Raw genomic sequence first — 243793 nt, forward strand, 5'->3', positions numbered from 1 at the left:
TTTAAATTTGCAAGCCCAGGAGGAGTTTGCTTCGGTTTTTCCGCAGCACTGTTTGGTTTATTTGTAACTTTCATTTCACTTTGGGAAATCTTAGGACCTTTTCGGGGAAGTTTAGGAGAAGAAATATTTTTCCTCTTTCTAGACGCCCCAGGATGGCATAAGTTGTTCCCGCTGGTGAATCGTCAGAATCGGTTTCATCAGAGGACAACAGATCAAAGGGGTTCGATGTTATGGTAGAAGTGGTCACGGTCTTCTTCAGCATCTCAGCGTAAGATCGCTTTGAACGCTCCTTAAGTGACCACTTGATTCTATCTCTGCGCTGCATGTACACCGGGCATGTGGAGAGCTCATGCTGATTTTCCCCGCAGTGAATACATTTTTCAGCATTTACACTGCAAGAATCGTCCGCATGAGTTTCTCCACACTTGCTACATCATGCCTTATTGCAGCAAGAGGCGGCAATTGGTGCAATTCATAACACGGGGTACATACAATCGCACAGGCAGACGAACCCGATCGATCGAGACGTGGCTAGGGAGTGCAGATCCGGCAAACGTAACACGAAACGAGTCTGACGGAGTGTACATTTTTGTGCCGTTGACAAGAGACGCAGACCGCAATTGCTTGCAATCTATGATCTTTACTCTTACGTCGTGACACAAAGCATTTTTGAAGCAGCCAAAACCGCTTGCCAAGATACACTCGACCGACAGACTCGAATCGGTTATGACACCGTCGATCTCCACGTCTCGTGCGGGTATATAAACGCGATACTCGAGTCTGAAAAGCTCGGAGCGAGCAATAGCGTTGGCCTGTTCCAGGTCGCTGACCACGACACGGAGCTTGTTGGGTCGGACCTTGGAGATTCCGGTCACGGCCTTGTACCCCTCCGTCAGGTCTTTCGAAATCTGCAGGATGTTTAACGGTTTCGATTTCGGTCCTGCTTTTGGCCGAAAGAAAACAGTAAAGCTGCCCTGAGATCCGTCCGGGTAAAGCCTGGGGCGAGGGGGGACTGGAGAATTAACAGAGGAAGGGTTGGCAGGAGGGACAGGGTCGGAGGGGTTCGGGGATGGTGGCACGGGAGGCGAGGGATCTACATCCATCGCGCTAAATCTAGCGCACTAGCGCCGACAGAACACGTACCTCTTTACTTCTCCTTTCAGCAGGGTTCGTTGTCCGAACGGTCGAAGCTGCAGCCGTTACAGCCAGCAGCACCAATACAGCAGCACCAAACAGCCACCAGTAGCGAGTCGGGTGTGTGATCACTCAGCACAGCGACACAACTCGCTGTCAACTGTTGGCTTCTTCTTTTTCCTCCTTTGTGTTGAGATTCTCGTCCACTGCTGTAGCACAAATCACTTAGCAGCCAAATCGGCTTACGCACCAGCAAACAGCCACGATGCGAAACAGTTGCACAAAGGCGGGCGACCTTGAACCTTCACTCGACCAGGCAAACAATGCCAACACTTGCTCGCGCGTCTTTTGTTTTATATTCTATCGGAGCGATCACCAAACACATCCGATACTGATGCGTGTTCGGCACAGAATGAATGAAAAGTTATGAAATAAGTGTTAAACAAGAAAACAGTAAACAAATCTTTATGAAATTTTAATTATTCAAACTTTATCACTTTCTGCAAATTCAAAACAATATTAAAAACATTCAGCCCTTTTCAATTTATGATAATGAAATTCGCTAAACTGATTGAAGATTCAAATACTAGCAGCAAATTCATACCATCAAAATTCGGTTAATAATAGTCCGTTTGAAGATTGCTTTTACTTCGCATTCGCTTGCATACAAAAGTAAAGCACACATTTTGCTTTATGAGAAAAACACAAAGAACAGTCGTCGTCCGTCGCATCTTTTCGTATTCATTTAGAACGTTGTGTCATTCCAGTGCCTTGGTTTTCAAATTCATAAATTCGCTGAATTTTATTATGGAGCCTTCAACTTTAGCGGCTACACCTAATTCAATGTCTAGTAAGTTGTCAATGCATAAATCAATAATCAATAATGCAGCGAAAGACATTTTTCCTGCTGATAAGTATAATGAACTTCAAATTTTCTGGAAATAATTCAACACAAGATTAAAGCGATCACAGCGGAAGATGATGATGATGATGATGACTTTTTCAATTTGTAATTAGTTTGTATTACTTATGTTGTTTTAGTTTATTTAAAAAATATATATATATATTTAGGAAAAATTTGTTTAGTTCGAGGGGTAGTCCATAAATTACGTATTTTTATTCAATAGGGAGGACGCCCGGTGGCACTACCTGTGCTCAAAGATCATATAATGCTATAGAAAAGGAAAAAAGTGCCAAAAAATATTGAAATTGGATTTCGTGCTTTATGGACGGCCCCAAACAAAAAATGGATGCCAAATTCGTGTTCAGCGCCCCAAGATTATGTAAATACCAAGTTTTTGTCGCATTTATCGACACTTTTTTTGCTTTGTGCGTCGGTTTGTAAACGAAACGTCGAAGGAGACATCGATGAGCACTCTTTGGAACACAGCCCGAAGAATGCGAAATCGTATAACGGTCAACGAAAGCGAGGAGTCTTCAAGTCGGTGGATATTTGATTTTGCCAGGAAAGTATGTCCGGACTCTGTTCCTGCGCAAAACATTGTTCGCGATATGTCTCCGGGCCACGACGCCTTTAACTATGGCAGAATTTTCAGTTGCCCTCCTGTCCTGTAACAAAAACGCGCCTGGGTTAGATAGAATCAAATTCAATTTGTTGAAGAATCTACCCGGCACTGCCAAGAGGCGCTTGTTGAACTTGTTCAATAAGTTCCTGGAGCAAAACATTGTACCGCAGGATTGGAGGCAAGTGAAGGTGATCGCCATCTAAAAAACTGGGAAAACCAGTTTCTGATCACAACTCTTATAGGCCGATTGCAATGCTATCCTGTATCCGGAAATTGATGGAGAAAATGATACTCCGTCGTTTAGACCATTGGGTCGAATCAAACGGTCTACTATCAGATACTCAATTTGGCTTCCGCCGTGCCAAAGGAACGAATGATTGTCTTGCGTTGCTTTCTACAGATATTCAGCTAGCCTATGCTCGCAAAGAACAAATGGCATCTGTGTTCTTGGACATTAAGGGGGCTTTTGATCCCGTTTCTATTGACATTCTTTCGGGCAAACTTCACCGACAAGGATTTTCATCAATTTTAAACAATTTTTTGCATAATTTACTGTCTGAAAAGCATATGCATTTTACGTATGGCGATTTGGCAACTTTTCGTATTAGCTACATGGGCCTTCCCCAGGACTCATACTTAAGCCCCCTTCTTTATAATTTTTATGTAAATGACATCGACGAATGTCTGGCAAATTCATGCACGATAAGACAACTTGCGGACGACAGCGTGGTTTCTATTACAGGAGCCAGAGCTGCCGATTTGCAAAGACCATTGCAAGATACCTTGAACAATTTGTCTACTTGGGCTTTACAGCTAGGTATCGAATTCTCTCCGGAGAAGACTGAGATAGTAGTTTTTTCTAGGAAGCGCGAGCCTGCTCAGCTCCACTTACAGTTAATGGGTGAAACTATTTCTCAGGTTTTGGTATATAAATATCTTGGTGTCTGGTTCGATTCGAAAGGCACCTGGGGATGTCACGTTCGGTATTTGATGAAAAAATGTCAACAGAGAGTGAATTTTCTCCGGACAATTACTGGATCATGGTGGGGAGCCCACCCAGGAGACCTTATAAGGCTTTACCAAACAACGATATTGTCGGTGCTTGAGTACGGGTGTTTCTGCTTCCGCCCCGCTGCAAACACCCATTTAATCAAGCTGGAACGATTGCAGTATCGTTGTTTGCGTATTGCCTTAGGTGCATGCATTCGACCCATACGATGAGTTTAGAAGTTTTGCAGGCGTTCTCCCACTAAAAGACCGCTTTTAGGATCTGACTACTCGTATTCTCATCAAATGTGAGGTCTTGAACCCCCTTGGTAATTGAAAATTTCGATAGGCTAGTTGAACTTAATTCTCGAACCCGTATCATGACAGTGTATTTCAATCACATGTCTCAAAGTATAAATCCTTCCTCATACACCTTCAATCGTGTCAACTTGTTGGATACTTCTGTTTCTACTGTGTTGTTCGATACATCCATGATGGAAGAAAACTCGTGGAATCCCGGATCATTTACGCGTGCAGCAGATCCCTAAAATATTTTATAACAAATATAAAAACATCAACTGCGACAATGCGTTTTATACTGATGGATCACTTCTCAACGGGTCCACTGGCTTCGGTATCTTCAACCCTCCTACAAGCTCGATAATCCTGCTTCTGTTCACGTCGCAGAACTGGCTGCAATTCAGTATACCTTAGGGATTATTAAAATAGTAGGAGGGTGGTATACAAGACACGACCGCATAGTTGACGTAGGACTACAATAATTTTATATTTTTATTTTGTAGTTATGTAGTTCAAGCTCAACATCTTCCAAAAGGAAAGTATTTTGGTTCGGGTGGTGATATCATGTATCTAGGTCGTCAGCCCAAATTCATCAAGCGACACTTCAAACGACTTGGAACTAAAACTAGTTCATTGGTGGTCATTTCTACTGTTAAGGTCGTCTTTGACCACTTAAAAAGTCAAAAAAGTCATGAAAAAAGAACCGTTTTGGCATGGTTCGAATTTGGTAACAGAAGAAATTCTGGCGTGTTGCCAAAATCGAACGGGTCTGTATTTTGACTATTTCTTTGCAGCACTCTATCTTAGAAGAAAAAATAATCTCTTTAGCATTCACAATGGTCCAGAATCCAAATTTCGGGGGAAATTTGGGTGTAGAGCTCTATAGCAACGTTTTAGAGAAAAACTTTTTTTTACAAAGCAACTTAAAATTATTGGAGCTATAAAATTGTAGAACAAGGTTTAGTATCTACAAAAATAAAAAAGTTAGATACTTGATTGCATCGAAAATTTTGGTCACCCTAAAATATTGCTATAGAGCTTTAGACCCAAATTTGCCCCTAAATTTGGTTTCTGGACCATTGATGAATACCTTTCATTTTAATACAGCGAATTTTCTTTATTGCGCGAAAAGGCAACCTTCTATAAAATATTTAATTGAGTACGATTTAGTAGAAATTAAGCTTCCTCCTATATTTATTTAACTTGTTGAAGTGGGCCCACTCACCGATCACAAAGCGGCAAAGATGTCACATACATTTTTTTCCTGCAGTTACAAGCTCGTGGAAAAAATATCGATAATGAAGTACAGTTTTAGTAGAAAATGAATATTCATAGACAATTTGAAATTGACATAGAATTTTATGAACATGTTAACATTCAATTCAGGTCAATTTAAACATTTTATCAGTATACAGAATCAATTAGAAAAAAATTGATCAGTTTCAAGATACCAAAGAACACCGAAGATACCATATTTGAAAGTTATATGTCCGTTATTTTCGAAAATAAACTGGGCTAGAGTGATGCACAACATTAGCTTCAGCAATTAATGTTTGCATAGCGTTGTTCAATTACAAGTAAGGTTATGGAAAGTAATATGTTCTTGCCAATGCTAATTCAAAAAAAATTTCAATTAAAAAATACAAATACTAATGTCGGAACTCTTATATCAAGATGAAATGAATTTGGTTTTCCTCTATACCGTCACCGCGAGATGCAACTAGTATTGTCATATTGGACTAAATTTATTTAGCTAGTAAAATATAATCATCAGTACAGCTCGTTTAACTACCTATTCAAAGATCTGTACGGAGCATTTTGGTTTTAAATTGTCTTTTTAATACCCTATATTCAGTTATTTAAAATAAACAACGCATTTTGTTGTCCCCGGCGGCGTAGCGTATTTTGCGGCACCCGAGAAATCATATTAAATTCTGATATTTGCTGCTATACGAAACAAGAAGAAGAAGAAGAAGACAATTCAAACAGCAATTCGATTAGGTTCCACGGCCCACTGTGCCTCAACATCGGCAATGTAGTTTTCACTTGGCGTGACTGCACAAAAATGAATTTCGAGTTTTTCTGCACTGATAGACGACGAGTAACCAGCGCTCTGTTGATACATTACTCGGTGCAGTACTGTTGCCTGTGCCATCATATTCTCCTTCAAGACATCAGTTTTATTAACATTAATATATATATTAACAGCAGAACATAATACTGTTTGATAGTGGAGGTGGTTACGAACTTTCCGAAAAAGCTTCACCTTCAAGACATCAAAATAGTCTAGGTTCATGGAAGCTAACATTATTTGACCTGTTGGGACGGGGAGATTCTGTCAATTTTTTTTTGCCACTGCTATACAGGATATCTCAGCAGGCAGTTGGTGTCTATTCATGAAGTCTGTGCCAGGCGTGCTCGCATATGATTGGTACATTGTTGGTGAAAATTCGACCTTGAAACTTTTATTTATTTTTCACTGTTTAACAATGAAGTGATAATGAAAATTGAAGAATCACAAAATTGTCCATCATTTTATCAATCCAACGACATAATGACAATTGTGATCCATCATGTGGTTACATCAGTATAACCGTTCGAAATCTTTCATTCCGACGTTACATCTTGGTTTTAGTTTTCGCGGAATGTATCTCGATATAGTGCGGTTAGACGTAGTCCTACGTCAAAAATGCCCACGGACCATTACTTCATCTTTACGGACAGTCTCAGTTTGAGGCTCTCCGATCGATGAAAAATGCAAAGCACTCTCCGTATTTCCTGGGGAAAATACGGAAACATTTGAGTGCTTTATCCGAAAAATCTACTCAGATTACCTTAGTGTGGGTCCCTTATCATTGTTCCATTCCTGGCAATGAGAAAGCGGACACTTTGGCTAAGGTGGGCGCAACAAACGGTGATATTTACGATAGACCAATTGCCTACAATGAATTCGTGGCTCGTGGGTCCAAACCTTGGTTTCGGGGGCTTGATGTAGGACGAGACTTCATTCGCGTGATGTCTCGGATTATGTCCAACCACTACGGGTTAGACGCACACCTATTGCGTATTGGGCTCACGGACAGTAACCATTGCGTTTGTGGATTGGGGTATCATGACATCGAACATGTAGTTTGGGTGTGTGCTGAATTCCGTAACGCTAGATCCTTACTTTTGAATACACTCAGGGCCCGAAATATACAACCCTACGTCCCAGTCCGCGATATCTTGGCCCAACGGAATACTTCATACTTGATGCTGATCTACGGCTATTTGAAAAGCATAAGGGTACCCATTTAACAATTCCAACAAACAGAACCGTCGAAAAAAAAACCATGCTAGTTTTAGTTGTAGACTTAGTTTGAGCTCGTAGTCGGCAACGAGGGTAAAAAATTTGCCTTAGCTTATAAGAGAAACTAGAAATAAGACCCAGTTGGCTCCGTTAAACATTATATGTATAGTGCCGTGTCAAATATACGTTTTGATAAAAAAAAATATCCATAATATCTTTTACCTTGTTTGATGCTTTCCTTGAAACTTAGTGAAAAAGGCAAGAAAAACTTTAATCATTTTTAGTCAGTTTCCAAATGATGCATTTGGATTTTATATCAAATGAAAGCTCTTTAGTTGTTTCATAAAATGATTACTTTGGGTTCAGGACTGTTTTCTGTAGAGAAAATAGCACCCAAAATCGCCAAGTATTTTCCAAGAAAGATATTTTTTTTTTCGTCATATAAATTTTTATTTGTCACTTTTGTCATCGTATTTCGTATTTAAATAGAGCGATAATCTAAATTTTTAATAAATCTGTCATGTTCAACCCGAGCTCTTGCAGTTTTGATGATTTTGTCGGCATTTTTTTTAAATCTTTCAAGGAACCCCAAATGGCGTATCTTCTGATAAAGTAGGTAGCTCTGGTAAAGTAGAGTGATTATCCAAACTTTCAGCAAAATCTATTAAGTCTAGCAGGAAACATAGCGTTTTTAGTGATTATGACCGTTTTTTTGAAAAAAACCTTTTGGGGTCCCATTTGGCTTCTTGAGTTGCTCTACAAAACGCCATATTCAGATATTTTTTCTAGCGATGATAAGAAAAGTAGGATGACCCTGAAAATTGACAATTTTTAAAAGAAAAATGCATTTTTTCGTCATGTTACCTCTTTGCCATATATTGTGACCATGAGTTTTGAAGTACTCTTAGTGTAGAAAAATACCACAAATTTTTAGAAAAATCCATCAAGGGCCGTTTTATCCCACTTAACCTCAATGAAAAAAATTGAAATTTGCAAAACTTTCTACCTTGAATAGACGAACAAACGCTGAAAATTTCAGCTCAATCGGAGAACATCAAAACAACGTCCCTCAAAAAGGTGGTTGCGGCTGTCGCGAACTGGCTCTCAAACAACAGGCAGGATAGCCCATCTCCTTGTTTTTACCCTCTCGAAGGGATTCGTGAGTGTCCCCGATACGTATACGTAACACATCACTCGACCCAATGTAGCTTTGATAAGTCGTGTCACTTCATCCGCAAATCCGTAGTCGGGCATTATTTGCCATAGCTGGTTTCGATCGACTGTATCATACGCTGCCTTGAAGTCCACGAAGACGTGATGTGGGGGTACGTTGTACTCCCGACTTTTCTGAAGGGTCTGCCATACAGTGAAGATTTGATTCGTAGTATCGCGTGCGTACGTGAAGTCCGCTTGGTACTGCCTTACGAATCAATACGCCCCTAACCTGGGAAACAGATGCTCAGTAAGGTTGAACTTTCCTCCGAGATGGTCCGCCCCCCTTTCCTGTCAGTATACGACTGAGGTCCAACCACGAGCTGAATACCATGATCTTCGCTTGGTTACTCGTATCCCGGCCGGTACCACGAGGAGGTAGGGATTAGTGCTGGGACTTTTAACCGGATATATTCGTGATACGGTTATTCGAAGCTCGGATCACGGATGTGTAAACGAATACTATTCGGATGTCCGGATATCCGGATACGGATAATCGAATAGTCGGATATCCGGATATACTTTCCGGATATCCGGATTTTTTTTCTATCTTCTAGGCCCGTTCGAAAGAAATGTAACGCGAAAAATGGCGTTTTGCACAATCCCCCATTCCTTCGTAAGTAATTATTTACATAATTCTCATTAAACTATGTTCGGATACAATATCCGGATATCCGAAAATCTGGATATCCTGTCGGATAATATCCGGATATCCGGTTGATTTTTGGATTTTTGGATATTTGGCGGATATCCGAGGTCGGATATCCGGATATTTTAATCCGGATCGTACCAGCACTAGTAGGGATAGGAGTTGCTGGGCAGGATGGTACGGTCCACAATGGGATCCATTTTATGCCTGCAAGTATAAGTGTTGTCCAACCATTTACCAACTAAAATCATTGTCTACTAGCACGATGCGATTCCGGCGTTTAAAGAAACTGTTTAAGAGCCGTTGTTGAAAGTGTTCCTTTATTTAGAGCTTAGATTACATAGCTCGGTCAGATTTTGAAATATTTTTAAGCGATGATAAAGTTTTTTTTATAGTTGAAATCCGAAAACTTTTGAGTTCTGTTTCCGGAAGAAAATAATTTTGAATTAATTATTATTGGTTTTGAAGCATTCATCACCGTTTTTCATTAAAATGGCATCTCCCTCCCTAACTTTAGTAATACCGAAAAATTTTTAGCAAATTTTCGTGGAAACCTTCAAAATATGTACAGATTTTTGCCTGAGTGAAGCTCTGAGTAGGTTTTTTTTTGCCAATATCCAATAGAATTTTACCGGTTTTCGACCAGTTTCAAACTCTTAGTGGTAGAATTAAGCAGTGGTTTACGTTCAACATACGATGTGTGCGGTCGTCTATGTACTTGTTCATTTTTTGTTCAACCATTCAGCGTTATCTCCAAATAGTAGAGGGTCGTATGTAAGACACGAACGAATGGTTGACGTAGGACTAAGTGAATTTTTATTCATCAAATTCTTCAGTATAGGGTAACGGGTGTATTTTGGCCCACTTACATATTTTAACCAACTTGGTAACGATTACCGCATTTTATCTGGTAAATTCATTGAATATTAGTCAAAAAACTATGTATGCACAAATAAAATAAGATACCTGAGAAACAAACTTCATTATTGTCTTCGGCAAAACATTGGCTCTAGGATGCGATAATTTTGAAATTAGTTCTCACATGATCAAAATCTTGCCAGAGCCAATTTAATGTCAAAAAGAAGTGGTAATATTCAACTCAATCCAGTGTCGAAAGGAAGTGGTAATATTCAACTCAACTTTCTGAACTATTGTAACAAATACGTGTGGTACCCTGCCTTGGATTGGTCGATCTTGAATCGATCTACGGACGATCGGTCTTCTGCACCCGATTTTCTAGATCGATTTTTTAGCGCCGACAAAATCGAAGAGATCGTTTATTTTTCGATTTGATTTTTTCGATCTTTTGAAAGTTTCATTTATTTTTCAGCGTGCACAACTTTTTTTAGATGCGATTTTGAATAATTGTCAGGTATCGTGTACTATTTCCAATTTTGTCTTATCGGCTTTTGAATGGTTACGTGCGGTTATGACATCATCATGCCTCCATATAGTCCATTCCATTCCTACCCATAATGCAACTGGTGACGCACTAGCAGATATTATATGATCGGAGTGCAACCAAATCGAACCAAGCTTCAAAAACATTATTTCGAGTAATCGGCGTTCAATGTTTAGGGATTTTTTGTTATAGAGGCTTATTACGGAAAACGAGGCGAACGGAGAGTTATCCGCCTGACCAATTTTGTTATTGCAGATGGTGAGTTGGTTGGATTTTGAACAAGTAGCTCGTCTGCGAAACTGTTCGACTCTGCTGTCATCAGCCAAGTTTCATTAACATTTTCTAATACAACATATTGCTCATTTCGTCAGTGACTGGAAGCGAGGCGAGTTTCTCGCCTATTTATTTTATTATGAACTATTTAAATGATTTTGATTCTTCGAGAATGATTAATTATTCATTCTTACGTACACTGGTGTTAATACCTAATTCGATTTAAACAAATGGAGCTTTATGTTTCATAAATTTGTAATACGCATGGAATTAACCTCCTCTCGCAAAACTATGGAAATGACAGAACTTGAAAAAAGGCGGAGCCACTTACAACATTGCTTTAAGATAAACATTGCGAACAAAACGTGAGCTCACAATTATTTAGCCGCAGCTTTTTTAATTGATTTTTAGTTAATTTTTTCAATTGTTTGCAATTGAGAAGATATGCTATATGTTATAGCGAGCTGGTCAATGGATGAATGCAGCAGAACTTAACCATATATAATTTATTTTCAACTCAACTTGTCACTAATTTACTACTAAAAAGATGTGGAACTGTTATAAAGTTTGGTCTAATCTTAACCTTTCTATCAAGAAATTGGCATTTAAAACCCGGTCAGTGGTAGTAATATAATCGGCAGGCTTGTCATTTCTCCTCAGAGAATCACGTGTATAAGAAAATATCTTTCACCGCGAAAACATCTGCTCTCACACAGGTGGGCGAAGCAACACACTTGCTTGAAGAGAGCAGCGAATCGTGTGTTTCTGAGTAGGTTACAAGAAACACTGCGATGGAATCTGAAATATCTCTCCAGAGAGATAATCTACTGGTGTAATCTTGCTCACACTAAATGACAATACTCTCAATAACTAAAAACCAGAGTTCACTGCAGTGCTTTAACTGTGTGTCTCTCAAGCATATATTAAATGAAAGGAAAATCTAGGTAGGAAAGTAAACTGCAATGTTTGCTTTATGTCTTGAAACTGAAAAAAATAAATCCAGCCTCCCGCCACACATGTTTGCTCTTCGAATTCTATCGAATTCACCTCAGCAGTGCACGCCGCGTTGTACTTCTGTGTTTTATTATTAGAATGATTCACCAACTTCTTGTTTCATTCAATTGTGTTGTAACCAGTAAGTGCATTATTTTTCTGTGCGCAGTAGAAACACAGCTAAATCAAAATAAAAATGTTTGCTCCAAAAAATTGCAATACGCTGGGCGAATGCTTGGTAAGAAGTGAACGGTGATTAGGGTAAATTAACCTACAGTGGACCCCTTTTCTTTGTTAATCTATAGTGAACCACCCGTCAGATCAACTCAATTATTCTCGAATCGACATTTGTAAATGTTTGTGATGCAGATTTGACTCAATAAGATTTCTCCCGATGGAATATTTCCGAAAATTTCTCGAGTTTTCGCATAAATCGATTTAACCTGGCGGATTATCCACTATAGGAAAGCGGACCATTATAAGTTAATTTACCCTATTTCCTTTTTTCTTTCCACATATTGAGGAAAATAATAGGCCTTATAATAAATATTTAACCGATTATGGACCATATGCACGTTTAATCGAACAGTTCCTTGGATTTTTTTTACGAATAATTGAGATAACATAAGAATATTTCGTGCTTTCAAAAGTTGGCTACAAAAAAATCATAGCATTTTTTTCACGCTTGGGCCCACTGTAGTGTAAAACAAACAAACAGTAAAAAACTTGGTTGTGGAAAGAGAAAAAAAAAATTTTTTCATAATTTTTTTTCTTGATTAGATAAAGTTTGGACTTAGGTCCGGCACATGGCGGACTAAATAGGGCACATTTTCTTTACACTTTCCACAGCATAGCACCCTACTAAAGTAAGACATAGTCCTACGTCGACAAATTGCTTTTGTCAGATGATTTGAGATTCAGAATTATATTGATTATCTTAGCTTTTGAAGAACATGGTGTTCACGAACAAATAACCAATATTTGTTTCGATGTCATACATAAACTGGTCGCTTTTCAGTTTACTCGTGAGAAATCACTAATTTGGTCGGCGAGCTCTGCTACAGTTCCGAGTTTTACACTCTCATACGCATTCCCCTAAGCACACTTATTTTTGAAGACCTCGTTTTCATGTCAATTTACCAGACGTAAAACGCTCTCTTAATGGGAGACGAAATACAGTACCAACCCGCAACAATGATACGTTACAGTAATAATAACAAGAAAGGCACAGTCCTAATCCAGACAACCTTCGACATCAATACGGATTAGGAATCGAGACATTCCGAATCGTTTGGCTCGTTTCACTCGTTATTAAAATAATTTAACTTTAAACCACATGGAATCATCGCAGCGATAGACACACAATTGCGGTACATCATTACCGGAATCGACGCAAAAACAGCGGCGCGCACGGTCCTCTGCCAGGCACAACCCATGTGTGTGTCCCCCTATTTATCGTTCCCCAGGCCAAAACCGCGCACCGACACGATGTGCTTTAATTTATTCATATTTTTTCTCAGCATAAATGAAAAATCAAAATAACAATATTTATGGACAAAATGGTAAATAACTGTTCGGTGAATATGGCATTAAAAACAATTGAATTGGAATACAATGAAACAATTAAAATTCATAAATGAAAACTATATGGTTTGGCGAGTCTCGACACATTCTGCTTTTGAAATGGTGACCAAAAGTTGAGCGTATCAAATCGCGTTCGCGGCCGCGTACACCCGTGGTGGCAGTCAGTGCGGGGCGGGCAGAGGAGGTGGCAAGTGCATATATCTCAATTGGCTGAAACGGTTGGCTGGCTAATTCCCAACTCGTCGCTAGTGCTATTGCCCGCTTCGGAGCCGATTAATCACGCGGATGAATAGACTAATGACGGACGGAGCGCAGCACCGGGATACGGATGACGATGTCGGAAGAAAATACCACCTTGCGTCGTCGTTCATCGATCGTTCGATCCACTGCTGTTGGCTTACTCACGCACGGCTGGAGGGTTCTATGAAGGCAGTTATTTAATTTTTCTGGTTTTGCTTCGAGTGGGGTTATGCGACGCGGATTCCGGAAGTGAAAAGCCAAATCGAATAAGTTTGATTTATTTAAAAAATTCGAGTTGAATTTTTATCGAATCGAACGAATAGCATTTCCACTATAACTACCACAGACAGTACCCGATGAATGGTTCATCAGTGATTCATCATCCGAAGATGCGATGAAAATGTTACAAATAATTTAGAATTGAAAAAAAAAAGTTCGTTTCAATTTTAAACAATGACCGGATTCATCCAAAAGCGCCATTTGAGATTAACTAAAAAGACTATTCGAGAAAGCTTTTTACTTCCATTGATTCCATTTCGTATTGATTCTTTATTAAACCAAAGAATAAAGAAAGCTTCAAAAAATATGTTTTTACAATGAGTATTTCACTATGAAATTTAACGAAGCTGTTAAAATTTTATTTTTTTTTTAAATTTGTATCATTCTTTCGAAATTCTGATTGTGAGCGCTTTAATGGACTTAAAGTTTTCTACCTTTCAACGCAATATGCACATATTTTTCGCCATTTTTTTTAAAGAAGATTTTGACTTTTGGAGCTCTAAATAATTTTAATATTGTTATATGATTTGAGTTATGTTTGGCCCTCAAGGGCATTAGCCCTAAAAATTCCCACTGTCTCGATAAATTGTTCAAGTTTTTGTACACTGTATTAACTCAATTTCCATCTGTAAACATTGTTATAAAATCCGCAAACTATAAAAAGAGAGTGTTTAATAAGCAAACCATAGAATCGTTCTCAGTAAACTGTGACAATAATTATTTGTATTGGAATTTATGGCACAAGACATTTACTTCTAAAATCAATTCACAGAGATTTCTCCGGAGTTTGTTGAATAACCGCCAAATCTATCCCCTTATAAGAATAATGTCCTTTCAAGTGAATAAACCAAAACAGAACTCAAAGCGCGTTCTCCTGTTAGCAAAAGCAAACCATCATTCCGCACTTCATTCTTTTCCTTCCGCTCATTCATATTTCACATCGTACAAATTTGAATAAATGGGAAATAATGAAAATTGTGACTCAATTGGAATGTCTTTTCTTGCTCGCTTATCGAGAATCTCGCCGCCTGGCAAGGCAAACGCGGACACAACAGTGACGGCGGCGGCGGCTGCCGGTGCTTCATTCAGGCAGCCGCGACTTCATTTAATTTGTTGCGGATGATTTGTTTTCGTATGCGTACCTACTTTCGAGCCACTACTCATCGGCTGGCTGCGGCTGACTCGTCGGTGCTGCTGGCTGCTCACGTCTCCGGTCGGCCTTTGTACAATAAAAATAAAAAAAAGCTTGCCATTTCCTGCCGCCGAACTGTGGAACTTGCCGGATGGGAATATGAGGCCTACTAATATCATTCTATTGCCATTGAAAGCGATAGGTAATTGCATTTTCAATTCGATATTGTTTTGCCGATAATTTATTGCCATTCCGTTGCTGATTTGGAGCTGGTTTTAAATGGAGGCTCCAGGGACTGCTGGTTGGGGAAACCAATTGAGGCATGATAATGATATTAATTTAATTGTTGTTTTGAATGTTTGGAGCGGAATATTCACGGGACAATGAATTGGGTGACAAAACGATGAAACAAATATGATTTTCTAAACTGAAAAGTTTACTAAAACGCGATTATTTAATCGATTATCAAAATTCACGCATCGTTTTCTCTCCTGTCATGTCATTGTCAATTTTCCATCATTACAAAACTGTGCGAGATGCTAGTTATTGCAGGATGCTAACAATTTTAAATCATACCCGCGTTTTCATATTGGCGATTAAATTTTGCGACAGCACGGTTGATATGCAAATGAGGTCGTTAATGCTCGGCTTTCATTCTGCATTACAATGGATTTCACCGTTAGTTAGCAGGCTGCTGTTTTTCGCGGAAACCGTCAAATGCTAGCCGGCGAGAAGCGGCAGTCGAATTTCGCATTTTGGCGTTGTGCATAAATTTCATGATGCAGCCCAAAAACCAACAGCCAGTATCGCACGCTGCAAATGAACAAACACAGCACACGTACCTACTGTAGATCTACTGCACACACGGGAGAGGGCGATTCGTGATGCCAAATGAAACATAATCCGAACATATGGATCTTATTCGGGAATTAGGCGAAAAATATGCAAAATCGAGTCAATTTGCATATTATTCCCCCGTTTTGCAGTACTGGGATTCATCCATCGGATGCAAAGAATAATCGTATAGGTATTGAATAATATGTTTTTCTGTTTCAGCAAAATCGACGCTGATTGGAAATGAGGAAAAAGTTACCGATCCTTAATTTTCAACGGATCGAATGTTCCTATTTGCAACGGCGGGATGCAGAAAAAAAAGTAGAAATAATTGAAGTTTGAGCAACATTTGTCACGGGAATGGGAACTCTTGCAAAGAACAATCTTTTATAGCTTCTGGACGGGAAACAGTCTCGCTGGGGTCCATTTTTTGTCTTCCATCATCCCATCTTGGGATAATCATCGCAACCCCTTTTATCTGTTTTGCTCAGGAGGGCTTTGTTCTTCGCGGAGAGTCTGATTTGCAACTGGGTTTTTCCTCCACTCATCTGTTAGTGGCAGCCCGCTTTTTTGTACATTTTAATTTTGACAGAGGACATTGAAAAAAAAAAAGTTGAATAGAATAACAGGATAACGAATGCTTCGGAATTTGATTGCAGGATAATTATTTGAACTTCGAACTGTTTCGGTGACAATAGTCGTTTTAGATTTTAAATACCGATAGTAAATTAAATGAAAAAGAGGAGTTTTTTTTGTCTTAGGTAATTGATGGTTGTCGCCTAAGATGTATTTGAGGGTAGTTGTTGGAGCTTAAGCTTGAACTTGAGCTTGAGCTTGAACGACCGCACATTTCGTAGTTGCTCCTCGTAATGGATCTGAGCTAGTGGTTGTTGGAAATTAATTTTTAATTATAAAGAGAGAATTATAAAACCTTCAAGATGCTAGTAGTGCAATACTAAAATAGGATGTAGATAAATAAAAGTATGAAGTAGGTTAATGAAGCATTTTCTCAAAAAATCTAAGAAATAACTAATACGATTTGGGAATGTGTTTACTAAGACCAATTCGGATTTAATGTACATCAAAAATCATTATTTGCAGTTTGAACTTATGATTAACTTAAAAATTATGAATTTCAAAATTGAACAGAATTTTTTGACGTGGGACTACGTCTTTGTTTACTATACTGTGATGCATTCTGTAAAATTGGAAACGAAATTGGCAAATGTTGCGTCAGATTTCAAAAGATAATAGCAGCATAACCACATGATGGATAACAATAACCAATATATTGTTGGATAGATAAAACGTGTAACAATTTTATAATATGCTAGTCGTCATTATTATTTCACTGCTCAACGGTGAAAATTGATAAAAAGTTACACGAAAATTTACGCGAACAATGAACCAATTACACGCGAGCATTCCTAGCACAGACGATGTGAATGGACACCAACCATTCCCTGTGATATTTGCTGTTTCAATATAAAAAAAAACTGAACAGAGTTTCCCCGTCCCAACAGGTCAATTCTAAGTTGCTTCCATGAATATAGACTAATTTGAAGTCTCGAAGGTGAAGATCTTTCGAAAAGTTTCGAAACAAGCCTTTCACTTGAACAGTTTCTAAACCTGCTGTCAGAGCATAATAAAAACTGATGTCTTAAAAGAAAACATGCTGGTTAAAGCAACAATACCGCACAGTATAATATACATATTGTGTGGAGCAGTGCGCCGCTGGTCTCTCATTGTATATCATTGCAGTGGTTCACGACTTCTATTTCCGTGAAATCAAGGAAAAACTGCAATGCTGCTGCATTGATATTGATTAAAAGTTTATCTCATGAATATGGTTATCTTAGAAAAATAAAAAATAAACTACTCAAGAAGAATTGAGCATTTTTGCAACGGTCATAAAATTTTTTTTTTGAATTTTATCTTCGATATTCGCTAAAATGATCGTGATCGAAAAAGTAGATTTCTGAAAATACAAATTTATCGAAGCTTAAGAGCCAGCGAATGCTTTTGAATATTTTGTCGATTCACTAGGATCTATTCAGAATCTTTGTTCACATTTCAACATTGTTAGATGATATATTTTTGTTTTCAACTTAACAAATAATATTCTTACGTATATTAGCTGTCTTCGTAATACAGCGAATGTAATTGTTGGCAAATGAAAAAAAAAAGTCAAACAAAAAACAGAAATTAATCATTTCGAACTTTAACTTTCTTGTAATTGATGATTGTTATAATTTTTCGCTGGAACTTGTTGATTATGTCGTTCAACATATCTTTTAAAGTTTCCCTATGAGTGAACCTATGTAACGGCTTCGAAATTATTTCCATAATAAGATTTATGCAATAAGTTTGATTTGATCAGAGTTAAATAAGACAAAATCATGTAATATGATAACGTAGGTATTGTTGGATTTGGTTTATGAGGAAATAGAGTTAATTCTGATTCAGACGCATTGCGAGAAATTCTTGGTGCTTCTACAATAACAACGACACGCTTGTGCCTTGTTAAATAAATGTTATTCGCACGAAAACACACTACACAATATCGTTAAGTGTAATCGAAGTTCTCTCGAGTGTTATTCAATATATTTCTGAAAAGAAAATTTATGGGGAGGCTGCGTATAAAAAAATACTTAAACCACAGAACAAACGAATTGTTGCTGTCTGCAGATTCTGTAACCTTTGTAACTAAAAATCCTTCTTATCACAGTGTGTAGTCCCACGTCACCATTTCATACTACCCTAGGGCTGTATACCTTGTAGTATATTTTACAAAAAAAAGCTTAAAATAATTTTCGCCCCATCTTGCGATAATTTTTAAAAGTTCCTAAATGACATAAATATTGTCAGTTCACATCTTTCTGGTGATCCGCGGCTTTCATAGCAAATTGTGTCTGCTTTTCTTTGGCACTGACAAAAATAATTTGAGATGCCTGCCGATGGAAAACCGATTGTATACAACGTCTTCGTTGTATAGAATCTCATAAACATTCCGCCCGAGAGGCAAAAAAACGGAAAAGGGTAAAGGAAACGCCTTTATAGTTCAGAAGAAACCTAAAGAAAAATCATCACAACTTATGTATTGGATGCTTGAAAACACCTCTAAACACTAGAAAAACAAGACAACCGATTACTCCAAAAAATGTGATTTCTGAATGCTCGATGCCAAAATGCCTGAAAAACATAAAACAGCGAAGGCCACAACAGAAATGAATTCTAAATGAAAAAAAAAAACGTTTGAATGCGCGTAGAATCGCCTCTAAACCAAGAAAAACAGCTAAAAATTTATCTCAAATTAGTATCCAAAAACTTAAAAAGCAACTATAAAAACTCTAGTGGATGTAACATCATTGAAACATCTGAAAACACATTTTTTTTTTCAAATGAAAAATATATACACAAAAAGGCGAAGCAGGAATTGATTCTAAATTGAGCTGAAACTGGATACCTAGATGCATCAGACTAAACACAAAAGTAATTCAAAGTTGAGCTTACTTGGAAATGCCTCAAAGAGTTCAAACAATGTTCATGGAAATTGATTCTTAACTTAACTATAAAAATGGAGAATACCTCTGCTATCAAAAGAAAACGCAAAAAAAAGAAATAATCTTCATTCACCTGAAATTCTTGAAGGTTCTCATATATGCTCGACATATCTAAAGAACCGTAACGAAAAAAAACCCAAAAAGGCCAAACTTTTTACAAAAACAGCTGACAACTCTAAAAACAGAACAGCTGTAAAATTGTTATTGCAGACCATGATTTTTGGCAAATTTCCATTTTTTCTGGAAAAATGTTGTGTACACATAGACATAACCACCCCCTACCGCGGACAAGCGAGGACGTTCGCATACCCCCTATTCCCGAGAGGTACGGTGCATTATGAAGAACCATCATGCAAAAAATTTACGATCTAGGACATCATTTACCTTCACTTACCGCCCCCCCCCCCCCCCCTGACGATAGTAGGTAAAACCTGACGATAAGAGTGAGGATGTAACGGATATCCGCATCCGCATCCGCAAATGCGGAACATCCGCATCAACATCTGCATCCGTAATCACATATCCGCATCCGCATTCGCATCTGTCTGAAAAATCACATCCGTAACATTCCTGGATAATAGAGCCGATACCCTATTTAGTTTTTTTTTCACTGTTCGTTTCATTCAATTTTATCCCCATATCCAAATGCACGAACTTTCCTCTTAACATTGCTCATAGGGTCTTGTTCAACGTTTGGTCCCAATGTTTTCTGTGTGGAAATCCATTTTCTCTTCATATCCTCCTCAGAGTTTACTTCCTTAGGATGTTTTCGTAGTGCCTGCTTTATGATGGCCCAGTACTTCTCAGTTGGCCGCAGTTCAGGTGCGTTTGGGGGATTGAGATGTTTGGTACGAAATTGACTTTCTTAATCTCGAACCACTCGAGAACAATTTTCGAGTAATGACACGAGGCTAAATCCGGCCAGAAAGTTGTATACATGCCCATTGACCGTCCCGGCTGTCACGAATGGGGTGCTCCGCTTTCCGCTCCGCAAACCATGTACTTTTTGGCAAACATTGACACCTCCTGTTTCCTAACGTCCTCAGGAAATTCGAGTTTTTGATGAGCGGTGAAGAACTGGAGCCCTGGAAGCTGCCGGAAGTTTTCTTTTACATTTGTCTCGTCATTCATAACGAGGCAATGTGGTTTCGACAACATCTGGGTGTAGAGTAGGGTGGCAGAAAAAAGGGTCATGTCAAATTTCTAAAACTGACCATGTACGTTTTGTTTATTGGTCTAAATAAAATCATATGTGCAAAATTTCAGCATAATCGGACATGGTTTAGAGGTGCCTCAAAGAGCTCAAAGTTGTGATTTTTCGACCCTCGAAAAGCCACCGAGGGGAGAGTACAGGAAAAGGGAAAATTTCATTAGGTATCTCAAACTCGATTTACATTAGGATGGTTCATTTATTTTCACTAGGGTGTCAGAAATATATTTTCGAGATAATAGCAGATCTCGACGTTTTATGCATTTTTGAAAAATTGGCATCCGAAAAAAGTTCGATTTTCTTAATTTTCTGTACTCCCCCCTTCGTAGTTTTTCGAAGATCGAAAAATCACAACTTTGAGCGCTTCGAGGCTGCCCTAAATCATCCGAGTGAGCTGAAATTTTGCACAGATCATATTTTGGTGCCAATGAACAAAATTTATCATTCCTAGATTGCTGCTGACTGCACGATGAGAAAGATTCGGATTTCTGAGGCGCAAGATTTTTTTACGCGATTTCTGTTCTTTCGAATCCATCTTCACAACAATTGCCCTAGCAGCTGAGTGCAACCTACACAATGTCAACAATATACATTGAACAAATTTCACCCGAATGTTCAATAGAAAATATCCAATGAACAAAAAGTTACTGCCATTTGAAAATGATGCAATTCTATTCCATACACCCTTCAAGGTGTATCTATCCGTCGCCCCGTGCGCCAGTAAAATGATTTGCTTAAGCCGAAAGCAGACTACTGTATAGCCACCAATACTGATAGAAACGGGAAGTCTGCTGTTGCTGCAACGTTTGCATTAAAAAAATTGACAAAAATTGCCGATTTTTTAAATTTTAAACGGATATCGTTCTGCACTTTATGGACGCCGGACACGCCCTTTCCGGTATCTAAAACATCTTGGCACTATTGGACAACAATCAGAGCATCGAAAAAAAGCCCGGTTTCGGACGGCCGACGACCCTTAGCGACAATAACCTTAAAAGTATGCTGAAGAGGAAGACCGAAGGGAAAGTGGCTACATTGCTGGGTATGCTTGACCGGGAGGTCGGTGCAGCCGGCCAAACGGTGAAAAAGTACCTGGCGAACATGGACACATATCCCGTCTGCTGGTTTCGAAGATGCGGGCAATGACGCAGCGGCAGCAGCTGAATTGAATGGTCCTTCTTTTTTTCCGGCGAACCGCGACGCGGCGATGGTAATCTCACCTTAAATGGCAACGACTGGCAGGGCACTCCGAATTTTACTTCCCCTACGAAGGCAGTCCGAAGTGAAGTTCATTTCACACACCAAGTTCCTCAAGAATGTGCTGCTGTGGCTGTCAATCAGCGCGAGCGGGTTGTCAACGCCGCTCTTTCGCACCTGACTGGCCGTGAACGGAGGAATTTATAGTACCGTGCTGGATCGAAACCCGTACAGTATCGAAACCCGTACAGTATCGAAACCCGTACAGTATCGAAACCTTGATGTTTTTTCAGTTTTAAGCATTATAAAAATGAAAATTCATATGATAGTTACATGTACATTGTACATGTAATCAAAGTGCCTGCTGGAAGTTGCGTCGTTCATCAAGAAATACCATGAGGACGAAGACACGGTGTCCTGGCCGGAAGTGGCATCGGCCCTCTACTCGAAGCGATCATTGGAGGAGATGGAGCGGCTGAATATCGATGTGGTATCAAAGTCAGCGAACCCACCCAACGTCTCCCAGCTGCGTCCTATCGAGAATTTCTGGGCAAACCTGAATCGTAAGATCTATTCCAACAAGTCTGTCGCGAAAACTAAAAAGGAATTGTTAAATAACACGCGAAAGAACTCAAAACCATGACTACATGCATGTTTTCGTTCGGCATCGTTAATATTTCCGGTTAACTGCCGAAAGGCCACTCGCAAGGGCATAGATTTTTTTTTGCAAATAAGCTAATATGATTACCTTCCATGGGAAATTTATTTTCTAGATTTTACATATTGTACCTATATGTTCTTGGAAATATAAAATTATTATCTACAACATTGCCAAAGACAGTATACCGATCAAATAAATTTTTATGGTTCTTAGGAATGAAAATGTGGTCCCCGTGGCTCTGTGGTTAGCGATGTCGGTCGGCTAGCTCTCCCACACGGTTGTGATATCGGGTTCGATTCCCGATCGAGTCGAAGATCTTTTCGAGCTGGCAATTTTCTCGACTCAGTACTGGGGCACGGTATATCGTTGTTCCGTTCCTACACATGCAAAATGTGCCAAAAACAATACCGATAACGGAATTCTCTCAACTAATCTAGTTGATCGAGACCGCTATTAGCCCCAAGGCTAAGCGTGCGATATTGTTTTAGGAATGAAAATAAATACTCCTAAAGTTAGTTTTTCCGTTAACACACAGAAAATTTGGGCACACCTAAATCAAGTTTACTAAGTCTATATTTTAGAGCAAAACCCAATTTGTTTGAACGATATGGTATCTTTGCAAAGCTGTAGATAATATTTTTTCCTTTCTAAATAGATACCTACTCATAAAAAATAAGAAAAATATTCGAAAAATTTAATTTTTTCAAATTTTGTATTTCTATTTTTAAACAACTGTCATAACATTGACACACAAGTTTTTGCAGGAAAAATTCAGATTTTTTTAAAGTAACGATTTTATTTGTTTTTAATTTTAGATATTTAGTTAATGATTTTGCGGTTTTTCTTGAAATTTGTTTTACCTAACGGTGTATATTTTTTCCGAAAGAACAAAATTACCATTCGCAACTTTGCCGAAGAACTCATACCAATCAATGAAACCATTCTGGTTTTAACTTTTCTAATAGTTTCTTTTAACAAAATTGACTTTTTGTTTTTTATTCCTTCATGATCGGACAGCCATAATTGTTTATCTAACCTTTTGATGTTTTAAATAAAAAAAGTGGGAAAAGTATGTGCGGATACTTTCTCATCTTAACAGATCGAAAGCTGCATTTCAACAAGGTTTGACAATTTCCAATAGTACATTAGTTCGCATAATCAAATTACAATTTTAAATATTTAGGAGGATGCGAAGCTAATATTCCAATCGATTGCTGCGAGAATGAACGAAATCCGTGGAAAAGTATTCGAAGGATGAGCATTCAAAATTAACCAAGATCTCGTCCCCAGTTACGATTGCAGATCTGCATTTCACATTTCGTTTTATAGCTCCTAGTAATAGTCTCTCTGTCCAAAGAAGACAATGTTAATCAAAAATGCAAAAATTTGATCTTCAAATACCGTTTAGTAAAAAGCTTTAATAATTTCGTCTCTTAAAAAAAGTCTCCACGCAAAATTTCAGATCAATCAAACTGCGGGACGTGAAACCTCAAAGCGATGTAAGTTTCAATTTTTCGAAAGGACAGACAATATCAATAAAAAAATGTTCAGTAATCGAAAATGCCATGCTTGTTTTTCATCGGTCACAAAAGTGAAACTTCGATCGCACGGCTTCCGGACTAAGATTCCCAAAAGTAAGTTAATATTTTAGGCCTTTGCCAGGGACTTGTAATACATGAGTCTCCGTTCGTGACGATAACTACCGCCCGGAATCAAATCTGTTGCTAGATTGGTTTTATTGAACGGAGGGAAACAATTTTCTTTTTCGATGTGTCTCTTTGCTATTTATTTCTTGACATTGCATTTGTCCCCTTCAGTTGCCAAAAACGGAAGACTTTATCGCTCCTCATTTTTTGTTGTTTCCTACTTATTTCGCTGCCATGCTGCAGGTGTTGTTTTTCTCACGGGAAACAAGGTGTCTAGTATCAGCACTTTATTCCGGCGAAGGAATGTCGAGTAAATGCACTTTTTTTAGACTATGGAACGGAAGGTTGCATCGAATGTCTGTCTGTGAGAGTGAAATTTTGTGTCTATACCTTGTTCTGGAAAAGACGATTGAGATGGAATTTCGCATGTTTTTTTTTTCGAGGAAACAAAACTCTCAAGACTTACCGCTAAACAAAATTCGAAAAGTCGATTTTCATTGGTATTCTAATGTTCATGTCATGCGTAGATAACAATTCGAATGTTGTTCTCAGATTGATCATTGACTGAACTACGCAACGGTTTATTTAAACATACGTACCTTACACCGTAAGAGGTATTGCTAATGGTAGCAGGAAAACATTACATCGCTTAGTTGTTCCCTTCTATTCTCTCTTTTCAATATTCTCCCACACTCACATCCTTGCTACAACCAGCGTTGCCAGCTATCCAGATTTATCTGGATTAACCAAATTTTTGAACATGTATGAAGACTATCGGATTTGACGGCCAATCTTCCAAATTTTTTATAAATGATTCAGATTTATCTAGATTCTATTTTCCCTATATCGTAAAAACGTAATTACTTCTAATTCTGCTATATTGTCACTTCGAATGTTGCGTTTGCTCCATGAAAGTCATTGATTTAGGTTACCCTACCCAACTTGACTCTCTCTTCAATATTTTTAAAATTCACATTTTTGCCTTTCTCCTAGAAAGGTATAGCAATCACTGGAAAAACCAAAGGTATAAAAGTGCTCCAAAGGGTCGAATCTCGTATATCAATCGACTTAGTTTGACGAGCTGAGCATTTTCTGTATGTGTGTGTGTATTATGTGTGTAACGCTCTCCCAATCTCACTCGATTTTCTCAGAGATGGCTGGACCGATCTTCATGAAATTAATTGCAAATGAGAGTACTAGTTGCTCCATAAGACCCTATTGAATTTCATTGCAATCGGATTTTTAGTTTAGAGGTTATGTTTAAAAATGTGAAAATCACGAAACATCATTATCTCAGAAACTACTCAACCGATTTTAACAAAATTGGTTTTAAATGAAAATGAAACCAGTGTCATTTGAAAGGTCTAATTACCCCATAAAACCCTATTGGTTTATTCTGCAATTGGACTATTACTTTGCCTGTTATGTTTAAAAATGTGAAATCCAGCTTTGAAAAGAAACATATTCCAAAGACTACTTAAACTCACTCACTTTTCTCAGAGATGGCTGAACCAATTTCCTCGAAATTAGTGTCAAATGAAAGGTCTAGCTGCCTCATGACACCTTATTGAATTTCAATGTAATCAGTCTGTTACTTTGTCTGTAATGTATCAAAATATGAAAATCACGAAACTTCATTATCTCAGAAAGTACACAACCGATTTGAACAATATTGGTATCAAATGAACGGGCTAGTTAAAGGTTAATTGATGAATTTTATAGTGATTAAACACGTGGTTCAAAAATTGTGAAAAGTAACGTGTTCCGGTGACTTTTCAAATTCACTCGTTTTCCCAAAAATGGCTGGACTAAATTCAACAATCTTAGTGTCAAATGAGAAGTTTGGCTTTCCTATAGGTTCCCATTTTATTTGACTATAATCGTATTTTTATTTCAACCGTTATGCATTAAATTATAAAAACAACGAAAGTCTATTATCTCAAAGATCACACGACTTATTTGAACATATCTAGTGTCTTTTGAACGGGTTGTCTCTCAAACTCACAAGTAAGAAATTCCATAGCAATTTGATATGTGGTTCAAAAGTTATGAAAAGAAACGAAATTCAAAGACTATTTAAAACTGTAACTGCTTTGATCAAAACATATGGCCTCAACAAAATTTAAATTTGGTATTGTGCTATTCGTACGTTCCCGGTATTGCTCGTGATTGAAGTGTACGAAATTCAAAGTCATTTTTTTATTTCGCTATTTCTTCAGCACGAATATTTTACTCCTAATTAATAATTTTTCAATTTTTTGCCTTTCTCCTAGAAAGGTATAGCAATCACTTGCAAAACCGAAGATATGAAAGTGCTCCAAAGGGCCGAATGGCATATATCACTCGACTCAGTTCGACGAGCTGAGCATATTCTGTATGTGTGTGTGTGTGTGTGTGTGTGTGTGTGTGTGTGTGTGTGTGTGTGTGTGTGTGTATGTGTGTGTGTGTGGGTGTGTGTGTGGGTGTGTGTGGTTGTGTGTGTATGTGCAGATTTTTATTTTCTCTCACTTTTCCCAGAGATGGCTAGACCGAATTTAATGAAATTGAAATATGCAAATATGACCCTATTAAATTTCATTGTAATTGGATTTTTATTTTAGAGGTTATGTTTAAAAATGTAAAAGTCACGAAACATCAATATCTCAGAAACCACACAACCGATTTCAATAAAATTGGTATCAAATGAACGGGCTATCTTGAAAACCCTTAACTTTTGAATTTTATATAGATTGAATATGTGGTTCAAAAGTTATGGGAAGAAACGTCTTCTGAAGACTGTTTAATTACACTCATGTTTCTCAGAGATGGCTGGAACAATTTCCACAAAATCAGTGTTATATGAAAGGTCTAGTTACCCCATAAGTCCCTATTGATTTTTTTTGCAATCGGACTATTTCTTTGCCTGTTATGTTTGGAAATGTGAAATCTAGCTATGAAAAGAAACATATTCCGAAGAATACATAAACTCACTCACTTTTCTCAGAGATGGCTGAACCGATTTTCACGAAATTAGTTTCAAATGAAAGGTCTAGCTGACTCATGACACTATATTGAATTTTACTGTAATCGAACTGTAACTTCGTCTGTTATGTACCGAATTGTGAAAATCACCGAACTTCATTATCTCAGAAAGTACACAACCGATTTGATCAATAGTATTATCAGATGAACGGGCTAGTTAAGGGTTAACTGATGAATTATGATTGAACACGTGGTTTCAAAGTTTGGCTGCCCTATACGTTCCCATTTCATTTGGTTATAATCGAACTAAGCAACCGTTATGCATTAAATTGTTAATAAAACAACGAAATTCTATTATCTCAAAGATTACACGACTTATTTGGACATAAATAGTGTCATACGAACGTGTCATCTCTCAAGCTTACAAATAACAAACTTCATAACAATTTGATATAAGTTTGAATGAGAAAGGCTGGGTCTGACCGCTAGGTGGATTAATTTAGGTTTTTTATATCAAACCACCTCAAGAAGAAAATATTTTTCTGATTTTCAATATAGGTAAAAGATTGCTTTCCTTAGAAAAATTGTAGAAAAATTTAGAGGAAAAAAATTGCTGAATACGACATAATAGAGTTTAGGGGAACACCTTTTCTTGACACTAGTGTTTAGTCTATGAGTTGTTCTGTGATTGGCAAGGCAATTCAAAATGTTTATCCATTCAGCTAAGCCTCTTTCTCAGCATTGTAAAATATATTGTGATTGTTTGACAATTGAGATATTCACTAGGGGCCAGCTTTGGGGGGAGGGGGGGTATGTGTAATGTCCACGGTCCATACAAAATTTTTAGAATTAATATGGGCACATGTCCACGGAGGGGGAGGCGGGGGGTCAAAATCGTTAAAAATCTGTCCACGTGGTATGTGGATGGCCCCCTAGCTGAATTAAAACAAACATATTAAATAAGTTTTACAAAATCGTCCAAACATACGAAAATAGTAACTTAGGTTACATTTTTTTTTTCTACATTTCGAACATTAGAGATCGATTTCGAGAAATTCCTCTAGTACCAAGTTTTCTTAACTACAAGTTTTCGTTAAGTTCATGTTGCGAAATTTTCTAAAATAACGTAATTCTATAATTTCTGCGGCTTTTGTTCGACAACCGATGAGTTTATTTACGAGACAAATTTTAAGGTACTATGCGAATTATATATAATACCGATGTTGAACCCTAAAACAACTCAAAGCGATGTGGAGAAACACAGTTCCATGCATAAGTAAGCACTTATGCTATATTCCTCAAAGTTAAACCCTCTCGTTTTTGTCGCATACGACGACTCGATCTTCAAATATTATTTCAAACACAATTTTCGACAACTCTTCAACATCATTTGCTGGCGCATTAAACCCAAATCGGCCGCCGAACCACACAAACAAAACATCCACCACGGAGTCAAAAATCGTCAATTTTATTCCCAATCATTTATGAGTAGTGCGTTGTTTTTTTTTTCTCCTGACCAAACAACAATCGTACCTTCAAGCAGCAGCAGCGCAGCGCCCGAAAAACAGGAAGAAAAGAGTTAAATTCAATTTAAAGGAATCTCGATCGCAACGCAACCCTCTTTCTCGCTTACTCTCTCTCTGTCTCTCAATCTTGAGACAAATTAACATCGTACGAATCGGCTCGCACACATCGTTTCGGAATCAGCGAGCTCACTCAGCATAAAAACATAAAAATATTACAACGAATCTTTTCCGTGCCGTCCCTCCGTTCATCCAGCAGCCCGATCGTACGCAGCCACACACATTTGTCGATAAGATTGTTGCTCTCTATCTCTCTCTCCTCGAATTGTGCACAATCAGCATCATTTTATGACTGCCCCTTTCTTCTCCGCTTATGAGCTGAGAAGTAGAGCTGATTGCTGCTTATGCTTTGCGGCTCAATTTTCTTCGGCACTTGCGTTATTTTTTTTCGGCTGATTGTTCATATATTTTCATTGTAACCGTAATTCACAGCTGCATCGGCCCGCAGAAAACCAACGACGGCGACGATGCGGACGAGGACGGCACGACGGATGGCACCGAGAGGAAAAGGATCAAATAAAATAATTGTACAACATGCTGTAAGAGCTGACAAGAAGGGAGATCTGCTGGGCTGGGCACGTATGCATGGTACGAAATCGAGAGTGGGAAAAAGGGTGGAAAAATTTAAATAACTGTACGAGAAACGCTTTTTGCTAGGAAAAAATTTCCTTTATTTCCAGCCAAAAAATATCTTTTTAATTTGCATATATTCGTTAACTGGTGTGCAGATGGGAAATGAATCAAAAGGGGTAGAAATTATGCTTCGGGATTCGGATTTGGCTGCAGGGAGATTTTCGATATGAACTTTTATTTCGAATTTGCATGCGCGCCAGCCGGTTTGCCGTTTGCGCTGCGGTCGATGCGTTTTGTGGGATGCGCGCGGTGATCAGTTTGAGTTGGGCTGTCATCATTCGAATATACGGGGACACACGCGGACGGATTACTGTCCAGCTTTGCTGATAGTGCTTTGAGAGCGAGTTTTATTTGGGCCAGTAGTAATTGTTCCGGTGGGTGGATTTTAACGTTGATGGTAGTGAAGTACAAGTGTGGAAATACTGTGTTATTCAGCATAAAACTAAATTTTGGAGTCATAATTTATGTAAGAGTGCGGTGAAGATTTTCTGGTTTTTATCCCAGAATAAAGTGATACATGTTGTTTGTTACATGTTGTTGTTTTTCCAAGTTTTCCGAAAGTAGAAAAAAATTACACATGGTAAGTCATTTTAAAAACTGTTACTTCAAAATTCAGGGTTACAGCTATACCATAAAATACAACCAGATAAGAACGTTGATGTATGGATTGCCGCTGCTCTTGTAGTAGTTTTATAATTAGTGAATTTATGAAAAAAATGGAGTATGTGACTACTTTATTCTTCATCTCAAGGATTTCCTCTCTTACATAATTGAAAAGAATCGGTATCAAAATCTTCTTCGATCTCTCTGCAGAACCACTATAAAGTGCTAAGATAATGCGATTGGAGAGAACAGAAGTCATTTTGCAACGAATAAATTTGAGAAAAAAATTTTCGATGGCAACTAGTTTTTTTTCTTTAGTTTGTAAGAGGAATAGATAAGAGTATAGTATTATCATATTTAGATCTTCAATGATATTTTTTGAATATTATTACATTTTCATGTTTGAAAATTTATAGAAGAAATCAGAACCGCACAAAAAGGGCGAGAAATGATCCGAAATCTGGAAATTACATATTTGGCAAGGAATTATCTACAGGCAGCTCATGCAGGTTTTTGTGCATTGAGACGAAATACACAAAATGTGTAAGGTGAAATTAAAACAGAAGTACACATATAAATTCGTTTACTGTCTCCTTTGCTGTCGGCACTTGGTTTAGGATTATAAATTTGATTTGGCTAACTTTCACAATATTTAATTAAAGCTTAAAAAGTCTATATAAAAACTACTTCTACTTTGAAGCTCAAGAATAAATTTATCTGTATGAAAATGTTTGAAGATTAAAAAAAAAAATTTTGGAATATATATGCTTACTAGGGTGGGGAATCGTTATATGGAAAAAACGAAACTTGATATCAGAAAGCCAGAACCAAGTTGTTTTTGTTCTATTTGGAGCCCTATATGGATTTCTAATTTATGGGAAATCGATTGGTTTAGTCTCCGTTTTTGCATTTTCCATTCTCAAGAGCTCAAAGTGGCTCAAACCATAGGTTGAATAACTTCATATGCTAGGTTTTTTGATGCCTAACAACTTGGATGAAGACATCAAAGAGCTAGGGTGTCCCAAAAAAAATACTGGAGCTGTTCAAAGTTAAGTATGTCGAAATTTATGTTACAAATCATTTTTTCTGCCAACACTGCCAGTGTACCGGCGTTAGTCAGATTTCCATCAGAAGTAACCTCTGAAACACGTTGTAGATTCTACCAATGACTAGAATATTGACCTTACCTTGTTTGTTTGACCCAGATGAGTGTATGAACTCGTTACGACAGGTTATTTCTGATGGGAATCCTACTGGCGCCGGTACATTGGTAATGTTGGCAGAAAACAAGATTTTCTGCATTTAAATCGACATACTCCACTTTGAACAGCTATAGCTCTTCTTAGGGACATCCTAGCTCTTCAGGGCCTTCTGCAAAGTTGTTGGGCATCTAAAATACTATACTTTTACATAATGTAGTGCATTATTAGATCACTATTGAGCTCTCTAGAAAGGTAAATGCAAAAAAAGGTTTTTCCATATAAATTTTCATACAAAATTGAAATGCAATGCGCCAAGCGGAGACAAAAAAAATCGACTTCCGGTAAGTTTGAGGTTGTTTGGGGCCCCAAAAGGAACCAAAAAAACTTGGTTCTGGAAAATCGATCACTTTTCTCCACCCTAATGCTTACATCCAGCATGAAAAGAGAAATTGAATTTTTTATTGGTATGGATTTATCTTTTTTGTTTCATATCAGTCAAAGAAAACCTTTTGATTTTAGGTGTTTGACTTGAAAGGAATGTAAAATCACAAACAGTATCCCCTCAATAATTGCATTCAGATTCCAAAATTGATTAAAATATGTTCAAAATTAAATTAAAAAGTCTATTTTTAAGTAAAATGTACACATACACAAATCGGATATATCAGAAGGAAGTTTCATAAACTCGAATATTAGTTGTCTATTCTAACATTTCCAGACCAGGATTTGCCTTCAGAATAGCTGAAGAAGCTGGCTAGAGCAAATATCAATCAAACTTTGCTTTCGCTTGTTTCGCTACCTTTCATAAAAGTTGGTACTGCATGCAATTGCAACTGCTACGGGACTTAAATTGGGTCCTGAAGCTATACTAGTCTTCATTAATTTATGCTTTCAAAGGACAATGCAAAAACTGTTGTAGCAGACACGTAGAGAATTTCATTGCAATTCAATTTTTATGCAGGATTAAAACTCAAATCTAACTTAAGTGTACTGCACTGTTAGTAGGGTTTATGTGCAACCGAGAATAGATGTGCAAGCAAGTTTTAAAACTCACTTGGATGCGAGTGCAAAGTCACACTCTGGTTTTATTCAAAACATTGTAGCTTGGAAACCTCTGGTTTTCACGCTCATCACGTCTACAGAGACTTGAGTAGTCATCCGCAAAGCTTAGAAGCAAAACCGACGTTGTAAATATCGTGCCCCCGTGTTAGGGTTTGCAATTCCGGGAACGATTTCCCGGGAAATACCTTTTCCCGGAATTAGAAACATTGATTCCTAAGATCCCGGAATCCTCGTATTCCTCAGAAAATTTTCCATGATTCACTACAGTTTAGTACAATAAAGCTAAATACTCGATCAAAACGCAAAGCTGACGTCATCGAATTGTATACTAGCCCTAAAGCGGGCATTTTACGAAGCAAATATTTGCTTGAAATGACGGTCAATATTTGTTTGCTCGTGTAACATCAAACGTTTTGCTTCAATTATTTGATAAAATAATTGAATTTGCTCTCATTTGCCTAACAAAAATTTTGGCAAATTCTTGCTTCGTTTAATGTTGTTGTTTGCTATGTTTTCTCTACTGAGCGAATTTTTTCTTGAATTTCTCCTTTATTCATACTGAAACGAGCAAGCTACAGCAAATGGATTTCAGTCTGTCACTTCAAATTAAATGTGTGGATTCTTCACAAAGCAGAGTTGTAGAGTGTTCAGGAGAAGTAAAACTGATATGTTTTCGATTTAGTAAAGGTTTCTTGAATCGTGAAAAAAATTCAACCCAACTTCAAGTCATTTTTCGTGTAACTCTTGTTGGAAGGATTTTTTATTTCATTTCTACTTCATGGTTGGAACTTAATTGAATCGCCAGTTATTCACTTAATACGATGAATTTTATCTATGATCAATGCACAGTGGTCCGGATTGTCGATTTAGCGGTATTTATTTTTTTGTGCAAAAACAGCTATTGTTAGGTTTATAGTATATCTGAAAGATATTTTGTGTTTGAAAAGGCGCTTCTTTTTAGAAAATAAAAATTAGGGTGGCAAAACTAACTTTTTTGCTTATAAAGAAACGGTTCTTTTTAGTTCAGAGGAGTTGTAGATCCATTTATTTTAAACAACTTTGCTGAAGAAAGCTAGTCTCTATCTTGCATACTTTTTGCGGTATGATGAATTTAATATAGAAAGTTAGGGTTTCGCTGAAAAATCTGTTTTTCTCGATATAACTTTTTTATTTTTGACTCTATCAAAACTTGGTCTTCAAACAACTTTTGGGTGTTTTTGTGGTGCATATTTTCTCTGAATACTGGAAAGCGCTATCTCATTCACAAGAAAAGTTATTAGGTTTTTCCCTTTCAAAATACGCCCTTTTCAAATGTTTGTATCTATTTAAATAGCAAACACAAACTAAAACTATTGATTGCGATTGATTGATTGGAGGTTGGATATTTTTATATTTCGAATAAATCCAATTTGAACTTTGCGGGTTTGGTTGGACTTCTCGATTCATGTCATATGCATGCTACGAGATGCCTTGGTAGTTGTGGCACTCCAGCTTGTCGCCCTTTTTGTAAATGACGTAGACCATCTCCATCCACACTATAATGGCCGTTTTTTTTCCTCTCAAAGTCTTTAAATGACCCAGCGCAGCGAGCTAACCAGCGCCTCTCTACCATGTTTAAAAAGCTCGCTCCGTCTTTACAGCGGTTTCGTCTATTGTTGTTCTTAAGCCTTCCGAACTTACAACAAACTTCATGAGCATCAGGGGTGGAACTCGATCGTCAGTTGCTGGGCTCGCAGGGCACTTTCTGTTCCGGTTCTACCTGCTGTAACGCCATTTAGGTGTCCATCGAAGTACTCCCTTCAACTGTCGAGTACCTCGCTGGCTTTATTGTTTATTGTTTATTATTAAAGTTATCTGACACATTGGTGGTCTTAAGGGGTTATATACCTTTTTGTTCGAGAAAAAAAGGGCAAAGTTCTGTGAAATTTTGTAAAAATGTTTTCAATGTGTTGTACTTTAAGTTAATGCAATAAAAAAATTTCGATTTTTTGAAAACTAAAAAGGTACACTACCCGTCATAAGTTTGGAATCGCTTTACTGAGTATTGCAACACCCAGTTTGAATATTGCAACACCTCCCGAAAAGTTTAGCATCACCTGGAATAGGCGGATATCTCGTGTTTTTGACAACCTCGAAAGTTGCGGTTTTCTGCAAACTTGTGCCGAAGGTCAAAGGCTACTATATGGTGGCCAATTCAGTGTGAAATTCTACCGCTATGTGGCACTAGTGGGCACACAATTTTTCGTATTTTGAACTTAACTAATCTCACGATTCCGACCTGCTAGAAAGTTGCGGTTTTCAGCAAACTTGTTCAGGATGCTAAATGCTTCTACATGGTAGACAATTTAGTACTGAATTACCCCACTATGCGGCGCTAGGGTACATGTGGTTCTTCGTATTCAACGCCGTATAACGTATAACGCCGCATGTGTGTTCCGAACTATTCCATTGAGGCTATTTTCATTACTATTCAGTGTCAACACAAATCAAAAACACCCAGTGTCCTAATTGAAATACGACTTCGATAACTTCGGCAACCACCAGGGCGGATGTTTTTGACTTCGTGTATACATTTCGGGTGTCTGCTCGTTGGATGGGGCGTACACGCGCCTCCTCGAACGCGCCATGTACTGCAGTCACAACCACTCGGCTTGCATATAAGCCAACGGCGTTGCGTGTTTGGTCTTCGGTTTGCAGCGGAAAGTAATACGAATAGCCCTCTGTGGTGTTCAAATCCTTCATCATCGGATTAAAGGCATGTCTACTGCAACTGTTTGCAGCCGAGGTAATCAATTAGCTTCGATAATGTCAATTTTCCCCATTGTAGAACGGGTTGTTAATGTTGGTGGTCAAACTGTCAACATGCCAACACAGTCGCATGCTTTATGTTGTGTCAATAAAAGCACTTTTTTAGAATAAACACAAACAAGCTTACGTATTGTGTGTGGTGATCAAATTGCCAACATTCAAATTGGTTTCACTTCATCATGTGTACACATAAGTGTAAAAGATGTGATTATTGAGCTAAACTAAGTTCGAAGCGCTCGAAATTACATGCACACTAGCGCTGCGTTGCGGTTGAATTCCGCACTATACTGGCCGCCAATTACAAGCCTTTGACCTCTTGAGTAACTTTGCTGAAAGTCGCAACTCTCTAAATGGTGCGATTATTGAGCTGAATAGCGTTCAAAACACTCAAAATTTCATGCACACTAGCGCTGCGTTGTGGCTGAATTCCTAACTATAAGCTCCTCCAATCACAAGCCCTTGACCACCTGAGCAACTTTGCTGAAGACCACAACTCTCTAGGTTCCCAAAATCAAGAGATAGAGTTACATTAATTGCCCATATCAAGTGATGCTAAACTTTTCGGGGTGTTGCAATATTCAAACTGGGTGTTGCAATACTCAGTAAAGCGATTCCAAACTTATGACGGGTAGTGTATATAACCCCTTAATAATAAAATTTCTTGCATTTGTATTTTTATTTTTCTGTATTTTATCTGACATGAGTAGTGTCTTAATGAATAAATGGAAGTTACAAAATTGTCGAACGTGAAATCTTATTTCTTAAACGACTAGTTAGAAGTTTCACTGAAGTCGAAGTGATCCTCCAAAAGCATGAAAGTCCGGATCATCGGAGGTATAGCCGCATCATATGCATAGGCAGTATGGTGGGATCCTTCCTGCAGCAGTGATCGGTACCGGAGAGGACGTTGAGCCACACGAAAACTCAGCATAAGCAGTCGAGAGGAGTCATCTTCTGAGTTGCTCAACTCTCCGACGAACAACGCCTGTTAAATTTTACGCCTCTTTTCAAGTGTGTCCATGTTCAGAAGTTTGCATCTGTTTTCGTATTCAGGAAGCTCTAGAGAATTGCGCCGAAAAAATTGACGTAGAGCCAACCGAATAAATCTTTGCTGAACGCCTTCAATTCTATAGATCCAGCACGTATCAACAGAATTCTAGACAATATAAGCGGTCTCGAGAATTGGTTTCACCAGCGCATAATACAAGGACTTCAAGCAGTAGGTATCATTGAGGCCTTGAGATGTCGGAGCATTTTAATACGCTCACGTTAAGTTTGTTACGAGAGCACCAGTCCGTGAACAGCTTCAGCTGGTTTTGCAAAACAGTGGCAGTCTGCAATCGAACGATTCACCAATCATCTTAAGGCTATTACGAATAATAACATATTGGCACATAGGCTCTACGAGACTGGCTAATCTTCTCATAGAATCTCCGCGTATCGCTGGCACGGGACGGCTGCTCTAGCTTTTTATATTCACGATCCTTTTGCTGACGTTTCTTTTGCCTAAGAATCGTGGTCATGTCGTTTCGTACGTTCCGTTTGTACTTGGATTTGTTCTCTTTCGCATTCTCCGGCATACCAGTTGTTTTCTGTCGGTCGGTGCCTTCACTTTTAGTGTCACCGTTGCGGTTTCCCTGATAGCTGTGCAAAACCTACATACTGTCGTCCTCAAAAGGCGATGCGTCAATCCTCTATGCTGTGGCTAGTACTGCCTCGAGCTGTTGCGCGTATTTCTCCGCAGGGGGGGACTATCGATACATACGTACAAAGATGGTAAAACCATCTACCAAAGCTGCGGCAACACACACGAGCTGGGCACAGCTTTTATTGTTATGGATGAAATGCAGAAGCGCGTGATTGGGTGGCGGCCAATCGACAACAGGATGTGCAAGTTAAGGATTAAAGGCCGTTTCTTCAAAGTGAGCATAATTAACGTGCACAGCCCTCCCCTAGGAAGTAACGACGACAATATAGCACGTATAGTAAGGGGGATATACTACAATAGTTCTAAATAATGGACGCAGTAGTCTAATTCCGCAACAAAAAAAAAAAAAACGACGACGATAAGGACGACTTTTACGCGCAGCTGGAGCGTGCATACGATAGCTGCCCAAAACATGACGCCAAAATCGTTATCGGAGATCTTAACGCTCAGGTAGACCAGGAGGAGGAATTTAGACCGGTTATTGGGAAGTTCAGCGCTTACCGGCTAACGAACGAAAACGGCCTTGGACTAATTTGCTCCAAGAACATGGCCATACGTAGTACCTACTTTCAGCATACCCTCCCATATCGGTACACCTGGAGATCACCACAACAGACCGAATCACAAATCGATCACGTTTTGATTGATGTAAGGCACTTCTCGGATATTATCGACGTCCGAACCTACCGTGGTGCAAACGTCGACTCTGACCACTATCTTCTGATGGTCGAAATGCGCCAAAGACTTTCGATTGTCAAAAACTACCGCTACTTGTTGTTACTGAATTACGTACCAAGTCTTGAGTCAGCACTGCCGGAAGAGGGTGAACTCATCGAAGCCCCTCTAGAGAACTGCTGGAGTAATGTAAAAGCAGCCATTAATAGCGAGGCGGAAGGTGTCATAGGATTCGTCGAGAGGAATCGACGTAGCAGCTGGTTCGACGAGGAGTGTCAGACAATTCTAGACGAGAAGAATGCAGCGCGGGCATTGATGCTGCAGCAAGGGGCTTGTCAAAACGTGATGCGATAAAATCTGACAGCAGACCCATCTGTTCCGGGACAAAAAGAGCCGCCTGAAAGAGATGGAGTGTGGGGAAATGGAGCACCTGTATCGTTCTCAAGAAACACGTAAGTTCTACAAGAAATTGAACGCATCCCGCGCCGGCTTTGTGCCGCTAGCCGAAATGTGTCAGGATGAGGATGGAAGAATCTTGACGGATGAAGGTGAGGTGATCAACAGGTAGAAGCAGCACTACAATGCACATCTGTATGGCACAGAGGCAGAGGACCAAGACGGCAGGAGGAACGACTTCGTCAGCACAGCGGATGAGGGAGCCATTTCGACCCCTACGATAGGTGAAGTTAAGGATGCCATCAAGCAGGTCAAGAACAAAAAGTCAGCTGGAAAAGATGGCAGAGCTTATTAAACTGGGCTCGGATAGGTTGGCTTCCTGACTGCACCAGCTGATAGTCAGGATCTGGGATACAGAACAGCTACCGGAGGAGTGGAAGGAGGGAGTAATATGCCCAATATACAAGAAGGGCGACAAGTTGGAATGTGAGAACTATCGAGCGATCACGTTTCTCAACGCAGCCTACAAAGTGCTCTCCCAGATCGTCTTTCGCCGTCTCTCGCCGCTAGCAGGGAGGTATGTTGGAAGTTTTCAAGCCGGTTTTGTGAGTGGGCAATCGACAACGGACCAGATCTTCATTCGTATACCTCGGATCTTTGGTAACGTCAGACAACAACTGCAGCAGAGAAATTCGCTGACGTATTGAAGCTGGAAGTCGTGCCTACTACAGACTCCACAAGACTTTGAGATCTGGTAAACTTCGCCCCCGTACCAAGTGCACCATGTACAAGACGCTTGTAAGACCAGTAGTCCTCTACGGGCACGAGACATGACAATGCTCGAGGTTAACGTGCAAGCACTGGCCGTTTTCGAACGACGTGTGCTTAGGACTATCTTCGGCGGAGTATGTGAGGATGGCGTATGGAGGCAAAGGATGATCCACGAGCTGGCGCAACTCTACGGCGAACCCAGTTTCCAGAAAATCGCGAAAGCTGGAAGGTTACAATGAGCGGGACATGTTGTAGGAATGCCGGACAACAATCCCGCAAAAATGGTGTTCGTCTCGAATCCGGCCGGTACAAGACGTAGAGGTGCGCAACGAGCCAGGTGGTTAGACCAAGTGGAGCAATATCTAGGAAGTGTGGGACTCTCGAGAAACTGGAGACAAGATGCTATGGACCGAGGACGTTTGCGTAACATTGTGACGCAGGTGAAATTCCTGAGGGATGTTTCACCAGGAAAAGAAAGAAGAAGCGTAAAAAACACGTTAGTTCGAAAATCCTCGTAACAAAACCTGACTGTATTGGGCGTATCATCCACAAAATTATTACAACTATGTGTAAATTCTCTCAACGCATCGCTCAATATTATTATTTTTCACTTATTTTTAATAACATTAGCGTATGGCAAATGGCCAATGAAAATCACTTAAATCGTTGATCGCAGTGTTATGAAAAATGCAATTACAGTCATACCTCGATATGAGGAAAAGGTTGCCTTGATATAGCATAATTTTTCTAAATATCTTAAAATTAAGTAATGAAAACTGTTAAATTTTTTTGAGAATAGACGTATTTTCGTAAAATTGATCTATTATTGCAGAGTGACTGTTTTTAATTCAATAAAATTACCGGAATTACCACTCTTCGATATCAACTCGTATCTACCCACACCTTCAGAACTTTTCTAGTACACACTATGGTGGTACTCTGAACTCGCTTATTGCTCTCGTTATTATCCGCTCCTCCAGCGTTACACCCAATTCACATAAATTAATGCTGATAGCACAAAAAGCACCGCTCACACCTCCCACTTGTGGCTCTCGGGATGCTCACGATACGCAACGCACTTTTTCGCTCCCCTTTCCGCGCTCTCATAAATCATAATCCGCGCATATTTCCAGCGCGCGATGCGTACTTACACATAACTTGTTTATGCTTCATCCTCTCAATCTGGCGGCGTTAGACGATTGATTGAAAGGATCGTGCCGATATAGGAGCAAAAGAAGAGCGAGAAATAGAGTTCGAATCTAATGCGCGAGAGAATTACGACCGTACCAGAGCCAATGACGTTGACCACGACGACGCCACCGTCGACGTCGTCGTCGTCAGTCGGTACTATCGATAGCGTTGGTGCCGCTCCGCGGCGAGATTTATACGCTCGAAATATCCACGTTCACGATCGCATGAATAATGAAAACATAACAAGTCCGTGTCAGTAGACAATCGGACAGCCATCAGTAAATATCACCGGCACTTTGGGCGCGCGCAGCCTGGCAGACAGAATTTGTCCGTCGGAAGCGTATGATCGATTTTGCGCGCGCGCATACTTAAGAAGATTTATCGAGGATCGCCAATCGAACGTCGGTGCGCAGACGGTCAAAGCGAACTTTCCGGCGACGAATTGATTGAGGTTTTCACCGCCACTGCAACCTGTTGAGTTGTTCTTTTTTCACTCGGAAAGAGGCCGGGAACCGGGTAGTGGACATGCATTGTGTGATATATCGGTGATGGAGAAGAGCAGAGGCAAACAAACAAACTGCAATCGGCGGTGAACAGAGACAAAAAAAAAACAAACGTTCTCAGGAAGCGTGTGAAGTGATTGTGCAGCTCCTCGTGCGCGCCTTGCCTCCCGTGGCGGACAGGGCGAGTCAAATAAAATGTGATATTATTTATTGTTTGAAAAATTGGATATTTCAAGAACCAGGGAGTGAAAAAAAGTGCACCGATAATGCTGGAGGTTGAAAATTGAAATTTCAAGTGAAGTGACAGGGCGAGATATTGTTACTGGCAGGACCGAGAACCGGGCCTGCGGTGTGCAACTGACGCTTCGGTACAAGTGCAGCAGCGGTTTGCAGTGGCGAGAATGTTGAAATGCGAGCAGCCGATATGAGCTGGATTTTTAATTAGGTTAGTAGAGGAAAATTCGATATGCTGTCATGTTTGTCAGCATAATTACGATTAATGGAAAATGATTTAATCTTATCTTTTATGTTTTATATTTTCAAGTGTATCAAAGTTAAAATTATTTTTTAAGTGCAATAAAGTAAAGTTAACACCAAAAAAAAAATTTTTTCCGTTTATGGCTAACTAGTCAAAAAAATATTTTGCGAGAAATATCGTTGCGAATCATATTAAAGAAAAATAAAAATATAAACCAAGAATGTATACTTTTAACATAAACAATAATTGATTCTTGCAAAATGAGTTCTCAGGGGCTCAGCCCCGTTATGCTCTCTGCGATTGATTCTTTTTTTCTAAGTAAGAATGAAAAAACAACAATGAAGAGATTTTAAGTTATCTGTGAAAATTTACACTCTCCAATACAAGTAGAAAGCACAGAGTTGCATTCGTTTCGAAAACTGTCATGTCATGTTTCGTATCTTTTCAGTTGAGTAAAACTTATTTATATTTTGCTAAGAAATATTTTGCATGCTAATCCATTGTAAGAAAAAATACTTAAACTGTTTCGATCATGACTTGATGTTTTATCCAGGAAAGGATTTGAAATTTTTAGACTGAAAAGAGCGTAGCCAAAACATACTAAATTATACCAAGCAATACTAAACTAGTTCCTCTCTTGGTTTCTTAAAACTTAGACAGTTTTTTTTTAAATTTTGGGGTCTCGTAACAGTGTTGATACTGACGATATTATTATTTCAAAATTAGTCTTATATCTAGGACATTATTGGATTGAAAACTTAAAACTTGAAAAGTTAGGTTCGTATTCACTTTAGGTTAAGTTGACTTTGTATGGAAGCAATTTATTTTTAAATTTTATAAAGAAACAAAAGGAGCACCTATGAGAAATCCAATGTATGATTTCTATGTGACATGTTATGATAAACGAGGATTCCCAAAAACTATCAAAAGCAGCGTGAATCTTCGAAATAGGACATTTTCATCATGTTAATTCTGAGGTAGCTTAACATATTACCGATTCCAAAACCACTGTAAATGCTCTTTTTTCCAATACAATATCACTCTTCAAAAATGAAATATTCATGAAAACTTGGAGATCTATGAGCTGACTTTTCTACCGGAATTTCAACTGTATTAAGAAATCTGATAAAAACTTTTGACCGTCTTGAATAGAATGAAATTAGGATTATTTTTTATCATGAGTAACTTTTCGAAGGGAGCGATCACATTTTTCCTGATTTATGAAATTGTAGGAAAATCCTATTTTTACAAGTTTCTTTAGAATTTTTGTTTCCTAAATCTGGCCGTTCTTGCCACAACATTTCAATTAAAAAGTTACTGTTCTTATAACCATTTTGGTATTCTTCGAGTTTGATATTTTTTGCAATGCACAGAAACTTTTCCTTGATATAAATGTCCTCAAATAACTGGATTTGAGGCTATACTTTTTTCTAAAAATGTCTACGCTTGTGATTGGGTTAAAAAAGATAAAACCAGTAAAAACTAGTGTTGAACCTTAACAGTTTTAACTGTCAAGAGTTTTCAAACACAGTTCACATTCGAAATAGTGGTTATTCTTTCAACTGCATTATTTTTAAACTTAAGAATATTTTTTGAATGCGGAAGACTTTTAATATACATAAAATCCGATGCTTTAACATTAAATTATTCGATTTTCTGGTGTTGATGCTTTCCAATTTTACTCCCCTAAACTACTGTGCATCAAGTAAAAAATGAATTATTTAATTTTTTACCATTTCAGGTTCGAGTATGAGTGGAAATATTTCATCGAAATTATTCGTTTTGAATTTGTGATCCAGTTTCGCGGGAGTCCGAGGTGTGGTGTTCGTCCTCCGCCGGCTGAAATCCTATCAGCAAACGGACCACAAAGCCCACACACACCCGGTTGCCGAGAAGAAGCCCTCTCTCTCTTCAAACTGGTACAAATATTTTGCACTTAAATATCATAAAATGTCACTGGATAACAGTGTGGACGAGGAGTACGGTTCCAGCCTTGGTGAAACAGAACCGATGGGACCGTTCAAAAGGATAAAGTTGGAAAGTGACATCGAGAGCCATAACGGAAGCTTTGGTGAACTGCTCAGTAGCATCAAGAGTGGGTTGGACATGCGCATACGAGGTGGGGATAGAGCCGAGGTGGGAGCTGCTGACGGTTTCGGATCGGGGGTGCTTGATCGACAAGCAGGAGGTGGCAGCTTCGGTGACAGTGGCAGTGGCCTGAATAACAACAACAATGACACATTCAACAACAACAACAATTCTATTAAAACTAAACCAACCGACGTTGATGAGGTGAAATTTGGCGAGTTTAGCAAATTTTTGGCCGATAGCGAGAAGGATGAGAACATGGCTACAGTGTTAGAGCTGCTACATGGTGAGTAACAAAATTCTTTAGCTATATTTAATTGATCACAGCGAGTTTGCATTTGTATCGATCGGTGAAATTGGTGTTGAAATTAGCTTAGACTGACTTTTAAAAGACAAATTTAAAAATGTGGAGATGAGTTGCTTCAATCATTCAAATTAAGACCTAAAAGAATTTTTCATTCATCATTCCTTTCGCTGACGAGGCCAGCGGAAGACACGAACAATAAACCATATCCAGCATAAAGTACTGTGCGTCTCTGTGTCCCTCCTCCGTCACGGCGCGGCATTAAACATAAACATCACCATGCATGCAGTACACACAGTTCATTCAATCGACAAATTCTGAATTCTTTTCCACTTTATATCGTTTTCGCTCTTACTCAATCGGGTTCGGGTTCTCCCCGTGCCCGGTATGTGAGGCCCAAACTCAAGTCACATTACCGCGGTAAGCTGTGTGTGACTTTCCCACTACACACGAGTTAAGCCGGGCGCGATTCGTCGAAACACGCGCAAAACTGCGACCAATTTCTGTGCAGTGCTCCCGACTCTCTGGAGAGCTAACCCGTATATGACTGCTTTTGGGAGTGTACTTGTATTAGAGTTTTGTGAATATTTATCCTAATTATTTTAATTTATTCACAAAAACGTATATTCTATAATTCTTAGAGACTAGGAGATTTCCTTAGAGACAATTTTTGTAGCTGTTAATTTTGTGGGTATTGTGAGACTCATAACCGTACGCACGGGAATAGTTTTTAGGGATACAACTTATTCTCCTGTTTTTTGCTGTTTGTTTTTGGTTTTTGTTTTAGAATTTTAAAAATTAAAATACCACTATAGTGTGCAATATGATAGTTTTATCTAGTATCGATAAAAGAAGAAGGAGGTGTAGAAAAATGATTAATCCGAATATCGAAACTAGATTACCCGCAGTGTATTGTTAACACATTATTTTAAATGAATATATTATAGTTTCACATTTATACACAATAGTCTTTTTTGACAAACATAAACGTAGCTAGGAACAGAAGGAGCTAGATTTCATAATTTGAATCGCCAAAAAGCTACTTACGGAAACACGAATAGCACCAAGAAATTAGCCTGCTTTGATTGTCAAAACACGAGCCGTCGCACAATAGCGCGTGTGGTGGTACATCGCGTCGGAGGTTCATCCGTCAAATGGCAGATGTAACTATGAATCGTTACATTTTCTGTCATTTTCAGGATGTTTAGACCAATCTGAGTTAAGTGAAATATTCTTTGTCCAATTTTATATTTTTTCTTTCAAGAAGATACCGTCTCTTTCCACAGTATTCAAAACCCTGACAGAGGGAGTAAATTGAAAATCTGGACATTGTGAGCGTCCCACAGTCAGTTTACAACGAATTTCCTCCATGCTTACAGAAATCGATTGAAACATTAGTTACGCGTCCACCAAAACGCGGAAAATAAGTATTTCCGGAATCAAGATGCTGTCCAGAGACAGGCAGTTTCCAGTTTCCGGAAACCAGCCTTAAACAACCAAATACATCACAATATTGGTATTTTCGTAATCGTGCTAGGCCAAACAGGCTAAAAATCATCGTGGTAACTTCCAGTTTCTGGAATACAACCTTAAATGTCCGAATATCACTTGAAACTTGAATCATCAAAAATTAGAGAAATGAAAGATTACTGAAATTTACCGCTTCAGACCATCGAATTGATTACCCCAATCGAGTTTATTCCCTAACCCAGGGGTTCCCAAATTAAATCGTGCTCCGCGGCGTTTTTTGATAAAATTATAAACCTTTCTCAACTTCTTTTTTCAACCGGAACACTTTTCAAATCCAAACATTGTGCGGGTCACCTGCATTTTCAAATCATGATTCTTCTGTGAATGTTTTTGTTTGCAGTAACGCAACAGCTGCTCACTCCAGGTCTTGGAAAATTCGGCGAGGATGCAGTCCTTTTTAGTCGGTTTGTGGCTCTGCAATTTTTTAGAAGCTTTCTTGATTTCTTCCAAGCTTGACCTTTCTCAATGTCTCTCCCGTTTTTGTCGACAATTATTTCTTCTTAACCTTTCAACCTTGATATATTGTTTCTAACACCTGGCCACCAGTTTCATCGGTTAGTAGGTTCCCTTCGACGTTTTGGTCTCGGAAGGACAGCACATCGATGACGTCTGAGTAATACTGTCCGTTCACCGGATTAAGGTCTAAGAGCAGGTGCCATTAGGGTGTTATCACGTGTGTTTCCGAATATCTCTTCATGTTAAATAGATTGCTAGACTTTTAGCTGCGGCTAAATTCACCAACCCCAGGCCATTCTCATTACTGGCACGTGGTATTCCGCGATAGGATTTACCGTCCTGCGACTTTTACCTGCATTATTCATAGTTCTGTGGCTATAAGGGTGAATACCCTTAAAAGTTCGAGTAAATCTCCGATATTTAAAGTGTCGAGTTTCAAATCATTGTTCTTCCATACACCTTTTTCGATACTTTTCGGCCTATTTACTTCTAGATTGTTAACGTTAGGGTACTTTCGACATACTGCCTTACTCGCAACAGGGCCGCCGTCGTGTGTATAACTGGCAAGACACCGTATCGCATGGCTCAGCCGTTGGCTCCGAATCAGACGCAGTTATAGGCCGCCCAATATGTGAGATCAGACCGTTACCGAAACTTTCTTCAGTTACATAGGGCCAAGCTTTCCACCGGGGTTAATTGTATTCTAGTTAGCATGCTGAGGAGATTGAGCTAGGAGTCAAAATTTGCTAGCCAACTTGGATTTTTGCCAAATATTTAAACATGAAAAAGTGCTCCGCCGAGCAGAAGGTCTTGGTACCTCTGCTATAACCTATTGCAAGAAATACATTTACATAAGACAGGCTCTCCCCAAGTAACACGGTTAGTCTTTAATAAGTTTAGGTAATTGATATATAACAAATCTCGTCACTATAACAATAACGTATAAACTTATATACAACTTGTTAACAACTCAAAAAGCGCAAGGGGCGGAGCCAATATAAAACATATATTCAACTTCAAATGAATTGTTCACACGACTTATATAAAACAACTTTATAACGACTATAACCACCACTCTTACATTTCCAGTATCAACAAATGGTGGCCTGTTATTAATAGGTCATAAACAAATTGCACAAATGAGTTTAAATTTCACTCGCTGATGTTTCTTATACATACAAAACAGATGACCCACGAAAATAATCATGGCTCTTCATTTGAGAAATTATCAAGATGATTCATTGATAGAATAGGGTGTTGGTATAGTGATTAAATACAATAAATCTACGTGCGATTTCAGATTTGTCGTGAATATTTGCCTTGTACTTCGTTAAAATTTACGCGCTTCGAAAATACCACAATATGATAGTAATAAATATCATATATTTTTTTCAAATTTGAAATAAAGAAAAAAGTAACAGATGAACTCTAGAGGAATGAGCCTCAGGTATATATTTTCGATAGGATTATATTATGAAACGTGCCTTTAGCACAGAAAAATGGTGTTGAATATTATTTTAGCACGCCGCTTGCGCTAATGAGGCAGCCATGTTGATTATTAGCATTCGTTGAATGGGTACACCGATTGCCCAAAGATTTTGTCCGTTATATGACCACTATCTATAAAGTTTATTTCGGTAAAAATATTGCAAAATAATTGAAAAAAATGTACATTGAAACATCAAAGTGAACTAAGATGTCATGCACTATGTACTAATTATTTGAACTTTGTTACTCTTTTAGCAAACCAAGCGAGGAGTAATTTCTGCCACAATTTGGAGATGGAATCGTGAAACCAATTAAGCAAGGCTATATAGAGCTACTACAATCTATAAAAAAAATCGCCGTCATGTACACTGTATTTGATGAAGAAGAAATAGTTCACACCATAAAATCACATTTACAACTGATTTAAAACTGAACTACAACTTTTGCGGCCATTTTTCAATTTTGTCTCCACTATACGTTTTGCTGTCAAACACATATTCACCACTGTTGTCTCTCTTGCATTCTCAAGAAAAAAACTGGTTATAAACATGTTATAAATCATTTTCCACAGCAATTCGTAATGTATTTACAACTTCAACTTGTTATTTCGATTTAAAATATCATTCCGATTTAAAACATCAATGCGAGTGAATTAAAAAACCCAATGTTTTCCCTGTAACTTATTTATGACTTATTTATAACTTTTTCCTTTCATTTTTTTCGTAAAAGATGTTGCATGTGTTATTTGGGTCGTAATTCTACGTCAACCTTGGGGTCGTGTTTTCTTCAACTTTTTTTTTTGTAGATTGGAACGTTAAGTTCTTGAAAAACCCAATCATTGGTGTGCTGAAAAACGTGTCAAAAAATTGTTTTGCCAAAGAAACAATTGAAAAATGATTGTTTTAAGGATTGACTATATCGAGACAGCGAACATAAAAAAATCAATCACAATCTATATCACGAAAATGTCAGTTTTTGAAACACCCTATTCCGGAGAATAGTGTTTATAGTTTCAAATTGAGTTCCTGCAGCCGTAACGAGGCGCGCTTCAAATCGTTGTAACTCTCGTTCTATTGCTTAAATCTTTATGAAAATTTGGGAAGATATTCTCAAGTACTTTAAGATAGAGCAATGCTTTTGTTAAGAGTTTTCGGAATAAATAAAATCCCTTGATTTATCGAGAGCTAGCAATTAAAATTAAGAATAAGTCAGAAGTCCGGAAAAACGTAAAAAAGCTTGCAAACATCAAACGCAAATTCATTAACTCCACTTCAACACTCTGTTAAATAAAAAAATCGAAAATATCAGTTATATACTTTAAATACTTTGGACTTTTTGGGCCCGTATAAAACTGTAATTGATATATAGACCGTTCCGATAATTATAAATACACTTACGATCAATCGTCATTTTAAATAACGTGCAGTTTTCAACCAAACGTTGGCTGCGTCCTGTTGTTTACATCCAAAAGAAACAGATGCTGTCATTTTTTCTAACATTTAGTGCGAAATTTTGAAAATGCGTGGCCTTTCTCCCGAGCAAAGAAAGCGAATTGTGCTCAAATGGGGCACCGTGAGTGGTCTTTCTAGAAGAAAATTAGCCAGAGAAGAAGGTATAAGTGCCGAAGCAGTTCAAACCGCATTGCGGAAGTATTGTGAAGAGTGCACGCACATTTACTGATGCCCCAAGACGTGGTAGAAAACCCGGGCCTGTTGATCCCACAATGGACAAAAAGGTTGAGAAATACTAAAAGCGGCATCCTTCAGTATCAGTACGAGATGTGGCGAGAAAGCTTGAACCCTCGGCGAGTAACGTTATGCGTGCCAAGGGAAGAATGGGTCTGCAGACCCGTCGGAAGCAGAAGCAGCCAAAACGAAATCCAAAACAAGCTGAATCTGTGAAACCGAGAGCTCGGAAGCTTTATGACAAACTACTGACCAAAAATATGGGGTGTGTTATCATGGATGACGAAACCTACATAAAACTGGACTAAAAGACTCTGCCAGGACCGCAATTTTATACATCACCGAAGGGAAAGGATGTCCCTGGACCAGTGGAAGCCATTTACACCGAAAAATTCGGCAAGAAGGTAATGGTTTGGCAGGCCATTTGCGAATGTGGGAAAATATCTCGTCCATTCATTACGAATGACACAATGAATGGTAAAATTTACGTGAAAGAGTGTTTGCCGAAAAGGTTGCTACCCATGGTTAAGCAGCATAACAATCCTCCAATCTTTTGGCCCGATCTTGCTTCCTGCCATTACTGCAAGGATGCACTAGGGTGGTATAAAACAAATAAGGTCACATGTGTCCCAAAGGAGATGAATCCTCCAAACTGCGAAACTCGCGTATCCTACGAAAAACAATCCCAACTTGAATTGAAACTGGAAAGAAAACACTTATTATCTATATTTCAGAATAAAATGACCCGAAAAATCCTGTATTTTTTGTTTTATTAAAGAAAGAAGATGTATTTCTAATTTTAGGAACAGTCTATATAACCGTGGTGTGTTTTTTTACCATTCCATGATTTCTACAATGTCAGAAATTTAGAATTTAAGAATCTGGAGTGTTTCGAAAATTCAATACTTCAGGATCTTAGTATACTTGAATTGTAGGATTCTATAATTTTTTAATTAAAGTGTTTTTTGATTTGAGAATTTGTTTTCTAGACTTTTTGATTTTAAAGATTTAGGGAAGAATAGAGTGTTTTAATAATAAAAGACATAATAAGATTTTAGAGATAAAGTTTTAAGATTTGGGGATTCCTAATGTCGTAGTGTGGCTGGCTGACATCTGGGGCGGAAAATTCGGGTGTTACCCTTCGGGATATAGTGAAATTATGCTGTAATAATTTTGATTTATTATATTTTTAAGTAAAATGATGGTTCATTACAACAAATACTACAGTATTTATTCAGTCAATACCGATATATGGTTTTAGCAAATTTAAACACGTCTTGACTCTGCAGCAGGAAATCGTCTGATAACAACATCAAAATCAGGAGAGTTAGTACGTTTGTTTTAAATTTACAACAAAACCTATCCGTTCAATCGATTAAGGCATGAAAACTGATAAATATCCTCACGGATGCCACCCTTTTGAAGAAGATACGCGTGAAAATTACTTGTTTCCGGAAGATCTCACATGCTACCTTGATCAAACGATTACAACAAAAATATATCTGAGCATGCTAAGAATAACAAATCTTGTTATATTTTTGCTAAACCAGAGTGATCATTAATACAGAATCATATCGATTTTAGTTATCATGCACTTGAATGTTAGAAGGATTCATAATATAACAGGAGGGTTGTGTGCAAAGCTACGACCGCAAGGTTGAAGTAGAATACTTTTACAAGAAAAATAACCGGGTGCTTGCGTGTCAGTCATTTTTTCTAGTGAATAAACGTTGACTAATCAGATCAATCGAATTTTACGCTTCAACAAGGATTGACCATTTTCAATAATATAGTAAGTTGCTTGTCATGGTTGTGGCTTGACAATTTTTAAATTTTGAGATGAAATTTTTTCGGATGTCGTGCTCATGACTGAAGGAAAAGATAATTTAGTACGTTACTAGTGCCCACTATCGCACAGAGACTGCATTTCACTAAAGTGCCTCACTGCATCAGCCGCTATCGATGCTTAGATCCGCTGCAACTAGTTCGTTATCCATAGCCATGCCACAGTTGTGGCCGCTATACGCTGCCATTGCTGTCCGTGCATCAACTGGCCCAGCTGCTATCGTTGCTGGAATCCGCTGCAACTAGTGCGCTATCCATTGCTACGTCACAGCTGCGGCCGCTTTCCGCCATCGCTGGTATCCACTACACTGCTAGTGCTGCTGCTAAGGGAGGACGACTGCTGTTGTCGCTGTCTAGAACTATTATGAGCGGCTTCGACTGAAACAGGCTCTTATATAGGCCAAATAGCATGTTTTCAATTGCAAGGTATATGATTCTGTCGACCGTGCTTGGGAAGCAAGCATACAACGACCAATCAGAGGTCGAATTTTTCGTTTTGACAAGGCTTGATAATTTTCAATAGTACAATAGTGTGAATAATAAAATTACAATTATCTTCTTTTGGGAAGAATCTTAGAAGATTTTCCAATCCATTGCTGCAAGAACGAAGGAAATCTATCGAATACTAACCGATTTATTAGCATTTGAAATTGGACAGATTTGACACTTTTTTCGGTTTTAGATTTTCATTTCACATCCCAATGTAGCTGAACTTCCTGAGAGAAGTATTCTACTTCAAAAAGTAGAAGAATCTATCAAATAGGGTAATCGCTTCTATATTCATTTCATCACTCTTGTTTGTTTAATTTACAGTTAAATTTTATCATATATTCTAAGTAAATCTTTCGACCATTCGACTAACTTAAGAGGCAAAATCATCTATTTTGAAAATTCGGGAATATTTGACGTTAAAATGTAGTTGAAGAGTAATGAGATGAATATAGGTGTGAGATGAATATAGGGGCGATAACTCTAAGTTATTTCATACACGAAAGATACTGAACTGCTTTGAGCGATACCCAGAGATATCTCTTCAGGTAGAAAAATTAGAATATTTCCCTGTTTTTCCATCAATTATTGCACATTTTAGATTCTAAATCAATATAATTCAGTCTACCAAAATTTTTATTCTACATCCTAATATACACTTAGTAGCAGCATTGCTAATTGTGTTGATTACTAGCCTTACGCGTTACTACACTCAATAAATGAAAACTTCATGAGTTACCGATCAGCCAAATATGTCAGGATTATAACATTTCTTTAACTGAACAAGTAGTTAGGATTATAACTTTTCTTTAACTGAAAAAAGGCCTGTTAAGACATAAAAATATATTTTGATGCAAAAGTTGAAACTCATTTGGATAAATTTTAAAGCATTTTTGATATTTTAACTATTAACGAGACCAAGTTGACACAAAAACTGTTCCTAACAAAATATCAAGATAAGTTATGATCCTGATATATTTGGCTGTTCGGGACGCCAGTGATGTTTTCAGGAAATGAGATTTTAAGATATCAAAAGAAGAAGAAGTTAGTTATATTAGATTTATAAATTATTGGGAGTCTGTATCAGATAAACAGAAGGTCAAGTCCCGGATCGGAATATAGTAGCTGGGCTTTGCATTTGTTTAAAATTATAGTATTCAGGAACTTTGGAGTCTCTTCAAGTAGATTTTCAATCAAAGGGTTTTCAGTTTTTATGATTTCATTGTATTGGAAATAAAATTTTGAGGTTCAAGATTTTCAGGTTTCAAGTACCTAACATTTTATCTTTTATGAGACTATTGAATTGAGAGTCCATAGCATAAAACACTAAGGTCGCTTTTAACGCGGTTTTTTTACGCGGGTTTCTTTTTACGCGGCCTTTTTTACGTGAATTCCGGAATTTACGCGGTTTTTTCACGCGGCATGTATCCTTCGCGTAAATAGCGACTTTAGTGTATATTGGAATGTGTTGTTGACAGGATTTTGTGACATTGAGTTTCATAATTTAAGGATTACAAGAATTTCGGGAAATAAATCCATTTGTTGTACGATTTTAGAATATTATGTGATACATATTAAAATATCAGCATATTAGGATTTTGGGATTTATGTCTTTTTTGATTTAAAAAATTGAAAGGTTCACAATTATAGAATATTTTGGGATTTTGGGAAGAAATTACGATTTCCGGGCCAGAGGATATTTTTGGAGATTGAAGGATTTTTTTGAAAGCTAGAACCGGATTTTTTCGGTGAAAACCCAAACCCGAAATTGATTTTTTCGGTCAAATCTAAACCCGACCTGAGCCCGAAAATTTTATTTTTGTGAAACCTGAACCCGATTCGAAGGCGAAATTATGAAACCCGAACCCGAACAAAACCAGAGATTTTTTTCAAACCAATTTTTTACACCAATTAGATCCTGATCCAAAGCTTTGAGCTTCGCATAGTATTGAAATGTTAGTCATTTTCACAGTTGCATGATAAAAGACATCGTTATCTTATTATTATGCTTATTTGAGATAGTCGGGTTTCGGGTATCCGACCCTAAAATATTTTTTTTTCACCAAACCCGAACCCGACCCGTATCCGACACATTGAGCAATTTTTGAGCCCGAAATTCGGCCATATCCTAGTGACACCAGCAGAAAAAATCGTTGACGCTTTACTTCGGACTTTCGACTCCAGACTCCGCTGGAATAAAATTCGCCGCCGCACAACGTTGACCATGTACAAAACACTGATCAGACCAGTAGTCTTCTACGGCCATGAAACTCACACCATGCTCGTGGAGGACCAATGCACTCTGAAGCTTTCTGATTATCACCCTCCAACCAATTATAAACTTAGCGATCTTGGAACAAAAATGAACTTTTGAGATATCAAAACATTTCGGAGATATTTTTTAGGTTAGATTTAAGAATTTTGAGACGTTGGAATTTTGAGGTTTCAGTATTTAGAACTGTCAAATTCGAAGAATTGAGAATTACAGGCTCTTGGAAATATAGTAATTTTGAATTAGTTTGCGAGAGTCAAAAAATCAATTTAATTTGAAATTTGATGATATATGATTTTAGATTTCAGAAAAGCGTAATTGATCTTATTGATATTGTTTCGGGCGTGTATTCAATTGCAAAAGCAAAGTCTGGGTGCTGCATTCCGATTCGGAACTTGACCTTCTGTTTATTATACACAAACTTCGCCGCCAACTGTTTAATGTACAGAACAATTGTGAGGCTAGCACTACAATCCTACTGACAGTAACAGTCTCTCTCGGGTCGAGACTCGAACCTTCGGCGACTTGCTTGTAAGGTCATCATCATACCTTGAGACCAACTGGAAGGTTTAGCATTCGACTGTAGAATGGCCAAATATCACTCATATTGGTAATATTTTCCGGGATGGTGTCCAGAGCCTGAAAATCAACTCCAGACGCCATTTTAAATTTTAAGATTCACTTTAAGTTTCTTAAAATGACAAAACTCCGTCCATTTCTGGAATCGTCATGATGCCCAAAAGCCCCAGACCGTATGTACTTATTTAAAATCCAAGGAGGCGACTTTTAAAATGGTCAAATCCGTGCAATATGATTTTTTCTGGAGCTAAGATTTAAATTCTAAGATGCCGACTCTCGTTTTTTGGAAAACAGCCTACTGCTGAAAAATACTACGCACAATGTATATTTTCAGGAACGGGATGATGCCTAGAGGCTGAAAATTAACCATAGACGCCATGTTGAAATACAAAATGGAAACTTTAGCATTAAACAATGTGTTTATCAATAAATATCGTTGAATGTAGATATAATAACAACCAAACGAATAAGCAAAGAAATATTGAGTAATTTGTTAATTATGATATTTTGTAAAGCCAGACAAAACCGACATAGCTATTGGCTCGCGATGGCGTAACGCTAATAACCAAAATTTTTTTTTTAAAAGTCAAACATTTCTAATATATTTTGAGCATTAACAAAAAAATAATTAGAAACCTAAAAGGCGTCAAGAAAAAATTATATAATCTGAACTACCATCCCAATGTAAAGTCCACCTATGCACCGAAGAAGGTCTAAAGTGGAAGCCAAAATATGCATTGTTATCAAGGATGCGGCAAGGAAAATGCAAAAATGTGCGAACTTTAACATTGGGTTAAATTGTGTAACTAATGGCTTATTTCTATTGACAGTGTATTTGGCTACGTTTACCTTCAAGCTGCAATAGAACATCGGAATTTTTTATAGCAAATTTGAGAAAATGAACGACAACGAAGGTATTATGGGTTTATTGCTCGCCCAGAAGACGCCGAGTAATAGGATGTCATTTGGACACATATTACCACATTGAAAAGGTTTACAAAATAGTCGGAATCCGGAAAAGTCCGCGGTTTGCACGTTTGTACGTGATTTTACTGATGAAATTTGCGGAAAGGCCGGGAAAAGTGACATTTAATTTCAAAATCAAATATCCGACGGGTTCCTAATTGTTTGGCTTGGTGGTGTCTAACGGTTTGAAAATGCTTTCTGTTTTCATTAATGGTCGTGATAAATGCTGGTGTTGAAAAAAAATACCGTAGCGTATATCGTTATTTTAGAGCACCAAATGCTTCCCTGGGTGAAAGCTCCTTGTTTAAGGATCAATACGTTGTTCTATAACAAAACATAAAGTTTTAGTCAAAACGTTTGTGACTCCCCAGAAGCCTAGAACATAACCCGTTGAATTATTCAATTTAGGCGTATGTTGTAGCACATACTTGTGAAACATTTCAATCTAGTTTAAAGACTATGAAGTCTGTTATAACGGGCGCGTGGTTGTCGATATCGGAGGGCTGGTCTCGAGGTACGATGCTGGCCTAACAAGCCAGCATGGCCAACCAAAATGGCTTAAAAAGTCAAATTGCTAGATAGGAGGATCCTATCACGGCATGTGCATCAAATCTGATTATACCGCATAAGCGCAATGGTACCAGCTATGGCACTACTCCGTTCAAACTCCAACTAGTTTATACCATGAAATGGTACATCTTTCCATATCATGTTTTTTTTTTCCTGTAAACATGGGTATCGTATGAAATTTTAGGAGAGGAGCAGTTTTTTTTTTATTTGGGAGAAATCCATGCAAAATAACATGACAATTTTGATAATTTTGGTTACGTTTGGAAGGTATTTTCAATACTTTCCAATGCCACCGTTGAACATTCATATTTTGCAAATTATAATCTAGAATAGTCCTCGTATCTTATTTTTCGGTGTAATTTTTTAACCACACGTTTAATCAATATAAAATTCATTACTGGAGGGTTTGAAGGGATTTGATACCAATCTTGTTGTGTTCACAAGTAGATGCACACCAAAAATTGTTGCTCCAATAACTCATCCTTCCACTTTTATTATTTAACAAAACAGTAAATGTGATTGAAACTTGTTTCGAAAGGGAATTCTTACAAATTTTAGTGGATCAATACGGCGAAGATGCATTGATTGATTGGAATTAAAATTCATCAAACTTATCAGTGTCTGGTATCTGCCTGTATGTATTTACAGCCAATTAATGATACGCCTTCGATTTCTTGGAATATCCAAATTAGCCACAATTCGACAACCATTTGTAGCATTAAGCCAGAAACGGTTCTGGTGACACATCATTCTTTCCGCACCGCAGCTTACCGCAACCGCGTCCGCGATCATCGTCGATCGTCCGTCACTCTCGGATTGAGCCAGAGAACACTCACTGCAAAACAATGGGGATATTCTTGCCTTCCGTGGAGCGCACATATTTAATACAATCAAGCAAAGCGACAAAAACCACCGCACAATCGCTGTTAGACTTAATAAAAACCATTAAATTGAATAAAAAATGTGAAGTTTCCACTTAAAACTGAACTCGAATGGCGTTGCTCCGAACGAGGGGGGAAAATGTGACGCCGACGTTCGCGGGGACAACATCAGTATATCGGATGTTTGTGTGTGAGCGCGCGCACGGACGCGTGACTTTGCATACAAGTGACGACGGCACGGCTTGCGGTTTGACCGATCCGATGGGTCCCTGTAAGGGCTGGTGGTATTGTGACACCGTCGTCGTCGACTTTAAGAATAAAGCCAATTGTGAATGGTGAAGAAATGCGCTAGAAAGACGCAACAGTAGCAGCAGCAGCAAATAAGCGTGGAAAAATGACGACGATTCGTACGCAGTTCGCTGCGTGCTCATCGTACTCTCAATGCCTTAGTTGGTGAATTACAGAGCAGGAAATGCGGGCTAAGCTGGGAGGGCAGCTGGTGATTCCGGCGGGAGTGAAATAAACGTCAAATTGGTTGATTTGACTGAATGAAGGAGAAGAAAATATTAATGAATAAATTTTTATAGCAAAATCACATCTACATACTAGCCAGAAGATTTAGAAGAAAAAGAAAACTACAGGAAGATAGGCTGAAGCGGAAAGTAGTTATGCGCGGTCGGTTTTTAGGTATTTCAATTGAATTTACTTAAGTGCAGCAATTTTGATAGTTCACTTTATCTTTACAATCGCATCATGCTCTATAAAAAAGGAATTGCATCATCATAGTTGCATTTGTCATCGAAACAGTCACTAGTTGTTGACTGTTAAGTTGAACACAGTATATGTTTAGATCAATTATCAAATTTTTGTATTTGAGCCTTAACTCTTCAATCTTGAGACATAAATTTTTTGCAATTAAAAATTTCGATACAAATGATCTGCTCAGCTTTCCTGCAACGAATTTTGCATATACTTTCGCCTCAGTGCTCTCGACTGTGTTTGTTTACAAAAGTAGTAAGACAGTAATTATAGGTAGTATTTAAAATTATCTGAATGTTAATTTTAATGAAGTTATCAGGAAAATCTCTTTGAATCTTAGTACAGATTAAATTGATGCAAAAGCACTTCTGATTTATGAAATGTTTTATGATTGGTAAGTCCAGCTGCCGACCTGTGCATGACCAATGTGGAGACATTCTATTGATCCAGAAACCATAGAAAACATTTATAAGAGGTCCTGGCTCTGTTTCCAATTTAATTGGCAGCCTGAGAGCATTGATCATGAGAACTGAGTGAATGAGTGTAATCAACAATAGTTCTGAGTTAGTCAATATTGACAATACACAGTTGACACACTTCACACATTAACGACAAAAAATCTGACATTATCTTGAATCATTCAACTACAGTTAAAAGGAGCGAAACAGTTACCCCGGGCCTTAAACAAATCGAATGGTTCAACTTCAGTTTAATCCAACTCATATCCATATGCATACTATTTTGACAAGCTACAATCGAAGTAACAAATCCAGACATGGTAGCCTCCATTGGGGATTACTGGCAGAGGAGACTCGTCTCCAAATAAATTTCTAATTGATTTTCATAGAGGAGCAGATTAAGTGCGGCTTCTGCTGGACGGTAAGAAACATTAGGCTAAGAGGGGAGGGGAGGAGGGGATGGAAAAGTGATGTGCAACCGCGCCTTGTCGGTTCAATCGGGCGTCGAAATGAAGAGACACAGAAATAAAGAAAAACATGATTGAGAGCAACGTCTCATCGAAATCTATCTGGCCGATGCCTCTGCTGCCCTGGCATTCGGATGGTGGTGAATATATTATTTAGTGGGCTTTCAAGATAGATAGAGAACGAGCGAGAGAGAGGCTTGGTGAAAAAGTGGCGCAGGCAGCCAAATCCTAATGCTAGAGAGGCTGAATCTGAATCCGCTCGATGATGTTGAGATGATAGATCTACATCCAACGCCAAATTAGGAATCGGTGGGGGGAGGATCGGGCGGTTGGCTGCTTTGACGCTCTGTGGGAGAATACCGCGTGCGCGAGGGGGAAGCGGGAATGACTCCATATAAAGCGGAATGAATATTTGAAGAAATGCTACATTCTGATAGTGCTTTTCAGTTGATTTGACTAGTTTTTTTCCTTCCTCCGTTGCCTGTATGTACTTTGTCAGCATGTTTAAGTTAGATAGCACTTTCGTGCGGACTTGAGTTCAAAAGTCGCCATGACTTCGCACCGCGCCGAGAGGAGGGCGTGCTTGTTTGATGGGAAAATTATTTTTACGCTGTTTATTCGATCTATTAATTGACTTCAAGTATATGGTGCCTTTAAGTATCAGAAAAAGATTGACACAAGTGAGCCCGAGCTTGGCTAAGAGTGTGCGCCGCCAGCTAGCGGAAAGGAGAAAGACACCACTCGGGACTGCCGAGATTGTTTCAATTTGTAGCCACAAACGAAGGCATTCGCGCCGATTTGTATAAATTGCCAATTGTTAGCTATTTTTTTTTTCTAATATTACATTCACCATCGGCAATCAGCTCTTTCTCTCTCTCGCTTACTTTCTAAGAGTGGTATTTTAGGATTTATTTCTAGTTTCGATTAGGATTTGAAATCACCCAGCGGCCACGAGGCAAGGTTTTTTTGCTCGCTGTACAGATTGTACAGCGCAGATTCTTCTGAATTCAATCGTCATGTTAATGGGTAAGACGAAGAGCATCATGAAACGTTTTTGCCGATCGTCGTGCGATTGTCCGATTCTGGTTCCGTTGTTGGCCTTCGGTATCGAAGGATTATTGATGAAATTTTAATCGCTATCTGAAGGTTATAAGAATATCAAAATAAAGTAAAGCGTAATGCCACATCTAACCGTTATCGTCGCGTAATCATGATTAGATATTAACTTCTATTTTATCTTACATGTGTTTAAATTCAAAAGAAATATATTATTTTACCAACAATCCTGTTAAAACAACTCTACGTTTTGTTCAGCAAACATATTTACAGATATTTATATAAAAAAAACTGCAAAAGCTAAAGAGCATGGTACAAATAATTTCGTATTTTTACATTGTGATTCGTGCATTTTATGAAAGAAACAAGAAAATTTTTTTTTATACATTGCTCGCTAGCCTGTGCGGCTAATAGTGGGCTCGATCATCTAAAATTAGTTGAGAGAATTCGTTATTTGGCACATTTTGCGTGTTGTAGGATAAGTACAACGATACACCGTGCCCCCGTGCAGAGCGGAGAAAATTTTCAGTTCGAAAAGATCCTCGACCTGATCAGAAATCGAACCCGATATCACAACCGTGTGGGAGAGCTAGCTAATCGACATCGCTAACCACAGAGCCACGGGGACCACATTTAAGACCTACATTTTGCGGTTTTGCGATTTAGTTCATGTGAAAAATAACTCTATTTTAATAAACTGCGATCTATATTTTTAACATGCGGAAATAGTAACTTAAAAAAAACTCAAATAAATTTTAATTTTGCACAGATAGAACACCGATTTAGAGTGGACATTATTTTTTGAATTACTGTATATTACTGTATTCGTCATAACTGGGATTCATAGGCGTAGCCAGGGAAGGGCAGGGGGGGCTGTTGCCCCCCCCCCCCCCAAATGTTGACATTGGTTCAGAATTTTGTTTTCAAGAATTCTAATAGCACAAAACGACATCTTTAGCCCATAGAAACATCTGTGTAAAGTAACAGCCAGATCAAAAACAATTGATTGAAATTCTTGCGCTATGTTGCGTGGAATTGCACAGCTTTTAGTTGATCCACCAAGGATATTGAAGCGGCAAAAGTACCGGGTAAATCCGCCTGCATCAACTAGCTTGGAGTATTGGAACCGAGCTGTGACAATTCCTTACCTTGATTCTCTTGTAACCTCACTGGAAACACGGTTCGATGAAGATAGTGCACCTGCCTACGCGTTGTCCCTGCTGCATCCCGCCAACATAATACGCATGTCGTTGGAAGAGTTCAAGCGTAAAACCGAAAATTTCGTAATTTCTTATGAAGTTGACAATTTTGTTGGAGAGCTGAAAGTTTTGTATTAACATTGCAGCAGTATGAGAGCAGATCGTAAGAACTTGAAAGAGTTAAAATTGCACTTGCTCTACCATGGAAACATGCACGATTGAACGCTCGTTCGGCACATTACGTCGGGTGAAAACCTGGCTGAGGTCAACAGTATTTGAACAGCGGTTGAGTGCTCTCTGCTTGCTGAGTGTTCATCGGCAGATGGCCAACAACAATCGTGAAAAGACACATAAACCGCTTCCGGAACGTTTGACGTTTGATGCCCGAAGATTTTATTGAGAATCTTATCTTCAATCTTCACGTTCTTGGGAAGCTTTGACAGGATGTAGTTGAGATAGCGGCTGTGCGAATGGGTGTCCAGCTTCCGGAGAAGTAAACGTACCTTCGCCGCATCATTCAGCTGGCCTGCATCGTTCTCGAAGAGGTCCTGGTAGCGGTAAACAACAACGTCCGAACGTAACTCCGTTTTCTTCGTCGAAGACAAACTCGATGATGTTCGAAGAGAGGGACTCCAAAATCTGCTCCGGGGTTTGATACTGACGCTGCTGCTGCTGGGCCGCTATCCGCTGTAAAATTTGGGCCATCTTGTGAATCATATCTTGAATTTCTGGTTGCGGCTGCTGATCAACTTTATCTTCTGCCATGTTCGTGGATTCTTGAGATCCTCGTCGCCAAAATAATATGTCCAAAGGTTTAAACGAACTAAAGATTTTTTAGTAAAGAACATCTATTTATATTCAAGATTGGACAAAAATAATCAAATTTTCAAGGACAACTTTTCACTGGTTGCCTTGATGTAACAATCACTAAAGACTAGTATTTATTTCTATTTTTCAAAACACACTAAAGTCGCTTTTTACGCGGGGGATACGTGCCGCGTAAAAATCGCGTAGACTCCGGAATCCGCGTAGAAAAACGCGTAAATTTCGAAATCCGCGTAAAAAAACCGCGTAAATTCCGGAATCCACGCAAAAAAAAGCCGCGTAAAAAAACGCGTAAAAACAACCACGTAAAAAGCGACCTTAGTGTACCATTTTTTTACTTCTAAAATTTTGAAGAGCTTGCTCCATCCTATTTGAAATTCTGGCTACGCCCTTGCTGGGATTGAATTGCTTAACGTAGATTGTAATACCTAAATTGAAGCATTTTGTGAAATAATTGCTTGAAAGGGGATTTGCGCCAACATGAAACAAAATAAAGAATCGAGCTACGAAGCTTTTACAGGTAATCTGATAACGCCAATTGCTAGGTAAGAGTCGATAAAGCAATCATATGCAATAACGCATAATTATTTTCTAGAACAACATAAATCAATCAAATTTTCTACACACACAAGTTTTTTTTTTGTTTTTTCAAGTTTTCGTTTGTATGAAACCAAAAGCTAATCCGGATTTTACCATTTACCAATTTTTCTTTGCTGTTGAAAATAAGTTTTAAATTGGATTTTTTTTTCTCTGTGTGGACTTATCACTGCGACCAAAGACATTTTGATCTATAGTGATATTGCCCATGACCAGGTGTTTTCTGTACTCCGCACTTCATATTATTGGCAGTATCACTATTGAAGTGAATGATACGCTTTTTCATTTATATCCGTGCTTGTGTGTGAGAGTTTACCCTTTTCATTTCAAGCTTACTGCTATATCGCCAAATTCTCTTCCAGCATAAAATGGCACCCTTCCAACATATGATCCACCGCATGGAAACTTTACCTCTAAGTAAAGTAGCCAAGCAAAAGGAACTGGAATATATTTTCGAAATTGCCAAACTTATTGGCTATAATGAAAGTATCGTTCAAGCGATTTCTGATAAAAAGTAGCGTGCTCAATTTCGGAAAGCTTTTACAACACTCACCCCAATAACAGGAGATCTGAAAAAGGTAGCCGTTGGATATGACGTTTACTTGACACGCCCACTTCGTTCAAAATTCAGAAAACTTGGGATGGATATTGTCTACACTAGTAGCAATATCCAACTCAAAACAAAATTCATGTCTACCAAAGACCCTATTGATACCCTGGCCAAAGCTGTAATTTATGAATTTGCATGCAGTCACTGTGATATGGTTTACATTGGACAAACTAAATGTAATCTAGGGTACGTTTCAAAGAGCCTTTCGCAGAAGTCACAAAAGCAAGTAAAGTTTCGAAAAATGTCCCACCACACCTTTTCAAATCAAAAGTGGCTGAACATATTTTTAACGAGGAACTTCCACTAACTTCGGATAACATTCACCAGCCCCGCCCCGTTAATAATTTATGGAAGTTAGACGTAGTTGAAAGTTTAGAAATTTATAGACAACACTCATCCACACTTCTCAACAAAGACGCAGGTAACCACCCCTCATGGCTATTCAATCTTCTTCCCAAAAACCCTAGACATGATACGGTAAACAACCGACGGCAGAATTCTCAACCATTTTGGAAAAATCCCAATTCTAGTGTCGATTGGAATTATCAATTTTCAGCAACCAATTATTTTGAAAAAGGACTGTTAACTTTCTAACCCAAAAAAACAACCCAACATGCAAAAGTTCAAGCTTTGATCATCCAATGTGTCCACTCAAAACAAACATTAATTGCTCTGCAATTAGCACAACAAATGTGTTGAATCCATAACGTAACAGTTGCGCAATGAATACATTGACAGAGATTGTAATCAGAATATGTATCATACACACAAAATCGTGATGTTTCTGTAGATTTCGGTTTCGGTCAAACGATCAGTTTTGGGGTGCTCAAAAACCGCTGGTTCTTTCGCGAGTCGGTGTGTATCAAAGGCTCGTGCATTCCTAATCACCGACAGCAACCGAAACGCTCAATAGCGAGCCTTGTTGCAACAGAATTTACTGACGCTGACGCATATGAATAAAACCATAGTCGTCCCAATGTCTTTTTAATTGTTATTGATTCAATAATGTTTTCGAAAGACCGGAATCATGATAGTGAATCGATCAGTTCATCTTTGCATTAACCTAGTCAGTACCAAAATCATCAGTATTGATTACAGGTTGCACTGCTTTAACGATTTTCTAAGGGGGAGCTCGTGGCCTCAAGGTTACAAAGTCTGCTTTGACAAGCGAATTGTCATCTTAAGAGAATCAGACCGTTAGGTGTCAGAGAGACTTTTACGCATGGGTTCATTCTAAGGCTCTCTCCTATGCCCCTACTTGAACCTTCTCTCACGCTAAATTCTAGAAAAAATTAATACAAACCGTTAATGATCACGGTGATAGATGCTAGAAATTTCTTGTCTTCTAGAAAGTTTCTCTACTAAGAGGAATCTATCTTTTGGTATCTTTTGGACTGGATACTAGGGTGGTCCTATCGTCCTCAGAATAAAGCTTGTAACTTTTTTATCTTACGACATAGAGCAATATTGTATTCCACAAAATTGTAGATAATTTAATTTTATGAAACTATTTTAAATAAATTATTGCTCTATCTTGTGTTTTTCACTGTTCAAGGTCAATTTTTCTAAATTAATTCGGGGTGTGTCAAAAATAAAAACACTATTATTGTTCTAGTTTTTTCAGATTTATTCGGAAATGAAAGCGGTGTTCGAGTGACTTTTAGGGCGTTAAACACTGCATATTTTGACACTAATAGATAATTGCTTACTTTTCAGAGAAAAAAGTAACAGGTATTTTTTTGTTTTAAAATGACACTTTTTGGAGGCACCCTACTCCCTTGTTGGCACATATATGCAACAAAAACACATTTAGGATGAAAGTACGTTGTTTCACCTTCAAAATCCATATTGTAGAGTAAATCAACAACCTGAATTACAACCACCGTGGTAATTTTGACATTTTTCATATCAACAGTAAATGCATTTGTACACGAATTTTTATCACTTTATCGACTTAAAATCGCTACGGCGTATTCGTTAGTACTGGACAAAGCTCGGATTTTATTCCTAAAAAATCGGGAGCTCCGCACGGTTACAGAGTCCGCTTTGGTAAGCAGGTGGTCGTGGGTTCGAATCTTAGTAGAATCAAGCCATTTGGTTGTCGAAGGACTTTAGCATGGGTTTGTTCTCATGCTCCCCACCACATACCCTTCATTCAATCTGAATTCTACAGTACCCCTGTTGACTCTCCTTCTAACAAAACTAAGTCCCTATTATAATAAAACTGGTGTGAGTAACGTATGAAAGTTCTCTACAGGGAATTGTAATTAGGCGATATTGTTAGGATGGACAGAGCCTCGGTATAGTATAGCAGTAAGCAGTAACGGAAAGGTAAATTTTCACACAAGCACAGATATGAAAGATAAGCGTATCACTTACTTCAACAGTGATACTGCCAATAATATGAAGTACGGAGTACAGAAAACACCTGGGCAATATCACAATAGATCTAATCTCTGGTCGCAGTGATGAGTCCACACAAGAAAACAAAATTCCTAAAAAATAGTAAATTTAAAACATTTTATGGTTGACATTCCTTAAATAGTCAATCAAAAGGTGCAGAGTTCACAGTTAAATATTTGCGCATTATAACTATTGAGAGAAAAAACAATCATAAAGTTCAGTTTTTAATCTTTTGTCTTTAATATTACCAAAATTTTCCGAATTTTGTTTTTGGTAGAAGAATTTCGCAGGTGGGAAAAAAGTTTGCACTGGATGAATATACTATTCATTGTGACAACCCGTGCATGAAGTACATCGTTTTTCTTATAGAAGGAAATGAAAAAGCCGATCTCTTAGCAAGAATTGGTTCTTCAACTGCTTTCGTCGGGCCGGAGCCATTCTGTGGGGTATCTTCATCCTGTTTGAAATCTGAGCTAAGAGGCTGGGAATCAATGATGATTGATGCCAACTGGAAGGCTTACTCCAAAGCAAGGCAATCTAAACCATTCATTACACCATGTAAAAGAATCACACGGAACCTACTCAGTATGAACAAAGCTGATCTGAGTACGTTCACTGGCATACTTACTGGGCACTGTCCGAGTAAGTATCACCTTAAAAAATTAGGTGAACTGACAGATGACTTATGTCGTTTCTGTAATTCTGAAGTAGAAACCTCGGAACACTTACTGTGCCAATGCAGCGCATTAATTCAGCAAAGACTGCGTATTCTTGGCAAAAGGTATCGAGATATGGTCTGCTGAACTAATGAAAATAAGGAACTTCATCAAGGAAGTCATACCTTCTTGGGGTGAAATGCAAAGTCTGGGTGCGACTATCACTGATACCCATAGTGATGGAACGAACTGACAAAAATTAACGCGGAGTATACCACAATATATCTAACTAATGGTAGCAGTGGTCATTGGCTCCTACAGGAAAAAAAACATCGTTTTTCTAGTATGTTTCCCCAATTCATTCTTTTAACGTAGAATTACGCCTCACGGAAACGTATATAAGGGTACAAATTAGAAAACCGAAAACATCGAAAGCAACACAAAATTGTCAACTTTGAAATGCTTCAAACTCAGTCATTTTCCAACGGGTTTCCTTTATTCTTACAGCAATTGATTGGAAAATTAGCTATGCGTCCACCAAAATGCGGAAAATTGTGATTTTGTGATGCTCACTATTGTACTATTGAAAAATGTAGAGCCTTGTTAAATGCATGTTTCGACCAATTAGAGCTGAAACCTGCTTCTCCCGCACAGCTGACGTTAGAGTATACGAACATTGTTGTGTTTGTTGTTGTTTTACTCGCTCTAGTCCACACAGACACGCCTGTCGGAAGTTTAACTCTTAGTAGTTACCTATGAAAGCTAGCATGCAGAAATTCAGTTTTTATTGTATAACAGATTACTATTAGGTAGTAGGGGAAAGTAGGTAAAGACGGACACTGCGGGTAAGATGGACACTTTTAATATTTCACAAACTAGAATGTATTATGATAGTTGAGTGATGCGAATACCTTATTTATAGTGTGTTAATGCTTTTGAGTTGCATTATCGGTATCGGTTTTTCAGCAAGCAAACTGTCAAATTTGTAAGTAAAACAAAGAATATTTTTGTGAACGCGCAATTCGATGTAATTTTTATTCCACGGAAAATAATGAAAAACTCGTGAAACTTACGTGTTTTCATTTGTTCACAATAGTAAAATGATTAATTAGTCTTTCCTCGGTTTTTTTAGTGAAAATCCAGCAGATTTTCGATGTTCCGATGAAGAGCTACGATCGTTTGAAAAATTTACAACCAGGTCGGGCAAGACGGACATACTAAGGTAGGGAAAGATGGACACACGGATTTTCCAAGAATTTTCACATCTAGCATCTGTTGTGTACTACAGATGTTCACAAAGTACACCCGCGAGAGAAAACAGCAGATAATAATCACTTAGCAGTTAGAACAGGCCATATAGGCGGAGAATTCTCACCTTCATCGAAACCCATCCTCTCAAACTGTTCACGTGATGTATAGATGGACTCTAATAACGTAGAGTAATGTATGGCCATCACTTAACACATAAATCAAAAAAATACTTAACGTACTACATCTTTTTTGTGAGTGTCCATCTTTACCTTCGTAGTGTCCATCTTACCCACCCCAAGTGTCCGTCTTTCCAAACCATGTCAAAAAAACAGCAATTTGTAGTCTTATTTTTGAAGACCCAAAACACATAAAACTTGGAAGAAGTTCACTAGTACCAAAAATGATTATGAAAACAAATGACCTTAAGTTTCAATTTGTATGACTACTGCGATCTAAATAGCAATACCTAAGTAATTAATTAGATTAAACCTTAGGGTGTCCGTCTTTACCTACTATCCCCTATGTATGTAACGGTCTCCCAATCTCACTCGGTTTTCTCAGAGATGGCTGGACCGATTTTCATGAAACTAATTGTAAATGAAAGGTCTAGTTGCCCCATAAGACCCTATTGAATTTTATTGTAATCGGATTTTTAAATTAGAGGTTATGTATCAAAATGTGAAAATCACAAAACTTCATTATCTCAGAAACTACACAACCGATTTGAACAAAATTGGTATAAAAAGAACGGGCTTGTTTTTTGAACCATTTGTAAAATAAGGATCGGACGTGTGGTTCAAAAGTTATGTAAAGAAACGTGTTTCAAAGACTGTTTAAACTCACTCGCTTTTCTCAGAGATGGCTGGACCGATTTTCACAAAATCAGTGTCATATGGGAGGTCTTGTTGCCCCATGAGACCCTATTGAATTTTATTGTTATTGGACTTGAACTTTGTCTGTTATGTATAATAATGTGAAATCAGGCTATGACAAGAAACATGTTTCTAAGACTGCTTGAACTCACCCACTTTTCTCAGAGATGGATGGACCGATTATCACAAAATAAGTTGCAATGGGAAGGTCTAGTTGCCTGATAAAACCCTATTGAATTTATTTATAATCAGACTGCAACTTTGTCTGTTATGTATCAAAATGTAAAAGTTATGAAACTCCATTATCTCAGAAACTACGCAACCGATTTGAACAAAATAGGTATCAAATTTAGGGGCTGTCTTTAAAACCCCTAAATAACGAATTTTGTGATGATTGAACATGTAGTTCAAAGGTTATGAAAATAAACGTGTTCAGAAAACTTTATCAAATTCACACGTTTTGCCAAAGATGGCATCACTGATTTCAACAATCTTAGTTTCAAATTGAAGGTTTAGTTGCTTTATTGGGGCACCCATTCAATTTGATTATAACACTGGTTGACAAAATCGAAAAGCTATAATTTTTCATTTTTTCTTAGTTTGACCTTCGGGGCAACACTTGTGTTGACCAGTGGAATCGGACTTTTATTTTATCCATTAAGTGTTAAATTGTAAAAATATTGAAAATCTCTTCTTTCAAAGATTACACGACTTATTTAAGGAAAACAGGTGTCGCAAATTCGGATTTCAAAATGAAGTATGAAGTTGATTCCTGGTCTCTGATGATGCTCCCGGGTACTGAAAAACTCACATTGGGTGATGTTTGTCTCTTTTAGACTGGTAGAAACCGGAAGCTACTGTCTAGAAATTTAAAATAGCGTCTGAAGATGATTTCTGGCCTCAGGGTATCATACCGCTTCCCCAAATCGTATTGGATGATATTTGTCACTTTAGGCTGGTGATCGGAAACTGTTGCCATCTTCGCCATAGAAATACCCAGATTAGGCAGTTCGGCAATTTTATGATGGATTTTATGATTTTATGATTATCAGAAAAGAACCAGAAGCAACCAGAAAAGGTCATCTGGATTGAAAATTGGGTTTTAGGTCGGATTCTGGCCACTGGGTATAATCCAGGTTTCAAAAACCCCTATTGATTGGTATTTGGCCATTCATTGGATGCCTCTCAAAAACGATCAGTAATATCAACTGCGTTAAAGAATTTCAATTCCACTGATAAGATCATTCAAATTCATGTATAAGGAACAACATACATTATTTGAAATCTACTGACTAACGTTGACTTAAAGAATCTGAATATTTATACGCAGTATATGAGTACAAATCGATTATACCACAATCAAAAACAAAATCGCATCATATAGTTGAAAGAATTTAATGTTATTTGCATGTATATGTGTTAATTTATATTCATACGTTGGTTTCGTGCAACACTGGCACAACTCAAAAAACATAGTTTCGAGAAAAACGCGTTAGAAAATTTGCGTCAAAAATTTATTTTTCGATTTTCAAGAAAACTTTAAGATTACCAATCCTTATTTAACACCTTTGGGTCTATTATGCACATATTACGTGCTCACGTTGTCCAAGTTAAAACCTTATTTTTACTAACTTTATGGAGAAATATCGATTTGTTCAGGAAAGGTACTTCTACTCATAACTCTGGGATCTCGTGTGATGTAACTTAACAGTATTTGGCATCGTTTGCCATCAAAAACAAAAATGCAAAATTTTGAGTTGTGCCACTGTTGCACGAAGCCGATGATATGTTAAATTTAAAATGTTCGGTATAGTTGTGCTGTTGGCTACCAAAAATTTGTTGTTTGGAATGAATAACAAATCCAGCAGAAATAATCAAGGTGTATTTTTTAAGTGTTGGAGTAAATCTATTTTAACAAATCATAAGTTCGAAGGAGAAAGGCTGTGTCTCACCGCTAGGTGGATTAATTTAGGTTTTTATTTTTTTGTCATCGAGAACAGTCAGTGTTATGATAAAATGAATATTGTACTTAGTAAATATGCCGACATGAAATATGAAAATTCTCTAGCGACCTCATGTCGATGTTTGTCAAATATAGAAAATTTATTCATAATGAGATGAATCAATAGTGTCACCTCTCTTTATGCATTCATTTATTTTTATTATTTATTTATAAAATATAAAAAATCCGAAATTGAATCGAGTCCGACCTGAATATCGAAAAAAGCTAAGAGTTCCAAAAGTTTAACTTATATTCCATATAGCGACATTTCCCTTAAACTTAGAACTACTCGTGTAAAAATAACTCTAAAAGCTGCTCGATCGAACGAAAAAACCCTCAACGCTCATCCGAAGAGAGTGTTTTTCACAGCTGGAACTGAATCAGGCGAGAAACTAATACCTTTTGTGTTGCAAGATTTGGGCCGTGCGCGAAGATCAATTATTTTCCAACATTTGTTCGCTAGGCCACCACGGGCAGCCCAACCGGCCTCTACTTCGACAAGTCATCCATCCACTATGGCACAGCTCGACTCGGGAAGATGTTATTTTAATATAACATTGGGGGAGAAGGAACAATTACAACAGAGAGAGGGAGAAAAAAATGATTAAATGTCTTGGGCGTGCGCCACGCTATACTGAGGACAAGGGAAAAGCTTTTTTTTCGCTCGGTGGCTCCTGCACTGCCGCCGAAGGAGCTCTCTGCTGCGCCACGCGGGAGAAAGACCCAGAAGTGGATTAGGTATTGGGCCGAAGAAGCTTTTTGTGCTAAATTTGGCCAAGATGGACTGTCAGAGTGGTACTTCTATCGGAGAGGTAGTAAACCGGTTCGCTGCGAATCACTATCATTACCGCGGTGAATTTTCGGTGAAGTGTGCCCAAATGACAAGGCCCCGGGCACCCTCCCCGTACACATCAAAGACAATGTTTTGGATGAACGGCAGCCAGCGTAATGGAAAATAGCAAACTCATTTAAGGCTTTCGGTTGATGCAAGCCAAAACAAAGTGGGTTCGGGCCCGAATACGGCGGCAGTCGGTCGGAGATCCTAATAACACAAATAATAGTTTTCAATTTTTCATTTTCGATAATAAAATTCGTGCGTTGATTCGACAACTGATCATTAAAATAGAGCAAATAACACAACAGCTCCGGTGATGATGAGGGCCTTATGAGGCACCCTATTACTGTTGCTACTGCTGCTTGAGGTATTTTTGTGTTGCTTTGGCTGGTTTGAAATCAATTTCTACTGGAGTTTAATGTGATAAGTTTTTAATACGATTTCATGCATATTCCCGACAACGTTAAACTAAGTGCTAGTTTCTGACCAAATGTGGCAAAGAAAAGGACCAAAAAGAATCGTACGAATAAAAAGACGTCGCTGATGAACGCTCAGATGGTAGCATTTAGTCCACGCGGTCCGTGAGCTCGAATTTTTTTTCTCTCAGCTCAAACAGGCGATCGACGGATGAAGCGCACATTATAACAACTACATTATGTCCGTGGCCTTAGATTACAATCGCTTTATTAGGAGTTGGTTGAAATATTGCTGTTTTGCTTACGCTTCGGGTCGAACTTATTTTTGGATCACTTTATATACTGATTGATTTGGCACCTATCTTGGATAGTTGAAACGTGTTTGGTTTCGGCTCTGGATCTGTTTTTTTTTCGCGAAGGCTCTTGCAGCTTGAACACGGAGCGCGGAGCGGTTGCTCTACCACATGTGGAAACATGAACTCAAATGAGATAACAAACTGGACCGTTATGCTATCGAGATGTCAATTCAGTTGTTTGCGCTATCGGATGATTGACTGAGTGGGTTTTTACTTAAAAAAAAATTCAAACGATTGAAGAAAGTAAAATTATAGATATTGACGGAAACAGAAATGCATTAATAACCGCAAACATAATTCCCTCATCTAACTTTCAGTTCGTTTCATCGTTTCTAGCAAAAGTAGTGGATCGGTTTGTCTCAAATAGTTTTGATTGGAATAAAATTTTACATACCTGTGTGATTGTCTTAGGAAACTGAATGTTTTTTGTTGGTAAAGAAGCGTATGAGTAATTTTCTACAAGGACGTTACCGACTGTCAACGTCCCAATATCCTTCCTACCATGTGCGTGTTAGAACTAAATTTAGAGTTTCAGGACCTTAAAACTATTTCAGATAATAACAAGAAGTCAAACGAAGGTTAAATCACAAACCAAAACAGCGTGATTCATCAGTTAGCTGCTCAAATGACTCTGATCGATCGCGATAAGCTCGAATGTGGATGAGTTCCATACATTAAAAGATCATAGAGGGTCGAAACAAATTTTAATGGTATGCAGAATAACAGTCATCGAATATTTTTTATCGCAGTCTGCCTATTTACCACTGAAATCACATTAAAGCAGAAATCAACTAATTTTAATTCGGCTGACCGTGCTGCCTCAAGTCTATGTACCGATCTGACAAGTTCTCTAATCCGGGCATCATTCCGCTTTTGTTAATCACAAGCTGAAACGAGAGTTCCCTAAAATATATAATTTACGTACCCAGCGTTGACCGCGGCTCTCTGGCAATGCGCAATTTTTGTTTGCCTTCCTAAATGGCTTTTATTCGGGCTTTAGCTTGAACTCGATAATAATAGAAATATTAACTTTTTTCTACAAATCATTCCAACCCGACCAAAAAAAAAGCGGCTCATGTCCATGTATGTAGATTGAAGAGAGATGATAGGAGCAGGGTAGAGAAACGCCGAACGGCCGATCTTGAATCCAATCAAATAATATCGACACTCGTTGGGGCTCGAATGCGGTGGTGGCGGCGGTGGACCCACGAGAAACGCGTTCCGATGGCTAGAGCAAAAGGTGCTCACAAATTAACCGTGGCGGGCGAAGGCAGCCAAGAAGGGAAATAATATCGAAAAACTTGACTTCTAAGCCACTTTTTAACATTTATTCCCCCTTCTTCATGCGCGGTTTCTTGTTCAATATTTCAACTTTTTCGAACCTTTTTGCTACTCTCAATATACGTGTTTTGTTTTCAGAGGAAATAAAAAATTGCTCGCCTGATCTAAGCCTGGCTATAGGCCAAGCAAACCAGTATTTGATGAATATGTGATGGAAATCAATGTTATGTTAATGGCACGTCAAAAATTCCGAAATTCTCATTGAAACATATATGAAGCCGTTCCTGGGTCGCGGTTGAAGCTGGATATATTTCGTTTTCTCTCGACGTGCGAACGCGGACACCATCCTGCTTTTGAAATAAAAGAGTCAGTTAATCTCTGCGCGCAAAAATAAGGCAGAACTGGCGAAAAGAAAAAGCAAGGATTACCATTTGTCCGCTAGTGTCATTTCAAAGCGGGGAATAAGGTCTTAGCAGTGACTAGACTGTAGCATTGTATAATTAACGTGTGTGAATTTGTCGTACTCTTTCGAATAGAAAAGCTCCATCTAACCGCGGTAAGATCCCGTGTGGATTTTGTCGCAGATGCTGCTACAATGATTATACTGCATATTTAGAGCTAGCGGCTGCACCGATTGTTATTTGAAACCTTTACCCGCTGTACTTGCAAAACGAATCGGAATTCTTTCCGAGAATTGTTATAGAGATGTTTCAGCGCTGATATTTTCCTCGAGCGTCATGGAGAGCTGAAAACATCGGGTCTCATTACAACTGACTGCGAGACCACCCATTCGAGTGTAGGCGGTGTTATCTATCTAACACTCTGCTGGGAATAATTTTTACACTGCACGTGCTTTGAACAAATATTAACTATTCGGATAATTTTGATTATTTCTATGTTAGAACCCAAAACTGTGAGATTAACGAAAATGATATTATATTTTTAAATTGTGTTCATTAACAATTCATATTACCGAGTTATCATGGTTCAACCTTAATTAACTGAAAATTCAGCAAAAAAAATCGCAATTGCTACCATTCATGCATTTCCTGCTGTTTGAAGAGTGATTTTCATGCTAAAATATGAACTGAGAGTAAACTCGATCTTGAGTGATTTTCATTGCATACAAACAATCGGTTCAAGCAGATATAAAATAATAAGCTGTGATACGTAAAGTTTTTAAATTTGACCTTCGAATTTCGCCTAGAAAAAAATTGAAAAAAAATTGACCTTCGAATTTCGGCTAGAAAAAAAGCAAAGCCTTGGTGCTACATTCCGATTTGAAAATCGACCTTCTGTTTATCATACACAGACTTCGCAGCCAACTGTTAAGTGTACAATTGCGGGGCTTGCGCTACGATCCCACTGACACTAACAGTCTCTCCCGAGCCGAGACTCGAACCTACGACGACTGACTTGTTAGGCTAGTATCGTACCTCGAGACCACCTGGAAGAACTTCGCTTAGAAGTAGTGCTCAAAAGTCATCTTGTCATCTCGAAAAAAGCCTCTATGCCAAATTTCAGCTCATTTGGACTTTGGAAACACGTGCCTCAAAGCGGTCAAACTTTCACTTTACAATTAATGATCAAAAGCACGAACATGAAATTGTCGATATCGATTTTTTTTGACGCCAAATGTCTTAGAAATGCATGAAATGTCGAAATCTGGTGTTATCTTCAAAATTAAATACGTACAAAATCGACTTTCTGGGACTAAGCAACTTTGGGATAAGGAAGATTCTCAGCTCGAAAATATCAAGTCTCAGAAAGTCAATTCATTTTCGAAAAAAGATGTTATTTTACCGGATCTCAACGATTTAGGCATTTCTGAGACACTTGGCATAAAAAGAATCCATTTTTGACATGCAAATTCGATATGATCGCCTTGAGCCACGAGTTCCCGAAAAACGATTGAGCTCAAATTTTGAATGGGTACACGTTTCAATAAAACGTAACTTTTAAGCCCTACTGCTAAGTGAATTTTGAAGGTCAATTTTTTCCCATATAATCCATTGGCGCCAAGGTCAAAGTTCCAAAAAGTCGAATTTTTCGTAAAAAAACTCGAGATAACACCAGATCTCGAAGTTACATGCATTTTTAAGACATTGGTCATCAAAAAAAAAAAAAAAATTCGATATCGTCAACTGAGCATTTTTACATCCATTAAAAAGCGAAACTTTGATCGCTTCAAGGCACGTGTTCCCATGACCCGATTGTGCTGAAATTTTACATGGAGGCTTTTTTAGGAATGACGAAACTTTGGAGCACTGTTTCTAAGCGAAATGTGAGAAGTCGATTGTCGTTGCCGCTCTACTATAGTTATTATACTTTTTGATTGACTATTCAATTGGATATCAATCGCATACATATCTCCAATTGTTTTTAATTCAGTGCCTATTTCATCGTCATTGAGAAGTTCTTACAACTTCGAAGCATTTCAAAGAAAAAATAAGTCTGGGCGCTTTGCCCAGTATTAACAAGAACGTCACCCTGCAAACCGTTAGTTACAAAAATTCCACTACACTTGAAACTGTACGTAAACTTGTTCCAGTGAAATCGAAGGTTGCCGAGCTTGACAAAGTCATTTTCAATTGAAAATCTTCTGGCGAATAGTGACGCTGGTAATAAGAGATAGCAGATGCTTTTGAAAAAATGTCTGCAACTGCTCAAAATACCGAAAAAAGCTGCTTGAAATCTGAAAAAAAGATTTATCCGTGATCCGAAAAAAATTTCGCTCGCGCAGGCAAAAGTCTGCAAAAATCTGGACACATTTTGAGAAAGTATGAAGAATATAACGAGACTCGGACAAAAGTTTCCAGGAACTATGGATAAATTGCAAATATCTGCGAATGAATAAAAAACTGATCACTGACTCTAAAAATCTGCGTTTTGTAGACAAATCTGCACATCTAATATCTATGCTATTAGCCTTCGCTTCCAACCGAAAACTACTCGAATGTTCTGTCATTGATTTTGACAGCTAACGGCTCGAAAGGAGAAGATATGATGTTGAATTGAAAGCGAAGGCTAACTGTGTTACTATCCTGAAGCCTGATGATTTTCAATTGAAAATGACTTTGAGCGCTGATGGAGCCAGGGGCTTCCATAGAGCACGTTACATTTATAGAAGGTTTAGAAACATAAAAAAGTAGGAGGTTGTATCCAAGACACGACCGCATAACTGACGTAGAACTACGCACACTATTAACGAATGCATTGTTGTAAGTGTTTCATTAATGAGTCATAAAGTCTACTAATGCTTGCTTTGTGTTGTCTCAACAGTAGGGGAATGAAGACACTGAAAACACGAGCTGTAAAAGCTGTTTCACATTCAGTAAGTTCGATGGCCACTACAGATTTGAATTGCTAATATCCAGCACAGATGGCTCGCTGGAGTTGTTAAAAAATTATTAACATTCAAATACTTGTTTATTTGCCTAGAAAAAGGCAGGCTCAAAACTGGATTTGCTGACGGAAGGCTGAGCTGAGAAGTGAGAAGAACCGCGCTGCTCCTGAGACATGGTGACCAACCACAGGGCAAGTGATTTGTTTGATTCAAAGGCAGCCACAGCACAGTGTTTTATTTTGCCGTTTTCGTGCGATTAATTAAATAGCGTTTCAAATGTTGATTATACCCATAATGTATGTTCTGAGAAGTTTCAAGATATTCAAAAATACATCTTTAAATGTAGAAATATGAGTATTCAATCCACCTAAAAGTGAGATAAAAAATTTATTTTTTTAACAGATTGAGATAGATGCATAATGTCTTCGGTAAAATTTTAGGTGATCTCAAAACAATAAACTTTGTCGAAGACACCATGCGTAACTGAATATAAGAAAAAAATAAATTTTTAGTTAATCTATTTCTAACATTTTCTCCATTTTTTGTAATCTCATAAAACATGCATGCATGTTTAGCTCAAGATCGGTCGGGGCCACTTTCGAAACTCAAACTGTTTATAATTAAATTTTTGTATACAAAAATTGGCACCGAATAGCTTTGAAAAAACAGGCGAAAAGGCTGCTTACATACTCTTACATACCAAAGTGTGTACCTTTAATTGAAAGTCTAAAGATAGTTATTTCATCGTATGAAACTGCCCCGTGCGTAAAATTGCGTAATTTTGAGATGGTTGAGGTGAAAGTATCCCCAAAAATATCGAAATATATCAAATAACTTTTTTATTTTGGGAGATAACAAATAACTATGTTCAGCATAAACATGCATATTGGGATGACTGATAACTTAGTAGAAGATTTAAAAATTCGGAAAAATCTGAGAAAAAAGTTATAAAGAAAATTGTGATTTTCAGGACCTCTTCATAGAAAACTTTATGTTACTCGTAACATATTAGAGATAGATGCATAGTGTCTTCGACAAAGTTTATTGTTTTGAGATCACCTAAAATTTTACCGAAGACATTATGCATCTATCTCAATCTGTTAAAAAAATAAATTTTCTATCTCACTTTTAGGTGGATTGATCACTCATCTTCTTACATCTAAAGATGTATTTTTGAATATCTTGAAACTTCTCCGAACATACATTATGGGTATAATCAACATTTGAAACGCTATTTAATTAATCGCACGAAAACGGCAAAATAAAACACTGGGCACAGGGGCAACCCGCTGCAATCCGCTGTAACTGCTGAGTGCTGATATCTGCTGATATCTGCTAATACTGCAGTTAACGTTGTGGACGGTCTAGCCAGCTCACCTTCCGACTAATGAATGTAGCTGATTTTATCAGAAACACTCTTTTATAGTCGAAGGTTGCTACGAAATAGGCCACGCCTTAATGTTCACAATTCGCATTTGATTTTTGTATACAACGAATAAACACCGATCGTGCTTTCACACACGCAACGATTTTAACCCCCATCGTGTCGCGGTTTGTAACATCAAGCGATTTCGTTTGCTCGCTGTTGCGTGTTGCATCATGTTGCAACTGAGCAGCTGGCATACGACGAAATTCTGTTTATGTTGATTGATTGAATTTCAATTTATAGACCGTTCCGAGAATTATAAATACACTTACGATCAACCGTCATTTCAAATAACGTGCAGTATTCAACCAAACGTTGGCTGCGTCCTGTTGTTTACATCCAAAAGAAACAGATGCTGTCATTTTTTCTAACATTTAGTGCGAAATTTTGAAAATGCGTGGCCTTTCTCCCGAGCAAAGAAAGCGAATTGTGCACAAATGGGGCACCGTGAGTGGTCTTTCTATAAGAAAATTAGCCAGAGAAGAAGGTATAAGTGTCGGAGCAGTTCAAACCGCATTGCGGAAGTATTGTGAAGAGTGCACATTTACTGATGCCCCAAGACGTGGTAGAAAACCCGGCCTGTTGATCCCACAATGGACAAAAAGGTTAAGGAATACTACAAGCGGCATCCTTCAGTATCAGTACGAGATGTGGCGAGAAAGCTTGGAACCTCGGCGAGTAACGTTATGCGTGCCAAGGGAAGAATGGGTCTGCAGACCCGTCGGAAGCAGTCAATACGAAATCCAAAACAAGCTGAATCTGTGAAACCGAGAGCTCGGAAGCTTCATGACAAACTTCTGACAAAAAAAATGGGATGTGTTATCATGGATGACGAAACCTACATAAAACTGGACTATAAGACTCTGCCAGGACCGCAACTTTATACATCACCGAAGGGAAAGGATGTCCCTGGACCAGTGAAAGCCATTTACACCGAAAAATTCGGCAAGGAGGTAATGGTTTGGCAGGCCATTTGTGAATGTGGGAAAATATCTCGTCCATTCATTACGATTGACACAATGAATGGTAAAATTTACGTGAAAGAGTGCTGGCAGAAAAGGTTGATACCCATGGTTAAGCAGCATAACAATCCTCCAATCTTTTGGCCCGATCTTGCTTCCTGCCTACTGTAAGGATGCACTAGGGTGATATAAAACAAATCATGTCACATGTGTCCCAAAGGAGATGAATCCTCCAAGCTGCGCTGAAATTCGCCCTATTGAAACTTGTTGGGCTTTGACCAAGGCAAAGGAAATATGTCAAACCAGCGGACAATGTTGAAAAATTTAAAAAAGATTGGCTTAAAGTGGTAAAAATGGTCGGAGAACACACTGTGCAAAAGCTTTTGAGTAGTGTTAAGAGAAAAGTTAGAGAACTCGCGTATCCTACGAAAAATAATCCCAACTTGAATTGAAACTGGAAAGAAAACACTTATTATCTATATTTCAAAATAAAATGACCCGAAAAATCCTGTATTTTTTGTTTCATTCGAGAGAGAAGATGTATTTATAATTTTCGGAACAGTCTATATTCCTGTAAAGTAGAATTGATGTTAACGTGTTCTAACAGAACAGGGCGGTTTGTTGTTCAAAATCGGTTATGCTGATCACAGCCTTTGTGCTGCCCCAGCAGTGGGGGATTAGGTAAATAAATAAAGTAAATTTTTTGATCACGACTGAATTTGATTGCTAGGATCCAGCACAAAATGCTTGTGTTATTGCCAAAAAATTATTAACCTTGAATTACTTGTTTATTTGTCTTGAGAAAAGCATTTTGCTGTTCAAAATCTTTAAAAGCTGTTTTCGCATTCAGTAAATGAGACGGCCGCGACAGAATTGTGTTTTCTTGGATTCATCACAAAATATGTTGTTGCCAAGATAAAGCAAAACTTTATTGCGGGAAGAAGGCCGAAGCCCTTAACTGGCATATCGAGACTTTTGGTGCTACCTCGCTGCTGCTTAGATACGTGATTTGATTTGTTCACTGGCGCAACCCGCTGCTGCTACTTCCGCAATTCGCTACGATGCGGCTAACTAGTTATACTATTCTGTCGACCTTTTTTGGGAAAGGCAGCAAGCGACCAATCAGAGGACGTAATTTTCGTTTCAACAAGGCTTGACAATTTTCAATAGTACAATAGTTCGCATAATCAATCAACTCTTTTCTACATTTGGGTGGATGCGTGTATAATTTTTCGATCAATTGCTGCAATAATCAAGGAAATCGGTTGAAAACAAACCGATTTATAAGCATTTAAAAAGGGACATTTTTCGTCCCTTTTCGTTTATAGTTTTCCTATTTACATCCCTATGTGGTAGGCTAAAGAAAAACATAGTTCTACGTCAAAATGATTTCGAAAAATTGTTTAGTTTGTTTTTTCTTCCCAACCTGTGTATTTGGTACTAGAGATTGACCTTGCGGTTTATTTATAGTCTGCGAATGCATGACGAATCGGATATTAAATACGTTCAAACTCAAAAAACTAAATGTTTAAAATTATTGGTTTTATCTAATTGAGAACATCTTCGTCATAAGATTTGTCTTAAAGTATCGTTGCTTGTAATACATACACATTGGTTTTGAGGTGCTTTACGAAAGCTTGTCTAATTACATTTTTTGGTTGGTTCTGGTTTCAAAGCATGATCAGTTTTTTTCTCTGTGTGGACTCATCACTACGACCAGAGACATTTGATCTATTGTGATATTGCCCAGGTGTTTTCTGTATTCCGCACTTCATAGTATTGGCAGTATCACCGTTGAAGTAAATGACACGCTTTTCATTTATATCCGTGCTTGTGTGTGAGAGTTTGACTTTTCATTTCAAGCATACTGCTGTACTATACCGAGCCTCTTTTTATCCTACGAATATCGCCAAATTGCAATTCTCCCTGGAGCGAGACTACACCTAACGTCTCTCTCTGGCCAGGTTAATTCTAAGGGGTGCTACAGAATTCAGCTTGAAAGAAGGGTATGTAGTGGAGAGAGCCTGAGAATAAACCCATGTTAAAATTCTTTGAATACCAAATGGCCTGATTTTACTAAGATTCGAACCCACGACCACCCGCTTATCAAAGCGGACTCTGTATCCTTGCGGCTGCGAAGCTCCCTTAGCATGATCCGTTAGTTGTTTATAAGTATTAATTTTATTGTCAAAAAACAGTTGTGTGCAAAGTTTAACTTAGAACTACATACGGCTGTTTGTGATTCAAATCATTAGTTCGAAACAAAGATCTTCTGGTTGATATTTTTTTTGAATTATAGACCTTTCTATTATGATAGACTTAAAAAGTCAATATGTTTATGTCAATATGTTTATATCAATATGTTTATGTCAATAAATTTTATCTAACACTAATAAAATAACTCTCTGAAAATGGTGGCCCTGGAAAGATTCAAAATGGCATCTGAGAATAAATTTTGGTTTCTGTGCATCATCCCGATTGGGAAAATACCTGATATTGGGTGATATTCGGTTGTTTTGGCTATTTTACAGAAACCGGAAGTCGTCATTTAGGATTCCAAAATGGTATGCGGAGACAATTCATACCAGGCCTCTGCATATCATTCTTGTTCCTGAAATTATCACAATGGGTGCTCTTCAACCGTTTTCCAGAAACCGCGTCATCCAGATTACGGAAATACACATTCAACTTTTAAAATTAGTTTTATTCAATAGAAAAATATATAAAATATACAAATCATTTTTTTCCCATTTTCCCTCGATGGCATTGGTTTGTTTTTTTGTTTTTTTAACCAGCCGATTTTGAGATGTAAGGACACAAACTAACTTTTGGTGAAAGAAGATCCGAGGTATATTAAAGTATGATAATCTGGCACTTCGAACACAGCGTGAGACGTTCTATTTGTCAGTCTACAGATATTTCAACGTTTGCGTTTGGAATTCATTTCACAAAACATTGTATTCAAACTAGTAACGTTACAATAACTCGATTGAAGAAGCCTTTTTGATGTAGTTCATACTTGCAATATTTCTAAGCTGCCAGCAACATGCACAACGTTGCTAGCCTGCGATTTTATTTTAAAAATTTCTCTCATATTAAGCCAGCAATTAGGCAACGAATTCGTTACTTTTTTTAAAGAGCGAAAGTGGTCTCCCAATACTTCACAAATGGGTAATCAAAAAGTAAGCTTATAAAACATTTCAATCATTCACAAATTGAACGCAATAACGAATGTAAACCATAAATGATTTATCATTGAATCACCAACAGCTAACAAGCGACATTGAAATCATTATTCATATTATGTTTCCCTATCTGCCAATGTATCTTTCGCTGTCTGTGGCCATTTATCGTTCACTGGTTAATCTGGTACGGACTTGGCTCCAACCATAGTGCCATATTTTTGAACTACTCTTTATTACTCAAACTTCCCAGCGCTGAAGTGTTCCGCTTAAATACATCACGAACGACATGAAGAGACATTGAAAACTCTTCAAAGCTCCTGCTCGAGCTGTAGAAAAACAATAGCTTGATTGATGTAGAAAATATTTCTCCAACAAATTGAAAGCTCCGCATAATAATCCTACGGCGAACACGGGGTGTGCCAGCACAAACGGACACAGAGAAAATATTTTCTATTCCAGCGTAAATTCAAATCAACATCGCCGAAAATCTCCCGTTTTCTCGACATTTCATTTCATCATTATTTTTGTTTGTACCCTGCCCGCGTTGCACCTAAGAAAGATGAAAAAAACCGGACCTCGATGAAGGCTTTTTACCGAGGCATTTTATAATCTATTTCACGCACTGCTGGGCACACGACGACGACGACGACGCCTCCGAGCCTAACAACGCAGCCGAACCGTGTAAAGAGCATAGAAAAGTGGTAGCAATAAGTGATGGGTACCGAATTCGCGATTGGGCTAAACATTAGAGGTTACGCTTCTTACCCCGGCAAGTGAGATCAATAGGACGAATTCCTCCGCAATCCTCTCCCTGTGTGCTCTTCATGTTTCAATTTTTCACTCGGTTTTTTTTCGCAAAATTTCAATTCTGTCAGCTTCTTTTTTCACTTCACGCGAACCTCGCTGCTTTCAAGCCTCCGACCGTCGTGTAGTCTTTCGGTTGATTCCTTCGCGCCTCACGATTGTGGCTCTGGATGAAAACAGTCAACAGTGACTGCTATGAAAGTCGGAACAAAAATGCGAGCTTGCTAATTTTTTAGAGAACAATTTACAATTCAAGACAATAGTAGACGATCAAATATGTCGAAAATACAAAAATGAATCCAAAATGCGCGTAACAATCGGCAAAAATTAATCAGCTGGAAAATTTTATACCGCTCTTGAAAAAATTAGGCACAAGATTGTGATTATAGAATTGAATCCAACCAAATTTTAAGTTTTAAAACAGTTCTAAAGGTATAAAAAAGAAAAAACGTAAAGTTGGAACTCGGCTCGAAGCAATGAAACAATTTCTGCAGTCCAAAAATGCTTTAAAAAGTTTTCTATAAGTAATTTATAGCTTTATTCCGACTCCATTGCACTTCACTGTCACGCCTAGCAGTGCAGTAAAAAGTAACCTTGCAATTACCGTGCCATGCTCTATGCTGTGGGTGAATAAATATGCATGATTGGAGCACATAATTTATACAAGAAATCCGTTTTCAATCATTCTATCTAATCATCCAGTTTCGTTGTTTCTATCGATTGCTGTCATCGTTGCTCGCAAGGCGGCGCTTGCCCGCTACCAAATCACCGTTCCCCTTTGGTTTAGATTCCATCAAGTCAAACTCCAAAACCCATTCGTCATTGCGCGTCCAGATATTTCGGAGCGAAGTTGGAACTTTTGTGGTAGGAATTTTATTTGATCATATTTTTTATCTTCTTTATCACTTTTTTCTGCCAAAATGTACACTATCATCGTTCACGGGAATTAAAAGGGAAATACCATCATTTGTACAATTTGTGCGCATTATGATCGTTTGAGAGATGTTCTGGCGAAGGGTGGCGTAAACGACTGATTAATTGAAGTTTATTCATAGAAAAAAATGAAACAATTGTTTCATTAAACAAAGAATGATGCATCACCCAAATGTTTCCTCTCCTTAGCTTTAATATATTGCGAAATTGCGTTCAAATGTTTATCTGCCTTAATTTTTTTATTACCTCTTTAATGTTTCACTAGCGATTTCAAATCATTTTTGTTGAAGTTTTAAGGAACAAACTTAATATTGTTAGTCCTATATCAAAACAAAACAAGACCGTCGTAAAATCGCACTAATGACAAAATGTTGAAAACATTCCGTCTAGTAGCGTTCTGTGCTCAAGGTTTTCTCAAGATGCTCGGTCTGGTAGACAATTGTCGTTTCTTGTATATACGAGTCAAGGCAGGGTTTTCTAGACTTGTCTTTGAAGACCTAACATCAACAATATAGCCCGTGAGGCTAATAGCGGTCTCGATCAACTAAATTAGTTAAGAGAATTTGTTATCGATATTGTTTTTGGCACATTTTGCATGTGTAGGATAAGTACAACGATACACCGTGGTCCAGTGCTGAGTCAAGTAAATTTCTAGCTCGGAAAGATCCTCGATTTGATCGGGAATCGAACTCGATATCACAACCGTGCCGACCGACATCGTTAACCACAGAACCATGGAGACCGGCTTTGAAGACCTATTAAAATTAAATACTATTTCTTTATTGTAATAAGTTATTTGCTTAAAACCGAATCCCTGTTTGTGTCGCAGTTATAATTCTATTAAAAATTATATGTTATCTTTTTGTTTTTTCCGCTTCTTATAAAAAAATTACCAGATATTTGAGGCTCTACGCTAACGGAAAATCATAAGGAGATGCTGACTAGCACTATTCTATTAGTTTCATACCCAAAATCATTTTCCAAGTAAACTTGACGCACTGAGATGAAAATTTAGTTTGGTAACTCGTGTAAAAATTACAGCAAGCTCTTCGAGAAATAAATCGAAAGTTAGACTGCGAATTCAGTAAAGCAGAGAGTGTTTGCAGTTAGAGAGGCGAAAAATTAGCAAACCGAAGAATATTATACGAACTGGGAAAAATATAAATTTCTTCTTAAGCGTTTTAGTAGAATGAAATTAAATATTGAGAATAGGTGAGGTTTTCATTCAATTCTACTACCAGAAGTTTTGGAAAAATATACTCCATCCATACGAAACTTGAGAGAAGCGAAGAATAAGCGAATTGCAAATATGATTGCGCAGTAAAAAAGTCTCCAAATTCTCGATAACATTGGGGCAATCAAATAGTAGAGCTTCAGCTTGAGCTTGACAACCGCACATTTTGTGCTCCTCCGTGATGGTTCTGAGCTAGTGAAGTTACATAAAAACCACCATTAATTTGCTAATTTGGAAAGAAGGAAGTGTAACAATCGTTGTTGCCATAGATTGAGTTTGCCTCTGCATCTCTAACGACTATAACGGAAAGGATTATTACCCCGCAAAGTATCCAAGCGCCAAGTGCCTGAAGCAGTGTTTATTCAACTGTATGTGACTTTTTTCTGGAATTTAGATTAAGTGAAGGGTCTAATAGGGGAATTGGAGGGATCTCATGCTCCCCCATGAGTATAAGTCTCTCTGACATCAAACGGTTTGATTCTGCTAAGATTCGAGCTCACTTTCAATCGCATGTCAAAGCGCGCTCTGTAACCTTGAGCTACGAGCTCCTCTACATTGAGGCAATTAAATGGTAGAAAACAAAAACAAAATTCATGCAAACGATTGATTGTATTTTTTTTTCGATTAGTTCTTGTGTGCGATAACAATAGCCTGCAATATATCGGCAGAAACATCTTCTGCACACTGGTAGGGACAGGCTACCCCGCCAGTGATCTGATACGCAGCTGATATATCAGCAAGAATAATTCTCCCGCGCCGCTGTTACCCCGCTAGCAGCACGGACCATCATACGATCGAGCGAGTGGAAGTCAACTACAAGTGGCATCTACAAGGTCGAGTGTAAGATACGGCCACTGTGTCACAACACGAAGCTGGATCGTCATTGTTTGTTCTGCGGAGACACTCGATTAATCCAACTATCAGCCGTGAGGTCGTGACTTAGACGTTCGGTGAAGTATTCACTTTAGAGTTTTTATCATTATTATTAATATTATTATTATTATTGTTATTATTATAATTATTATTATTATTATTATTGTTATTAATATTATTATTGTTATAATTATTATTATTATTATTATTACTATTGTTACTATTGTTATTAGTATTAGTATTACTGCCTTTTTTTTATTTTGATCCATTGTAGTTTGAAAAATTGTTTTTAAAATTTAATATCAACTACTTGATCCCCCCACCCCCCCACATTCGAATATTTATCGTTTGTGTGCGGTAGAGCGTAACGCCTCCGCAAAATGGACGACATGCAGGTGCAACTATTCCTGGATGTGGAAACAAATGGGGAAGAGATTGAGATCTCCCCCATCAATTCCCCTCTACCTTCCCCGCTACCTAGCCCCGTACCAAGGGAACCGGCAACACGGGTGAAAGCTTACCCAGATGCTTCGAAAGGTCCGTTCGTAGTTTACTTTAGGCCCATAAAGAAGCCTCTTAACATTATACAAATAGGCAAGGACCTGGCAAAACAGTTTTCGGCCGTAACCGAGATTACGAAGGTGAGGCCGAACAAACTGCGAGTTGTCGTGAGTAGCAAGCAAGCGAAATTGCTAGCTACGAGCTCTTTACAAGGGAGTACCGCGTGTACATCCCTGCCAAGGACGTTGAGATCGACGGTGTGGTTACCGAAGGAAGCCTCACGGTCGATGACATTTTGCGTCACGGGGTTGGCTGCTTCAAGAACCCCCTGATTCAAGATGTAAAGATACTGGATGTCAAGCAATTACATTCAGTATCCATCGAAGAAGGGAAGAAGAAATTCCTCCCTTCGGATTCCTTCCGTGTAACATTCGCCGGATCCGCACTGCCGAACTACATCTCTTTGGACAGGGTTCGTCTGCCTGTACGCCTGTTTGTACCGCGGGTCATGCATTGCCAAAACTGCAAGCAGTTAGGTCATACAGCCACCTACTGCTGCAACAAGGCACGCTGCAGCAAGTGCGGAGGCAATCATGCTGAGACCGCTTGCAGTGAGGATACTGAAAAGTGTCTTTACTGCGAGGGAACTCGGCATGACCTTTCGGCGTGTCCCGCGTACAAACAGCGCGAGGAAAAAATTAAGCGTTCCCTTAAGGAACGATCAAAGCGCTCTTTTGCAGAAATGCTAAAGAGGGCTGAGCCACCCTCGACAGTAAACATCTTTTCCTTTTTGCCAACCAATGAGGGTACATCTGACGATCCCGTCGAAGGGTGTTCTTATGCCTTGCCAGAGGGATCTAGGAAGAGGAGAATGCTCAACTCTCCTAATCTTTCTCGCAAAGATCGTAAGATAACCCCTAGCGGAATGACCAATAAGACAACACAGAAAGGAAGCGGTGAAGAAAAACCGGAGCAAGTACCCCCCGGTTTTAATTTCAAATCAAACCAGGAGTTCCCACCGCTTCCTGGGGCACCAAAAACTCCTCGTGCACCTATTTCTCGATAAGAAGACATAAAAGAAACAGGGTTCATAAAATTCTCTGATATTGTGGACTGGATATTGAAAACATTCAACATACCAGATCCCCTTCAAAACATTCTTCTTGCCCTTCTCCCTACAGTGAAAACCTGTTTGAATCAACTCGCAGCTTGGCCAACTTGGCCCCTCATTTCAGCTATCGTATCTTTCGATGACTAATACGTCGAAAGAGGTTAGGAATTTTGTCACTGTGTTACAGTGGAACTGCAGAAGTATCATCCCCAAATTCGATTTATTTTCACATTTGATAAACACATACAATTGTGATGCGTTCGCGCTCTGTGAAACTTTTCTCAGTTCAAATGACCAACTTAATTTCCACGATTTCAACATCATTCGTCGAGATCGAGACTCACACGGTGGAGGGGTACTTTTAGGGATCAAAAAGTGCTATTCTTTTTTCAGAATCGACCTCCCCTCGATCTCGAATATTGAAGTTGTTGCCATTCAAACGAATATGAAAGGAAAAGACCTTTGCCTTGTTTCGTTATATATTCCCCCATCCGCGCGGATTGAACAGAAGCAACTCCTTGATATAGCAGAATCGCTCCCCGCACCTTTTTTGATTTTGGGAGATTTTAACTCTCACTGTTCGCTATGGGGGTCGCTGTACGACGACAACCGATCTTCTTTAATCTGTAACTTGATCGACGACTTCAATATGACAGTTTTGAATACTGGGGAAGCGACACGCGTACCTAATCCTCCAGCACGTGAAAGTGTGCTTGACCTATCCCTCTGCTCGACATCACTAGCGTTAGATTGCCAGTGGAAAGTATCTTCCAATCGTTATATCAATTGCTAATGGTTCAACTCCCCCGAACCCAATCAATATTTCCTACGACCTTACACGTAATATTGATTGGAAGTGTTATGAGTCTATTATAGCGCAATCTATCGAGACTCACGAGGAACTTCCTCCGGAGGAAGAACACGCGTTCTTAGCTGGCTTGATAATCGACGCCGCGACTCAAGCTCAGACGAAACCGATACCCGGGGTAACGATTAGACAGCGCCCTCCCAACAAATGGTGGGACAGAGAGTGCTCTGAGCTGTACGTGCGAAGGTCCGCGGCGTATAAGGACTACCGGGAGTACGGCACTGTCAACCTGCTTCGAAAGTACGAGGCACTGGGCAGGCAGATGAAGAGCTTAGTAAAGGCGAAAAACGCGGGTACTGGCGGCGGTTCGTAAACGCGTTGTCGAGGGAAACAGCGATGAGCACTCTTTGGGATACCGCCAGGCGCATGCGGAACCGTGACGTTTCGAATGAAAGCGCGGAGTATTCAGATCGCTGGATACTCGATTTTGCCAAAAAGGTCTGTCCGGACTCTGTACCGGAACAGAGAACCTTTCGCGACGCGTTATTAGTAACTACGGAAGAGCCTCCATTTTCGATGTTGGAATTTTCAATGGCTCTCCTGTCGTGCAACAATAAGGCTCCAGGATTAGATAGAATAAAATTCAACCTGTTGAAGAATCTACCCGACTCTGCAAAAAGACGCTTGTTGAATTTGTTCAACAAGTTTCTTGAGCTAAATATTGTTCCGCATGACTGGAGGGAGGTAAAAGTCATTGCTATTCGGAAACCCGGGAAACCTGCCTCTGATCACAATTCATATAGGCCGATTGCGATGCTCTCTTGCCTCCGGAAATTAATGGAGAAAATGATCCTCTTACGGTTAGACAAATGGGTCGAAACAAACGAGTTACTTTCAGATACTCAATTTGGCTTTCGCCGGGGCAAAGGGACGAACGATTGCCAAGCGTTTCTTTCTACTGAAATTCAACTAGCCATTGCTCGAAAAGAGCAAATGGCTTCTGCGTTCATGGATATTAAGGGGGCTTTTGACTCTGTCTCTGTAGAAGTTTTAAGCGCGAAACTTCATTCGCAGGGACTTTCACCAAATTTGCATAACTTTTTGCTCAATTTGTTGTCAGAAAAGAATATATATTTCTCACATGGCGATTCGACAACTTCCCGAATTAGTTACTTGGGTCTTCCCCAGGGTTCATGTTTAAGTCCTCTCTTATATAATTTTTACGTCAATGACATCGATGAATGTCTTGCAAATTCATGCACGCTAAGGCAACTCGCAGACGATAGCGTTGTATCCATTACTGGTAGCGAGGCTAGCGATCTGCAAGGACCATTGCAAGATACCTTAGACAATTTGTCTAAATGGGCTCTTAAGCTGGGTATCGAATTCTCGTCAGAGAAAACTGAGCTGGTCGTTTTTTGTAGGAAGTCGCTTTAAGGAAGTTTAGTCGCTAAATATCTCGGGGTCTGGTTCGACTCTAAATGCACCTGGGCTTGTCATATTAGGTATCTGACACAAAAATGCCAACAGAGGCTTAATTTTCTTCGTACGATTACCGGAACCTGGTGGGGAGCCCACCCAGGAGACCTTCTAAGGCTTTACCAAACAACGATATTGTCTGTAATTGAGTACGGGTGTTTCTGCTTCCGCTCCGCAGCAAACACACATTTGATCAAACTGGAACGAATACAGTATCGTTGTTTGCGTATTGCCTTAGGTTGCATGCAGTCGACCCATACGATGAGTCTTGAAGTGCTAGCGGGTATTCTTCCGTTGAAACATCGTTTTTGGAATCTCTCTTACCGGTTGCTAATTCGATGCACAGTTATGAACCCATTAGTAATTGAAAATTTCGAGAGGTTGGTCGACCTTCAATCTCAATCCAGATTTATGACTTTATATTTTGACTATATGGCTCAAGATATTAATCCTTCTTCATACGATTCCTCCAATGTCGCACTTTTAGATACTTCTAATAATGCTATATTCTTCGACACCACCTTGAAACAAGACATTTCTGGTATCCCGAATCAATTGCGACCCCAAGAGATCCCTAAAAAATTTTCCAATAAGTTTAAACATGTTAGTTATGATGAAAGGTTTTAAACTGACGGATCTAATCTAGATGAGTCCACTGGCTTCGGTGTTTTCCACGAACATTTTACCGCCTCCTACAAACTCGATGCTCCTGCTTCCGTGTACGGCGCAGAGCTTGCTGCCATTCAGTACTCTCTTTGGATCATCGGAACCCTGCCCATAGACCACTACTTCATCTTCACAGACAGTCTCAGTGCCATTCAGGCTCTGCGATCGATGAAGACTGTGAAGCACACCCCGTATTTCCTGGGGAAAATACGGCGGTTTTTAAGTGCTTTAACAGATAAAAATTACCGGGTTACCTCAGCGTGGTTCCCTTCTCATTGTTCCATTCCGGGCAATGAAAAGGCTGACGCTTTAGCTAAGGTGGGTGCTATTGATGGCGATATTTATGTAAGACCAATTGCTTATGATGAATTTTATAGCATTTTGCGTCAGAGAACACTCAACAGTTGGCAATAATCATGGAACTCAGATGAACTGGGACGGTGGCTACATTCCATTTTTGCTAAGGTATCGACGAAAGCATGGTTCAAGGGGTTGGATGTAGGTCGGGACTTCATTCGCGTGATGTCCAGACTTATGTCCAATCACTATACGTTAAACACGCATCTCTTTCGTATAGGGCTTGTAGACAGTAATCACTGCGTTTGTGGCGATGGCTACCATGACATCGAGCATGTTGTTTGGTCGTGTACCGAATACTGTGGTGTTAGGTCTGAGCTTATAGATTCCCTTCGGGCCCGAGGAAAACAACCGAACGTACCCGTTAGAGACATTCTGGGAAGCGGTGATCTCCAGTACATGACACAACTATACGGGTTTATAAAAAATGCTGGCATTAAAATTTGATTTCTTTTATCTATTTGCTAGAATACAATTTCTGTCACAAACTGAAAGAGAATGATACACCCGGCTGGAGACACTAAAATGAAGACTCGGCATCTCTATGTTTACGCAGACACCTCAGACCAAAACTGCTCAAACAGAACATCACTGGTTAGCCACGTACAAATGAATACATTCTGTAATATAAAATAGTTAAAAACAAAATTGTAACACCCCTCCTCTCACCTTAAATCCCCACTAGCTCGTAGTCGGCCGCGAGAATAAAAAAAGGCCTCCCTCTTTTCCCTGCTAATTTAGAATTTAAAAAAAATTTACTTGGCTCAGTTAAACATAAATTGTATCGTGCCGTGTCAAAAAAACTATTTAAAAACAAAGTTATGGAAGGAAAAGTTATCCAGAAGCTATTTAATCTCACTCATTTTTCTCAGAGATGGTCGAACCAATTTTCACAAAATTAATGTCAAATGAAAGATCTAGTTGCTCCCTAGGTTGCTATCGAAATTCATTGTAATCAGACTATAACTTTGTCCGTTATTTATAAACATGTGAAATCACGTTATGCAAAGAAATGAATTCCAAAGACTGCTTAAACTCACTCGCTTTTCTTAGAGATGGCTGAACGGATTTTCACGAAATCAGTTGCAAATGAAAGGTCTTGTGGCCCCATAGGATGCTATTATATTTCATTGTCACCGTTCTTTTAGTTTTGGCACTGTGTTTCAAAATATGAAAATAACAAAACTTTATTATTTCCTCAACTACGCGACCAATTTTTACAAAAGTGGAGTAAAATGAAAAGACTGCCTTGAAAATCATGTTATTTGCATGTGTTAATGTATGTTCATGTGTGTTTGAATGTTATGTTTTAATCGTTCGGTATTGTTTCACTATTAACTACTAAAAATTTGTTATTAAGAGTGAAAAACAAATCCAGCAAATATTATCAAAATGTATTTTTTTCAGAAAATTGAAGTGTTCGTGAAAAACTATTATACACATATTAAGAACGAACGAGAAAGGCTTGGTCTGACCGCTAGGTGGATTAATTTGGGTTCTTTTTTTATTATATTTTTTTTTTTTGATGAATTTTCAATGAACGATCATTACGATATTATCACATCGATGAACAACAAACACAAGTATTCAGGTCTTATTACTTCTTCATTGATTAAAAAAATCTAGAAAAACCAAGCAAAAACATGGGCAATATTGCTGAAAGCGAGGAGTCAAATTGACGCAGACTATCTTTCCAGGCTTAGGGATGATTTGTAGGTAATTGAGGACACCGTGGAAAGTTTTTTTTGACAGCAAAAAAATCTATATAAGCACTCAATACTGATTGCTTCTCTTTTTCTGGCGTAGACTTACGTTTTACGAAACATAGAGAACTCTTGTACTGTTGAAAAATGTACAGCCTTGCTAAACGCATATTTCGACCAATCCGAGCTAAAAACATGGCCAAATATGAGGCGAAAGTGGCAGTCTAAATCAAACTAAACAATCAATCACTACCTTTATTTCTCAGTACAGCCGACGATTGTTATTATTTATTTGATTATTTTGGTTTACAATATCGGTATTTTATCTGGTTGAATCATTAAAAAGAGTGAAAACCAACCTAACTAACTGCACCTTACTGCCCATATATACAGAGACCTGAAATATGACAAAGAAAAAACTAGAAAATAGCCCCTAACTCATAGCTTTTCAATCGATACCACTACAGTATATTCCAGATAATGGTGTGTGGTACTAAAAATTTTTTAGAACATAGTAAAGGTTCATAAAAAAAAAGCTTCATTGAAAAATGTGTTTTGACAGGTCTATTTTAAATAAAAATCTTTAAGTCAATTCGAGTAAAAGATACAATTTCGTGTCTTCGGCAAAGTTGATCGTATTGGTTATATTGATAACTCTATCGAAGGCACCAACCCTGTCTCTCGGTGACGCAAAAAATAGATCTTGCATCTTACTTCTAGGGAGAACAATCACATATCGCATAGCACTAAAATATGCAATGGGTTACACCCATAATTGTTTAGAAGACGTCAAAAATTTATATCGAACGAACATGTAGCTAACAATTGAACGCACCAAAATCGAACACAGTGCGCTCGAATGAACAGCGACACACCCGCCATTGGGACTGATGCCAGTAATGTTCCCAATTACGGCAACTGGTCGCATCACTATAGGATAAGAGTCGGATTTCGTTTTCGTACCATGATTTTGGGCTGGCACCTGCGCCGAGCTCCCTTAGTAATGTCGTGTGATAACGGCTTGAAACGGCGAGATTACAACCGGTGCAGGGGTCTCCGTCCCGTAAAACCTGGCAGGCCTTCCAGTACGTTCCGAGTCCATTGCCGGGTGGGAACCCGGCAGGAGTAGGATCAGATGTCTTTTCCTGACTTGCGCCGGTCGGGGGTGTCATAGTTGCCCATAAGGCGCTATGGCAGCCGCCCCTAGCCATGGCCTCACTGCTCCGGCATAGACTACCTTGGGACCATTTAGGCGACTACTCCATTATGGATAAGGATAGCGGCTGGTAGGGGGACCCAATAAACAAAAATGTTGAACTCAAAAACAAAAGAGACGGGTGCGGAGGGGTTACCAAATCCCTTCGCACGAGGTGGCATCCAGCGGTCTCCGCAGAAGAAGGCGGAGACGGATGCGGCGAAGTCTGGAGATGGAAAAACGGCGAATCCGTCGGTGTCCACACCAGACATCTCGGTAGACGGTCCCTTGCTAGTCAAGGCCGTCGAAAGGTGTATGGACACGCGGCCAAGAGTGGCGGCGCTGTCTGAACAACTCGATGCCATAATCGAGTTCTTGGCGAACAGGCGAAACATCGCTGGCGACCTGAAGCAGAGCCTCCTCCTGCTTCGGAGCACCATTGATGAAGCCAGAAAGGAGCACGAAGAACTCGTAGCTCGGGTGAAGGCGGCCGAGAAAGCGGCCAGGACCGGGAGGGCGACTGCATCTAAAGAGGTGCAGACAGACGCCCCCTCGTTCGCGTCGGTCTGCTCCACGGGGCAGGTCGCTAAGCGAACGAGGCAGTCCCCGGGGGAAACGGCCCCCGGGAACACCAAGAAACGATTGGTCGTGCTACTCCCACGGGAACACACGCCAACCGGTTCAAGGCCCACCGCGGAAAAGGCACAGGTGGAGGCTACGGGCAACCCTTGGACTACCGTAGAGGGTAGGAAGCGTCGGGAAGGTGCGACGCGACATGATGGCGGAGCGGCCAGAGGACCAAAAAAGGTCAAAAAGGCGCGGAGTAGGGGTGATGCCCTCATACTCAAGACGGATGGGTCGAAGTACTCAGAAGTCTTGAAGAAGATGAGGGGGGAAACCCAGCTCAAGGATCTGGGGGCGGATGTGCGGAGTATCCGCCGATCTCGCACTGGCGAGATGATACTTGAGCTCCGGAAGGACGCCAAGAACAAGGGGGCTACCTACAAAACGGTAGCTGAAAAGGTCCTGGGGAAGGAGGTGCAAGTGCGGGCACTCACCTCAGAAGTGACTCTCCAGCTTAAAAACCTGGACGAAATCACTGAGGGGTGCGACATTGCACAAGCCCTAAAAGCGAAGTGCGGGGTGGAGGTGGCTAAGGAGTCAATCCGCCTCCGCAAAGGTCCGGCGGGGACCCAGATAGCTACCTTCCGACTACCGTCGGCGGACGCTAACCTGGCCCTGAAAGAGGGCAAGTTGAAGGTCGGCTGGTCTGTATGTCCTCTGGGCATACTACAGCAACCAGACATTTGCTTCCGGTGCTTTGAGGGCGGACATAAGTCCTGGACCTGCAAGGGGCCCGATAGGAGCCAGCTGTGCAGGCGTTGTGGAGATGCAGGCCATAAAGCAAAGGACTGTGTGGAGTCTCCCAAGTGCATGGTATGTTCCGGGAAACGGGACGCCAAACACTTTATGGGAGGCCCCAGGTGCCCAGCCGGTAAGCCGGCTGCGAAACCACGGGCGTAAGGGTGACGCAACTGAACCTGAACCATTGCTTCGCGGCTCAGCAGCTGCTACACCAAGCAGCCACTGAGTCGTTGTCGGACATCGCCGTCATATCGGATCCCTACCGCATCCCTCCCGGAAACGGTAATTGGGTTGCGGATAAGTCCAGTTTGGCGGCCATATGTACGACGAGCAAGTTCCCGGTTCAGGAGGTTGTCTCAACCTCAGAAGAAGGGTACGTAGTTGCTAAGGTAAACGGAGTGTTCTACTGCAGTTGCTATGCTCCGCCACGTTGGTCTACCGAAAGGTTCACCCAGATGGTCGACCTCCTATCCATGGAGCTAACGGGCCTAACGCCGTTGGTGGTGGCGGGCGACTTCAACGCTTGGGCTGTTGAGTGGGGAAGTCGCTTCACGAACCAGAGGGGCCAGATCCTGTTGGGGGCTTTTGCAAAGCTCAACCTAGATCTGGCCAACGTTGGGAACAAAAGTACATTTAGCAGAAATGGTGCGGAGTCGATCATCGACGTGACGTTCTCCAGCCCAGGACTGATCAAGAACTGGAGGGTAGACGATGGCTACACTAATAGCGACCACCAGGCGGTCTGTTATAGTGTAGACAACAACGAGAGGCGGCAAGCGACGGGTAGAGCCAACACTCCGACCGTTCGCGGGTGGAAGACATCGCACTTTGATGCCGAGGTATTCGAAGAGGCAATGAGAAGGGAGCGCGAGGGGGGCAGTTGGCTCCGCCCGACTGCTGACCAACTAGTTGCTATGCTATCGCGGGCGTGCAACGCCACCATGCCTAGGACTCGCCAACCTAGGAATGGAAAGCCACCGGTTTACTGGTGGACGGACGCGATAGCCGACCTTCGCAGTGCGTGCCTCCGTGCAAGACGGAGGATGCAGAGTGCGCGAAACGAAGAAGAGAGGACAGAGCGCCGCGCAGCATTCAGTTCGGCAAGATCGATGCTAAAGAGTGCGATAAAGGCCAGCATGAGGGCCTGCTTCGATAGGCTATGTGCGAGTGCCAATACAAATCCGTGGGGTGACGCCTACAGGATCGTAATGGCCAAGACTAAAGGCGCGCTGGCGCCTGCAGAGCGATCACCAGCGATGCTGGAGCGTATCATCGAGGGACTCTTTCCACGCCACGAGCCAAGTCCTTGGCCTCCGGCAGTCGAGTCTCACGTCCGACGTTCCAGTATCTCAGACATAGACCAGAGATGGTCGGCCAACCTGCCGAGCATCCAATCCGTGAGCGACGACAGCCGTGTCGAGGCAGGGGAGGAGGCAAGGGTTACGAATGAGGAACTCATCGTGATCGCTAAATCCCTAAAGGTGAGCAAGGCACCGGGACCGGATGGTATCCCTAACCTGGCGATCAGGCTGGCGATAAAAACGGCCCCCTGGCTGTTCAGGGCAGTCATGCAGAGGTGCCTGGATGACTGTCTCTTTCCGGACAGGTGGAAGCGGCAGAGACTGGTCTTATTGCCGAAGGCTGGGAAACCGCCAGGGGACCCATCGGCATATAGGCCTATCTGCCTGCTGGACACCGCGGGCAAGGTGCTTGAGAGGATCATCCTCAACAGACTGGTGAGGTACACGGAGGGTGTACACGGTCTGGCAAGTAACCAGTTCGGCTTCCGGAAGGGCAGGTCCACGCTGGACGCAATCTCTTCCGTCATCAAGACGGCGGAGGTAGCAATCAAGCGCAAGAGAAGGGGAATACGCTACTGCGCAATCGTCACGCTCAACGTGAAGAATGCGTTCAATAGTGCCAGTTGGGACTCCATAGCGCTCGCGCTCAGGAGCATCCATGTACCGGTGTCGCTGTACAAGATTCTGGAAAATTATTTCCAGAATCGAGTACTTGTTTGCGACACGGAGGAGGGTCAGAAGTGCGTCCCAATTACCGCAGGAGTTCCGCAAGGTTCTATCCTGGGCCCGGTGTTGTGGAATGTCATGTATGACGGAGTGTTGAAACTCAAGTTCCCTGTAGGGGTTGTGATCGTCGGCTTTGCAGACGACATAACGCTGGAGGTTTACGGCGAGTCTATCGAGGAGGTCGAGTTGACGGCCGCGCACTGTATACGCAAGGTCGAGGACTGGATGCGCACCAGGAAACTGGAGCTCGCGCATCATAAGACGGAGGTCACGGTTGTGAACAACCGTAAATCGGAGCAACAGGCGGTGGTCAGAGTCGGAGACTGCACCATCACCTCGAAGCGATCCCTGAAGCTCTTGGGGGTTATGGTGGACGACAAGCTCACGTTCGGGAGTCACGTCGACTATGCCTGTAAGAGGGCCTCATCGGCTATTGCAGCACTATCTCGTATGATGTCCAATAGCTCAGCGGTTTATGGCAGCAAGCGAAGACTTCTTGTCAGCGTGGTTTCGTCCATACTTAGGTATGGTGGGCCAGTGTGGTCCAGAGCGCTAGGTACTAACAGTTACCGTGGTAAACTGGAAAGTACCTACAGGCTCATGTGCCTGAGAGTTGCGAGTGCGTATCGTACGGTGTCATACGATGCAATCTGTGTCTTGTCCGGCATGATGCCTATCAGCATCGCCATCAAGGAGGACAGAGAGTGTTTCGACCAACGTGACACAAGGGGCATACGAGGTAACAGAAGGTCATTCTCGATGCTCCGCTGGCAGCGGGAATGGTCCAACTCCACAAAGGGCAGATGGACGCACCGACTCATACCGGAGATATCCGGCTGGGTCGGGAGACGACATGGTGAAGTGAACTTCCACCTGACACAAATCCTGTCAGGCCATGGTTGTTTCAGGCAATATCTGCACAGGTTCGGACACGCGGTGTCCCCCATGTGTCCCGAGTGCGTGAAGGAGGAGGAGACTGCTGAGCATGTCTTCTTCGTATGCCCCCGTTTCGCAAGAGCGAGGAGCAACATGATGGCTGTGAGCGGGCCTGGCACTACTCCGGACAATCTAGTCCGGAGGATGTGCGACGACCCGGACATCTGGAACGCGGTCTGTGCGGCCGCCTCTCAGATTGTTCTGGAGCTGCAACGTGTGTGGCGGGTCAACCACCAACACGCCAGTGGTAGCTAATTACCAGTCTCCAGGTAGTTAGCTAGGAGGTTATAAGAGTAGAGAGGGTGCATCACGCACAAAAGCCACTCCCCGACGTAATACTTAACCGTCGTTCCGGGAAGACCAGGGCTGGAGACTGGAGGGGTTTTAGTGGGTCGGGACAGGGATCAGTAGGTGTCTGGGCGAGTGTAACTACCCCAGCATCTCTCCCCTAGTCTCATCCCCACACCCTGAGTTCTCTTCTCAGGTGTCTGTTTGCAGATTTCCCCGCCACCTTTAAAAAAAAAAAAAAAAAAAAAAACACCCACTTGAAGTATAACTCTCACTAGTCACGTATAAAAAACTAGCATGCAGAAATGTAGTGTTCATTGAATAACAGATTACTGAAGCTCACGAGCAGCCGCAGAGCTGAACTTTCGACGATTACAAAACATTTTGCATGGTGCAAACGGACCAACCGAGGAAATTGTCGGATCACAATGCCGACACGTGTTCCCGGAGTCCGATTGAGCTGAAATTTTGCATGCGGATTTTTCTCGAGAAGACAAAACTTTTGAGCCCTTCTTCTAAATGGAATTCGAAGATAAAATTTTGTTCATGCATGTCATTGCCGCCCTAAGGCTCAAGATAAGAACAAACCTTTTGCAAGAAATACATTGAAATAAGACAGGCTGTATTATTTCTGCGTTCACCTTGCTGTCGTTTCTTATAAACAACCTTTCGAACTATTCATAGAAACATAAAATTATAACAAATTGTTGATAAAAAATCAAGAAGAGGGGAAAAAGAACAAATTGTTTATTGAAGATTAAATTTATTTTTTTTTTAAATTCAACAGTTTTGAAAACAATAATATTTGAATGATTTTAAATGATTCCAATAGATATTTCAAATCAAAAAGTTTGTGATGATCAAATTCTTTTTCAAGTGATTTGGATTCAAGCTCAGCAAATTAAAAATCACCAAATTTTATATTATTACAGAAATGAGTTGAATTTTTCCGTGAAATAAGTTTTTTCGGGTAAAAGTTGACATTGTTCAAAAACTTTTGGTGAAAAGTTTAGGGTGGAGAAGTGTAAAAAGTGACCAATTCCAAAAATATGTTCCATTTTTGATATTTTTGATGATTTTTTCAATTGTTATTTTTGATTTGGCACAGATGTCCCCATTGGCTAAAGGAATCATTTTGATATTTTACAATTGTTATTTTGACATTTACGCAGAAGTTCCTGTGGGCTGAAAAAGTCATGTTGTGCTATGTATTTTTTGCCTTTCTCCTAGAAAGGTATAGCAATCACTGGAAAAACCGAAGGTATAAAAGTGGTCCCAATGGCCGAATGTCATATACCACTCGATTTCTTTCGACGAACTGAGCATTTTCTGTATGTATGTATGTATGTGTGTATGTGTGTATGTGTGTATGTGTGTGTATGTGCAACTTTTTTTTCTCACTCACTTTTCTCAGAGATGGCTGGACCGATTTTCATAAAATTAATTGCAAATGAAAGGTATAGTTGCGCCATAGATTGCTATTGAATTTCATTGTAATCGGATTTTTAGTTTAGAGGTTATGTATCAAAATGTAAAAATCACGAAACATCAATATCTCAGAAACCGCACAACCGATTTCAATAAAACTGGTTTCAAATGATTGGGCTATTCCCAGAACCCTTAACTTTTGAATTTCGTTATGATTGAACATATGGTTCAAAAGTTATGTAAAGAAAAGTTATCCTGAGGTTGTTTAAACTCACTCATTTTTCTCAGTGATGGCCGAACCGATTTTCACAAAATTAGTGTCAAATGAAAGGTCTAGTTGCCCCATAGGTTGCTATTGAATTTCATTGCAATCGGATTGTAACTGTGTCCGTTGTTCATAAAAATGTAAAATCACATAATGAAAGTAAACATATTGACTTTCTCCTAACGATCACTGGCTAATTAAAAGGTAGAAAAATTATTGAAATGGCCGAATGTCATATACTACTCAACTCAGTTCGACGAATCGAGCATTTTCTGCATATATGCATGTATAGGTGTATATGTTTGTGTGTGGGTGTGTACGTGTGTATGTGCACCTTTCTTTCGCACTCACTTTTCTCAGAGATGGTCTGACCGATTTTTTCTATCTTGGTGTCAAATGAAGGGTCTATTTGCCGCCTAGGTTGCTATTGAATTTCATTGTAATCAAACTTTTAGTTTTGGCGCTGCGTCAGAATGTGAAAAACGCTCTTATATCTCAGAAGCTATGAACATAGTTGAATTCAAATGAATGGGCTTTCAAACCCTTAAACAATGAATTTCATAATGTTTAAACATGTGGTTTGAAAGTTATAGAAAGAAACGAAACCCATAGACTGTTTAAAACTATAGCTACGATCAAAATATGTGGCCTCAACATCGTTTAAATTTAATATTGTACTATTTCAATGTTTGCGGCCTTGCTCGGGATTGAAGTTGAAATTAAAAGTCATTTCTATCATTTCATTTTTTGCCTTTCTCCTAGAAAGGTATAGCAATCACTGCAAAAACTAAAGGTATAAAAGTGCTCAAAAGGGCCGAATGTCGTATACCACTCGACTCAGTTCGACGAGCTGAGCATTTTCTGCATGTGTGTGTGTAACGCTCTCCCAATCTCACTCGATTTTCTCAGAGATGGCTGAATTGATTTCAATAAAATCAATTGCAAATGAAAGGTCTATTTGCCCTATAAGACCCTATTGAATTTTATTGTAATCTGATTTCTAGTTTAGAGGTTATGTATCAAAATGTAAAAATCACGAAACTTCAATATCTCAGAAACTACACAACCGATTTGAACAAAATTGGTTTCAAATAAACGGGCTACCTAAAAATCCTCAACTTTTGAATTTTATAAAGATTGGACATATGGTTCAGAAGTTACAGAAAGAAACGTGTTCTGGAGTCTGTTTAATCTCACTTATGTTTCTCAGAGAAGGCTGGACCGATTTTCATAAAATCAGTGTCATTTGGAAAGTCTTGTTGCCCCATAAAACCTCAATGATTTTTTTTGCGAACTGATTATTACTTTTCCTGTTATGTTTAAAAATGTGAAATCCAGCTATGAAAAGAAACATATTCTGATGACTACTTGGGCTCACTTTTCTCAGAAATGGTTGACCCGATTTCCACAGAATTAGTATCAAATGAAAGGTCTAGCTGCCTCATAACACCCTTTTGAATTTTGCTGTAATCGGAATGTAACTTCGTCTGTAATGGATCGAAATGTGAAAATCACTAAACTTCAGATTTGAACAATATTGATATCGAATGGACGGGATAGTTAAGGGTTAACTGATGAATTATGATTCAACACGTGGTTTCAAAGTTTGGCTCCCCCATACGTTCGCTTTTCATTTGATTGTAATCAAACTTAAGCAACCGTTATGTTATTATTTGTAAAACAACGAAAGTCTGCTATCTCAAGTATTATACCACTTATTTGAACATAACTAGTGTCATACAAACGAGTCATCTCTCAAGTTTACAAATAACAAACTTCATAAAAATTTGATATACTGTTCAAAAGTTTTGTAAAGAAAAGAAATTCAAAGTCTATTCAACACTATAGCTGCTTTGATCAATATATATGGCCTCAACATGATTTAAATGTGGTATCGTACTATTTGAACGTTTCCGGTATCGCTCGTGATTAAATTGTTCGAAATTAGGAGTCATTTCTTATATTTCGCTATTTCTGAAGCACTAACATTACGTCAAATTTCATATTTTATACTTTAATTACAACATCAATATTTTAGAACCCAAAGAGTGAATATACCTTTTTGGATTTAAGCATTCATGTAAATCTATTTTTACAAATAATAAGTTTGAATGAGATAGGCTGAGTCTGACCGCTAGGTGGATTAATTTAGATTTTTTTACTTACATTCACGACTAATTTGTTCATATCTGCCTAATCATGATGAAAATGTTTCTATACACTGTAAAAAATGGTGGAAAATTTGGTTAACAGTGTGTTCTTTTTGTAGAACAAAATTCAAATTCTTGAATGTGATTTTCCAAGACGTTTAATTTAGAGTCCTATGTTTGTGTATTATTTCGGAAAAATAAAATTATAATCCACAATAATATCGATGACGTCACACCGGTCAAACAACCCGGTCTAGCTTCAAAATATGTGTAATCATCCATACCCTTGTTACATAAACCCTCTTCACAAATTAGTCGTGCTTCAAATCACAAATAGCACAATATGACATCTCGAGTTTCTATGAACATGTGCGGAGTTTCAGCCAGATGAAAAATGACCGATTTAAATGGTAGCCCGATATTTTGAGAATTTACACAAGTGAGGATCTTTAAAATTTATTTTCAGCCCTGGAAAGACAATCTTTTTTTGGCATTGAAATATTGCATGTTCATTTAAAAAACAGGTTTGTGTTTGAAATTGGATTATGAGTGGTCATTACGGTGTTAACACATCGATACATAACAAATACCAGAATTCAGTTCTTCGAAAAAACGAAAAAAATGAAATAAAATTAGAAAAAATTAAAACCAAATCATTTTTAAGTTTATCTGAAAAAAGTTGAAGACTATTCAACTTCTTCATTTATTTTTTTTTAATAATATAGTGTCGACCTGTTTATTTCTAAGATTCGTGTTTATGTGAAGCAGCACTAATACTGTATAGAATGAGAACATTAGTTTCTCATTGGGATGATAACGCTCCAAAAATTGAATGCATTATGTCAAAACCATTCTTCCATTAATATCATTCCAAAGGTAAAATAAGTTATGTTATTTTCAATGAAAAAATAATTGATAATTTAGCTGTAAATTTGAAAATGCGATGCTGTGGTACTGCATATGGTTTACTATTCAATTCCGCTTACCTGTAAATTGAAATTTTCTTTTAATGTATTACATTTCCCGTCGCTATTACTGTGTTCCCTGTGATATTAATTAAACGTCGGGGAATCAGTCGTGCGCACCGTTTGCCTACATTATGGCGCTTTCGCTCTTGGTCCGGAAACATTTCACCAACTCCTTGAACCGCTACGTTATAACCGTTATAACATATTCATTAGTTCGAAAACTTTACCCCCCTATAAACTGGATCAATTTATTCCTTAAGCGTGGATAAAGTTCCCTTTAATTACTATATCCGGTCCCGTCAGATTGCCAGCCTGCGGATATTTGTGCAAAGTAGTGCAAGCAAATGCTCCTCGCTACGCTTGTATATAGACGACTTCCACAAAAGCACTTCTTCTAAACTTTACCTTCTGTGTTTTTGCGCTTGCTCGCCATTTCGTTGCAGAGAACTATGGGTTGATTCAACGGTACGCTTCCGGCTACGATTGCAACAGTGAAAAGTGCCAGTATGAGAACCTGCACGAGCACTTCCACTGCTACGATACGTTCTGCCGGGGGAAGGTCCTGTATAAAAAGTACGAAATTATCCGCCATCTCAAGTGGCACAAGAAGCGAAAGGAGTCCCTCAAGTATGGATTTTATCGGTTCTCCTCGTCGGACGACTGCAGCATCCAGTACGGCCATTGTCAACATAACCACAAGCATACGCACTACCACTGTGTGCACGACAACTGTAATAAGGTGTACATCAGTACCAGTGACGTGCAGATGCATGCCAATTACCACCGGAAGCACGAGGCGATCGTCAAGAATGGGTGGGTATGGCGTCTACCGGCGTCATGCGATTACAGTAATGTATGTATACTAATGCCCTACACTTGGGTTTTCATTTTATTTTGCGACAGATTTCAACGGTTTCGAGCCACCGAGGAGTGCAATACAGAGCATTGTGTTTTCCGGGGACAAAAAACGACACATTTTCACTGTCGGCGGGAGAATTGCAAATACACCTTTAAGAATAAGGCTGATATGGGTAAGCTGTGATTCTAACGGAATCAAAATACTGTATCATTTGAATAACTCATTATTTTTATTCACAGAAAAACACAAAACCTACCACCTGAAGGATGAGATGTTGCTGCGCGATGGGTATAAAAAGTTTCTTAAATCGGAGGATTGCACCTACAAGAACTGTCGCTTTTCACGCGTCTGCAATCACATACACTGCATGCACGAAAATTGTCACTATGTGCTGCATTCGAGCGGCCAGTTGCTGAGTCACAAGCGCAAACATGAACGCATGGATACGGAAGTGGATTATCGCCGTTTTCAGATGGCTCGTAATTTGCTTAGTAAATTTAACACCTTCCGGCCGGAGGAAGGATCCGCCGCAGCAAAAGAGGAGGATGAAACGCCGAGTTTTCCGCTTTCTACCGAAACGGTGGTAAGAAATCCAGTTTTGGATTTGCTCGCGGTTATGTCCGAGCTCACCTTCAGGGCACTTCCTCTCCAAATGATGCTTCACATGAGGATGCAAATGCTGCAGAACATGAGTTATGAGCAGCTGCTAGCACCGGAAAATGTCGATGGGTTGAGAAGAATATCGGAGTGTGGAATTGGGGATGAATACATTCGTCAGTTGTATAGATTGAACGAGAATATTTTAAATTTTAACGAGCGAATCTCAGCGGAAAAAGATGTGACTTTTTCTGGGGAAATTTCATCAAGCCCGGGTAGTTCGAAAGCCTTCAGTAACCCGATCGAACCAATATCCCTCAAGAGAAAACTGGATACAGATGAATGCGGCAGTCTCCCAACGCTAGACTCCACGATTTTTCGAAACAAGGAGTCAACTTCAATCCTCAACAAAACTAAACTTCTATCCAATCCATCGGTAGACTATCGGCTCCTCAAAAAAGAAGATTCTCAATCAGGGGAATCTGCTGCGGAATCGAACACTTCGCCATTAGATCGTCAGAAAAATTTACTGGAAAGCGCCAACTTCCTTCAGTTCACATCGAGCAAAACGCTGTTCAACCGGAAGCGAGGTCGGCCACGGAAGAATCACGTGATGGAAGTTTACAATAACGTAAGTACACTTGTTCATGTTTCCTTTATCCATAGTCTAACTATCGGCTTCGGTCTGTACATTTCTATTCAACCTAACCCCGTTATTCCTTCTTCAGGAAAGGAGGCCAATCCTTTCTCTAAACTAACCAAAACAAAAAAAAACAATCAATGTGCCTGCATGTAGTTTCCCACACTGCCATCGACTAGCGCCCCTTGAGCCATCATCACCAGTCTCAAGTCAGCGAATCTCACGAGCATCACCTTCCTTCGCCTGATCACAACAGGTTCAGGATTCTCCCCAAGCCATCTTCACCAGCTTCAAGCTGGAGAAGAATGACAGCAAACAATCGGCGGCGGCCGAGCAGCAGCTCAAGGAACAACCGATTGAACTCCGAAAAGAACCACACCAGAAAAGTGACGAAGAAGATTGTTCCGGAAAGCGTGCTGCTGGAAGTCTTTCAAGGCCATTTTTCCCCACCAGCAGTTGGGAACCAGGACCAACGTCTCTCTTCGGTACTCCCGACTTCGGGGGATTCTCGCAGATTCTGGAGCGACACATGCGAGATATTAAAACAGAACCTAGTGCTACTGTGACGCACGAACTTGATCTTTCGACGAAGGATAAGGTGAGCAAGTATGTTTTCTATTTTGTCAAAATAAATCTTATTTTTTTTTTTTAGACTCGAAATCAGCTCAAGTGTGTAATATGCAACAACCATTTCGAAACCTTCGCCGCCATTAAAGAGCACAATTGCTCCGGAAAAGAACCGGAGAAACCGCTGTTCGCGTTTCCTCCGGGTCTGGCCATGCATCAGGCAGCATCACTGAAAGCCTTGTATCCGCTAGAAACAGATCCCGGTCGGGTGATGTTTCAACCCGCCCCACTAGTGGCAGGCCTTCCACCGCAAACGGCTTCCAAAGAGTCCGTTTCGTTGGTGAAAACTACCGGGACATTCTTCCCGGACGTAAATGCAAATAAGTTGAAATATTTTTGAGGGACTTCAGATTACTTCGAGGCAGCAGTGAGTGTCATCATAGATTATATAGAGGCTGCTTTGTGGAACAAACTTCACAAAGCTGGTACAGAGATACACCCATCGTGTCATAGCGCCAGACGAGTCTGGCAAGGGTACATACATGCCATAAACAATTGGCCATACAAAACGCTCAATGAGTTGATAGAACCTAATATTATAGCGATGCGAATATGTTAACGAAGAAGCTAGATCGATTTATTTTTAACTATAAGTACTTTATTTAGTTACAAAAGAGAGAAAAGTGTATTATACAATCAGTGAGAGTCATAAAGTACTATGAACTAGTTAGTAATAATTTACTGTGATTTGAAGCCTTCAAAAAATACAGTAACTAAATTATAGCAGATATGTAAACTTCTATTGTATAATTTTTGCGTTATAAAATCTTTCTTTCTTTTTCTTTCTTTCTTCTGTTTTCGAGCCTAAGCCGTCACTGTCAGCTCGATGGGTGGAGGGCCAGTTGCAGCGACTATCTGCCGGTAACCGCGAGTCAGTCCCATCTGTAAAAATGTTAAAACGAGAAAACAGCTTCGAAAGATATTTCATTCACGCTCAGTTATCACTTATTTAAGATGAATTATTTTGACAATATTCATGCTAGAAAATAGTTTGCATACTAGCCTGCACTAATTACGTTGTAAAAACCATTGATATAATTGATTTTATGATAAAAACCTTGAGTGTGACTGACTTGCCGTTATATTCTACACCGAAGAGAAAAGTAACCGCAAGTCAGTCACATTGCCGTGTTGAAACTATAGTGCGTGTTGACGTGTTGTTATTCGTTGCCGTGGAAAACTGTCAATCGTTCGCTGTTAGGAAGTGTGTGTCCATGAGAACCTTTTAAGAAATGTCGACGTTGGAAAATCTCATGATGTACGGAACCGATGAAAGTTTATCCGGTGAGGACTCGGATAAAGAAACTGAAGCCGGGACTGCAGTTGGTTCATCCGACAACAAATGTCAAGATGATCCAAATCCATTTGAGGTTTGAGCATCACCTTTGGAGATTTCTTGGAACGATTCCCTGGATTCTGATGGAAGTTTTTTCGATACTCAAGATTTTGCGGATAGATCCACGAAGAAGCGAACCAAGAAAAAAAATTGACTTGAGTTCGTATTAGCAGAAAATTGCTCCACATAAATTCATCACCAATTCAAACTAAAAAATAATCCCAATAATTGATAATTATTACTAGATAACTTATTTTCATCTAAACGGTCGTATCGAACTCTTTTTTACTCCCCATTCATTCTACTGTTGTATTATGCATGTTTTTTTGTAAATCTGGACTGACTTTCGGTTATTTTTCTTCTGGGCCTGACTTGCGGTTACTTTGCCTAATATGACAATTCGACTTGGTATTGATTTCCACTTTTGTTGAACAAACCACTATTTTTTATCGGTACATCTGAAAATATACTCAAAGCTAGGCCAAAATACGATGCTAACTCAAAATTGACAGAATTACAGATGGGACTGACTTGCGGTTACCGGCAGTACAGGCGAATAGTTTTATTTAATAGAAGGCCAACAGCTCAACGGATATGTACATTAGAGTACATATAATATGCCCTGTCATCACTTTTGTGGATCGTTGGTATATCACGTAACTATTTTTGCAGCTTTTCATATGTCTAACTTTGTTTCTTTAATAAATGCACAGATCTTTTTGTATTCTTCTAGTTTTTCAGATTTAAATAATTCTACTAGGTTGGAGTATTTTTTGGCAGCTTCGTACTTGTTTCGTATGCTCTCATATTTTTTGCATCTGAAAATTAGATGTTCTGCAGTCTCTACTTCACCGCATAGGTCGCAATTCGGGCACTCTACCAGTTTCATTTTTGATAACCAGAATTTTGACCAGTCATGGCCAGCCATGAGTCGATTCAGCTGTCTAACTTGTTGTCCATTAAGCTCCAGATTGGTGAACCATGGTTTTTCTAAGAATTCACTTTGAATTTTATAGAAGGTTTTCCCTTTTTCTACCGCGTAATCTTTATACCACTTATTTGCTTGTAGCAGTTTTCGATTTTTTTAAATCCAGTACGCATCCTTATATGAAATCATGTTTTCTATTTCTTCGCAATTTTTTCTGTCCAACCCGATGTTAGCCAGAGCATCTGCTACTTCGTTACCTTTTTCGCCCACATGGCTTGGTATCCACTGAAAGGATACCCTCCAGTGTGCTGCTAGCTTTAGTATGTCGTTGAGTGTTTGCTCTCTTTCCGAGTGTTCTTTGGCGTTATTTAGTATCTCGCAGGCCGATTTTGAGTCTATGAAAATGACTTGATCTTCCAACTGCTCCTGTTGAACCACATTCAATGCTGTTCTGATAGCTATTATTTCCGCTCCGGTAATGCTTACTTCGTTGGCTAAGTGAAAGGAGTACCTTCTTCCCGTGCTTTGCACATATATCCCTTTTCCACAGTTGGTGTCTTTTTTGGAGGCGTCCGTATATATTCGTCCTTTGCCTTTATACGTATGGTTGATAGCAAACAAAACAAGCTGCTTCATTTTCACCTTGGACGTGTTTTCTTTGGATGTTAGCAACCCATCCAGTGTACTGTTAATTTGAACGTTGAGTTTCGTATTACAATTTTTGGAAATTGGTTCGATATTATCAAATAATTGGAAGTGATTTCTAAAAACCTTCTCCATATACGAATATTTAGATTCTTCTGTGCAGTTGCTGTAAACTTTGGTCAGCTGTTTCCCAACCGCCGTTTGTTGTGCTATATTCCGTGCAATTTCTTTGCCAGTTATGAACTCCTGTCTTATAGACAATGGCTCTAGACCAGCAATTGCCAACAAGGTATTAAGTGGTGTTGTTTTGGTACAACCTGTCGCCTTTCTCAGGCTTTGATTATTTATTACTGTTAGAATGTTCTGGTTCGTTTTAGAAGCATTATTGTGAATAGTTGATTCGATGGTACCTCGTATTAGAGCCTTGTGTATGCTTAGCATTGTCTGCGGGTGACCTCCGCTTTTGAGTCCGCTTATCACTTTAATCATATTCAGCCGATCGTTAAGTTTGCCTCTGAGTTCCCAGATGTGCCCACCAAAGGATAAAGTTCTATCCATTGTGACTCCAAGATATTTATGCGATCTTACCGTTTCTATCAAAACTCCTCCAATGGTAAATTCCAGAAGTTTATCACTCAGCTGGAATAGCAGAGACTTAGTTTTGAGCGGGTTGATTTCCAGTCCTAGTTGTTCTGCCTTATTCTCAAACTCTTCTAAAAATGTTTGCGCTTTCTCTTTGAGTTCTTCTAGGTTTTTGCCCGTCACAATAACACCGAAATCATCGGCGAACTGGACTCGTTCCACCCCATCTATTTGTATATCGTGTAGTTCAAGGGTGTAGATGTTAGAAAGAGTTGGAGACATTACATCCCCTTGTTGAAGCCCGGTGCTTACTGTTCTTGTTAGTGTTCTGTCATTCATTTCGAAAATCACCTTGCGATTTTTAAGAAATGCTCCTATCCAAGCAATTATTTCCGGCGGTACGTTTTTATTCTTCATTATGTTTTCCAAAATCGGTACTTTTACATTACTGTCGTTCTCTAGGTGTTTTTTTAGTTTTTCGAGTACCGCTGTGTTTACCACTTTTGTACATGTTGGTACCAGTGATATAGGTCGTTTTCCTGCTATTTGCGTCTGATCTTTTCCTGCTTTTGGTATTGCTACCACTTTTATGTATTTAAGTTGTTCGTCCGGAAAGCCTCGCATCCATTGATTGTTCAGATCGCCTAGTAAGTTGTTGACCACGGCCGGTTTTAGCTGTCGGAGCATCTCGTAACTAATTCTGTCATGTCCTGGTGCTGATCTACGTTTTTTTGAAGCTAGTATCTCAATCCATTTGGCTTTGTCCAAAATCTCATAACCTGCAATCATTCTTTCAGATGTCGTTTCGTTGGTTACAGTACTTGGTCCAAAGTGTGTGTCCAAAAAACTCTCGGCCATTTCTACATCATCTAACAGTACATTATTCTCCTTTTTGTTGAATCTTTTGCCAGTAAGTCTCCCTACTAATTGCCACAACTCGTGTGAGCTAGTGTGTGGATTAATTTGATGTACGAACTCCTCTAGTTTTCGTTCTTTTTCTTTTTTCTTCAAACGTAGAAAAATCGCAGATTCTTTTTTGAACTGTATTAAGTTTTCGATGCTAGACACTCTATTAAACTTAGCTCTTGCTTCGCATTTCTGTTTCCAGGCCTTTTCTACCTCAGTAGACCACCAATATTTCGGGGTATAGTTGTCACGTTTTCTGCTTTCTTTACAGGCTCTCCTGACTTGTGATATGAGTTCACTCAGGTTCCCAACCTGTGTCTCCTCCAGCTTTGCCAAGTGTTCGTTGACTTGTTTTTTTACTGTAGATCCAGCGTCGAGTTCGTTGTATCGATGTTTCCTCTAGTTTCATTTGAATTCCCAAGTGCTGGCTTCCTACTCCGAAATTAAGAACGTTCCATTGTACATTTCCGTATAACTCTGGTGAGCACAAAGATATGTCTATTGCGGTAGTTCTTCTGCCTAAGTGAACTGGGATGTAAGTGCACGACCCGTCGTTAAGAATCAGGAAGTTGTAGCTGTTTATTAGATCCACCAGGATACATCCTTTTCTGTCACATTGTTCATCACCCCACTCGGCATGATGACAGTTCCAATCTCCGCCGATAAGCACTCTTTTGTGGTGCTTCAGGGTATCCAAAATAATAGATAAGTCTTCCTCAAATTCATTTATAAGGGATGAAGGACTAATGTACACTGAAACCACCACAATGTTGGCAGTAGTTAGATTCACTGCAACAGCTTGCGTGTTTCTTGATAGATTCGGCAAGTCTATTCTTTTGAAATTTAAAGAATTTTTAATGTAAATGGCAGCGCCACCATATCCGTCTGCTCTGGAATGTAGAACTTCGTGATATCTCGTAACCTTGTACCGTTTCCCATTTTCGTAGACTTCTTGTGTCCACGATTCTGATAAAATCGCGATCGAATAATCTTTACCAATCAGAACTCTTTGTAATTCTTCTTTCTGTTTATATACGCTTTGAATGTTGCACTGTAAGATTTTTATTTCACTACCCATTTCTGCTGTTTTTTTACTTGATTATTCTTTTTCCTTTTTTTTTTTGATAAAAGATTGTATAATTATATAATTACGTCACTTAAATCAATGTGCTGCTTTAAACACATTTGTATTTTTCTTCTTTGTTTTTCACTAAAATCTGTCGCATTCAACAATTCAGAGTAGATACTTATTATTTTCTCCTTCGTTCTTCTTTTCTCTGCTTTTCTCATTTTATTTTCATTTTCTCTGAGAATTCCTTCCCATTTTTCTTTCTCTGTTACTTTCGCCATGTTGTTTAGCGCTGTTCCATTTTTTTCTGTCTCAGCCTTTTCTTTCCAGGAATTCGTATTACCACCATTCGCAGCGCTTGAACTTGGTATACTCTGCTCATTTTTGCTGCGTTTTATTCCTTTCCCGATACTCTTTTTCGTTTCTGGATAAGTTTTGATTGCTGCAAGGACTCGTTGTCTGGGTTCATTTGTTTTTTTTTCCACTGTACACTCAGCGGTTCATTAGCCCGCTGCGCCAATTGTTCTGCATAGCTATCCTTGATTTCTGGAAAATCCATATTCATATTTAATAGCTCAAAGCGATTAGCTACTCTTACTGGGCATATTTCGTTAGCTTCGGTATATGTAAGATTTTGAACTGCCATTATTTTTTTAATTTTACTTTGGCGTTCCCTTTCAGGGCATTGATCGCTCCCGGTGCAGTGTTCGCCTTTTTTACAATGAAGACAGTATATTGGTCGTGTGCAAATTTTTGTTTGATTTTCATCTCCATGTCTTTCCGTGCACACAGTACATCTTTGGCTTCCTCTACATTTTTCAGTTGCGTGGCTATAGCTTAAACAGTTATGACAGAAAACTGGTTTCTGTATGAAAGGTTTCACTTTGCTTAAGCAACAAAAAATTTTTACCTCATCTGGTAAGGCTTTTGCTCTGAACACCACACTTATTCGGTTGATTGGGATTTTGACGTTTCCTTCATATCGGTGCAACCGGTATACCCCTAGCACAGGGACATCACATACCATATCGTTTTTGATTTCTTCTGGTAGAATATCCGCTGGTTTTCCTGCAATAATGCCTGAAATGCTAATTAACCGTCGCGGTACATAGCATTTGTACATGTTACTGGTGTTGTTGATGATTTCCATTAACTCGTTCGCTTTTGATAACTGCTCATCATGACCATAATTGTGTATCGACCGTTGTATTTCATATCAACTATAAATCTCTTTATTTGCTCTATTTTACGCAAGGTATTGCCAAGAGAGAATTTGTTTATTTTAATATCTTGCTTTCGATCTTTATGCTCAAAAAGCAACCGATACGGTCCTTCATCGATGTGTGTGTATTTATGGTTTGTTGGTTCTTTTCTCGTTTCCTGCTGTTTGAATTCCAACGCAGTTGCGCCTTGTTTGTCCCCTCCCGGGGGATCTTCATCACCGTCCATCCTTCTTAAGCACTTTTCTCCTGTCTTATTTTCCCTCTTCGGCAAAATGGCGTCTGTCGCCACGCATGAATATATTTTTGTTTTTGAGCGTCCTGTCGCTAGAGCGATTAACTCACTAATCCGAACACCTTTTTTCACTCACTGGGATTCAGTTTATCTTTGTCCGTTAAATACTGTACTATTCTTCCACTTATAATTTCTTTTTCACCTTCAAAAATAAACTTTTTTCCACTCACGAATCAAAAGCACGTCTTCACCACTCAAAGAACGACTCCATCTTCGCGTTATAAAATCAGATGGTAAATAAAGAAAGAATACAATCAGAAAGCTGACACTTTGAATATTGGTGATGGTGAGTTTAAGCACAGGTTTGACAATCAATCAGTTTGACCCTTATTGAAGTTTTGTTATTGATCAAACCGTTCATAAGATTGATTCTGAGCGTTAAACTTGCATGAATTTGCATGAATTTTACTCAATCTACTTTAACCAACGAGAGGTTAGAATGATCGAAGCAGGTTATGGCCGGAATTCGACGTCAATATTCGTACTCGCGTCATATTTCGGATAAAAATTCGTGTAATTGGTAGTGATTGTAATTGATAAGTATTATTGCAAAGTGGGTTTTCATAAATTTAGCGGAAATATTTGTAAGTATTTTTGGGTTAATTGTTAATTGTTAAATGACACTTGCAAAGAGTTCTTTTCACAATGAAACAGCATTAACGTTTCGTTTGCCGAAGTTCTCAAAAATTCTGCCGAGAACTTGTAGAACATTTCACTGAGTTTATCAGCTGTTGAGTTCTCGGCAATAAAATCTAAGTGTGTTTCTCTCTCTATTTCGCTTTCTTTCCTATGTACGTCAGCATTTATGCATGCCAAGTTCTGTTCGAAATGGCAGCGAAACAAGAAGCATTTTGCGTTAATTGGAGATCAACGAACTGCAAACAGTTGATTGGTAGAAACAAGAGATGCATTCGAAAAGTGAACGTAAAGGCCGTACAACGTTGTTGTTCCGGCATCACAAGAAAACTTCGTCAGAAAGCCGGTAGCGAATCATTCCCAAATGTTCATTTTTTTTCCATAATGATTGTCGTACAGTTTCCCCTGAAGATGTCACTGATCAGTGACGAAACGTCGGACAGTAAAAAATCAAGCCGTTCTACTTATTCAAGACAGCTCAGCTAAAATTACAACCAACCATCGTTTCTTTCTTAATGGTTGTATTTTCATAAAAAATATATCAATTTTTTTTAAGTTCATCAACCTTTTTTTGACAGCAGTAGAAAAAATATCCAAATTTTTGTTGTCACCCTTTATAACTGAGGAAGCTAGTGTAGGTTGAAATCTCGTCTTATGAAAAAACTAGGCGAGAAATGCGTGGTTGAAGCTAATTAAAGAAAAACACATATGAAAATCTGCTAAGTTAAGTACGATTAAAAAGGTTAAAACAAACAGAAAAGTCACGGCAGAATAGTAATCATACATTCTAACATTCTAAAATGTTACTGCTTGCAATCAACCAGTTGCAATAATAACCAACATAATGCTACCTACGTGCTTCATATAAAGCTCACTGGTTACCCGGGTTAAAAAAATGCACCTCGACACTGAAAATTTCTGAACTGTTAATAGGTTAATTCGTAACGGTGAATTCTGGAACTTTGACGCTTGGATTGTAGGGTTTGATTGTGATTTAACAGACTGTAGGGCTTTGGGCTCATGACTGTTAGACTTTTTGGATCACAGAATGAAAACTTTTGGTGATTATGCATAAATTACCAATAAAATCTGCATCGAAATTTCATTTCACGCAACCAAAACTAAAGCTGAATATTTGTTACTCATGATTGAACCCCGTACATTTCATCACTTGTCAATATACGACCCTCGTATTGTAACAGGCCAAGTCGGCGCGTAGAATGCGAGGTCCCGATTCAGACGCAGCAGACGAGCAACGTTCAGTTCTCGTTCAGCCTTTGGTAGGTGTTAACACATCATTACGCTATCGAAGCGTCGTCGTCGCTGTTATCGTCGCGTCACCGTCGCGTGTGGCTTAGTGCTGCGCGATCTGTTTTTTTTTGCTTTCCTCCTCACCCACCCTCTCGTTGCGATGCGCTAATGTGATATCGTTTAAAATTGTTTGCAAAGCTGTTCTAGTCATTCTGCAGACATATCTGGCGGGTGCTATCTTCGGCCTGTGCGGCCTGTGTGTTTAACAACAGTGTGACCCTGTCAGCGAATATATGCATGCAACGTGGTTGTAGCTACCAGTGGGTCGTCATGTTCGCCGGTAGCGCTTACAGCTGACTGCTAGCGTCAAACCGCAAGCCACCGTGCGCGCATATCAAAGAGAATTCAAGTGATTCGATATTGGAGAAGTGGCAATTCATTGAACGATGACATAGGGCGAAACTAGAAACCGATCTGTATGCAAACGCAAAATAGGTGCATGCTACGTGCGAGTGTGTGTTGTTTACCTTTGCAAATTAATTAATTTCCCGGCGGTAAACCGGGTGTATGCGGCATTCGAAATGGGCCGTTCGCGTGTGCTATAATGGTGGTCTCGTTCAGCGATTAAATTCATGCGACATTACTAGCACCGACGAACGATCAGTATTCCTGTTTGATCTGAACGCGGACGGGCAGCGCCCCCCTTCCCATAAGTGGGATGTCGAAAAACGTACAAAGTTCTGCATTTACCTTCAGTTCTATGACAACTTATGGGTATTGGATAGATTTTTTTCCGCTTCGAGTTGATAACACGTTCAATGCCGTGGTTTGCTCGATTGGTCGCGAATTGTGGTGATGAGAATACAGTCAATGTGGTGCTGATGATTGATTATGGTAACTGTCAGTGTTTCGAATCGCATTTTCGCGCCCATCATAATGTGGAGTTTGTTTGGTGAGAGGACTTAACCGATGAAACGTATTTAAGAACACTGTTGCTATTATCACAAGATAATACAGCCGTGTGATGTAGACAATGGTTGGTTTTTATTCATGGCTAGTTGGTATGATCCTGTTACCTGTTGAGCTATTTTCAAACAAAAGTAGAGCAGTTTAATTGCTCATGAGCAATAATTTACCTCGAAATTTCTCATCCACACTATTGGTCCTAATCTAGCTTGTACTTTCTCGTTATCTCTTGAACACGTTTTCATCGTTGTGTCCACCAGAAAATTAGGTTATACTCGAACGGGAGTATAACTGCTGCCACTCGGGCAGATTCTAGAATAAACATTACTGTTATCAGAGTAATCATATCCTGATTTGTGGTTTCTGAAACATAACAATTTGCTCGTTGTTGATCTCACAACTTTTGATTTTCCTGAATGCATAATTAGGTAGTGCCTATCAAAAATGTGAGTGAACATTTTAATGTATTTTTTTATTACGGCTACTGAATACATTTTAAAATAATTTCATTCTGTTAAGACTCGGCATTTTTAAAATTAAAAATTTTGAAACTATATTCAAATATTTTCCAATTTTTATTTGTCAGTTTATAAAAATTTTATGAAGATTGACTTTCGAAAAAGTGTGCACACTATCAATAGATTAGATATATCTTTGTAAAATTATACCAGAAATAGCATCTGAGCAATATTGCCCATACATAAATAAACCTTTTTGATGTAGAACTACGTCCTTTAGGAAAGTCTGAAAGTCTAGAATCGGAACATGGGGACGAAATCACGTCCAAGTTCAAGTGCTTATCATTCGATTAGTTTTGAACGGATTTTCACGTCCTTGCAGTAATCGATTGACAAACTAGCTAGGCAACACGCAACAGAGTAATAAATTGTTGCGTGACTGATGTCGAATTCGTTTTCGCGGTGTACACCGTCCCAGACTACACTTTTCGGCTTCTGTCCACGTGGACAATGAATGGCCCCTAAGTGCAATAAAAGCGTTGCATGAAACGCACGAGCCAGCAGAAAGACGCGAACGAATAAAATTTCCACAAAGCGTTGGCATAATCGGAGTTGCCTCTAATATTTTCAAACAATAACAATAATGCTGAAATTAAAACTGAAAAAACTAATTCCCAAAAATAAGTGAAACATGTTCAATTATTAACTACTGGTATAAGTTATATGAGGAGGTTTAATCTGGCTTTCTCAGTCTTTTTAAAGAGATTATACGACAATCTGTTTAAATTTCCCGACGTTTCGGCCGTGTTTGGTGGCTTTTTTAAGGGAAGCTGTATTTGATAGTGAAAATTACCGTTGGTAAACAACCATTCAGACAGGTACGACATAAACAAAGTTAGTGACTCTTGCATGACATTGTATTGTACCATGCTCCTAAACATTTTCGCTATCAAATACAAAAACTTGAATACTTGAAAAAGCCCACCAAAAACGGCCGAAACGTCTGGCAATTTAAACAGATTGTCGTATGATATCTTCAAAAAGACTGACAAAGCCAGATTAATCCTATCCTGTTCAATTATGTGCTTTAAATTTTGCTTGAAATGAATTGGCTATAAATAAATCATTGAACCGAAAGTTTATTAGGCATACAAGCATAATAATTACATATACTTACATCGCATATATTCAGTTATTTTGCGGCCTCTATTTATTTACAGAAAATTTTTAACAGATTACTTTTGTGATTGTTCGTTTTTGTCTACATTGTTTTTAATGTTTCTGTAGAAACTTTATGTCATGATACGTTTCCATCCGTTTAACTAGCTTCATAGCTTTCCCAAAACACACGGAATGATTATTTCCTCAATCGAAAGCCTTCGTCACCACCAAAGAACTCTTAGAAATCAATCAGCTTACAAGCTTTTAATTCTAAATTATTTTTAAAATAGGTAAAAGCAATTGGAATTTGTTCTAAAATCTGGATAAAGCTGCGTGACTGGACCACTTAAAAAAAAGCTGGAACATTGGCATCCCTGCTCTCAACAAAGAGACGCACAGAGACCGAGACAGAGAGACGTTTTGACGTAGTCTCCCAATATCGCGTTTTACACGCCAAAAAACAGTGGCACCTGATCCATGGCTTTTACTCGTCTCTTTGAAAATACAGTAAGGTCTTTTTTTACGTGGGTTCTTTTTCTCCATTACTCAAAAACAGTACAAGTCATTTCAATCAAATTTTCCGTTATATAACACTGTGCTACAGCGATTTAGAACTTTTGAAGTGACCTAGTGTAGGTTGTAAGTCTTGTTGAGTAAAACATTCGCTTAAACTAGAAATTTTCCAAACGCCCCAAAAATCTGAAGTTGTGGTCAAAATACAGTTTTTTGGATCTCAGCGCATATATTATTTTTTAACTCAGTCATTTATCAACCGATTTTCAATATCAAAGCAGTTTTAGAAAGAAGATAAATAGAGCTTTCAAAATATATACAGGTGTGTTCTAATATCAATAAAACATGTTAAGTTATTTGAGTTTATATCCAATTTTATAAACTTTTTCACGCAATTTTTCAACTTATTTTAAATTTGCCGTCTATTTTTTAAGAAACATACCACAAATATACTTTGATTTTGAAAGTATATTCAATTCCGAATCACCTAAAAGTAGTTTTGTGAAAATCGGTTGATATTTGGCTAAGTTATATATTTTTTAAGAAAACCGGAATTTTTGGCTTCTATCGCACAATTATTTCACGGAGCTACAAATGATGAAAAAATGCAAGAACTTTTGATGAGACTTAGTGTGGGTTGTAGCTTTAGTCAAATGTTACTTGCGCGTTTACTTGAAGTTTTTCGAATACCACAAAAATTATTAGCTATGGTCAAAACCCTGTTTTTACCTTAGCTCACATTTTTATGTTCAATTCGGTTATTTTTCAACCGACTTTTTTATATTTTGGCTGTTTTGGAAAGGCGAAATAGAACTCTTGAAACATATAAATATGTCTAAAGAGTTTACCTATATATGATGAATAGTTTCAAATAAAATAAGATGATTTTTTTTTTCAAATTTTACCGATATGTGATGAATAGTTTTAAAATATATAAAATAGTTTATGTTATTTTCAAATTTTTCCAAATTCATTCGCAATTTTTTACACATTTTTGTAATGAACGAGCTTTATTTGCTGTAGAATTTGAAAAGTACATTTAGTGCCCAACGGAAACAGTAAGTGTTGTTTATGAAAATCTGTTATAATTTGGCTGAGATATGACTTGATGTTTTCCACAATATGCTTAGATTTCATCAAATCATTTCTCAGCATAATTATAACATATTTTCATTACCATCACCTGTTGTTTTCGTTTGGTACCAAAAAGAACTTTCCAAATTTTACAGCAATTGAAGCTCCATCATTACAAAAATGTGTGAAAAATTGCGAATAAAATTGGAAAAAATTGAAAATAACATAGACCATCTTATTTATTTTAAAACTTTTCATCACATATAGGTAAACTTTTTAGAGATATTTATATGTTTCAAATGCCCTATTTTTCGCCTTTCAAAAACAGTCAAAATAAAAAAATCGGTCGAAAAATAACCGTATTAAATATTAAAATGTGAGCTAAGTCAAAAAACAGAGTTTTGAACATAACTTATAATTTTCGGGGTATTTGAAAAACTTCAAGTAAATGCGCAAGTAACATTTGACTAAAGCTACAACCCACACTAAGTCACATCAAAAGTTCTTGCATTTTTTTATCATTTGTAGCACCGTGAATTAATTGTGCGATAGAAGCCAAAAATTTGGTTTTTTTATAAAATATATAACTTAGCCAAACATCAACCGATTTCCACAAAACTGCTTTCATTTGATTCTGAATTGAATATACTTTCGAAATTATGGTGTATTTGTGGTATGTTTCTTACAAAAATAGACGGCGAATTTAAAATTAAATTGAAAAATTGCGTGAAAAAGTTTAAAAAATTAGATATAAACTCAAATAACTTAACATGTTTTATTGATATTAGAACACAACTGTAAACTTTCTAAAACTGCTTTAATATTGAAAATCGGTTGACAAATGACTGAGTTAAAAAATAATATATGCGCTGAGATCCAAAAAACCGTATTTTGACCATAACTTCAGATTTTGGGGGTGTTTGGAAAATTTCTAGTATGAGCGAATGTTATACTCAACAAGACCTACAACCTACACAAGGTCACTTCAAAAGTTCTTGCATTTTTTTCTCATTTGTAGCACAGTGTAATTGATTGATCACTTTCATATTCGAACAATGTTCAAACATTTTCGGGCGCTTCGTTGTATTTTCAAGTCATAAAAGTCTGTTTTTACGCGGTCACATACAAGTTTGGAACGCATTCCCTCGTGCAACCTCCCAACATCGTGCGTTTTACTCGCCAAAAAAAAGAGTAGCTCCCAATCTTTGACTACATACAGAATAAACTATTTTTGGTTCTTGCGAAACTGAAAAAAAACGCAGCTACTTACAACATTAGTCTAAAATAAACCTCGCGTACAGAAAACGAGCTTGTGATTGGTTAGTTTATGTAGTTCTACGTCAACATTGTGGTCGTGGCTTTGCACACAACCCTTCTGATTTTTATTCTAAGTGTTCTTATGCTATTCCCAGTAAGTAAATTAAGGTGTTATGAATTATAATTTCAAAATTTTTGTTCAACTTACAAATTTCTTATTTGTATGATTATACAAACCAGCAAATATTTGAGAAACAGTCCATAGAGCTCTAGTTCAGCCGAAATCCGATTAAAAATCCACTTCTACACATTCATTGAAATTTAATGATGGAAAAAATAATAAGACACAATATGTTTTTCACTCGTAGATGCAAATTATTTCAGTTTTTTTAATAATATATTTTGTGATTATCACACAGGCTTCAAATTTACAGTTAATTTGCAATCTTAAACGTAGGTTTGATTTCAAAAGATCAACAAATTAGTTTGGCTCATAACATTTATTATTTTTTATAGCTCTTCCCTACACGAAGCTTCAAGTAAACTTTACTGCGAATGCCGTACACAACCGTACGGATCAGCTGGAAGGCGTCAATTGCCAAAATTGACACAATTCGAAATTGCTTTATAATAAAACTCTTGATAAAAGTTAAACGTAGATTCAAGTCAAAAGATTTTACATGCAAGTTTATCAAATATATTTCATAGCATTATATCTAAAATGAAAACGATTGGCATGAATTAGAACAGAATTCGTTCTTTTCCCTGTTATAACTAGCAATATAGGACTTAATTTTTTTCTCGAGAGTATTTTTCCTCATGAATATATAAAGTATGAACTACTTTTGTTTTAATGAAATTTTTATCCAATTCATTGATTTGAAGTGATGAAACCTTCTGTATAAAAGCTATTCTTGAGAATTAAGGTTAATAAAAAGTGTTAGCATATCAGTAAAGTTTCTTTAGGGATCAGAGACTGTGTGACCAATCACTCGATTTCGGCATTTTTTTATGAGTATTATTAGATTCTTATTCTATTGAGTACGCAACAAAGTTCTCGCTTTTTCAATAAAAATGCAAAAAAAAATGAATAAGGACTTCCCATTTGACCGTTTCTATGAAGGTTTTAACGACTTTGGCAGTATAAGGCCGAGCGTTGTCATGCAGTAAAATCACTTTTTCGTGTCTCTGCTCATATTATGGTCGTTTTTTGTGCAAAACTCGGCTCAATCACATTAATAGCTTGGTTAGTGACTTCTAATACTGATGCAAGCTGTTCCTGCTTTTGACATGGATCCCCATCGAGTAATACCTCCACTTCAGCGTCTCCGAAGGTTTTTGGCCTTCCTTCACACGGAAAGTCGTCAACATCCGTCTTTAAAGCAACTCAACCGATCACAGAACGTTGGTTCACTTAGAGCAGTATTTCCGTTGAAATTTTTCAACTCTCGATGCGCTTCAGCCTTAATCTAATTCGAATCAAATGAGAAAAGAATCCCTACTCGCAAATGAAAATTATTTGTCAGGATCCCCAACCACTTATCTGTTCTTTGCGCTGAAGCCTTCAATACCTTGTTGTCACATCTTCTTAACAAAAAAAAGTCCCTCCTATAAATGAAACCAGAAGAGCACACGACGAAACTTTTCCAGGGAATTATAAATGGCGATATTTGGTAGGAATGAGTAGTCTCCTTATAGTAGAGCAGTGAGCGTGTAAAAGAAAGGATAAAATTACATTACACACAAGCACGAATAAATAATAAACATATCACGTCTCAATTGTTATTGCTAATAACAGAGTGCAGCAAAATTTTACTTTTTCTTCTGCCTTGGTTTTTATGTACAATTTCTTGATGTATTGTGATGCAAAACACATTTCATCTCAAGGGGCAGCAATGGTGCCATTTTGAATTTATGAGAAATCGAAAATTTTTTTATGTTTTTATGATGCCATTTTGTTTTGAAATTAAAGATAAAAACTCTAATGGTTTGTCTATATTTGTCATTTAAAAAAACAGATGTTACTAAATCGAACAAAAACTGATCTCAAAATGGTGATTCTACTAAAACAGTTTTGGCATGGTTTTAACATAATATTTCACGCAGCAAAATAATATTAAGCATGAAGAGCATTAATGGGTCCGTTAATATCTAAATGCGGTAGTCAAATTATGTCTTATATTGAGAAAAAAAATCTCAGAGATCGATTGGTAGGTGTCTGATCCACGTAAATTGTCTGCAACATGTCAATTCTGCCCCAATTCCATTACAATATTGAAATAGGTTTATCTCGACGTAAAATTAACTTATTTGAAATCTGTCTAATGTCATATCAAGAGTGTAAGCGATACTCAAAGATACAACAATAATTTGTCTTCACATGATCCTTCTCCTCTTGTGGAGAGCGGTCGCATTTGCAAATTCAAAATGGCGCCATTGTTGCCCCTTAAGGTCTTAGTTTAGATAAGCCAAAATCGACAAGCACGCCATCTTTTAACAAACAGCGAGTACTTAGTTGCGTACCTGATACTTATATGTTTGATCGGATGATTAGTTTGAAATTGAGATTAAAATTTGAGAAATTATATAGTTTGGGGCCATCCACATACCACGTGGACAGATTTAACGATTTGACCCCCCCCTCCCCCTCTGTGGACAACTACCCATATAAATTCTAAAAAAATTGTATGGACGTTGAACATTAGCCAACTTCCAAACCCCCCCCCCCCCCAAGGCTGTCTGCGTGGTATGTGGATGGCCCCTTTGGACGTTTTAAGCTTGAAATGATAGGAAATTGCTATATTAAATGAAGGGTGTTCCATATAAAATTGCATCACGGAAGAAACGCTGGAGTAAAATTCTTGGTAAATTTTAAAATTTTCTGCTGCCTTATTTCCTCCGGAATAGCAAATTTGTGCTGGGCGGGGAAGAACTTTAGCCCCGGTAGCTACTGGGACATAAGTGTCATCACCCATGATGAGACAATGCACAGTGGGGCGACTCCATACAAATGCTGGCCAAGCAAAAAAAAGTCTTCAAATCATAAAAAATACATGGTTTTCATGTAAATTTGGGATGCTGAGTCGGAATTGGATATTATTTTTGCATTAAAATGCATGTTTTTCACGCCAGGGAAATTTTCATGTTTTTTTATATATATTATATGAGGAAAATTTTACGTCGGTTTCAAACTTCTGGAAAATAAAATGCATGATGCTTGAAAGACTTTTATATGCCATTAAAATATAAAATATTAATTAGTTATCAAGAAAACAAAAAAAATATCAATTGAAAAATATGCTTTGTGTTGAAAATCATTTATGACTTGTGACTATATTACATTGCTTCTATTTATCGCATTCTTCTTTTTATTCATTTCTACCTGCATCTTCATTTTTGTGTTCATTTTCAATACAGTTTTAGTATCTTCAGGGAGGGTTTTCAAAAAGCAGTTTCTAACGTCAAAATAATAATTCACTATTTGCTCTGTAGAAATTAGCAGGCGATGTATTATGTCATTATTTGTGCTTACACGATTGTTTTTATATGTAACTGGTATGAAATAAACTTAAAACATGATTTAAGTACTCAATGCTGGTGATTCAAAACATAAACAATTATTAGTTTTTGATACTTCGTTAATTAGCGGAATATAGATGAGTTAGATTTGTAAATATGAAAATAGTGTGATTAATAATACTGAAACATGTTTGGAAACGTTTTTATTATCAAACTAATACGAGCCATTTGTTATTCTGTTGACGGTTTGCAGTGTGCAATTCAAATTTACATTTTTAAAATCCGTTATGTGCCGAACACTCGTTGTTTCTCTTCGAAAGATGTATTTTAAAGCATTTTTTCCTAGCTATCTTTTGAAACTAGTACCAATAGTGCCAAACCCTGCCGTCTAAACTTTAAACGCTGTTTTATGCAAAAAATACGTATTTTTTTGATTTCGCCTAATTTTTTGTCCAATGATGAGAATTCATTCTCCACTATTTTATATACAACTTTTCCTTAGACGTCATCAAGATTCAAGTTACCCATGAGGCTCCAGCAAGTTTCGCAACATTGCTTTTTTTCCCAGAAACACGCTAGAAAACGCTGACTCAGTACACTTTGAAAAATCATAGAAAATTCAAATTTTGTCGTAATACTCTAAAAATTTGGATTTTGACACTTCAATAGTATACAACTATAGGAAAAATATAATAGAAATGAAATTCGCATTTTCAATTTTGGGTTGATGGCCAGCGATTCCCTCTGTGCAATGAGGCTTCTTGACATTCCACCGTATTTAGCCGTGCATTACGATTTGGAGTCTTCTGCCATTTGTACGTATGCAGCCTCTCCCGTTGCTTAGCTCTCTAAACGGAAGATTCGGACAGATCCTTTTTGCCACATTTCTAATCAATGCATTGGGATTCTACTTCAACACCTTCGCGGCACGTTGTGATTCTGATCACTAATAGAACATCCATTCTGTCAACATTTCTCCTTTTGTTTGAAGATGAGATTATTTAGTCCCTAGATAAGTAATGTCGCTGGCGTCGCTGAATTTTTATAGGTTATGTTAAAGAGTTGATCAGCTGGGGAACGTAACGTCAAACGTCGTTACACTGAACGGAATCGTGGAGCCTTTACCAGATGATTTATTATTCAGAAGTATTAGACGGGTGAAATTTAGAAAATCAGAAATACTCGATGCACTGATAATTTACGTCAAATGATATGATTCGCTATGCACACTGGTAAAAAAATATTATCAATGAATGATTTCGCATTTATATTTTTAGTGATATTTGTCCATAGTTGACAGCATGAATTCAAGCGCATATGTGAAATAGAATCATCCAGCCCCATTAACCCATTCACGGCTGGTGTTAAGTTTGACAATCACACTTGAAAATTTGCACGATGAAACTATTTAGTATGGTTAGAGAACAGATTAATCTTTGATATGCAATGATGAGTAATAAGAGTTTGAAGTTTATTTTTGGAGGTAAAAATTGATTTTTCTCCGCCTGGAATGGGTTGAGGAAATCGTACACAAACATGAACTGTTTTACGATTCAGTTTCACACCGTTTCGCTTTCGATGTGCGCGTCTATAATCTTTCCCATAGTTAGTAACAATCATGCTATTTTTAGCTGTTAAGTGTATATTTTTCTTCTGAAAAGAATACTTTTTCTTATGTGTTTGAAACAAAAGATGATAATCAGTTTTAAAATGAGGTACATTCGTTATTCGGGACTCGTTGTTATAGCTGCTGATATTTGTTTTGTTTTTTGCATAAGAGAGTAAAGGAAAGAAATATTTTCACCTTTGTTAACACGCATATTCTGACAATCTATATGAGACTGGGCAGCTTTTAAAATCTCTTTGAGCTTCGTTGTCGCGAAAGGGGCTTAAGTCAAGTAAAGATGATACATTTATGTGCGAGTAATTTGGTTCAGTGTAGTCTGCTTTTTCTTTTGGCAGTTTTTGCCCATAACAAAGCTCAAAATAGAGGTGGGTCTACTGGATCATGATTCTCAAAGCAATTTTCAAGTCGAATCGCGCAAATCGACTCTTGTGCTTGGGATCTTTTGCGCAACATAATTTACCTCGAACACAATGGGCACACTAGCGACATTACTTATCTAGGGACTAAATAATCTTATGTTCGAAGGCTGAGTTTCGTAGTAACGTTTAGTCACATAACTCACCACTTTTTCCGCTATCCCGATGAGAGAAACTGACAGCGATAAAAATGCAGGATAAACAATACACTCTAAACTACTTCTACCCAAGTTTTCAAGCGAAAATATTTAATCGGTAATTTTATGCAGCGTTTTTTCCATGATGCGATTTGATGTGGGACACCCTTTACTTCATTGTAATATTTTCCGCAGAGTTACATTTGACATACAATATATCATAAATTTCACCTGCCAAATAAAAATGAATTACTTACATAAATATGTTTTGGTTGTGTGATTATTTTTAAGCTGCCATAGAATTAGTTTACAGATTTTTCTTCAATGAGCGCTTGGCTTGAAATGTGTTCTTATGCACATATTCTATTGAAGATCTGAGTCTCAATTATTTCTAAAATCACAAAATTTGTATAGAAAACATATATTGATAACAGCATATAAATTCTTTTCTAAAAAATTGTTCTGCTGAAGTATATTTCTATTTTGTCCAATTAATTCTTCTGGCGTAGGCGCTGCTAAAAAATGTTGAGAAGTGCAGGTGGCAAACTAGTAGGGTGGCCTCAGATGGTCAAAATTTAATTCTTTGTCACAGTCGTAGTGACCAATTTAACATTTTAATACTTGCTAAAACCCGTGCGTTAATACAAACGAGGAATACTAATGTCTACTATCTAACTCCCAGCAGAATTTAGGACATTCTAAAAAATACACCGTTTACTTAAGCTTAAATGATAGTTTCGGTTATCTTATTTCGCCAATCAAACAGGCATAGGAGGTACAGATGTGTAAAAACTAGTTGTTTGCGGTGGAATGTGATATCAGTTGCGATAAGAAGGTGCAGCTCTGAATACTGAGCAATGGAGGTAGCGTTCTAATAAACTATCTCTATTTTGAGCAAGGAACGCCATAACAGGGTTTCAATCCAACTATTTTTTCACAATTTAATACAACATGATACGTATCAAAAAGAAACGAAACAGGTAGAACTGTCAACACCAAGCACCGAAAAATGTGTCATCGTTCGGTTCACTTACCGTTTGTGCCAAGCCTTGTTTATCTCGCCAGCCAATTCGGCGATGTGAAATTGCTAATATTCGATAAAGTAGTTCTTCAAATGGACAAGACAGGTTACCTCATCGGTAGGTTCCGCATCCTCCTACTTTTTGTTCCAAAGCGAGTCACCTCGCCGAATGACATCATGTGAAACTGTTCGCGCGCTCGTGGTTTTCACTAGCCATTCCAAATCACATCTGCTCCAAAGTGTTTGTTTAAATCGGCCCCGTACGGTCGTCGTTTGGATTCTATTTTGTTTCCAAACGCCTACTTTTATTAGTACGCTTGCGTCTATTAAAGTCGGTTAGGAATGATAATTACATTTTTGAGTTGTTTTAGTTTGGAGCGCATTTCTTTTTTGAAGGAAAATTAGCGAATTTAGTAGTGAATAACGTTCAGAATCATCATCAGCACCGTTTTACAGCCAAAAGCGACATTATTTGGCTTCACCCGAAAGCAATTTGTTCCATCTTCTCATCCTCCCCCGCCTAGAAACACTTGTGGTGTTTACATAGATACCGGCATCCGTGTTCCCAGCATGTAAACGGCTTGGCGCGGCTTTGCGGTTTGTCTGGAGTATTATAATAGTGCATTCAAACATTGCGCGGAATTGCCGGCTGGGTTTTAGAACGAACATGCAACAATAATAATCTCCAGTAGTGACGCAGATGTGTTTCGGTTCGCGGCGGCTCGTTTGATATTCACTGCTGAACGCTGATCTTAATCCGTTTCAACGTTTTAGAGATAACTTCCCGTCACTATTTAGTGCTGAGTGCTCAAATTGCGGCGAACTAAGCGTAATCTGAGGGCGAGTTGAAGTGCAACGGTAACCCGATCCGATGGAATTGAGCTTGGATGTGTTTGCTAATATAAGCAGAAAAAGGTGTCAATGTGGCAGCTTCGCTACTGATAGTTATGGTTCAACTGCGGCTAGTGTGAAGTAAGAAAAAAAATCGTTCAACAACATGGGCAAGAGTACGAGTAAATTAGATAAGCGCCGATCGCAGAGTAAGTATCGATGTTTTGATCCGACCTGCTCGTACGATAATTACAGAAACCGTAAACGCGCTAACCGGTATGCAGATGTGCTGTGGGTTGTTCGAGAACTAGTTCGTGAACTTTCGCATATTGGCGCTGCAATTAAATAAAATATTTTAGAGCGATGTTTTCAACCCTAATTAGATATGGTACATTTCAGAAACATTCCAATACAAATTTTATTGCCTTTGCTTTCTAATTTGAATCAATTTATATATTTTTCTATACTGCCGGTAACCGCAAGTCAGTCCCATCTGTAAAAATATGAAATCTAGAAAACAGCCTCGAAAGATATTTTATTCACGCTCAGTTATCACTTATTCAAGATGAAATATTTTAACAATATTCATGCTAAAATATAGTTTGCATACTAGCCTGCACTAATTACGTTGTAAAAACCACTAAAATCATTGATTTCATGATAAAAACATTGAGTGTGACTGACTTGCCGTTACAACACCGAAGAGAAAAGTAACCGCAAGTCAGTCACATTGCCATGTTGATGCTATAGTGCGTGTGGACGTGTTGTTATTCGTTGCCGTGAAAAGCCGTCAATCCTTCGCAGTTCGGAAGTGTATGTCCATGAGAACAGTTCAAAAAATGTCGGCGTTGGAAAATCTCGAGATATCCGGAATCGATGAAAGCTCATCCGGTAAGAGTTTGGATGAAGAAACTTAAGCCAGGAATGCAGTTGGTTCATCCGACAACAAATGTCAAGATGATCCAATCCGTTTGAGGTTCGGGCATCACCTTTGGAGATATCTTAAAACGATTCCCTGGATCCTGATGGAAGTTTTTTCGGTACAGAAGATTTTACGGATAGATCCACGAAGAAGCGAACCATGAAAAAATGGACTTGAATTCATATTAGCAGTAAATTGCTGCATAGAAATTCATCACCAATTCAAATCCCAATAATTGATAATTGTTACTAGATAACTTATTTTTATATAAACGGTCATATCAAACTTCTCTCCACTCCCCATCCATTCTATTGTACCTATTATGCATGTTTTTTTTAATTGGGACTGACTTTCGGTAATTTTTCCTATGGGATTGACTTCCGGTTACTTTTCATAATGTGACAATTCAACTTGGTATTGATTTCTACTTTTCTCGAACAAACCACTATTTTTTATCGGTACATCTGAAAATACACTCAAAGATAGGCCAAAATCCGATGCTAACTCAAAATCGACAACATTACAGATGGGACTGACTTGCGGTTACCGGCAGTATAATAGAATATATATATTTTCGGACATTGAATAGTTGATAGTTATGTTCAAATTTCGCCTAATTCGTTGTAGTTTAATTCAAAGCAGAAAATTGGGCAATGCCAAGTTGTAATAACATTTGAGCCATGGAAAAATTATGCCCAGAAATTTCTCCAATTAGCGGCCTTGCGCCTTCTACTTTAGCAGTGAAAAGATACATAAAGTCATTCTGGGCCCAAAAGGACAACGTGTAGCGAAACACTAATCCATACCAAACCACGGCTAGCATCAAAGTGATTCACTGTTCACTGCAATGGAAAATCAAAGTTGATAAGTCATTAATTTAAATCACCATCTGATTAACATTGCTGCAATTGCATTTCCGATGGTAGTACAATTAAGCATCGACATGACACACTCAATATTCTCAATTCGAATAGAACGTCTCGATAATTAGCACAAAAAAGGTTTTTTATTTTCCCCGTACGAGCGAGTTCGCTCTGAATAGCATGGCAGCTGGTTGTAATTTTTCCGCTTTTATCGATACACATACCTACTGAAAATAAATTAATAATAATCATAAAATAAATTGCTTATTTATACACGCTCTTCCACGGGCCGTTGGTTGGTGCTTATGCATTGCACACCCTTTAGTTGTGTACTGCATGCAGCCGACAATGACCCGACCTGTGTGCTTGCCATCAATACGACTATTGCCTTCAATAACATAGTTTGTTTTCGTGCCTCTGGGGCTTTAGTTTCATTTGGAAATGAACAATTAAACTATTGCTATCGATGAAAGGTTATAACCAGAATGAGAAATTGCGTCCTCGAAAGAAAAGTTGACCCGGTCTGCATTGGTTTAACATTCAAAACATGTACAGCTCTAATAGAGGCATAATATATTCAATCGTTTTAGAGCAGTTGAAAGTTTTTAAAATATTTACTAAAGTGCGAGTAGTCATGTTAAACACGAATATGGACGCTAATCATATTCGATTGAGGATCTGACCCAAATCGAAAATCATGGATTCCTTCATTACTTCATCATTGAAGCCGGCTACCAAGAATTTGAACGTGAAATCATTCATCCTTCTGCTCAAAACAAATTTTGTTATCAGTGGAGAGGTACTTTCATTCGTTGCACCGATATAAATGTAGCTTAAAGTGTGAATCATGTCAAGTTCAAAGTGACCCGAATAAATGGATTTGCAGACACTGAAAATATTGATTTTCTATACAACAAAAATGAAAGTTCAGCGAAAAAAAAATTCCGCAGTTTCCGACCGTTAATTTGCGCATTTTGACGGATAGTTCTGTATTTTACAAAGCATATTAATGGGACAAGAAGATAGATAGATTGTTGTAAAATATCTTAAACGTATGTAAAACGTCAAAGTATGCGTGGAATCGCCATTAGTCCCACATCCCCTTAAGGAAAATAGAAGATGCTTGAAAAGCATGTTCTAACCAGTAACGGCATACAAGCTGTCGCAAGTCGCAACATCCTGGTTTGTTATGTAAAAATGAAATAGGGAAAATATTCTCGAACGAACAGTACTTCCATGTCTGCATAAAAAATATATTTTATATTTTTTGTTTCTTGCAACAACAGCACTATCAAAATGCCGAAGCGAAGGAAACTTCAAAGTTATTTGAAGCTCAATTTAATTTTTGTAGTTTTATTCGGCTATCTTCAATGCAACGAAACTAAAATTTTCCGAAGGATCAATGGTTATCAAATGTCGAGCGAAGATATGTTTTATTATGTTAAAATCATCTTAAACAGCATAGAAAATCCAAATAAATTGGAATTTCAGAGTGCTTCGGATCGCTTTAACTTTCTCCCTGTACCTTAGATCTTTATGAAAATTTGTGAGAATGTTCTCAAGAAGATGTACTCAAAGATAATGCATTAAAAAAATCGATTTTTTGAAAATTTAGAAATAGAAGTTTCCTGATGTGTGCCAAGGTATCTAAATTCGTCCCCCAAAATCCCAAAATCGCGACCCAAAGACCTCCCTCTGGAATATGACGGAAATGCAAATAAGCTTTTTAAACCCAGCTGTTGCTACCATCTTCTATCTTCTTCTTCTATCTATCTATCTTCTTCTTCTATATATTTATATAAAAGAGAAGTTTTGTATGTATGTATGTATGTATGTTCCAGCATAACTCTCGAAGGCCTTAACCGATTTCAACCAAACTTGGCATACGTATTCTTTGAACGAAGGAAGTGGTCATAGAAATATTGGATAGGGGGAGGGGTCACCCTTAAAGAAAGAGGGGGTCAAAAGTGAAAAATTTCAATACATAATGGAAATCTTTCATTGAAATTTGATGTTTTTCGGGTTCTTGGTCATATTTGGAGGCCGGAAGATGATGTCCAGAGACCGAAACATGATGTTCGATGCCATTTTCAATCCAAGATGGCGACTCTCGGTTTCTGGGAAGCCATTTAAAAATGTGGAAAACGCTCACAAACCCTCCAATTTTGGTATTTTCGGAGCAAAAATGACTCTTAAGAACCGGTTATCGGTGTCTGACGATACTTTGAAACTCGGGTTGCCGACTTCCGGCTTCTGGAAACCTGCGAAAATTGTTAATTGAATTATATACTTGGCAATATGGGTATTTTCGGAATCGGAATGACGTCGTCATATGAAAATCGATCATATGTTTCCAAATATTGGCCTTTTTTGAAACGTAGTGACGTCTGTTTGCAGCTGAAAATAGGCTTTCGTGCAAATGTTTCTAGAGAAGTGTTTCAAAACATCCAACCTGCTTTGATTCGTTTTTGGAACGATTTCTTGACATATTTCTTGCATAATTTGATCTAGCGTTTTGGATGAAAAATATGTTTGGAAAAGTTGCTGAAGTTCAACTGTTACCGAATAGAAATTTGGTTTAGAGCATCGATCAAATAAGATAAGAGCTCCTAAAATCCAGCTATATATTAAAAAAAAGTTTTGTATGTATGTATGTATGTATGTTCCATCATAACTCTCGAATGACTGTACCGATTTTAACCAAACTTGGCATACGTGTTCTTTGTACAGAGGAGGTCAAAGAAATATTGGGAAGAGGAAGGAGCAACCTCCAAAGGAGGAGGGGGTTAATTGGTCAGAAAATCAAGTTTTTCAAGAAGGAAATCAAGAACTTTGTGAATGGATACGATAGTTTTTAGGCCTTTGGTCATGTCTGGAGACCGGAAATTGATTTCCAGAGACCGGAACATGATGTCGAAAAGAGAAGGGGGCAGCTATCAAAAAGGGAAGGGGTTTTAATTTATAAGAAAATCAGGTCTCTTAGTGCCCTATTGGAACTTTTTGAAAAGGTACGAAACGACTTTCGTGCCCTCGGTCAATCAAGGCCAGAAGTTGATGCCTAAGGGCCGGAATATGATGTCCGATGTTTTTCTAAAACAAAGATGGTGACTTTTGGTTTCTGGGAAGCTGTATACAACTGTCATAAACTTTTACAAACCTCCAAACATTGGTATTTCCGGAACCAGGATGACCTTTAGGAAGCAGAAATAAAAGTCCAACGACATTTTCAAATTCAACATGGCGACTTCCGGCTTCAGAATTTTGTGAAAAACGAATATATGCTCTGCAATATGTATATTTTCGATGACGTCCAGAATCCAAATATTCATGTCCGGCGCAAATTTTTAAATCGTGCATGGCGGATTACATTTTATGGAAAGGTTACTAGAATACAGAAGAAAGCTTGGACTTACTATTGAAACGTTGTTGTGAAATCAATTCCGCGAATTCTGCTTTCTGTCAAGCTGTGTAAAACTAAGTAAAATGGTTAAATAATGTCAATATTTCTAGAAAGAGAACTATTTTAAGAAAATCACATCGGCATCCAACGCTATTTTCAAATTTAAGAAGAAAAATATTCAATTATCCCTGATATTAGGTTCATAGGTCAGAGCTGACTCCCCAAACCCGAAAATTTGTGTCCGAACGTTTGGTATAGTGAGGGTTGTTTTTCTGTATTGGAAGTTAATCAAAACTTGAGGAAAATGTAGAGATAGTCTCCATATCTCCAAATTGTCAATTAATTAATAAAGACTGATGTTCAACTATTAGAATGATATTGATATTGTTAACACGAAAAAAGTAAATTTCAGTATTTTCAGTGTAATTTGAGTTTATTGTAAGGTAATCGATACCGTCGAAGAAGCTGATGAGACAATCAATTTTCCAACGAATTTTTGAATTCACTCGACCCAACTGGAATGCCTGCGCATCGATTGTGAAACAAAGAAAAAGGTGGTATATAAGCAAGTTTATAACTAAAATCGAAATATTATTTGCAATGATGGGTTGGAAAAAATATATGAAAATATAGAAAATTTTAGAAAAAGCAGAAATTTTTACACGAGCAAGGCCGGGTACATTCAGCTAGTAATGTTATAAAACAGCTGTGAAATGAAACAAATTAACATATGATTAATAAAATCCAACCAATGATGTTATGCAATTCGCTAGTCAACATTATCGATCTAGTCACTTCATAATGTATGGCAGCTTTATCTGTTCCTAACGGCTTACCACGTAATTTGAGAACTGCGGCAAAAAGCTCAGCCTGTCCGTAATTACCATGGACTCATACAATCAATGATTCTTCATTATTAATAAAAATGTCCCGTAATGTCAAAATTACGGAAATAGCCATATTTTGTAGTATTTGGTCGCTTTTACCTGTTTTCCAGAAGCCGAAAGTCGCCATTTTGGGATTCAAAATTGTGTCTGTGATCGATTTCTGGCTTCTGTGCATCATCATGATTACGGAAATACCCATATTTTGTGGTATTTGCTGTTTCCAGTCATCTCCCTTCTTCCAAGGTAGGGAGGGGTGTTAAACCATCATTAAAACATTTTGCATCCCCATAAACCATTACATGCCAAATTTGGTTCCATTTGCTCGATTAGTTCTCGAGTTGTGCAGAAATTTGTGTTTCATATATATGGTAGTCCTCTCTTCCAGAAGCGCCAGGGGTGTCAAACCACCACGAAAATATTGTTTGCCACATGCCAAATTCGGTTTCATTTGCTTGATTAATTTTGGAGCCATGCAGGAATTTGTTTTTCATTTGTATGGAGCCCCCCTTTCCAGAAGGAGGAGTATCAAATTACCATAGAAATATTTCATGTTTCTTAATACATTACCGTTTGGCTTCGTTTGCTCGATTAATTCTTGAGTTATGCAAAAAATGGGGGCCCTCGCATCCAGAGTAGGGAGAGGTTTCAAACAATCATAAGAACCTTTTTCGGTCCCAGAAACCATTACATACAAATTTTAATGTCGATCGGCTCAGTAGTTTTACAAGTCTGTATGGATCAGACAGACAGGCAGACAGAACTCCATTTTTATATGTGTTTTCAATGTCACCACGAAGTTAAAAATTGAGTTCACTTGTGAAAACAAAATACTGTATAACAGTTCATTTGGGGCGAATTTAGGAGCTAGCGTACAATATTGGATCCTAATTTCGCCAATTTTATTGAGGTATAAAATTACAGTAGTTTCATGAATTTTGGATTATGTATACATGAAAACTAAACTATAACAATATAATTGAAAGAACTTTGAATTGAAAGAACTAAAGTTAATATAAACTAAACGATTTATGCCAACTTCAGCACTAAGTTCTTTTGCTTCCCGCTATGGTTTAGCAGAAAAGATTGTTCTTCACATGACAATGTTATCTCGATCAGAATTTTAGAAAACATTTGTGATAATAAAATATTTTCGTGAGTGCATTCAAGCACAGAAAACAATGCTAATTGTTATAGTTTTGATTATACCTAATCATCAACCGTAGCTACAGTAAGTTTAAATTAACCAAGATCCACTGGGTGGCGAAAAAAGGACACTTTTTCCTTGCTTGTTAGACTTCGAGTACGACGATATCATTCTAACGGAAACATGGACGAAAGCATTCTACCTCCCCAGCTTCTTGGGAGCTTATTAACCGTTCTTCGAACGGATCGTAGTAGAGTGAACAGTCGAAAATCACGTGGTAGTGGTGGTGAAGTCTTAATAGCCGTTTCCTTCAAACACTGCTGCTGCATCGATCCATCCCCGATAAGCAACACGCTCGAGCCACTCTGTATTTGTCACCTAATCGGCGAAATAATTTTAAAGCTATTAAAAAATATTCTAATTCCATTGGTCCCGTCCTATCACACTTGAATCCATAAACATTGTTCTTTTATTTGGGAATTACAAACATTGACAACTGCACTGGGTACTATCGGAAGGGAGTGGACCCATGATACTAGCAGATCACGTATGACCGCAGCTGGGAGTGCTCTGGGTTTGATGCAGACCAATATAGTCGAGAATTCTCGTTCTAGAACTCTTGACCTAGTACTTGCGAACAAGCCGGCATTTTAAAACTGCTTTGTGATATAGACCGAAGAAGCTATGGTAAATATTGACCAGGATCATCCTGCTCTGGACGAGACGGTGATCGAGGAAGTGCCTATTGCCTTTGAAATAGCATTAGAACGTCAAAAGCAAAGCAAAGCCTTGGTGCCACATTCCGATTCGGAACTTGACCTTCTGTTTATTTATACACAGACTTCGCAGCCGACTATTTAGTGTACAGGACAATTGCGGGGCTAGCGTTACGATCCTACTGACACTGACAGTCTCTCCCGAGACGAGACTCGAACCTACGACGACTGGCTTGTTAGGCCAGCATCGTACCTCGATACCATCTGGGAGTATAGCATTAGAACGTCATGGATTCTATTTTCGGCGGGTTTAAATAGTTTATTTGACACGGCACATACTCTGACAGATATTTTCGATATGTTTGACGCGGAGATATGAAGAGTAATTGAAGCTTATGTCCCACTTCAACGATCACTGATGAAACTTGCTAGAGCTAACAGACATCTCATTGAGTTGAAGCATCAGAGACGAGCTACTCAGCGAAATTATAAAAAAATATCGCACGTTTCTAGCAAAGAACCAGTTTAGACTTGCTAGTAACAGGTACAAACTGTACAATCGATTTCTGTATTCTTGTTACATTGAGCACACTCAAAGAACTTTACGCCGACATCAAAGAAAGTTCTGGTCTTTTGTCCGGTCCAATTGTAAGAAAGACGGAATTACCAGTTTCGATGTTTTTCAGTGATTGCTAACACAGCTTCGGTGACTGCTAACACAGCTTCGTCCAAGTGCGAGCTATTTACTGAGCACTTAGAAGCAGCCGTTGCTGTGCCAGATACTCCGCAGGAAAGCTTTGATTGTGGAGTTTCAGAGTCAAAGAAGAGCTCGTTTTAAGCGCACTACGAAAGCTGAATACTCCACTGGTCCAATACCAGACGGGATCCCGCCATCAATATTGAAAAATTGCCCGAACGGACTGGTGGCGCCTCTTGTTAAGCTGTTTAATCTCTCCTAGTAACAAGGATTGTTTCCTGCACGATGGAAAAAATCAATGGTCACGCCGATTTATAAAAAAGTGGGCAAATATGACATAGCCAAATATCGAGGAATGTCGTCTTTATGTGCTTGTTCTAAAGTTTTCGAGATAGTATTCAAACAGTGCTATTTGAATCGTGAAAATTACAAATTTTGTGACTTACATGGATTTTACCCCAATCCGTCACAACCAATCTTTCCCAGTTCTCTTCGTAAGGTGCTCGCTCAATGATTGAATGCGGGTTCAAAGACTTTAAGGCAGCGGTACCCAGTTTAAAGCCGCGTCGATCGTGTAAATCATGACATCCTTCTCCTAAAGCTGGATAAACTGGGGCTCTCTACCAAACTTGTGAGATGATTACGATCATACCCACTTCGCCACATTCAGAGCCATTCACTACTTTTTCTGGGGTCCCGCAAGGTAGCAACCTGAGCCCACTTTTTTTCTCACTCTTGATTAACGACATGTACACGGCTCCTCCACACCTTCCCAGGCACAACGCTACGAACCTGCCTCCCTATGAGTACCGCTGCATGCTTCAGGAATTGAGACGTTAGAAAGGAGGGTCTCCAATGCACAAGTCATTCTTATTGCGATCTCGCCTGCTATTATCTCGGAATGGATTAATCAGTTAATCCAACAGTATAACTTTCTAACTACCGGCAGAAATTGGAACCAAACTCGGTGTTTAAATTGGTAATTATTTGGCGACTATCTTCAGCAATTTGTGCCTGATTTCGTATACAGAAATCTATATTGACAAGCTGTGAGTCGAAAATTAAATTCTCAGTAAACATTTGAGTTATTGATGTTATTCAAAACTTGCTCCTATATATCTGTCGCATTCGGATATGATTATCAATGGCAAATGTCAGCATATTTTCAGTGCCGTTTCTCGTCTACCAGACAGATTTCATCATGTACCGCTCATATTCCCGGAGTATTATCATCGTTATCTCCCACAACTGATTCGAGCTTATCGATGTGCATTTAAATAACGCATGCTTCCATCACTGGGTGTACTAATTATCTGCCCACGGTCAGTCACAGAGCCGGTGAGTACGTTAAAGTGTTACTTGCCTTCCAGAGAGTGTTGATGTTTCGAATCCACCCTAAAGGCTAAAGTTTTATCGGCTCTACAAAACCCATGACGAAAACGTCGCAGCACAAAAACAACAACCGTAACGGAAACTGCTTATCTGCTATCTACGTTATTAAAGCGATAACCAAACATCGCAGCTTATAAGCCGTGCCTGCCAGTTGAACACCGCGATGAAAATCAGAACAAGGGAGAAGAGTTACGCGAAGTTCACCTCTGCATCAGCTTTTTAGTCCAACTTGATCAGCTCTTCTCGCTACTTACAACAAGTAGCAACCCATTTCCCGTTGGTCACTTTGCGTTGTACGTCTTTGGGTTTGCACTTTGTGCCGCAACGCAGCACAACACAACGGAGCAGGAGGGGCTTATTAGCTCTGCATTTGCTCGGCTTTTTGTTGCTATTAGTTTGCCTGCTTGTACTGACCACTTCAAGCTTAAGAAGTTGTCCGATCTTTCAGTCGAAAGCGGATCGGAGAGAATTACGGATCACACGCAAGCTCGGATGCTGTGCTGTGCAGTTTTGTGGTAGCCAATTCAACAACAATTTACCGTATCCGATACGCAAAAGTTGAGCTCAGTTCATTAAGTGTGAAAAGTATAACCCTACAGGACATGATAGTGATCAAACAGCGCGCGCGCCCACAGCATGTCTCGATCGTCAGCGTTTCGTTCACAAGATTTGCTTTCTCCTCCCGAAGGTATATCCTGGAGTCATAAATTTGGATCACTGAACAGGAGAAGGAAGAATGCCCCGATGGTTATTACTTCCTGTCCCCATATGGCCGTCCAAGAGTGGCTGACGAGGCTGGACCTGTCCGAGTATCTTGGTAAGTTTACTGCTAGTTGTATTCGTTGATTTTTTGTTTTGCATACATTATCGTTTCGTTCGAATTTTTCGGTCATTGATCTCTGCTAAATTTATTTTGAAACTATGATCAACTATGTTATTTTAACTGTTCTAATTGTAATAAAAACTACATAGCATTTTCAATCAGTAAAAAAAATTGTAATATATAAATCATGAAGCAACAAAGTTTATTTGAAGGAGATACAATACAAAAACTGCTCCGGGAACTAATTCCAAGTGCCGTAATAACCCATTTTTTTGTTTCCCATCATAAAACTCCGCCAACACGCTGAATCTCCTTAGTTTAATCTTAATATAGTTGAATTCAATTATCGCTTGCGATCTGAATGTCCAGTTTAAAATGCATCACGGCATATAATTTAATTTGAATCACGACACAATTAACGACTTCGCGGCTAGAAATAAAATCACTTGCGTCATTTTCAGATAAATTTCAACAATTCAACGGCGTCGAAGATTTCCTGTACCACAGCGAGGCAGAAATCAAAAAGCTCGGCATTCGAAACAACGCACATCGGGCTCGAATCATCAGCAGTTTAGTCGCTTTGCGGGAAAAATCTGCCACAGGTGAGAAATTTACGCATGCATTTGGATCAAATGTAAACTGCAACTTTTTTCCTTGATTTGAACATTGTATTTCACTTTTGATGATGAGTGTTATCACTCTCATCAAATCTTAACTATTGCAAGCAATTTTTTGCGAGAACTGCTCCACGTTGGTAGAGTTCTCCCATCGTAAAGTGCGGTCACTGTTGATGATGCCTTACGATAAGCGAAGACCAAATTCCGCTGTCTTGTTCGCTAATTTAATTGCTTCGCATGACGACTGTGAACGTGTGGAAAGTGAGGCATGTGCTGAGATAACACACGTCCAGGTACAGCCGGCAAGATCCTTTGCGGTGTCGCAACGAAAGTAATACAACCCAAAAGATCTTCCGGAGAGATAACTGAAATGATTCTGTAGCCTATCACGCTTTCAGGTCCTGCTTTTGCCGGTAGAAATGGGAATGCCATCACAACTTTTCGCCGTTGGGGGAAACACTTCATATTTTTCCGCTCTTTAAGAGTGAATATGGAATTTCCATTTCAATTGTTTAATAAAATATCTGAATCATATTTTCTGAATTTTTCCGCCAAGATAGTTAGCTATCGCAATACTCTTTTAAACTTTTTTTGGTCTGTTTAACATGTGTCCGTTTGTAATAGGTTGAGAATCGAAGCAAAATAACTGCTTAATTTCAATCTCTAATTAAAATGTGTTAAGCGAGATGTTTTCATTCTAATGCCATAATTCGCACGTATAGTAGAAATACGTCATTTGCGGTAAAATATACTCCGTCCGATCAGTTCATTGGTGGCCAGCAGTTTGAAAAGTGCTGCACAGGGATGCGCACCAGTTTCCGTGAGCGACAGCAATGCTTTCTAAAAGCTTTCTGTTGTGTCCCCAGCCGAGGTGTGGTGGCATTTCTGAGGATAGAGTTTTAAATAAAACGAATCTAATAATTTATTTAATAATTTACTCTTCTTCCCTGACAGGAAGCCTTAAACATGTGGAATCGTTGCGGAAAACGATGCGTCACAGTGTGGCGGTGGAAACGAGAGCGGCTAAAAGCCGGGATAACGAGGATACAACGTAAGTACAGTAGAATTAAAGCTTGAAAGCGTGCTGTGAGAGTTAACTTTTTACCAGTAAAAGCTTAAAGCATGAAACGGAGTTGCTTGGTACGATGCAACATTGCATAGGATTTGTTATATTGAGGCTTCCTAGATTTTAAAACTCCAATTTTATTTGTTGCTAGCTTAAATGTAAATAATTTCAAACAAATATTCACATTACCATGTTACCAAAGTCATGTTTCTACAAAATTCCAATTGCTATCAAAACTCTAACGGATACTTTTGAGAAAATTGCAATAGGCAAAATTTTTGAAATTTGACAGAACGTTCTGATTATTTTAGCCATGAAACGTTGAAGCATTTGGCTGTGAATAGCTGAAGCATCTACAATCAAGCAACACGTGCAAACGTGAACGTGAACAAATTGAAGATTTGCTTATAGGATAATTGAATTCAAAGTAATTTGAGAATGGTTGTAGTTTTACGAATAAAAACGGTTTCCATTCAATTAACAGAACCATTGACTATTTATTGGATCTGAATACAGTTCTACTCAATGCAGTCCTACTCCTACTCCCGAAGTAAAGTTGGGTAATAGAATTGATAGTATGAAAATTCTCTGAGCAATCTTATCGTGAACAAAATACCATAAGTTCATTCATTTGTTTTAATATTCATTTGTACGAAATGCACCCTACAACTTTAACAAAAATGTGTTTAGATAATGTTAATCAAAACAATCTGACAACAATATGAATATTCTTTATTCTCTGCATAGTACAATATAAATAGGTGGTGTTCAATCTTACACCCTCATTCTTTCCTCTTATCTTTTTACAAAGATATAACGAATTTCAGAGAATTTTAACCTCACTGCATCAAGATCATACCTGCAGAAGATATCAAATTGTAAATGGGGAGGGGGGTGGTAGTTGTTATTAAGAAGGGTTGTTATAAAGCTACGTTATTATCATCTAGAAGGGGTTTGCTACTTTATGACGAAATGCTACAAAGTATGAGGGGGAGAGGTTATCCAAGCTTACAAAACCTAAAAAAAGCACTAATGCACACTCCTTAAAAACATCCCCCCTTCCCTACTCACGCTTATGCGTACAATCTGCTGCTATAGTCTCAGGCCCGGATTTAAGAGGAGGCAAAAGCCCCGGGCCTTCCGCCCGACACAAGGGGCACACAGAGTGGAGCTTTTTTTTGCTCGGCACCTTCCTGCGAAGCGTTAAGTCATTTCAAAATTCAAAATTTTCTTAGCCCTCTTAATTTTTATATGACACGAGGGCCCCACGAAAATATCTGCCCAGGGCCCAAGTACCTAAATCCTGCCCTGACTATAGTTTATCCACGTACCGAAATGAATGATAAACGGCTAAACGGCTTTAAAATTATTAAGAAATGACGTCTCCTTACTACGTCCTCGAAATGAAGCAATGTCTCAGATATCACACCAATGCACATTAAACTCGAAAAATCGTGATTGTTTTAGATTTGACTGTGAAATATTGATTTTATGTACTCATATAACAAGGCCTTTCTTTTGGTGTTTTCGTTTTTTTGATCAATCCCCCTAGTAGTTAGATATAAAGCTATTTTTTCTACTTTTCAAAAACCAGATTGCTTTCTTCAGCAAAGTTGTAAGAAAATTTATAAGAAAAAGAACTGATGAACACTGTAATCTTCTATCTGTACGTCTGATATGACGAAATAGAGCTTTAGGATGAACACTACTCAAAATTAATTTTTTGTCCATAACTTTTTCTCTAATCGTCGAAAAAATTCAAGATGTTCTAAGATATTGTTTATTCTGCTAAACCTCGCATTTCATTTGTTGTAAAGATATTTCAAGTTTTTACTGAGAATAGCTATCTTTTAAGTCCATATTACAATGTTCAACAGTTCTTTTACGTATAGATTTTCTACAACTTTGCTGAAGAAAGCAATCTGGTTTTTGGAAAGTAGAAAAAATAGTTTATATATCTAACTACTAGGGGGATTGATAAAAAAACTGAAAACACCAGAAGAAAGGCCTTGTTATATGGAATAAACTTGCTGAAGACACTGAGTACATAAAATAAATATTTCACAGTCAAATTTAAAACGATCACGATTTTTCGAGCTTAGACCACATGTGCAATGTCGCAAAACCCGGCTTTATGCTCGAAAACTTTTGTACCCATATAAATTTGCACGGCTGTCCACATCTTACACGACGTTTCAAGTTCACAAAATACAAATCCATTTCTTTCTCCTTGCCCACGCTTATGTGATAGGTCTTCACAGATCAAAATCCCTCGTAGACCAATCTACATGGTGATCGGAATTGAAGATTTGCAGTTTCGCAACCCTTCCCCCCCCCCCCCCCCAACGCTAATGAAATGAAGCTACACTGATATTTCTGAAACGTGCGCGGCACTCGAGTACGTCTTATACATAAATTTTCATGACGAAGTTTCAAATAATTCACAAACAATAAAGTTTATTATACCTCGTTCCTTTTCTGACTACGCCATTGAGATTCAGGAAAATCAATGCACAATGGTCTAGATACCAAATTTGGGGGGAAATTTGGGTCTAGAGCTCTATATCAATATTTCGCTTTTAGAAAAATTATCAAAAAATAGGGTGACCAAAATTTACGACGAAATAAAGTATCTAACTATTTTATCTTTGTAGATAGGAGAAAAAATTGTTCTTTAATTTTATAACCCCGTAATTTTGAGTAACTTTGTACAAGAAAGTTTTTTTCTATTTTTGAAAATAACCGATTTATATTGAAAAAACACATTTTTCGCTCTAGCATTTTATTTAAATTTTCACCTTAAAACTGTCTTTGAACGACTTCGAGGGCTTCTTAAGAGAAACAATATGCAATGCTGATATCGTGAATTGGGCTTCAAATGGTGAGTCGACAACTTGGAAGGAGCGTCAAACTTAGCTCCGGTCCTCACAAGTTCCTATCTCACGCCTCCACGAGTCATATGATACAATAGACTACCAGTTAAAACATGGACACAACTGGTTGGCGTTGCCTGGGCAATGTTGTCATCCGAAAATAGCTAAGTGAGGAGGTGCGACGCGATCGTTGGCGCGGTAACCATATCTTATGCGGTAGAGGAAATGCTTCGCCAACCCGAGGGTCTGTTCACCAAGATGGTGCGGCTCAAAACAGCGTCTGGACTCCATGTTAGGAGCGGCTGATCAACGTCCTGGTGTCAGCGTGGGACTCTAATCAGAGCTAACACGATGGCCCTCCGGCGAGACAGGGGGTGGGGGAAGGCCCAACAAGCCGCCCCGATAAACACCAAATGTTGCAAATATCGAAGAAGTTAATACGGATCGGAACAATCGGCACAGACCTAGGCGACGAAATAAGGACTACGATTGGAAACTCGATACATGGAACTGCAGATCGTTAGGCTTTCACGGCTGCGACAGGATCATATATGATGAACAAAATCCACGCAACTTCGAAATCGTAGCACTGCAGGAACTTTGCTGGTCGGGACAGAAGGTATGGAAAAGCGGACATCGAGAGGCTACCTTTTATCAGAGCTGTGGCACTACCAACGAGCTTGGGACGGGCTTTATAGTGCTGGGTAGGATGCGCCAACGCGTGATCGGGTGGCAGCCGATCAGTGCGAGGATGTGTAAGTTGAGAATTAAGGGCCGGATCTTCAACCACAGCATCATCAACGTGCACTGCCCACACGAAGGAAGAGCCGACGATGAGAAAGAAGCGTTCTATGCGCAGCTGGAGCAGGTGTATGATAGCTGTCCGCAACGGGACGATAAGATCGTCATCGGTGATATGAACGCTCAGATAGGACGGGAGGCAATGTGATAGGGCCGAATAGCCTGCACGCCGCATCAAATGATAACGGCCAACGATGTGTGAACTTTGCAGCCTCCCGCGGTATGGTAGTCAGAAGTACCTTCTTCCCCCGCAAAGACATCCACAAAGCAAGGGAATTCGTGGGGCAATACCAAGCGGGATTTATGGGTGCCCGCGCCACCGCGGACCAAATATTCGCGGTACGGCAGGTCCTACAGAAGTGCCGTGAGTATAACGTGCCCACACATCACTTGTTCATCGACTTTAAATCGGCATACGACACAATCGTTCGAGACCAGCTATGGCAGATTATGCACGATTACGGCTTTCCGGATAAACTGACACGGTTGGTCAAGTCGACGATGGATCGGGTGATGTGCGTAGTTCGAGTTTCGGGGACACTCTCGAATACCTTCGAATCTCGGAGAGGGTTACGGCAAGGTGATGGATTATCGTGCTTGCTATTCAACATCGCTTTGGAAGGTGTGATACGTAGGGCTGGTATCGACACGAGTGGCACGATTTTTAGAAGGTCTGTTCAGCTCTTTGGCTTCGCCGATGACATTGATATTGTAGCACGAACCCTTGAAAAGGTGACGGAGACGTACATCAGACTAAAGGCTGAAGCCGGACGAATTGGACTGGCCATAAACGCATCGAAGACCAAGTACATGAGAGGAAGAGGTTTCAGAGAAGACAGTGTCAACCTCCCGCCACGAATTCATATTAGTGGTGATGAAATCGAGGTGGTAGACGAGTTCGTGTACCTGGGCTCACTGGTGACTGCTGACAACGACACCAGCAGAGAAATTCGTCGACGCCCTATGGTAGGAAATCGTGCCTACTTTGGACTCCGGAGGACGCTCCGCTCGAATAAAATCTGCCGCCGCACGAAGTTAACCATCTACAAAACACTGATCAGACCGGTAGTCCTCACGGCTCATGGCGGAGGCGGATGAACCACGAGTTGCATCAGCTGCTGGGAGAACCACTCATCGTTCAAACGGCAAAAATCGCGAGAATACGGTGGGCTGGGCATGTCGTTAGGATGTCGGACGACAACCCGGTGAAAATGGTTCTTGATAACAACCCGACTGGAACAAGGCGACGGGTCGCGCAGCGAGCAAGGTGGCTCGATCAAGTGGAAGGCGACCTGCGGGGCCTCCGCAGACGACATGGCTGGCGAGCTGCAGCCATGGACCGAGTTGAATGGAGACGACTTCTTCGAACAACAAGGGACACTTCGGCCTGGAGCTGACTGGTAAGGTAAGTGATATCGTGAATATCACAATTCTACTCAAAAATATTGGTGTTTTTCAGAAAAAATATGTGTTTTTCATTTGTTTGTCATTCTTTTTGGGGCAAACCTAAAAAATATCTCTTGGTCTGAATTTGAAGGGCATATTCGACTTTATGTTTAGAGAAATTCTTGAAAATATGTTATTTTTTATATTTGAGTAAACTCATGGAAAAAAAACATGACAAAAATTTCAATAATTTCATTTACTATGCATGTAAAACTACTCGGGTTTATTTTTGTGGTACACGCAAAACTTTTCCTTATTACTTTTGAAGCAATAGCGCAAAATTACCTTTTAGGTAACAAATCCATTACTTAAAAAGCAACAAAATTCTTCCCCAGTCAAGTAACAACACATACTGTCATATATTTAGCACGTGTTATGAGAGTACGACTATCTAATAATGGTCGTTTCAACCACATGCAACGTTTTTTCTGTCGAAAAATGCTCCCTTTCCACCTCAAGTCAAAAAAAATCACACACCGTCGCATAAGTTGCACATGGTACAAGTTTTTTCAATCTCCAATTCATCCGGTGGGCGTGTATTAGTTCGCTTGTTGTATGCATACGGAGTAGCGAAAAAATATGACAAGAGCTGCCAAGCAACATTTTCCCCGTCATAGAGTATGCAAACGTTGATGATTTCAAAGACTTGAAATGCGCCTTAAAATGACATCACGATCTGTGAACTGCGTTAGAGAAAAATAAAAACATTCGCTTTCTTGCAAGCTATTTACAGCACATAATCTCTCCTGCAGAAACACATACAAGCGTGTGGCCGTCAAAATTTTTATTACTTTTTGTTTGTTACTTTTTGTGTATAATGCGCAGTCATAAGACACAAAAAGTAATAAAAAATTGCCCAAAAGTAATAAAATATTCCCCGTTTGCGTTGGGTGTATTATTCCTCGAAACTAGAAATAATTACCTGTAATTCGATCCAAAAAAATGAAAAATCGATACTGGTTCAAAAGTAATACATTTTTCAAATAAAATACATCGAATAAAGTTGTTTTATATGGTAACCCTATTTCGGAATTGATTGGGCAAAGTGTTTCAATTGTGCTCAAAATTGCAGGGATGGATCTTCGTTGTGAATAATCAAACCCGTTGGGGCGACTAGCTTCGAAAAAGGATGACTAAAAGAACGACTTTATTCGATGTATTTTATTTTTAAAAATTCATAACTTTTGAACCAATTGATCAATTTTCAATCTTTTTGAATCAAATTAAATGTGATCATTTCTTATTTTGAAAAGAAATGCCACAAAAATAAATCTGTGTGCCGTTATATGCATACTATATTAAATTATTGAAATTTTCGTCATTTTTTTAAATTGAATTCACTCAAATATAAAAAATAACATATTTTTAAAAATTTCTCCCTAGCTAGATTCAAATGTGCTCTTCAAATTGATACCAAGAGATATTTTTTATGTTTGCCCCAAAAAGAATGAAATACGCATTTTTTTTATGTAAAACACCAATAACTTTGAGTAGAATTGAGATCTTCACGAAGTCGACGATTGTGAAATGTCCACGATCCATACATTTTTTTTAGAATTTATATGGGCAGTTGTCCACGGAGGGGGAGGGGGGGTCAAAATCGTAAAAAATCTGTCCACGTGGTATGTGGATGGCCACTTATCATATGTAATAACTTTGTAGAAGAAAGTTTTTTTCTAAAATATTGCAATGAAGTCTAAACCCAAATTTCCCCCTAAATTTTGTTTTTGAACCATTGCACATAGGGGTATTTGAGGTCAAAAGTTAGAATAAATTGCAAAAATTAAAATTATTATTGAACCCCCACAGTTGGATGGTGGGGGTATCCCGTGACAACTGTTTTACTATAATTTGTTTTGTTTTTGCTCCACCAAAGTTGTCAAAATACAAACTAAAAGCGAAATAGATTTTCGAGACGTAATTTATTGATTTTTCCGGAGACATTTTTAAATATCAGTAATTATATTTCGCCTGTTACAGATATAGGTAGTCAAATGAATGGTATGTAATAAGTTTTGAACAATTCAGATGGATGGTTTGGTGCTTTTTTGACTATATATTTTGCATTGAACATTTTTGAAAATTTGCCTTCCGCATTAAGCTTCAAAATTATTTTTTTCAATGTTCTGGACGTTTCTACGCACAAACAATTTTATTTTTAGGAAGGTATAAGTTTCCTGAAACACGTCCAGAAAAAAAAGTTGCGCATGTTTGCGCAGTTATGAAATATCAGGATTTTATTCCTGTCAATATATGGGTAATTCCATGCGAATTACCTAAAAAACAGTTAAAAACCCCCCTTTCTTTTTCTTGCAATTTGTAGACGTACAACGTCCGAAAAATACTGATAGGTGATTTAAAAATAAAATAGCAAAAGGAATGCAGAGAAAATATAATTTTTGACCGGAAGTGTTGCTAGATGTATTAAATACATATATTTTAAAATTAAATACATCGAACACAGTCGTTTTTTATGGTCACCCTATTTCGAAGTTGGTCACGCAAAGTGCTTTGTGCTCAAAATCGCAGGGATGCATCTATGTTGTAAATAATCAAACCCGTATTGTTTCGTTGGGTTGTTAAGGGGAGGTTGTTAAGGGGAGTGACCATAAAAAACGGCAATATTCGATGTATTTTATTTAAAAAAAATTCATAACTTTTGAACCAGTTTATCGATTTTCGATCTTTTTGGGTCAAATTAAAGATAATTACGTCTAGTTATAAAAAAAAAATTACAAAAAATAAATCTGGGTGCTCTTATATGCATAATGTATAAAATAATTGAAATTTTAATCTTGTTTTTAACTTAAATTTACTAAAATTTTGAAAACAACATATTTCTAAAAGTTCCTCCACTTATAGAGCCAAGTATGCCCTTTAAAATGAGACCAAGAGATATTGTTTATGTTTGCCCCAAAAAGAATGACATACAAATGAATAACGCATAGCGGGGGCCTAGTGTGGTTGGTAACGTCTCCGCAAACCACGCTCGACGCCTGGGTTCGAATCCCACCGCCGACATAGGTGTCGATGGTTGTGAGGTAGCGTGATCCACTCACAACCAACCCAACTGGTCTAGATTCAATCCTAGCCGACATCGGGAGATTTTCTGAGGCTCTGGGATCACGCCTTCCATCGCATGAGGAAGTAAAGCCGTTGGCGCCGGTCCGTTAATAAACGGGTCGTGAGTTAGGGTCCTGGGTGTGGAGTCGCCTCCCTGGGCGTCGGTGATTGGCCACAACAGTGGCGGAACTAGACCGACGGAAAATAAGCGAGAATAAAAAAAAAAATTAATAACGCATATTTTTTGATGAAAAATTGAGTAAAGTTGAGATATTTACGATGTCAGCATTGCAAATTGTTTCTCTTAAAAAGCTCTTAAAGTCGTTCAAAGACAGTTTTGAGATGAAACTTGAAATAAAGAAGTTAGAGGTTGTTTTCAAGGTAGAGAAAAACTTTTTTTACAAAGTTACTTAAAATTAATGGAGCTATAACATTGTAGAACAATTTTTTCTTCTATCTTCAAAGATAAAAAAGTTAGATACTTGATTGCATCGAAAATGTTGGTCACCCTAATTTTCAACAATTTTTCAATAAGCGTTTTATCATATGTAACAACTTTGTAGAAGAAAGTTTTTCTCTAAAACATTGCTATAGAGCTCTAGACCCAAATTTCCCCCTAAATGTGGTTTCTGGACCATTGTGCATTGGAATAGAAAATATAGTCCAGGTATAGCTCTAACCGCATGAAAAGGACCACAAACCAAAACAAAATATAATTTTAACTTCATGTTCTTTATCATTGTTTGGACATCGAACATTTTCAATTACATTGCCTTAATAACCTATGAAAAGTGAAGCTTTCTTTGAACTAGCCATTTGCGATTCTACCACATCCCATAAAAAATTTGCTATATTTTTTCGTTACCTCTATTGAATTTCTTAAAATATTTCATATACATTTTGTACAGTAGCGTTAATTTTATAATGTATGCTTTAGTAGGTTGGCATGCTACGGAAAGTGTAACGAAAAGGTCCCCTTCAACCCTTTTTTAAGGCCGTGGAAACTGCACTAGGAACCGACACAAGTTTTTTTTTTTTGTGGACCCCACTGCGACCAGTAGTTGTTTGATCTATTGTGACATTGTCCGGACGTTTTTGCTGTTTTCACATTTCTGTTTTTTTTTCTACCATTTTGCAGTGCTACTTATTGAGAAGTAACCTACTCCGTGTTATAGTGCTTTTTGTCTTCTCCTTCAGACTTAGTAATCTACTACCTTCCTAATCGACCTTATCATATCCTCCTGCAGGCTATCACTCTTAAAGCATATAACGTGCTATAGTCTATGATATTATCGAAGCTTTAGATCAGTGGTTATTAAGTCTGGAGGGAAGTTATAGTACTTTTTGTCTTCTCATTCAGATTTAGTAACCTACTTTCTTCCTTATCGATTCAATCATATCCTCCTGCAAGCTATCACTCTAAAAGCATATAACGTGCTATAGTCTATGATATTATCGAAGCTTTAGACGAGAGGGTATTAAATCTGGAGAGAAGATTTTGTGTGGAAGAGCCTGAGAATAAACCCATACTTAAAGTCCTTTTTGCGAACGAATGGTTTGGTTCTACTAAGATTCGAACCTATCACCATTCGCTCGTCAAAGCGGACTCTGTAACCTTGCGGCTACGAAGCTCGACTGAGACACAAGTTTAGTAAAACAAGAAAAAAAATGTCAAAGTTTACCTCAAATTAACATTGCACACTTCTAGCAGTTCTAGAAAACTTGGAGCGTTGCAAGATACTCCTAGAAATCCTTGGTTAAGCAATATTTGTTAGCAATTAAACAAATAAACAATTCTTGGTGCAGCAAAAACAATTTTTTTTTCGATGGTGATAACATAGTTACCACTGCCTTATAAAGGGTTGAAAAAGCATATTATGTTACTACCAATAAATGGATTTTTAATGCCAATACCCGTTTCAATCAAGAAGGTTGCTTGTGGTAAAAAAGTTTCAAAAGTAAATTAATGAAAAGTTGAGTTTAAAGTTCATAATTTTTGGTTTAGTTTCGCCGCGTGCAACTAATTACTAGCTCGCTTCTATAACTGAGTACAGGAAGGTTTAATATAAAACCAGACATGCCATGTAATATGTTGAGTGCATTGATACTTTCATTAAACATATCTCGAACAAACATGTCTTAATCGATGAATAAAGCTTTTCTCGAATTTTGGCTATAATAAAGCATATCTTTTTAATTGCAAACCATTGAAAACGTTACCTTAAAAAGAATAAGAAAAGCTACGAATAACCAGTCACAACCTCGCTTCCTGATTTTAGTCCCAACGCGTAAAAGGCTTCACCTTTTTTGCAAGCTATGTCATTCTCCAAGTTTCGCAAAATGTAAAAAGTACTAACTTCGTATGTAATATGAATGTACCAAAAATTGAATCTCATTTCCTGTTGGAATAGTGGAATTGGAACGATGAAGCTCTCAGCCACGTAACGAAACAACACGTTGTTTCATGTTGTAGTTTGGAGGGAAGACAATCAATCAAATTTTTTTTCGTCCGGGTGCAAGTAGACACCAAGAGTGCAGTACTCTCTGCTACGCAACAGTTTATTACGCTGTTGCGTATTGCAACTACACGGCTGGAGGACAACAAAATTCTGTTCGTGCTGACGTTGACTGAAGACAGACATGAGAATGAAGTTTGAATTGCTACTGTGAAGTCGAATTAACCGTCTTACTTATGACGTTCTAACATTTTCAATAAAGTGTAATACATTTCCTGAATCGAATTCAGAACTTCAGCAGAACGAACTGATTTTTTGATTGAAATCGGATTAGTTTTGTACATACACCAAAGCCTATTTTTACGCGGAGGATACGTAGCGCGTAAAATAATCCGCGTAAAAATACCACGTAAATTCCGAAATCCACGAAAAAAAACCTCCGATTTCCGAAATCCGCGTTAGAAAGCGTAAATTTCTAAATCCCTGTAAAATTCGTTTGCTAAAAGTTTTTTATCATTGCTGCTAAATACTTTCGAAACAGAATCAATAGCAGAGTTATTTACGTCTGCGAATCGATCTGATAAGGTCAAATCAGTGAAAATTCAGTTGAATTGAGTAAACTTATCGGACACTCGAAATGAACCACGGTGTTCCAAATACCGTTATTATAAAATAAAATACGCCATTAAAACTGTTGATTTCAGTTGGTTTGTATCATTGCCCTGCACTTCTGAACCAAATTTGAAAATCGTCGTTGGACTATTTTTTTGAGTGAAGCCCTTTTAAAGTCTTAGGAAGAATTTTTCATACAAATATACTCAAACAACCCTTCCAAAACGACCATAAATCATAGTAGGTATTATTTTACAGGCAACATATACCTACTATGATTTATGTCCGTTTTGGAAGGGTTGTTTGAGTATATTTGTATGAGAAATCCTCCATAAAACATTAAAAGGGCTTAACTAAAAAATTAGTCCAACGATGATTTTCGAATTTGGCCCAGAAGTGCAGGGTAGTAATACAAACCAACTGACGTTAACAGTTTCGATGACGTATTTTATTTTATTATAACGGTATTTGGAACACCGTGCCCGACCGATCAGTGTCTAATAACTTACTGCTTCTACCTATATTGTGAGCCTGGGCATGAAGGTTCAGATGGATGTGATATATACCAACTTGCAAGCCGCCTTCGACAAGATTGACCACCGGATATTCAAACCTAGAAAATCTATAACGAGCGTCTTAGCAGAGTGATTGAGATCAATCAAAGAAATAGTTATCGGTTTCCGTTATACTCTACTAAATTTTTTTGGAAATAAATTTTGAAATTCATTCCGCAAATATATATTTCGACTGTGACGTACAGTCTTCCTCAGTGCCCAGTCCACATAAGCACTGAGGAAGACTGTACGTCACAGTCGAAATATATATTTGCGGACTGAGTTTCAAAATTTATTTCCAAAAAAATTTAGTAGAGTATAACGGAAACCGATAACTATTTCTTTCACCGGATATTGCTCTGTAAATTCTCTTGAAGTGGAGCTTCAAGTAAACTAGTTTTGTGGTTCAAATTGTAACTTTCGAATAGAGCACTGCGAGTTAAAATTGATTCTTGTACTTCGAAACCCTTTTCCAACGCGTCAGGGATTCCTCATGAAAACAACCTGGGTCCACAGCTTTTCATTCTGCTAGACACGAAAATGTCGTTTGACCTCCATCGTTCAGCGGTTATTCTCAAAGCGAGTCGTCAACTGGGATTTAGCTCGAAAAAAGCTAAGAGTTTTTCCAATCTCCACTGTTTTAAACCTCTATTTTGTGCGCTAGTTCGTCCTCTTTTGAAAACTGCTACTGTAGTATGGTGTCCACATCAGTTTTTAAAAATTTTTACCTGGATACTGACTGTCAACAGGTTAATGGAACACCACTTTAGAAAAATATCCACAACAGAGATGCGTCATTTATGTACAACGCAAAGGGCAGTGATCCTAAATTACTGGCCTGTGGAACCACTGATATATTCGAAAAATGAGCAGAGTGCTGTGATCCAATTTTTACGTAGAGAGTACGATTTACCAAATAGGACCTCAGCCATTGTACCGGTTGTATAGGTTCGCTAATCCAGGGTTAGGAAGTACTCGGCCATAAAATGTATGAAAATTCAATGAATTTTTTCAAATTTTGCTGCTAGAGTACGTTTTTTAACGAAATCTTGCGAACTGGAATTCACGAAAGGATTTATAATAAAGAGAAGAAGACGGTGATAAACGATCAGCGGAATGAGCACCCGGGACAGCAGAAGACTGCAATGGTTTAGGTGCAAACTTCGAAGGAAAAAAAAAGAGCACTGCTGGCGGTTGCAAAACCGTAAAACCGTAAACCGTGAAAACCGTAAAAAGCCTTATATGGCTCAATGCACAGTACCTACTTTAAACGATTTAATTCCGAAATGTTGAAAAAAAAAAACAATTTTTCGGTAATTAAAAAAATTATAATTCATGTTTGGTACCCCAAACAGCTCTGAAAAAAATCTGGCTTAAGTTTATTCTCTAAGGAATCCGTTAAAAATTTTGAGACATGAAATTTCATTGAAATTAAAAAAAAAACCTGTCTTTTGAAAAATAATCGATTCGTTTGGATGATAAGCTCCCAGATAACCGATTATTGTAAGCCGAGCTCGAACGTTTTGTCGTTGTATTTAGAATCGAAAACTATTTCTCTTGTTCTTATTTTGAGAATCGATTCAATCACGTGATCATACTAAGCACAATCACAATAACGTTCGATATCGTTGCCTAAACAGGCAACTACGCGGTACCCGGTGGTGCGCAGAAAAGCAAAAAACTACCTAATTCATAGCATTTACTCGAAATCTATGAATAATCTAAAAGCAAATGCTCAAAGTTATCAATCATAGTGTTCAGTCGAAATTCATGCTGCCAAGTTATGCAATTAATAAATATATCGGGAGAAAATACTTTAAACTGGCGCTGATAGAAATCCTTTAAAATTTTATTTCTAAAATACCTCTGATTAAGCCACCGTTTTGAGTTGATAGAAATATCAACCAACGCGTAAAACCAATCCTCAAATGCGCATCGTACACAAATTAAAAGCTTCGAAATATTTGGTTTGAAAAATGTGAATACTGTTATTTCACATATGCAGCTTTACTGCTTTTGCAGGCTTGTTGCTAAAATGCACATAACACGATTAGCCTTGTAGTTAGTTCCCATTAAATTCAACTTATATTCTAAGGTCGTTAAATTTAACTGTGATTAATTAAATTTCCTAATTTCATAATAAAAACTCAAAATCAGCTGAAGGATTTTGTGTGATTCCATAATCACTTTTTCGAAAATAATTTCAATTTTTCCCCGTTCATGTAGGTTAGTGACAAGCATTGCCATCTCGTGGCAAACTAATTTCGTTTCTGAAGGGCCATAAACAAACCGTCGCATGTAACAGAACATGCGCATTGTATTCCTTCCACCAGATTCACTCTCACACGCATTATACTGATCTCAATTCAAAGCGTGCAGTTCTCAAATGAAACCGCTTGCAGTTCTTGTTGTGTATATTCATTACAACACACATCGCAACCGATCAATTAACCAGAATGGATGAGGGATTACAACATAAAGCATTCTTGACAATATAATGAAGGTAGACGAATAATAGACACAACACAGCAAACCCGCTCAACCCCTCCTGCATGCGATTCAAATACAATTGGGGTTGCGTTTGTTGTCATGCTTTCTAATGCAATATTGAACGGAGTGCTTGAGTTATTTCTGACGTCCAAACCACATGGAAAATTATTTGTTCACTTGAACTTTGTAATTAAAAAGTTGAAATAATTCTGCCATTGTTGCAAGAAAAAAATCTCACGTGAAATTCTCCCACCAAGGGTTGTTGGATCCTTAATGAATGAATCTCCCATTCGTGCATGCATCTGTCCATCCTTCTTCGTACCACACAGTAGAACCTCACATTTCTCCCTTCGAAATGCATGCAGAAAAAAAAACTGGAGGAGATTCAGCATAGCATACGATTCATAGTACGTAGTACGAGCAGCACCCATCTGTATTCACAATACAAAAAAAAAACACACCACGAGAGAATGGATCCTATGCAGCCACGTTCTGCTCTTATCAATCCTTATCGTACCTCGGAAGCGGTAGCGTACAAACCGTATCGTGTATCCTGGCTGTCGCTATGCATGACACAAAAGGAGCGCGCGTATCCTCTGTTCATTTGGTTGTGTTAGTTGAGTGCGGCCACTACTACTGCTCCTAGAAGTATTGGTCATTGAAACTGAGTTCCTCAGCAGGACTCGCCAGGACAACCCAGGCGTCGATGGGATCCCACCACAGTTCAGAAGTGTATTTTCCTCTGTTCGGTAATGTCGGGTTTTTCTCGTCGGTCCTGCTGGTGAAAAATCACCATTTCAGCTCTCGGTTGTCAATTTTTTACATCAAAAGTCCACCTGTTTCTACCTCTTCCGTGCTAGTTTAGTGTTACCTAGTTGAAAGGACGTCGAAAAGCGTCGGAAAGCCTGTTTCAGTGCGTGTTTAAGTGGCCCGTTTTTCCAGTACAAAAAAGTGGGTGGGAAAATTGCTGAAAACTGGTTTTCATCGCTCTTGTATTAGCTGACACCAAACCTTCGCCACAGATGTGCAGTAAATGTTTTACTTCAACAACAAAACGGGGCATTTTTTGAATAATTGATGAAAACAGGGAAAGTTTACGCAGTGAATTGCAGCATCAAAACTGAAGAGAAAGAAAGTTCCAGCTATCTAGGTGCAGCACTCCTTCCTTCGTTTGTTGGATTATCCTTCGCCGCCCACACAAGCCACCATCTACAACCGAGAGGGACGTTGTGTAGCAAAAGTGTTTTGTTGTTCCAGCCCTTGCACAGGTTACAATTTTTTTCTTCTGTCGTCGGCCTTTGGTCGCCTAGGAGCAACGCAGCAGAAGCGTAGCCAACAAACAGCCCAAGCAAGTGTCTAGCAGCGTTGGCAAACATCCATTAAAGATTTTCCGTGCCTGCTGTGGACATGGTTGTCCCGTGATTTAAGGTGTGTATACGATTTTTCAACTTTTCCTGCTTTCTTCGGGGCACTTTTCGGGGCTCGCTCGATTTCTCAATGAATTTGCCTGAGATCCCCGCACACGTAGCAAGAGCAAGAGTTTTCGGGGCGATTTCCCGCTCTCAGATTGCACTCAGGTTGGGCAAGATTTGACACTCGAGAGGACGACAGCTAGGCGGGCATTGTGGTGTGAGTGCATTTATTGTCATTGATTTTCGGTATGCCCGATGAGTTAGGATGCCGAGGGTAGATGATTTCTTCCCTGACATGGGGACTTGTTTGGGCTAATTCGTGTGGTCGAAATTACATTAATCTTTGTTTTGATATGTCCTACGAGGCTGCGGTAGACCGGCATAACTTTATTAGGTAATTTAGCTATGAAATAATGTTGGTCTACATCATCGTTTTTATTAGGGACTTGTTAATTACTGTAAGTTTAATTATGACTTTTCAAAGCAGTAATGTTTCACTACAAATTCATCAAAAGAATGAAATAATTAAAGTCACCCCGAAATGCTGATTGATTAAAAATAGCAGCACTGTTTTGAAGTTACTGGATCTTGCTCAATGCATGCCAGTATTTATTTTAAAAATATTAAACAATATATATTTACCTACCTATGTATATTCTCAAAATATTTCAGTTATATTCGAAGAAAAAATGGTCAAAGTCATCCCGACTTTTTTTTTTTCTTCACAAATCATTTATTTGACACGGCACAAATACAATTCAATGTTTAACGGCGCCAATTATATCGGATGACTTAAAATCTATAAGCGAATTTTTTATCCTCGCTGCCGACTACGAGCTGAAATTAAGTCTATCTTAAAACTAGCATGTATTATTCAATCAGTGTTTTGTAGTTGAATGGTCGTCTGATGATCATCGATTGAATATGCAGCATGTATGGATTTGTTCTGCTAAGCCACGACGTCATGAGCTGGGACAGGGGCTTGTAATCCTCGGGTTCTGAGGGTATTGTGCGGGGTCTAGTTGCTGGTTTTGGTTCGTTGTTGTTGTTCGCTGGTGTTCAAGTTGCCATATGGTGTGTGCCGCTGAGCCAAGATATAAAGAAAGGCCTCGGGTTTTCCTGGCGAGTTCGTGTGGGGTTAAATTGCTGGTTCCAAAATCGAGGTCTACGACGTGTTCTTGCCGTTTTGTTGAATGTGGGTGGAAAGGAATGGGACTAGACTTGAGCATGGATGGATTTCAGGAAAATGTATATAAGGGACATGTAGGGTAGGTCGCGACTCGCCAAGACATCACGAACAGGGACAGCTGGTTCTCTACCCTCGGCCCGGAGGGAAGTTATTAATTTAGACTTGGCGTCACGGTGTACAGGGCATGACCAAACAACGTGCTCTATGTCGTGATAACCTTCACCACAGGCACAGATACCACTTTCCCCGAGCCCAATACGACGGAGATGCGCATCAAATCTATAGTGATTGGACATAAGCCGGGACATCACGCAAATGAAATCTCGACCTACATCCAACCCCTTGAACCACGGATTCGTCGATACCTTGGGTATAATGGAATGTAACCACCTTCCCAGTTCCCCTCTGGTCCAAGAATTTTGCCAACTGATGATCGTATTCTGACGTACAAATGCGAAAAATTCATTAAAAGCAATTGGTCTTTCATAAATTTCACCGTTTGATGCGCCCACCTTAGCCAAAGAGTCCGCTTTCTCATTGCCCGGTATCGAGCAGTGAGAAGGGACCCACGCTAAGGCAATCTGAAACGATTTTTCGGATAAAGCACTCAGATGTTCCCGTATTTTCCCCAGGAAATACGGAGAGTGCTTAACATCTTTCATCGATCGAAGAGCCTCAACAGAACTGAGACTGTCCGTAAAGATGAAATAATGGTCCGTGGGCATTTTTTCGATAATCCCTAGGGTGTACTGAATAGCAGCTAATTCTGCGACGTAAACAGAAGCAGGATTATCGGCTTATGGGAGACGGTTAAATTGTTATTGAAGACACCGAAGCCAGTGGACCCATCGAGAAGTGATCCGTCAGTGTAGAACATATTATTGCAGTTGATGTTTCGATATTTATTGGAAAAAAATTTAGGGATCTGCTGCACGCGTAAATGATCCGGGATGCCACGAGTTTCTTCTATCATGGATGTATCGAAAAACACGGTAGAATCAGAAGTATTTGATAAGTTGACACGATTTGGAATATTCAAAGAAGGGTTAATATTTTGGGACATGTGATTGAAATACAATGTCATAAAACGGGTTTGAGAATTGAGTTCGATTAACCTTTCAAAATTTTTAATCACAGGACGGTTCAAGACCTCACATTTGATAAGAATACGAGAAGACAGGCTCCAGAAGCGGTTTTTCAACGGAAGAACTCCGGCTAAGACCTCCAAACTCATCGTATGGGTCGATTGCATGCAACCTAAGGCGATACGCAAACAACGATACTGTATTCGTTCCAGTTTGATCACATGTGTGTTTGCTGCGGAGCGGAGGCAGAAACACCCGTACTCAATGACAGACAATATCGTTGTTTGGTAAAGCCTTATAAGGTCTCCTGGGTGGGCTCCCCACCATTGTCCGGTTATTGTACGAAGAAAATTCACTCTTTGTTGACATTTTTTCATCAGATACCTCACGTGACAACCCCAGGTGCCATTAGAGTCGAACCAGACACCAAGATACTTATGCACCAAAACCTGAGAGATCGTTTTACCCATTAATTGTGCTTGGAGCTGAGCAGGTTCATGCTTCCTAGAAAATACTACTATCTCAGTCTTCTCCGGAGAGAATTCGATACCTAGCTGTAAAGCCCAAGCAGACAAATTGTCCAAGGTATCTTGCAATGGTCCTTGCAAATCGGCAGCTTTGGCTCCTGTAACAGAGACCACGCTGTCGTCGGCAAGTTGTCTTATCGTGCATGAATTTGCCAGACATTCGTCGATGTCATTTACATAAAAATTGTAAAAAAGGGGGCTTAAACATGAGCCCTGGGGAAGACCCATGTAGCTAATGCAAAAAGTTGCCAAATCGCCGTGCGTAAAATGCATATGCTTTTCGGACAACAAATTGTGCAAAAAATTGTTCAAAATTGGAGAAAATCCTTGTCGGTGAAGTTTGCCCGAAAGAATGTCAATAGAAACGGAATCAAAAGCCCCCTTAATGTCCAAGAACGCAGACGCCATTTGTTCTTTGCGAGCATACGCCAGCTAAATATCTGTTGAAAGCAACGCAAGACAATCATTCGTCCCTTTGGCACGGCGGAAGCCAAATTGAGTATCTGATAGTAGACCATTTGATTCGACCCAGTGGTCTAAGCGACGGAGTATCATTTTTTCCATCAATTTCTGGATACAGGATAGCATTGCAATCGGCCTATAAGAGTTGTGATCAGAAGCTGGTTTCCCTGGTTTTTGGATGGCGATCACCTTCACTTGCCTCCAATCCTGCGGTACAATGTTTTGCACCAGGAACTTATTGAACAAGTTCATCAAGCGCCTCTTGGCATTGCCGGGTAGATTCTTCAACAAGTTGAATTTGATTCTATCTAACCCAGGCGCGTTATTGTTACAGGACAGGAGGGCAACTGAAAATTCTGCCATCGTGAAAGGTGATTCTATCGCGTCGTGGCCCGGAGACGTATCGCGAACAAGGTTTTGCGCAGGAACAGAGTCCGGACATTCTTTCCTGGCAAAGTCAAATATCCACCTACTTGAAGACTCCTCGCTTTCGTTGACCGTTACGCGATTCCGCATTCTTCGGGCTGTGTTCCAAAGAGTGCTCATTGATGTCTCCCTCGAGGTCTCGTTTACGAACCGACGCCAATATCCGCGTTTCTTTGCCTTAGTCCAGCTTTTAAACTTGGTATCAAGCTCCGAATAACGTTTAAAGTCGTCGGAATCGTCTGTATCCCGGAAGGTCAGATACGCGTCGGATCTTTGCGTGTAGGCATCGGAGCACTCTTTGTCCCACCACGGAGTGGGAGGCGGTTCTATGATCGTTACGCCAGGGTATTTCTTCGTTTGGGCTTGCAACGCGGCGTCGAGGATTAAGCCCGCGAGGAGGTTGTATTCTTCAAGTGGTGGGTGATGCTGAATCGAATCGACCGTTTTTGAAATCATTTCCTCGTATAACTTCCAATCGACATTCCGTGTGAGGTCATATGGAATATCAATTAGTCGCATGCGAGTTGAACCGTTAGTAATTGAAATAAGAATAGGCAGATGGTCGCTACCGTGAGGATTTAGGATTACCTTCCATGTGCAATCCAACCGTAGTGACGTCGAACATAAGGATAGATCCAAAGCGCTTGGGCGCGCTGGAGGTTTCGGGATACGTGTCATTTCACCATTGTTCAAAATAGTCATGTCGAAGTCATCGCAAAGGTTATAGATCAAAGAGGAGCGGGTATCATTGTAAGGGGAACCCCAAGCCACACCATGAGAGTTGAAGTCTCCCAAAATCAAACGTGGCGAGGGAAGAAGTTAAATCAAAGAGCAGCCGTTGCCCAACCTGTGCTCTGGGAGGAATATATATTGAGGCAATACAAAGCTCTTTACCTTGTATTGTCATTTGACATGCGACAACTTCGATGCCTGGAATCGGAGGGAGGTTAATACGATAGAAAGAATAGCACTTTTTAATCCCTAAAAGTACTCCTCCATATGGGGTGTCTCGATCAAGGCGAATAATATTAAAATCATGGAAGTTAAGATCAATATTTGAAGTAAGCCAAGTTTCACAAAGGGAAAATGCATCGCATTTGTTTTTATTTATCAAAACTTTAAGTGAATCAATTTTTGGTAAAATACTTCTACAATTCCACTGTAAGACAAAGATAGAATCCTTCATATATGCAGTTAAATTAGGCATCGAAGGATACAATCGCCGCAAGGAGGGGCCTTTGGGCAGTCAACTGCTTCAAAAATGATCTAACTGTTGGGAGAAGTACTGTGAGGAAATTTTTAATTGGATCAGGTATATTGAAGTTTTCAAAAATCCAGTCCACGATGTTAGAAAAATTTACCAATCCAGAGTTTATTTGATTATCTGGGTGTGCAAAAGGAACAACTGGGGTTTTAGATGTTCCTGGAAGTGCTGGGAACTCCTTATGGGACTTTAAATTTGCAAGCCCAGGAGGAGTTTGCTTCGGCTTTTCCGCAGCACTTTTAGATTTGTTCGTATTATTCATTCCATCTTGAGAAACCTTAAGTCCTTTCCTGGGAAGCTTAGGAGAGGAAAGATTTTTCCTCTTTCTAGTCTCCCCAAGACAGGCAAAAGAAGTTCCCTCTAGTGGTTCGTCAGAGTCGGTTTCATCTGAAGACAACAGATCAAAGGGGTTCGATGTTATGGTAGAAGTGGTCACCGTCTTCTTAAGAATCTCAGCGTAAGAACGCTTTGAGCGCTCCTTAAGAGACCGTTTAATTTTATCTCTGCGTTGCATGTACACCGGGCATGCGGAAAGCTCATGCAGATTTTCCCCGCAGTGAATACACTTTTCAGCGTTTACACTGCAAGAATCTTCCGCATGAGTCTCCCCACACTTGCCACACCGTGCTTTATTGCAGCAGTAGGCAGCTGTATGGCCTAACTGCTTGCAATTGGTGCAATTCATAACACGGGGCACATACAAACGCACAGGCAGACGAACCTGGTTGATAGAAACGTGGCTAGGGAGTGCAGATCCGGCAAACGTAACGCGAAACGAGTCTGACGGAGTATATACTTTTTTACCGGAGACGAGCGACATGGACCGTAATTGCTTAACATCCAATACTTTCGCCTCGGTAGTGGATTTTTTGAAGCAGCCGACGCCGCTTCTCAGAATACACTCAACAGTCAGACTCGAATCGGTTATTACACCGTCGATCTCCACGTCTCGTGCAGGTACATACACGCGATACTCGCGTGTAAAGAGCTCAGAGCGAGCTATATCGTTGGCCTGATCAAGATCATTGACCACGACACGGAGCTTGATTGGTCTGAGTTTTGCGATTTCGGTCACGGCCTTGTATCGTGACGTCAGATCTTTCGCGATTTGTAACGTGTTCAGTGATTTTCCTCCTGGTTTGGGCCTCATGTAGAGAACCGGTGGACCCGTTGATTCGTCTGGGTAGAGCCTGGGACGAGGATTGACTAAAGCAGGGCCAGAGGGGGGGGGAACAGGAGGGACAGGGTCGGGTGGGTTTGGAGACGGGGGATCGGGGGCTAAGGGATCCACATCCATTGCGCTCAAACTAGCGCAACAGTACAGTGGCAAAGAATCACGTACCTCTTTTTTGTTGTCTTCAATAGCACAATCACCGAGTCTTTCGGTGCTGGAACGGGCAGCTTCGCAGCGGCACAGCTATAGCACAATAGCAGGATGACCTTCGGATTATCAGTTTGTCTTTACACCGCACTTCGCACTCTTTGAAACACGACCGAGTAAGCAATGCTTCTTTTCTTCTTCACACAGTAGCGACTTTATAGCGAGACAACCACTTAATGCGTCCGTTTTCGTCGAGCGTTCGGGACGGAATGTCATCCCGATTTATGATAAAAAAAAGTTGTGAACATTCGAAATCTTTTATTCTGCCGCTTTATGCTGTTTTCGATATTCCCGAATGGCCCCCTATTAAAGTAAGACGTTTTCTACGTCGAAAAATTTGAGTTGTTTTACACTGCATTTTAATTTTGGAAGAACCAATTTACTATCTATGTTACAACTTTGCCGAAGACTCTATACCGATTAAACAATTTATTTTGGCTCTAGAAATGTTCCTTATCAAGAAAATAAACAGTTTTTTACACTGTCTAAGTAAACCTTTGCAAGATACATCTTTGGTGATTACAAAAATTGATAACAATTCTACCTGAAAATATTATAACTTCAAAGCAAAATAATCAGGCCTTTTGAACACAAGGTACGGAAGAAATGCTAGAATGGATTTTTCTTTCAGCTTTTGTATTTTGTAAGCTATAACTCTAGCAACGTAACAAGCTTTAGGCTGAAGGCTTCGACCAGAGTTTTACAGTCTGGAAAAAAGTTTTGTACGAAGAGCCTGTGAATAATTCTTGACATCGAATGGCCTGGTTCTACTAATAATCGTACACATCACCACCCGCCAGTCAAAGCAAACTCTATAACTTTGCAGTTACGAAGCTCCCTAAACCAGACAGTTGACTGTCAATATTTAGGGTCAAGACGATTGTCAAGGTATTTTGCTGCACTATTGCAGGGTACTACATAACGCAAGATTGGCATGTTGTCCTCTGGCCGCTATACGAAACGCGGTTCAGAAAAGGCTCCGAAAAATTATCCAGTCCGAACTTTATATAGTTGGGGGTCGGTCGATGCAAGCACATTCGCAAGATACGCCAACAAAGCAGTGCTTCCACTTATTGTATCTCGTAGATGCAATTTCCCTGTAATCCCTATTTATCCGCGGATTGCGTTCGATTTTTGGAACACTTGGAGGGTGCACGATCTACTCGAACTCCAATTGCATTATTCTCAATGTACACTGCAGGGCCGGTTTTGGATGCTGAGGCAGATATTTTCGTGGAATCCGCTTTCCGCAAAACATTTAGAGGCAAGATAATTGCAAATTTGGAGGGTGATGAGCCCAAAAAGGTCTTCACTTTGTCTGCTCGCCTGTTCGTCTGTTCGTCTGTTATGCTTTCTAGTGGTGGGAGGATATCTGGCCAGGAGTAGTGGTGGGAGGTAGACTCGAATCGGGGAGCCCGGGGCATTTGCCTTTGTAGCACCCCCTTCAATCCGGGTTTGGTGTACTGGGATAGTGTAACGTTTTTACCTATGACAAATTGTGTGTTTGAGGTTGGATCGCGTTGGACAGATTAAAATTCAATTTTGTATGGTATCTGAGAAGTTTTTCTACCTCTTGAACCGGTAATACCTGGAAATCATCGATATGATATATCAATATGATATCATTTTTTGTGCCATTTTTGTCCCGATTATGTTGACATTTCCTCCACTTGAAAACCTGGAGTATAATTCCATCTCGAAAAATCTGGAATTTTACCTTGTAAATATAATTTTACTTGTTGGGCATTTACGGTGAAACTGGACGTGGTCGCGGTCACCTAGAATTTTGCGGGCTTATTATCTTTTGATTTGAAAAGACTATAGCGCAAAACTTTGGTCGATTGCTTGCACTGCCAGCGCATGCCTAGAGCATTTGAGCGCTGTATATTCAGTGGAAACTAAGTTTTCGTCGTGAAGTGAAAATAAACCTAACCTTAAAATTGTATGAAAATAAGCCACAACCATTACACTTTGAATAAAAAATAAATTGATTTAATTTATTATTCCTGATTTTTGCATTACTTTTTCACCAATAACGCGTAAGGTATCATGATCGGAACAATGTAGATTGTTTTCATGGTATATAAGTTTTCATGTTACATTTCCACCGTTAATATCGCACAAAATCATGGAGAAATTACGTTTATCGAAACAATATATCTGACAATCTGTAAAATAATTTATAACAAATCCGACGTTAATTTATTTAAATATATCGTTCAATCTGATCATAGAATTTGTATCGTGATCTAAACAGAGTGATTCGAGAAAAGTATCGTAAGGGAAGAACAGTACCTACCATCATAATTTCAAGCACAGGCAAAGTGAAGTAATGATATCTCAGAAGTAAACTGTTCCGGTCGTTATATGAAACAGGCCTTTCACATTCCACCGATAATTCCAACTTTAAAGCAAATATTTCGCACAAGAAGTGTTCCTGCATGAAATTTACTATATTATACTGTTTACTATACTGTATATACTGTATTTTTTGAATATTTGATTGCATTTCTACTGCTAGAAAATCTCGTCCCAGATCTTGGAAATAAGCTTTTAAAATTGGTCCATAGTGCTCACTTTTTGTTCGCTCTGCTTGGCTAGAATGTACGGATATACATAAAAGTCCAGGGGATTAAGGTTCGGGGAGCTGGGAGGCCACAAAGTCTTATCGAGAAAATCAGTCAAATTCTCCCGACACCACGCCTGGACGATATTCGCTGTTTGGTCCGGTGCACTATCCTATTGAAGGACGTAATGATCCTTCCCGTGAAGGTCCCGAAGTGCCAGGGTCGGTCTTGTAGCACGTGGTGTTGATTTTCACCTTTTTTTCGATAAACAACAGGGAACGTTCTACGCCTGGATATGGACCCAAACCATCACCGACGCGGCGTTCTGGAAACGCAAAATGTTTATGTGGGACGAGGGGATGCTAGCCAATATCAGCGCCCACAGTTAAAAACTTATTTTCAAAGAGCACATTGAGAGTATACAAGCCAAGTGCATCAAATATACGAGATGTTTATATCCTCTCATTAACAGGAATTCTAAACTTTTTTTAAAGAACAAACTTTTGATTTACAAACAAATTTTTAGACCAGCAATGCTTTATGCAGTACCGATCTGGTCAAGTTGCTGTTTAACAAGGAAGAAAACGCTCCAAAGGATTCAGAATAAAATTCTGAAAATGATTTTGAAGCGTCCTCCTTGGTTTGGTACACTCGAATTACATAGACTTACTGGTGTTGAACCATTAGAAGCTATGTCAAATAAAATTATTAACAATTTTCGACAAAAATCGTTGCAATCCTCAATTGCTACGATAAGTCTCTTTTTATAGCCAATAAGTTAGCAATTAAGTTAGTTATAAATTTACTTCCCCTTTTCTGACAAGTAGGTTTAAATCACTACGAATGATAAGTCCTAATTGCGAAAGCAAACAAATCCTAACAATTAAAATTACAAATTTCTAACAGTGTTGAGAAGTCACCATTTGTGATTGGACACACATACACACATTATTTACTAATATTTCTCATAAATACTTAAGCTACTAACAAATCCTCCTATTAAACAAAGCGCCCACAGTTGATCATTTTGGACATTGTGCGGCTGTTGCAAGACATAGAGTTTCTCATCAGAAAATACGATCTCCTCGACTTGCGTGCCGCATGCAACTTTACTGCGACATCGCGGTACTCTTTCATCGTGGTAAACAAACAGAAAATGTCAGCAAGTCGACACCATGCGCGTCGATTAGGCTATATATGAGGCCATAGCTGACACCTATACCAATACACAGAATGCACATGGTGCGTACCTTCACAAGGATGAAAGAACTTATTGAACACCCTGTAGAGGAGCGATGGCCAGCATTTTTTTTTTTGCTTTTGTCGACCAGTGTTATCGATTTAAAAATATTAAAAAGGAGGCCAGCGTAGAGTTTCATGCATTGAAAGTATTTGGTATCAATAATCACTTTTAGTCTTTGATATTTTAGCATAGAAGATCGTCTTAAAATTACAACAAGCCAAAGTGAACCGATTTTAGATCACATTTTACTCTGTACTGCAAGGTTGTTTTCAGAAAAAATTCTTAGAAATGAATTTTCGATGAAAACAAGGCAGCTTTACCTTTTTTTTCAAACTTCAGTTAAGTTAGTAATCTCTTCTACTGTTTTACAATAATTGTCTATTTATTCTTCCTAAAATATCTGAAATTTTGTATTAAAATAGAAATAACATAAATGATTTTTATTCCTGTGACAATTTTTTAACACTGCTTAAAAAAAAAATCACATATTCTAATGATAATGGATAAGAAAAACAACACCGGAAAACCTTGGATACATGAAGAAATTTTAATAATTTTCACATCATTTTTCGTTTACTTGAGTCATGTTTATTTATTTTTTTCGAAATAAAAAAGCATGTGAAATCTCAATTATTCAATGTCATTGCAAAATATTAATTAGAGCTGCTTTGAAAACCAAATTAACGGTATTTTACCTTAAAAGCGACTCATCGCGGCTCACAAGATTAAGTTTTTAAATTTTACTTTAATTTGATCCTTTCGATTTGTTGCACAATGTCAACAATTAGGTTTGGAATTATTTTTTTGGCATTTCGAAACTTTCAAAGAAGTTAGATAGATTTCATGAAAACATATAATGGGCATTCAAAGGTTAACTTTGACAGGCACGTGAATCTCGTAGAAGCTGGATTTGAGAACACGTAAACATTATCCAGCGCTGATCACTACTTTTTATAAAAATTTTTAGGTGATTAATTTCATTTCATCCCACGGTAACTTCCCTTAATCAAATTAATGTAATTTGAAACTTTTTTCTTAGGTTTTTATTGCATAACTTTCCCTTATGGAATAACATGGAGGGCGAGGAAAATGTAATATTAGACTTTCTTTCTTTTATTACGTTCCTCATGAAAAGAATTAATTTATTTTCTTCAAGGATAATACTTTATCATCTTCATTCAACTGTAAACATAGTTTGATTGTAAAACATATTGAAATAGCTTTTTATTCAGAAACTTCCAAGATGGAACAGTAATGCATTCATTCACAGGTGCAAGTCTCAAAATAGAAGCATGACAGTTTTTACTTTGTTTGGTGAGTTGCGCATGTGGCTTTAAAATACAACACTTGAGGATTATTAGTATGAAAGGCTGGTAGAAATATTGTCTTATTAACATGTAAAATCAATTTGATCGTGGAAAATGATGGAGCCAATTAACCAGTATGAGCCGTGTTACCATGAAACCACCTGACTTTTTCGAGTCAACGTTGTGAGTTTTATAATACCCCATTAATTAATGCTCTTCTTGCCTATACCGGATGAAGATAGGTAAACTAGTGAAAGATTTATTATAAATGTTTACACGAAATGGGGAGAACCCACTGCTGTATAACACTTACACTATAACACTCTTTACTAAGAACCTTTATATTTTTCACCTAGCAATAAAATAAAGTTTAGTCTCCAAAAAGTATCCCGTGCGGGTTGATGAGGTTGCTATCCGAATCCTGAGGTCTAGATTTATCTACCCCTTCACACTAGTTTCAGAAAGAGTTGGTTTACATTTATATACAAAACTAAACCTTTGAATATAATGGCAATGCATTGAATTAGTGCACACTGTTTACAAAAAAACAGTGAAAATTACTGTGCAGGGAAGGCATTTTAGGAGAACAATTAAAAAAGTACCAAGAAAAGCCCCGAGGAAGCATTGTTGATTAACAAAACTGCGCGATGAATAAGCTCCAAAACCAACATTTTTTGTTTTCTAACATGCAATAATAATCTAAACAAAGCAATAATGACCTTTGGTTGTCTCAATCATAAGGAAAGCGTTTTTAATGAAACAAAATCAATATTGGACTGTTATGCTTTCATGGGCAGTTTTTTTCAACGTTATCTCTAACAGAGCAAGAATAACTAAAAGGGGTAGAAAAGTGGTTGCAAAATTTTAAAGTTATTAGTTTGGTATCCTTGTTATTGGAACAAGCGAAATCTATATCTGAACTAAGCTCTACAATCATGTTGAGAGCTGAAAGAGTGGCCACAGTGGGACTCTTTCAAATTATCGACAACTTTTGGCTACTGTGAATCGCCTTCGTTTTGAAACCATCCCATTGAATAATAAGACTATAAGCTGCATCACCAATAATCCAGCAATTGAACGGGATTATAACTAATAATATCTTACTAAAACAGGAAGAAAGAGTCCAAAGCCATCCGAGCTACTGCTGAGTTGGAATTAAAACGAGGGTTACAATTTTCGACAGAAGACCTACCGGAAGAGAATGAGAAAAAAAAACTCGAGAAAGTTAATTGTGTTTTACCCTCGTTTTATATCCGACAGTTTTTCAGTCTCAGCAGGAGTTTCAATACGAACGAAATTACTGCGTATATTCCTTTGGTTGGTTGAAAAATGGGATACGAGCATAAGTTTCGCTCGCCGAAGAAGTTCCGGCAGTAAAATATTTGTCGTCGATTTGACGCATTTATGGCAAATTTCCAATTATAATCCAACTTTTTAAATATTAGAAAAAAAAAACAGTTTTTCCTACCTCTATAGAACGGATGCAGGACCTGTGGTTCATCGACATTCTCATAAACTCTATTTTTTGTCGGTCCGCAAAATCCCCCACGGCACCGTTAGCCGGCATATCGATGTCAAACGAGTAATCCGATCACTTTCATTTTCAGCATCATCTCCGGTCGGCTGGCATAGTCCAAGCCGGAGGAGGTTGTTAGGTTGTGTGTGGTTGTCGGCCGACATGACGCCTGGAGCGCAACTGTACCCCGTTCCAGTTCAAGACGCCGGACATAATCTTCTGACCGACTTCGTAAGAACCAGCGCCACCCTAAATGGAGTGAATTATGGAGCATAAAAATGCTTAAGGCTTTAAGCCATTTCAGAGGGAATATTTGTGCAAATCTGCTTCCAAAACGGGGTTATTATCCGGAGATTGAATAAAAGGGTGTTCAAGCATAGTTTTGAAAAAAGGTTGAATTGAATAAATCGTGTGCTACCAGCTGTTTTCCTTTAATAAATTCTGAGCAATGTTTGTCATACACCGCTACGAATGTTTTAACGACTAACACCGCAATCAGCAGCTCTTTAAATGTGACTCCCCATACGAAGATAACAGCCTTTGCTCGTGTTTCATTTCACTTGTTGTGTCGTTCGCGAATCCAGCCTGAAATTACCCTCCCACAAAAACGTCATTTTTCAAATCCACTCCCCGCAACCGCCGGTCGGCCGCATCCTGCACGTATTATACGTGTGTGCAGTGGAATTAATTTAAACGGCGAGTAGCATCGCAAACAAACGGCATTCAGAAAATTCACCAGGCTTGTAAACGGTCACCATTTTCATTTGATCTCGCTTCCTTAGCGTGCGTCACAGTCGGCTTTCGCTCGTAAATGTAAAACAACCAAACCATCGCCGCTCAGCTCACAGAAAGAAAAGGAAAGTCAAACGACACTCGCGTATCAAAGAGATGCACACTGTCAATCGTTTAGCGATGTTATTTCGGCCTACTTTTGTCTACTTCGTTCATTTATGTTGAGAAATATTATTACAAGATCAATGATATAAATAATTTCCAGAATACACGCACTCAACGTGCGTAATTCTCATTTCTAGAAAAAATGTCAAAATACGTTTGAGGAAAAAAACGTCGTGGTGGCGATACTCATTTGACATGTTTGTTTAAGAATGTATTCAGACTGCGAGCCTTGGTAGCGTTAGAGGAAGAAGAAGACGATTATCGCAGTGAAAAGTGGTTCTACCGTGACCATTTCGAAGCCTGAAATTCACCCTCTTTTGCAGTACTCAACTGTAGCGTTTGTATCTCGAAGGACCTTTTAATACCCATTGTTGCTGTTGCGCTGCGGCGGTGGCGGCGGCAGTCTGCTGATGTTTGATTTATCACCAGCGAAAAGGTTGTCATCGTAACAGCAGCCGATCCGGAGGATTCATCCTCCCGCTTCCCTTGGGCTGTGCTAGGCTTGTACAGAAATCTACGCAATACTCGAACACACCCGTCAGTAGTAGCGTCAAAAACAGGAAAAAGTATGACAGGATAGCAACAACAAGCGTGACTTTGGAGGTCCAGTGATGGAAATGTTGTTCAATGTCAGAAAATTTGTTTATCTTAATCATGATTGTTTGAATACCGTTTGTTGGCTTTAAAACGTTTCACTATAACTCCAGTTAACGTCACTTCGCACCTCGTTACGGGCTGTGTAATTTTCAATTAGACTAGGTAGGATTTCCTCACCCCGCTCTGTCATTTGCATTCATTATAAAGCCAGACAGCAGCAGCGTTACCACGCCGTGGTTGTTTGGAGCAAAAATCCTCCCTAACTGGGAGGGGGCGGAGGCAACATAGCCCACGCTGCATCGTTCTAGTTTATCGCTTATCCTTGGCCTTATCGGTCCACCGGGATGAGCGGCAAGAAGTCGAGGCAGAGAACGACTGCAAAGCCCCCCACACTATTGTCTGTTTGTAACCCAGGCGGTTCGGGACGGGTTTCGGTAACTATACGAATACCTGTGCGATAGTGATTCGTCTCCTCTGCAGAAGCATTCCATTCTACTGGTGTAGTACGATATGAAATTTTATGGAAATTTGCCGGAATTGCTTACTGGCTAATTAGTATGTCGATTGAGTACTTCTTTATTCTCAGCTTCCGTGATTACCGTTACGAAGTAGATACTCCAGGTATATTGTGAGTGTAAGGCTAAAGTACAGTGTAGTCAGATTTTATCAGCATTCTTCGAATTTTTAGTTTTTCAAGCTGTGAACCACGTGTTTTTTAATGGACTCAGACCTAAAGTCACTGCAGAACAATCTCCTCATAATTTTAAAATCTAGTACAAATTTTTTACAGTACACCTTGCTATAAAAGTAAAAGCTTATGTGTTTTAGTATCATTCTCGGACTATGCATTTATTTGACAAGTTTGGAAGAATATGGACAGCACAAATGACTCTAAGATAAATAAATTGGATTAAAACTAATCATGGGTTTTAGTGAATTCGAAGAAATGGGTTTGTATTTTCTGACCATACTTTAAAAATTTTTTTGATGTTTGATTGACTGTACGCTATCTCGATAACTTTGATGAATTTTTAGTAATGTTTTTTACCATATTATGTTCATGCGACGATTCTTGAATAAAAAACAATATAACTATTTTATTTCTTTGACCACGGTTAACTTTTCGGCGTTTTACATTTAGTTATCAATGAAAAGTTTAGAAGAGTTTTCACTGCTTTAGGGGCCATCCACATACCACGTGGACAGATTTTGAACGATTTTGACCCCCCCCCCCCCCCCAAGCTGTCAACGTGATATGTGGATGGCCCCTAAAAGGTCAAATTGAAAAACTAATTTACTACATTCGAAATTATAGAAATATTTTTTAGTTTACTTTACGGGAATTTATGGCCCAAAAAAATAATGTGTGCATAATTTCAGCTCAAACGGACATGAGTTAGGGGTGCCTCAAAAGAGCTCAAAGTTGTGATTTTTTGATTTTCGAAAAACTACCAAGGGGGGAGTACAGGAAATTGGTAAAATCGAAATGTTTTTTTCGACGCAAAATGTCTTAAAAATGCATAAAACGCCGAGATCTAGTGTTATCTCGAAAAAAATAATTTTGACAGAAAATCGACCTTTTCACGTTTTCTGAGCAACCGAAGGCTGAATTTAGAATATTTTAGAACGAGTTCCTAAAATGACTCACAACTCGTTCTTAACCAGACGTTAATCATTTTAATGTTCATTAGGTATCTCAAACTCGATTTTCATTGGGGTGTTTCATTTTTTTTGCTAGGGTGTTTCCAAACACAATTAAAATTCAATTTGAAAGGATTAAGTAGAAAAATTGCTCATATTTGTTTGCCTTTTTGACATCTCATACTTGATATACCACAAGGATGGACCAAGTAGTTTGCCGTAAGGGTGGTGACAACTACGAAAACTATGAAACTTTATGATATTCAAAGAAAAACAGAATTCTAACCTTTTAAGCCTCTGTTACACGCACCTTTATGATTTGTACAAAACTCTTTGTAATTTCCCATTTATATTTAATATTTATGCTAGTCATGGCACGAGTAACGCAACGGTAATGACATAAGTTCCCTACTATGATTGCTTCTTCCAATTCAATAACAATAAATTTCATTTTAATTATTTTTATAATCACCCTAGTAAAAAAATAAATGAACCACTCTAATGAAAATCGAGTTTAAGATACCTATTGAACATTAAAATAATTCACATCTGGTTTGGAACGAGCTGTGAGTCATTTTAGAAACCCGTTCTAAAATATTCCATGTTAAGCCTCCGGTTGCTTAGAAAACGGCTTAGTCCCAGAAGGTCGATTTTCGATCAAATTTTTTTTTTTCAAGATAACACGAGATCTCGACGTTTTATGCATTTTTAAGACATTTGACATCAAAAAAATTTCTGTTTTCCAAATTTCCTGTCCGTTTGTCCTGTCCGTTGTCGTACAACTTCACAACTTTTAGCGCTTTGAGGCACCCCTAAATCATGTCCGATAAAGCTGAAATTTTGCACAGATCAGTTTTTTGGGCCAATGAGCCAAATGTACATGGTCGTTACGGTCGTTACAGTAGAGAAAGAGATTATGAGGAAGAAGGTGTCTTTGTTGTCGGAGACCGAATCTACCTCTGCCCAGGTATATTGTGAGTGTGACGAATCGACTTTGTTCAAATTAACTCATTATGAAGGCAAACGAATTGCTCGAACAGTTATAAAAGAGGTTTTTCATTGTTGAACAAAATGTTGCTTGCTGTTGTCATTGTCAACTCAATGTACCTTTGTTTGTCGGTTTGATTTGCATCGAAGGTTTGTTCACTGATGTATGTTGGCCGATATTAAATTTATTTTGAACAAGCAAAATCCTGCACACATTTTGGAAAAAAATCCGCAAATATAAATAGATTCGAAAAAAGTTTGTAAGCTATGCAAAAAGTAACAACAAATATTTGCCATTTGAAAAAACAAAATCGGCCACGGACTCCGAAAATCTGCATTTCACAAACAATTCTGTAAATCAGGTATCCCTGTTTTGTGCTGCCTTTTAGTTGGTCTAACGCTTGCAGTTTTTTCCCTCTCTGAGTTTTTGGTTTGCGATACAATTTTACAATTATCGAGACACTCTCACTCACAAGGTGATTCAAACCAAAGTTTTTCGTTCCACGGTTGAATCGGATCGGGAGACGATAATAAATTACCGATTGGAGCAAAAAAAAAGATTTTTTGGTGCATTATAATGAAAACTCCACAATGGTTCATTTAAAAGGCAGATAGAACTGTGGAGCCTTCAACATGGTTGTTTCTCATAAGCACATTTTATGTTTTATCTAACAGATTGGATTTTTATATGCAAAATAAGAGAAAAAAACAAAATTCGTTTCTCACTTTTAGGTAGAATAATCTTAAAATTCCAACTACTATAAAATGAATAATAAATAATAAAACAACTTTGTTGAAGACAAAACCAATTGTTTTTGAGTTAAAAGTAATTAGTGTAAATTAGTGCATTATTTTAGTACAAATCGTCAATAACCTTAGAAATATATGAGATAAAAATAAACTTCTCTCGAAGAAATTGTTTGTTTCGTTATAGCAAACAATATTGTAGAACATACAAAAATTGCAGAAAGTCACTTGAAAAAGCTGAAGTGAAAAAAAAGGTTTTTGGGGAAATCTATAGAAAACTCCACAAGAGTCCATTTAAACAGGTAGATAGAAGTACAAGTTCTTCTACAAACTTGTTTCTTTTAAAATGTGCTACAAGTTTACCGAACAAAGTGGATTTTTATATTCCAAAATGAGAAAAGTAACACTCGTTTCTCACTGTTAAAAGGATCAATCACAAAATTGCAACATCCTAAACATAGAGAATAATTAATGGAACACATCTACTAAAGACTCTGCGGCTCTAGAATCAGTTTACTAGGGTCAAAATAATTTCGATCACATTTTTGCAACTTTGGAAACAGTGTGCTGCGCTTGAAACATCCAATTTACTCGATCTTTCTGAGACACAGCATTGCTCAGACGTGACCATTCTTTTTTACAATCATTCATCTCATGAATTATTGCAATGTAAATAATAGGATGGAAAAGAAGAAAAAACCAATGAATATGAAAATGAGAACCATGAAATGTAAGTGAAAAACATTATTACTAAATGAGATCATTCGGGGATCATTTACATACAAAAAATAATCCGAAAGATTCCGTAAAACAGATGTAAATGTTCGTTGAAACAAAAGGAATGAACCGATTACTAGATGAATCTAGCCTTGGAGTGCTACATTCCGCTTTCGGAGCTTGCCCTTCTGTTTTTTTATAAATAGGCTTCGTGGTCAACTGTTATGAAATTTCAGCGTTTATTTGTCTATTCAAGGTACGAAGTTTTGCAATTTTTTTTTTCATTGAGGTTAAGTGGGGTAAAACGGCCCTTAAAGATGATATGTCCAAAACCGTCCAAATCACAACAAGTGCATGACTCCTGCTTGATGAATTTTTCCGCAAATTATTTCAAAATGCAGGGTAACACTATATGGCAAAACCTAAATTAATCCACCTAGCGGTCAGACCCAGCCTTTCTCATTCAAACTTTTATTTGTAAAAATAGATTTACACGAACGCTTGAATCCAATAAATGTATATACTCTTTAGGTTTTAAAATATTGATGTTGTAATCTATACATATAAAAATGCAGTCCGGTCAGTCTGTCTGTCTGATCCATATAGGCTCGAAAACTACCCAACCGATCGACGTGAAAATTTGTATGTAGGGGTTTTTGGTGCCGATAAAGGTTCCTATGATAGTTTGAGACCCCTCCCTCTTCTGGAAGGGAGGGGTCCCATACAAATGAAACATAAATTCGTGCACAACTCAAGAACAAACCAAGCAAATGAAACCGAATTTGGCATGTGGATGTTTGAGGGTTAACAAATATGTCCATAATAGTTGGACGCCCCTCCCTTTCTGGAAGGGAAGGGTTCCATACAAATGAAACACAAATTTCAGCTCATCTAGAGAGTTTTGCAACTAAATGGAACCAAATTTGTCAGGTGAATGTTTTTAGTGATAACAAATATGTTCCATAATCGACCTCAGGCAACATTTTGAATTCTAAGATGGCGACTTCCGGTTTCTAAAACACAGCTTAAAATGACCAAATACCACCAATATGAGTGTTTCTGTAACCAGTATGACTTTCAAAATCCGGAAACTGTCCCCAAATGCCATTATGAAATCCAAAATGGCGACTTCCGGTTTCGGGAAAACAGCGGCAAGCGACCAAATACCACCCAATATGGGTATTTCCGGAATCGTAATGATGCACTGAAGCCACAAATCAACTTCAGACAACAGTTTGAATTGTAAGATGGCAATTTCCGGTTTCTGGAAAACAGCCTGAAATGGACGATTCCCATTAAATATGAGTATCTCCGGAACCAGAAAGATGCACAGAAGCTAAAATTTGATCACAGACACAATCTTTAATTTTAAGATGGTGACTACCGTTGTCTGGAAAACAACCGGAAATGACCAAACACCATTCAATATGAATGTTTTCGGAATTAGAATTACGTCCAGATAACAAAAATTGACCAAATACCACCCAATATGAGTATCTCCGGAGCCAGAATATTGCAAGAAGCTAAAGATTGACCTAACACATCATTATTAATTGTAGGATGGCAACTTCTGGTTTCTGGAAAACAGCAAAAATGGCCGATTGCCGTCTAACATGAGTATCTCCGGGTCTAGAATGAAACACAGCAGCTGAAACCGACCACAGACCTCATTTTAGATTCTAGGTTGGCGACTTCCGGTTCCTGGGAAAAAGCTGAAAATGATCGAATAACACCCAATATGGGTGTTTTTTTTTTCAACCAGAATGACTCTCAGAGGCCAGAAATTATCTTAAATACCATTTTGAAAACCAAGATGGCGACTTCCGGTTTGTGAAAAGCAGCCTAAAATAACCAAATACCATCCAATATGAGTATCTATGGAACCAGAATGATGCAATGAGCTAACAATTGACATCAGGCAAAATGGCAACTTCTAGGAAACAGTCGAAAATGACTGAATAATACTCAATATGGATATTTCCGTAATCGAGATGATGCATAGAAACCAAACGTTGACACTGGACATCATTTTGAATTTAAAGACGACCACTTCTAGTTTCTGGAAAACAACCAAAATAACTATATACTAGAGATGGTCGGGTTTGGCATTTTTCAAACCCGTACTCGACCCGTACCCGAGTTTTTTTTGGTTGAAGCCCGAACCCGACCCGAACCCGAAACTTTTTTTTCGATCAAACCCGAACCCGAAAATTTTATGTTTGTAAAACTCGAACCCGACCCGAAACTGTGAAACCCGAACCCGACCCGAACCCGAGATTTTTTTTGAGGGGTAGATTTTTTGTACCAATTTAAGGCTGCCCTGAAGCTTTGGGCCTCGAATGGTATTGAAATGCTAGTGTTTTTGCAGTTGCATGAAATTAGACATCATCATCTTACAAAAATGCTTATTTGATATAGTCGGGTTTCGGGTTTTCAGACCTAAACCGGGTTTGAAAACCCGAAACCCGACTATCTCTACTATATACCTCCCAATATGGGTATTTCCGGTGTCAGATTGATGCCAGAAAATCTGCTGAAAATGACCGAATACCACCCAATATGAATTTATTCAGAATCAAGGCGATGTACAGAAGCCAAAAGTCGAGGATGTTGTCATTTCGATAAAACCAATCATTTCAAACGATTTGTTATTTGACTTTGATCATATCCTAAGGCCGATTCGTCGGGCATTTGCAAACTTAAAACACATCGCAAGGAATCAATGAATTTGGAACATTCAAATAGTACGATATCACATTTAAATTATGTTGAGGCCACATATATCGATCAAAGCAGGTATAGTTTTAAATAGTCTTTGAATTTCTCTTTTTTCCATAACTTTTGAGCCACATATCAAATTGTTATGAAGTTCGTTATTTGTAAGTTTGAGAGATGACTCGTTCGTATGACACTAGTTATGTTCAAATAAGTCATGTAATCTTTGAGATAATAGACTTTCGTTGTTTTATTAACAATTTAATACATAACGGTTGCGTTCGATTATAATCAAATGAAATGGGAACGTGTAGGGCAGCCAAATTTTGAAACCACGTGTTCAATCATAATTCATCAGTTAACCCTTAACTATCCCGCTTATCTGATAATAATAATCAAATCGGTTGTGTAGTTTCTGAGATAATGAAGTTCCGTGATTTTCACAAGTCGGCACATTACAAATGAAGTTACAGTTCGATTACAGTAAAATTCAATAGGGTCTTCTGAGGCAGCTAGACCATTCATTTGACACTAATTTTGTGGAAATCGGGTCGGCCATCTCTGAGAAAAGTGAGTGAGTCCAAGTAGTCTTCGGAATATGTTCCTCTGCATAGCTGGATTTCACATTTTTAAACATAACAGGCAAAGTAATAGTCCGATTGCAAAATAAATCAATAGGGTTTTATGGGGCAATTAGACCTTCCATTTGACACTGATTTTATGAAAATCGGTACAGCCATCTCTGAGAAACATGGGTGAGATTAAACAGTCTTCAGAACACGTTTCTCTTCATAACTTTTGAACCACAAGTTCAATCTTAATGAATTTCAAAACTTAAAGGTTTTCTAGGTAGCTCGTTCTTTTGAAACCAATTTTGTTCAAATCGGTTGTGTAGTTTCTGAGATATTGATGTTTCATGATTTTCACATTTTTAAACATAACCTCTAAACTAAAAATCCGATTACAATAAACTTCAATAGGGGGGCAACAAGACCTTTCATTTGCAATTAATTTCATGAAAATCGGTCCAGCCATCTCTGAGAAAAATGAGTGAGAATAAAAATCTGCACATACTCACACACACACACATACACACACACACACACACACACACATACAGAAAATGCTCAGCTCGTCGAGCTGAGTCGAGTGATATATGCCATTCGGCCCTTTGGAGCACTTTTATACTTTCGGTTTTGCAAGTGATTGCTATACCTTTCTAGGAGAAAGGCAAAAAGGTAACATAATGATAAAAATGCATTTTGTTTGAATTGTCAATTTTCGAAGTCTTTCTACTCTTCTCAAGATCGCTAGAAAAAAAGCTGATTGTAACGCTTTGTGGAGCAACTGAAGAACTTTAATTTGGTGTATAAGCCAAGAGCGCCAAAAAGGGTAAAACGGCCCAAGAAGGTTTTTTTCCAAAAACCTAAAAAACCCTTAAATCACAATATTTCCTGCTAGGTTTGAAAGATTCTTCTGAAAGTTTGGATAATCATTCTTCGCTCTAGAGTTTTTTTTCCAAAATGTCGTCAAAATCACTAAAACTGCAAGAACTCGGGTTAGATTTGATAGATTCGCTTAAAACTTAGTTTATTACTCTAACTAATTAGTTAAACAGAAAAATCCGAAAGTTCTCATATTAGGTGGTATTCGGCCATTTTAGGCATTTTTCTAGAAACCGGAAGTCGCTATTTTGGACGTTGATTTTTGTCCTCTGATTCCGCTTACGGAATTACTCTATAGGGTGGTACAGATAGGACTAGATTATATGTAGCCTGCATTTTTTCCACTCCCGACGTTTGAATTATGTCAGCACAAAATGTGGGACATCATGTTTTAGGATTATTTCTCACGTCGAGTGCCTATGATTGATGAAAACCCAAACTATTTGATACTATTATGTAATTATTACCGTTTTCTACATAAATAGCACTTTTACACAGCATTTTAAAAACGAGTCGTGATTCAAAAAATAACCAAAAGCAGAAATGGCAACTTATGTCCATAGAACCATCCATTCAAACTTTCAACGAAATCAAAAATAGTTGCCTGTTTTTTTTTTGTGGACATGCTCTCTTGTAGTTATTGTTAATCAAAATGCATCAAAACGTAAAGAAAAATTATGCTAAATGCTTGAATTTCAATTCTTAATTTCTATTATATGTATTTTTTTCTAATCTATTTTAACTTTGTTTTATTATTTTTTAAATTTTCACTCCTTTTATTTTTTTTGTTTTAAACTTTTTTAATTTCATAATTTTTTTCTGTTTATTTGTAATTTTTTAATAACATTTTCAATTTATTTTTAATTCGGTTGGATTTTTTCCAAGGTTTTTTTAATCAACTGGAATACGTCCATTGATTACGCAAATTCTCAAAATTTTTTACATGGGTTGCAACCCCCCTCCCTTCAGAAGTACTACGTATTTTATGGACGTTCCCTTACAACATTTCACCTTGAGATAATTCATATTTGGAAAAGAAAAAAAAACCTACTGTATATAATCGAGTCTAAAATTATATATAATCTAATCGTATATAAATTGAGTCTATATATAAATCGAGTCCGATCTGTATTTGGTAATTTATGGTGTTTTTCGGGAACCGAGAGTTGCTGACTATGGAACCATGGATTTCAAAATTGTGGCTGTATCATTTCAAGTCTTTAGGCATTACTTCAATTTGCACCCCTATCCCAGAATGCTGCCGTAAGGCGTAATTCTACTTCAAAAACTCGTTCATATATCTGTATCCCTAATATCACAGTCAGATAATATTAATCAGTAAGATTATGAATTAAAGTGATTTTTCTTGAAAATCTTTCAATATTTTTAACTGCGTTCTAGCATACTGATATTGAATTAAATCCAAACATTGCACGTTAAATAAACTGCCATTCAATTTCAACAAAATTCAATTCCATATCAGCAATCATTCGCAGGACGAGAAACCGTTCGCTCAATTGCCTGGCAGACAGCAAGAGATCTGGAAGAGTTTATTTTTTCTACCGGAACCGGATGGCACTTACAAACGTCGACTACACACTGCAATCATACACACACACATACGTAAACCTAGACGGATGGCGACACGCTATTCCACCGATGGAGAGCAGCCGATTCAATGGCCTCGCCGTCGTTCATATATAAATCAATGAGGTGGAAACATTTCCGCTGTCGTCAGTTCCAATCCCACAGCTTCCCCGTTTGATGATGGTTGCAGTGCACAGAGTGAGATGGGAACCAATATTGGAGATTTCTCTGATTGTGAAGTGTAGAGGATTTTGTTGTTTCATATCTACGCGATCTAGGCTTGTTTCGTGCACTACGTTTTTCAACTATTCATCTACTAGATTCTCCATCTACGGCTTACAGTAAGCCGAACAAAACAAAGCGAGTTTCTGCACACAAACAGGCCTGTCTTGTTCGAACCAAAGGGAACCAACGTTATTCATTATGCGGTAAGCAGCAGGATCTTATCTTCCAGCATATGTGCTGTGATTAAATGACTTTTACTTCTCGTGTCATATCGGGCGTAATTTAAATATCGCCATCGTTGTAAAGCTATTCACTTCCCATTCTACACACACAAGCTATGAATTATTCAAATCGTTGATGAATTTCAAGCAACCCCTTGCTTACTGCAGATGTTATCTGAGCGTTACTCCCTGATCAGCAGAGCTAGAGTTTTTCATAATTTATAATTCGTACCATTATAAATCACGATAAAATGCTCTGTACAATTCGATTAGGGAATTTCAACCTTATTACTTTTTATCATAAAGTACTCTAAACATCTCAAAACTTTTCTAACAACTCTCTGTTGCCATTTTCGCCAACATCTAGCTTCGAAAGGAACATCTACTCGGTCCCAGTCTAGCGACCGGCAATAGAATATTGCAGCAACCAAGTGGCGAAAAGCCTTTCCACTCATTAAATCCATCAAATAGTGCTTGGTGTTCGTACGTGTGCATCATGAGTTCAGTCGTGTCACGATATTCTGTTTCTAACCCATAATGTTTCCCTTGTACGGCGGCCTACGCTACTTTTTGCGGGAGTGGAGTCAGTTTGGAAGTGGTTTCGAAAGCGGTTCGCCTGTGGCTTATCATGTAGGATACAGCCGCGCCGGTAGTGCACCCGGATCGGTCGTAACCATGAACTTTATCCTATTTTATGCCGGGAAAGCGAAATTAATACCATTGCTGACCGCTTGTCTACTCTCTACTAGGGATTGAAACCCTCCGCGTCCAGACGGCAACGAGTGATTATGCATAATGGTGCAAACAGTTTCTGGTGGACAATTTTGCAACAATGTGCATTACTGACACATTAGTCACATTAGTCATAAAAGTTGGTTTTCCAATGTCATTTCAGCCTCGCTCGTACGTGAACTGGCTTGGGAACAGGACGGATTGCTTTGCCAATCGATGAGGGTGTGCTGGCTCGGTAGCATAATATGGATTACACTTGTGTGGAACTGATTAAACTAATTGAACCGTTTCAGTCTAGCCTATGCCAGACCACAGCCTGTTGGCGATAAGTGATTATAAGGGTGTAAAAAGCTTCAATGGAGTCGTTACTATGTTTATAGCAACAAGGGTATAGTTTCTTTTCACCATTTTGTGGTGAGCAAGTTCTAATTTCATTTCATGAGAATTTGTGGTGACAGAAAGTCACCTGTAATGTTTTAAACTTTCACAGCTTATGTCTAGCTGACTGAATATACCTGAAAATTATTTTTGAGTGAAATTTAGTTTGGTTTAATACTAGATTCGTAACTGAATTCTCGTATTTTTTTTCTAAATAAAATCGGAATTTTATTTAAAAAAATAGTTACCTATAAATCGTTTAAAGTATTGTCCATCACTAACTAGCACTTTATCACATCTTTCTGGCAGAACTCGAACGCCGTAACGACAGAAGAGTTTGTCTTTTGACGCTATCCACGAAACAAGTCACTTTTCGATGTCATCATATGAGCTGAGCTGCTGATCAGCCAGACTTTGAGCCATCGCGAATGGAACAAATAACAATCGGACGGCGCAATACCTGGGGAATATAGGTAAAAATTTTCACTTGAGCGGTTCAATGTAAGTTTCAACGACTTTGGCACTATGAGGCCGAGCATTGTCATGCAATAGAATCACTTTCTCGTGCCGCATAGTGTTTGGCTTAATCGCATCGATTGAAGTCGATGACGTAGAAGCATGATTGGGCAGTTCCCATGACTATCTCTTCTTTAGGTAACTGTAATGAATGCAGTTTTCATCACCCGTCACGATAGGATGAAGAAACCCTTTTCTTTTTCGAAGCTGACGACGAATAAATGACGCTCAACGTCCGTTGGTCCTGAATAAGTGTGGTTTTTGGCCTAAACGTGTGTATAAATGATCCCACAATTCATTAGAACAACGTTTCCTTGTAAAATGCAACTAATATTTAAACAGAAAATTCTAAATTAAAAAAAAATCATTAAAAAATTCTCTATAACTCTGTACACAATGGAAATAGGAATTTGTTTATTAAGCAAACGTTAATATTTTTACATTTTCTGAAATTTTGCCGAATAAGCCATTTCTCTATCTTTACACATAACAAACATATTTTTTGGCTATAATTATAAACTTTGATTAACTTTCAACACTTTGATTATACGGCTTACAACACACGGGTCAGCAGGAAGGTACAAAATGACACTTTTATCTCATTTGCATTTTTTTTTGGTTGCTGCAACACTATCCAGTGATGACTAACCGCCTTTTTTTACAAACACCAATGCGACCAGCAATTTTTATTTTTCGTAGATTTTTTCTTCTCGCTCTTTTTTTACTTTTTTGCAGTGTCATTTATTGAGAAGTAATCTGCAATGTGTTATAGACTCCTATCTTTTTCATCTACCTAATTATCTTCTCCTGTAATCTATTACGACAACAGCCTATATCGTGCCAAAATCGACAATATTTCCGAAAGGTTAGACCAGAGTTTTTCTTTCAGCCTGGAGAGAAGCTTTGTATGTACTTGTTAGGAGGAGAGAAACAATTTTCTTAGAGCTAGTGTATTTCGTAACAGTTTAGCTTAGCTTTAACTTCGGACCCAGCATGCTAAACTTGGCTGCTTTACCGCTTGTCTTCAATTCCATCTTAACGAAATGCTCGTTTACGGTATACAGTTGAAGAAAAACGTATGTACGTCGCGTACAACGCAGCGCAGTTCGTCCTCTTTTTCAAGTTCTCTCATTCTATCACCTACGCCGCGCCGCCTGCTCTCTGAAGGTATTGCAGACAATCACATGAATTTTTTTTTTCATCGTACAGGAAGCGGTTTTGTTTATTTTCACATCGATTTTCCGTTCAATCGGGTTTGCAAGTTACGTTGTCTGTTCGTAGTAAAAGACTAAAGTCAAGGGAATGACAATGTTCCGTTTATTTATGCTGAACTTTATTCGCGGTAGGTCTCATTCATCGTCTACTGCGTAATAGGAATTTTACGCGTTGGTGCTGGAGTACCAGTCGATCTAGCGGCTGTAATGGAATATTTTGCTGCAGAAGTGTTGAAATTGACGTGCAACGCTGCTGGAAATAATAAAACGAGAATCATGCCACATCATATGCAATTGGTGATTCACGATCATGAGGAATTGAACAAGTTTTATTGGCGTTACTATTGACTAAAGAGGTTTTCTGCCGAACATCCAAGCTATTCTGTTCACGAGGAAAAGGCATACCTAATTCGACTAATTCTCAATTCCGTATAAACTGAAACCAACCATTCTTTTAGACACGACCATATATTTTTAACTAAAGCAATAAAATAAATTTTTTCCTCTAATTGAAATTAAAATTTGACATAACATTTTCATCGAGTGGGATTTGGTTCCACCTACGCTATTTTGTGTTGACGGTGAAGTAGTACTCCACCTACAACTGTGTTCCAACAACCTTCATTATTATTTTCGAATAACCTCAAGTCAATTAAACTACACTTCTCTTTATGGTTACCAATCTATACATATAAAAATGGAATTCTGTCTGTCTGTCTGGTCCATATAGACTTAGAAACTACTGAACCGATCGACATGAAAATTTGTATGTAGAGGTTTTTGGGGCCAGGGATGGGACTTATGATACTTTGAGGCCCCTCTCTTCTCTGGAAGCGAAGGGCCCTCATACAAATGAAACTCAAATTTTTGCATAACTCGAGAACTAATCGAGCAAATGAAGCCAAACTTGGTACGCTAATGTATTAGAAAGCAAGAAATATTTCTATGGTAGTTTGACACTCCTCCCTCCTCTGGAAGGGAGGGCTCCCATACAAACATAACCCAAATATCTGTATAACTCGAGAGCAAATGCAAATGGAACCAAATTTGGCGTTTGGTGGTTCACGAGAGCAAGAAATATTTCTGTGGTAGATCGATCTGTGCTAGAAGGGTACCAAAAAATGAAACACATGCATAACTCATAAACCAAATTTTGAATTTCAAAATGGCGACTTCCTGTTTCTGGAAAACAGCTAAAAGTGACGGTTCGGTGAAGATAGTGCACCTGCCTAGGCGTTGTCCTTGCTGCATCTCGCTAATGTAACACGCATGTCGTTGGAAGAGTTCAAGCGCAAACCCGAAAGTTTCGTAATTTTTTACAAGGTTGACAATTGGAGAGGTGGAAGTTTGGTATCAACATTGCAGCAGCATGAGAGCAGACCGTAAGAACTTGGAATAAATGGATCTTATAGACCTGCTAGCTGAAGCCCGTTCTTTCTTATCTGCGACTGAGAAAGCAATTAAAATTGCACTTGCTCTACCATGTGAAACATGCATGATTGAACGCTCATTCAGCACATTACGTCGGGTGAAAATCTGGCTGAGGTCAACAATGGTTGAACAGCGGTTGAGTGCTCTCTGTTTGCTGAGTGTTCATCGGCAGATGGTTAACAACAATCTTGAATAATTTACTGAATTAGCGCTGAAGCGATTTGCGGAGGATAGAAGGAAGATGGTTTTTATTTAACGACACTGTTTTTATCGCCTTTCAACGGTACGTTTAGTGTAAGTTAAATTACAGTTTAGTTTAGTTAAGTGTTAATAAAAAAATTAGTGTTGATCACTGATATGCCCAATGGTTTAAATGAACTTAAGAGTTTTTACTAAAGAACATCTGTTTATATTCGAGGTTGGACAAAGAATAATCAAATTTTCCACTCTGATGTCAAGGACATCTTTTCACTGGTTGCCTTGATGTAACATCTCCCCCCTTAAAACAGCCAGTACCCTTGGAAACTGGAAGGTAGCGAAGTGAGCCGACTAGGTCGATCAGGGGTTTCTGGCACTTCATCGTCCTGCTCAGGAACATTTTCTTAATTGTCTAGTAGCTGTTCAGCAGTATCGTTCTTCAGCCATGTAGTGCTTGTTCTTCAGCCATGAGTTGTGGTGAGGCTTCTAATGGTGGCGGAAAAAGTTGTCTTCGAGCCGCTGCTTTGTTTCTCGATGATCGTGGCGTCTTCCTTTGACAAGGCGTTGATACTCATCAGTTAACGATTCGAATGTAATTGGTAATTCAGGCTTTTCATTCTCTAGCATGGAAAGTATATTTATTTCCCGATAGAAATATTAGGGTTGTAGAAAATAATTAAACCTTTATTTTTCACTTATTGAACATAAACTTGTAAATGTTTCGTCGATTATGCTCGTCAAAAACATGAAAACTTTTTTGATTCGTAGAGTTATTAGTACAGTACGTATCTCACAATCACAGTAGCGTCGTGTAGTAGGGTATCGGCCCTATTATCGTCAAGTTTTACCTATTATAACTAGTCAAGGGATAAATGACATCCTAGATTTTGCATCATGGTTCTTCATGGTGCAGAGCATCCTCCTGCAAAAGATTAGTTCTCTTTGACTTCATTAACCACCCGGACGATAATTGGATAAACCTGATGATACCCTATATCAAGTAAAAAAACACTGTAGTACGAATTGAACAAAAAATCTGTTCTCTTTATTTTACCTCTGATGAGTTGGAATATGGGTGCTCATTATCGACGTGGCGGCGAGATTATTTTCACAATGTATTTCTTGCTGTAGGTTTGGGAATACATTTGGCTGGGGTTAATCAAGAAAGAGCGGTGAATTTCAGTAATAAATCTACTAGAGAACTAAATGATTATTGATCTTATTTTGGTTTTGCCCTAGAGCTTAAAATGAAAAAAATATGAAAGGTTATAGCTTTTTCTCCGTTCTTTGTGAATTTTGGGCTTTTGTACACTACTAAAGTAGGATGTAATTCTACGACACAATGCATTTCTACAGGCAGCGTTGAAGTTCGAGTGCACGAAAGAAGCAGCAAGATTTTTGCAGTGTTATTTCTTTTAAGACAGTCGAAGAAACTGTAAGAAGTAGATTCAATTTCATTACATATGATAAGCATGAAGACATGAAACACATGCAACCGAGACAAAATTATGCAAATTATTATTTGCAATATAAAATTTCTCGTATTAAGTGGAGAGGACATATCAATCTCCTGCTCATAGGTGTAGTTTCGATTATCTCAATACTGAGAGCAATGTATCGATATTGGTGGAGGTTCACTCGTAAAGTATCGATATCAAAGGTCGAGCATCGGAAGTAAAAGAATCGATTCCAAGTTAGTATCGGAGGTATTGCAACGTCCCTAACTGCAAATCTTCACAGGCTCGATTGACGCTGCCGCTGTAGCTGATAATATCTTCAGATTTGTATTTCACTAACTGCAGACACATGAACCACTTCCGGAACGTTGACGTTTGATGCCCGAAGATTTTATTGAGAATCTTGACTGTGTCTTCAAACTTCACGTCCTTGGGAAGCTTTGGCAGGATGTAGTTGAGATAGCGGCGGTGCGAATGGGTGTCCAGCTTCCGGAGAAGTAGACATACCTTCGCCGCATCATTCAGCTGGCCTGCATCGTTCTCGAAGAAGTCCTGGTGGCGGTTAAACCAGCGTCCGAACGTAACTCCGTTTTCTTCGTCGAAGACAAACTCGGTGATGTTCAATGAGAGGGACTCCAAAATCTGCTCCGGGGTTTGATACTAAGGCTGCTGCTGCTGGGCCGCCGTCTGCTGTGAAAGTTGGGCCATCTTGAGAATCATATCTTGAATTCCCGGTTGCGGCTGCTGATCAACTTTATCTTCAACCATGTTTGTGGATTCTTGAGATTCTCGTCGCCAAAATGATATGTCCAAAGGTTTATATGAACTAAAGAGTTTTTACTGAAGAACATCTATTTATATTCGAGGTTGGACAAAGAATAATCAAATTTTCCACTCTGACGTCAAGGACAACTTTTCACTGCCAATGGTTGTCTGGATGTAACAATCACTAAACACTAGTATTTATTTCTATTTTCCAAAATACCATTTTTTTACTTCTTAAATTTTGAAGAACTTGACACACATCCCCCCACCCCTTTTATTTGAAATTTTGTCTACGCCCATGGTCAGGAGCCAAAAATTGACTCCACATGCTGTCATCCAATATGGGTATGTTTTGAATCGAGGCGATGTCCACAAGCTGAAAGCCAAGGATGTCCGATAAAACCAATAATTTCAAACGATTTTTCTTCTGGGTTTCACTCCGGCCTTTTTCCATGCGGGTTATTTTTGTGAGTTTTTTGAATGCGAAATTTGGGAAAATGATTGGGAAGATTATTTGTACGCGAAATCAAATAAGTTTAGTATTGGTATATCTAATTTAATCTTTAAACACAGTACAATCAACTGCGTAAAAAAGACCCCAGTGTATGCATTTGCGGACTATGTATAAACAATTTGTAGTCCCCGTGGCTCTGTGGTTAGCGATGTCGGTCGGATAGCTCTCCCACACGGTTGTGATATCGGGTTCGATTCCCGATCGAGTCGAGGATCTTTTCGAGCTGGAAATTTTCTCGACTCAGCACTGGGGCACGGTGAATCCTTGTACTTATCCTACACATGCAAAATGTGCCAAAAAAAAAAAAAAACAATATCGATAACGATTTCTCTCAACTTATCTAGTTGATCAAGACCGCTATTAGCCTCTAGGCTAAGCGTGCGATATTGTATAAACAATTCATAAGGTAATTTCTGGATGTAGGCGAAATCAATTTCGAGTGTCTGGAATCACCTAAATAAAGAAAAAAAAAATGGGCGGAACGAAGTTTGCCAGGACAGCTAGTAATTCAATAAAAAGAGACTTAAAAAAGAATTATAACTGAAATTAACCTCAAACTATTGAATCGATTAACCCCAATTGAGTGTATTCCCAAACCTGTTACAAGAAATATAGTGACATAAGATAGCTTATCGTCCTCGACCTCTTCAACTATTCATCATAAGCTTGCTTTATCATTACAAATGCCATTATCTAATACGTGTGAGTTTTAAAACTGAATTATTATAAGTTTCCAGCCAAATCAAAACTTTTGTTAGGATAAGTTGAAAAAGATAACAAAACCTCCAACATCAATTCCGACAAATAACCGAGATTCGTAGGGCAAAGATGACTGAACTGATAATTTAAACGGTCAATTTATTTTCTGTCAGCAGCTTAGGCACCAATCAAGCTGTCAAAAACCTAAAACGGTGTTTTGATATGGCAAATTGGCTTTGGCATTCACTTTATGGCATGCAAATTGCCTTTACAAAAGGTTTTTAAAATTGATTTATGAGCCTCCACCACCTTATTTTCACTCACCGGCTTATTTATACTTTTATCATTCTCCATTTATCAATGCATATTTATGAGATGACCCTTTTCTCTGATCAAATAATCAATTCATAGATTTGAAGAATCTATAAATAATGCATTCGAAGCAGAGACGTAAAATCTATCATCATGAATAATTACTATGTGTGTTTTAAGCAATATTTTAAAAACGCACTGCTATTTTCCGTTTCATTTTTCATTTTTGTTGATACGGTTTGCAGAAGTCGACACGGAATCACCCGGTTGTTTTCACGTGTTTGGCATGAAACAATAATAAAAGAATTGTTCTTTGTATGAAACATCCAGAGTGGCGGAATCCAGTTTCGACTGCAACATATAACCACGTTTCACCAGCCGCTTTTTCGACGGATCACAAACAATGTTATTGCACAGAGTGCAAACCCTCAAAAGGAAAAGCAATTTGCGCCGGGTGCATTTTTGCTAGTAACCTGCCAACTCGACATTTTTCTTCTGATGCAACGCGTATTTGCATTCTGTTCTTTCTAAGAGTGCAGAAAACAATGCGCATAGACAGACGTTTTTGTTCCACGTGTTGCAAACACGGTCTACGAATCAGGTTTTCCGTTATTTGTTTTTCGTCAACCTCAACGATACTCTTCCATTGTGAACCATCTCCGGTCTGTCTGGCTACACGCAGACTTCATTCTTCATTCACTTGTAGAGTGGAATCAACACGAGGATAGCGCCTGGAAGGCAACAACGGTTTTCCTATCGCCTTTGGGCTGATTGTGCAAACCAGTTGAGATAGGAGTGCCTGTGTGGCTTTGGTCGACTTTGTCCTGAAACAGCGGAAATGGAGGTACAACGCAGTGGGCAGCCCAATTATTCACTCCGCTACCCGCATTGTGCAATATTGCTTTCTGCCCGTTTCGTGTGCTGCATGACGATGCTTGGAAACGTTCAAGAACCCACTGCCCACTCTTGTGTTTTAAAGGACATCAACTGAAATAACCATTTGGGTGGTGGTGGGAGCCACTTTATGTTCATTTGGAATGTCCTTGAGTCAACGAACGAGTGCTGAAATTTGGACATATTTTCAATTTGATTGGAGTGCTGGAAACCCTCAATTTAGAGGGGATATAATGACGCAAGTTTTTAATGCCTTAAATATTCATATACAAAAAACCGGTTATAAGAGTTCACAATCCAGGTTTCCATAACGAAGTTCACTGCACTGGTCAATGGCTTTTTTTTTGCCTCAACAAGCTGACTTTCTATACACCAGGGGACCAATCCATCGTTCATGTTGTTTTTCCTAACACACTTGTTGCCTTGCCGAGAAGTCGGTCGGTCGGGCTTCCGTCTCCAAATGACTGTGGTAGGGCCAATTGAAATTGATTTTCATGACCATTTGTTTTAACGGAAAAGCAAACAGAAACTGAAAGCTTCCCCCATGGCCGCGCATCCGGTGGTGGGTGGGTCATACTTGCAACAACTTGGCTGAGTGGTCGCCATGGTACGAAGCTAGCTAGCAGAGCGGCAAAAGCTTCTGTTGATTCTGTAATCATAACTTGTTTGATCACATCAGTGGTATTTCAATCAATTTATGTGTGCCTTTGTCGAGAAGTGACAGCCGTTGGAGGTATGTTTAATTTCGGTTTTATTTTATTTTTTAATTTATGGCTATATCGAGGTCTGCAAGCTATAAAATGTTTGCCATGCTTTTACGATTATTTTTTGATAGAATGGAGCCAAAAGTTATTATTCTATGTTGAATGACATTTTAGCGGCTCTAGAATAGATTTTGATTTATTTTACGTAGCAGTGAAGCACTCTATTCATGTCCTCGTCGATTCTGTACAAGTCCTTTTTTCACTCTACTGGATTACCTTTCTCAATTTCTATTGGATTGAAATCAATTTTTTTAAGCTTTGTAGAATGCGATCTTAAAAATGACTGAAAAAATGAACATGATGAATTTAAGTTTCGTTACACGTTTGAATCGACATAAACTTTAACACCATCGATAGAACCCGAAAATAATTTTTTTGCACATTTATCTCGTAACAACAATACAAAAAACTATTTTATGAATTGTGAATTGAAAAACCTCACACAAATGGCACTGAAAGATGGCATTTCCCTTTAACTTGTTCGCATGGGAAGTTACGCCAAGTGAACCGAAAATGTATTGTTTCCTTCGATTCTTTGCTGTTAGGGCGATGCTGGTCACAAAATCGTTAGAGTAATTCCTTTCTCGGGGATTGGCTTATCTTTTCACACACCTTTTTCCGACACCAGGCTTTAGGAAAGCATAATAATAATAAATTCTTAACATCTATATTCATAGCCGTACGCACGGGGTGGAGGGTTGGCTGCAACAATTCTTTTTCTCCCTCAAAGGCGGAAGAAAATACTATTTGCTTAGGGAATTACCTAACCAGTTAAGGTTAGAAATAACTACAATGGTTTCTGATTAAATTATCTATGCCAGTATAACCTTGTAATATGTTATGACATAGCACTCACCGTTCGTTCATTTACAAAAAAAGGAGGGGTTGTGTGCAAAGCCACGATCACAAATTGACACTGAGCTACACAACAAATTTCAACAGTAGGTTCAAGCTGCAATATTACCACTGGAGAAAATCTTCAATCATTCATTTGGTTGTCCTGATAAGAACAGATTTCGATATCGATATTTTTCGGTTCTAACTTTTCAAAATAACTTAAGGTGACCAGCAAGCACTCGTCAGGGGTTTTATATAATGTACCAGATTCTCAATTCGATCTGCCGCAGTATCCGTTTCTCCTGCACCAAATCCGTTTATTCTATCACAACCAGCCATGGTGTAAACACTGAGCTGTGCTGCCCGGGTGCGGTTTTTGGATAGTAACACGAAAGGACGTGTCTTGTAACCACTACTCAGTGTTGGTGTTAGACAGATGGCACGAAGAGCGAAACTTGAAACACCGGAGCCAGTGTCAGTGTTATATGATTGGCCCCGCTGACTCAAGCTTCGGCAATCACCGGAGCCGAGGGCATAACTTCGGGAAACGTAGCATTGGGCAATAGTTACAGTGGTGCTTATTACGGGAGTCACTTCACGGTGAAATCAGAGTGAAGTGAATGAAGTCCTATTACGGGACTCACACAAGTGAGAAAAACGTCGCAAGGTGACATCTGCCGTGAAATCTGGGTTATTATGAGTGTCATATGAGTGAAGTGGAAACGGAAAAAGCGACGTTCCGCGTGGAATTATTTCACGACCATTTTGAACGGTGAAATGATTCCACGGTTTAAAGTTGATTGATTTGTGATCTAATGGTAAATATTGGATTTATTCTTCAGTAACGAAACGAATCAGAATTTGATCCGTGCCTTAAAGCGGTAAAGTTTTCATTTTTTTGCCCGATGAAAAAAATGCAAACTAGTTCAGGAAATTTTCGATACCAAAAAACTTTTTTTTTTGATGCCGAATGCCTTAGAAATGCAGAACACGTCAAGATCTGGTGTTATCTAAAAAACAAATTTCTGGGACTTAGAGATTTTTTAACTGGGAAACAATCTCATTTCACTTGTCCTATTCTTAATTTCACTTCACTGTCAATCTCACTCCACGGCGATGATTTTTGTCACCTCACTTTCGATGGAATCGGGAATAGGTCTAAAAAAGTGAAGTGAGCGTGAGAGTGAAATATATTTCACCGTGAAGTGACTCCCGTAATAAGCACCAGTGACGTACGGTTTATTAGCACCGGTGTACCGCAGGGTAGCAATCTTTACGTGAATTCGTTTGTTTTGTTTATTAACGATATCTGTAAACTTAAGCTGGAAGACAGTCTCTGTTTATTTACTGACGATACATCGATCTTCTACAAAGGTACCCAAAGTCCAGCTGTTCAACGGCAGATAGAACAAGACCTAGTACTTTTGCACAATTACTTCAGATCCAATATGCTGTCCCTGAACTTGAAAAAAAAACAAATTATATGTTTGTGCACTCGTCACGGAGACGGATCACACCTCATACTTGAAATTCTAGGACAAGAAGTCGAAGAATTTCGAGAATATACTGTCCTGAGTATCACACTACGGCCAAATCCATCAATTAAAGATAAAACTGAGCTCTCTGGGCGGTGTTTTATGAAAAGTTACCTCGTTCATTCAGCAAAAATGGCAATATTTGGTTGCTATTTGGGACTCTGCTTGCAAATCAAACCTGCGTGAACTTCACGTCATTCAAAATCGCTGTTCGAAGACTGTTTGAAGGAAGCCTTACTGCACACCAATAGTTCAATTATACTCTTCAAAGGACGTCATTTTGCCTGTAAAAGTTCTGCACGAATTTCGGACACTCCACACACGTCCACAAGTAAATCGTGGATTAATCGTTGCATCACAACATTGTCGTATGAAGGATTCAATGCATGACTCTCACTCTCACTCACTCTCTCTACTCCATCTCCTCTCTCTACTCTCTCTCTCTTCCTATTTTTCCTCTCTCTATCTCTCCTCTCTATATATCTCTCCTCTCTCTCTATCTCTCCTCTCTCTCTATCTCTCCTCTCTCTCTATCTCTCCTATCTTTCTATCTCTCCTCTCTCTCTATCGCTCTTCTCTCTCTATCGCTCCTCTCTCTCTACTCACTTTCTATCTCTCCTTTCTCTTTCTCTACTCTCTCTCTATCTCTTCTCCTATCTTTCTCTCCTCTCTCTTTCTCCTCTCTCTTTCTTTCCCTTCCTCTCTCTCTCCCTTTCTCTCTCTCTCTCTTCCTTCCTCTCTCTCTACTTCTCTCTCTCACTCTCTCTCTCTCTCTCTCTCTAAAGCATTGAAAAAATAGAAATTAAGGAAAAAAACATCATTTTCGACTTTGTGTTTATTTTGTATAAATTACGTATCTACTACACATCCCTCTAAGAAATACACAAAATGAAACATATTGTCACCCTATTTTAAGATTAGACACTAGGGTGGGTCGATTTAAAAATCGCTTAGGCACATATGATTTTCGGATTTTAGGGATCAAAATAAGATACTTTTCTCAAGAAACCATACCTCTAAAATGAATTCTGATGTCCCTTGTACTAACGTGTAGGTACCCAAAAGGTCAAATTTCAAAAAATCCTGTTTTGACCCATTTAGAGTGACCCAATCGAGTCCAAATGTATGACCGACCCCCACTAACTTTGGGAGGCTGACCCACCCATGCTAGTGTTACCCCCCTGGGACTCCTCTAGGGGGTCTCCCATACAAAAATATAAAAAAATATCAAAAAATCACCATTTTTGACACTTTATATGACAAAAATCAGTGAAATGGCTATTATTTTTCCGCACAAATGAAGTTTCTAGGAAAAAAATGTTTATTTTTTTGTTTTTGGATTTTTTTTCTCTTTAAAAATTTATTCGATCAGAACATAGGAAAGAAACTAAAAATTTATTGTTTGAAGTCTTTTTTGGTTTCAACACTGGGCAATTTCGCACGGCTCTCTAATGTCGCCTCCATAACAGCCTCTACATTTTCCGATATTACTCGTTTGGAAACGCTAGCTAGCAGTTGAACGTGTTGTTCTGTTCCTTGTATATGTAATGGAATATGCGGATCAGTAAATGGTGAATCATCTTCATTTAAATATGCTATCAATGTTTCATACGGAATGATTCGCGTGAATGGTGGTTCAAATACGTTATTTTTATCAGTCAAATCGATCATTTTCGTGTAATCGAAGCAATGGAAGTTTATATCTGGTTTTTTATATTCTCTAAGTTCCGATGGGTCTTCAACATTGTCTCGATATCGTGAAAATTTCTTGATAGCAGAGTCGCGCACCTCTTTCCTATCATCAAACAACATTGATAGCAAGATATTTTCCGAATGTGCAAAATATGGATTATTTTTAATTACATGATTGACAACAGTGCGTAAATTTGGCTCCAGAAATTGTGCCCAAGTAATGTACTTGAAAAATAATACACTACCGTACACGACAGAGCTGTAATACTTGATATTAAAATACATTGGCACATAAACCTTAATTATAAATTCAACCAGAATTCTTAAATTTTTAGGTGGTTTTTTCATTGTCACATATAATCATAATAATCTAGCGGCCTTGGTGAGCCAGCGAGAATGTACAATTTTCCCTGGTTTTATGTTAGCCAGATCCACAGAAACCACGCCATTAGAAATTGCATGTGCCATGTCGTATAAGTACTGCGAATCGGTGGAATATTCGTGATGTTTTGCAACAGGAGGCATATTTGACTTTAACAATTTTCACTTTCACTTTCAGGTTTTTATTTTAGGTGTTGACTCTTTGGCGGACGATGTAGAATGATTTATGTTGACGTTTCTATCCTATACGAAACCTACACTAGTTCTACACAGAGTGAATAGATAGAGTGACGCAGAGAGAAATTCAGTCAAAACAGCAACACGGTTTTTTATGTATCCACCAAAATATTTTTCTGGCAGCCCCTTTTTGCTCAAGTTCCAGTTGACTTCAACGGAGTGTTGTTATTGTCAGAGTGAAAAGATAGTTATTGTATTTAAATTTAAAACAAGTTCGTTTGATAAAGTTTGATAGAGATAGACGAAAAGAAGTGCGTTTTGTGTAATAACAAAAAACAGTAAGGAATGTGAGTTTTTTTCGGTTCCCGAAGAATCCGATTGTGAGGAAACAGTGGATGGATTTTTGTTGCCTCCCAGCAGACTATTTCATTGACGAAAACACCCGACTTTGCAGTGTTCGTTTGGTTTTTCTGGTTTCAGACTCTGCGTCACTCTATTTATTCACTCTGGTTCTACAGTGTGCGTGGGAACAGTGAAAACGGAGCGTCCGTGCGTGGTAGCCGTTGTGGTAGCATACCAGCGGTGCTCGCCTGACTGGTCGAAATAAAAATATTACATATGATGTAACAGAGTGATATACGATTTTATGTTCAAAAGGACGCCAACTGCAAACGCCATCTGCAATGAGAATGGCTCAGAAATATGTGTAATTGTGTATGTATGCGCTGAAGACTAAGGACCGAAACCAAAAATCCAAAAACAAAAAATAAACATTTTTTTCCTAGAAACTTCATTTGTGCGGAAAAATAATAGCCATTTCACTGATTTTTGTCATATAAAGTGCCAAAAATGGTGATTTTTTGATATTTTTTGATATTTTTGTATGGGAGACCCCCTAGGGGGGTCCCAGGGAGGTAACACTAGCATTGGTGGGTCGGCCCTCCAAAGTTAGTGGGGGTCGGTCATACATTTGGAGTCGATTGGGGCACTCTAAATGGGTCAAAACAGGGTTTTTTGAAATTTGACCTTTTGGGTACCTACACGTTAGTACAAGGGACATCAGAATTCATTTTAGAGGTATGGTTTTTTGAGCAAAGTATCTTATTTTGATCCCTAGAATCCGAAAATCATATGTACCTAAGCGATTTTTTGATCCCCTACAAATCGAACCGCCCTATTAGACACCTTAATAGGCAGCAAAATAGAAGCATTTGAAAAAAAAATTGTCTTAAAATCGCTGAATGTATATACATATCCTATTAGTTTAGTATTATATTAGTTCGAAACTCCAAAGCTGGTGGGGCTGCATTTTTTTTTGAAGTGCAAGACTGAAAAGTAAGATTTTGCTACGCCACTAGTGGCAAAGTTCCCAGCTATTGTTTTTTGAGGCTTTTTAAGTACTACTTTCTCATGTAGAAACACTGTGCTACAGCGATTTAGAACTTCTGAAGTGACCTAGTGTAGGTTGTAGGTCTTGTTGAGTGTAACATTCTCTCATACTAGAAAGTTTCCAAACACCCCCAAAATCTGAAGTTATGGTCAAAATACTATTTTTCGGACTACAGCGCATATAATATTTTTAACTCAGTCATTTATCAACCGATTTTCAATATTAAAGCAGTTTTAGAAAAAAGACAAATAGAGCTTTCAAAATATATACAGGTTTGTTCTAATATCAATAAAACATGTTGAGTTATTTGAGCTTAAATCAAATTTTTTAGACTTTTTCACGCAATTTTTCAATTTAATTGTCAATTTTCCGTCTATTTTTGTGAGAAACATACCACACATATGCTATAATTTTGGAAGTTTATTGAATTCCGAATCAATTGAAAGTAGTTTTGTAAAAATCGGTTGATATTGGGCTAAGTTATATATTTTTTAAGAAAACCAGAATTGTTGGCTTCTATCGCGCAATTATTTCACGGAACTACAAATGATGAAAAAATGCAAGAACTTTTGATGTGACTAAGGGTGGGTTGTAGCTTTAGTCAAATGTTACTTGCGCGTTTACTTGAAGTTTTTCAAATAACCCAAAAATTATAAGTTATGGTCAAAACCCTGTTTTTTACTTTAGCTCACATTTTTATGTTTAATACGGTTATTTTTCAACCAATTTTTTATATTTTGGAAAGGCGAAAAATATAACTCTTGAAACATATAAATATGTTTAAAGAGTTTACCTATATGTGATGAATAGTTTTAAATAAAATAAGATGATTTATGTTCAATAAAATAAGATGATTTTGTTTTCAAATTTTACCTAATTGTGATGAATAGTTTCAAAATAAATAAAATAGTTCATGTTATTTTTAAATTTTTCCAAATTTATTCGAAATTTTTTACACATTTTTGTAATGAACGAGCTTCAATTGCTGTAGAATTTGAAAAGTACATTTAGTGTCAAACGTAAGTGTTGTTTATGAAAATCTGAAAAATTTGGCTGAGATATGACTTGATGTATTCCACCATATACTTAGATTTCATCAAATCATTTCTCAGCATAATTATAACAGATTTTCATTAACAACACTTATTGTTTTCGTTTGGGAACTTCCCAAATTTTACAGCAATTGAAGCTCCATCATGACAAAAATGTGTGAAAAATTGCGAATAAATTTGGAAAAATTTGAAAATAACATAAACCATCTTATTTATTTTAGAACAATTCATCACATATAGGCAAACTTTTTAGACATATTTATGTGTTTCAAATGCTCTATTTCTCGCCTTTCAAAAACAGCCAAAATATAAAAAATCGGTTGAAAAATAACCGTATTAAACATAAAAATGTGAGCTAAGGTAAAAAACAGGGTTTTGAACATAACTTATAATTTTCGGGGTATTTGAAAAACTTCAAGTAAATGCGCAAGTAACATTTGACTAAAGCTACAACCCACACTATGTTACATCAAAAGTTCTTGCATTTTTTCATCATTTGTAGCTCCGTGAAATAAATGTGCGATAGAAGCCAAAAATTTTGGTTTTCTTATAAAATATATAACTTAGCCAAATATCAACCGATTTCCACAAAACTGCTTTCATTTGATGTGGGATTGAATAAACTTTCAAAATTATAGTGCATTTGTGGTATGTTTCTTACAAAAATAGACGGCAAATTTAAAATTAAATTGAAAAATTGCGTGAAAAAGTCTAATAAATTAGATATAAACTCAAATAACTTAACATGTTTTATTGATATTACCTGTATATATTATATACCTGTATATATTTTGAAAGCTCTATTTGTCTTCTTTCTAAAACTGCTTTAATATTGAAAATCGGTTGACAAATGACTGAGTTAAAAAATATTATACGCGCTGAGGTTTAAAAAACCGTATTTTGACTATAACTTCAGATTTTGGGGGTGTTTGGAAAATTTCTAGTATGAGCGAATGTTACACTCAACAAGACCTACAACCTACACTAGGTCACTTCAGAAGTTCTTGCATTTTTTTTTATTTGTAGCACAGTGTAATATGTAAAAAAAAAACCTTTATTTATAGAGTAAATGAAAAAGTTCGCGATTTAAGCTCATTTTGTGGCAATAAGTTGGTCTGTGTAGAAGCTATCATTTTCATGTCTCTGAGGTGTCTGATATGAAACAGTATATCTCCAAAACAACAAAAGTTAGAAGAAACGTATCTTCGGCGAAGTTTTTCATGACAACATTATTTACGATTTGCTGAAGATTACACTTCTCATAAGTGTAAAACTGAAAAGTTAGATCTTGCAGCGCCATTAGCGGCGCCGTTGGTGCTAAAACTTGTTTTCATTCGAAGTGACTTTTATGAATTTAAAAATACTAAATATCTCCTGAATATAGTATGTCAATAAAGCCAGTATTTAGAGAGTAAATAAGAAAAAAATCACGATTTTGAGCTGTCGTACCACTGTGTGTCCTTCCCACTATCCACTGGTAAATTGATTGGTTTGAGCGGAAGCAGATTTTTATATAGTCTAAAGAGTGCATTCCCAGTTGGCTAGGTATAATATCCTATAGACGTGTTGGCAAAAGTAAGCATTATGCGACCTTTAGAGGTCCAAATATGTGTTTCAACAAGACTTGATTATTTGCGTAAATCATTATCCATTTATTTGCTGGAAGAACAAAAGAAAGACGTTGAAAACTAACCCACTAAAATAAGACACATTTTTGCCCTGTTCCGTTTTAGAACTTTTATTTTAACTACACCTCTATGTACGAACTTCCTGAGAAACGAAGTTCTACACCAAAACTCGATGTAAAAATAGGAACTTAATACTAATAGGAAAATTGTTTGCATAATTTTCAGTTTGTCGAAATAAATACAAAATAATTGGGATTACGAGCAAAACTATAAAGCTAAACTATCAGAGTTAGAAATCAAACAAAAATATTAGACTTTCTAGAATAAAATATGCTCAATACACCACCGTTTCTTTCGAAAAACCGTGCAAAAAGGAGTGTAAAAAAAATCGTGTAATAAAAGATCGCGTAAAAACAGAATCTGGTGTATATTGAATTATTCAAAAATGATACACAATTTTAGCGATAGCGGCGCTCCCAGTAGTCGAATATGAAAGCTTTCGACAGCGTTTTGTTGCGGCGTGGTATCATCTTGAAAATCATCATCATGAAAAGATGGAAATAATATAACTCAGATAATTTATTCAGACATTTGGAAAATCAGAACAGAATTATGATTTGTTGAAAACATAGTTTAAGACCAATGCACATAAGACGGTCTCCATATAGAGGAGTGGCCAAAATACCCTGAAGAGCCCTGTTTGTGCCCTTCTAGAACCAATGTTAAAAGTTTGCGGGAAATTTGCGTTTTTGTAGAAAAAGGCGATTAAAAGTTTTTCATTTTTCCTATATATTTTGAATTTTTGGGTGATTTATCAACGAAATTTTTCGTATATCACACCAATTTGGTCCAGAACATATTGAGAATACGTAAAATTAGTATAATTATTCGTTGGTATACAGTGATGAGTTATTTTATTGGTTCGAAAAAAACTGAGATATGCCTAAATTCACGTGGTTTATGGACAGCCCCTTGTCATTACAATGCTTTCTCATATGACAAAATCATCTACAGTGGAAAACTAACAATTTGAAAACGAAAAAATTATTTTGGCCGTAAATCTTAATTTTTCGACCATTGTGCAATGTACAGACCAAATTTCTATTGCAGGAAACCGGCAAAATTTTGCTGATTTTTGGTGTGCTGTATTTTCAGCAATCTGCTCAGCAAAACGAAAATGTACATTAAGCAAAACATAAATCAATTTGCTGTTTAACCAATTAATGTAAGGGAACCATGATTTCCTCAGCACCAACGTTTACCCATATGTATGTTGAATATATTAACTTTAAATCCATCTTGCCCAACAGTAACTCAGCTATGTCCGATATCAGCTATCAGGAAGCGATCATCCCGTAACATCTTGACAGTGGCGCGTTCACTAATGACAGCTAGACGTGAACATTTTTGACCTATCAATTTATTCGCTGAATTCCAGCAAACATTCATTTACTGTTATGTGTTCAGCAAAAAGTTTTGTTGTATTTTCGCGATTCACTGAAACGATTACTCGTTTTCAGTTAATTGATCAATGAACTACTGGTTTGCAAGAAAAATAAAATTACTGAAGGATATTCAGTAAATTTTAGAACTGAAATACAGTGACATTTTGAAAAACAAAATCTGTGAATCAGTAAACAAGTGGTTCGCTGATATACTTGTACTTGGCTGAACCATGTAGAGCAAATTTGGGGTGTACTGTGTGAGTCCGGGGTGTCGAGTCTCTAACAACAAACAATGACCAGAATACGGACGCGTAAGCTAACAAAACGCGATAAACGTGTCCCGATCGACGATGAAAATTATGCGAAAGTCGATTACAATCAAATCCCGGGCGTTAATACCCTTAGGGCGAGGTTTCTAGTAAATTCAAATTTGTTTTCGCGGTTATCGTGCGTGAAAAGAGCGAAAGTTGAAGATTAAAAGCGCTGGTTGATGTGGTATTAACAAGAAAGTGAAAAAGTTTCTTCGAAATAACAATGACTTATTTGGGTCAGTTTTTTTTCACAAAATACAATGTCATTATCATTGTGTCACCCTTATAATGATTGGAAAAGTGCACACATTCGAGAGTGCCCCATTTCTAAACGTTCTGAGACCAACGTTAAGAGATTTATCAAAGTATCAAAGTTTATTGAGTGCTAATGACCAGGAACAAAACAAAATGTTAGAACACTCTGAAAATTTGTTTTAACATAATAGCTCAAGCGTGGAGTTTTTAGTAAGCCTATTAGTAGCACCGGTTCCTAGATCCATTTAGCTAAAATTCGATTCAACCATATTGTCTACGACTTTCTTTCACCAAACCAAGGCCTCAACAGTGCAATGCTAGTCATGCAATTCTATTGTTATAAAATCCGATTTCCACTACACCAGCTGAAGTAGGACAGGAGAAGAAAACCGACCAGAAGTTTTTACTACCCGTCGTTTCATTTCGCATTGCTCACATTTTATGGACATTTGTTTTTGGTCTTTTATTACATCAAAAGTTGAAGTTTTCCTCACGGTTCCGAAGCACGCTTCACCAGGGCGGAGAAATGTTGAAAAGAATATTCCATTGCGTATTGAATTACTATCCAACAGACGATTTCCACCCGATCGATCACATCACTTGTTTACAGCAGGACTTATAGGGAAAAGAAAAAGCGCAGAAATTGGACGAATGGCTGAATCGAACGATGACAAAATATAGCAGCATTAACCACGTTAAGAGTGCGTGCAGGCACTTGTCTGAAAGACTTGATTGCTTGCGTCGAGGGTTTATTCATAAAGTGCACGCTTTCGTGCGGGACATCGTCAATAGTAGGATTTTCACATCTCTTCGTCACTCTTAGATTGAAGTTATCCTTCTACCTATCGACGAGGCTTCCTGTTCCGGCTGCTTGGGAAGGAATCTCTTTTCACGAAACGTTCAAAGAAATTTAATGGGGATGGAAACGTTAATTAAATCTATTTACTTTTTCTTTCGATTTTCTGTTTTCAGCAGCTATGAGTGTCTGACGACCAGTAACGCAAAGCAAAGCAAGAGTCTGGGCGATCTGTTAGATATGGTAAGTACAGTGGAAAATTTATTATATAAGCAAATTTAGCGTTTTTTTTTCTTGGGAGACTTGAGATGTGTAGTAATTGGGCATGCACGGCGGGAGGAGATACTTTGTCGGATACTTCGAGTGTACTAGAGCTACGAGGGTAGTCTTAGAAGTATCCTTGTCTGACTTTTCGATAGTACAAACCTTACTACTTAAGTTTGTATTTCAAAGACGCGATGTAAAGTATAGGTCGTTACGAAAGATAATAAATTGAAGTTTTGTTTGCAAATACAACACACACAATTTACACAAAGGTTTCCAGTACTTGTTTTTTTTATCGTAAATGAGTAATCTAAACGCATATCTTCCAAACACATCCCCACAGGAAACACCCGACGGTGGCAATGAGGCGGTCGCACTGAAAAAAGCTCTGGAATGGGAACTGTCACTGGATTCGAGAGATTTACGATCGCACGCCTGGTACCATGGACCGATACCCCGCCAGCGAGCCGAAGAAATCGTGCAAAAAGATGGTGACTTTCTGGTGCGGGACTGCGTCTCCCAGCCCGGAAACTACGTTTTGACCTGCAGGACCAAGGGACCTACGCTGCATTTTGTTATTAATAAGGTAGGTGTGGATTTAGTTTGTAGATAGTAAAAACTAACCGACCATGTAGTCCACTTAGTTCGGAAGAGCTTTTCCGGATTCAATTTTTTTACCATTTTCACGATAACACGAAGTTCTAGCAATGCTGCATTGCAAACAAAAACGACATTCTAGAGCTTGATTGCCCTTTTTTTATCTTCCTACTTGGTGAAATTCGGTTCCAATTTTATGTATTCGGTTTCCTCTAACTTCAACATTAGTTTGAAATTATAGCATCGGTTCGTCGTTCCACATCCAAATTCACATCCTTATCGCAGGTATAAACGGTTCCAAAATGTTTCGAATGCTTTCATATGAACGACTCCTACTTCCAAATGTACAAGAAAGATAAAACGAAACCAAGGATGAGATATGTGGCATGACTTTGAACGAACTTCCGAGCTAAACGTAACATCCTGTACTTCATCTACATGGCAAACCACTTAGAGCTAGGGCTAAGTGTAATTTTTTTCCTCCTGCTAAATGTAAACTTTGCACTCGGAAGTGAGCTACAGCAAATGAAGTGTGGCAAGCTTTCGGAACCCGTCACGCAGTAAAACCGCTTCTTTGTTGTTCCTATTTAACTCGGCCTCTTGCGTTAGTTTTCTATTGCTGCTGCTGCTTGGCAATGCAATGTTGAATTGCACACTTCTGTGGCGTAGCGTCTACAACTTTTCTGAGAGCATAGTCGAGAAAGAAAAAAGCTACTTAGACTTATAACGGTTTACTCGTTGTAAGTGTGGTTAAAATGCCAGTCAAGAAAGCGAAGGTAAGTGAGGCCACAGCTTTGTACCAGAGGTAATTCGACAGGAAAAAAGCACTCACTCCAAATAGAAGGAGAGAGAACACAAACCATTATAATAGTGCTTTTGTGAAAACGATTGATTTGAAAGAAATAACAGCTCCTATCGTGGCGAAAGAACCTCTTGATTGTAAAGTTACACTAAGTGCTCCACAAGAGCCTAGAAAAAACTTCTGAGGGTGTCGTATTGAAATAGCTCTTCATAAAACTAGATGTGTGACAGTGATCTAATCAACTTACTTAGGTTAGGGGTTTCATAATTTGTTCTCACATTTACCGGAGTCTTTATTGGAATACCAAAAAAAAGCAAAGAGCATTATAACTCATGGTTTTACTTTTCAGCGATCTAATTTCTGGCGCAAGAATGACATACACGCATAGAGGTGATTAACAGAGCGACGAGGGAGGGGGGACTGATTTTCGCATAACAACTACAAAACTAAGAATATGATTTCTTTCACTACCGACAGCTTTTTATCTAACATTTATTCCTACCTGCTTGACCCCATTTTGTGTCACTTTACGAGCTAATTTCATTTTTATCGTCATTAGGATAGAAGCACCGGTTTTGGCCATAGTTTGTTACGGATGTGAGATATTCATTCTTCTTCCTTCGAAAAATATACAATTGAATCAGTTCAACGGGGATCGGATGAATTCGCCTATATGCTGCTCTAACATTGAGTTTAAATATTTAAATTATGTTTTATTGTTTACATATTCTTCATCCAAAAAACTTCTTTAGGCTCCTTGTTTGGCCATAGCATTCCTAAATCGACTCCTATTTTGGCCAATTCGCGAAACAGTTGAAGTCACACGAATTTATTCTATAATTTGGCTGCACCATCTAGATATATTTTATCAGCAGAAAATTGGCGTCATTTAACTAACTAATGGTCCAGTTTATTTATAAATCAAACTAAATACATAATAATATACATAGCTAGCAAAGCAAGGTACTTCGACTTGAAATTTTTTGAATTCAAATTTAGTAGCATGTTCGTCTGTCATTGATCTATATTAATAATATTAATAACTAATATCTCATAAGATGTCTTCTAACAGCCCGAAAAACTCCGAGCATTTTATGATTTGCATTAGCGTTAATACGTTACGTTGTTTATATATACGTAATACGTTGTTTACATATGGCCAATTTCAGGATTATGAATCATGGAATTGCATTGATATGTGGCCAAGCATGGATCAGTGAAGCTGTTGGTAATTTTGATATTGCAGAGAAAAATCATACCAAAATGTCTATTTTCTTTGTCATGTACCTAATAAGTTGTGCCTGATGCTGGTAACAAAATTTGTTTGTTACGAACAAACTTATACAAAGTTATGCTTTTTGTAAAAAAAAACTTATAAATTACCTAAACGTTAGACTGTATCCCTTTCCGACCGAGCTCACACAATTGTGTAGGTAAAAAATTACGGATAACAAAACCTAAATCGAAGCAATTCCTATTCAAAAACACTTGCTTGCTCCGGTTTTTTTATTTTTCATAGCAGCTACTATGCTGACACTAGCATTGCGAGCAATAAAACAATGAATAGGACGTTCAAAGAGCGAGAGAGAAGCGGCCGGAAAGGGTTATAGTAAACTTGGGAAAGTGTAATTAGTTTCTTTATTAATAGTAAAATACGCATATTTATTTACTACAGTTTGTAATAAATTTGACAGCAGTTTTAATGGAAGACTTAGAAACAGGAGTAATTTAAGATACTTTTTCACACTTTTAAATTTTATTCTACCATGGCCAAAGCCGCTGCTTCTACCCTATGACTACATTTTAAGATTCTGCAAAGCAGGCAGTGTATGTAATTTTTGAAATGTGAAAAATAAACGAGAAATGAAGGATGTGACTTAGTCTTATGTCGAATTCGTTTTTACGGCAGGACTATACCGTCCCGGACTACACTTTGCAGCTAAAAAAAACACTTTCCGAGCAGTTGCAATGGTGTGCGTAATGCCAGAGGTAGCTGTCATTTTGTTTTGTTTTGCTCATTATCGCCATTGTCTTTTTGTCACGTTTGGCTACTGTACAGATTCGGACGATGATGATTCCAAAGCTTTTTTTTTTATTTATTTTTTTAAGAGGAGGATTTGTTAGTAGCTCAAGTATTTATGATAAATATTAGTAAATAATGAGTACGTGTGTCCAATCACAAATGGTGACTTCTCAACACTGTTAGAAATTTGTAATTTTAATTGTTAGGATTTGTTTGCTTTCGCAATTAAGACTTATCGTTCGTAGGGATTTAAACCTACTTTTCAGAAAAGGGGAAGTAAACTTATAACTAACTTAATCGCTAACTTATTGGCTATAAAGAGAGCTTATCGTAGCAATTGAGGATTGCAACGATTTTTGTCGAAAATTGTTAATAATTTTATTTGAGATAGCTTCTAATGGTTCAACACCAGTAAGTCTATGTAATTCGAGTGTACCAAACCAAGGAGGACGCTTCAAAATCATTTTCAGAATTTTATTGTGAATCCTTTGGAGCGTTTTCTTCCTTGTTGAACAGCAACTTGACCAGATCGGTACTGCATAAAGCATTGCTGGTTTAAAAATTTGTTTGTAAATCAAAAGTTTGTTCTTTAAACAAAGTTTAGAATTCCTGTAAATGAGAGAATATAAACATCTCGTAGATTTGATGCACTTGGCTTGTATACTCTCAATGTGCTCTTTGAAAATAAGTTTTTTATCGTAAATTAGTCCCAAGTACTTAACCTTGTCAGACCAACTTTAAATAACCCCATTCATCTTGACAACGTGATTATTGTTTGGCTTGAGGAAAGAAGCCCTAGTCTTATGAGGAAAAATTATCATTTGAGTTTTAGAAGCATTGGGAGAGATTTTCCACTTTTGCAAGTAGGAAGAAAAAATATCTTAACTTTTCTGCAATCGACTGTATATGACACGAAGGCTTTTTCCTTTTACGGAAATGCTTGTGTCATCGCAGAACAATGACTATGTGCATCCAGGAGGCAAATCAGGAAGATCTAAAGTGAATATGTTGTACAGGACTGGGCCCAATACTGAACCTTGGGGTACACCTGCTCTGACAGGAAATCTATCAGATTTTGAATTCTGATAGACAACCTGCAGAGTTCGATCAGTAAGATAATTTTTTAAAATTTTGATTAGGAACATTGGAAAATTAAAAGTTTGCAATTTCGCAATCAAACCTTTATGCCAAACACTGTCGAATGCTTTTTGCGTGTCTAAAAGAGCAGCTCCAGTGGAATAACCTTCAGATTTGTTAGCTCGTATCATATTAGTAACTCTGAGCAATTGATGAGTAGTGGAATGCCCATGGCGGAAACCAAACTGTTCAACTGCAAAAATTGAATTTTCGTTAATGTGTGACATCATTCTGTTAAGAATAATTCTCTCAAACAGTTTACTTATTGAAGAAAGCAAACTGATTGGTCGATAACTTGAAACTTCAGCCGGATTTATATCCGGCTTTAGAATTGGAGTAATTTTTGCATTTTTCCATAATTTGGGAAAATATGCAATTTTGAAGCAGCAATTGAAAATTTTCACTGAAAATTCCATTGTGCTCTCAGGGAGATGTTCGATTAGTATATTAAAGATTCCATCGTCACCAGTTGCTTTCATATTTTTGAAATTTTTAATAATTGATTAAATCTCATTCAAGTTAGTTTCAATTATTTCTGCAGGTAAAAAATTCTGGGAAGAAATTAAATCAAATTGACGTGTGACTTCATTTTCAATTAGACTCACAAAATTCAAATTTGAGTTATGAACACTCTCAAACTGCTGAGCAAGTCTTTGAGCCTTTTGTTCATTGGATACAAGAAAACGTTCACCATCTTTTTAAACTGGAATAGGCTTTGAATATGGTTTCAATTTTTCAACTTTATTCTCAAAATTTTGATTTCGCAGAAGAGTAAATCTATGTTTAATCTCTTTCTGTAAATCTTTATAAATAGGTTTAAAAACGGGGTCACGAGAACGTTGATATTGACGTCTGCGGACATTTTTCAAACGAATTAGAAGTTGAAGATTTTCGTCAATTATTGGTCAAATTTCACTTGAACCTTTGGAACAGAATAATTCCTGGCATCAACAATTACACATTTTAATGCTTCCAAAGCGGAATCAATATTCACTTCGTTTTTAAAATCAAGCTCGTTATTGAAATTACTCTCAATATGAGTTTTGTATCTTTCTCAATTAGCCTTGTTATAATTAAAAACAGAGCTCAAAGGGTTTAAAACTGATTCATGTGATAAAGAAAAAGTTATTGGAAGATGGTCAGAATCAAAGTCAGCATGTGTGATCGATTCACTACATACATGACTTTGATCTGTTAGCACCAAATCAATTGTTGATGGATTCCGTATAGAAGAAAAACATGTAGCACTATTCGGAGACAAAATAGAGGAGCATCCTGAAGAACAATCATTGCTATTGCTATCATTGCTATCAAATTTTGCTATTGGAATTACTTTGAGAACTATTCCATGATCGATGTTTAGCGTTCAAATCGCCTATTATAAAATATTTTGAACGGTTTCTGGTAAGTATTTGTAAATCACCTTTAAAATAATTTTTGTGCTCGCGTGTGCATTGAAATTGTAAATATGCTGCGGCAATAAATAGAATCTCAAGTTCAGTTTGAACTTCAATTACCAAAGTTCCAATAACTTTCGTCTCAAGATGGGGAAGAGCACGATGTTTGATTCGACGATGAATAACAATTGCAACTCTATCGCCGGAGCCCTGAATCCTATCTTATCTATGAACCACGCAATTGGGATCATATTTTAGTTTGATGTTAGGTTTCAGAAATGATTCAGTAATAATTGCGATGTGCACATTATACACTGTTAAAAAATGAAAAAGCTCATTCTCATTGGCCTTCAATGAGCGAGCATTCCAATTTGAAATTTTTATCGTTTTATTCAAAATCATTGCTAAATTTTAAATTAGGAAAAATTTGAATTGTAAAATTCGTTCCAATTTGAATAGCTTCAAACATGGATTTTGCCTGCAACATGGCGTTCATAGGATCGAACATTGCCTGTTGCAGAAAAGAAAGTTTACCTGCCGTAGTAGGCCCCAAGCAGTTGACATTAGAAAAAATATTTTCGGTAGCAACATTGGCTGGGTAATAGATATATTTTTCTTTTCTACCAGTTTTTGTTTACCCCCCATGTTAACGGTCATTTTCGAACTACTAACATATGCTACTAATATATGTGCATATGTTAAACGGGTATGCAAAGGAGTAGAAAAATTTGCTGGTACAGCGGGGCTTGGATTATGTTTTGAAGTTTGTTTTGCTTGAGAAACTGAATTTTGTTCACCTTGCCTTGCCCTAACAATGGCTAAACGGACAGGGCTGAGAAGGAGAAACGAATACTACACTCAAAACAGAGAACACGCACATGCGTCGTTTTCTGATAGCGTGTAACTATCTCCTTGCTGTAACGCATGCATGACTCGAACGAAGTTTTTAGTAACATCAGGAATTCGCGTTGACGGTGTTGCTGATATTTGTTTGGTTTTTGCGTGCGAAAAATAAGGAAAGAAATATTTTTGCTTTTGTCATCACGCACATTTTGACAACTACATATGAGAGCTCACATAAGTGCGAGCAACAGTTTTGAGTTCGACCGTAGTGAAGTATGTTCGAAATTGTAACCAAAGCCTTAAATCCAGAGAAGCGCAAGTTTAATAATCGAAGTACGCTAGCATGATTATTACTCAAAGCTTATGAAATTTATTATTTTACGTAAAAACAAACCAAAATATTTTGTGAAACAACAATGAATGCAAAAACTGTTTGCGATGAATATTTTCTCGAGCAACTGGAAGGAATCAGTTATAACAATACTCATCGCAAAAAAATGCTTTTTTTCCTTGGATCAAATTGACAGTCGATGACAGCTCATTCTGGTTCATTTTGACACTTACACAGCTTCGTATCCGTTTCTCCCTCCCAGGGAAAAAATTTGACATATGGTTGCCGTTACAACTGGCGCACCGAAATTTTTTACTCTCTTTCACAGGACATGTGTCCTTTTTGTGAGAGTTTCCACAATAACGGCATTTTTGGTCCATGTTACAGAAATTAGATCCATGGCCATATAGTTGGCAAGTACGGCATTGGGTGATATGCTTTTCACCTCCGCCAAACTTCCTATAAATTTCCCATTTTACACGCACATTATACAAAGCATGTGCTTTTTCAAAAAAATTTAAGTTGTTAACCTCACTGCGGTTAAAATGGATAAAATAGTTCACAAGGGAAACTTCAGTTCTCTGGCTGTTTTCACCTCGTGATTTTTGTTTTATAAGAACTACTTGGGTAGGGGCTATGCCAAGTATTTCTGTCAAAGCAATTTTGATCTCATCAACGGTTTTAAAAAAAATATCAAACATGTTATCACTGCAGCCACTCGAATTGTCCGAAAGAGAATGCTCTCTCTTTTTCCTCGTAGTGATGCGCGGTTTCTTTTTTCGCCCTGTCATTTCAGGTGATACGAAAAAAAGTTCAAACAAATGTTAAATTCGAAAGTAGGTAGTCTTGAGAAAGACTGATGGGAAATAACTTTCAGGTAGTCTATAAGAGACACACTGACAAAACACAAACTATAGGCAGTCAAAGACCATTCCCCAAGCAACCGAAAACACGTCTGACTTGTTGGGCAGCTCAAGACGAACTGTGTAAAAGCCGAGATCTGATAACTTATACCAGAGTTATATCCAAAACAATTTTCAGTTTTCCTTTTGCTACGGTATTGCTGGATCCGGAGGCCAACCGGTAGTCTACCGTAAGTTGAACCTGGGTCTACCGTGTAGTTATTATCGGCTAAATAACAATCTTAAAGATACCAGGGTGTTTTCTTTTGAATTGGCCCCAGTCGATTTAGATATATCGATATATCTGTTACCAAATACATATACACTAGCGCCACGAAGTGATAGAATTCCTTAACAAAAAGATCATCATCCTATAGTACTCAACCACTTAGACAACTCTGCTGAAGACCTGAATGTTCTATTTCCTAAGATTAGCGAGCTATAATGTATCCTTCATGCTCAGACTGGACATGTACAACTTTTGCTCTCAACGTTTTCTGGTTGTCATTAGTTAGAAGTTTGTGTAAGTTTCTTAGCCAAAACTCGATATGTTTTCATGTACTGTCTTTTGAATCCTTTCCAGCAATGATTTAATACAGTTATGTTGGAAAAAATTGTTGAAAATAATTCACTATTCAAGTGTTTTCGTTTATCGCGTCTCCTGAAAAATTTGCTTAATGGCACATGTACCACTTTTGCTCTCAACGGCTCATATAAAGCAATAAAGCTAATGCGGAGTGTTTTGTATATATATATATATATATATATATATATATATATATATATATATATATATATATATATATATATATATATATATATATATATATATATATATATATATATATATATATATATATATATATATATATATATATATATATATAAATATATATGTATATGTATAGATATATATATATATATATATATATATATATATATATATATATATATATATATATATATATATATATATTATTAGTGTATTTTTTGGTGTATCGTCACCCTTGAAAACACTAACTCACGCAAAAAACTGCCGGAATCACCGACACAGAAAAATTCTAGTTATTTCAAAAAGAGTGTCTGCAGATCGTTTTGACGTAGCATAACATAATACAACAACTAAAATCAGTGTGCAAATATGGAACATTATCTAACACTGCAAGTGTATTTATTATTTTCGCAATTACTGTTAAGTGATATAACCAAATTAGATAAATAGTTATTGACTGTGTTTTTGCTTGAATATATAAATATTTACACATCCATCTTTTCTAACAACTTTCAGCTGCTGATTCAACCTGAAACTGTATACGAAAGAGTACAATACCAGTTCGAGGACGATGCCTATGACACAGTTCCTGATTTGATAACGTTCTACGTGGGCTCAGGTGAGGCATCAAACCTAATGATGACGATGTGCCCATTGGCATCATCGCTACCGTAAGCAGAACTGTTTCTGTATCTTTCTCTTTCTCTGTACCTGCAGGAAAAGCCATCTCAGCAGCTTCTGGAGCACGGATTCAGTTCCCTTGCAACCGGCTTTATCCGCTGTCGTTTTATGCTTCCAAGTATGGCCAGCAGGTTGGTGGCATTCGTGGGCCCAGCCCGCTCAATTCGCCCTCACCTGTACCATCGTCACCTGGGTTTAGGTATTGATTAGCAATGACGGCTTACATCGTTGCTCTTCATTCAACGATATTTATTTATTCCAGATACAATCCATACACCCAGCAAACGAACACATATCGCAGTCCAATGTCTTCACCGCCGCGAACTAAGCGTGAAACGCCACCCCGTCTACCTTCGAAGAAGCAACGCTCGCAATCCCTCACCCCATTGCAAGGAGTTCAATCGACACAGCAGCGTTATTGCAGTGCCGATGGTGTGATACAGACAAATGGATCGGACGGAAAAACCCTTTCCAAACCATCGAGACTAACTGGTTCTAATGAGAAGTGCAATAGCGCTGACGGAATCATTCAGACTGATTCCACCGTTAGAATAACACTCGGGGATGAGAAATGTTCCAGCGCCGATGGAGTTGTGAAAACCCAAGCCCTTACACGTTCGGGTACGATGGAACAAACGCACAAAGTTAGCTCCCAATCGCTTCCTCGTTCCAACAGCTTGCGTTCTTCCCGTGGCATGATGGGCTCACGAACATCCAGTATCAACAAAGAACCAAGCGAGCACTCGTTAAGCCCCTGTATGGAGCAAAAACATTTTGCAGAAGATGAAGAAGAAACGGAACAACCACCCAGCCCTCCACCGAAGCCGATTCGAGGAGTCAATCGAACTGATTCGATGAAGGAATCCGATCCGCACGGTCCGACCCATCGGATGGGATCGTACCACCCAAGCGGATCCGACTCCGGAAATGGTTCCGGAGACTCAGCTCAAAGTTCCGCCACAGGGGATGAAGCAGTTTTACAACATAGAGGGGGAGTTATATTGAAAAATCCTCGCTTCTTTCCGAATTCCATGGCCTCGATTACGTTGCGATCATACGTGGACTTTGATCCTACTGCTGCCGAGGAAGCACTACTATCGATGACCATTCCAACCTACGAGCAGGTCTCACGATTTGATTTGGAAGAATTCAACACTCTGATGCTCCCCTTCTGTGATTGCAAACCGCTGGACAGTGGAACGCTGAACACGTTTCGCATGATGCTCAGCGAAACGGGCTCCCGGGTGATTGCCAATCACCTCACCAGGGTCGATATTAGTTTGATCTTAGGTGAATGGTTTAAGTGGAAATGTTGAAACAAATTTGATAACTTTTTTTTGTAGAACAAGACGAAGAGCGTAAGGATGATCCCCTCAACTGTACTGGATTGGAATTGATCACTCTGGAACAGGGTAGACAATTTCGGTTGGATCTGATCGAACGAACCGAATGCATGAAACTGCTGGTAGCAGTCACAATTCTGACCTGTCACGACGATCTGGAACGCGCGGAGACCCTCAACAAGTGGATTCAAGTAGCGGTGGAAACGAAAACTGCTCTCGGAAATTTGTTTGGGTTCTGCGCTATAATGCTTGGACTTTCTATGCCGCAGGTAGGGAAAAATACACGAAATATCTTATTTAACATAAAAATTATAAGTTGTTGGGGTTTTGTCTTACAGATACAAAAACTAGAAACCACATGGCACACGTTGCGCCAAAAATACACCGATAGTGCATTTAATTTCGAAGCGAAACTGCGGCCAACGCTCAACAGCATGAACGATTGCTCCAATCCGCAGGCACCGAACACCACGATTCCGCACATACTGCCATACATACTGCTTAAGGATCGCACAATCAACGATATCATGAGTAAGATGGCTTGGTTGATTATTGAGGTAGCAGATCTTTGTAATCGAAATGTTCCTATTTTTTCAGTAGATCCCTCGCAAGCGCAGAGTTCCTCGCTGGTCGCCAGCTGCGTTACACCGTGGGAAACCATCACTCAGGATTTCGGCTTTTCTATACTGTTTGCTCATCTGGACTCGGCTAGGAGTTTTGTCAACAATCTGTCACTTTATCGCAAGAACGCTCAGACCATTATGCAGGACACGAGTCGGCTCGATACGCTACTGGAGGACGCATTCAGGTGAGTACTGAGTTCTTAGTAAACCTAAGCCCTTCTATATGATTTTTTCCAAACTTTTTCCTAGGACGGAGTTCCAGGTCAAGTTCCTGTGGGGTAGCAAGGGGTGCTTCATGCCCGCCGAGGATCGCCACGCCAAGTTTGAACACGTACTCAGCGTAATGGCTGATAAGTTTTGCAACGATGCTGCCTTGAATGCAGCGGGTTAAACTCTGAACTCACCGTTAAACATTCTGTAAACTGCTCGTACTACTTTCTTCAACTTTCAACTCATCAACATCTTTCATCTACAACAGAAGAATTTATCGGAAGTACATCTTTATAGGCAATGAACTTTCTACACAACACTTTTAGCTCAAATATTGAAGAAAAAAAACGAATCAAACAAAACAATAATTTAAACTAAATAAGCAGTACTGGCCTTCATGGCCAATACCGGACCTAAGTTTTGGAAGTTGTTTTTAAAATGCCATATACTACAGTAAGCTCTCGGTAAATATTTACCAGCGTAATGCAGCGTAGTCAGGCTGAATCGATTTTATATAACTGAATCAAATCTAGTCGAAACAAACCAATAATCGAAGTACATACTAATAGCGTGCATTCATTTTGTGTACTTAAGCGAACGGAATAATTGTGATTTGATAACTTTCTATTTATTTTCGAAGAGCTCCGGTAGCTTGTATTGACGGGAACTGTTGTTTAAAATAGTTCGAAGAAGTATTACAACAAAGGTTATCCGTAGCGTTCAATTCACTGAACATAATTTATATGGAAATAATTTTACGGTTCAATCTTTCCTTCACAAAAAAGTTTGGCTTTGTTGCACACACACATGTCAAAGTAACTGGAAATAATTTAAAAAAGCTGGATCCCAAGAACGATCCACTTATAAAATAGACTGATGTTTTAGGCTTTCTAAAAAGCGTTTTAAATATGTTCAAACCTTCTGAAGCAATACCTATCTTTAATTGAATATCAACGTAATTGAAAATTCGTAACTCTCCCTTTCTCCCTCTCCATTTTCATACACTTCCCACAAAAAAAAACCGTAATTGTATTGTAGTGCTATTGTAGACGCCCGTATTCATGATAGACAGCGCAAGTTTATCCATATAAACCAGGTAGGCAACAGTTATAAATAAAAATAGTTAATCATGGGTACGTTTTGTGCTGTCAGCGGTATGATAATAATGCTAACTATTTATAATAATGAAAATCTACTCTTCACAAAACATAAACGTACATAACGCATTTTCACTAACAAATGTTGGATTGAAGCAAATTAATTATACATAAAAGCATTTTTGTTGAGTTTGAACACGAAACTTCCAGCAATGGGCGTACCGATCAGTTTCAGTACCTACATCCTGGAGTTCTTGCGAGAAATCTAAGGTTTAAAAAACTAAACCAACTAACCAATAAACGTTGAATAACTCTGTAGTATAAACATAGCGATTGAACACGTTTTCACGATCTTATTTACATACCATGTGACATAGCCATTTTCTCTATAAAAAAAAAACAACAAAACAAAACAAAATATGATAGCGAAGGCATGAAACGTAGACGTGGACGTGAGAGGAGAAATACAACCACAGAGACTTTGAGGCGGGTGAAAACTGGTAAAGGAAAGTATTACGCAAACTGTAAGATGAAAGAGTACCGTAACATGTATTGTACAGAAGGCTGGTCGAACAGTAAGATATTCGGAGAAGAAGCTCGAGATCTGTACACATACACACAAACCATAAGCGTATAAATAGTATGATATTTGAACAGGAAATGATATATGATAAATAGAATTTGAATAAAATAATTAAATGTTTTATTCTAGTTTTGTGCGGTGAAAATTCGTTCCGGAATCCCTGGAACACACGTTCGAGTAGACGTTAACTATACTAACTAGCGATCCTACTCCGAAGCCCTTTTTAAAAGCTACAAGAACATCGGGTTGGTTGTCTGATGGGTTACTTTCCGATGATTCCTCCAGTGTCAATTCTCCTCCCGAAGCTGGAAAGCCGGCTCGTCCGGAGTAAACTGTGGCCTCCTCGATGGTATCTCATCGATTCACATTCAATATCTAGGATGTCAACTGGGTCTTTCTGAGCTCCAAATTTTTAATGTCTTTCATCAACGTGCTACGGATCGTATACCCGAAAGCCCTTAGTATCTTCAGCGTAACCCATGAAAACGCATTTGATCGACTTGGCAACCAGCTTTCTACGCTTTTGCTGCGGTGGATGCACCATCACCGTTGACTACCTTAGCCTAAAACTTTTTTGGTAGATTCGAGTCTTTACTCTCTGTCCAATATGGTACGGTGCTTGTAGTGAATAAAAAACTAGTTTGAATCACTGTTCAAATCAAGGTTTATTATTATTACATTCACAGACAGTTCGATCCATTCCTGTTCCATTCGCTCTTCTTTTACACCGAGCACAGCTACGTCCTTACGGTCGGATAGGGAAGCAAGGGAGTGTTACAATTGTTGTTACCGGAGACCGAGTTTACCTCTGCATCTTTAACAACTGTGGCGGAAAAGAAGATACTTTGTCATCGTGGTAAGTGCAGGCCCGGATTAACGAGAAGGCGAAGCAGGCGACCGCCTGCTCGACAATTATCGAAGGGTACCAAATCAGTGGGTAGAAAAATAAAAAACAAACCTGGACTTGGACTTGGACGGAAAAGTACGAACTCACGGAACGTTTACAAATAAGAAAGATCCTATTGAAAAACAATCATCCAGACGTGCACTTGATTAGGAATGACTGAAAATCTTCTCCATGCTTGGCAGAGCCTACCCCGTATTCCCTTTTAATGGGAGCCCAACTGCTCGCCGTAGATCTTCGTCCATACATCGTCCAACGTTTCCGTGAAGATATCCGCAAACTCTTTGTTGGTCCTAATAGGCTCCACTCGTATGCGTTCAGCTGCGATGTGGTCGCGAATATAATGGTGTTTGATATCAATATGTTTTGCTCGTTTACACTACAGGTTTTGGGCCACTCCTATGCAACCACGGTTACCCTCATATCTGAGAATTGGCAGAAATTGGCTTCAATCACACCAGTACCTAATGCCACGTACTTCTTACTTGTCTACAAGACCGTGTTGCCGTAAGCTTGGAACAAGAAGCCGCTTACTGATTTGCGCTCTACTGTATCCGCTGCCCAACCACATGTTCTTCGTTCCTGCATAATGTACCGCACCACTCGTTTTCAGATAATATTGCTGCGCTGGTTATTGCTGATAGCTCTCTTATATCTATCTTACCGGAAAGTAAATATCTGGCTCAAAATGCTCTGTCTGCAATCCTTTTTCCACGGGTGTCTTCGTTGGGTTGCACTCATTCATACAAAACTTCTTCAGCACTTTCTCAATGTTAGCTGCCTGCAAAAAATACATTTTCCCCAATTTCTGGTCATACTAAATTTTCATTCCAAAGAAGTGTCGTTGCTCGCCACAATTTGTCATCTTGAAGAACTGGAATAACTTTCTTCACTTTTTCTACCGTCTTGAGCTGTACTCCCCTGATCAGCAGATGGTCGACGTATATAAACAGGTGAACATCATTGTTCTTCCTCTCGTCGGTCTGAGTGCACAAGCAATAGTCATGTTACGATCTTTTGAACCCAAGCTTCAACAGTACTTGGTTCAGTTTCTCGATCTGGTATTTAAGAACTCTCTTGAGACCATTCATGGGCTTCTGTAAATGACAAACTTTCACCGTGTACAGGAGGGGAAAGGGAGAGTTGTTCTCCTTGGAGAGCAGCTTGCCTGAGCGTCTGTTCCCCAGATTAAGGGCGGCTCAAACAGCGACTGATCCGGAGCGGACCGCTGAACTATGAAATGCGGTGTCTCGACAGCTACACCCAAGACGGTAGCCCCGTCGCGAGACTATGTATCGCAGCCCTAGTAAGGCAGCATGCTGAAATAAACATAGGGTAGGGAACATATTCTAAGCAGCTTTAGGAACCGCCTGTGTATTGAGACGAAATACTCGAAATGTGTTGGGTGAAATTCAAACAGAAGTATATTAATCTGTTCTCTATCTTTTTCTCTGTCAGAACTTGTTTTCAGATTGTAAAACTAAGTTAGCAAACTTTAACAATAATCAATTAAAGTTACCTATTGAGGGACACTATTCCAACCACCCCGAACCTATTTTAAGCAGTTTCCATCTGTTTTGCAGGCGTTTTTTTTCAGCACCCGAAGAGGCTCCTGAATGGCTGCAATATAGGTCGATTTGTTTCGAATGGGGATTTCTGTGTGATTTCTTTGTGATTGACGGTATTTCTTATATTCATAAGACAGCTAGACAATCAAAGTTTTCGTTTCCATCATTGAAATTGTCGATATGGATCAAAATCCAGGAGTTTGAGGCCTGCTTTCTTCGGAACAATCGGTATAGACCTAGGCAAATAAAAAAGGACAACGATTGGAAACTTGATACTCAGAATGTTAAGACTCTGCTCGAACTGGCACGCGCGGGCATCTTGGCCAGAGAGCTACGAAAGGCAAAAGTGAAGGCAGCAGCCATACAAAAGGTGCATTGGCTTAGCACCGGAGAACGTGAATTCCGGGCGTTTTATCCGACCGCGTGCACTTCTTTCAAATACCACATCTACTACAGTGGCAGCGACAAAGCGGAACCAAATAAAGCGCGTGCGTGTCATTGGGTAGAGGCTTTGTAATGACCGTCTATGCGTATTGAGTATCAAGGGCAGATTCTTCAATAACAGTCTTATCAACGTGTACGCGCCAACAAACGATAAAACTGATGACGTAAAGAAGAAGTTTTATGAGCTCCTTGAGAAAACGTATGGAGAGTGCCCACAACACGACATGAAGATTGTCATCGGAGCTATGAATGCATAAGTCGGACGAGAGAAGTTCTTTCGTCCTGTTATTGGTAGGGAAAGCCTGCACTCTACTACCAACGACAACGGCTTGAGGTTAGGTTCGCCGCGGCCAGGTGAATGGCTATCTGTAGTACCCATTTTGCAGGTATGCACACCTGGATTCAGAAGCACACCTGGAGACACCCCAATGGAGAGGCCTGTTCCCAGATCGACCTCATGCTGTTAGACGGTCCTTTCGAGGGCCAAACAGCGACTGGGATCACTATCTCTTAGGTAGAATTTGGAGGTAGGATCGAGATCGGCGAGGGAGATACGTCTGGACATCCAGAGATTATCAGTGGAAGGAAATGCTGCAGAGTATACGCGGAAAATTGATAGACGGATCGGAGAACCAGCTAGAGTGCACTTGAACGAGCAATGGAAGCACATCCATGTTTGCGGTCAGCGAAACAGCGCAAGGAGTGATAGCCTATCACTGATAGGCATGACAACGGTAACCACGCGTAGTGAGTTGTTCGATGCTGAGTGTCTAGAACTGACGGAAGAGAAGAAACGGGCCTAGTAGCAGCTAATCGTGTGACGCGTCAGATGCGGGAGAAATATCGGGAGGCAAGAGCTGCCGAAAAGGGGCTTCACCGCCGTAAGAAACGTGAGTACTACGATCGCGTCCTTGCGGAGACGTAGAATCACTTCACCAGGCACGACACGAGGAGCTTCAATAGAACGATTAACGGAATCAAGAAGCGGACCGGGCCAGTACCTGTCATGTGTAATGACAGGGAGGGGAACTTGATTAGCGATAAATCGCAGGTGACCCAGGCGTTGGAAGCAACATTTTGAAGTGATATTAAACGGTGAGGAAGGCAGGAGAGTCGTCGTGGGGAACAGGATAGAAATTGGGGAGGACGGACAAGCTGTGAACCCACCAACTTTGGACGAGGTGAAGAATGCTTGCGAAGTGCTGAAAAACCACAAAGCCCCTGGGAAGGACGGCTTACCGGCCGAACTTTTCAAAGTCAGGAGCGAGAGGCTTAGTAGTGCGATTCACCAGATTATCCAAAGGGCATGGTCTGAGGAACAACTACCTACCGACTGATCGGAAGGACTCATATGCCCTATCTACAAGAAGGAACTCGACTGTAGTAATTATCAAGGCATAGGCCTCCTAAATTCCGCTTATAAATTTCTCTTCCGTTTCCTGTTGTAGCGACTGAGGCCGTTGCAGGAAGCTTTTGTTGGAGAATACCAATGTGGTTTTCGAGTGGGATGATTTACAACGGACCAAATGTTCATCTTGAGACAGATTCTCGATAAGTTTCGAGAACACAACTTACAGACACACCATCTGTTCATTGACTTCTAGGCGGCGTACAATTCAGTGAAACGCAACGAGTAATGTCAGATTATGCTTGAACATGGTTTTCCAACTCTATAAGGAGCAATACAAAGGGTAGGTGTGCAGAGGAGCGGAACCATCATCACGAAGTCTCACATGCTTCTAGGCTACGCGAACGACATTGGTATAATTGGTGTTAATCGTAGAGCTGTTGAGGACGCTTTTACAGCTCTCAGGAGGAAAGCTGCGAGAGTTGGACTCACCATAATGATTGCCAAAATGAAGTATATAGTGGCTGGCAGAGAGCGTGGTAGTTCTGCGGTGAAGATGGATGACGATACTTTCAAAGTGGTCGACGAATTTGTTTATCTTGGTACTCTCGAATTTGTATTGCGTAGCCAGCTTAGGTCCCGTAGCCTACAGATCCGTACGAAATTTGCACTCTATAGGGCTCTGATCCTCCCGGTGGCACTCTACGGACATAAATCGTGGACGTGGAAGTAGGCCGTTCGACGAGCGCTTGGGGTTTTCGAGCGTAGAATCCTGCGATCAATACTCGGAGCCAAGCTAGAAAATGGGGTGTAGTGCAGGCGTGTGAATCACGAGCTGTACGAAGTATACAAACACGCTGATATTGTAAAGCTGATGAAACACGGCACGTTATAGTGGACTGGCTACGTAGCACAGGTGGCAGATGAGCGGCCGGCTAAGATAATCTGTCGCCATAACAGTAAAGTACGTACTTCTCTGCAGGGGTTACGTTTTCAGCCAAAGCCACAGTAGGGCAATCGTTCTGGAGGTATGTTGCCGTCAGAGCCACTGCCAACAGCATCTTCGCAGCTCTTGAATGAATCATTATGGATCTTAGCTTTTCAACCAATGCCCGATTGAAGCGTTCAGCTACCTAATCTAGGTTTTTAGCGTTACGTAATTTGTGTACGGCGCCTTTTTGCTCTTTCAACAGAACATTCTAACTTCTCAGAATTAAAAAAAGCCAAACTATTCTTACCTAAATCGGTTGTATTGTTTTTATTGTAGTTCCATATTAAAGAAATTATTACACCTACTTCATAATTAATAACACTGTATTTCATACTTCCCCCTGATCAGGTGAGGTGACAGTTTTCTTCTTTGAAGGCAGGCCTCTAATCGGTTTTGTTTTTTGTTGTTCTGCCATTGAAGGAAGGCAGCACTACTGAAAAATTAACTAGAAACTTTACTCAAAAAAGCAAACAGAACAACGGTTCCGATCAAGTTTGCGATACAGAAAAGGAAACATTTTCCGTCGTTGTCCTCTCAAAGGTACACCGGGAGAACAGATGTGCTCTACATCTGTGGCAGCTGATCGATTGGTGTGGTGAATTTAAAGTCCTCCGGAAACAGTTCGGCTGCATGGGGATACATTAGACGATACGACTGTCGGATGGTGACATCGGCCACACCGGCAATGTCACCTATTTCTTTGTGTGTCTTCTTCTGATCGGATGCCTGCGACGCCATATAGATAGCTGCGGCGGCTACTGAGATTGGTGATCGTCCAGGTACAATATCCATTTCGACTGCTTTGCGAGCGATATGTGTTGCGGCACGCTGCACCGTGTTCGGCAAATCTGTTATAAAACCGAAAAACATCAGATTTGTCTATAAAGTGTTGGAATAAAATATGAAAAACCCTACCCAGATTCGCGCAGAAACGAGACATAAAATCAGCTGTTGTAATGAGATCAACGGATGTGGCGAGAGCCTTCAGTGTCAGCTTGAAACATCGACCTATTTCTTTCTTGCTGATCTTACTAACGGCACAGATTTCCTTAAACGTACGCGGTACTCCCTCCTGACGACACGCGATATACAAACAAGCGGATGCTTTAGCATCGTTCGAACGACCCTTCAGGTTTTTGCCATCGTGAACCTGCTTGAACAGGTTGTTGGCCCGATCTACGATTGTTTTTGGCAAATTGATCCTGTCGGCCATTGTGCTGATTTCTTTAAACGCTGCTATGAGTGCCCTGTCGGAACTGCTCATAGTGCGTCTGTTCTGGTATTTGGCGGCTAGAAAAAAAAAACACATATATTTTTTCAGTAAAAAGTATTTTCGAAACAGTCTATGACCTACTTCCAAAAGCATCAAAAGAAGCTGGTCCCGTTCCTGGTCCAATCATTGTGGACAAATCGCCACCGGAAAGCAGCGGATTCTCTGGACCACCAACACGAGATGGATCGACGCCAGCTTTCTCATTGCTGAAAGTTCGCCACTCAGAACCGACATCTATTACTCTGTAAAGGAATGGTTTTTATAACTATTTTTCAAGTCGCAATAAGTGCAATTAGTTTACCTGTCGCCAACAACCAGCCCACACTCGGAGCAAATCATATCCCCCGCTCGATAATCTTCTATTAGTGGTGCATCCGGGTGTGCATAGCAGCAAACCTTGTTCAGGTGATGATCCCTATCGAGCAAAACAAACAAATGTAAACATTTCGTGAGGAGACTTTTCAACCATTTTTCATCACGAATCAATACTATCGGCACAAATTGAACGAAGTTATTAAACGATACTATAATCAAAACTTGGAAGGGGTAAATCGTGGATTGATCATTCAATTGGTTGCCTTCCCCTGTTCCAGCCTCTTCCGTGCTCTGTCCTTCAACAGAGTAATGCTCTAATCTAAGCTCATACTAAACGCATACTTTTTTCTGCTTTGAACAGGTATTACCTTGATGAACTTGCCATTTTCGCTGTTCAGAACAGCGAGGGTTATTTGGAGATTTACACTGCCACAAATGGGTTTTGAGTCACACTCCGATTGATTAACACGAAACCAAACACTTCAGACAATGAGTACGATTCCTTTTTGGAGACACAAGCACTTATTTACAGTTTTCACTTGGACTGAATATTTTTTCCTGCTTTTTGCCTCTGCCTTTGCCTTTCGCTAGTTGACGTCTGATGGTGGCTGACGAATTCAAAGTCCATCGCTTAACTTTCCTGTCAGAGATTTGTTTGCTGTCAATGGCGCGAAAAAGTTAAGGGACAGCGGAAAAAAGTCTTGTAGGTAAAGAACAAGGGGATGGCAGCCCTATTTCAATCATTTTGCAGGCCACGAGGGTAAACTAACAGATATAAGACTTTTGAGCCATTTACGTCATACTTGAAGAGAAGCACAGAACGGAAGGTCATCTGTGATACGAAAACTGCTAAGTGCTCAGTGAATTTTGCAGCGCTCTCTAGGGGTGGAAAGAACGCTTTTTACACGGAAAATCAACAAAATTTATACTACTTTTATCGAAATCAATCAAACACACTGCTATAAATCTGTCGGCGAAAACACTACAGGTTAACCCTGCTAAGCATCTGTAAGAAGGAAAACACATTATTTCTAGGGGCTTGACAACTTTATTTCATGAAAAATATTTCGGTAATGGTTGATATATATATATATATATATATATATATATATATATATATATATATATATATATATATATATATATATATATATATATATATATATATATATATATATATATATATATATATATATATATATATATATATATATATATATATATATATATATATATATATATATATATATATATATATATATATATATATATATATATATATATATATATATATATATTAATATCTATCATTTATTTATCACATTAACTTCCCAACCATAGCGTATAGGACATGGTGAAACGGTTTGATCAACAAGTAGGCACGAGCGGGGAAGCGTTTTTTTATTTTGTACGGTTGAAGACGAGGCATCACCAAGCGACAGCAAATAACTTTTTCTACTTGTTAATAGATTCTTACTAACTAATCAAATGAAAATCGCAAATTCATGTGTTTCAAGTTGTGAACTGCTTCTAAAATGAATGAATATCAGTAGCAAGGTATGTAGCTTTACCGGATTTATAATTTGAATGCATCGAAATAGTATATTATAAGATGCGATGAATTTTGGTCATCGTTTGTTTTAATAAACAACTTTAGTCTTTGGCATTTTTTTTTGCAATATAGCCGGTTGTACTTTTGACATACCGTTTTACTATGTTTCTATACACCAACATCACAACAACGATAATATGACTTTGAAGAGTTTTGATGTAACTAGAGGAGTGTCTGAAAATGCAACGAAACCCCTTGAAACGAACCTCTTGGGATCCTTTTTTAGTGTTCTGTAAGGTTGTCACTTTCGGTTTTTTTTTCCTCATCTATAGCTTATTTGACACGGCACAAATACAATTCAATGTTTAACGGCGCCATTTATATCTGGTAGCTTACTTTCTAAAGTATCTTAATAACTAAAAGCAAATTTTTTATCCTCGCTGCCGACTACGAGCTGAAACTAAATCTAACTTAAGCTAGAATATTTTGCATGAAAAGCACTGATTTGTTGTTTGATGGTTTTCCATCGCCATAGGTAAGCAGCATATTGAATATGTTCCGCTGCTGGGCCAAGATATTACGGACTGGCATATTGGGTTGTCTCCCTCGGGGCCTGAGAGTATCGTGCGGGTCTAGTTGCTGTTTCCGGATCCGGGGTCTTAACGAGTTCTTGTCGTTTGGTTGGATGTAGGCGGAAGGGGATTGGACTAAACTGGGGCGTGGATGGATTTCAGGAAAACGTATATAAGGGACATGTAGGATAGGTCACGGCTTGCCAAGACATCACGAACAGGAACAGCCGACTGCCTACCTTCGGCCTGCAGGGAAGCTATTAATCTAGACCTGGCGTCACGGTATACAGGGCATGACCAAACAACGTGCTCTATGTCGTGATAACCTTCACCACAGGCACAGATACCACTCTCCCCGAGCCCAACACGACGGAGATGCGCGTCAAATCTATAGTGATTGGACATAAGCCGGGACATCACGCAAATGAAATCCCGACCTACATCCAACCCCTTGAACCACGGGTTCGTCGATACTTTGGGGATTATGGAATGTAACCACCTTCCCAATTCCCCTCTGGTTCAAGCATTTTGCCAACTGATGATCGTATTCTGACGTACAAGTGCGAAAAATTCATTAAAAGCAATTGGTCTTTCATAAATATCACCGTTTGTTGCGCCCACCTTAGCCAAAAAGTCCGCTTTCTCATTACCCGGTATCGAGCAGTGAGAAGGGACCCACGCTAAGGTAATCTGAGTAGATTTTTCGGATAAAGCACTCAGTTGTTCCCGTATTTTCCCCAGGAAATACGGAGAGTGCTTAACATCTTTCATCGATCGGAGAGCCTCAATGGAACTGAGACTGTCCGTAAAGATGAAATAATGGTCCGTGGGCATTTTTTCGATAATCCCGAGGGTGTACTGAATTGCAGCTATTTCTGCGACGTAAACAGAAGCAGGATTATCGAGCTTATGGGAGACGGTTAAATTGTTATTGAAGATACCGAAGCCAGTGGCCCATCAAGAAGTGATCCGTCAGTGTAGTACATATTGTCGCAGTTGATGTTTCGATATTTATTGGAAAATATTTTGGGGATCTGCTGCACGCGTAAATGATCCGGGATGCCACGAGTTTCTTCTATCATGGATGTATCGAAAAACACAGTAGAATCAGAAGTATTTGATAAGTCGACACGATTTGGAATATTCGAAGAAGGGTTAATATTTTGGGACATGTGATTGAAATACAATGTCATAAAACGGGTTTGAGAATTAAGTTTGATTAACCTTTCAAAATTTTCAATCACGGGACGGTTCAAGACCTCACATTTGATAAGAATACGAGAAGACAGGCTCCAGAAGCGGTTTTTCAATGGTAGTACTCCAGCTAAGACCTCCAAACTCATCGTATGGGTCGACTGCATGCAACCTAAGGCGATACGCAAACAACGATATTGTATTCGCTCCAGTTTGATCAAATGTGTGTTTGCTGCGGAGCGGAAGCAGAAACACCCGTATTCAATAACAGACAATATCGTTGTTTGGTAAAGCCTTATAAGGTCTCCTGGGTGGGCTCCCCACCATTGTCCGGTTATTGTACGAAGAAAATTCACTCTTTGTTGACATTTTTTCATCAGATACCTCACGTGACAACCCCAGGTGCCTTTAGAGTCGAACCAGACACCAAGATATTTGTGTACCAAAACCTGAGAAATCGTTTTACCCATTAATTGTGTTTGAAGCTGAGCAGGTTCATGCTTCCTAGAAAAAACTACTATCTCAGTCTTCTCCGGAGAGAATTCGATACCTAGCTGTAAAGCCCAAGCAGACAAATTGTCCAAGGTATCTTGCAATGGTCCTTGCAAATCGGCAGCTTTGGCTCCTGTAACAGAGATTACACTGTCGTCTGCAAGTTGTCTTATCGTGCATGAATTTGCCAGACATTCGTCGATGTCATTTACATAAAAGTTGTAAAGAAGGGGGCTTCAACATGAGCCCTGGGGAAGACCCATGTAGCTAATGCGAAAAGTTGCCAAATCGCCGTGCGTAAAATGCATGTGCTTTTCGGACAACAAATTGTGCAAAAAATTGTTCAAAATTGGAGAAAATCCTTGTCGGTGAAGTTTACCCGAAAGAATGTCAATAGAAACGGAATCAAAAGCCCCCTTAATGTCCAAGAACGCAGACGCCATTTGTTCTTTGCGAGCATACGCCAGCTGAATATCTGTTGAAAGCAACGCAAGACAATCATTCGTCCCTTTGGCACGGCGGAAGCCAAATTGAGTATCCGATAGTAGACCATTTGATTCGACCCAATGGTCTAAACGACGGAGTATCATTTTTTCCATCAATTTCCGGATACAGGATAGCATTGCAATCGGCCTATAAGAGTTGTGATCAGAAGCTGGTTTCCCTGGTTTTTGGATGGCGATCACCTTCACTTGCCTCCAATCCTGCGGTACAATGTTTTGCTCCAGGAACTTATTGAACAAGTTCAACAAGCGCCTCTTGGCATTGCCGGGTAGATTCTTCAACAAGTTGAATTTGATTCTATCCAACCCAGGCGCGTTATTGTTACAGGACAGGAGGGCAACTGAAAATTCTGCCATCGTAAAAGGTGATTCAATCGCGTCGTGGCCCGGAGACGCATCGCGAACAATGTTTTGCTCAGGAACAGAGTCCGGACATACTTTCCTGGCAAAATCAAATATCCACCTACTTGAAGACTCCTCGCTTTCGTTGACCGTTACGCGATTCCGCATTCTTCGGGCTGTGTTCCAAAGAGTGCTCATTGATGTCTCCCTCGACGTCTCGTTTACGAACCGACGCCAATATCCGCGTCTCTTTGCCTTAGTCAAGCTTTTAAACTTGGTATCAAGCTCCGAATAACGTTTAAAGTCGTCGGCATCGTCTGTATCCCGGAAGGTCAGATACGCGTCGGATCTTTGCGTGTAGACATCGGAGCACTCTTGGTCCCACCACGGAGTGGGAGGCCGTTCTTTGATCGTTACGCCGGGATATTTCTTCGTTTGGGCTTGCAACGCGGCGTCGAGAATCAAGCCCGCGAAGAGGTTGTATTCTTCAAGTGGTGGATGATGTTGAATCGACTCGACCGCTTTTGAAATCATTTCCTCGTATAACTTCCAATCGACATTCCGTGTGAGGTCATACGGAATGTCAATTGGTCGCATGCGAGTTGACCCGTTATTAATTGGAATAAGAATAGGCAAATGGTCGCTACCGTGAGGATCAAGGATTACCTTCCATGTGCAATCCAACCGTAGCGACGTCGAACATAAGGATAGATCCAAAGCGCTTGGACGCGCTGGAGGTTTCGGGATACGTGTCATTTCACCGTTGTTTAAAATAGTCATGTCGAAGTCATCGCAAAGGTTATAGATTAAAGAGGAGCGGTTATCATTGTATGGGGAAACCCAAGCCACGCCATGAGAGTTGAAGTCTCCCAAAATCAAACGTGGCGAGGGAAGAAGTTCTATTAAATCAAAGAGCAGCCGTTGCCCAATCTGTGCTCTGGGAGGAATATATATTGAGGCAATACAAAGCTCTTTACCTTGTATTGTCATTTGACATGCGACAACTTCGATGCCTGGAATCGAGGGGAGGTTAATACGATAGAAAGAATAGCACTTTTTAATCCCTAAAAGTACTCCTCCATATGGGGTGTCTCGATCAAGGCGAATAATATTAAAATCATGGAAGTTGAGATCAATATTTGAAGTAAGCCAAGTTTCACAAAGGGAAAATGCATCGCATTTGTTTTTATTTATCAAAACTTTAAACGAATCAATTTTTGGTAAAATACTTCTACAATTCCACTGTAAGACAGAGATAGAATCCTTCATATACGCAGTTGAATTAGGCATCGAAGGATACAATCGCTGCAAGGATGGGCCATTGGGCAGTCAACTGCTTCAAAAATGATCTAACTGTTGGGAGGAATGCTGTAAGAAAAATTTTAATTTGATCGGGTACATTGAAATTTTCAAAAATCCAGTCCACAATGTCAGAAAATTTCACTAATCCAGAATTTGTTTCATCAACTGGATGTGCAAAAGGAACAACTGGGGTTTTAGATGTTCCTGGCAGTGCTGGGAACTCCTTCCGGGACTTTAAATTTGCAAGCCCAGGAGGAGTTTGCTTCGGTTTTTCCGCAGCACTGTTTGGTTTGTTCGTACTTTTCATTACACTTTGGGAAATCTTAGGACCTTTACGGGGAAGTTTAGGAGAAGAAACATTTTTCCTCTTCCTAGACTCCCCAGGATAGGCATAAGACGTTCCCGCTGATGAATCGTCAGAATCGGTTTCATCAGAGGGCAACAGATCAAAGGGGTTCGATGTTATGGTAGAAGTGGTCACGGTCTTCTTCAGCATCTCAGCGTAAGAACGCTTTGAACGCTCCTTAAGTGACCGCTTGATTTTATCTCTGCGCTGCATGTACACCGGGCATGTGGAGAGCTCATGCTGGTTTTCCCCACAGTGAATACATTTTTCAGCATTAACACTGCAAGAATCTTCCGCATGAGTCTCCCCACACTTGCTACATCGTGCCTTATTGCAGCAGTAGGCGGCTGTGTGGCCTAACTGCTTGCAATTGGTGCAATTCATAACACGGGGTACATACAATCGCACAGGCAGACGAACCCGGTCGATCGAGACGTGGCTAGGGAGTGCAGATCCGGCAAACGTAACGCGAAACGAGTCTGACGGAGTGTAAACTTTTTTACCGCCGACGAGGGACATGGACCGCAATTGCTTACAATCCAAAATCTTCGCCTGTGTTTCGGTATTTTTGAAGCAACCGGTTGCGCTTTTTAGGGTACACTCGACAGACAGACCCGAATCGGTTATGACACCGTCGATCTCCACGTCTCGTGCGGGTATGTAGACGCGATACTCGCGCGTGAAGAGCTCAGAGCAAGCGATAGCATTGGCCTGTGCCAGATCACTGACCACGACACGGAGCTTGTTCGGTCGGACCTTGGAAATTTCGGTCACGGCCTTGTACCCCTTCGTCAGGTCTTTAGCAATTTGCAGTATGTTTAAACGCTTTGAATTCACTCCTGCCTTTGGACGAAAATAAACAGTATAGCTGCCCTGTTGAGATCCGTCCGGGTAAAGCCTGGGGCGAGGGGGGACTGGAGAATGAACAGGGGAGGGGGTAACAGAAGGGTCAGGGTCAGGGGGGTTCGGGGATGGTGGCACGGGAGGCGAGGGATCTATATCCATTGCGCTAAATGTAGCGCACTAGCGCACTAGCGCCGACAAGAACACGTACCTCTTTACTTCTTCCTTCCAGCAGTGGTTGTCCGATCGTTCGAAGCTGCACCCAAAGCAGCCAGCAGCACCAGTACAGCAGCACCAATACAGCCACCAGCAGTGAGCCGGGTGTGAGATCACTCAGCACAGCGACACGGACTCGACTGTCAACTGATGGGCTTGGATTAAAAAGATCTATTCACGGTGCACAGATCAAAACTGCAGCTGGTATTTTGCACCAATACAGCCAAAGTTGTGAGCCGGGTACAGAACGTATCGACACAACTCACAATCTAGTTGGCCTTTAGCGCGAATAATACACTCTTTTGTTTGGCTATTCGTACACACGGACCGGATTGTAATAGAACGACCACTTTGCACGTCCGTTTCTGTCGAGTGTTCGACGCGGAATGTCACTTTCGGTTGTCAGCAAAGATACCAGATTTGTCAGCAAAACGATAATTTGTTTTGATTCGCAGGTATGTGCGGTTTTTTTTTTCCATCCCGCATAATCAATAACCATAAACGGATGATAATCCATATGGTTTAACGATACCCCATACAGTCGAAACTATATCCCGAACTAGTTGTTAGGCACGTTTTATGGTTATTGATTATGCGGGAAGGTTAATTACATTTTTTTATCCTATGACTTTCTCAAAATGTGTGCAGTTTTTACAGATTTCTGCCTGCTCGAGCGCATTTTTTCGAATCACGATTAGATTTTTATCAGATTTAAAAAAAAAGACTGCACAATGAAACCGGTACCTCTTACAATCGCATTATTCGTTGCTCTAGAAGCTAACCTGATTTTAATTAACCTTATTCAGCTTATTTTTGTTTGAATGGCATGTCGCATGTCCCATCAATGAGAAGGAAATCTATATTCCCCAGAATGGACTAGAGTCAATCGACAAAACATTTAATATAATCTTATGAAAGATGAAAATAGTTTATAAATTTCATTTTCGAATAAAAATGTGATTCATTTATTATAAATATTCTGAAAATTTGCGTTAAAAAATCCATCTGTGCCATGATTTGCAAAAACTCAACGTTTACATTAACGTTTTAAAACGTATGATTTTTCAATAACATTGATTGTTGTTCGTGTTTCAAATCAACATTTGTCGATTACAATACCTTCGTTACACTATTGTAATATGACAAACTCCACAAATGTGAATAATTGCGAATTTTTACCCAAAACGTTTTTGCATCGAACGTAATAGATTGTATTAAACGGGTTAAACTGTTGAAATAACCGTCAATTCAAAACATCGAATAAATTATGCCACATTATACCACTGGCAAAGCGGCATAAACGTACACGACAAATATATATTGCCCGAGAGCACAGAAAATTCAATTGTCATTTTTCAGTCCTTTTTGTGTGCACTTTCTGTTCGATCATATACCTGAAGTTGACCTTCCGTTCTGTGAGAGAAGGGTAAACTTATAGCGAATTTCTTTATTCCACTGAGTCAGAGCAAATCTGAGGAATAAAGAAACTACTCCGCGAAATTTCGCAATTCGCGTTACATGCGAGTAAGAAGGAATAAAATACTTTTGCGTTTTTCATCCCGAACATTTTGACAATTTCATATGAGAGTTCGCGTTGGTGCTAGCCAACTAGCTGACAACTTTATCCTAATTGCATTGCTCTTGTTGTCCTGTTTTTGCTTTGACCTGTTTTTTGTTTTTTCTTCTCTTTTTAATTACCAAAGCAAATGTCAAATTATATCATCTGACGTAGTATGAACACCTGAGGTGATATCCGATATCATCTGCCGATATCAGGTGATATTCGGCGTAGTCTGAACAAGGCATAAAGCAATAATAGTTTTTTATAAATCATTTGAAAAAGCCACGTTTTCTGAACAAAACGTGATTTTTAAAACATATTCAACGTTTTCCTTCGTTTTTCAAATAAAGAACAAAAAATTGCTCGAAATGTTATAAATTCGTTCGCTGGTATATGGGAGAACTGTCGTTCAAGGCATTTCGAGCAGTTTTTCATTCTTCATTTAAAAATTGAAGCACAACGATAAACATTTTTTAAAAATCACGTTTTGCGCAAAAAATTGCACCCTTTTAGCTGATATATAAAAATCAGAAAACCATGTAAAACTATGAGACCAAATTAGTATGAATACAAGAATGATCGGACAACTCTTTGTCTACATGAATTCTTCACCATCAGACAGTGAAAAGCTGAGAAAAATGAAAAGTCTGATCCAAGAAGTTTACGAGTCCATGTCTTATTCTGTGACATTATCGTACAATGATCTATAGAGTTAGATAAGAAAAATAAAATTAAAATATTTTAAATTTCAGTTTGAATATATCACAATTTCAGTTATCTTTTCAAACGTTTTTGACGTGACATCACGTAACTGCATACCCCTTTTACTCGTTACGTGACAAATTGTTACGATTTCCTTCACCCCCTCTCTCCACTATCCAGCTTTTTACGCACCATAATGGCTTTCGCTATCATGCGTGTTCGTAATATGTGAACCTCTCTTATGTCAATTTTGTGGTTTCAGAAGAAATGGCAACACAAGTGCTGCCAGAAACATTTTTCTTATGATAAAATCACCTCTGTGGCGTCGTCAGGCCTATGAAAAGACGCCATTATTGTATGACCGAAATATAACAAGCAAAACATTGGAACCCCGGTAGGGTCGCATTGGAAATGGAGCCACAAAAAGTCACACACAACCCAGTGCAAAAGCATAGGCGCGTCCAAGAAATAGCACAATTCGAATTCCCTTTAAGATTAAATATCTCTGGCCCACAGTGGACGAAGTTTCATTCCGTTTCCCAATCGTTCCATTGAACTGTCAAACATCACCGACCGCAATTCAAATGTTTGTTTTTGTTTACGATTCTAGCCAAAGTTTTAAAATTGCTGGATTATATTCATTGCGAATGTAGTGCCGGATAATCCGATAAATAGTCTGCTATTTTTATTCTAGAAAACTGCAGTATTTTAAATACCCTCAAAATGGTAAGTTAATACGATCAAATTCTGGATATTCATCAATACAAAATATGTCTTTTTAGCTCCCGCTCTCGTTATTAAAAACAGCTCAAAGCCATCCTATGGTAAGTTGCGAACCTAAACGTTTATCAATCATTTTCTTATTTGATTGAATTGAAAGTAATAGATTAAGTTGAATGTGTTTCGTACTAACCAAGTAAGGTTGGGCACATTTATTTTTTGTTTGCTTTGATCTGTAACCGGTCTGAGACCGTTCGTAATCGGTAGCCGGTAAAGGGTGCTGTGATACAAGCAATCCGTCTTGATTATGAAATTTAGTTTTAATTGATTTGATTAGGAATTGAACCTAATAATAACACTGATAAATACATGTTTTGCCCCAAAATTCAAACTGGAAAAATATAAAGATTATAGGTTTTTAACCATTCCTGAGAATTTTGGTGCCCCTAGCAAAGATAACTTTTATTGAGACTTACATGAGTTTTCCCGTAAACAGTGGCGTAGCGTGACCGGCTGACACCTGGGGCAGAAAATTTGGGTGTCACCCCTACCAGGTTGCACCGAAATCATCTTGTTATCAAAAATTGTGAGAGTTAGCACGCGCGTTTTCAATTGCACTACAGCTACCCGTTTTTGAAACCTGGTTGAATCTATTCTCTTAGAGACAAATTTATATAATTTTCGGGGGTTTCACCTCGACCTCCACCCAACTGATAATAAATCTCACGGATGTCACCTTTTTGAAGGTGATACGTATGAAAATTTTTCTCATGTGACACCCGGGGCGGAAAAATATTGATACTGGGACATTTTTTGTGTGCTCTAAAGACTTTCTTGGTGGTCTACTTTTCTTGTTTTTTACGAGGTATGTACATATGTAAAACAAGTATGTAAAAAAACAAGTTGAAGTCCGCAAATCACGATTTAACTCAAAAACGGATCAGTGAATCAGCAAAAAAGTTTGTATGTAAGGGTTTCTGGAGCCGAGGAAGGTTATGCTCGTTTGAGCCCCTCCATCTGGGCTGCCATTGCAATAATTCCTGCTGATGGTTTAACATCCCTTCCGCTAGAAGAGAGGGGTTCTAAATAAATGAAACACAATTTTTTGCTTAACACGAAAACTAATTAAGCAAATGAAATTATATTTAGAATGTGAGGATTTTGGAGTACAAGAATTGTTTTATGATGTTTTGACACCACAAATTACGAACCAACCATCCAACAGAGCTTAAAAACCTGAACCAATCAAATTCAAGGCGTAGATATTTTCATTCCGATAACCGATAAAACCGATAATTTCAAACAATTCGCCTTTTGAGTTTGGACGTATCCAGTATCAGATTCGTCATGCATTCCATCAGTCTTTGGAGGTATGTGTTTAAAACTAATTAAATTATGAGTAAAAAAAGAGTGGGACGAAGTTGACCGGGTCAACTAGCTGTATAGAAAAGTATGGTTTTAAGCTTTTGTTGGTGTTTAATTTATTTTTAGACATTTTCAAATGAAGAAAAAGTTGGAGGGTGGTATCCAAGACACGACCGCATAGTTAACGTAGGACTACAATAGTTTTATATATCCTTTTGAGGCTCTGTTTGATTTGAGCTCGTTTTACTGTTATAGTCAATTCTCTTTTTCAAATACAGTCAATTTCTTTCAATACGCGAGAAGGAAACCTTCAATACAGATCTAAACTGAGTACGATTAGGTATAAATTAAACTTCCTTCTATATTTATTTTTCTTGTAAAAGATGGTTAACTCACCGATCGTCAAGCCGAAAAGCTGTCATTAAAAAATTTTCCTGCAGTTGCAAGTTCGTGGAAAAAATAACGATAATGAATTACAGTTTTTAGACGAAAGTGTATATTCACTGAAAATTTAAAATTGACATAGAATTTTATGAACATGTTAATATTCAATCCAGGTCAGTTTGAACATTTTATCAATGAACAGAATCAGAAAAAAATAAATCAGTTTCAAGATACCAAAAAACAACGAAGATGCATATTTGAAAGTCATATGTCTGTTATCTTCAAAAATAAACCGGGCTAAACTGATCAACAACATTAGCCTCAGCAATTAATGTTTGCATAGTGCAGGGTGGCCACTCAATCGGAAAAAAGGGGGAATGCGGGAAAAAGTCGGGAATTGAATTACATCGGGAAAATGCGGGAAAAAGTCGGGAATTTTTTTATTTAATCGGGATTTTGTTACCAAGATTTTTTCAAAGTATTGTGTATGATGCAATTACAAATGATGGAGAAGTTGGAAGTGCAAGTTGGTCCCTTAAAAGTCACATGTTTCTTCAGTAGTCAGCTTTTTAACCAAAAAGTCACTAAACTTACTTTTTTCGACCCGCTGACCAGCTGACTACTTTTATCAGTCCTGCTTTTCAAATGAAATAAATGTTGACACCAAATGTCTTAGAATAGCATGAAAGGTTGAAATCTGGTGTTATCTATAAAAATTGAATGAACTCTGTGGAACGTCTCAAGATGGTAAAGCGAATTGAAACCGGGGTTGAAAACCGATTCGGAGTCTGGGAATGGAAGTTGCCAGTTTATCGAGAAAACGTTTTAGTGCTCATAAATTCTCATATGTACAATAGAAACTGTTTCATTTTCTAAGAGCAATGCAAAATAAGTTTCACTGTACAATCTTACTAACATTACTAGTTATGAGTAGTTTTGAATAAACAAATTGAGGATAAAATGAGTGGCACACTGTTCTGACTCTCAAGTTTTTCAAATATATTTTTATTTCAGCTAGTCTTTTTGAAGAAATATTTGGCGAACTCTAGCGAAACTAGCTACCATTTCCGCTTAGAAACTCAATGCTGGTGAAAATTTGGGTTTGGGACGAACTTGCTATGCGGAGCAGTTAATTGAAAAAACATTACAAACTTAAAACATTACAAAATAGAGCAAACATTATTTTGGATTTTTCTGAAAAACTAATTTCTGTACATATTTCAAATTGGTATTTTTTTCTGTAAATTACACAATTTGACTGTAGAAAAAAAAAACTATTTTTGATGTAAATACAATGAGAAATGTTCTTAGAAAACAACATAATCGTTTGCGAGGTTTTTCAAGAAAACATTTTATTTGTTGCTGCATACGACTTTTTACATGCTTTTTGTTTTGCAACTGATCTTAGGGTACGATGGCCTAACTAGTCAGTCGTCGTAGGTTCGTGTCTCGGCTCGAGAGAGACTGTTAGTGTCTGTAGGATCGTAGCGCTAGCCCTGCAATCGCCCCGTGCACTAAACAGTTGGCTGCTAAATCTGTGGCCAATAAATAAAAATACTTTGAATATTCTAAAAGCCAGAATAATTAGCTTGATTGGTGTGATGTTTCCGGCAAAGCTGTAGATGGTAGTTCTATTTAAAAAATTTATTGAATATCTTAAAAGGCTTATTTTTCTGAATTCTAAGTTGCCAAATGTTTCAACGTTGATTATTTGAACACGGAAGAAGTTAAAATTTTTGAAGATTTTTTTTTCGAAACCAAAACGATTTGTTTTATTGGTGCGATGTTTTCGGCAAAGTTGTTGGCAGTTTTTGAGTATTAAAAATATTCTAAATCAAATATTTCAAAGTGCTGATTTCCGAAAAATATTATTATATTTTTTAAAAACTGCATAATGTAAACTGAACATTGTTGATCATGGAGAAATAAAAACTAAAAATTCTTTAGAAAAAATCCTAATAAAAAGGATTTGGAAATATTTCAGTGAATTTTTTTTTCTTAAACAGTTTAAAAGAAATTAAAAATAAATTTGTTTCCTTTTCAACGGTTTCTGCAAGTCATTCGTGCAGTAAAAGACTTTCAATTTGAAAAATAAAAATTTAAGATCTTTTTCCTGATTTTCATGGTTATTTTTTTAAGTTTCAAAATCACTTATTTTGAAATGTTAGTGCCCAATATCATTTTTTTATCAGCTTGACCATTTTGAGCGCTAAATGCAAACAAGTTGAAGATGTTGGCAGATGACCAGAGAGATGCAACTTTGATGGACTAGCAAGTCAAAATGCTGAAAAAGTTCTGAATTCACTTCTGAAAAGTTTTGAATCTACACGCAAAAGTTGTATGGTGCGAAACCAGTACAAAATTGTGCGTTTTCAGCGCAATTGTTGATGTAATTCGGATCCAGTACAATGATTGCGTGTTGGGCATAACGCAATTAATGCTCTAGCGTTTCTCCAATGTATTTGGCAGCTCCAAACTACTACACCTAAACAGTTTCAACTGATATCAAGCAGCATTGCAAAGCGAGCGAGAAGTAAAACCTTTCTCCTCCTTTCTGCTTGAGGACGAGACATATGTTACGCTTTTCAAGTCTTTTGCACACACGCTTTCGAGATACTTTTTCTTCTTCATGCATTTTCTTTGAATAGCAGCAAGCACGCATCGACAGTATGAGTGAGACTAACAACACTGGCATCTAGTATGTACAGCACGGGTGTCTCGCTCATTTCGTGAAGCGACGAGACATCGTCTTGCGCGTCGCAACCCGAACCGAAAAAGAAGCGAAAGAGCAACCTGTACATTATATGTGACGTATCTAGTCTCGTCGCACGTGCATGTAAAATCTAGGAGCAAGAGAGAAAGAGCAGTCACTAATACACTTGATGTGAGAAATAAAGTGTCGGTATAAGATATATATTCTGATTTCAATCTATGTCAATGTATTCGCAGTACAACTGTTGCGTTATGCGTTTCACACATTTATTGTGCGATTTCTGTGCAACATTTGTGCGAATCGGGAAGACACAATGATTGTACAAGACTTCAACTTTTGCGTGTATGTAACGCGTGATAAACCAAATACAGTTAAATCGCAGTATTTCCTGAACGTAAAATAACATTATATTTAATTTGAGAAAAAAAACGCAAATCCGTGTCACAAGTTTTGTTCTCTAAATAATCAATTCAATCAAAATATTTTTCACTCTAAGTAGTCTATGTTAACCCTCAACTTCGCATGACTTTTTCCGATGATTTTAACAACGGAAAAAAATTTTGTACGCAAAGTGCTGTTTTGTTTGTTGTTGTTTCCCTAATAGGTTGTTATGCGTTGTATAAAAACGGTGCTTATATCATATTTCAAGAAGACAGATAGACAAACATAATGAATGCACAAAATAGCTAACACGATTATTGACTGCTTAATGGAGGATTTGCAAATTTGAGAAAATCGCAAAAATTATATTTAACCTGTCTACCATGGAAAGGCAAAAGTTGCATTTCATGTAACTAATCAACTGTTCGTGTAGAATGTCCCGAGCAAATTTGGTAGAATATGAATAATGATATGCGCTATTACTTTCAATTTAAGGTTCAAAAATTGACGTTCAACCGTCGATAGAACATAACCTAGTTACCGTTTTTGACAATCGGGAATTTCTTGCAATCATGCGGGAAAAAGTCGGGAAAAATGCGGGAACTCGAAAATGTAAAATGAGTGGCCACCCTGATAGTGTTGTTAAATTACAAGTATTTATGGAAAGTAATATTATCTTGAAGATGCTAATTTTAAAAAAAATTAATTGAAAATACAAATACAAATGTGGGAACTCTAATATCAAGGTGAAATGAATTTGGTTTTCCTCTATACCGCCACCGCGAGATGCAACAAGGATTGTCATGTTGAATTGATTTATTATCTACCTATTCAAAGATCTGTACGGAGCATTTTGGCTTTCTGTTGTCTTTTAAATACTTCATATTTAGTTATTTTAATAAATCTGAGAAAAACGGAGTGTAGAGTTCCAAAATAAACAACGCAATTTATGTGTACAATGCAGCAAATTAAGATACTGCCTCTACCAAATGCTATCTGCCTCTACCGACATGAACAGAATTGTGTTGTCTCCGGTGGTGCAGCGTATTTCTGAATAATCATATTGAATACTGATATTTGCTACTATACGAAATAAGAAGAAGAAAAAGACAATTCAAACGGCAATTCGATTGTGTTTCAGATCGCAAAACGACTCTTACGCGTTAACCCATCACGCCTCACTGTACGTCGACAGCGGCAATGTAGTCTTCACTTGGCTTGACTGCACACAAATGAATATCGAGTTCTTCTGCTAGGCGACTTAGGCGACGAGTGCCCAGCACTCTATTCATACATTGCTCGGTGCGGTACTGCTGCCAGCATGTTTTCTTTCAAGACATCAGTTTAATTAACATTCTAACAGCAGAAGAGGTGGTTACGAACTTTCCGAAAAAGCTTCACCTTCAAGACATCAAAATAGTCTAGGCTCATAGAAGCAAACATTGGTTGACCTATTGGGACGGGGAGATTCTGTCAAATTTTTTTTTTTGCCACTGCTATACAGGATATTACAGCAGGCAGTTGGTGTCTACTCATGAAGTCTGTGCCAGGCGTGCTCGCATGTGATTGGTACATTGTTCGTGAAAATTCGACCTTGAAACTTTTATTGAATTTTTACTGTTGAACAATGAAGTGATAATGATAACTGAAGAATCACAAAATTGTCCATCATTTTAACAATCCAACGATATATTGATTATTGTGATCCGTCATGTGGTTTCATCAGTATAACCGTTTGAAATCTTTCATTCCAGTTTCCGCAGAATGTATCTCAAAATAGTGGGGTTAGACGTAGTCCTACGTCTAAAATATAAAATACATTCGACTTTCCACAAATATAATCTCGGAGGTTCAGTTTGATGCTTGACGTCATTCATCTATTTTTCGTTTTTACTCAATTCACTTGTGTCAATAAACACTGTAGAAGCTACTGTGTTATCTCAAAAGCCAATATCCAAATATAGCTAATTTCATACCAGGACCCTATTTCCATTCATGAGTTTCAGTTTTTTCGTACATTTTGAAGGCGATTACTTCCACTACGGTTAGTACTGCGATCTGTTAGGGATGGGTGATACTGACAAAAGTATCGATTTTTTGGTATCGCGATACTTCAATAAACTTCGATACCAGGTATCGGAGAATCGGTTGAAGGGGTATCGATACTCGATACTTCGATAGTAGCGGTATTAGACTCTTATTTTTCTTTTCAAAAAACAGCAAACATCTGCGAATCAACAAAAATCTGCACACATACTCTACAAATCTGCATTTAGGGGCAAATCCGCACTTCTCGTATCCCTGAAGAGAGGCAGTTGATGGTAAAAATAAAAATCTAACGATACTGCAAGCACAGCCAAACAGACATGCCTCTCGTTGACGATTTCATCGACCAGAAAAATAACGATAATTTTGAAATTTTGCTTAGTGGGCAATAATGCCGCTAGTGACGCTATAAGCAAGCCTGCCTTTTCATTATCAAAGACAAAAACCATTAGTAATGCCGCTTGTGTTGATTTAAGCAAGCGTGCACACCCATTAGCAAAGACAAAACCGTTACCGTTACGAAAACAAGTTAAAAGGCAATAAGCTCACATGGTGGTGCATGAGTGTAACGTTTCGAAGATTTTTCAGGATTTTTGTTCGAAGAGGCGCGTCTGGTTGTCTGTGCTGCAAGTATCGTTAAGAAAGTATCGATACCGGAACTCATCTCTCGCGGTGAGAATCGATGCCAAAATACTCGATACAGCGACCCCTAGAAGCGATACCGTTGCGTTGGTATCAATGCTAGTATCGCCCAAGATGGTCGGGTTTGATGTTTTTCAAACCCGTACCCGACCCGAACCCGATTTTTTTTTCGGTCGAAACCCGAACCCGAAACTTTTTTTTCGTTCAAACCCGAACCCGACCCGAACCCGAAAATTTTATTTCTTTGAAACCCGAACCCGACCCGAACCCGAGATTCATAGATGTGTCTCTAGGATGGGCGATAGAGATGGTCGGGTTTCGGGTTTTCATACCCAAACCCGACCTGAACCCGACATTTTCAAACCCGAACCCGACCCGAACCCGTCGGGTACGGGTCGGGCTCGGGTTTCGGGTTTGAAAACCCGATACCCGACCATCTCTATCGCCCATCCTAGAGACATAGACCTAGAGTGTTATAAAGGAATACGTATTGGCCCTGACACAAGTAAAAGAGATTTTTAAGGCTGTTCGCACCTACGCGAATTCTCATATGCAATTGTCAATTTATGTGAGAAAACAAAAGCAAAATTATTTCCCTCCTTCACTTGCGCCAGTAAAAACCAAACCAATATCAACAGAGTCGTCAGGGCCAATAGAGAAAAGCAGTAAATATGGCAATCCTCTGCTAGTATTCTATTCCAAACAATTCTGGCAACCACATTTAATTCCGCATGACTTGTTATACGCACTAGAAAGTGTAATGAAATTCCAAAACTTTGTAAGGATATATTACTTAGTTTCAAAGCTTGTTTATACAATTTTTTAATTTTCAATGCATCACTTATAATACGAGCATAACGAACACATTTTCCGTTTAAACCATAATTGCACGTGATTCACAACATTTATACTGATTGCAACACACATTCTGTCCGAAAAGTAACTCGCCTGAGTTTTTTTTTTTATTCTCGCTTATTTTCCGTCGGTCTAGTTCCGCCACTGTTGTTGTGCCAATCACCGACGCCCGGGGAGGCGACTCCACCCAGGACCCTAACTCACGACCCGTTGAGTTTGTTTACTTTGCTCACTTGGAGCCTCAATTTGACGGTTCACTTGGAGTTTTCGACCTCACTCTTTGCGTATCTGTTGATTCGGAAATTAGAAGACAGCAAGGAACAGTTTCCATACAATACCGAAGACATTGCCTAGTTATTGGTTTAATTTGACGCTTATGATACACCAAATTAATAATATACACATTAGTTTGCTATTTGCTCACACGCAGCACGACACGTTTCGCAAATCTTCCTCTACTCATCTTTGCTATTTGGAACGTCCCATTAATTTCGAGCTGTTATATTTCCATTTAGTTGCGTTATTGATTTGTTATAACATTGCTGTGTACCGTAAGGTCAATTTGTCAAGGAACCCTACGTCCGGGATGTTTTTATTTTGTGTATCAAAACTAACGCAAAAGTACATGGTTTTCTTTTAGTTTCCGCATCGAGGCATTTGTTTTTATCATCGTGCAGATTCGCGCTGTAAAGTCGAATTTCGAAACAGGATAACTAACATACAGAGTTTATGGACCCAGAAACGATACAAATTACTAACTTGACCACTAGAAAACTATAAACTGACGAAAATATTCCACAGAACTAACAATTGGATGAAGATAACATGCATGAATAACCTTTCTATTTTCCGATTTGAGTCAAATTGAGCATAACGAAATTTTTATCAACTGTCGAGAAAGCCTCGCAAATATTTTTATGCATTATTGGAAACAAGCTACAATACATTCGGAGAAGTTAAAGAAAAGAACAAATAAAAATGATGTATTTGTATGTCATCTCCTTAGGAAGATAGTAGGAAAAATCATGTATTTGATAATGTTTAATTCCCTTTTTTCTTCGGGGCTTTCCTTTAGTTTGAGATGAACGACATTAATCTTTTCCTCTTGAAAAGACTGATTTTTTAGAAGTTCTACACCCTCCGGCCTCCGGTAGTATTGAAAAGACGATGAGATCGCAAAAATTAAATTAAATTCAACGCTCCCCTTTTGTGCATGCTGGCTTGTTGTTGTTGTTGTTGTATCCCCTAAACCCGAATACACAATTACAAGGTTCGTCTCTTGAAGTCACCTTCAAGTCACCCCAAACCAAATCGTATATACAGAAACATTCTAACACGACTAATCCCCCGCGCCGAAAAAGGATTCTTTTGTTGAACGAAAATTCGTTTCGGTCGGACAGCAGACATTCATTCTGGGGTTTTTTTTTAATTTTTTTTCTCTTTTCAATCGAAATCAACTCCCACAGTTGGTAGAGCTCAAAAATGGTGAAACATACAACGGTCACTTGGTAAGCTGCGACACCTGGATGAACATTAATCTTCGTGAGGTCATCTGCACATCAAAGGTGAGAACATAGCTTGCTGTATGCTTAAGTTGAACCCGCGATGGTACGATTCCCGAGAACGATTCCCGCATTGGGTGTCGCTACTCGAGGAGACGAACTAACGAGCCCAGCGACATAAATATATGTGTATAAATTTGCTCTTTTACACCTCACTCTCCACAGGATGGCGATAAATTTTGGCGAATGCCCGAATGTTACATCCGCGGTAGTACGATCAAATATCTGCGCATACCGGACGAGGTGATCGACATGGTGAAGGATGACGTGCAGGCCAAGTCGCGAAACCGAGCGGAGCTGAATAAGGGCGGTGGTCGCAACCAGGGTGGCGGAGGAGGTGGTGGAGGTGGCGGTGGCATGGGGCAGCAGGGTGGCCGCGGCGGAGGTGGTGGACGCAATAATGCCAACGCCAATAATAGAAACACATTCGGTGGTGGTAATCGACCCGGCAATCGGGCCGGACTTGGCAATCCCAATCGGAACGCACTCAACAAGAACAAGTAATCGAGCGAGTCGTTTTAAGGTGTGAAAAAGAAAAGCTAACCATTTCGTTGAATGCTGATCGAAAGAGTGGGAAAAAGTTGAATAAAAAATGTGCTTTTGTGCTTTGGAGGAAACGATTGCTGCTCTTTTATTCACAGGATTCCTTTTGGGCTCTTTTAATAGAGAACTGTCTGCTTGAAGATAAATTTAATTTCTTTTTGTATAAATTATTTCTCCTCTCCTGTTTCCTCCTTTCACGGGTGAACCGAGCGTCTTTTATTCTGTCCCTTGCGTGTGCGTCTCATTTTGGAGCGCAAGCGTATAAATGGACAAAGGCCGCTTTCGAGACGGACACAAAGGAAGGCAAGAAAGAACGACGACGAACCGGGAGGCAGAAAAAGCGAGATTCTCGGCGGACCAAAGCGGAGAGCGAGAATTAATCGCTTGAAATCTGTTAAAAACGACACCTCGGCCAAATTGAATAAGCTGGTGTGAAATAAAAAAGGAAACCGGTTTCTTCCCGAAGAGAAGTAACCATTGTCCATTGTCCGGCTCGGGATACCCTTTCAAGAGCGATCCGTGCTCTCGGCCCAGGTGAGTGAGGAGTGGGGTTCTAACTGAATGCTGCGAATCATGGCTTGTGGGATGGACACGTTTACCGAGTTTAGTCGATAGATACATGTACTTAAATGCCTAAATGAGGAAAAAATCCAATAGCGCTGGCATGATTCGGCAAACCGTTGATCAACACTTGAGCTGAACAAATGGGCAGTGTAAATTTATTCTTTTATGAAACGTACTTCAATTGCATAATGCAACTATCTTCGTTTTCTAAAACTGAATTTTATTATTGTTTCCAGTACAGAGAACTGTTATTTTGCAAAGCGTAAATCAGCAGGAGATATATTTGAGTACAGTTTCAATGTCCACTACTATTTGATCATGCCAGCAAAAAGGTTGTTCTATTAGTTTATCATCGATGTACAAATGTATAAGGGGCCATCCACATACCACGTGTACAGCTTTGGGGGGGGGGGGGGTTGGCGAATGTCCACGGTCCATACAATTTTTTTTAAATTTATATGGACAGTTGTCCACGAAGGGGAGGGGGGGGGGTGCCTAAAAATCGTTGAAAATCTGTCCACGTGGTATGTGGATGGCCCCTAAGATTATTTCAAAACAAAACAAATCAAATCAAATTGAATTTATTTTTAATAATTAGAAATTTAAAAACCTAAATTAATCCACCTAGCGGTCAGACCCAGCCTTTCTCATTCAAACTTATTATTTGTAAAAATAGATTTACATGAACGCTTCAATCCAATAAATGTGTATTCACTGTTTAGGTTCTAAAATAATGATGTTGTTATTGAAGTATAAAATAAGAAATTTGACGTAATGTAAATGCTCAAGAAATAGCGAAATAAAAGAAATGACTCTTAATTTCGAACAATTCAATCACGAGCGATACCGGGAACATTCAAACGGTACGATACCACATTTAAATTATATTGAGGCCACATATATTGATCAAAGCAGGTATAGTTTTAAATAGCCTTTGAATTTCTTTTCTTTCCATAACTTTTGAACCAAAAGTAAAAGTATATCAAATTGTTATGAAGTTTGTTATTTGTAAGTTTGAGAGATGACTTGTTCGTATGACACTAGTTATGTTCAAATAAATCGTGTAATCTTTGAGATAATAGAATTTCGTTGTTTTAACAATTTAATGCATAACGGTTGCTTAGTTCGAT

The 243793-nt window shown here is 38.7% G+C and overlaps 4 protein-coding genes across 11 annotated transcripts; 3 read left to right on the top strand and 1 right to left on the bottom strand.

The window, feature by feature from the left end:
- The first annotated feature begins 29640 nt into the window (after positions 1 to 29640).
- LOC129731907 (uncharacterized) lies at positions 29641 to 106634 on the top strand. Of its 3 annotated transcripts, none has more exons than XM_055692276.1 (7): positions 29641 to 29868; positions 42427 to 43059; positions 102335 to 102704; positions 102795 to 102922; positions 102990 to 103978; positions 104244 to 104585; positions 104640 to 106634. In XM_055692276.1, the coding sequence occupies exons 2-7, from the start codon at positions 42636 to 42638 to the stop codon at positions 104952 to 104954; spliced, it is 2568 nt and encodes an 855-aa protein (XP_055548251.1). In that variant the 5' UTR covers positions 29641 to 29868; positions 42427 to 42635; the 3' UTR covers positions 104955 to 106634. The 3 variants fall into 3 exon arrangements, with proteins under 3 accessions (XP_055548251.1, XP_055548253.1, XP_055548250.1); XM_055692275.1 differs by lacking the exon at positions 29641 to 29868 and adding an exon at positions 39938 to 40652; XM_055692278.1 differs by lacking the exons at positions 29641 to 29868; positions 104640 to 106634 and adding an exon at positions 39937 to 40652 and having other exon boundaries at positions 104167 to 104579.
- A 19530-nt stretch (positions 106635 to 126164) lies between these two features.
- On the top strand, positions 126165 to 214560 carry LOC129729385 (SH2 domain-containing protein 3C). Of its 6 annotated transcripts, XM_055687919.1 has the most exons (13): positions 126165 to 126671; positions 137172 to 137300; positions 137768 to 137908; positions 138878 to 138974; positions 200992 to 201058; positions 201423 to 201665; positions 210400 to 210502; positions 210601 to 210763; positions 210827 to 211854; positions 211908 to 212176; positions 212246 to 212438; positions 212505 to 212715; positions 212780 to 214557. In XM_055687919.1, exons 1-13 carry the CDS (start codon positions 126629 to 126631, stop codon positions 212919 to 212921), a joined length of 2829 nt encoding a protein of 942 aa, XP_055543894.1. In that variant the 5' UTR covers positions 126165 to 126628; the 3' UTR covers positions 212922 to 214557. The 6 variants fall into 6 exon arrangements, with proteins under 6 accessions (XP_055543894.1, XP_055543892.1, XP_055543891.1 ...); XM_055687917.1 differs by lacking the exon at positions 126165 to 126671 and having other exon boundaries at positions 136927 to 137300; positions 212508 to 212715; positions 212780 to 214560; XM_055687916.1 differs by lacking the exon at positions 126165 to 126671 and having other exon boundaries at positions 136928 to 137300; positions 212780 to 214558.
- A 5353-nt stretch (positions 214561 to 219913) lies between these two features.
- On the bottom strand, positions 219914 to 221901 carry LOC129727592 (transcription initiation factor IIB). Its single transcript, XM_055685568.1, has 5 exons — positions 221632 to 221901; positions 221250 to 221363; positions 221030 to 221190; positions 220591 to 220965; positions 219914 to 220523 (listed from the first exon to the last, which is right to left on the bottom strand). The coding sequence occupies exons 1-5, from the start codon at positions 221646 to 221648 to the stop codon at positions 220240 to 220242; spliced, it is 951 nt and encodes a 316-aa protein (XP_055541543.1). The 5' UTR covers positions 221649 to 221901; the 3' UTR covers positions 219914 to 220239.
- A 9549-nt stretch (positions 221902 to 231450) lies between these two features.
- Positions 231451 to 242176, top strand: LOC129732115 (uncharacterized). The gene is made up of 4 exons (XM_055692635.1): positions 231451 to 231614; positions 231671 to 231712; positions 241461 to 241559; positions 241722 to 242176. The coding sequence occupies exons 1-4, from the start codon at positions 231612 to 231614 to the stop codon at positions 242058 to 242060; spliced, it is 483 nt and encodes a 160-aa protein (XP_055548610.1). The 5' UTR covers positions 231451 to 231611; the 3' UTR covers positions 242061 to 242176.
- The last annotated feature ends 1617 nt before the right edge of the window (positions 242177 to 243793 follow it).

The sequence above is a fragment of the Wyeomyia smithii genome, chromosome 3, assembly GCF_029784165.1.
Source record: "Wyeomyia smithii strain HCP4-BCI-WySm-NY-G18 chromosome 3, ASM2978416v1, whole genome shotgun sequence".
NCBI lineage: Eukaryota > Metazoa > Arthropoda > Insecta > Diptera > Culicidae > Wyeomyia > Wyeomyia smithii.

Excerpts from the sequence above, each read along its gene's own strand:
- LOC129731907 (XM_055692276.1), top strand. The coding sequence starts at position 42,636 with ATGTCACTGGATAACAGTGTGGACGAGGAGTACGGTTCCAGCCTTGGT. Across the intron at positions 102,705-102,794 it reads GAGGCGATCGTCAAGAATGG|ATTTCAACGGTTTCGAGCCA; the intron begins GTGGGTATGGCG and ends ATTTTGCGACAG. Across the intron at positions 102,923-102,989 it reads TAAGAATAAGGCTGATATGG|AAAAACACAAAACCTACCAC; the intron begins GTAAGCTGTGAT and ends TTTTATTCACAG.
- LOC129729385 (XM_055687916.1), top strand. The coding sequence starts at position 137,120 with ATGTCTCGATCGTCAGCGTTTCGTTCACAAGATTTGCTTTCTCCTCCC. Across the intron at positions 138,975-200,991 it reads CGGGATAACGAGGATACAAC|CAGCTATGAGTGTCTGACGA; the intron begins GTAAGTACAGTA and ends TTCTGTTTTCAG. Across the intron at positions 212,439-212,504 it reads CACAATCAACGATATCATGA|TAGATCCCTCGCAAGCGCAG; the intron begins GTAAGATGGCTT and ends CTATTTTTTCAG.
- LOC129727592 (XM_055685568.1), bottom strand. Across the intron at positions 220,966-221,029 it reads TTCTTTTGATGCTTTTGGAA|CCGCCAAATACCAGAACAGA; the intron begins GTAGGTCATAGA and ends TTTTTTTTCTAG. Across the intron at positions 220,524-220,590 it reads TCGTTTCTGCGCGAATCTGG|ATTTGCCGAACACGGTGCAG; the intron begins GTAGGGTTTTTC and ends GTTTTATAACAG.
- LOC129732115 (XM_055692635.1), top strand. Across the intron at positions 231,713-241,460 it reads CAGCTCAAAGCCATCCTATG|TTGGTAGAGCTCAAAAATGG; the intron begins GTAAGTTGCGAA and ends CAACTCCCACAG. Across the intron at positions 241,560-241,721 it reads AGGTCATCTGCACATCAAAG|GATGGCGATAAATTTTGGCG; the intron begins GTGAGAACATAG and ends CACTCTCCACAG.